Source organism: Pezoporus flaviventris, unplaced genomic scaffold (assembly GCF_033815535.1).
Source record: "Pezoporus flaviventris isolate CSIRO_AGI_PZ_B2104156 unplaced genomic scaffold, CSIRO_AGI_Pfla_v1 ptg000021l, whole genome shotgun sequence".
Classification (NCBI taxonomy): domain Eukaryota; kingdom Metazoa; phylum Chordata; class Aves; order Psittaciformes; family Psittacidae; genus Pezoporus; species Pezoporus flaviventris.
Window position 1 is genome coordinate 3,373,903 of NW_026892569.1, and position 239,576 is coordinate 3,613,478.

General features: G+C 40.8%; 1 protein-coding gene across 2 annotated transcripts; it reads left to right on the forward strand.

Moving 5' to 3' along the window:
* Positions 1 to 31,109: 31,109 nt before the first annotated feature.
* On the forward strand, positions 31,110 to 174,087 carry PDZRN3 (PDZ domain containing ring finger 3). Of its 2 annotated transcripts, XM_061455717.1 has the most exons (10): positions 31,110 to 32,028; positions 37,949 to 38,035; positions 39,196 to 39,303; positions 156,722 to 156,975; positions 159,480 to 159,567; positions 167,583 to 167,681; positions 168,573 to 168,635; positions 169,323 to 169,424; positions 170,496 to 170,612; positions 171,662 to 174,087. In XM_061455717.1, exons 1-10 carry the CDS (start codon positions 31,312 to 31,314, stop codon positions 173,210 to 173,212), a joined length of 3,186 nt encoding a protein of 1,061 aa, XP_061311701.1. In that variant the 5' UTR covers positions 31,110 to 31,311; the 3' UTR covers positions 173,213 to 174,087. The 2 variants fall into 2 exon arrangements, with proteins under 2 accessions (XP_061311701.1, XP_061311702.1); XM_061455718.1 differs by lacking the exons at positions 31,110 to 32,028; positions 37,949 to 38,035; positions 39,196 to 39,303 and adding an exon at positions 140,852 to 141,171.
* The last annotated feature ends 65,489 nt before the right edge of the window (positions 174,088 to 239,576 follow it).

Consider the following 239,576-nt stretch of genomic DNA (forward strand, 5'->3'; position numbering starts at 1 on the left):
AAGCTATGCCTTCACCACAGACTTCTAATGGATGCTTAGCTTGAGAGACAACAGCCACCTGTGCCCTTAACTCACAATGTGCCTCAGTTTCCCTTCCTTAACAACAGCTGCAAGCAAATATTCAACACCAAAAACTGTGGCTCTCATTTTCAAAGATAAAAACCAAATCAACTCCCTCAAGTTCTTTTCTCCCTCATATTAAAAGCGTCTCAAATTTCAAATGACCCTTCTGTAGGGTGTGTGCTGAGCATGGGTTCAGTGGGATTCCAACAGACCTCCCAGAACAGAACTCTCCTTGAAATCAAATTTTATGTTCCTGTTTACAGCTGCCATTCTAACACGACTTGTATGTGTCAGACACAGATATTTATAGTCACTTCTGGCCCAGAAGAGAGGGCTGTACTAGAGACCCAAGAGGTTTCCTAACAAGCCTTCAACATTTCAATTGTGTCTGTCTTGAAGCAGACTCCCTGACCCTCTCAACATACTCATGATGTATTGGCCTCAGGAAGACAATGGTGGGTCTCTGTTTGCCCAAAAGGCTTTGTTTGCCAGGCAGTTCCCATATTCAGAACCGCAATGTCAGAGGGAGCAGCAGGGAGTGGCAATAGGAAAGGGAAGATGTGCACTAAATCTGACCCTGCTAAGCTCACACCAGCCCATGAGGACATACAGAGTTACCAGTGCACTCTCCTGTGAGCTCTGCACAGCCTTCAGCCAGTGGGCTCACACTTCACTGAGAAATCACAAAGATCCTGGGACTTCTGCCCAGCAAACTGTGTGTGGGTGAAGGATAAAATCTGTAACCAGCTATGCGAGCCCTGAACTGACCCTCCCCACCAAATACAGTGAGCACAAACTACACAAACAGTTCCTGTGACACTCGTAAGAGCCTTTGTTCCAGACCTCTGGGTTTCCCACACTCCCCAAGCAGCCTGGAGCCTTGCTTTAACTTCTCCCCAGCTCTCCCCTTTGTGTCTTGAGCAGTGCCAGCCCTGGCCATCCATTTACACTAAATCCTTGGGCAACAATACACGAATGACCTTTCTTTCTTACAATCTAATTTATCTGTTATTTACCGCACCTTATCTAGGTCCTTCTCTCTGAAACCCACACCATAAATATAGCCTAGATCTGCCAGCAAGCCTCCTGCTACTTTAATAACCCATCAGTACCTATTATATATAGTGTAACACATAATGAAATCCAATAGCACATTAAAATAATTGGCAACCATGCACACCCTTATCTTTCACCTTCTTATACTGGAAACCTTCCCATTTCACACATCTTATACTTTCCAAGACCAGTGCTTCCTTTTCCTTACCTGCAGTTTTATTGCTTTGTTCAGAAAAAAAAAGATATTCCCTTAACAAATCAGTTACGTGTTTGTTTAAAGCCTACAAGGCCTATGAATCTCCTTTATCTCACTTAGTCTTTATCTCCCTCATTCTTTCCTAATGAAAAACATAATAATCATTGCCTTTCAGATGACCTAGTATGTGAAGTCAGGAACACATTACTTATTTTATGAACCTGAAGATTAAAGGGCCACTGTAACTTAGGTTATATTCCCCAGTTGGGAGAGCATACCCTTCTCCAATTCATTAGGAGTTAATCCTATATTTCAACTCTTCCTATTGATAAAAAACATTTATAATAATTCCACATACACTTCAGTCAGACAATATAAATCCTCTGCTTTGGAGTTTCTTCTTTCCTGTGGAATATTCCAAATACTTTCCATCATCCAGACATTACATGGGCTATCGTCTTCCTGAGGTTTTTTAATTTCTTAAATTAAAATGCTTAAATTTCTTTCTAAAGAAACTATGATCCTTCTGAACTGACAGTCTATTTAGGTTGCAATAATTGCTGAGTATCCTGTGCAAGACTTCAAATAGCTTAGACCTCACCAAAGTCAATGGGAGCAAGGGCAAAAATTAGAGCACCAGTGTGCAGACTACATGACAAAGAACAGATTTTATCCCTCAATGTTTCTTTAGATATTTTAGACGAGCAGAGGCTGTAAGACAGTGATAGGGTATGATGAAAGAAACCTTAAAATGTATATGAAAAAGCAGAAGAATAAGTGCCCAAGAATAATTTCTGAGAATTACTATGACTCCTCAAAGTGCTGTGCAAAAGTCTGTGATGATACAAGGATCAAAGGACAACCAGCTAAAGTGGTGAGAAGTGTAATTTTAGCTACACTCTACTAACGTGCCCTTTTATCCTTGGAAAAAAAGCATTTGCAATTACCAACAATGCGGGACAGCTATACAGGAATACACAGAGTCTAACTATTACTGATTGCAGACCATTTTATGGACACAGGATTTAATTAGCTAATCCTGTGACTGGTCAAAACTTCACTAATTCAAAGAAACCACTCCTGTTTAAAACAGTAAAGACTCTGATCAGCTACTCTATTTATCAAACTGTCTTTAAATCATAAGTGCACATATGTTTATGTATTCCCACAGACAGACACTGTGATTAAAAATGAGTTGGCATGCTGGTTTCTCCTCTACACTCATTTCAAAAGAAGCTGGATATGATTTTGTCTTCATTTAAACAGGTCTAAAAACCATGAAACATTTTACTTGGTGTAGCTGTCTGTAGCTGTACAAGAAAAGGACATTTTGAGGTGCACACACCTATCAGCAGATCCAAAGGTGATGCAATATCAGGTTCTTCCAGGTTCTCAAGACAAACATTACAGATGGCTGAACCATCATCCGAATAGCTGACGAGAAAGCTCATAGGGTTGACAAGTAGCTAAGGAAGAGAACAGGAGAAGTAAGGAAAACATTTATATTTTTAAATCTCAGCAGGTTTTTCTTTCACAGGTTGCATCCCCTTTAAGCAAGTATTTCTGCAGCCTGTAAACTCAGACCAGGAAACGCATAAATTCATTTGTTAGTGTCAAATTAAGTTCTTGGTGTTCTAACTTCTAGTTAGGCTCTGCTTGCCTCTTTGTCCTATGAACCTTAGCACAGCTTATGGCATTTTTCTGTCCTGACAGTGGCAAACATGTATCTAGAGATCTCAATTACAGCTCTAATCTTGATGGATTTTCTGTCTTCTAGTCCCAGTCATGGAAGTGCTGGGATTGTGCCAGGACTCTTACCATTTTTAGGAAAGTACAAAAGTATAGTAGCCCTTCTGGTGGTGGCAAAATGCTTGAAAACATTAAGGACTGAAAACTAGTAGGGAACAGAAGCACAAGGGCTTCAGGACTTCACTGCATATTACTGCAGCAGTAGTAATTTCTCCACCTTCATAATCTGTTTTCTTCCACTCTTGGTTCACTTTGTTTCAGATTGGCATTTTTCAGATTATGTAGGCGCTGCTTTTCTTATGTGAACACAGGTACCTCAGGCCTCTTTTCACTAGAGGCTCTTCTGACAAAAATACGTAAAACATCTTAAAATTACTGGAGAAAATACTGAGGTAAATCTTTTTATTTCAGAAGCACTGGGAATAATTGGTGAAATATGCTTATTCTGCACGAGTGGCCAAGCACATAATTCTGATCCAATGCTGCTGAGAACTCGTAACTGGTGTGGATTTGGTGTTAGCAGTGAAAGATAGCTTCATACCACAGTACAAATAACAGGAGCTGAGGCTCTGTGTCTGGTTTATGCTGTGGTTAAATAATGGCCATTTTATACTACCATTTAGTCTCAAAGGGAGAAGAAATAGCAATGAGAACTCCAAACCGAAAGATTTCAGCCTAGGGTGGACATTCATGGTCAGAATTTTGGTATGCGTTATTCCAGGAATAAATAAGCAACTTTTTAGTAACGTTAAATCCTTAATTATAACATCTAGGAATTGAAAACCATAAAGCTTAAAGCTGGGCTTTGAAAACTCAGAGAAACTGAATCTTCTAAAACGTTGTCTGGCACCACAGGTAACCCTTTGATTCTTTCTCCTTTTGATTTTTTTCTTGAACTAGGTAGTACCTTCCATCATTAAACTAAAGAATTCCTCACTGAATCATCTAAAGCAAACTACTGATGAGACACAGTTAACCTGTACTCTTGTCTGCTGCAGAGCAGAGGAATAAAAGCTTTCTGGTATGTAAGTTCAAAGAAATGGACCTTTTACCAGATTCGAACAGTTGTCTTGGGAATGCAGATTTATGAAAATGGATCCCCTCTCTTTGTCTCCTGGAACAATGTGCCTTTCTTCTCCACATTTGCCCCCTGTCTATTCTCCCCAGCCAGAACTTCTTCAGAAAACTTCTTTTAATTAATAGAGGATACCCTTGCAGCCACAAGGTTATAAGATGTCTCTGACAAACCTCTCTTTGGATACAGTCAAAGAGGAAGATATTTAGACTTCACATTCAATTTAAAGTAGAGGTCAGAGTTCAAAAGTCTAGTTTGCCCTTGTCATGTTCTATTTGGAATTCAAATAGTCAGATAAAACAAAAGGCAAAATAACACATCCCTACCCCTGGTATTCTCCAGTCTGCTTCAAAACAGGCACCAGGGTAAAAGAAAGGACATTTCTAATGGCATTTATTGAGATACACTATACAAAAACTCTGCATTCCAAAATACACAAAATAGTCAGACTAAAAGAGAGTAGGTATATACAGCTACTGACTATGACTGACTTCAAAACTACTCCCAGTGGGGATAAACTTAAATTTATTCTTATTCTTCCTTTAGAGAAATAAAAGAACTTCAGAATTTAAAATCAGAATTTAGGAAAAAAAAACCCCAACCCTTTAATCTAATGCCATTGTATCAATTGTTGCTGTATATGAAATTTTCTCACCATTGCCATTTAGTCTGTTTGATTATTCTCTGGGAGGAAATAATAACAACTTCACCGATTTCTAACATTTTCCTGAAATAAAACAGTGAAAATGTGAGAAGCAGCAGATTAGATGCATTACCAAAATGTGGTATGCGTTAGGGTGATAGATTTTTTTCCAAATATTTGATCATACAAGTTTTGCTGAAAATAACAGCACTTTTAGGAAGTGCTCCAAAAACAGTTTCCTCCTTATAATGCACTGGCTGCACCCCATCTTTGTCTCTGAATCAAGTCAGACAAAAAAGATGAGTTACAGAATGTAGCAGCAGCAGCTAAAGAAGCAAAAAAAGTAGCAGAGATATTACCAAATAGACAAATCTCCCTCCTTTTCAGGATTCTTACTATATGGAAGTTTCTGTTTACACAAGTGTGAGACTCCTTTGACCATAAATATTTTTCTATAAAAATATAAGGACTACATAGAATCTGTAAGGGCTTACTCATTCATTTATTGTTCCACACACAGTGTACCTTCAGATCTAGTTTTGATTATAGTCTTACTCAGAGCTCCTGTAGGTAAAATTTGTTTTTTTAATAACCACTCCAACTTCTGCTAAGCATTTTCCTAAAGTCTGCAAATCTGCTCATGGAAGCTCCTTGTAACCTCTCCTGTCATGCAGTTTGAAGTCTAAAGTCTAAACTGTAGACTGTTCCAGCCTGTGTCTTCATTCCTTCCCACATCTGTCCCAAGCCTACATGCTGCCCCCCCCCCCCTCCCGCGACTGCCTTGCAAAGCACTTAGAAGTGTATCTGCAGAGCTCATGCAGTGAGTTCAGTCTCTTCTCTGTGTACTGTATGCTCTGATATTATTGTTGGTTGCTGACTTGACTGATGAGGTTTCTTTCAGTAAGACTATGCAACCATGGGAATTATGAGAATGATGGTATGGAGAGGCAACACTTTGCACTAAACTGGTATCTTTGAAACAGATAACCAATGAGGAAGACACGGCCAAGTTATTTGTCTTCTCTCTCAGTTGTTATCCATGCCGGAACCACAAAATGAGCTTGAAGAACATGTAGACCCAAGCTAGTTAATCCCAGTGGCCACCCAGCTGGCAAGTGGCAAAGTTGAGAATATATCCAGGACCTGGGTTCCAGACTTAACCTTTAGGGTCACTAGTCCCTATTCCAAGCAGAGTATTTGCCTGGCTGGCATGTTTTGAGCAACAAGATTCTTTGCACTATGCACAGCTGTTCGACACACAGGCCGTGGAGGGAAGTGACCACCATGTACCCTTCAATGCAAAAAGAACTAGAAAAATGGCCATTTTCTTTCTCCATTTATCTTCATTAGATGCTTTATTGTAACTGGCCTTCAGGGGAGATTTCAGTCTGCTTCCCCAATAGGATGGCTCTACTCCAGCAGAAGGTTTGACTGCAGACAAGTATAGGCAAACTCATGTTAGTGTTGACACACAGCTAGGCCATGTAATATGAAGATATGAGAGTGGTCTTTCATGTGTATTGGCTCTCTGAGCTCACCCACAGATCCAGAGCATGCCTGTACTGAAATTTTCACCATCCTGCATTCGATGCTGCTGTGACCCATATAAATTATGTTACCTGTCCTAGGTACTCTACCTATGAAATCATATCTTTGGTATCTAGAAAGATACCCTAGGTATGAATTAAATAGAAAACATGCTATTAATCTTGTCAGATTACTGTAAATACTCCTTTATGCCTAATCATCTTCCTATCTTTCTTAGATACATCTAAACCAATTTGAAAATGCAACCATTATTCTCAACACACAGCACTTTCCAGGGCTACCTTATGTTTCAGTGGTTAGAAAATGACAAAACATAAAAAGCTTTGGCTCTACAAAACTAATTGTGACCTCTGCCTGATAAGACACTCAAGTTCTTAAACTGCATTTAATTTCAGACATTTATAAGCATATAGACATACGCTGCTGGCTCGTGCCGAGAAAACCCTCTTCTGACATGAAGTCAGCCTCTCAGACCAATCTGTGAGATGACTAATGATTTATTGGACAAATACAAGATTTTTAACATACAGAACCCTGAAAAGCGCTTTCTTCTTCTCTATTGTAATTGGATTCCAGGCAGTGATTCTGCTCAGAGCCATGTTGTACCGTTAGTGTCAGGATGACAGATGAAAACCTGAAGTTCATCACAACAGTCAGACAGGACTGGAGAAAAATGTCACTTTCCTGACATCAAAGAATCAATAAGCAGCACTTACATTTTAAGTTCAGAGCGATCAAAGTAGACAGACAGCATTTTAATGTTTGTTTCCTTTTTTATAGCATATTTCTAATGCAGGGTTGGTTGGCTGGGGGGTTTTGTGCCAGACAAAGCAAGCTGAAGATATTTTCTCACAGCACAAGCTAATGCTCTCAATCTGGTTTTCCTTTCTAGGGTCCGCGCAGACAAATTCCACAGCAACATCTGATGATAAGATCAGACAGTAGTCGCAGAGACATGTTTAAATCATATTTACAATATGTCCCCTCTGGGCCAACCAAAGAGCAATCTTTCTCAGAACAATACATACTGGCAATTTTTTTGCTCCATTTAGAGATAATTTTAGCTCTTCAGTGTCATGCAAATACGCAGGGCTTTACTCACATAAAACTGCTATCAAGGCTTTGGGAACTCTGCCAGGAAGCGAGCAAACAAGTCTCCTAAGAGGAGCTCAGCTTGAGAAAGGCTTCAGGATTTACTCTACTGGGCATGAAATGGTGTGTTTTTGAATGCATGTTTAAAAGACAATTAAAACATGCTTTTAAAAGGAAAAAAAAAAAGGTGCCAAAATCATTAGTTTCTGAGGTCTAAATTTACTTTAGAGCCACAAAAATTTACATACATTTACATGCAAAATGAAGCATTATCCAAGTCCCCTGTCTTGCAGCCCCGCAGGGAGCCAGGGCCCTCAGCCACCTCCTCCCCATGGCCCCGGGACCTTCCTTCCTCTTCTTCCCCGGGCAGGGCTGGGGAAGCCAATGGGCAGCTTCTGCTGGTGTGGCCCGGGGGGGGGGGGGGAGGAGAACTGCCCATATCTTTACCTTCTCCTTAAAAAAAGATGTGGTTTATAGGAGGGGGAATCTACATGCGCTCATCAACCCTTACCAACAAAATTAAGTACTTCTGGATACTGAACACCAATTTCTTTGCTGCAAGATATTGCAAAATTAGAGATATTAACAGTTGCAAATCAGCAACTGGACATGGGTCCAGAGCGAGACCATCTGCCACTACATTAGATAGGCCCAACGCAGTCGTGTTGTAAGTGCTCATGCTTCCTGCTGCTTGCCACACAACCAAGTTAGGAAAATCTTCTGCTTCAGAAACACACTATATCATTGCCCACTGGTGGGTTTCCTTCCCTGTAAAGCAAGAGATGCTTTGCACTGTCGGAGGAAGGATATTGAACAAAACGGTTCATAAACCAAAGAAAGAAATTGATGCAGCAAAGACTTTGAAAGGGAGGAGGGAGGAACCTTTGCTCTGGAAGTAATGAGGAGAATTGGTAAGCTGGTATTGAAACATTTCATGCTGCAAACACACACATGCTCCCTGCACCGAACTGGAGAGAGTTTTTCACTGACCACGTTAAATTGTTTTTAAACTTCCCCCTGAGATCAAACACTGGCCCAGCTCTGCCCAGGACCCACCAGACACAGTGAGCACTGCATACAACCTCCACAACAACTTCTTAAACACACCACAGCTTGTGTGGATCTTGGCAGATGGAAGCGATATAAGTATGAGATTATATTATCTAGTATTGTTATTAGAATTTTATGGTCCTGTCTGTACACAGTGTCTTAAAACTTTGTAAGCTCTTTTCTTGTTTGGCTTTCACTGCCTTTAAGTGTCTCTGCAAATTTATAATCCCTTTTCTTGAGCTTCTTTTTCTATCTCTTTACTTGAAGACCTGGCATGCAATGAATCAAAAAAGGGATATTTATACCCATACTGTGAGAATGTTTACAATGTGCAGAAAATTCTGCCTGGGGTTGGGTCTTTGTATATTTTCAGAGTAAATGACAGTTTTCCAAACGTACTATATTACTGTTGAGTCCACAGAGTCTGTATTTATGTAACTAAAATGCTTTTATTTAGACCTTTGCAACATGCCAGAATTAAAAATATTGTAATGAATGAATCAAAGTAGCACAGCCCAGAAATCTGTAACGTATTACGGCTTCAAAATAAAGATTTCTGTGAAAAGCCTCTCAGATACAAAGAATCTGTTTGTTTTACAAAAAGTAATTTTGTTATTTTTATGCCCATTGTTTTAATAACAGAACTTTGATCTTGAAAATATTTCAGTACGAAACATCAATAAGGGGATAGCCAAAGTTTCCATTTAGCTGCTGCTTCATGTTCCAAGAATATTGGGTTCCATTACATGTAGTATTTAATAAATTACATATGGGCTCCAAGCAACCTCCTTGAGGTTGCCTTGATGCAGGCACTATTTAGGTTTTCCAAAATTTTACTCAGGTATGCGGATTTTCGGACTCAGGAATATCAGCAGCATCACTAAGGGCCTGAGTTAATTTGCCCAACGCCATGATGTGGTTTGAAGAACGCGAATGTAATGAGAGAATGCAGCAATCAGCCATGCAGACATTCAGCACACCAGGATTTCCCCACATTTTACTTGCAGTTCCTTAACAGAGCTAAGAAGTCACTATGTTACTCAAGCATCCTGTATTAAATTCAGACCTCTATAAAATTTTGGAAACAAAGGAAGCAGCTACTAATACTCCATTTCCTTAATTCCCTTCAAAGGAATTTCCCTCTTTGAAATACTTCAGAAATTATAGCATTAGAGTAAGACAGATTTTAGCATTTGGCTCCTTAGGCTTACTTACAAGCGTAGGTACGAATGAATGAGTGAATGAATGAGTGAATGAATGAATGAATGAATGAATGAGGCAACATCTCACCTTCCCACCCATAAATGTCACTGGGGAAAAAAACTGAGGGTTCTGTAAATTAGTCTGGCACTTCCAGATGTCAAGCAGCTCTGCCTGACCACATATGGATCAACTCTACCATGCACCTGCAATGAGTGCCGTGCCTCTGGGACTGCCAGGCTATGATGTATGTGTGGGTAAACGGATACTGATGGATTTATCGAGCATGTGCAAATCATCTCTGTAGCACACTGTATATCATAAGCCTAACATTTACAGAAGCATCAGTTCTGGCATATGTTCACTACCGAAATGAACCAGAGATGTTTCTGGGATTCTGCATCGCTCCTGGTGTGCAAGCTAGTCAGGTCAGGGAGATGGCACATCAAGTACTGAGAAGTGATTCATCATGGAAGAGTTAAAGACATGCTGCTGGCAGCACTGGGGGTATTCTGAGCATCCTGGTGGCAACCAAATTTACTTTAAAAGCAGCCACATAAACAGTTACATCAGGACCAGACAGCACCTGCCTTGGAGGGAAACTGATGTCAGGTAGAACTGTACCCTGGGCTGATATTTATTCTTCATTAAGCAATTTTTCTGATAAGGTGAAGCCTTCACCTCATCCCAAATCAAGTTATGTGTGCTTTCCTTGAGCTTGCACACCTTTCCTGTGTGCAGGATCCTCGAGGTGAAAGAATAAATCTTACAAATGGTTACATACCTCTAATGACACCTCTTGAAAGGAAGATGAACAGAGTAAATTCTAGTTAATCTTGATGGATGTGTTGGAAGTAAGGCATGCAAGAGATAGCTAGCAAAAGCACTAGTGATAGACACTTCCATCATCATTAAACATGCCACCCTGCCTTTGAAAGCTGATTAACATCAATACCTCTGAAAAAATACTGGAAAATCCCCAGCATCAGATGTGACCTTGCAGTACCGTGGCCCATGGCAATTGCAGAATGCAGTGCATGCTCTAGGCACATTCTTTAATCTGTAGTTATGATATGGGCACCATTAATATTTTAGAGGGTTCCAAAATTAGGACGCTACTTCCTTCTTTCCCACACCCTTTCATAAAGGAGGCATATACTTGGATTTAACATGTGCCTGAAAACAATGACATATTTATTTCCCAATTATAAGTAAAGTGCAGTTTGCCACTAAGGATCCAGAGATCCCTATGTGCAGCATACTCCAGTCCTTCTGCCCATCCATCCCTGGAACTCGGTGATTCTGACTAGGAGATTCTCCACTTGGAGCGATGTCGGCTTAGCCACGGCCAAAGTAAACAACATGACTATAATCCAGTTCCTGATACTGGAGAAATCTGAATCATCTCCTCTTACATGTTAATGTCCAAGTAAGTTTAATCATACTGGCAGCACTGGAAAGTTTATATTGCTACTGAACAGAAATAGTCTCTGAACAGCACAGGACATTTTCATCTATTAAATATCTGGAATATTTCAATGTAGCAACTTTTAAAAGCCCAATGTATGGGGCACTGACTGAAATGTGCTGTCCCTGTGTGCCAAAGCTCAGCTGCAGCATCACACTCCTCCTCCTCACCAGGAGAAGCAGGCACGGCTGCTGCACACTGCTGAACCCCCCTGGGACTCCACGCACAGCCAGGGCCTCTCTGCAGCAGTCCAGCAGTACGGATATGGAACAAACCCACCCTTCTGCCAAGGATGTGGCGTGGGACGCAGGTATAAGTGCTGGTGAGCTGCGGCCTGGCCAGGCTGCGGCAGCGCTCCCCGTGCAGGGAGGAAAACCATCTGGATTCCGCAGTTCACAACTGGGGCAGGCATTCCAGGGCAGCCAGGCTCCCACTGACTTTCACTTTGTTTTCTTTAAAACAGACCAAGTTGCTGTCAGCTTTCCTACGACTTTCTCCTGCTTTAATTTACATCCCATGCAAACTCCACAAACTTTTTCCACTGGAACAGGCCAGGGACAAAGCTTTTTTTCCCTGCAGCATTTGGGGGAAACTGATGAGGTTATGCAAAGAGGTTTGGACTATTTTTAGGCTGAACTTTTTTCTGATTAAAAAACAATAAGACTAAAAACACTCAAGTTTTATTTGGGCTACAATTATTGTTACCAAGCAACAAAGAAGGGTAAAATTGAAGCTTTCTTAAAGTACTGCTACATTTTTCAGATCTCAGTTAGGCTTCTGGTATTCCACATAGCTCAAGAGGAAATTAGCAGGACATATATAATCATCAGCTCACTAGTAAATGAAATACCAGGGTGCAAACTCTCTACTCTATACCGTGTAGCACACTTCTGTGCCCACATACATGCGCTTTTCTGATGTGAAGAAAGTTCTCTAAGAATTTATTAAGTTACTTCTGCAGATCAATTCCATTCAGTGTCCTACTATTTTGAAAAGGAATGTCCCTAAATATCCCTGTAATTCCAGCTTTCCTCTAGCATTAGTAGCTTGGGAGATGGCTGACAGCTTTTCTGGGAGCTGCGTGGCCACAGCAGTATGGCACACACATTTGTCTCACATTAAAACAAGGGGGGGGGGGGAAGCCACAAGGATATTTTAATGCAGTAAAATGTCACACAGCCAACATAAAATGCAATAAATTTCCACACATCATTTCATGTTCTTGGGCTGGAACTGGCTGATCTTTAAGGTCCCTTCCAACCCAAAGCATTCTATGATTCTATGATTCTTTACACATCTATGATCCATCTCAGCATTCACCTGTTGCATGGGGTTTTGTAAAGGAAAATTTCTGAGCATAATGACTTTGTCCACTCTAATGTAACCTGGTTCCACTTCATAGAAAATTGATTTTTACTCAACCATTTAACTGGATCCCTTTGAGATAAACTGCATGGTGAGATGGATCTGTGCACTATCATAGGCAATGTTGATCCTGGTATTAGTGCTTCTAGCAAGCAATATGCTTTAAAAGCACAATACTTGTGTGTATTGTCAGTGCATATAGCCTTGCTACAGCTTTATCTAAAGGTAGATTGTGAGACTAAAGAAAATAACACAATTAACTGTTCCTAACTATCCAGAACACAACCACAGGCAGATCTCATCATTACCAAGTCCCTTGCAAGTGAATTTGACACTTGTGGCTGCTCCCCTTCTGACACAGCAATGGATATAAATTGTTTTCTTGGATACCCTGAAGGAAAACCAGAATGTGACCATTCATTTTTATGCTATCGCTGTCTAGCGTCATGATTCCAGAGAAGTAGTCAGACTTCCACTAGCAGACGAGGAACAGAAATCCTCCAGGGAACCCTAAGATGGGCAGGACACTGACTTTTCCATTTCCGGGCTATTTTCTACTTACAAATGCAGTCAAATAACAAAACTTCACTGTTTTCAGAGAAAAAATACAACAAAATGTTATGTTTCAGGTTTGATTTTTTATTTTTTAAAAGCCTGAATTTTCTAAACTATCAAAATAGCTTAAGAACAAGAAATCTTATTCTCAGATTCGTTTTACAATACCGCAATATTTTATTTGGAAAATTATGTTCCTGAATCTTCCTTTTTTTCTTCCCCCAAATGAAAATGTATCAATTTGATTTGGATTGAAACACCCTTTCAAACAGGTGAGAGGGATGACTGCTGGAAATAAATCAGTTTTTCAAGCCAGTTTCACATTAGGGTTTCACCCATAAGCATGAACCCAGACACCAGAGTAACTCTGAGTCCAAAAAAGTTTCCAATTACTGAAAAAGACTTGAAAAGATTAAAAAATGCTCTTCCAGGAGAGATTTTTAAGCATCATACAGGGAATTAAAAAAAAAATTGGAAAATCAAGTTGATCTTTCACACTATCTCTAATTACCATGGTCACTAAACACCAGCTCAGAAACTTGTTACAAGACCCAGCTAAAGGCACTGCTGTTTGAGAGCTCAGGCTCACGTCCAACCACAATTTACTTATAACTAAGAAAGCAACTTCCACAATATATTTAAAGATAAATCCCTGGATCTTCTCTCCATCCAATTTAAAACTCTTTCAATTAAGCTCTGTCGAATTTTACAACAAATCAGATTTAAACCTAATGAAAACGTGGCAAGTAAGACTCCAGGGATTCCTTTCAAGTTCTGCAATGAGTAAGATACGTAATGCGAGGTTTTGTAATTCCCAAGTGGAGGTTTCTGAGTTCAAATCGCAATGTTTCCAAGAGTACAAGGGAGGCAAGGTCTGTAAGATGCAATAACGTTTAGTAGACTAAATGATACAGCGAAAAAATGCATAAATTTGAAGTATATAATTTGCTCTTCGTGTCATTGAAGAATCCCACAAAAGCTGTTAAAAATGGCTTGAGTGCCAGAAGACTCTGTGCTCTTTCTGACTAAATCATTTGCTCTAATAACAGATGGAAAATTACTTTGTCTAAAAAGACAAAAAATTACTTGGTCTGAAAAGATTTTGCCACTCCAAACACACTGCTTTTTGGACAATGATACAACATTCAACCCAAACATTCAACCCTACCACACTGCAAACAGTTCTGGAAGGAATCCATGTGTATCTACACAGAGCTTGGATATAACCACTGGACAAGATACTCAGAACATATGTGGTTTCTAAGTGATTTGCAAAGCCCAGAACATCTCCGTGAGTGCACTCAGAAGTAGCAATTACGCGGACTGTTGCCTTTGATAAATGACAATGCACGTGTTTCCACTGGTGAAGCAGGACCTGAATTGCATTATGAACACCTAAGCTCAGTTGGTGCAATCATTAGCAACCACAAGCAGGTCCAGTGGAAAATTATTTCTTGGAAAAGTTTTAATGAGAAGTTTCTACTGAATTCAGAGGTGTCTGTTGTGGCTTGCTACCCAGCCTATGAACAAAATGGTTCTGAGTCCAAATCAAAATACTCTGCATTTGTCATGTAAAACTCTTGTTTGACTAGTATTAAGAACAAGACACACTGTGCAGAGTCCTGACCCAAACAGGCCTTATGCCAAAAGCCCCAGGATTTCACATATGTAGAACTGTTCCTTCAGTCTTTGGTGACAAGCATTACACAGGCTAACCACTTACAGACCTCTGCACTGATTCTGAAATAACATAATTTGTGCACTGTGTACTGTACTAACTCACTTTTCCTTATCCTCCTACCTGCCTCCCCCTTTTAAATCCACCTAAAATAAATCTGCTTAGGTCAAACCCCATCAAACTAATGCTATTGTTACCTGGCAACCATACCTTTTTCCATTAAAAAAAATAGTCATAAAGGTTTTTTTTTCCTTAGGGCAAGTCTAGCCAGTTAATTATTAAGTAACTAAATTGCCTAACTAGTTAGAGGAACTCTGACCCATCACCAGTCATCATTTAGTTTCCTATGTATTCATGGTTAACACGCAATGAGAAGATACAGCCATGTGCTCTGTGCGACGACAAGTAGCCCCAAACAGCTCACTACCAAAGCAGTGGTAGAGAATGGAGCTAACAAGACAGCAGGATCTGCAGTGTTCTGCAGCCTGCTCTCACCACCCTGAAGGTGTTTCCAGATGGGAGCATGCCTGGGAGCAGCAGGGGTTCCTCTACTGCTTTTGGACAAGTCCTGGCACTGAAACCTTTCAGGAGTTGTGGCAGCAGCACAAATGACAGTAAAGCCATTCTGCTGTAGGCAAGGAAAGCAGAGCTATGCAGGGATGCAGGTCTTTCACATGGACGGTTCAGACTTCCTCAGATTTTGTAAGATGCCTGCTGAGGTTGGGATAGAAGCCTGTTCTGGCAAGGAAGGCCTCACTGTTTACACAAGGATGCCAAACAGTTCCTTGCGGAAGGATCTAAATGTAAACTCATGTATGTGAAATGTGAAAACCAACTGTGAACTCACATAGTTGCCATCGCCCTGCAGCATTACGGAACAGTTTGTCTTCTTATTTAGGCATCCCAATGTCATCTGCAACCTGGATCTCTTTCTCAGCTGTATGTTCGCAATGACTAAATTAAAAAGTCAAAACATGCAAACAGCAAACTAAACTGGACTAAATCAACCTTGAATAAGAAATGCACAGTGACTGCTGCCGAACATAGTGTGCTCCTTAAAGCCCAGGGACATTCAATTATCGCCAGTAGCACAGAAAGGTGCTTCTTTCCTTGGTTTGAGCACAACAGGAGATGAATTAACTTTGACATCTCATTTCAACTCATCACAGAACAAAGAAAACAAAGGTGCTCCATATGCCTGCATGGGTTATTCATGCAACAACTACTTAGTCTAGTGAGGACAAGGGCTCTCCTCTCTATGAACCCTAAGTCTGGTTTATATAAAGTCTGATATTTTCTTTCATAAGACTGCTGTTTCCAGAGACTAGTTTACTCTTGCTAGGATTAAGTAGATAGCAAGAATAACAAGCTGCAGTGTATGTTGCCAGCCAATTAAAGTAACACGGATCATGGCCTGATACTGATAATAGAGATTCTACAGAATATTATTCAGATTCCCAGACAATAAATCTTAGCAATAATGTCTGGGTATTGTTCCAGTCCAATAGTATCTCTCAAACATTTACACAATGGTATATTTGTACAGCTAGTTTTATTTGGAGCAATGATCTCTCTAGATTGAATTAAGGAACTCAAAAGCTGAGCCTTGAAGCCCGCCTTATTATGGTTTCTCTCAATTAATCAGTACTGAAAATAAATAAGCAAATCACAGGAAAAAAAGAGACTTCAAAAGCAGCATGAGTCAGTACCAGTCATTTTTAAAGTCAACAGTAATCATTCTTCATAAAGATTTTGCACAAGTTTGCAGATACTACTTACAGCCAGGGATTGACCCCTGACCTCTCATTTTGTTTTAAGTATGGCATTACAGTTACAACAGTTTGTAATTTTTGAGTCCCTATTTATTAACTCTGTTCTCTCTGCCTTTCTCTTACATGTTCTTATTCTATGTATGTACTTTTTATAGTATTATATTTTCTTATGACTTTTATACATATATTCTTACTAATACAGAAACATTGCTATGTATTATTGTTACCCAGTACGACCACTGCAGTCCTGTTCTAGAGGTACAGTATGCACCTCAGGTATAAGTCATTAACTCAAACTCCATGTTCACTCATGTGATACTATTGCTGAAAATAGTAATGTCAGGTTTTAGTGCTAGTTCCTGAAACTGGGCATTTCTAGATGTAGGCTGCAGAAGTTATCAAGGAAAGTGCTGTCTACCATTTCTGCCTTTAATGTTTTTGTCTACTAGGTCTACATTTTCTTGGTAAAGTTAGGGATAATGTGATTAAATGGCAAAAGTACAAGACTAGACATGAGCAACCTGGGACTTAACTAAGCTGTTCCACTCAACTGCTGTCCGATTCCAGAAGTCATTTCATACACCTTGCACAAAAAGCTGCTTTCTAGTTAAAAGCTGGGCACTGAAGTTGAAATCTGTAAAAGCTGACACGCAGCGTCTGCTGCTCATTTTGAAAATGGATAATAATAATGATGCCTTTCTGTATTTGTCATTATTTTGGTTTTCTTAGAAGAAAATATGAAATCTGTTCATATGAAATATGAAACTAATAGTTATAGATTAAAATGTCAGACACCCATTTGTTATAATTTTGAATAGGCCTGTCAGTTGTAGAAGGACCTGCTGTAGCTGAAAAGAAATGCCTGCGATGACTTGTCTTGATGTGTTCTGGGGCTGTTGGCGTCTTTTCCAATACAATATCTTTTAATACTAAAAATGACTTAAGAAAAGTCTTGCAACTAAGAGTTACATTTAAAAAAAGGCTGACTTATTTGCCTTGTTTTTTATCCAAGCACAAGTGCAATACCATGTATGTTGCATAGGCTAAAGCTGACTTCTCTTCTAAGCAGAATCGACCTTGTTGAATAAACCAAGCACCTATCTGTTTGCCTTTTGCAAGGGAAAGTTCTTCACAAATTGTGTAACTCTGCTAGTGGAGAGGGTCTTATTTTCAGGACAGATAAAGTGAACATACTGGGAGCTGGAAGCAAAGTTAAATAACATCAAACTGAGCGCTCTGCCTGAACCAGTGACATGACAAGCCCAAAGGCAACAATAAAGTCTGCCACGGAGCTTGATGTTATCAGTGGGCTCCCAGGTAAAAGAAACATTCTAAATGGTCATGAAAGCACTTCTGCAATACACGTCTTAGAGTATGACAAGATCCTTACTAAAGCATCATTTGGATTTACAAAATGTCCCATATTCTGGGTGCTTTGACTGATAAAGAGGTAATAGGGGTTTCTCCTCAGAAACAGCTCACAGGCATTCCGATAAGCAATAAGAAGATAATAAATATAATTTCTGCCTATATGCCTCCATCCTAATGTAAGCTGAAATTCACACAATACTCCTCAGAATACCCATAAACATGGTAACTTGTCACAAGCAAAAGCAACAGCAGAGGAAGTACAGTGAAAGAGGGAGAAGAGCAGCAGCAGCTTTTCACTAACACTAGTAAGAGTAGCAAGAGTTTTTATTTGCCAAATCTTGGACAGAATCAATAAAATTTCCTTCATCATTTAAAAAACTCATTAAACCTAAAATGCATCTTCCGTATAGCAAGATCGAGAACATATTACTGTATTTACCTGCACTTCCATCAAAAACCCACAGTGAGCATCAATGTATTAGATTTCCAGTTCCTCCCACCTCAGAAATGTAGAAAATAAGCTAGAAAATAGTTCATTGGTTATCTGAAGGGAAAGCTGCTACCTTTGGTGGTAGGTGATAGATTGAGCACAGTTGTCTGAGCACAGATGTATCTTTTAGACTTCAGGAATCATGAATTTCAGTTGAGTATGCAGAGTGCATAGAGCAGCTTCTCCTGCACAGTGTGATGTTGGACTAATAAGTATTTGCCTAGAAATCCATCACAGAGCTTAATAACATAACTAATGTAGAATTTACTGGTGACAGAAAATGTTCCTAATAGGCAATGTATTGAATGCTTGAAATACTGTCATGACTTTAACTGTCATAGTTCAAATGTCTCATGAAAAGTGGCCATTCAGCAGACATGAGAGTGCTGAATGCCCTGTCCATAGAGACTTTATCTATTTCATATCTGTATAGTCCAAGTCTAAATGTCATTTTTTGAGTGAAGCAGAAGAAAGGAAGAGCTCATTATATCTGATAAGAGACAGTTCCTTTCAATATTGCATTAAGATCATATTGAGATCTACCTGGAACATTGTTATGACATCCACTATCTCTATAAAGAATGGTAAAGTTGATTTCTATCAACTGTATTCACAGAGGATGGGATTTTAAGAGCCTGCAATACGCTCCAGAAATGTTTATCCTCAAAAGACAATGTGCTTTGCAAATCACACTGTGTTTTGCCTGCCCTGCTAAAGCAACCCCGCATTACTGAGATGTTACCAGTCTAATTAGAGGCCTGATTCTGCATAATGATTCTTGTGCTTCCCAAAGTCACAGGCTTCAAATAAACAGGTTATAAGCAATGCTGCAGTCCTGGTATGAGTCAGGACTGGATTCATAATGGAACAATCAGCAGTAAACAAACAGCACAAAACTTGTATTTACTAAGTTTCATCAGTCTTTCTTTGGGTTATGTTGCTTAGAACAATTTCTAGGGAAGTAAAGAGAAAAGAACTGTTGCTGAAGTGAATGAAAACTGTTCCATGAGACAGGTAAGATTTGCATAGCTCTGCATCTATATAACCTAAATTCCTTACGCTCTAGACAGCTGGCATAGATATCTCTTCTTTAGAAGCACACAGGTAGACTGAAAAATACATCAGGTAATCTCTTTAGATGTTACATGGAATATTAAGAGCCTGATGCAAAGCCTATTGATGCCAGTAGAAAACCAAAGTGTCATAAACTATATATTTTGAGTAGTCTGAATTGTAATACTAAAAGTACCTTATTTCCTTTGGAGAAGCCACAGACAACCCCAACAGACTGTAAGAAACCAAATCCTTCAGAAGCACTCTGGAGCAGCAATTTCTGGTGAGGAGGAACACTGAACATTTATTTTATTCTGAAAAATCAGAGCGGTCACTTTACTCATATGTGGAAACACAACCTCCCCGCTGTGTTTAATGTCACAAAAATGCTAATTGCTCACAGGGGAAATATTAAATCAATGCTAAAAAACAGCTGGGAAAAAGCAGGGGATACATTGCACAAGATCTTCAAGTACTTTTTGGAATATTTAGTTGGCACTTTTCTGGAGTGTTTGTGAGCATTATCTGGTATTTCTGAAGGCATGCTGGGCAAATGTTATGGGAAAATAACAGTCAAGCAGTAGAGCCATGTGAAAAAAATCAACAACAAATAATAAAGAGGCTAATTTATCCCCCAGATAAATCAGTGCTAGAGCGGAAATACCCTGTGCGCAACAAAATTTCTTGCTAGGAGAGTGCAAGGCTAAGTTGCGTGTTATTTCTATGATCAGTTCCCTTCATTACTACTCCCACCAAGTTGCTAGATTCCAGCAGATGAGAGGCATCAATGTGTCCACACATTTCAAGAAATCTGCCATTCTCTTATCTTTCTCCCTCTTGGGAGAAATTACCTTCATTACCTTTGCTCACCTTTTGTGAATTTTCAACAATTCATGCACTGCTTTAAGGGAAACAGCATGGATTCTGTTGTGCAGAACTGAGCAGCGTTTAAGCATTTTATATTCACTAGAGCTGTAGTTCTCTCTTCAGATGTTATTACTTGGGATATTTTTATTTCACAGCTATTTTAAGTAGGATTATACACTCCTCTCCCCCTGTCCTGCCCCATGTGGGACAATGTTTCTAACCAAAAGAGAGAAGCATCTTCCCCAACACAGCACCTGCCTCCACCACTTTCTATTTTACTATTTTAAAGTTGTCTCCATAGGTTCATTACTTTTCAAGGTATGTAGATCATACCTTGCAGCCTCCTCTATATCACTTAGATGTTGCCCTCCTGTGCAACACAGCAAACCTCAGTGTTTGAGAACACAGTCTTTCTCCTTGTGACAGACTTGACTCCAGAGACCAAGAACTCTGCAAAATGCCACCAACAGCGTGCAGGCACAGTTTGAGCATTAACATTTACCAGCCAAGGCCCCAGAAGGGTGTATATTCCAGTAAGAAGCCAACCCCTTGAGCAATATAAAAGGCCTGCCAAGGACAGCCAAGTAAAACCAGATGCCGTGGGCTGGAAAGATATGGAATGGAAGTCACAGTGGTAGACAGTGTGAGATGAGAAAACAAGGAGAATACAAGGAAACGACTGGAGAAATGAAAGAAGAAACACAAAAAGCAACAACAGGGAGAGAAGTGACTTGGGCAGTTTGAAAAAGCTAGGACAAGCAGGCTGATACAGGAAAGCAAAGGAAGGCAGGTGCCAGCGCAAAATGAAGAAAAATGGGTGTTAGGACCAAATTACTGCTAGCTGTGGTATTTTGCCTCCATCAGAGGTAACTGAGCTGTTGGGATCTGTTGGAAAAATATGAAAGTATGAATCATAGTACTTCACTATATATATTAAATAAAAAAAAACTGTGACCTTACCATTATTACCTACAGTTTTTACCTTTACTGTTGCCATTGGTGCTGTCCTATTTCAACCTGTTTGTCTTCAATAAATTCCTGATAACTGCCTACATGCTAACTTTACACTGTAAAGGTCAGTGCTGTACTCTTACGATAACTGAGGCTAATACTAAGAGAATGGCAAATGTACAACTTAAAACACATTTCAGCAACTTGAAAGAGCTTTGCATGCCTCCTGGAATAATTCCTAACAGCAGTTCCGTACGCTAACCTTTGCCTTTAGAATAGCTATGGTCAGATAAATCATTTAACTCTACCATCAAGGCTGTTACCTTTGGCTTTTTCCATGACTTTCTATCTTGTTATTCAATGACTTAAATCAGTCACTAGACCCTACTTCATCAAGCTTCAATAATCTATAAACCAACTATTTATACCACGTTTTTTTATGATTTTTCAGCCCAGTTTCCTTTACAAATCTTACAGAATTTCTCTTACATTAAGAGGGAAAAATCAATTTCCACAGTGGCTAATGAAAAAAGTACTGAAAGACATAAAGCTATTGCAGAATAAACTCCACATCTTTAGGTGATACCTGCCTTCAGAACCAAATAAATCAGTCTTCAGAGACAGGGCTAAGGGGACAGGCTTTGGAGCTGGAGTTACTTGGGGCTATAGTAGCACATATCCACTCTGACTGCATATAGCCAGAGACACAGCACAGAGCAGCCAGTGTCTTACATAAACATGTCCCAGGGAGACACAGCCAGTCTGCTCTCCTCAGCATGTCTTTTAGTTACAGTTCCAATGATCAAACAACAGACTGGGTAAGAAAAGCACCTCTGATCCCCAAATGCAGCTCTTTAAGTAGAAGAAGGTCCTTGCACCAAGTTTATGAACATGCAGGATGCTGGGAGCAGTCATAGTCATCGTTTGCAAATGGCAGGAAGGTTTTGTGTTGCCCTTATGTACTACAGGTGGTCTCCCTAACTTTATGGCACAAGGTCCTTCTACAAAGAACAGGTATTTTAATTGGAGTATGGAAAAATATGTAGTCTTTATAAATGCTGTCTAATGGAAAACGAATTAGCAGAACACAAAGAGTAGGTATGGGAGCAATCTCATAATGTCCTCATTGTTACAAAGCAATGTGCAAACATACAGTGTAAGCCATTATACCGAAACAATCATATTCCTAAAATAGCCTGCAGCAGAAAACAGCTACAGAAAGGGACTTGTTACCAAACACATTAACACCCTGTACTAGTTACTAGTCAAATCTTCTCCTGATGTTTAGCAGGATTCTCTGCTTTGCAATTTGGGAGAAAGCCTTCATCCTAAATAAATTGCTACAATTTCAGCCTCCTATTATAGCTACACAGTGAAAAACATGAGCTGCATTGAGAGAGGAGAAGCAATACCTGGGGAACTGCTATTCAGGTCATTTTCAAAATATTATTCCCATTGCAATGTTCATGGAGCAATTCTGATGAGTTCTGGAGCAAGCCATAGCAACACCTCTTTTTGGAAAAAATAGGGATATGACATTAGAAGGATTCCTGATCCTCTCCCAGCCATTTCCTTGGCTTGGTCAAAAGGAGCCACAGAGTGGGCCTGGGAGACTGGCATGTTTAGATCATGGACCTCAGCTCAGTTTCTGACACGTGTCTGTTAGTTATCTTAGCCTATCTTCAGGTCCTGCAAGTGTCTCTACTCCTTTACAGATATACTAGGTTTGGGAACAAACTGTGTAGGACACTAATTAGTAAAAGTAAGAAAAACAAGTGAAAAAGAACAACCTTAAATAGTGGAGTTTGTGACCTTGTGGGTGTCCCTGAAACCATTTAATCCAGATACAAACACAGATCTCAGAGGACACAAACACATCACAGCTCCCACATGGGACCGGCTTTGTTCTCCATAGGAGTCTCCTCACCTCCTGGAGGATGTCAACCGCTCCCTCTGGGGCCTCCATTTGTTTCCTTCTCTTGTCTATATGACACTGACAGCATTTCCTGACAGAAATCTCCATCTCTATCTCTATTCCCCACATGATCAAAGCTGCCAATCCTCCTCACAGATGTATGCCCCAAAGAGGGAAAATCAGCCATAAGCCGAACATGGAGCACAATCCTCATTCAAACTTGACTTACATGAAAATCCACACTGCTCCCTGTTCCAAACCATCCTCTGTTGTCTGGAATCTGAAGTTTCAGCCTCATTATTAAGTCCTAAAAAGAAGTAAGAAACAGACTCCTTCATGTTCTTGGTGGCTTGTCCTTTGTATTATTAGACTTGATTGAAAAAGTTATGACCGTTTTTATATCGGTATATTTGAAAATAAACTGGTTTTAAATTAAGAGCAAGCATTAACTGTATCATCACCATTACTTTGCTAATTTTTCAGATAACTCATTTTCCTGGCATTTTTTATGTGGCATCCTGGTGAACAAAACGTTTGCTTTTTCAAACCTACTTACTTCAGAAATAAAAAATGTAAGCATCTATTTCAGTACAATTGAAAAATGGAACAGAAAATTTACATTTTCTACTTAGAAATTGTAGGGAAAAAAAAAAGAGGACAATATTTCCTTACAATGATCTATTTCAGAATTTTGACAGTGACAACAAATTTGACATTTCAAGGAATTTTCAGAAAATTCTACTTTTATTTTTTTCAGTCAGATCTAGTATTTACCTTAAAACCTGTTTTGCTGAGTGGCTCACATTCTGTCACTGTAAATGTAGCAGAGACTGGCAAAATACAAAGATAGCGACTTTTCTTCATTTTGAAACCTTTGTCAAAGTTCAGAGGAGACCTTATGAACACCACCTGTACTTTTTCATTCAATGCCTAAAATGTTCATGAAATTTCAAGTAGACTTAGTAGCAGAAAACCATAATAGGAAAAAAAGAAAGAAAAAAAGAAAGAAAAGGAAAAGGAGACGGAAGCTGCCCACATCAAGACATCTGAGAAACAAAAATAAGCCTAAACCTGAAACAGTTCTGAGAGCGCCACAAAATGTTTTTCACTACAGCAAGATAGCAATGAATATTAATATTTAACAATGTAATCTGAATGGATCTGGTGCAGCATCTTGTGCAGTACAACACTCAAGCTCAGAGCACAAGCAGATTTTAAAGCTCCTGACTCTCCACATCATTGCACAACTGGAAAGTTACACAAACCAGCCACAGCAGAGAGGCCTTGGGGTCTTTGTACCTACTCAGCCATGACTCCTAAAGAGATTTAGAGTTCCCAAAGGACTCTGCTCATGCAAAGAGAAAGAGTCTTCGTAACTACAAGTGTGAGTTCTCTTCCTTTTAAGAGAAAAAAAAACCAAACATCCTCATGTTTAAAAAACCCACCTTTTGTCTCTTAATAGCAAAACTGGGCTTGTTGAATAGCTAGGATGTACCTTCTTTCTTTCTCTAAACTGAAAGCCTGGTTTCCAGAACACACACAACTCCCACCCCTTGCACCAGTTTGAATTAAGAGTAAACATTGATGCATATTAATAAGAAAAACAATGGCCTGACCTAGTGTAAGCTTCTTAGCATATGACTTACTAATCTGCTGACTGTCGAATTCAGTGGGGACTAAATTCCTAAGATCTTTGATCATTAATATTAATGAAAACTTTAACTTGCATCAAGAGGTTTGCACACTTAACAGTGGCTTAACAGTTCCCTGATGATAGCACTTCCCTGGCAAGAATGTCACTGAGTTAGGATCCCTGAAATATAAACATGAAGTTTTTGGGGATGAGCTCTCCAGCTGTATGGTTTTCTGATGCTGAAATTTCCTACAGACATCTTTACTTTCTGTTGCACAGTGAATCTGGGATCTTCCAAGCTCACAATTTCTCCAAAACATCACCGGGATGTTATTGCACATCTCTGCGTAGGCTGGGATAAACAATCTCAACACACCAAGCAGAACGCTGATGTAAAATCCTCCTATATGAAATCTTTTAACACTTGATGTATATAAAGTATATTAACTCCAAAAAGGAATTGAAGGAAGAGCACACATGCAAAACATTCTTAACGTTTCCCATCGAAGTCCAGACCACAACAAGCCATTTTTGACCTGCATACCCACTTTGATGCTTATCCTAGCCTCATCATACAAGTTTATTTTAAAAGGATTAAACTTACTGCAGCATTGAAAATCAAATATACTAATTATTATTAATTTTCTAAACCTGCACACAATGTTTTTCAAGCGGCACATTTCACACACTCACCATATTTACTTCTTTTCAACAGGCAGATTTTGTCATGTCCCTGCTTCAACTTCACAGATCCCTGCTACACCTCTCTACCCACAGCTTCATTTTGTCCCCACTCCCTTTGCAACTAGAAATAAAGAAATAACTCTTTGAAATCTGAGCTTACTATTTCTAAGTACTAGAACTCACTTTTTAAAAACTTGTGTTTTAAAGCAATAAATTCCACAGAAAAGCCAAGAGCACCAAAATGAAAAGGTTTCCAAAATACCTTGGCTATCAAAAAAACAAAAAAGGCAAAAGCTCAATTAGGATCTAATTAAAGGTCAACAAGGCCCAGAATCCTGTCTCTAAGAGCAATCAGTTGGGGATACTCATCTTGCACAGATAATGGCACCGTCTGTTTGCAGTGATTCCCTCCTAGCTTCTGGCAATCAGTAATTTAGATAGTTCCAGAGGCAGAGGTCAGCAGCAACAGCTGGACTTACCATCCAAAGATGTTCTGTGCCCTCCCTGAGCCCACATACAGCTGTGGTCTCTACAACATCCTGCTGCCGCACTCATCAGGCAAAGCAGCATTCTCCTACCCTTCTATCTCGGGGCTCACCTGACCCAGAAGTTAAGACTTTTTTACCTAACAGACTGGGCTTTCCACAAGGCTTCTGGTTTTGAACTAAGACATATGTTTGAATAGGGAATTTTCCCTTAGTTTAGAAAAATTTCAACAGTGCTTTAAATATATAAGCAGGACAACTGTTTTCCTAAGAAATAGTGGATGATCACAAAAGCCTGCTTGTCAAATACACCTTGTGCAAGTATTAAGAACTGTTCCATTTGGAAATGGTACAAAAGCATCCTGAGATAAAAGAGTGGAAAAAAACAGAACATTCCACATTATTCACAATCATCCTGACAGTATGAAAAGTGAACAAATTTCCATTCCTGTTCTTGAAAACAGGAATATCTTTCACATTTTAAGAGAAAAGGGTTAGACTTAAACACTTTTGGAAATGCTTATATATGAACACACAGTCACGTATAAATACAGCTTCACCTCTTTTTTCATGGGGCCAGACTGTCAATTAAGGGCAATCCAAAGGCTCTCAGATTTGTCAGCTAAATACAATCCCAAACACCTAACCATGCAACATGCTATCTGTGTGAATACTATCTGGAAGGTCTGCAACATCCATATGCACGGAAAATGGGGAAAAGACCCACAGCAATTTGTGTTCACTAAGCTCGCTCTCCTTCCTGAGACACAGACTGACCTCCACTATTATTGAATTCACCGTACAAGCTCCTACAGAATATGCCTCTAAATTATGGCTTGCATTTTATGTCCCACCCATTACCATTGAGTTAACTGCAGTCTGGATTTAAACATTATCATTACTTACAACGTGCAAGATGTGTGAAAGGGAATTAGGCATATATAATGTCAGTTCTCTCTCTCTAAATTGTTTAAATAAGGGAGGAAAAGACAAAGAAATTACATAGTACAGAATGTGGTGTCTACAGCATAATTCAATATCTACTGCACGTTTTGTGTTGCTCAAGAAATTCAAGATGCAGCATTTGTGGTCATAGCACTGGATACTGAGTGCTTTCTGGGATGTAGCCTCCACTGAAATTTGGAATCCTTGAGTAGTTTTGGGCAAGCAGTGGTCAGATTTGGGCCTCAGTCTTGTACTCAAATCACAGCTTTACTCATAAAAAGCAACTGCTCACAAAAACTGGCTCCAATATCAACTGAAGAACGGCTCAGGAAAAGCAGAATTCAATTTCTAGCACTCAGCTAAAGACTTACTGAATTACAATGGGCACTTCCATTACCCCAAGTTTCATTAAGCCCAGCTTTAAAATATGGCTAATTCTCCCTTACCACAAAGAGTTTGTTCATAATAAAATGCATAATAAATAACTTCAACTCTCAGATGTTGTAGTAGTGAATTAATGCAACTATTCAATTCAACACAGCTGACGGATCAAATTTCATAAAAAGCCCCAGAAATAAGAGCATTATTCTATATTTTTCTTTAATCATATTAATAAGGAAAAGTGTATTTGGAACCAAAATTCTTGGGAACCTTATGTCTCAATTATACATAAATAAAATATAAACTTCACTATGACTTTACTTGTGTGAAGAGATGAAGAGAAGGAAGGCAGTTATGAAGTAGGCTCAAATGATGCCAGTCCTTCAAGCATGTGTCTGAAAACAGCTAGATTGCTCAGGCAATGGAATAGCTCTTCAGCAACTATACAAAAATATGTATGGATCAAGAAAGGATGCTCATGTGCCATCTACTTCTTACTTATGTGTTTCTTCTGAAACAGAGGGATTTGATTTAAATTTTTGATGCAGCTTGTTCTATTGCTAATATAAAATTTACTCCTAAGCATACACTTTAATATTGCATTGACCTTCTACTCATACACATAAACCCCAGAAACCCTAGCTCAACTGCCAAGCCAGAGTCTAACCTTTTGCAAAATACTTAATATAAATGTCATATAAACCATTATCATTATGAAGCATCTCTACTGTGGTTGATACAGATGATGCTCTACCATTACAAGACTGACATTTCATTTTGTCCACATGTGCCAGCTCTTTTGTATATCTTCTATTACTGCAAACTTGTATTTCTACCAGCAGTAGAAATAAAGGATTGAGGCAAGTTCCCTTGAATTTTAATGATGGGAGCTACACAGATTAAGAAAAACACGTAAAACCTATATAGTATAAGAAAGGTCATAAAATGTCATAGAATACAGAATCTTTCAAATGTATAACTGTACATTGCTTCAGTGCTTGGCAACGAACTGAATGCTGAGAAGAGCTTGACTTTTTAGATACGTTTTAAATACACTGCACATATTGTTGGAACTAGATGATCTTTAAGGTCCTTTCCAACCAAAATCATTCTGTGATTCGGATTCTATTCCAAGTACACTAAACATATTTTAAATATGCCCAGGACCATTGTGAGCTTTGGTTTCCAAGCAGCTCCAACTCATGAACTAGGTGCATGAGGAAGACCATGTTACATTGGATGTGCCCTCTTAACCTTAGGGGTTTTGTTAGAACCAAGTAAGGTAGAAGAATGACACAGATCATTGCCATGGAGAGGGATACAACTTTTTCTCTGCTTTACCTAATGGTTTCTACTGTCTTAAAGGCAAGTAAATGACGTAAAAACCCCATACAGTTTCTCGCAAAGAACTTGGCACTTTGTCTGTGCTGCATCCCAAAGCACAAACTGACATGCTCTCACCCCTCTTATGACAGAACAGCAAAGTTAAATGACAAAGCCCAAACAGCTCAGTAATGGTCCCACCCCAGTACACGATTTCTGATGAGGAGAGAACTGACTAAATAAAAAGGACCTTCCTCAGCTGTGGCAATGTAATTTCAGCCCTGGTGGCAATATCTGGAAAGCAAACCTCTTTTCAGTTTCCAACCTCAGGCTTTGAAAATAACATTAAAGGCTCATGTTGAGAGGCTGCTTTGTAAACACTTTTTTTCAAGGGAGAACTGAAATGTGTCTCCAGTAGGAAAAGCTCCATTCGTGCCTTCTCCTGTGGATAACAGCAGCAGGGAGACAGGAACTTCAGTTCCCTGTCAGCACTCCAAAGTGTAGTCTCAATGCAAGACTGCAGTGGCCTTCAAAAGTTTTCATTTATAAATAAAGAATCTATTCGTACATAAATGCCACATTAAAGTATATCGCAGAACTCAGCACACCATCTGCCCAGCCATGACTCCAAATGAAACTGTTATTCAAGTTCTTGCCCATATTTTCCATCCAAATATTTGTATAGTTTCAAATAGCTCAAGGAACCTGGTACCGACATCATCCTCGTGGATATCAATAAAAGCTCTGCCTCTGGCTTCAACAGGAATGGCCCTGACCATCCTGTAGCAACATCTTTGAAACTGAATGCTTTGAAACTAAACCAAAACTGCTTATACCTATGGTTGAAGGAAGTAATGTATTTGTATTTCTATTTACAAACATCCTCAATGTATGAAGCACTTTATAAACTCCTGGTCAGTTGCATTGATGGATTTCCCCATTGGATGTAGTCTGATACAGCAGCTGTGAAAGTGAAAATGATCCCTCATTGCTCATTTGTACCATGTGCATCCCCAGGCCACTAATCTGAAGTTTTATCTCAGACAAAATGCCCATGGAAAAATAGATGCTGTGATTAGCAACAGCTATCCAAGCTTTTGTGACACACTGAGACAACAGTGTCCTACTAGTGAAGTGTACTGACATTCCATACTGAGCATAGAGAATCAGCAGCTCGTATGGCTGAAGGTTAGGGTGGTTAGAGAAAAGAGAGACTGGTGAAGAGAGGAATCCTGAGAAAATTCCTAAAGAAAAACACAAAAAATTCCTTAGCTAGGTATATAGCCCTAAATATGTGCTGCACACTTTCTTCAGTGGGTCTATGCTACACAGCCAAGAGCAACCTTAAGCTTTATGGAACATTAATAACCAGAATGAAATGAGCACTACAGATGGAATTCATATTGAAAAGTGAAAACCCTTAATGCTAAAATCTACTTGCCCGAGACTGAACTGGGAACACAGTTGTGTAAGCACCAGTCCATTGCCTCGTAAAGGTCACTAACAAATAATCATCCCAGACGTTCGGAGAATCATTTTACCATGATATAATAGGCATATACTAAAGGTCATTTGAAACTAAAGTTTCTAGTTGGGCTTTTTTTTTGCCACAAAGCAAAACGCATTATTAAAAGAACAATTGATCTGGTGTGGGGCTTCAGTGCATGTGAGTTCTGCTCTACCATCCACAATGAACAAAGCTGTTCGCTTTTATTGCCTTTTTTTTTTTTATTTCAGCGCTCGAATATCTGCCTTGTAAGAGAAATTGGTTTTGCCTAATGCTATGTCTGGTACTTCAGGTGTGGTCTGGCTAGCTTTTTATAGCATATTCTGGAGCGCTTTTAAATCATCTCCCCGCAGGAACAGCTATCAGAAGTGGTAACGTTCTCTGGTCACCCTCACTTACATCCACGTGGCATTAACAGGCGATGCACGCAGAGAACGGTTTCCCTTCTCCCTGAGGACAGCGGCAGTGCGGGCAGACCTTCCTGCCCGCACCGCCCCTCACTTGCCCGGTGAGGATGTCCCGCTGAGGGGCAGAACACCCAGCCCGGTCTCTCAGTAGCCTCCTCCTCCTCCCCTTCAGAGTCCCCGTTCTGGCCGCGCTGCCCCAACCCCTCCCGAGCACCCCGCTGTTCCCAGCTGCGCGGTACATCAGCGGGCAGACTACGCCCCTCCTTCCTCCCTGCCTCACCTCACACCCGGCCCTCCTCGTCCTCCTCCTCCTCCTCCTCACCCACCGCCCGCCCTCCCCTCCGCTTCCCCCTCCCCTCCTCTCCTCTCCCCCCGGGCCGGGCCGGGCCGGGCCGGGCCGGGCACTCGCATCTCCTGAGGCACGCCCCGTTCCTGGGCTCCCGGTTACCTGCCACCGCACGGGTTGACAGGCCGGAGCCCAGCCCGCTCCCCGCCTTCTTCTCCCCCTTGTCCCTCACGGGCGACCCCCGGGGTGGGCGGGGCCGGGCTGTGCCGGGGCGGGCGGCGGCGCTGTGCGCAGGGGCGGCGGGGAGAGCAGCCCGCGGCGGCGGCGGGGCCGGGCGGAGAGCCGGGCTCCTTCCCTCGGTACCCCGCGGATATTGTTTATTGCTGTTTTCGCCTTTTCCCGTCCCGGGTCCGCACTTCAGTTACTTTGGTTGGGCTTTTTTATATATATATTTTTTTTTCTTTTTCCTCTTTTCCGCTTGTTTTTGGCGGAGCGGAAGGAGGATGGGGTTCGAGCTGGATCGCTTCAGCGGGGACGTGGATCCCGACTTCAAATGCAACCTGTGCAACAAAGTTCTGGAGGACCCGCTGACCACCCCTTGCGGCCACGTCTTCTGCGCCGGCTGCGTGCTGCCCTGGGTGGTGCAGCAGGGCAGCTGCCCCGTCAACTGCCAGCGCATCTCCACCAAGGAGCTCAACCACGTCCTGCCGCTCAAGAGCCTCATCCTCAAACTGGACATCAAGTGCGACAACCACGCTCGGGGCTGCGAGGCGGTGGTGCCGCTCCAGCACTTGGGCGAGCACGCCGAGACCTGCGACTTCTCCCCGGCCAAATGCCGCAACCGCGGCTGCCGCCAGGTGCTCAATCTCCGCGACGTGGAGGCGCACATGCGGGAGCGCTGCGAGGCGCGACCCGCCGGTCTCTGCGACCAGGGCTGCGGCTTGATGCTTACCCACGGCGAGCGCCGGGCCGGCGGGCACGGCTGCCTGCGCGCCCTGCGAGCCCACGGAGCCGCGCTGCAGGCGCGGGCGGCGGCGCTGGAGAAGGCGCTGAAGAAGGAGGCGCTGCGCGCCGGCAAGCGCGAGCAGTCGCTGCTGTCGCGACTGGCGGCAGCGCAGCTGGAGTTGCAGGTGACGGCGCTGCGATACCAGAAGCGCTTTACGCAGTACAGCGCCCGCCTCGACGCCCTGGCCCGCGCCCGCGCCGCCTCCCCCGGCAAGGTAAGGGGGGTTCCCGGGAGAAGGCTCCCCACTCGCGGGGCGAGCACCTCGGGACGCCTCTCCGTGGTGTCCCTGTGGAGGAGGGACCCCGCGGCGCGCTCGGCCCCGGGAGGGGTGACCGGGACCCGCTGTCGGTACGCGGGAGACGTGCCGAGGAGCCGTCCGGCCCCGCGCCCTTGGAACGTCTGAGCTGTGGGGTGTAGTAGCCGGCATGTGCCGGTTTCCATATGTGTATGTTTGCTAATGTGACCATCATCACTATCTGGACCCCAGATGGCAGCTCACACATCAAAATACCGAGGTCTCGGTATTGTTACTTTTTTTCGCCTTGGTTCTCTCCCCAAAGAAAACTCTGAACAGCAAAAATGGAATTTCCAGGGCTGGAAATGGTATTAAACCACCAGAAATAGACTCCCAAGAGTAACACAAAGCAGAGTGAGTTGGAAAGGCTGTTGTGACCCAATGATTTCCAGACCCGTAGCTCACCTCGCGTCCCACAATACGGCTTGCTACAAAATGCGATGTTTAGGATTAACTATTACACAGCTCGGACACCTTGCCAGCAGCTGTTTCATGATCTGAAGCCATCATCTTTGTAACGTCCAAATACAAGACCTCAGCTGCAGACCTGCATGTTTTTTTTTCCAGAGCAGCACTGGGTCCTTTTAAGAGCTCAGTTTAGGAAGAAAAAATTAACTTGACTTCAGCCCCTCAGAATGAGACCATTTGTGAAATGACCAGAATCAAAAGCCAGAGCTACAACAATCCCTAAGTTTTAATTGGAATGAGGCTCCCCAGCGAGGGAAGCCCTAGAAACCAATTATCTTTTAAATGAAGACATTCAGAGTCCTCCCTGTGACCTGGAATGTGCTACCACAGACACAGCAGTATTAAACTGTTCAAAACTGTCAAACACCTATATTCACACCTTTAGTAACGTTAAGGCTCTAAAAGCTGTGTAAATGAAACAAAACTTTGTGTTAGTCTCTTCTTTTTCCCGTTTTTCTTAAAAAAAAAAAATCAGAGCAAAACAACCTACTATGTTCTGCTAACCCAAAACACAAAGAGTATTTTAATACTGAATGTACTGGTTCCACTTCTGGCAATACTGGACATGGTGGTAGTTAAAATCTTAGTACAGTTATTAAAAGAAATTGGGGGTTCACGTTCATGTCAGTTGTGAACCTTCCTTTTCCTGCAGCCCCTGTACAATGGCATGCTGCAGAGCCTTCTGCTCTCGCAGCTTAGCCCACAGCTGCCTCTGCTCCCTCTCGCATCGCTGCTGATAGGAAACCCGTCCAAACAGTCCTGCCGTCGGAAATCATCTCACTAAACCTCGACCTCCTCGTCTGTGATCTGCTCCTAAACAGCACACATTTATTCTCACACTGCCCCTCCTTCATTTCTTTGTGGCTGGTATTGATAATGCTGTTTCTGCTTTATTTAACTCTCTACAGTGTAGTGAGCTGCTATTAGCGTGAAAGGTACTACTTCACATAGTTGTAAATGTGCACGGTGTGTAGTTTCCAGCGATACTTTTTATCAAATGTATGGATACAGCTGGCTGAGACAACTGTGCTCATTTTCAGACCTATTACAAAAGCCTGTTATGCAGTTTTCTGAAGCGGCGCCGAATCTGAAGAAAGCTGGAAGGTGTCATGTCACCACAGACTTGTGGTCTAGTGGTCAATCAATTACATGTCTTTCACAGCATTTTGGGCAGCTTTCCAATACCAACAGCTCTCCTCTGCCCAGCTCCGAGAGAAGTACAATGTGGAAACATGCATCTTTGTGCACTAGAGAGGTTTTTTTTTAAAAGACCCCTGTGCAGGAGATGCTTTCCCAATTTGGGGTTGTGGCATGCTTCCAAGTTTGTACTCTGGGGTTATTTTCTAGCAGGGACTCTGCACTGTGCAGCACAGACTTGTAACACTCGGCAGGGCATACATACTTGCCCAAGGATTAGGTCCCTGAGCACACGGATTACACATATGGTAATGTGGAATAACTAATGTCAATTTCAATTTCAGAAGCAATTGTATATTCAAAGCAGGCAGCACCTTTGCTATCATTAATTACGATCATTAGTCATATCTCATGAATTTTGTTATAAGATGTGATGGTTCAGGCTATGTGAAAACTCAAGTGCATCTAGCAGTAACAGACTGGGTTCATAGGTTAGATGTGATTGCAAAACTCACCATAGGATGTTCTGGCTCCTCAGCAGATGAAGAAGAAGGATTGTGTGACTTCCCTGCCTGATGACTGCTTGTTGCTACAGATGTAGAACCAATCTAGAATAAAACAGATGACATCCTCTGGTCAAAACAGAAGAAACACGTATAGTTCTGTGTAAATGCTTAGTGAAATGTTGAGTGACATTAGGCGATTCGTGAAAGACCCAGAAATATGGTTTTTTGGCTGACACGAACTTCTTCAGCAGCTTTGGAGACCCAGGTCTGGGTTTGCCTTAGTATAGACTTCCCTTGTGATACTTGTTGAACACACAGTTGTCCTGCACTTTGATCCCCATTTCTGAAGTAAGTTTTCTAACACTGCCAGGACTGTATTGAGAGAAGATATACATAAAATATGTATTTTATACAGTCATCTGTAAATACCTCACAGTTTTGTAAGTCCCTTAAAAGATAGATGTGCCGTGACTCCAGTGTTCTCCATGTGTCTTGTTTGCTACTGACTTTAATTTCACTGTGTATTTACTAGATGTCTGATCAAAAGCCAAATCTGAAGGTTTATTCAGAGTGCGACTATTCATTCCTCATTGAGAAGAGGTGAGGCTTATTGTGGACAAGCTTGAGGAAGGAGTGGTAGGGAAGGTGGTGTGTCTTACCTGAAATTAGTATTTCTTTTGATCAGACACTGAAAACAGCCCTGAAACATCAAAGTCTAAATAGTCAAGGAAAACCTTATGCTATTCAAACAATGCTTAATCCTTGCTGAAACATACCACTGTTCACACCTATTGATAAGCTGATCTGGTCCTTCCTTTATGTACACAGCCATCAAAGTCCTTTAGGAAGAAAAGAGTAAGGGAGAATTGGAAGCAGTTCTGTGTTGGCTGCAGCCAGCAGTGGAAGCCCTTCTGCTGCCCTGACAACCAAAAGCAGGGCTGAACTTTCAGTAAATGTATCACACATACAGGGACCAGTTTATGATCTGGTATCCAGGACCTCTGGTTTAATACCTCTGTGGAAGTGGTAACAAGTTTTAATTCCATTAAAGCCAGATGAAGTCCTTTACAATAAGATGATACTTTTTTCTCAGGCTGTCCCCAGGCAGGATCCACTGGACTGGCCCTGGCAGCCCTTTTGCTGGTAAATGAGGAGGCGAAGTACCTCCTGTAATGATGACAGACCTTAGCCACAGCACTACCAAAGAAATTAGAGACTTGCAATATCTACAGGGAAAGGCAGTCCATTAGCTCCACATTGCTCAGCTGGGAAGTACAGTAATTTCAAGAATTATGTGTAAGAGTTCTGTTCAGCTGTGGGAATACAACATGCCAGCAACCATCAAGTCTGCTGCTGAACCAGGTGACGGGGCAGGGCTGGATGCTGGCCACTGCATTTCCGCAGTTACCTCGCTGTTTGATGATTGTTTCTCTGGAACGTGGGACACGTTAGAGGGAGAGAAAAAGGCAGAGCCCTGGAAAAAACATTTGCATTGTGGACTCCTTATGAAGCAAAGAAGATTGTTAAAGAAATTGTTAAGACTCAAGATACGAATCTGCAAAAGTAACCAAGTGTTAAAGCAACGCACTGCAGCCTCCCTGGTGCTGGGGCAGTTTAGCACAGGTGGGGGGATTAGTGCTCTGCAGCTGCACGTGTGCTCTATAACATTGCTGCTTCCAAGATGGAGACAGTGTACAAATCCATCTGAACTGGCTAGGCAGCTTCTTTAAAGCCCTCATGGATATTTTTCAGGGACTACCCACTAAAAACTGCATTAGTTTCCACACATACACACAACTTCTGACTCATTCAAACCCACCTGCTTTAGTACTTGTTCAGCTGGGTATAAAAAGCATCATATCATAGTCATGTAAGGTAGCTTTAATGAAAACATTCAACTTTAATTACTGGAAGTGTTTTGAGAGCAATGTCATAACTGTTTCTTCATTGTTCTTTTTGATTTGCCTTCTTAAGGCATAATAGGGGAAGTACACAGTGGCAATAGTATGTCTTTGTCTTTCAAATCCTGAATCATCAGTCCCTGAAAATGGTCTCACAGGACTGGAAATTTGTTCCTTGAAATCCTGTCTGAGGTCTGGGTCCGAAGGCTTGCAGGGAAATAGCCTTTATTTCATTTTTCAGTCCACTTCTGGGTACCTGATTCTTAACTGATGCCAACTACAGGCAAATTCAGATAACATCAGTCAGACTTCATCCAGGTTTCTCTGTATCAGGTCCAAGTCTATTTATTATCAACCGTCAGGAAAGATAGTGGTCACAAACTGACACTAAGATTGTAAACCAGATTTCCAGGTGGAGTATGTTGTGCAGCTCCCCTGTGGTAGAGCTCTGAGCATGCTGTCGGTGGAGCTCTGCCAGTTTACACTGGCAGGGAACTGGGCTTTGTTACCATCCCAAACCTGTAGGAGTAATTCAGTAATCCAGGATTACTTTGACATTTTTTATGAGTTTAATAGACATTAATGTGTGATTGACAACTTCAAATTGACATGTTAGAAGAAAAATGCACAAACTAAAACCATCTGCATCGAATTACAATGTAACTTGTAATTTTTTGTCATTAATTGGTTATGAAAACCAGACTTGTAAGATAACTTCCTCAAACTTTTTTTGTGTTCATAACTTTTTCACCCTTTGGATAAAACAAAAAGATCTTGGCAGGAGGCAAGGTTCGTATATATCTATAGCTGCACAACATACCAACCCTATAGTTGTTATTCAGATGGCTTTTTGTAGTGTTATGCTGTTGTGTCTTTTACAGTTTTGTAATGTTGTGCTGTAAAGAACACCTGCTTGATTGAGATTATAGTTAGTACACTGTGAGGATTTAGTTGTCTTTACAGTACGCACACTTTCTGTCTTAATGAAAGTACAGACTTAAGTAACATCACGGTGTCATAAAGGACATTTTGGTATAGTTTGTAGTTAGGAACAAGCTGAGGTAAGAGGACAAGAAAACACCATGTTTACACAGTCTTCTGGATACTATAGGTCCATCCAATCTATCTTTGTTGTACATTTTTTTTATACAGTCAGAACTGTTCACTGCAGAACTTCGTATTTTAAGAAATTAACGTAAGGATTTTCAATGATAGAAGATTTCTGGTTTGCTAGTATTAAAATTCCAAAGAAAAAACCTCTTTGTGCCAGGCGCTGTGAATAGCAATTGGCACCCTAGGCCTTTTGCAGAAGTCATAGCAGTTTTGTTTAATGCTGTTTTCTAAAACTCACCAGGGAATTTCTGTTGTATAACACTATGTTTGATACTGTTTAAACAATGCCATGCAGTTAGCACTAGAGAGAAGCAACATAAAAATGCAGTCCTAAGATTCAGTCACCCTCCAGCACTGGAAAAGTCAAGAATTTGACTACCGGAAACGTGGAGTATTTTACATAACACATCACATATGACTAGGTCAAGTAGTTGCAGGAATCAGTATTACATGTAAAACTCTTCTGTTGCTGTTAAGTGTCTCACTGTAGATCTCAATAAAAAATGCACATAAATCTTACAGGGTGGGTTTCACAGAGAAGCACTTCTGGAGAACAGTGGGGTGGCTGGGAGCTGCTGACTTTGCTCCTGCAAAGCTGTTCTGAACATTCTTCTCTAAACTACAATCAGCCCGACAAACCTGGATAGGTGTTTTTAGCTGTCGAACCCACCAAAGCACACAAATGTTTTGAATATGTTTATCTGTTCTTTGTAGGGTGAAGAAACTAAAGCACTGACACTCATCCTTCATCGTGACTCTGGCTCTCTTGGATTTAATATTATTGGTGGCCGACCATGCGTGGTATGTTAATTGTTAAAATATGTTTGCCCTTTCCAGTTGGGAAAAGCATGTAGGTCAACACTTAAAGGAAAAATGCTGCTGACAAGCATTTGGGTCTCTTGGGATTCCTTCAGAGCAGATCTTGTATTCAGATTTGTATTGGATGTCTGTTAACTACACTGTCTTTTCTCTCACAGTGTGTGTATTCTTGCACATCATTACAGCAACGCTAATACTGGTGCAGCATCACTCCCAGAATGGTGAAAGCATGGTATCTCTTTCTCAGACCATTACTGCTTTGAAGGTGTTGCATGAGTTCAGGGCCCACAGCTTTAGGTCCCTTACAGTTCATTAAGAAAACGTTACTTATTCTCCTTTCCACCAGAGATTAAGCAGCCCTCTGTGCAGGTGAAGGGATGGAACTTAAACAACCTACTTCTGACTTCTGTGATTTCAACAGATGTTTCCTGCACCATACACTCACTAATGTATTTTTTCTGGATGCTTGTTGGCTGGAGCTGCTGCATATGACTTTAATTAGATCAAGGAATGGATTATACCTTGTCCTAGTAATTTAGAAAGCATTCAGAACTACTTCTTGGCCGCTTGGAAATCTGACATTAATCATGATTTATTCCTAGTAAATTCACTTGAAAGTTATTCTTTATTTATAGTTAGAGTTTTTCATTGAAACACCGTCTGCACTGGTAGAAGCTGATGACACAAAATGTTGTATGAAATGGGTACGAAAGTATCTTGTTAGATATTTTCATATATGTTGGTTTTCATGGTTTTATTTTTAAGCCTTCAGAGGAAGAGCTGTGCAACTAAAATGAAAAGTGCACTGTTATCTTATGTTTGCTGTGCAAGCAGGCTGCCATCTCACTGGATTTTATGTTAAGAATAATTTCAATGACAGGTACTACTGAGCTGGCCTAAGTCAGAGGAGAGACATTATCATGCAACTAATGTGCCTAATGGAAGTCCATTCCAGGTTGTTTATGCTTTCAAAATAGGAGTATCAAGTGGTCTCATCAGCACAAAGTAATTCCATATTAAAATATCAATAGTAATATTTATTTCAAATCACATGCACCATTGTGACATGGACGAGTTTAAGCTGAGGGCAAATTAGAGTTAGTTCAAGGTACAATAATGTATTTTTCTTTTCATCCTTAAAGGATAATCAAGATGGTTCATCTAGCGAAGGAATTTTTGTATCAAAAATAGTTGACACGGGGCCTGCAGCTAAGGAAGGAGGGCTACAGATTCATGACAGGATTATTGAGGTATGTGAATACACTGTCTTTTAATAGTGCAGATTCCATCTCTGGTCTTCAAGTGGCATGATGTTTAGCGTGGGTTTGGAAGAAATGTACCGTGGTAAACACTGTCTAGAAGACACGTCTGTTAAAATATGCTTGACTTGATTCAGTGCTGACCTTCATGGTTTTAGGTGTAGTTCTTACCTAAATATAGAAACCAGATTATGGATGGCATGTGGATGTCCTGACTTTGAGGAGCTAGCATCTATCTGGTATGCTGTAGATATCTCTTTTTAAAGCTATTGGAAACTTCTAATTTATTTAGTTAAAAGCATATATGAAATATCTGTAGTGTAAACCATGACTTTATTTTTCTTGGTATTTAAGATCAAGTTTTGAACAGCTAGAAAACATGCTGCTCTGCATTTTCTGCATGGTTTATTATAAACCTGTCTAAACTCCCTAGATGTTGTTTGTAAGTTCTTACATTGCTCATATTGCAGTCTGAATTTCTTCTCATTTTGCCAAAGTCTTGACCTCAATAAAAAGTCCTTCCTGTGAAAGAGGTGGTTGCTTGAAATGTTTCTTGCAGTTTGCAGTGAGTAGATTTCTTTTTTGGGGGGAAGAGAGAGACAAAAAGGTTTGTTTTAGTGAAACAAAAGGCAGCTGATCGTGAGTCAGTTCCCATTGTTTAGCATTTTACAGTTAAGAAAAAGTATTTTTCACTGTCTTATTTTTGTAAGCTGGAGAAACTTTAAGACTCTATTGTTCAAAAAGATAAGTGCGGTGTTTGTTGCCAAGGGTATCATGGAACAGCCAGTTTCTCTAAGTAATTGAATTCCATTGCTCTTATGTTTTGCAAATGAGCAATAAACAGCTGTTAAGGATTTTCTGTTGGCAGGGGACAGCGTGTATTTGCTATTTTCTGTACTGTTACGGTAAATGGTATTCACAATTTAGTAAGGATATAAAATAATAATGAAGTTTCTTCATATGGGAAAGAATGGAACCACAGTAGCAGAACTATAAAAAGATAAGAAGCTGAGCTGTGAAATGATCCAGAGTTGCTTCAACTTTTTATATGATGTAACATAACTGGGAAAAGGTCTGGACAACTTTGTGAGAACGGTGCAGTTTTGTTGGAAGTGAACATTTTCCCATAAGCCTGTATTTCCCCAAAACATATTTGAAAAGCTGACATCCGTTTCTGAAGTAGTGCATAGTCACATAAAGCAAACAACTTCATGAAAACCAAAACTTTGGAAAACCAAATACTCCAAAGTTAGGAAATGTCCTGGTCTCTCTCTGCAAACTCGGTTCAGTCTCCTTGAGTGTAAGCACTGTAACTTGGTCTGTAGTTGCAGTCATACGGCATTTGTCTGTAGAAGTCATAGAAGTCACCCTCACTAGTGGCACAGGGGCAGCTAACTTCCATGGACTCTGCAGCATCAGCTCTCTGTATCCAGCAACCTTCTTCATTACTGCTTTTATTTTTCTCCCCGCTTTTAACTCCCTCCTCACTGCTCCGTTTCTCCACAAGTTTAGCATTTGGCAGTGTTAGCACAGGCCAGGCTAAGCAACTAAATACCATTATACTGGATGCTGCATGTTTGTGCAGAGTCTTCTCCACAGCTCAAATTATGTTTTCACATAAAAGAAAACCCCAGAATAAAGACACTAGAGCAATTAGTTGTACTTATAACACACCAAGGGTAGCAGCAACCCATGTGTTGACAACTCTTACTGGGCTGACCACAAACTCATTTTCATATTCACTCTTTTCACCTCTAAATATATACATAAATACATACAATAGTGATGAAAATTTGGCACATAGTTTGCCAAGAGTTGACTTTGGGTGCCTCCACATCAGCATCTGACTTTCGATTAGGCGTGTCCTTTTGAAGCAAGTCTCTGAATGGTGCCCAGCTAATGCAGTTCAGTTCCCACTGTGGAGCAGTCCCCAAGCAGGCTCACTGGGTTTTTTTTTCAGATATTAATGCAATTAATGCAACCCAGCCACTGCAGGCATCCAGTTCACAGAACTAGGCTTGAGTGCTCTAACACAGAGCCCTCAAAGTACGTGTAGTGTGGACATCAGCTCCTGAAAACAACTGTGTGGTTCCATATTCTGTGTGATTTATATTTAGTGTGCTGTATCTAACCCTAGTCTGGGTTAAAGAAGAAAGGGGACACCTCCTGAATTGAGACATCTAAATGAGCTTTATGATACTAATCTCCAGTTATCTTAGATACTTGAAATACCCTGTAGATTATCTAGATGGGAATAAGGTAATATCCAGTAATAGTGGCCTTCTAGAGGCAAATTTTGCTAATAACCTTTACACAACCAAAGTTTTTATTTGGCAGTTTGGCCGAAAACTCATTTACAGACTTAGCAGTAACTGGCAGGACACAGCTGGAGGATTCAGATGGAACTTGGCATAAGGAGTTGAGCATTGTAGCGGGTCACTTTTGCTTTCAGAAGCATGAAAGATGGTAAAGAAAGATGGTCACTTAACTGTCTAGAACTGAATTTTGCTATCTCAAACTTCTTTGACTTGTTCATTCGATACTAAGGTTTTATGTATCACTAGCATGATTGTAAGTACTCTTTCAAAGAATACATTCCAATATAAACTGCTGAGTGTAACATCTTCAAAATTAATCCCAGCATCCATCACAGAGAATTTACAATGAAGTAAAACATGAATTATTTGATTTCCTTTTGGAAAATGTTTCTTTGCTGTGGACCTTCTGATGGATGTGGTTTGGATCACATACAGAAAAGAAGAGCATCATTTCTCATTTTCAGAATTGTCACAACTCTAATTACTGAGCAGGGATTAGACAGACACAGGAATGTTTATAGCTGCTAGCAAATGCATTATTATATTCATATTTACTTGCAAATTCTATCCCCTGACAAATGGATACAGAGATAAACTCTGAGTTATGTCAGAGATAATTTTTAAACATATTTTCCTTATGGGGTTTGGATTTCCTGTTCTGCATTTTTAGAAGGTTATATATAAAGTTAATCAGTCTTTAGAATTATCTTGAAGTTTCTGTAAAAGTGGTTTCTTAGCCCTTTGCATATCACTGACTTAAGTAATGCCACGGTGAAGTACATGTTTCTACTACTAAATGACATACATTAAGATGAATGTTGCATGCTCTGTGATACTCAGTCTTCAAAGCAGCATGTAGCACTAATACAGAGAAATAGCCTTTTTTCCTTGTACTTTGTTTCACAGAATCTGTTAAATAATAATGATATTCAGTGTTTCTGTAGGACTATGCAGATCATGTTATGGCTGTTAACTGCTTATTAATTCCCCCTCACTGCTCAATAATACTATCCAGACTTTCCAAATGGGTAATCTGAGGTATACAGAGAAATAGCTTCTAGACATTCCCGTCAGTTTAGGGTTGAAGGCTTGGATCTTGGATCTGTTTGTAACTGTTCTATGTAAACCAGTGCTTCTTAACCTATACCTGTTCTCAGATCTTTCCCAATTACTTTAGAAGTGAGGAATTAATGGTACAATGAGATTTTCTCTGATTTGACTATGTTTTTCATGCAGCTCTGTACTTACATATTCAAAGCGAGCAGCTGATTTAATGCAACACTAGTGATTTACTGAATTACTGTTAAGATGCTCTCTAGCAAATTGCCATGTTAAGAACATGCTGAACCTATCGATTTTTATGCAAAGGAATTACTGTTCTCATAGATTTCATTTTTGTCAGGGTAACAAAATGGTCCTAATTTCCTCTCTTAACAGAAGTTGGTTCGACTCCCAGCCATGAAAGCCGCCTCTACGCAGCTGCTTGGCATTTCTTAAGACAAAATTAGATTTTCAGAGCACATCAGCTCTGCAAGATTATAAATTAAATATGGCATTCTCTTCTCACTAACTGGAAAACTTGTTTGTTTAGCTTCAGGAATGCTTAGAAAGAAGGAGACCCTTGAAATGCTGACTGCTTGCCACCGTAAAGTTTAAGAACAATTAGGGTACTGTTGAAGTAGTACAAACTGTTGCAGCTCCACTGAAACCTTGAGGATTTATGCCACCTGGGACTTGCGCAGTGTTTCATGCTGCTCACAGGAAGGATCATTAGTTTAGGAGCTGAGAACATGTCTTAGTGCATTTGATTGATTTTCCCCAAAGCACACTTACATACTACAAATTGTAGGCTGCTTTTCTGTTATGTGGGCTTCTTCACAGGTTGCACATAAGAACAGGGAAACATTTTAGTAAATCTGTGTATGTACAAAATTCACTGTGTGTTCCCTGTTCACTCTGCAGTCAGTGTGCTGCAGCACACATGAGGTGGCTAAGGTAGATTTTAGCAAAATTAATTTGGTAGCTCTGTTAACAACGCAGCCCCTGAAAGTAGAATCGACACAGAGAAACTATGTAAGCCATGCAGGAAAGGCAAGAAAGGATGCTCTAGCAGGCACTTGGCATACCTTTCCCTGTCAATAATGTACTAAGAAAGATATGCTGCTGAGGGAAGGATGGCTTTAAAACCGAGTGAATGAATAAATGAAGAAACATTTCATGTGGTCTGCTGGTGCGTGATGGGGTCTAGTTTTTCCACAAGACTGAGTCTCTGGGCTGAAAGGATTCAGTGTATTGCTGCTCTGGCTTTCTTGTCAGCATGCAGTTGTCCCTATCCTGTGTGCCCTGTTCACTCACCAATACTCAGACAGCTCACAGGAAACTCCCACAAATAATCAGTAAATAAAATCATTAACTGAACACAGCCTTCAGTTCCTCATTCACTGGTGAGTGCTTTTTAAGCGTATGCCCACTTCAGCAGGATAAACCTAAGCCAATAGCTACCTGCAGGAAACTTCCTGCAAGCACTTACAGCAGACGCTGAACTCTGACAAGCACGTAGGTTAAACAGAATATTTTCATTGTCATGAATGGAAGAGTTCAGCTCTGCAAACAAGATTTACAGTGCAGCTACATACACTTAGGAACTGATTTTCTAGAAGAAAACTGTTTCAGACAGTAACTAAGAATTGGCTGTTTAAGTTCCTGCCAGGACACGCAAGCACATTAGAGTATTTGAGGAGAGTGAGCCCAACGGGGCAGTGAGTACAGCTACAGCAGAGTCAGCTTTTTTTAGTTTATACTCCTAGAAAACTTTCCAAGCCCTTTGTCCGTATCTGTTAATGGTATCTTACAAAGCAGCATCGTGCCTGTGCTAAAACACGGATCCCACAGCTTGGTCAAAAGGGAATAATAACAACCTTAAGAGGAAAATGTAAATGAAACCAGGCAGACTCGGTTATCGCTGCATTTTTTCCTCTCATAAATTTATTTGCCTGATTTCATACCAGCAGTACAGCTTATGCGGTGGCAGGGAGGAGGGGAAGCAGGGGGATGAGCCAGAAAACAGAGAGTATTTTTACACTAAATACTGTACTAATGTCCTTCCCGCAAACAAAAAAGGAAAATATGTTGGATGGGATCAAAATGTAAGTGTTGCAAACAAAGAAAGCAGTGTCAGTTTTAGTATTACGGACCTACAGTCTCTGCTTCTTCACTGATAAATAAACTGAAGAGCTCAAGTTATAAGCACATTCCGTGCTGCAACTCTTGAAAAGGTTCTGCATGGGTTCCCCTCACATTTCCACACCGTCTTATTCTTTCTTCTTAACAAAAGTCCACAGCATGTTGACCCTAAATATAATGTGGGTATTTGGAATCTGTGAAAACTTAGAATATTGCTCAAGGGCATGCTGAATGAAAAACTGAATCATCAAAAAAAAAAGCTCTCTCAACTCAGGTATAGATCCCATCTGTGTAGGACTGCTGAAATTAATGGAATTAATGTTGTCTCTCCCCTCTCCCCCTGCATATAGCCCTTCATGCTGCACTTCCCTCTTCCCTCTACCTGCTGGCAGTCTCCAGAGCTGCTCAGCTTTCCTGAATATTTAATCTGTGACTTTGCTCTTGTGCTTTGGAATCATACAGTCATAGAGTGATTTAGGGTTGGAAAGGACCTTAAAGCTCCCCGCAGGCAGGGACACCTTCCACTAGACCAGGTTGTTCAGTCACATCCAACCTCTAGCACATCTTCACATCATCGGCATTTTCTCCTGACAGCCCCATTTTCCTTTTTCCTCTGGGAATAATCTACAATCTTGAACACAGGACAAATCCCTCTTCTTCTCATGTGCTACAGACAGCTGTTAGCTATGGGAACCTTTTGACATCCCTGCTATAGGGAAATGGCTACAGAGGGTGTAAGCCCGAGCGGCTCTGCAGCTGAAACGTAGCATCCAATGTGCTTGCAGAGAGGTTAAATAGCATCATTCAAGTTTGTGTGGAATTGCACAGTTAAACAGGAAAGTGTTTGAGAAAAATACATGATTAAGGGGAATATACTTTCGAGGTCAGGTTCTCTTGCATCAAACTTTTCATGACTATGGGCATGAAAAAGCGGAAGAAAAGTTCTGCTGATAGGACAGCATTTTATATTGCTTTAAAACCCAGTGAAAGTCACTGAACATGTAGCATATGTCATGTCCCCAAAAGCTTTTTCTCTTTGGTGTGGTTAGTAACTTGTTTGGTACTACAAGGAACAGGACTTGGAAAGGAAATGCAAACCACTTTGATAATTTCCATGCCTGTCAAATCTCACATTAAGCAAGGGAGTCACTCAGTTGACTCATGTATTGCTTGATCACATAGCTCATGAATTCTCATCTGTTCTCCTTCAGCTGTGTTTACTATTTTCTGGTAAACCAATCCATGCTAATTATCTTGATAAAGCAGGCTTTGGTGAGTGCCTAGCCTGCCTTTTGCCAGGCTGTGCAGTGGTGGGGGAATCAGTTTGTTCCCTCCTTTGAACAGCGAGGTGGGGAGGTGGTCCTGTGCTGGAAGACAAGCCTGGTGTGTTGCCTTGTGGGCTCCAGGAGCAGTCACGATGCTGCACATCAGCCCATGGCTGTGACACTCCTGATGAAGAGAAAACACAAACCACCTGAGAAACTCAGTTTGGTTTTATGAATTATTGCTCTTCAAAGAAGTGAAAAATAGCTGTTCCGTATTCTCTGTACCTAATCAGAGAGAAATGTGCCAGACTAACATACTTCTTTTAAAGAAGATGCATGCAGAGCATATAAGAGAACAATTTAATCTTCTTTTCACATGTGGCACAATTCCTTGCATTTTAAAGTCATCTGTTTGGTTTTCCACATTTGAAAGCCAAACCATTATGATTAACTGTTAGCTTTTATTTTTAGATTTTTGGATGTGCTGAGCCTTTTTAGAGAAAACACACAGAATGTCCTACCAACTGTTTTCACACATTTTGTTTGTGTCATAATAAGTGGGCAATCAGGCACAATCATCCTCAATTTAGTACATATGCAGTACATTACCATGCCAGTTGTACTAAAAGATATGCATAAAGCAAGTGCAAATTAACTGGCAAAAAGGGAAGCTCAGACCATTGCTATTCAAAATACACTTGAGGAAAATTTGCATAACTTCTCATTTGGAATTAAAAATGTAATTTATTCAACAAATGTGAAGAATACTGATGCGTGGGTGACCACATCTTCCTGGCGATCCCGAATCCTGATCCTGCAGCTCAAACCTGGTTTGTTCTGGTGGTGGGATTTTTCTTCACAACAAGAGCATGCTATGCAGACTTGCTTGGCACAAGCACCTTAGTTCTGCTTTCTTCCCAACACTGTTTTTCCGCACGCAAAATACAGAAGCTGAAATTAAATCCTGGATTCTGTTCCAGTAAGATGGATAATACAAAGTCACTTTTGGTCAGTGGTGTTTGTAGGTCTTAAGGCAGATCAGGTCTTACTGCTTGAGAGTGAACAAAATAATTTCAGTATCAGGCATGGGGTTGTCTGGAGTTTGTTTTGTTTCTAAATTGCCAAGTTTATGATGGGACATGAAACATTACAGGCAGGAAAACATGGAAAGTGAGAGTGCTGAGAAGTTGGTCCAATTTATTACCTCAAATTGTATAGCAATAAAGGCGTTAGAATCATTCTTTCCTCATACATAAGGCTTTTTCCTTTGCCCGATCAAATAATTTTTGACACTATGAAAAACTGGAAGCCATTCACAATTAACTGCAGTTCTGTGCCTTAAACACTAAGAGGTGACAACTTATCAACATTGTGATATAATTCCAGCATTGTTGACTGCTCCTTTATGCATGATGTTTGGATACATTTTAAACCAATATAGCTTCACTATTTCATGTTGCACTACGAAGTGCAACTACAGGACTTGTAAAGTTTTTAGATACTTGTAAATACAAATGGTACTGGGCTGCCAGTAATAGTAATGGAGAAGTTTTTGCTTCAGTACTGGGGCTTTTAAATGGGAATAGTATTTTAAGTTGCTTTTAAGACTTCATTATGCATTTTAGTATCCAAAGTAAATTTGTATTACGTTAACTCTTTTATAACAGTGTAAAATTATTAAAGAAGGTTGTGTCTGTGAAGTCTTACATCTCTGAAGAGAATCTACTTCTGAAAGTGGAATTTGGGTTTTAAAGACCGGGTGAGGGAATAATACTTCAAAAAAAAGGAAAGTTCAGAAATTGTTGTGAGTGGAAGTAGGAGTGGTACAAATGGGCTGTGTGGGTAGATCAGCAGATGGTAGAGACATACACCCAATCCCTCTGTACATGACAAGAGGCATTCCTTTTGTGAAAGACTAGGTGATGCGGCTGTACTCTGGGCCATTTAATTCCCAGATAGTACAAGCATCTTATCCGTAACTTAAATTACCCTTTAAATGTACCTCATTGTATGAAGCAGGTCAGAATATGGAAACCAGTATCTTTCATTGGTGCAAGCCCCTTTTTAATCATTTACTGAAGCCTGGTGTTAAAATAATCTTCAAATTAAAATTATTAATTTATTTAGGACTTGACCTGTGGATCTCAGGAAGAGTACACCCTACAGCAGGCTCTTTTATACCATTTTACACTGACATAGTTATCATCTATAGCATCCGTATAGGATCCACAGCCTAATTATATGCTCCATTTCACAGCAGTACAGAATTAATCCTGTTTAATCTGAGATTAGATGATACATGAAGAGTAATGAATGATCTGTAATGTAGGGAATTTTATCTGGAAGTACTTGCCTTCATCTTTTTTTTTACCATCGTCCACATTTGAAGTGCTCAAAGATGTGCAATACTGGAAGCAAGTAATCAAGATCACCAAGCTTTGGTAATCAAGTTTAGAACCCAGTTTAATTTTATTTAGGCACAGATTTTCAAAGACAGGTGCACAGTCCTGTAAAATACCACAAGGATATTGGCAATTTCAAAATCCCATCTTCAGGTATAACAAATAAAGTTATTAAATGCTTCACAGGATTACCAAATGGCACAGGTTGGAGAGGACCTCTGGAGACCATCCAGTCTATCACCCATCTTCACAGCAAGGTCAACTAAAGCCTGTAGCACATGATCACGTTTCTGCCTTGGGTGTACACATACACATTGTGAATGTAAATAGTCCTTTTGGGCCATGGGTTTAGCAGGAATTTGAACTGAAATCTAGTAAATATTATGTATGTTTGATAGGACAAATACAAGAAAGAAGCCAGCAACAGGAAGGGAGAGTGAAAATGTTTCCTGAAGCATCTGGGGGAGACAGGGAAAGGAAAGCAAACTTCAGTGCTATTTTTTCTTCTTTCAGTTCTGCTGGCCTCTGAGCTCAGGAAGATTTAGTTTATTTCTTGAAAGGTCTTGCTTATAAAGCAGACCTTTTTCTGGCTCTGGCCAGCTCTAATAAAAATTAGCAGTAACTTTAGCAGCTGCCATACCACATGACTGCTTGGAATTGCATAACTTCTTTTTCCTCCAAAGGAAACACACAAAAAGTTCATCTGATCTCCACCCTCACAGCATTCTCCAAAGTGTTTTTCTCTAACCTAATTTCAAAATAAAAATAGTTTTCTGCTTTCTTTTAACAATCTTCTCTTTTTAAGACCAAAATCTGCTTATTAATAGCAATAGGCTCTAGGTAGAGCTTTTGTGAGTTAAGTGAAGAGGGTGATTGGTTTTATTTTTTGCTACTTAAAACTTTGTTAGTGTTTATCAGTAAGAAGCCACATCATGGCCAAAAGATAGTTAAGATAACCTAAGAAATCGTTTCTTGCTGATTTCTGAGAGTATGCATTTGGATAGAGATAGGTTGTGTTATGATAAAGAGAAGGTCATGGTGAGAAAGGAAGGACCCTTATGGCCATAGTACTTTAAACTGAACAGACTGCTGGCTCAGACCAGGTCCCATTTAATTCACTGGAAATCCCAGAGTATCTAACCTGATCTGCAAACACAGAGCAGATGGAAGTTGAAATTATCCTTCTCATGTGGCATGTGGAGATGCACCACTGCTTTCTGGCTCATTTTTCTCCCCTAAATGCTGAGTCTGAGCAGCAACACAATGTTGCTGATGCAGAAAAAGTACTACCTACTGTAAAAGACAAAGGTGAGATTGATCTGTAAGCAGATGGCATGTTGTTCTACATGAAGATGCAGTCTAACCTGTTGAATTAAACATGGCTAAGGGCATGGCTTTAAACCAGAGCCACCAGGAATCCTGCACAGAGCAGCCTGTCCCCTGACCAGAGTGACTGCTAGGGCAGACCCCATGGCTGTTAACTTACATTATCACAGTTACTTCCTTTTACCGCAGTTCTCTTTAAGCTCTTTTTTGGAAGAAACATTTGATGAACTCAGTGAATGTGTACTATGTGTGGAAGTTCACAGTCATTTGCTGAAACCTAAGAATAAATAAACCTCTTTTCTGTACAGTGCTTTGCCCTGACAGATTTCTTGCAAAGAAAGAAATAATCTTTGCTTAATGAGGAGACCCCACTGGCTGCGTGTTTATTTATGTCTCCCTTGTAGCTCATTCAGAATCAAGACTAATATTCACAGATTGTAAGTCTTAAAGAAATCTCACCCTGTAGGTAGGAATAATTCTTAAGTCATTCAGTGTTCTTTGGGAAAAATATGTAATAAACTTTTTAAAGTTTAATTCATCCCAAATCCAAACAAACAAAAGCCAGGTAATGGTAGCATCATGGAATAAGAAATGCTGCTAACATAATGAGCATGTTGGCATATGAGAAAGCCCTGAGAGCCACACTTATTGGGGCACTGTCACTGGTTTGCACCAAGTTCATTTCCCTTATTTGAGGAAGTTCTCAACCACAGGTTTCCAATTAAGTAATTTGTACTTTTAGCATTTTCCCATTCTCTCTGCTAGTATTACTCTCCTTTTCCTGCTAGCTTGTCAAGAATCCCCAGCTCTCATTTTGGAGTAAAAGTTTGGCACCTTTCATGCTGTAGGCTAAAGAGAAAGGCCTCTCACAGCCTGCCTTTAGCAGTGGTAAGCATCAAACAACTTGAAACATAAAGCAATGAACTGTCTTCAGATGCAGTGTCCTGCTAGCAACTCTTGTTTTAATTTAAAGTTCACACAGCCTGCTCTGATTCCTTCCTGTGCTTGAAGGAGCCAGTACATACCGATGCTCTTTTTTAATATAACCTTTCATTGTTTTCCCTTCATTTTGGCCTCCCTCTTTCCTCCTAAAAGCTGTGTAGGCAAAGTTTCCTCTGCAGCAGGGGAATTGCTGACTGTTTCTATTACAAACCTTTCTCTACCAACTAGAACCTTTTCCTTCAGTTTTAGCCAGTTTTGCCTCCTGCTGCTAATGAAAATGTTCTCTCCCTTTCTCTCCTTCTAAGTTTACCAAAAAGCAAGGTTATTTACCCACTTTGCAGATTTCTTATTGCAGAAGGTTTTTTGCAGACTTGCAGCCTACTTTAGAAGCAAGTAATAAACACAGGAATTAGCAAAGATGTCAAAGAGCACAATAGCTAATACATTAGCCTCTTGTCAGGTCTAGCAAATCTCCAAGCTTTATAGACTATTGAAGGCTACTTTCACTGGGCTGACACTGTGCATTTTAGCTCACTTTCCCAGCTTGCCTTCACCAGATGCTCTGCTGCAGTTCTTTGTTAGACACCCAAACTCATTAGATTAACAAGAAGCATTTTAGTAACGTGTCTCAGGCAGAAATAGGGAGGAGTTTGGGGGTTAAGAAGATGCTGTATAGTTTTTAAGGATGAAATTAATTTCATGCATAATCTAAGGGCAAAATAGTGGTCGTGTCAGTCCTTCAGATTTGAGTGATGTGCTGTTAGTCTATTACTTAGACTTTATGCTTACTTTTGAATACTGTTATAATTTGAATAGATTTACTAAACAAAGGGACCAAAGCCCACAGTCTGAACTAGGATGATACACTTGTTGCTAACTCTGTCCCTTTTGTCCAGAGTAATAACTTACCCTAAAAATAATTTGCTTTCCATTTGTTTATTTCATAGCCTGAGGTTCTGTTCAGTATGAACAAGGATTGCAGTCTCTCCCTTGCTACTTGTGTCTTGATTGCAACCATTTCATTCCACTCCTTTGAAAACCTCTGGGTGGAAAAAATAAGGCCCAAAAGCTTTTAGCTGCTTAGAAAGTGCTTTCCTGCAGTCTCAGGAAGAAATGCAATTATCGTGGTTGCTTAATTAAAGTGAGTTGTCAATGAAGCAATAAACCATGGGAGAATTTACTTTTCCTTGTAGAAGAATGCAAATGAAGGCTATAAATGGAGGTCTTGGGAAAGGTCTTGACTGCTTTTTGCTACCAGACTAATAATCACACCAAGTCATCCATATTCTCACACAATCAGATTATGTTCATCATATTTTGCAAGGGAAAAAAGGATATGGAAATAAGTATGTGTCAGACATGCTTCAAGAATAAGTGTCTTTGTATCTGTCCTTGATGTGTTAATCAATGACCTGTTGTTAACTGCGAACCATGACATTTCAAACCATGCAAGCCCTTTCTCAAAGGAACTTGTCTTTGAGGAAGCAAGTAGCCAAGGACAGTAGAACAGTATTTTGAAAGCTGCTAAGAATGGAAAGACAAATCCTGACCTGAAGTAATGAGCAGTGTCTGATTAATTTGGTATCTGCTAGGGCAGAAATCTTGCTGAGCTAAAAACCAGCAGTGAGGATTTCACAGTGAGTTTTGAGACCTGATGGCCACATTTGTAAAATCTGTTCTAATATAATGATTACAAAAGTAAATTTAAAACTCTTCATTTTAACTGTTATTCTAAGTTCCATACAAGCCTATAGTACGATTTGTAGGTGAGCAGGAGACCCTTTGGATAAAGCTGTCCTGAAAGAAAGTAGTGTTACCATAAGATGTCTGTTACAGGGGAGAAGAAGCCTGAAAATATAAAACATGTGCTTAAGTATGGAATTTGTTTTACTAAAGCCAAAGGGAATACTCATCTTTTTAAGTATATGCATTAGAATAAGAAAAACTGAGGTCTTGGGTACTACTAGTGAGTGTCAGAGTCTATAAGCATGTGAAAATAATCCACAAATGGCATATCCGCTGATCTGTGGAAAACACCGATTCATTTTACGTTTCCTTTGAGTATGTAAAACCTTAACCAGTCATTGAACAATCCAAATTGTGGAATTGGACACCTGAGAAGAATTTTATGGAAAACAATAACAGATTTTCCGTTCAGTCCAACTTCATAACAGCTCAGTTGTAAACTGCCCGATTTCTACTTTCTTCAGTTTGTAACACCCTTGTTACTACCTGCTTTTATTCTCCTGACAAACTAAATTTTACACAAGATAGTGAACCACCATGTGTTACATTGGATTACTATGTATTTTGTTTCTAAGAAACTGAAACTCAGGATTGGCTTTGTTTGACAATGAAAAAAATGTTGGTTTGTTATTTTTACCTTTTCAGAATATTCCCATTATTTTTGTTACACTGCACTCATTTTCTATTGCCGATTTCTATTCCTACCATTAATTGCAGAGTAGAGACAGGCTTGGAACCTGGAATGACTTGCAACTGAAACACATTGACTTCTACCACTCTTTCCAATTTAGAGACATCATACTTTGCATTATTATCAAGCATGCATGTTATTAAAAATTACTTTTCTTCTCTGAATATAATTTTCTTGCATTATGATCTAAATAAATTTACTCTATAGTAGTTTGTAGTTCAACTCCACAGTTAAAAATTTCCTTTGGATGGACGTACAAATTAAATTCTAGATCAAGGTCAATTTAAAGCTACAGTTTCCTATTGTCATTGTTGTTCTCTCCCAGTCATTACTTTGTCTATTCTTTAAATAGCCTTTGGATTAAAGTATACTATCAAAACACATGGCATTTTAGGCATTAAGAGCACTAAGTGTCTCTAAACCACAAACGAGCCTGATTTTTGTTTTGCTTTATGCTGTACTGTGTCAGACAGAGGATTTCCTACTGTTGTTTGTGAAAAGAAAGCTGGGGCTCAAGTTAGAAAGGAAAGCATAAAACTGATTGCTTGATGGTTTAATGTTACAGACCACCTACTTGGAGAAGGCTGAGAGCTTGAGCCAAATTGAAATTCTAAAGAAACAAAATAGCTATAGACCAGCAACAAACAAATAGGTAAAACTCAGTCAAAAATTAAAAGAACAATAAAATATGATTCCATTCTGTTAGTAGTTTGGTACTTGGAACAGCTTCACATGTAAGAAAACATAAAGCTAAAGGAGCCACTTAGGGGAAAGCTATTAGACAGGCATTTAAAGACTTCCTAACAGACCTAATGTAATTTTATACACTTATCACCTTTCTATAAAAGCTGTGTATATTCAGATGTTGGTTTATATAATTCCTTTATTGTATAGGGGATAAAATAAGTGAATATATAAGGAAGGGAAAGAAAAAGAAACATGCACATCTCCAGAAGAGGCTTTTTTATAAAGGAAAGCAAGGGACGAGATTTCTTTAGTTCTTCTTGAACAAGCAATTTAGCTAGGAAGTATTTCTTTTGGATAAAATCTGGAAGTTAGCAAAGAATAGATGTAGCTTTCGCTGCATTGCATACAATTAAAAACTGTATTCCTAGTCCTCCCTCTAAAACTTGAAAACATCTTCAATTCAGGCATGCAGCAAGCAATAATACTTATAGGAAGTTCTATAATAGTGTTAAGCAAGTATGAAAAGATTAACAGAAATTGAGCAAATTAATGCAAAGGGGTAAGAATTGGGATTTTTCAACTGAAGGCATCAATGCAAGCATGTAGGGAGATATGCCAGGCCATGTAAATACAAGTACTGCAGATAAGCCAGTGGTCGAGTACCTGATGTAAGTGAACATTTTCACAAACTGCTATAGACAAATTAGTGTGAAGCAGCTGCTGTGCTGCTGAAAAGAATGAAGTTGTATTTAAAATTAACTTCCAGCTTTTTATCTATTTATAATAATATACCATAATATCATGTAACAGCTTTATTTAGAATCATCCTTAAATAAGCTGGTTTACTTTGGAGTATTGTGCAGTGTATTTCATACGTATCTGATTCATTCGTCTGTAAAATCATCCTGTGAGTTAATTTTGCTGTTGTCTATGGGGATTTTCTCAAAATAGTAGAATCTGATTGTAAAGCTGCAGCTTGTTATGGATTACTAAACTCAACGTAGAGCATTATCACAATTGGTTTAGGGCATTTAGTGTAGTGAAAAACTTATCATTTAAAGAAATTAAAAAGCTGTCAGCTTAAGTTTAACTTTACTTTGAATACTGTCCAGAGACAAGGGCAACACATCACTGTGATTAGTCTGGCTTTCAGCTTCTGTGATAACATTTTACAAGAATTTACATAGAGGGGCCTAAAACCTTTTATTCCCAAACATTTCTATCTCACTCTCAATCACCTGGGAGTCCAACAGCACAAGTGCACAAGGCCAAGCAGATACATCTCCATTTATGTAAAAACCTGTTCTGTGTGCTGCAGCAGCAAGAAGTGAGAGTCCCCTTGCTTTGGTAAACCTGAGAGGGATGAAATTTTTGGTTATGATCTTTTGGGGCAAGTCTGAATCGATCTGTTGTTTCAGGGGAGAACAGCTGCAGGGGACACAAGGGATGTTTGAGGGAGAAAGGCAAAGCTGATTCTTCTTAGAGATAGAACTGAAAGTTTTCTTGGTAAACAGATGTTCTTGTAGGGGTTGTTTTCTACCAATATAATCTGTTATTAGACTGCAAAGGCTGATAGGCTCAATGAAGCAAAGTGATGTCTGATACATTTTGACAGGTGCCAGGGAGAGCTTTCTCACTTCATATGCTTAAACCTAAGTAAGATTTCAGTTTAAGTAAAAATGGCCATTTTCCCCTCCCCATCAGTAAAGGAAGAATTTCACATCAGCAGCTGCCAGGCTGCTGCAAAGACTGACACTAACTTTCCTTTCCAGGTGGGGACTGTTATTGTTTCAGATGCCCCTTTTAGAGACCTCTTTTACAGAGCCCTGGCATGTGGAAAGACACTGGAAACTATTTTTTGAATCCTTGCAACAGGTGGTTAGAGTCAAAATGCAGTGCATAAAAGTTGTAGTCTTTCCAAGATCTTCATTTTAGCTGCATCAGTTATTTCTTACTGAGTTAGATAGGAGTTTCAGTAAGTTGTGTTCATAGTTTTTATAGGCTTTTTAAAATAAGCAGTCAGGGCAACTGTTATTTCTGTTCTTTCTGCTTAAAAATGAATGAGCAAACAAATATCTAATGTAATACTCAGGAGCAGCCCAATAACACATCTTGCTTATACTTCTATTCAAGCCCGTGCATAAAAGTTCTTTCCACTTTAAAGATGTTCAGCTTGTATTTATGCAGTTAAAGGATTCCTGATAATAGAGCTGGATGAGCCATCACATTGTACAGCTAGACACAGACTGTTATCAAGGTCTTGCATGAACTTTCTTATACTTACATTAAACCAGTATCAATTTATTTCATGGACTGGTACGATATTGTGTGATTTTCTAAGGTCTGCTCCCATACCTGTTGTCCTTATTGTTCCTCTGGATGGGCCTAGATTTGGGCCCCAGTAAGACTACAACTGTGGCCTAAAAACTGACCTAAGGATGCCTCTAAGCTCTGCAGTATCAGAATGGTCTGAAGCATTTCTATTTTTAAGTAGAGCAAATAGCATCAGAAATTGCCCCATGGGAAGGTCTTGTGGCTTTCTCGCCATGTCCACTGGCAGTTCCGAAATCCATAGAGCCCAAGCCTGAAATCCTTATCAAAAATGAGTTGTACTTATTTAAGTAATAGTCCACATAGCAATGCCTTCATGGAATATTTTCAGCTCCTACAAGTTCCCTGCTGCAGTTAGTATGGAGTCATACTGACACTATTTTTCCAGTGGTAGGAGGTAGAAAGCCTAATGAAAATGATCAAATACTGGTAATAATAAGAACATACTAAAGTTAATTTAGTATTACTACTGCCAGTACTAAATGGAGAAATGATCTGAGTGGCATGAATAGGGCAGAACAGACTTTAGCAACAGAAGGTAAATTACATAGTGCTTTACATAAGCATCAAATATTTGACAGTTTTACAACTGGCTTGTTATTTCTGACAACTGTTGCATTGGAATAAAGAGCATTTGCTCTTTCCATTTCTGGCTTTCTCACATCCTTAGAACTACTCATGCCTGGAGGATGTGCTAAGAAACTGTGAGTCTGTATTAATGCCACTTGAGCATCTGAGAGGTTTTTTTACTTGTTCAGCTATCACAGAAAGAACTCAAAGGTTTATTTAAGCAGCATACCAGATACAAAGTGAGGCTGCCCATTAAGGTAGGGGCTCATATGGACTTCATGGGCTTATTTCACACATCATAATCAGATGGGGCTAATGCTTTTGTGCTCATACTGAAGAGGGTAGACACCTTCTGTCTTACTTCACCTCTAACCCACAACACAAAAGCTACATGAACTCCAAAGCTTTGGGTCTTATTACTACTCTAGTAGTGCCTGGGGGGCCTGATGGAAATTGAATCCCCACTGATGGTAGTGCCTGTCTCAAAAAACATGCAAATGTACAAAATGTACAGAAGGACAAAGTCAAGTTCCCTCGTGACAATGTCTGATCACTGTCATCAGGGAATCAAGGCACAGGAGCTTCATTTACCCAATTCCATGGCTAAGCTGGGTATGGAGCCCAGACCTTTTAGACCATCGAGTTACTTAACCACAAAGGTAGCCTGCTTCTCTGGAGAGCTGAGTAAACCCAGACAATTGCAGTCCTCAGCTCCAGGTTGCTTTAGTGCTAAACCTTTATAGTCATGTGCTGATGGAAATCTGTGGTAGCATCGCAATGCTTCTGTCTAGACTAAGACTTAGATAGAAAATACTCAAAATTTAATACATAACATTTTAAAGATGAGTTGACAAGACAATGAAAATATGCTGAGCTAGTCAAAAAGACTCGGGAAGCATCACTCCTGATGTAACCAACTGGACCTATATTAAAGTGTATACCACACCTACAACCACATTTTGTTTGTCATGCTGGAAAAAACTAGCTAACCAGTCCTGAAAGCTGCAGTCACTGGAACTAAAGCAGCAGCATAAAGTGACAGAAAGATTACCAAGATACAAAATTAGGCAAAATATCACTCCATTAATAACCAAAACACTCTGTGGAATTTTACTAATCCTCCAAACAATTCTGTTACCTTGAAACTAAAATAGACGTATGAGATAAAATGGAAATCTCTTCACAAAAAGTCCTGAAAATGAAGACTTAAACTGTTAAAATGCTTCTTAAGCTGTAGCTACATCTCCTGCAGTTACATACCCTATGAACAAGCTGTACCTGCACTTTCATGTATAGGAAGCATCCATAGAAGTGATAATAGCTGCTTAAAATTCCAGTTTTAACAAAAAATATTTTATCCATGAATTCTGTCTTCAACACCAGCTTGATATATTTAACTATTTCTAACAGCAATTAATACTATTCCTTTTCAAAAGGAATGAAATGTGAATCAGTTTACAGATAAAGCATTTATTCTTTGTATACCTAAGACTCCCAGAGGGACATTTGGGTGTTCAAGGAATGTAGGGTGAGGTGGACTGCAGCTTCCCTTCAGCCCATGATACTAGATTAGCTTTGAAATACTGTTTCTGCTGCCATTTTTAGTGATTCGGTATCAGCAGCTACAGACTTGTGAGATAAGACAAGGGCATGTAAACTCTGAAGGGTTCTCATTCTGGTGCAGGACTATATCAGTCTGGCAGCTGTTGCTTTGATTGAAAAGGTATGCTGACGGTTCAGGGCAAGCTTCAACAAATGGCACCCACTTCTGAAGCACATACTTCTAACAGAACTGCCCCCAAAAGACTGTTTATTTAAGGATCTCATTGTTGTTACTCCTGACATTTGTGTAGAAACCCGAGTTTTTACAGTGTGAAATAAAATAACATTAAAATGTTTTCAGAAAATATATTTGGAAAGGTATAAACACTAAACCATTACGCAAGAAGGATCTGCTCATACACCATCTATAGCACTGCCACACTGCTGGTTTTAACTGAAGGTGGTACAGTTACTGAATATGTATTATCTATACTGGAGAAGATGACTTGCAGAAGAGTGATAAAGTGATAGCTAAAATGCATATGACTCTGGGACCCGAAGCTCATAACTAGCCCCATATTCTGGGATGCTAATGCAGGTTCTGGAAAGCAGGAAAATAGAGATCCAGACCACACACTCCTAACAAGTCCAGGAGTCACTAAATCAAACATTAACTCTCAGACCATCTCAGTGCTATACACATAATGATTTTCAAACTCGGAAGAAACTGTTACTTGAGATAAGTTCTCCAGTGGGCCATATTCTCCATTACCTTTCCCTTGTGTGCTCATTTTATTTAACATGCAAAGCATGTAAGACACTGTTGTTCGCACTTGTAGCGTTTCACACTCACTGTAATTTAACTATGACTGCACAGGGTACAGGGTAGGAGAGAAGGAGTCCCAGTGTTTCTAGGCTTTTGTGTAGAGAAAAGTTGTTCGTCGATTTCCTACTTTCTGCCCCTGGATGCTCTGCTCACTTCGCACTCATCTTCCCACCAAAACCCCATGATTCACACTCATGCTGTTTTGCAACACAGGAAAAACATTGTTAAACAGTGTTTTGACTTGAGTCTCTTAACTAGAAAGCCTGGGGAGCTGACTCAGTACTGCAGTCTGCCTACTCCTAATAGCGCTGCTGGAGCTAGTTATAATAGCTGTAAAGATCTGTATATACAACAAGATAAAACTTTCAGACTTATTCCTTCACAACACCAGGAAGTGCCATCCTAATCAAGGCATTCTGACTTTTAAAAAGTGATGTATTATTTATGCTTTCAGTTGTACTGGTTACAGATGGCAGCCTTAGTACAAATGGCAGCCTTAGAGCAACCTCCAGGTAGATTTACCTGTTGTATGGCCTGCTGTGAGAGCCCTAGGGCCGGCTCCATAGCAACCTGCCAAAACCCCATGGGAAAACCCTATATGTACTCAATCCTTGCAGGTCCCCTCTCCTGCCCTGTGGGCAGGTCGCAGCCTGCAGCCACACCATCTGTCTTTGTAGGACAGCAGCAGGCAGAGAGGGTGACCCAATACTCTCCATTACAAAACTCAAAGCCATCGAAAGATGCAGAAGTCATCTGCAACAGGCAGACTCTTGCAGGCTGTTTCAGGGGAAAGAGGCACAGCTGCTGCAGGGTCACAGAAGTAACCTGTGAGAAAGAGCATTCCCAGGAACAATGTTACCAAACAGAGGGTCAGGTTCTAGGCAACTGAGGGTGGATTTCTCCAAGCCATAAAGGCAGTCAGAAATAGGAATGTAAACTGAACTGAGTTCTGGAATCCCCAGATATTTTCTGATAAAAATTATTTTATATTTTAAGTAATTTAATTACTCTAGTAGTATAATTATATTCAGATCTTTCCAATTCATTTCACCAAAAAATATTAGTGAGTCATTGAATAGACATTTGAGATGACAAATTCACATTAAAAGTTCAGGGTGTATTTCCCCATTGTGCTGAAATCATCATTTCCAGGATGATTTTGGCTCAGTGTGCTTCCACATGGTGAATGTAGAGAGTGCACATACAGGAAGTTGCCATCATTTTGCTGAGATATGGCTATTTGTTAAGTAACTTACAGTAACATAATTGCTTTTAATTATATCTCCAGATACTAACTTTCAGTGAGGAGTTTTATAGCCTGGTAGTAGTAGCAGCCCCATCTTCAGTCCTTCAAGCATAGGATTAGCAAAGGCAGTGCCACTTGGTCTCCTGGTACATGAAAAGGGAAAACAGGGCAACTGTCCACTAGCTTGAATAACATGTTTCAGTGTAGGGAGTTGACTTATGCCAGGTATAACGTTGTAGAGAATATATAAATTACAAATAATAGGAAGATAGATGGAAAACATGTTTGTGCTTTATGTTAGGAAGTATTGATTTGCATACATAAAAATTATAGGAGATTTACAGTAAAACTGATGCAATTATGTGGCTGAACTGACCTGTTAGTAATTAGGATTTTGAGTAGGGCGAGTATAGAGCAACACAAAAACAGGGCTTAATTAATACCAGAAAATTCCCAGAGCTTACCACATGTCCTTATATCCAGTGATTCACACTGGAATCCACAGTGCCTGAAGGAAACCACATGCAGGTGCTGCCACTGCAAGGAATGGACACAGCCTGGCCTGTCTGCTCATCACAGGATCATTCCTTCATTCATTTCACACACACTGTTCACAAAGTTGCTGGGAAGCTAAAAATATCTCCCAGTGTGACTGAATGTTTCTAAGACAGTGTTTGACATGCATGCAAGAATCACTTAACCATTTTGTTTGAGCCTGTTGTTGAAGCATGGTAGAAAGTCACGAGGTTGACTCGAGATCAGAAATGCTCTAACAAGAATGTGAGAATTTTCCTTTGAACTTACATTTCAGTTTCAAGCCTCTGTCCAAGAGCTAACAATTTTAGTGTGAAGACTGATGTTCTCACTTACGACAATGATTCCTAGATGTGAGCTTTAAAAGGGAAACATGAACTAGAAGGGGGCTGTGAATGCATAAGCCTGAGCCAGTCTCACGGAGTAAGATTCAGAGTCTGCTTTGGTGAGTGGGAGATGGAGAGTTCATGCACCTAAGGCCTCCAGAGCAATTCAGAAAGGTTATTCTGAGGGTCTACCCGAGCATCAGCTCCCACTGGCACCTCCAGGAAGTGGTGTGTAATGTTAGAGAATCCTGGACCTGCACAGAGTTTACGCATTAGGCAGGTCAGTACCCAGGTGGATCTCATCTTTGTACATGAAGCATGCCCTATGGGCTGGGATGCTGGGGAGTTCAGCAGGCAGAAGTAAGCATCAATAGCTTCATTGTCATCATAGTATAGATATTCCAAAAATGCAGTGAAGAAACTTAGGGGTTTCTTTATCCAAAAAGTGGAAAATCTGTCCATTGGAAACAAAGGACTTTCACAGGAATACGAATGACAGGCCCAGAAGAAGGAGGAAGGACTAATTCTGCTGCCTACCTCTAGGTGCATAGTCCATGACAGAGGAGAGCTTTGTGGTCTGAATCTGCTGTTCATCTTTCTATGCCCCAGTTCCCTGAGCTAAGTAACATCAGGCAAATCACAGTTTGTCTGTGCAACTTGCATGTGTTTGGGGATTAGTTACGTATATCCACATTTGCAGTTTCTTACCCGTAAGATTTATGAAGTTGGGCCCCTAATCTTGCTGAGGTCTCTCATGTTTTAATAAACACAATGAACTTTTTTCCCCTGCTCTAAACATATAAACTGTTGAGCTATCATTTCTTTGTCACTATGGACTGCTAAGCATGAAATATTGCCCACAGCTTGAAGACCAACAGAATATTCTAATGCAGCTGTCATTTTCAGAGACACAGTGGATAAAAGCAAAGCTATATTGCCGATTTAAAAAAATAATTACTTGTCAGTACAAACATTGAAAGACACAATGAAAAGCTGTTATAACAACAATTCTCCCTGCATAACTGCTGTTACCGGTTTCAATGTGCCATTTGTAAGGTTTAAATTACTCTTGCAGTCAAGTGTTGTAATCCATTAGTGATAAGAAAAGGTATTTGTCTATCAGTTGTGGTTAACTACATTCCTTGTATTAGAAACAATATAGTCTCTTACATGAACCCAGTGCAGGAAATTGTTTAGAGAGAGTCTGGCTGCAGAGCTGGAAAAATAGTTAGTGCTCCCTTCCCCCAGCAGCAGTACAGTGTGGAACTGAACACTGACAGCTAACAACTTAACCTTTAAGAGTGTTGCGCAGAACAGCACTAGATACTTTTACTCAAAGGATTTCAACTGCTTCACTAAATAACTCCTTTTAAGTGAAGTTGTGTAGAAAAAGTCATGCTTTTCAGCTCTTCTTGGGAGTCTCCTCTTTAAACAGTGATGGTCCTTCTTTGCTCTGTTAAATCATTGATAGTTTTGGGGTGTTTTAGATAAGTATCACTACACTTCCAACAAATAAACCTTTGGACAAACAGAAGAAAAGTTTTAAGATTTGGTTCTTGTAAATGGGAATTCATATTTCTCTTGAAAAGCAAGCTACTGAAGCAGATTTGCTACCAACTACACTGCTTTCCTCTGGATTTTGGAGCAGTGCTTGCTAAATATACCAGCTTTGCATGTTTGGCTAAACATTAGTAATGAATCAGTACATTTCCTAGGGTTTCTTTTTCCTCTACAAAGATGCTGACAAATGTTGCAACAGACCTCTAACATATGATCTAACACAGTAAAGCATGATGCATATCACATATCACAGACTCATCGAAATCAGAGACAGGAAAGGCATCAGATGGTGATATCAACCCATATACAGGCACTGAACTGGTATACTAATAATCTTGGCCACTACTTGCTATCTGCCATAGCAGAATGCAGAATTATCAAGTATTTTACAACCCATAATCTACTGCACACGTACAAAGCAAGCTTTTTTTCTGAATATTTTACAGTAATAATTCAAAAGCACTGCACCCATGAGTCTTTCTGCTTGTGATGCAGTCATCTCCATATATGTTTATTATTACAGATCGGGTTCATTTGGGTTGGTCCCATGGGAAAGCAGGGGCAGCAGCCTGTCAGAGGCTGGTCTCAACCTACCCTGAAAACCTGAAGCAGCCTTCCTGTGGGATTTAGGAGCTGTGGCTGTCCCAGCAAATTCAAGATGTGTCTAGAAAGCTTAGCACCTAGACAAAAGCTGCAGTCACTGGATGGCCAACTGCTAATATCAGACATAGGATCCCTGTATTCCCCTGTTTAAAATAATCCTTGCCAAGGAAGAATTTTGCAGGTTTCCAGAGGCTCGCTGTTCGCTGCCAGTCTTGACTTTGTCGTGTAAAACACACCTGACTTCCATTTCTGGCAGAGGAATTGGAATATGAATAAGAAGAGTCAGCTTTCCCACCTAATGCATTTGGCAGGAGGAGCTCTGAACTACAGGGAAGGCTGGCTGAGCACTCAGAGGGGAAAGGTTAGTCTTAGGAAAGAAACCAGTGAAAGAGGGGACTCAAACTGCATTACATAGGGTTTACTGCTTTATCAGGAGTGCTGCAGAACTTAGGCTACTGATTTCTGAAGTATCGAGTACGTGCCAGGCCCATGTCTTCTTACAAAGGTTCGGTATCTACATGCAGTGATAGCATGTTCTTCACAGCAAATAATCACAGATACCAAGGTCTTTCTTTTGGAAAGTGTTTGATAATCATGCATCATCAACAACATGACTTTCTCCTGTTATGCTGCTGCGAGGGTGCTTCCAGCAAAGCCTGCAAGAAGGAACTAGGCATTTAGTGATGGTGGTGCTTACAGCTGAGTGGGAGGGCATTAATGCCACAGCATCTGAGTGGGTCAGATTTCTCTTATGGTTTTAATCTGTGTTCATCTGACAGTGATTCTGCCTTGTTTTCATTGAGCATAACCATATGTTCGGTTTTCAACAACACATGAAAAAGTAAGGGCACTAGTCACAAGCTGAAATGCCTTTATAGAGAGGGAAAGGATAATCCTGCATCTGCACCACCATTCATTATTTATCTTCAAAGACTGGGTTACATTTATTGCGCCTGTCAATCATCTCCAAGCACTTACTCCATTTCCCCCCCCCCCCCCTTTGTAAATCACATCCATCAAATCTACTGCTGTCAAGCAGATAGTAAAAGGTATCTTCCCCCAGAAGGGCCTCTCTAGCTGAAAGCAAAACAAGCACCTGATAATCCACTGAAAACCCTGCAGGATATAAATATACCTGCAGCATATCAGGCCAAAATAACCAGAGGGAATCTAAAGGTTGGAACACCAGGGTGCTCTCTCCAGCCAAGTCCAGATCACGTGAGCATCCCTTCTTATGTCTCAAGTTCTCCTCAAATGGGAACACTTTATCCAGTCTCTTAAAACTTAATTCCACCACCCTCCCTGGCATTTACTTTGCCTTCTCGCTTCAGGTAATGCAGTAAAACACAGCATCTGCTGATGTGCAGCTGAGATTGCTGATGTGGTTTCAGGCAGTCTCTGCCTCCGCAGCCATAAAAGAAGGCAACGCTGGAATAAACATAGCTTTGTCCTTGCAGAGAAGGTCTAAACCCTGTGGGACTGCCTGCTAAGCCTGATGCAAGTTCATAACTATTTGACAATTTACATTCTACTTTGGCTTACATTTTTTCTTGCATCCTGTTTCACACAAAGTGTGACTGGAATTAAGAACTTTGTGCTCACCTGACAGATAAATATCCTCCAAGCTGTAAATAGGAAGACAGTTCAGTGTTTTGCCACAAAGTTCTATGAAATAGAACTATAGGAGGGCAGACTTCAGGCTCCATGTTGTAAACATTGTCAGATGCAGAAAATAGTTTCTGGATTTTATACAAGGTATTAGACTATCAAGATGTGATTACAAGGCATACGTTTTTCTGGAAGCCTATTTATATACAGCCGAACACTGCTTTTGATTCATGAAGCTCCTTTTCTATATAAAATGCAGTTTGGCAAATTGTAGCACTTAGTTAACTAATTCCCACCAGAAATTCTGAAAGCATGGTTTCCATTTATAGCAAAATGGATTAAGCTGATTTAGAAATACAGTATGTTGACAGTACTATTTAAAAGCATATGCACAAGTTGCTCCTTTCTTCATGACAAAAATGAGTGGTAACCATCAAATGCTGTGCATCAGAATGCTAGCCTCTCCTTTTTGTAAAGATCAGCATAATCTTTTCCAGTTGTAATATCAAATCCAAAGTAGCCTGATTTATTGTTCTTTGCTATCCTCAAAAGCCATAGAGGCATCTGCACAGCCCTTTCTAGGCAACATTAGTGTAAATCACTGCATGAAGTTTTACAGAACACGACTCTGATTGGCATAATAGTTCACAACACTAGATATTATTCAATTGCAAGTATTTGATAATTTTCTATTAATTCCACAAGTTTATGCTAGTATAACGCCAAGCTTCAAGACATCTATGACAATATAAAACCAATGCAAAAGGAGAAGAATTATGTTTTGTTTTTTATTAGCATATGTCTGGTTGGAGCCTCTATAATTAAATATTCTATTTGTGCTTTATGGAAAGAAGTGTCTGAGCACTCTGAGGTAGAATAGAAACCATCCTGGCACAAAAGATGCATGTCTGTACTTAAGTATGCGTACATACACAGTGTGTCCTTAGAGAACAAAAAGTATTAATGAATATAGAAAATACATCTTGCTTTTAAATTCACATTTAAGGCATGATTCAGTAAAAAGACAGCACAGTTCATGAGTACCTAGGGCACAGTTCATGCTGCTCTTACTGATGTTGAGCAATTTCTGACTCTGATTATCCCCACTGACTTTGATTAGGCTGGAAATAGATGTATCTACTGAAGTTGGTGATAGAGGATTTGTTAACAGTCCTAGGCAGTAGCCTAGCCAATGAAAAGTCCTAACCACTCAGCAAGTATAGAAAGGTTCTTAGTAGACTCAGAAACTGTTTTTTTCCTCAAAATAATGGAACAATAACTGACTGCATCATCCAGCAAAGTAATGAACCAAAGCATAAAATCGCATCACTTTCTCTGGCAAAGATGATAATTGGTTATTCCTTGATTCTCCTCCAAGAATGTTACAGCAGCTCTCTAGTTCTAATAGCAGAATTGTGCCATTGTCTGACAGTGTCTCCTGCTCAGCCCACAGGTCAGAAATGTGTGAGCAAAGTGCAGTACACCCCATGAACCTCTCTAATACAGATACAGTAACATTACAGGGCAGGCTGCCACTGTCACAGTGCACAGCAGGCATGTGTTGTGCTCATTCTCTTGGGTTGCCATCTACCAAAGGGTACAGGCTGTAATGAAGTTCAGGATTTTCATATAGGCACCAAAAAGAAGGTGTGGGAGCAAGAAATGATGCTGTACACCTTTCCACTGAGACATTTAAGCTTGATTAAAATATATGCACAACTTTGTGTTCACAGAACCCAAGAAAAATATATATACTGTGTTACAGGAGAATAAAGGGAAAGGATGGAAAGATCTACGGGAAAATCCATGTAGCAAGTCTTGTCCTCAAGAGCAAGGAATTCTTGAGTCCTGTGTGAACAGTATTTTTTCTTATTTACAGTAAATTCACTGAACTGGAAAATGCACACACTCAACAAGCAGGGACCAAAATCATTTTCAGTTGAAGTCAGTGAAACTTTGTGTGTGCCTACACAATCTGATATTCAAGTCAATCTGCAGTCACTATCTTTATCCATTTGCTGACTGTAGTATATCATGGTGAATAACACTACGATATTTTCTATCATGCTAGACTAATGCCGTGAATACTTGCATTAATAACCCAGAACATTCAGTGTGTTCTAATTATTAGTCTCCTTTTTATTATTAAAATAAGCAGAAGTTACCAAAAAGTGTTAGAAACAAAGCTGACACGTAAAAAGCAATATAGTATTATGAAAGACTGTGAGCAATAGGAGTCTTTTGCGAGCAACTGCTTGGCTCTCAGCAATACCATCCAAGATTTTGGTTCATAACAGTGTTCCGATTCATGAAAATGCCATTTGCAGACATGTGCATTTGACTGAGGCAACTACATTGAGATTCACCAGGCAGGCAGTACTGAGCTCTCAGATTTCACACACAGAACAATTACACAGTGGGTCAGCAAAGTAATGCTTTAAATGAAACAGTCCAATGTGGGTTTTGTTGATCCTCAGGTGTAGAGGATTTTAGAACTGTACTGACCAAAAACCACATACTTTTTACAGCTGCACCTCTGATAGAGACACCTAACAATCAGGGGTTTGAGGCAGAAGGAGTACCACAACAAAATCACCAAGTTTATCTTATTGTTACATGGTGCAGATTATGGTACTATTTTACAAGTATAAAATACTGAATGATTAAGCCAATAAATACGTCAGAAAACAAAATTAATCCAGACAGGTGTATGGCAAAATTATTCAAACCCTTCCTTGCTAACAACTGTTAACATTCCCTTTAAGCAAAGCCATTTAATGTTTCACTCTTTAGAAGTTGCCAGTTGGAGAAACACCCCCAAGACACAAATACTGTGCACCCAGAATGCTCTGTGGAAATACCACCTGCACAGCAATGAGCTTTCTAATGTTTACGCTCTTGGCTTCTCATGAAAAACCATAACATGAGGCAAGTTTAGGTCTGTATTATTAAAGATTAGTCTGGTTATTGTCAAGCTCCAGTGCCTCAAATACTTGAATGACTGTCCCTAGATAAGCCAGCTATTGACCACCAGATGTATTGCATTAGCTTTTGAATATATACACACACACAATACATACATGTGTGTATATACATCTTGAACACAAGTTTCAGAACAATGTTTTTATGATTTAGTACTTTCCCAAAATAGCTGCATACATCTGCAGACTTGAAGTATCTTACCCTTAGGAGTTTTAAAAGATATGTATAATCATGCCACATTTTTGAGAAGGTCCTTCCTATTCTGGGATCTTATTGCACTCAACTTTGTTATGGATACATCAGTGTCTCCAGGGCTAAGCGCACTGAAATAATTGTAATCCAATTGTGCTGAAATATTTAAGGGAGTTTGTTGCTGTAAGAACATTCCATTTGGCTCAATCAAGACACGGCCAGCATGCTTTCAGAAATAAAATTTATGGCTTTTATCCAAGTTCTGTGAGAGTAAATGGCCAGGCTATCATCTGTTCAAGTTGGGCTCTGCATTATACTACCTGGTCCATGCAACAATTGCTTGTTAGCATTAAAGAAAAAGGGTTACCAATTGTAATAGCAATTTACACATGGTATATGGCTAAATATAATATTAAATTGTTTTACTCCACCAGGTAGATACCCAAGATCAACAAGGAGTGCCAGATTTCAGTCTTGCCTCTCATTAACTGCCTAACATACTGTGCTTTCAACCTAGCTCTTACCACATATATAGTATCCCATCCCCCTGATGGCTCAACATACTCCCCTATATGTGTCATTATTTATTATTTTGAAACATGTATGAACAGTGTTTATTATTTCATCCAAACAATTTCAGGTTTTCAAGAGTGACATTTGGAGAAATCCTGATTGCTTTAACATTTCTAATATCTCAAACTCTAAGTCACGTAATGCAAATCAGGAATTCCTCTCATTTTAAGTTATTCATGTGCATAGCAAATATATGGCCTAAAACTGAGAAAACAGCTATGAAGTTTCTCAAGATTGAGGATAATCACTGCAACTGTCTCTCCTGGGACTTTGAGCAAAGATCTGAGATGCTTTTTGTAAGTCCACTTAGTTACTTGTGCCAATAGAGAGTCATTTAGGAGCAGGGGTCTGGCTTTTGCCGTGTATACACCTTAGGATTTAATCACAGCATATTTGCTCTATCAGAACAGCCTTCAAAGCTGAAGTCTGAGGAGTGGGTTTGTTAAATCTCACAGGTAAATAACACCGGTATTGGCATGTGAGAGGGTATTTACTTTCAATATCTATTGATCATGGTAGCCTGTTAAAATCCCACTTCTGCTGGTTTATGTAGCCCCAGGTTTTAATGGGACCATTGACAAAGCTCAGCATGGCCATCAGCATAACCTTTGACTGTCCTAAACCACATTTGGGCCTTGATGAAGTCACTATTAAGAGTTGATGTTGACTAACATGCTAGGTGTTTGCACAAAACTGATCTGAAGTACACAGACCTTGATTTGTGTTTCTGATGTCTCCCTGTAAATGTTTTTGCTTCCAACATTCAGAAGCCTACAGAAGACTAACCCCTGTGACTTGCACAAGGTCAGAGTCAAGAATGGAGTTCTGTTCTTATACAAAAGCCCTCTCAGTCCATGGCTCAGAGCAGACCACGCTTACATTGATACAGTAGTGATATACAAGTGTACATTCTCAGCCTTAACTAGTAATCTCCTAATTTTTAGTTATTTCATTTTCCAAAGGGTTTTTATGTTTCTTTTTGTTTCATTTTTGGTCTAATGGCAAACTACGAAAAAAATGTACAGAAAAAGCACCTTTACCCACTGCAACTGTTAAGTCTTTCTGCCAAGCCTGATGGTTATGTATCTCCTGGGGCTAGTTATCTTCTGATTAAACAGACCTGCTTTGATTTCAGTGTAAGCCCGTGGCTGATTTACACTAGGTGGAGATGTGGCCTGCAGCTCCAGCCTGATGAGATCAGGGTATTTCTGTAATAACTGGTATTTCTAATGAGCAACTTGTATCAGTGGAAGAATGAATGGGGCAATTATAATTTGATTCATGACTTCGGAATAGAGATTAAGAGGGGAAAGGGACCTTACTCACAGAAATCTGTAAAGTTAAAATTGTAAACAAGGCAAAAACCTACAGCAAAACCACAAGTGAATAAAAAAACACTAATCCTTTCGGCCTACGGCAATACAGTGTTTTCTAGTAGGGATACAAGGCACTTAAGGCAATTTGCACACTTCTACCATGTTTAATATTTAAGAACTATGCCCTGAAACTTTTCACATGAAGTCCTGGTTTCAGTATTCACCTCTGCTAATGGAAATCAAGGATAAATTGTGACCACATGGTCAGTCTTCCTCCTGAAGTAGGAGTGAGGAAACATGCTGACGGAAATCAGCTCAGAAATATTCCTTGAAATATTTCCAGATTTTCTAACCCAAGGCTGATGATCCCGTTCCAAGAAAAGATAATGCAAATTTTCTAAATGCAAACCAGCTGCTGTCTTTAAATGAGCATAATGTTTCCTTTCAGAAACAGGCCAGAAAACTGAGCATACTGAAGAACGAATCTGCATTGTTAGTTTTGAAACAACTGTCATTTATCTCTAGTGAACTTGTTATTTAAAAACCATTGCAGCTTAAAGCTTAAAATATTCTGAAATTACACTTTTAAAGCTCCATTAAATGGTACTGTGATGTCCTGAATAGTGCATGTGTGGTTGTCTATGTTCTGACAAAGCCCATTAACACTTGCTTGACATGCTAATTATTTTTCTTTCAGTATCTAAACCATACAAGATAGGCCTATTAGCAAAGTGTGATTATTAAGCATAACATGCTTTGTCAACTTCCTCTTCTCATTTCGGGGGTACAGATTGTATAAATGCATGCTGTGAAAGTGCACATTTTCCACTGATATTGTGTCCCCTATCTCCTGTATCAGTTTGTCTTTCATTTTTTTACTTATGGGGCCAGCTTCACAGCCCTAGAAATGCCATTTTATCCAGTTTATCCTCAGACTCACTAGTAGCAGGGAAACTTTGAACCACCCTACTGCTCTGCATGAGTAGAACTTGATGCAGCTTGCCATTCAACTCTTGGCTTTTCCACTACTGGCACTGGGAGACATTTTCTGATGCAAGATATTGTTCGTACTCAAAATCTGTATCTTATTTGACTGAAGGCAAATAGTCTAGTTGGCAATTTTTCTGCACTATGTCAGTCAGATTTGTACGTACGCCCTAGTTCCTTGCATTTCCCTTATGCTAGACACCATACATGTACTCTAGCCAAACCTCCTCCTGTGTTCGTATTGGTCCATGACAAGAGAATGGGAGTTACTCTATCCCTCTTTCAAAAGATTTTAAACCAAGATACACAGACTTGTTCAGGGTTATCCAAGCAATCTGTGGTAGACATGTAAAGTAAGCCCAGGTCTCTCAAGTCCTGTGCCAGCATGGCAAGCTTATGAACATAGAGTATTTGCAATGTAGCTTGTTCTAAAAATAGGGTTTTGATTTATATTTTGTGCATTCCTGTGATTTATGAGCTGTTGGCTTGTATAACTGTTGTTGTAAACATTTGTCCTGGTCTGTATGAAAGTCCATTGACTACCTTCACACAAAGGTCATGAGCAGCGTGAACGAGCCCAAAGCATTTCAACTCTGGGTTTGAGTGAACAAAGTAAAGTTCATTTGAAACCATCGGACTTTCACAAGATCATTTGTTAGAACAGTATTAAACGGCAAAATGCACAGTGCTAAAGAGTACACACTGAGTCAAGGTTGCACAAAACTAGAGTTTTAAATTGGTTTCACCATTACATGACTGAAATGGTGCTCCTTTTTCATACCAGTGAAAGAGCTTAACCCATAATGTATTTCCATCTTTTCAAGAAAACAGTTAACAATGCTATTTTTTAGCAGAAATAAATCAGTAATTCTTAAAGCCCTTATTAATTCCTTTCTCCCCACCTCTAAGAATTATTGTTGTGAGTTATTTATAAGATGTTATTTTACATTTCCTGACCTAAATGGCTGTATAGTCTTAGTGTTACTACACTAACTTGTTGCATGGTCACCAACTATATTTTTTAGCAGTATGAAGAGCACCATCTGAATGTCGTAAAGCACAGCTGGCACTGGCTGAATGTAAGGAATGAAAATAGAAGTAGCACTGGGATTTTGATGATAAATTAATTTTCAGGCACTTAGCAGGTGATGTCTTTTCCAGTGGTAGATCATTCAAATGTCAAAATTGCCTAACTGAACAATATATAGGCTAAAATCTACTACACTGGTTTAGAGGCAAACCCAGTGTGAGGAAATGTTTTACTCTGCAAAACAATCAACACCTTGCTTTGTTGGCTAAGAAACAGGATGAATAATCTTAACACAGGAGCATCAGTACAAAATTCATAAAAGTATTTACTATTACCACCAAATTAGGTTTATACATGCAAAATCTTGTCATCATATTATATTCAAGCAACCAAAGAGTTTTCATAGGAGATCATTTTAAATATTAGAAAGTAGAGATTTACTACAACTGTACCCATTGCTATAGAGCAGAAGATATCCTTCAAGCACTTCTAACGCTAGTGAAAATGAAAAGCTGATCTCAACAAATCTCTGCTATCGTAGAGCAGTATACAGCAATGGAAAGTATATACCTCATTAACAAACCGCAGTCTGTTCTAATTTAGACACATGTAAATAGCACTGGAATTGTTCCAGATTCATATCAGTGTAATTGATAGCAGAATTTGGATAGTATATATACACACACACATGTATACACAATAAGCTTTCCTCACACTACTGTATACAAGGTTTTTAGAATGTGAAAAGCTCCTTTTAAAAAAAAGAACTTCTCTTTTGGATTACAGGTTTCTGTCAGAACAATCTTTAACTTACCTGATCCTGAAGTGTATCAACTTCTGTAATTCAAAATAACTGGTTCTCCCTTGATAATCAGAGTTCAGGTTTAGGTTTCTGGACTGGTTTTCTTGCAGTGTTTTGTACCTTGTCTTGGAAAGTACTTTGTGAGAAGGCCAGCAGTGAGCAATTATAGTTTACTGTATTGCTGCCTGGATCATGGCATAGGCTGGATGTTTGGCTGATGTCTTTTACTCTCTATGCAATTGCATTAATGTCTTTCATATGTTAAAACCCCTTTTCATCAGAACATCTCAGCCATTTATAAAGGTGGCCATGTTTTTACAGATGGAAATCTATTGGTAGGGAGGATGATGGAAGGGACAGAAGGCAGCATTAGAAAACCAGTTTATTTGATCTTATTTCTACACTCCAAACACTGGCTTCTTCTGTCTCCATATAGATGTAAAGGGTTAGTTGTAAACAAAGTCAGTTTTACAAAATACATTCAAGTTGCAGTGGCTATTTTTGGTGTGTTCACAAGTAAGTATCAACATCTAACAGTGTAATGGCAGGGAAACCACAATAAAGAGCCTTGTGCATTCAGACTGGGTTATGCCAGTTAGATGATCCAGGGAGTATTTGGCAACGCTGACAGTAATTGTATCATCCACATAGTGGTTCATCTGTAAACCAGTGGCAAGGGACACATAATGGTTCCCCTTGTTCAAGCAGGAGAGAGGAAGAGGATGATTTGAGCAGTTTCAAAGGGGCAGCTGGCAGACTGAAGCCTCATGGAAATGCCTTAAGCAAATTATCACTCATTCTTCCACAGTAATCTCTGGCAACTTGAACAGCCCCTTGGGACCTTGGGCAGCAAGGCACAAATTAGAGCAAACCTGAGCTACTCCAAGTTTTTGTCAGAAGCTCAAACAGCCTTTCCAGCCAAAGCACGTGGAAGCGCCGGTTTAGCCTCCTCCTCCAGGAGGGTCTCCATTGTAAGAAGTAACACCTACCAGAAAGGCGCTTCTAAGGCCTAAACTATAGCTCTTGAAGTGGATCAGAGAAATAAGCCTTTTTTATCCACAGCGAAACACAGCCTTTCCCAGTTCATTTTTATGCCTGCTGCTTGCCTTAGCAAAGGAGCTCACTAGGATGCAACCAGCATAGCAGGCAAAGTGCCAAAACCCAGAAGGATCAAACCAGTAACAGGCCGCAGTTCTTGAACTAGTACAACTTAAACACAACACTGATAGCAATGTAAAACACTGCATTGAAAATAAAAACATTATTGAAAAAGCTCAGTAATAATAATAACATGCCCTACCTATAGTTCAGTGATCACCAGGCAGAGCCAAGGCAGCGAGGCAGGTCCATGGTCAAGCCAAGAAAGTCCAAACACCTCAGGCACAAATGGCGTCCCTACAGCACAGCACAGGAAGAGCCTGACCCACCACAGCTGAGCTTAAATGGACTCCTGGGCCTGTGGGCAGGGTGACCCAGGTGAGGCTGTTCAGGGCAATCAAGGCCTCTGGGTGCCCCAGGCAGTCCCTGTGCTTCCCAGGGTATGGCAAAGGTCTCCTTTAGTTGATCAGATAGGATGACTTTAGGGCCCTGGGGCCCTATTCTGCTTTCAAGTGTATCACAATCTAAATCTGGAGTTATTTGTTGCAGTTGAACCCTTACAGTGCCACATCTCTTTCTGTCAAGTAGCAGCACAGCTTTCCTGCCCTTGATGTCCCTCGTTTTGCACACTCCTTGAAGGTGCCAGTCTTTCTGCAAGTGGCCTGTGCCATTGCTGGCATTCACAACCCAGCAGAGTCTGTGTCACTAGGAGACTGGCAGCTCCCCCTTGGAGAAGCAAAGGACAGGAATAGCAGGGTTGTTGCAGGTCACTGCACCACCGTGAAAGTTCACACACCACCTGCTGCAGCCCTGACAGGCTGCCCCTCATAAAATAATGCTACTTTAGAAACACGCGAGGTTCAGCTCAGCTCCTGGTGCTCAGCGGCAGCAGCTCTGCCGCATTTCAGTGACAGTGTGTGGTGACAGCAGGTCCAGTGTAACTGCCTGTAACAGTTTCACAGGTTCTGCTTAGCCAGCTAGCTCCTTCTGCTCTTCTATCTTCCCTGTGAAAGACTGAGGCTTCGTGTGTAGCTTGAGTAAGGTGGGGGACAGTCTGGCACTTACCCGTGGCAGTAAAAGGCTCCGTCTGTATGCTGATATGTTATGTGCTCTGTGCATTTTTCCCATTCCCTCTTTGCCTGTCTGGAAGGAATACCAGCCCTGCTTTCTTCTTAAAAGGGTGATAAATAGGAGCTTTGTAGGCTTGTCCCAATTCCCTGTACTAATGTATAAGACAAGTGAGTTGCTGCCTTACCCTTCACTAGAGGACAATAGTACTCTACTAGAGCAATTCACTACCATCAATACTCTAACTAGACAAAAATACTGGCTGTCTCAAATAAGACTTAACAAATACACCGAGAAAATACATACAGATGCTGGGGAGGGAGTGGTTTTGTTTTTTGATTCTCTTACGGTAAGGTCATGGGTGAAACTGTAAAAGCCAGAGCTGGCCACACTGGCTGGATAGCAGTTAGTAGTCCCATATGTATGTTCGCTTACACTTCTCCTATTTTTACTATTATTCTGATAATAATAAGCCCTCTCCCATTACCCGTTTCTGAAAGCTCTTCTCCAGCCAGGGCCAGATTCTGCTTATCCTGCTCACATGAACAACCCACTGATCCCCATCCTGTGAGGGCAGGCTGCAGGATGCGGTCCCTGTCCTTACGCCACCCAAGGAGGCAGCTGCTGGGGCTCATGGGCAGCCAGGTTCCCATTTCTCCCCTTCTTTGCCTTCCCCTCGGTGGAGGCAGCCCCGTCTCCTGAGGTGCTCGGCTGCTGTAACAGGATCTCCCCGCTGCTCACTGCTCTGGACTTTGTTTTTCTTGGCACTGTGCTCACTGAGACACTTGAAAACAGAAAGCAAGTCAAAGCGCTTTGGCTTACTTCCTTGCCTCCTCTACCCCCTTTCCTTTCTTGAAACAGTTTATGGATAAAATCAGAATATTCTGTCTTAAAAGCATGCAGCTACAATGTGAAAATTTGGATTGCGAGTTCTCTTGTCAGTGTTCAGGAGTGGCAGATGTTTGCGACAGGCACAGTGGGAAAAACCCATCCCAGATTCCTGCAGTGGGAAGTTAAGGTGCAGGCTCGATTTTTGGTAGAAATATGAATCCCCATAGATCACTTGCTGCATATTTTAATGACATTTAAACATAACCAGATACAATTAATACTTGAGAAGCGGGGAGCTATTCTAAGCAGCAGGCTCTGAAAGCGCTGTGTTCAACTGAAGACCTATTCACCATTCACTTGGAAACGGGCTGAAAACAAGTCTGTAGGAAATTAACTAAAACAACATTTTGCCCAAATGGAATATTTTAATTCATGCTAATACGAAATGCTAAGAAAATACATGTATCTGCAGAGGATTCTTGTGAGCATAAAACAAACGGTGCTGCCCAGTGCTGCTTTCTCAACACGGCTGATACTTATAGAAAATGTGCAGGAATTTTAATCTCCTGTGACTGTGGAGCACAGTGCTGGAGTCTATATGGGGGATGGAAAATTTACATGCACCTGGAAGCAAACATAAATCACAGTCAGCCCAAGCACTCTGCAGGCTCCACAGCCTCCTCCAGCCAGCCATCTACACGCTGCGACTCATTCCAGACATTTCCAAGACCAGAATATCTGCTGCCTGTTTTGTACACAGCGGCACTGCGCTGTTTACACTCGCACAACAACTTCCAGGGAGTTTAGCTGTTAGGCTGTGTAACCTGGCATAGTCATGGTTTGACCCAGTCATCCGTGATTTTACCCTAGTTGAGGATCTGGTGCATGAAACAGGAAAGTGAGAGCAGCTGGGACTCAGCAGAAAATCTGTCACATCTATAGAACCATAAAGAAACAGCATGTGATCCAAATATGCTCAAGTTTGCAATTCTTCAACGCAGATCTGCTGACATCAAGGGCTGTGGGACTGACACCAGCTGGGAATTCACCCCAGCATTTCCCTGAGTTCACACTAGCTGAGTGAAGACAATAACACATTTCTTCTTTTCCCATTCCCTCTTTGGCAAAAGGAAATGAGCGGCAAGAGATACCACCTGAGAACAAGCCTGCGCTGCAGTATCTTTGCAGAGGCATGAGGCAGGACGTTCAAGGCTTTTTCTCCCCAGGAACTACAGCCTGGGAGCTCTGCTTGTACATCCCTGGAGGCATGTGTGTGCAGCCATGACACTGCTGCATCCTTTGAGAGAACCAGGTGACTCTTGCCATAGGACTCTCTAGTACAGAAACATCTTGCACAAAATAGGGGTGTAAGTCTGAAACTTAGTAAGTATCGTGTAAGAGTTTGGGGAGAAAATAAACCCTCATTTTGTAAATTCTTCTAGCATAATAAATATATATTTATATAATAATAAAGAAAATATCATTATAATAAATAATAAAGAAAATTATAATAAATATAATAAGAAAAAATCAATCTCTCTCTGGAAATATGGATTATTATCCATATAATAACTATGGATAGTTATTGCAATGCCAGAGGTTTGTTTGCCAGGCTTTGCATTGAATCTTACCTACATTACTGCAGAAAATTAAAGACATCTGAGAAATCAGAAGGAGTTCCAGATACTCTGTGTAGTTGATACAATGCTGCAGTTGTACAAGCACCTACAAGTAAATCTTATGTTTTGATGACTTTAATAAGTATACAGTACGATAGAGATATGTAGTATGATAGAGATGCTGACCTGATTCCATGTTACCCAAAAGAAACAAACAGAACACCAGAAGAAAAATGCAGTAGAAGGTACCAAAGTGCTTCATGCTTCTGTATACCATCATCCACATTGCGGCAGCATCCACAGCATTACTTAAGTGCTACATATTTGATGTGTTTTGTATGACCATATATATTGTGGTTCAGAGCACAGTGCTGTTTCACAGCATGGAGGAACTGGGATGTGCCAGTGAGAACTCATGGTATATTTCACAACATTCTTACTACAGTGATACTTGAGTCTGAAAATGTTTTTGTCAGTGATGCTGGGGGATCTGCTGGCTCATGTCCTTCCCCTGTTTCTGCCTGGTACTTCAGAAACCTTACAAAGAGGTGGAGAAGGGTGAGGAAGAAGGGAGAGAGTTAGATATGAGCGGTTAGGATTATTGGTCAGAGATCAATTCCAAAATAATGACATTTGCAGATTCTGAGATTTCTTTTGCTTGAGACTGTTCAAAAGTGCCCCTACTAGCAGGGCACAAGTCAGCATGGCTCTAACAGTCCCTGCTCATTATGTCGACTCTTAAATACCAAACTACACCAGTCAGAATCAGAAGTATTTGGGAATGCTGTCTTTTAACAACAATTATTTCTAACTATTACGTGGTACATTACACATGGCTTGTTACTGTAGCTTAGCATAATATATTGACTGTTCACGTAGTAAGAATGCTTTCCTGGCTCGTTCTTTTGAGGAGATTCTTCTGGAAAGTGTGCAATAGCTGGTGATACTAATTTCCATGTAAAGCAGATACAGTTGTTACTTCAGTGTGCAGTGAATAGTGAATGTTTTCCCATTTTTCTATAAGCTTCTATTAAGGACAGAAATAAAGCTAAGTTACATTATGCGTCTTGAAGGCCTGAAGCTTTTCATGTTGCAGTTGTGGTGTCATAAAGCAAATTAAATAGCCAGGGGCCTAGATAGATTTTTCATTATCATTTAAATTCACTTTTAGGTCACCTGCACTGATTTGCACAGCCCAGACAATTAAGGTAGCTCTCAGTATGGTTGTGTTGGTCTAGTATGCTAAACTACTCTACTAAAACCCAGTTAAAAGCAGTTAAACCAAACTGGCCTCTCTGCTGATGGTCACAAAAGAGGAACAAAAGACTGTCCACAGAAACTGAATCAGTCTGGGGAAAAGTAACAGGTTTTGCTTCTTTGGTGGCTCAGAGAACCAGTCTCGCATGGCTAGGATTGGCTGCAGGGCATGGCTCACGCTGGCTTGCTTCTGTTGACGGTTAATTTCAGTCACTGAGGTGATAAATTGGATTATCAGGAGATGGAATCAGGAGTAGTCCAGGTGACGGAGCAGCTTGAGCACTCAGTGCTGCTGAGTTTGCACCATGGTGAGCCCAGCTCCTGCTCCGCAGCAGAAGACTGGTGAGGGATGGAGGTGACACACTGACATCTGGTCCCAGAGAAAGAACGATGCTGGAGCAAGGGGGGTGGAATGGGCAGCTTCTGCTGCTGCTCCCTCATTAGGACAACGCAGCTAGGAACAATCAAAATGTTGGAAGATGCTATGTTTTGTAAGAAAATGCTGTCTTTTTTAAGATTTATTCTAAAACCCCATAAAAACTGTTGTGGGAGGTATTGCAAAATAGCCTCTCATTTATACAGTTTGAACTCAATATAGTGCTAATAAATGTAAACATTTGACTTTTATTAGTAAGAAAATAATTTTAATGGTTTGTGCCTCTGCTTAGTTTAATAAAACTATTTTATATCTCTGGTATGTGTGCTTAGTGGATGGTACTTATTAAAGAAGTAAGTGTCTGCCAATGGATGGTAGTTATTAAAAATCACTGTATGCCAAGAGCTGTCAGACGAGCTCACTGTTGAATAACGGGTGGCAAAACCATGTGTGTTTAACAAACAGAAGAGAATTAAGGTAACACCAGTAAAGTTAGACTAACATACAAGGTATGGGTTTTTTTTCTATAAAATTGGTCTTTAGGTCTTCAGGAATACAATATTGACTGTTGTTTAAGCACACATTCTCTCCAGTCTTTTCTGAGGGTACCAGCTAGGACTGCCTAGGAGTAGCATCCTTATACGTAACACTGTGTAACACTAACTTGTAAACAAGGGTAGTGTACAACCTAGGGTGTGTACTCATACATGCCCTATTGTGCACTGCTGTGCTACAAAGCATTGTCACTGCTTACATAAACTGAGAGACACCTATACTCAGTGAAATCTTATGAGTGGCTGCAAAATACACAGTAAATGTAATAGCTCAAAATGAATCTTTGCCAGAGAAGCATTTTGAGGAACTCTTTACTCCAGTATTTCTCTGGTGACAGTGCTCTCCTCTTTTGTGTGGACCTTTCTCTGCTCCTCTGAAATTCTCTGCAGCATCTCTCACCACTAAGAGTACCACTTAACACTAAGTGTAGTGCAGTGGGATGTACCATCCTTTGTACCTAAAAGGAGGGAGCCCACTCACTCGCAGATGTGAACATACCTCTGGCTCAGAGTATTATCAGATACTGTGATGACAACTCATTTTATGGCTCCAGTTGCTGTAGGAAGACACAGATGTGAAACAGGAATCTGACTGCTTTGTGCAATCTTGGCTACTTAGCAGGGACGTGGGAGAGCTCCTAGGAGAATGGGGCCCAGGAGGATATAATTGTGCACAGAAAACTGGAGGAGGGTCACACCCTGCACTGTCCTTTTGCCAGTTTAGAAGACAATTACAGAGAAGAGGCTTTGCTCAAGCCACACACATAGAAAAAAAGTGGAATTAGAGGGAAGTGATTAAGAGAAGGGTTAAGAGGGGGAAGATGTAAATCCAGTCTCTTGGGCTTTATTTAGAAATGTGTGGCAAGCAGGACTTCCATAACAAGTCAAAAAGCATATTTGCATTTTGAAGTCATGACAGAATACATGTCATGCTCAGTAATGTTACACTTCAGCAGTTAGATTGGTTTTAATTAAGACTGTACATTGCATGTATACATACAGATGCAGAAATGGATGGCCCAAGTTAACTGTTCATTGCCTGGTTTCCAGAAAGGCCACAGAGACAACACTGCATAATTTACCACCAGAACTTTGATAAGCAGATTTTGGCCTCTCCATTCTGTCTCAGGGCAATCTCATTTCATGTACTACAATGTGTAAAAGACAAGGAAAGTCATTTAAGAGCAGAAACTATCATTCATCTTCAGGTGATCCATGAGGCAATCAGAAGTGCAAGTCCTATAGCATTTGTTCAGACCACTGTATAGAATGAGATCAGTGAAAGTTAATGGAAGATTTTACTCAGCCAAAAGTAGAAATAAGATGGAGAAGTAACAAGTACTTAACTTGCCCTGAAGTGTAGCTTGAAAACCCAAAAGATAGCTATTAGGAAACTAAGCTAAATACTTCAATCTCGAAAACCTAAAATACAGTCAAAGTAAGTGAAAAAATGCCCTCGGGTTAAAGTGAGCTACTTTGGCTTAGGTCTCTGAGTATCAGTTCCTGCCAGCAATACTTAGAAAAACATAAACTTAATTAGGACAGAAGGACTGGTGTGGGCATTGGCCATATTTTTCTAAATCCTTCAATGTTTCTCCATTTAACCCTGCCCATGAATCTTTTTCTTTGATCTTAAACTAACAGGATTAAAACCAACTTGTTAAAACTGAATCCTGAGGTCACAGTGCAGATTTATTAAGGCAGATCTTTGTTAAAGTTGACTTCTTTTAGAAAAACAAAACCTGTTATTTATGGAGTTTATTACTCTGAAAAGCTTTTATTTCAGAGTTCCTTAATGATGATGGTAAGTAATATTTATGTTTTTACAGTTAGGTACTTTTTTGTTATAACAAAAAGCTGTTTGTCATCCATCATCTGTTCAGGCTGGGGCTAGAGAGGGTTATATTCTGTGAATGGGCTGTCCCCAGGGTGTCACTGCATCTTTGTGTTCAGGAGGACTTACAGCCCCTTTGACATCTTCTCTAGAGCTCCTCTACTGTCCGTAATGGAAATAAGTGGAAGTTTGAAAGTAAATCTTCACAGTTGTGATACTTCCTTGCATTTCATGCATACTTGAAAGCTCAACATAAATTACATAAATTACTTAACTGAGTTAATCCAGAAACAAATGGCAATGTTACATATTCCTCTGCATGCTGCAATCCTATGGAAGGGGCACCTGAAAGGATCTAGCAGTTGGGCACAACTTTATGCCCTTTGGTCCATTCCACTGAGTCCATAACATTTCTGGGGATCTCATATAATTAAAGGGAATCCCACCCTGATTTTGTAATAAGGAGTAAGTTGTAAAGCACTGTATCATTTGATTGCAGCATCTTTACAGAAATGTTATGTTTGAAGCGTTGGCAGCAATCTTGAGGTTATTCACATTAATAACAAACTCTGTAAGAGCATTTACTGCTACAGAGAATTTAATAGGTAAATTAAACATAATAGTGGTTTCATTATTTAGTAGTGGCCTTATGTAACAAACTTATTAGCAGGGGTGTTATATTGTAAAAATGGGCTGTATTATGAACTATGAAACTACACTATAAACCTTAGCAATGAGGCCAGTCAACCACGTGTAACTGCTGCATTCCAGAGTCAACATACTCAGTCTCATGTCTAACATCATTTAGTATATAGCTAATGAGAGTAAGTCATGAGAGACATAAAGAGTATATATTTATGTAGAAAATGTGAACTTTATTCCTTTATAAATAATCATGGCATATATGTGCATGTAAGTAATAGTAAATGAGTAAAGCACAGCCGTAACATTAATTCAGAGATTAATTCATACACATGAAATACTGTAGCAGTTCAGTGCTGTGTTAGTAAAATTCTGAGGAATGCAATTTATGGGAAAGCCTGGAGAAGCTGTCATCATCTCATCAGTTTCCTGGAAAATAATATGGTCAGTTAAAAAATGATGGGTTTGGTTTTTAGTTCATGTAAATCACTGCTTTTTGTGTTCAACCAAAAAAGAACACTGACAGCAAAAGATCAGTCCTATTCTTTTGTTTTCATTTCATCATTTCCTTTTTGTTGTAACTAAATTAAAAGAGATTTCTCATGTCTCATATTACTCAGTTGAATTTGTTTGAAAGCTGCTTGACTATTGTGTTGGGTTTATGTGGCTGTTTTGGTAGTGGGGGGCCTACAGGGGTGGCTTCTGTCAGAGGCTGCTGAAAGTATCTCCCATGTCCACCAGAGCCAATGCCAGCCAGCTCCAAGGCAGATCTGCTGCTGGCAAAGGCCAAGCCCATCAGTGACAGTGGTGGTCCACTGGAGCAGAGATTCCCCTGTGGCCCATGAAGCAGACTGTGGTCAGGCAGGCAGTGCCCCCGCAGCCCATGGAGATCCATGGTGGAGCACAAGAAGAGTGTGAGGAGCCCTCCCCTGAGGAGGAAGGAGCCACAGAGACAATGTGGGATGCACTGACCGCAACCCCCATTCCCTGTCCCCCAGCACCACGGGCAGGGAGAAGGTAGAGAAAATCAGGAATAAAGTTAATCCTGGGAAGAAGGGAGGGGTGAGGAGAAGGGAGTTTAAGATTCAGTTTTTATTTCTTATAATTCTACCCTGATTTGATCAGTAATAAATGAAACTAATTTACAAGTCTGTTTTGGCCATAACACTAACTGGTGGGTGATCTCACCCTGTTCTTGTCTCAACCCACGAGCCCTGAGTTGTATTTTCTCTCCCCTGTCCAGCTGAGGAGTGCCAGAGCAGCTTTGGTGGGCACATGGCATCCAGCCAGGGTCAACCCACCACAACTATTTACTTTCTAACTCCAATTAAAGATCTGTGGAGTTATGGGAACTGTTTATTTGCCTAGGCAATTGGCTTGATTTTTGATCCGCTTTATTATCATATGCTAAATTCCTCTGAAGTCATATAATATTTACTTGTTGCCTTGCCTGGGTGCAAAAGAAAATACAAATTCACATCTTTGACTTATTGAAGGCTAATCACATACCATAAACAATTCTGAACAGGCAAGATGTGGATCAGATTGCCTTCCCATATGATTTTGTTAGAGTAACTAGTTACAGATTTTAGTACAAAAAGTAGCATTATTTTACCTTCTGATTGCATTTATGTGTTCTGCATACCTTCAGACTTCTTCGTTCCTAGTTAGTACAAAGTAAGTGTATTAATGGAGTACGAAGTGATAAAAGCAGTTGACTGGGAGTGAAAAAATTCCCTTGGAACTAAAAAAATATGCTATTTATAATCAGCATAACTTATAAATACTTCAAGTTGCAGTCTGAAGAAGAAAAAAGATGCTGGTGTAGAAATGAGGAGTGCATTTCATTAGCCAATATTTACATTGGGAAAGACATTTTCTACTGAGATGGAAGAAAATGCTGTCATCTTTTCACACTTCCAGAAGAATGGCCAGTGTGTTGGTAAGAAGTTGGCTCATTGCTTTGGACCATTTACAAATATGAATAAGCAAGTTGTAAAATTTCCAAGCTCACATCAAAACACCCAGTAACAGCACAGGGCGCAGATTCCAAGGGAGTTTCCATTGCTCCATGTCAAGGAGCCAGCCATTCATTGCAACGCAGACAGGCACAGCGGCACTCCGAGGCTGCACTTTCACATCTTATAAAGGGCGTTGGGATTGAAACATCAGCGTGTGCTGTTAAACCCATAAGAAAGTGTATGCCCAAAATAACAGGAAGTACAGTAACCCTGAGGAGCAAGCCTGGGCAGTTAGTTACAGTTCAGATCAGTGGTAGCGCTTTACTGCTGAATCTTCAAATGCTGTTCCCAAGCAGTAAGATGAAAGCATGAACCACCAGAAAAAAACCATAGCAAGCAGTCCTGAGGAGGATAATTGCAAGTTGGTTGTATCACTTCAAATTACACGTTTTTCCAATGTTCTGCATCAGATCTGCCTGAAGACCCCCACAGTAGAAAACAGACTGCGCAAGGACTAAGAGCTCACAGATGGGAAGTGTAGAGACCATTAGTTTGAAGTTCATTAAGCAGATTATCACACATCTTGATTTGTACTAACTTAACTTACTCTGCATGCTGCACCACTGACTGGAGCCATAAGAAAGCAGAGGATTTCAAAGAATGGAAAGTTCAACAATGTGTTTTTCCTGTAGTTACTTCTACCTTCAGGTTTAGTAACAGAAAGTGTTTGGATTATCTAGAGAATTTAAATGTGAGAATAAGGGATGTTGGTTCTTGGTCATCATAAGAAACAGTGATATGAAAAAACATGCATATCTGCACAGAAAAAAAAAAAGATTATCCAAAATTACATATGTTTAAAGCAGAAAAAAACCAATTCCTGTGGAATGTGGCCAAAGAGGAGGAGACACAGTACATACATAGTACAGAAAACCTTGGGGCAAGAAGGAATATCATCATGCCATGGCTAAATTCCATTTTAGGTCCAAAAATAGACATAAAATGGTGCAAAACTGAGCTCCTATATATGTGTGTATGTATATATATCCCCTATTGAAGATCCTTGCTGCCTAATGAAATCCAGGTCCCCACATTAGGCACCCAACTCCCTTTTGAATACAGTAAGAAGAGATAAGCACCTAAACGTTCAGAAGAGCTGAACACTGACACACTGCCTTCCAGCTCCTTGTGATTTCACCTTGTAATAAATGTGAGCCTGACTTTGGCTGCTGAGGTTAGAATGATAAACAGTTAACATTCACGTTTCTAAATTTTAAAAGTATTGTTTCATATTGAATATTGGCTTCTTCCTGAAAAGCAATAATAAAAGTGTCAGATATTCCCCTATAATCTGTTTAGGCATGCCAGCTTTCCTTAGAGAACATAAAAGCTTGACTGAGGAGAAGAAAAGCTTTCAATATCAGACTAACCTTTCCCCCTCTAGGTCTGTAGCATTACCCCAACTATAACAGAGATATAATCTATATTGTTCTAATGCTTCGTATAAAATGTGTTAAATAATCACTTGAAGCTTGTCTGGAAACCATGAAACTCTAATGTCCATACCCTTCATCCATCTGTTTTTGTTTCAAATGCATTTTCAGGTGCTCTTTTAGGCTTTTCAAATTAAACTGGCAGCTTCTTGTGAACTTCAGGAGGGGAAAAAACCCAGGCAGTTTTAATCTTCCCAGTATACTTCATGAAAGCAGTCACTGGGCTGTTTGGGGGATTAACCAACAGGAGCTTTAAACTACCCACTCATGTAAGCAAGTGTCCCAGCCAGCTTCCAGCGAAGCGTGAAGGAGCGCAGCCTTTAATGGCAGCAGGCATTAAAGAGCACTCCTGCATCACATGCTGCTTTGGGCTTTAGTGGAAGGCCCTTGACATCAGAAAGAGCTGAACTCTGACCTTGGCCCTTGCCACCTCGATTATCAGCGAGAGCAATTTGTTGAGGGTTATTGTACGTGCGGGTCTGCATCAGTCGGGCAGTTAGGAATTTCTAAAGCAAACAGCGAGGAGCTGCATACAAAGAGCTTCCACATTTGAATTCATGTGTCGCATGTTACACATTCAGACTGCATTAAAAGATTGTGAAATTGTACATTGAAAGGCTCAACAGCCAGGGCAGCTGTATATTCTTTCCTCTATTCTTATGATCACATCATGTCCCCCAAACCTCCCTTCAGTGCACACAGCTAGTGGCACTGGGTGGGATGAGCGGCTTTTCAGCACTTTTGTGTTACCCGCATTGTTCAGGGGGTGTTTCACATGGGTGACTTACTGACACAGCCTGAACTTTGCTTCAGGAACAGACTTGCTGATTTTGCCACGGTTGTCCCTTTTCGTGTCTTTTTCACAAACATTAATTAATCTTCCCAACTGCAAAGTGAGATGATATTAAGAGGTAGGAACCTGAAGTACAGGGAAAAAAGTCGTCCTGTGGTGGGTGACAGGCCAGATTTGACAGGTTGTAAACCTTAGACCTGATCTCTCGAGTATTTAGAGTTGCAGCATCACTTTGAATGCTTAGTGCAGGGACACCTCCGTAGCGGGAGGTTGTGGGGTGACAGCACTCCAGCAGAGCAGCCACATGAGGGGCCTCCTGCTGGGCATTAACACTCTGGGGAACATTCAGCTTGTGGCCACCTGCAGAAAGCTCATTTTGAGTGATCTGCAGAACACCAGTACAGCAACGCTTCCCAGAAAACCTCTCCCATCATCATCCCCTGTCTTCCTGGTTTCTCATACAGCACATGTCCTTCCAGTTCCTTTTCCCTGGTGCTGGACCAGCAGCACTGATGCAGCTTATACCCAGCACGGCCTTAGTGGTGACCTTACCTGCTAAAGCAGTGTGCCACCACAGCCCGCCTGAGAAGTAAGAGGTTTGATGTCCTGATGTTTACTGTGTTCAAAACAGCTCATTTCCCCCTATGTTCATTCTCAGAAACAGCTGAGCTTTATTTTTTTTTTGCTTGAAATTTTTTCCACAAAACTATATGTGAAGCAGATATCCAGCATGGATCATTTCAGCCTCCTGCATAAAACTGGTGAAGCGCAAGTAACTGAAAAGATGGGCTGAAAAGCTGCTGGGGATGACTAATTACAGGTATTTTTACCAATCTCAACTAAAATATATAATGTACAAGAACATAAATCATAGAAGGGCTGGAAAGGGACCTCAAGGATCATCTGGTCCAACCCTTCTAGGCAAGCAGGACCTAGGCTAGATGTTGCAGCACCCTGTCCAGCCAAATCTTAAGTGTCCAGTGTTGGGGAATCCACAGCTTCCTTGGGGATATTATGCTCATGGCTGATTGATCTTACTAGGTTCTGTGAAATACTGTTGGTTTGGAAACCTCCCTAACTTTTCTATATTAAAGGTAGGAAGGGTGGAAGTGCTACTTAGCACTGCATGTTCTGCAGGCGAGCATCAACCAAAGCATAGGGACATTGGTAAATGCTTCAAAGGGCTGAATTTTAGTGGTCCAGAAAGTGGTAGGGATGAAGCAAGACAGCTATCAAACCCATTAATTACAGTTGTCAACTGACACTGGAGGGCAACTAGTAGAATGATAAATATCCAGGCAAAAATGGGAACTGGGACATGACACAGAACAGGAAACCAGCAGACTCTGATGTTGAAGCCAAGTGAAAACGCAAGCAGGAGAGAATCAGGCCTCACCACAGGGGCCACAGATGTAGGATAAGTGTAAGCAGCGTCCACTGCAGCCAGGTTTGGAGTCTGCTCTCTCGGTGCCTCCTTAGGTCTTCCACCCTACCAGGGCAGAGGTCTGACTCACAGAAAACTCACATTCCAACAGGTGATTTCAGTAGGTGATAAAAATAAATAGATCTGCAATATTATTGTTGTTGTTTAATACAGATTTTGATACAATTTGCATTTAAGCACTGATGCACTGTGAAGTCCCATTTAACAGGACAGGTTTCTTTAAATAATCTACTTAGAAAAGAAATGCATACTTTGGCATGAAGAAAATAGTTCTGGTCCCCAGCGTCTCTGGAACACCACAGACTTGAAAGCAAAAGTTTTTGTTGTATAAGCAGAAAAAATGTGCACGTCAAAGCTGAATTTTCGTTATTGTTTTCCTTGAAAATATCAGCTCAACTTCCCAAGGGAATGCATTTTAAAAATCCACACTGGTTGATTAGAAACAAATCAAACCAGATGCACTAACAGCCTTCATGTGAAAATTCCCAAGCTAGACGAGGTCATCCTTTGGAACTGAAACCAGCAGCTTGAAACCTGGACACTGAGAAAGTATGTTCTGGACCCGTGTGTCTAAGCATTATCTCTGAATAAACTCACCAATCCATTGAGTTGCTAGCCTGTCATAGGGTGCATTCTGTAATGAGTGGGCTACAGAAATGGATGTGTTTTCAGCTATGGTAGCTCTGTCAGATGTCACCTTTCTGTAGTTAAGGGATGTACTGACAAGCCACCCTCTCTTCTTGGAGAAAGGAATTCTGGATTCCCAGCACTGTATGTGCAATACGTTTGTTTATATACATAAAGTTACTCATGCAAAAGTACCTGCAAGGTCAGGACCTGCATTTGCTCAAAGTATCAAAGAGGAGCTGCATGTTAATACTGAAACTGCTTTCATGACAAAGAAAAATACAAGAGCATTTTCAAACTCGGTTATGAAGACTGAGCAACCTGGTCTAGTGAAGGTGTTAGGGGGTTGGAACTAAGTATCTTCAAGGTCCCTTCCAACCCAAACCATTCTGTGATTGACTTAATGTTACAGTGTATGACAGCACAGCGTCAGAAGAGAAATTCATTTCAACATCATATTTTCTGATGTGTTAACTTCTAAAATACTACCCCCTTTCTATATGTTTCATTTGATTACAAACTCTTTTTACTTTTGTATTTCCTATTACAAACACAACTAACATAGATCTTCCATTTACAAATCTGAGTTAATTAAATTGGAGCATGCCAGTGTAAGCAGTCTCTTTTTAAATACAGACCCTTTGGGTCTTGAAAATCCCTCTTACTAGGAATAACTGCCATTACTTCAAAGCAGCTAGTGAAAACTGAGTGCTCTTTCATTTTTTAATAAAAGAGATTTTCTGGTCCAAGGGGGCACACCTGATATTGTTTGCATCCAAAGCAAGTGGTCTGTAATAAGTGGCCCAATGAAAGCTTAAGCCCGCTTTCAAGGGTCATCAGCTTTTCTGACTGTTTAGAACTGTTGATCTGTTTATAACTGGCTAATTTGTTAATCAGAGCAAAGCTTCAGACTTACTGTGATCACCTCCTTCACGCTGTTTTCACACACTAATAATTAAAGCAAAAATTCTGTGCAAAATTGTCATATGCTTTTCTAAAAACGCAAGCATCTGGTGTAGTATTAAATCATGTTTCAGATGTCACAAGTTAATTCTGTTCATACAGGGATTTAAAACTCATTTTCTCTAATATTTTGCATGTCGGATTTTCCTTACATGCTGCCTATCAGTTTGCATTGATTTTCATCTCTCACTGGTTTATGTCTACATGTTTTAGTGGGATTAGTCCCTATTCAGATGGTGAGTAATGCAAAACAGACTTACCATCCTCTCTGTGTCCTAAAGCCGGTCAGGTTGGTTGCAGAAAGCATAGGATCTCAAAATGATAGAGAATTTAAGGGGTTTTCTGCATGGAAAAGTCACCATGGTACAGTTTGAATCTGTTTGTTTGTTTGTTTGTTTGTTTTTAAACACGGTTAAGTGGTGCCAAACTCCATCTTTCAAATTAAATCTTCTCATTTAGTTCATCTGAATCCTTTCCTAATAGCTTTTCATTAACTGAAAATATCCAATCTCCAGTGCAAAGAGTGTCCACACAGGTTTTTACTCCAGTTTTGCCAGAAGAATTTAAACTGTGCCAGGTCAATTTTCTCATATAAACTTTCCCTATAACAATATGGACTCTGTGTGTGTAGGGAAAATACAGTGAAAATAGCGGCATGCAAAACTCATGTCAGCTGGAAAATAAGTGACCTGCTTGTAAGAATATTTATGTCTTTTCTCCTGACTTGGCTTGGGGAAGCAAATAGCTTGACAAAACATCAGCTGTGAGCAGGATGTTTCTGCCATTGCAAATCCACATGGTCATACTTGAGAGGCTTCTGGAAAAATGAAATGCTGTAGTTTAGAATCTGGAGAGTTTATTGGAAAAGCATTTACCCTAACATCCGCCAGGCAGGGCATGTTTGAACTGGTCACTTAGGAGTTATCATAATAACATCTGCTTTTAGCTCTTTGGTGCGTATTTAGTTAGCTAGAGAGAGGCACAGTGAAATCTTTCATTAAAAATACATTCACAGTTACACCTATCTGCTAATTTTTTTCAGACCCAGTAGAATATTTTCTCTGCCAGTACGGTATTGGAAAAGGAAGATGTATTCACATCTGAGCTTGCTAAAGCACAAAGTCCTTCTCTTCCTTACTCTGTGTGTATATAAGTCACTGAAAAAATGCAGCGAAGTTCAAAATCATTGTTCTTTATAGTCTTTCCAGTCTGGAAGTCAGATACATGACTGTAGGCCAGTCTCATTGCATGAAATAAAATATTTCTCCGGAACACCACAGTTAGTCTTTAACTGATTTACTGTAGTTAAACAGTAACAGTGAGAGTGTTCATAGTACCAAGCCTGGTGGCAAAACCACCCATACAAACAAGCCATTCATGAGAGCAGGAGAGGTTGTGAACAGGCTGAGCTTTTTCTCAGCATTGCAGTGTGGGGCAAGGCTACCAAGGAAATCTCAATCCAGCTCTGCAGTCCAGCTGGAGTAAATTCTAAAATGAAAGGTCTCCAGATACCAAGTAAGACCATTAGTGTTTTGAACATAGCAGGGAAAAAGATCAGTCTCCACATGAATGTCTGTGGTGGGGTGAAGTCACCTCAGTGCCCTGGAAGCCTCTAGGCAGTAGATGGAAAACATGAGGATACCTGGCAGTGAGGACAGTCAGCACTGCTGGGCTGGGAGTCAGATGGCCTGTTAGTAATAGGAGCTTCTCCTTCTGTAGTAGAGGAGGGAGCTGGCATAAAAAAGATAATGAGGATTATTAAATCTGTTCAAGGTGGATGAGCTAATCTTCAATTACATCCATTTCATTGCCGTCACACTGGCCATGATCAGCCAAAACAAAAAAAGAAAAGCAGGCTACTGAATGCTTTGCTTAGCTACCACTTAGCAAAAACAATCCTCCTATGAGAGGATCTGTGATCTATTTATTGCATGCAAATTGCGTCAGGTTAGATGGCTTGGGGAATAGCATCTCATCCACTTAAGAAGCCCTTCCACCCTGTCTGTCCATCTTCAAGCTGAGTATTTGGCATCTGGTTTTATTACTCTACCCTACTATTTTATAGGCAATGCTGCTAAACAGAAGTTTACAAACTTCCACAGGATGCTTTGCATGTACCTTTTCTACCTCTTTTACCACTCATTTTAATAAGAATTTATTTGAATGCTTTGGGTGTCTCACTGTGTTTGTATTCTGTCATTTAAACACCAGCCTGCCTGATTCCTTATGGAAATACTAATACCTGTTGAACACAATGGCCTTCCCAAATGTTGTTGATTTTGCAAGATTATTTGTGTGAACAGAAAACAGGAAATTGATAGTGGCAATGGCTGGGAGGGTGCCTGGAGCAGCAGCGGTAAGGAGCTATGTGCAGAGCAGCTCCATGGCTTTCCTCAGGCAGCGCCAGCTGATGGAGCCAGGCAGGAGGGTTATGGCATTCTTTAACCATAGCACTGTAAAGGTCTAGTTAAAAAACATCACTGCTGTGTATGTCACGAAAAAGAAAGATGGTTCAGAGACAATTTGCAGAGCAGATGTTGTACTAAGTACGGTTCCATTCATTTACCATAGTACTTGATTTTGTGACTGCCACAGCATACAGGGTATGCTCCATGGGGCAAGTGACTAGTATTTAAAAGGAGGAGGAGTCTGTGAGCAGTGCCTAGGTCTCCCCAAAGTGCTGTCTATTCCAGATGACCTTCATCCCCTCTAGAGGCAAATATGAATGAAGGAAACTACACTGGTTACCTGGGCCAGGCAAAGAAACATGAAGTGCCCAGCCAAAGGGCCAGCTCCAGGAGGAGCTGACTGTTAAATGGGCTCCTGTCCTCTCTAACACAGCATGCTCTACCCACCCAGCAGCAGGGTCTGCACTGAGCTTCTCATCCAGCCAGATGGGTGCTGGGCTCCGGTGCCCCATAGGACAGCAGGAATGACTGAGGCTGAAATTTCTGTCCTACCTACATCATGCATCTCACTGTAAAGAAATACTCCTCTTTACAGCACTGACGACAGCACAAATAAATAACCTCCCTGGGGCAGAAGGGACAAAGCAATACGTATTTAATAAATAATACGGTGCTATGCATATAGATAAATCTCAGCTAGAACCCACTTGCTTTCAGGGTCTGACAAATATTCTCCAACACTTTCCCTTTGGAGAGGCATTTTCCACAGCTGAAGTCTGCTCAAAACAGGTGGTCAGGGTTGTTTGGGTGTTTGTTTGGGGGAGCTGTACAGCAGAATTACAGCTGCCATGTTCTAGTTTTCAACACATTCAGAAAATAGAAACAAGCAGTCCTCTTCGCAGAGCTACAGACAGACACAATAAGCCAAGTTTTAAGGCTGCTTCAGTGCTTGTGGAGTTCTCACCAAGGGAAATTTTTTTTGCATGAGCACTATGACTTTTCTGATTGCTTTTTTGTGCTCAGATGGCAGCTTTGAAAGCTGTTGACACACATGCACAACAGACTTTGCCTTTTCTTTTTTCTTCCTGTTCAATTGAAAGCAGCTTTTCTTTCCTTAGATTTATGGTATCTTGTTTTCCTGAGTACTAAAATGCTTTGAGAAAAGACAAAAAAAGATATTAATTTTCCATGGGCGATATACTTTAGTTGAAAATTGGTGAATGCTTATGCTAAACCTAAACAATGAGAGCTGTTAGGACATGGAAACACAGTTATCAGCAAGCATGCTTTAAGAATTATAGTTAGGCAAGAGAAACACGGAACCAGCCCCCAAACCTGAGCAAATTATCTATCAAAGATTAGCCTTATGTATAAGCATCTGCAGCTGGATGCATGCAAGACTTGTTTATTGTGACCTTTAATGGATCTATGTTATGATTTGGAGCCGAGTCCAAATTGGATCTTCTGTCAGCTGTGTCCCCTGCAGCCACATCACCCCCATTTTCACAAGGTGACACGCTGTAGCAGAAGGTTCAGGTCTTCATTCAGTTCAGAGCTGATTTGCAACGATTAAATAATCATTTCTGAAACTGGGAAATCCTTCTCAATTTGGGGCGTGATTCTGAAGGCCTTTATCACAAGCAGAAGTGATGCCAATGCAGCAGAAATAGATACGCACATTTTGTGTCTTTCTTGAGGAAAGGCCTGAGGATTTTCTATACCATTTGCCCTTTGGCTTTCACATAATTAGGGACATCTCTAGATTTGTTTTTCAAATTGAGACCATTAGGGGAGCAGCAGCAAATTCCTGTATGAGCCTACAGGGCTGTGTTTGCCAAGGTGCAGGGCTTTTCCCAGGAAAGGAAACAAAGGCTTCATTTTAGTTAGCTTTATAATGAGCCATTTAGAGAAGATGGGAGAAATGTGTTAACAAAGAATAACAGAAACAGAGATATTTAAATTGTATATCCGATAGAACTATCTTCTGGGGTTTTAAGGTTTTAAAACTTCGGATGTTCTTGGAAGGGAAGTCAAGTATTCATTGTAGGGGGAAGAAGTCAAGATGACTAACATCGCACATATTTAATTTAGCTCCACCAGTGTTTATACACTGGACACACAGTGTTTTAATGCAATAAGATGAATATTTATTAACAATTCAAAATGATCTGTTCCAAAATGTACAGTGCAGTCCCAGTGATGTTTTACCACAGAAGGCCAGGTGTTTCCTGTCTGCTGCTAGCTCACAATAGGTTTACTGAGCAGTGCTTTGGTAAGTTTAGTGTGCATCAAAAGATCATTTTACTCTGCCTCATCCCTCAAAATGCAAATGGTTAAAAGCTTTAAATGCTGGCATTGCCTAATCTAATGGGGAGGATGGACTTGAGAAAATCTATCCAATATGCACAAGGAAGTGCCACTTTTCTTTGTTCCAGCATCAATAAAGTGGTTCATTAATATGGAATGGAAAAGTGAAGAACTTGATAGAAATTGGTATTTTCTACATTGGGCCTCCACATGATGTTCAAGTTGATGGCAATGCCACAAATGTTTGCAGGTAATGCTCTCAGTTTGGTGCTTTGTTCTTTTCTTGAACAGTGCAGCTGCAGGGACTGGACTGTTCAGTAGGTTGCATCTCAGCACAGGATTGCAAGACTATTAAGGCAACCTTCCTGATCTGTAAAGTAGACCCTTTCCGCACATCCAGGAAGTTTGAGGATGATTGTACTTGTAGGAGGTGGCAGTGACACGCTTCTCCTTACCCAGAGAACTGTGAAATTGCAAAAGAGCAATTCCTGATAGCAGAGATTAAAAGAATAGGTCATGCTGGTACACTGCATTCCTGCTGTCAGACCACCCCTGGGCCCCTTCTGCCCACACAAGCACCTTTCCTTCCAGGAGAAAACGGGAGTAGGAGTAGAGAAATAGGCACCTGGGTACCACTGATGCTGCCTGAGGTTCAGCAGTGGGAGCAGTCATACTCCAAGAGCAGAACAGCCCCCAAGGCCAACCACTGTGCCATACAGCCATCATTAAATGGGTTAGAAACTGCAGTGGTCTCAGTGCTTGTAATCTTCATAAAACTCTACTTACATCTGAAACCTGTCATTAGAGAGCTTGAGGTCTAGAGTGTATTGCGCCAACATTTCTGCATCACTAGTGCATGTGTCCAAGCCACTGAATACATATCCAGGGATAGGCAAACTGACCTACTTTTCCATGACACATTCCCCAGATGGGAAGCTTTACCTTAGGACTGTAAGTGCGTGCTGTGTTTAGAAAGTATGCTCCTCTATCTGTTTTCACAGAGAGGAAAGTAGGTTTCTGTTTATTTCTGTTTACTGGAGATAAGCTACTAAATCTCTCAGTTTGTAGACTTTCTGGGGAGCTCAGAGCTGTGCTGCTGTCAAAACTTGAACTTCTGTGTGATCACCACAGCACATCAGGGAGAAGAATTCAAGAGCATTCAGTTGCTTACAAAGTCCATTGCTTTTGAAAACCTAAGCTTGATGGTAGCTGTTTGCCTCCTGAAATGGGGAGATCGCCGTCACTGTCTCAGAAGGACCCAGGTGTACGTGCTTCTCTGTGAAAAGGAACATGAAGTCACTTCCAAAGAGACATGACCAGCCAAGGGAAGCCAATTAGTGCCAATTAAGCTGGCTCCTAGCTAGTTCTGCAAGTCTTCATGAAAGCTTTGGTGGGAGTCAGGACATGCTTCCTGCTTCCACAGCTATGTCTTGTGACGGCAACTCTGGCAGTTCCAGCCAGTTCTTCTTAAGCCCCATGCCAAGGGCACGGCAGAGTCCTATTTTCTCCTGTCTGCTTCAAGAAGCAGCAAACTGCACGGTGCTTATGAATGTAAAGCTGAATTGCAAAAAAACACTGTATGAACAGGAGGGAACAGAAGTTTTGGGCAAAGTTCTAAGCCAGAAAGTGAAGATATTATTAGAAAGCTCTATTCAGAAAAAACCCAACCAAGCCTGTCGCTCGGGAGCCATCTAGTGCCAGCCTGCTCTGTGCATGGGGAGAGCTGGTGTCACCTCTTCAGCTCAGACCAGGCTGACAACTAAACAACCCCAAAACTAAACAAAAGGACGCCTAACGTGTCCAGCCAGCTATCACAAGAGTTGGTGTCCAGTTCTGGAAACCTGTATTGATGTGTTCTGGTTCTTCTGATTATTTGCATGTCACTGCTCCCAGAATTTGACTCTTATTTTGCATAGTAATTAACACATTGGCTATAGATATTAATCAAAGAAGATGATGAAACAGAATAAGCTGTCTGCATTGGCTTGTGCAATGTTTAAATAGGCGGGACCGGAGGTAGGGGTAGGGCATAGCTAATCCAAGGAACATTTTCCACACTGAACTGCCATTCATTGTGTGCAGGGGATGTTCAGATTAAAAGATGTGCTCTGAGGATGGGAAGCAACATCTCTGATGTTTGAGCATGCTGGAGTTTTCCTAACTTCCACCAGCTCTTGCCTCACTAGCTCTTTTTCAGTCTCACCTTATAAGCTTTGTTATTCTTTCTTCACTTGGGAATAGTGGATATTGGGAGCAGAATTATGTAAAACATACTCCACCTTTTATTAAGAACCTTATACTCAGTTTTTGTCCTAAAGAAGTCTCAGTAGGGTGTGACTTGTATTTATGTACTGTTAACTGAAAGGGGGAAAAAAAAAGTCTTTCTAAACATCTTTTAGCTGAAAGTTGAGGGAAGAGGAACAGAGTTTACACAGGCTGTCTTCAGAGATTCTGCTCCAAAAAATCTGTCATTGAAAGGTGTTTGATACAGCTGCCTCTTTTCATGCACAACACAATCTACCTTTGAATGACAGACTCGAAGGTGATTATTGCACTTCATTTTCCAAAGTGACCATTAAATACTGTTAAGTATCTTCAGACTGTTCTACTCCAGAACTGTGGCTGTAATCCAGTCCCTGCTGTCCTGCCCGCTGCTGCTGCTGCATGAATTCTCCTTTGTGCTAACTCATCCCTAGATCCAGCTTGTTTAATACAGAAAAGGTCCAGTGTGTCCTTCTACACAAAGAACTGCCACTAGAAATCAACTGGCTCTGGTGTGCATACAGAGCTCCAGACTAAGGCTGGAACTGCAGCACCTCTCTCTGCCTTACCCCTTTCTTGAACATGGCTCAGACTGAAACAAGGGAAGAAAGTCTTTGTGAAAGAAACACTTTTCAAAAGGTGGTCTGTAATTATGGATGCCAATAATGTCACTATGTGCCCACGAGATAGAACGAGGTGTGTTCTATTTACTATGTAGCCTGGGCTGATGAAATTAAAGACAAAAGGTTGTCCTGCTGCCAGAAAAGCCAATCAAACCATTTTTCTATAATTTAAAGCCCCTTTTCCTAAAGGATTTTCCTAAATCCTTTGTCTCCCTCTGTCGCAGAAGCCTGAGCCTTCCCTGTCTCCCTCTGACATATCCACCAAGCAATATTCCAGCATGCTGGGGCTTGCCCAGAGTTGCATATGTGCTCCTCAGCCACCAGGCTCCTGCCCCCCGCCAGCCTTCACCACAGCTGGGTTGTCTTCTGTGCTTCCACCATCTGCCAGGGACGGCAGAAACCAGCCAAGAACTTCCAAAGGTACTGGGAGGAGACTGTAGAGAGCACATTTGGACAAGCTGGAGGAGCTTCGTGGAGGCTCCTCCTCCTCCTCCCTGCAGGAAGCAGTGTTTCCAAGAGAAGGGGAGTATTTTAGGTACTAGTCCTTAGCAAGGCAAAATGTCACACCTAATGCAAATATATGTTCCAGTACATGGCATGTCCTTGGCTTTTGCACCCAGCCATGGCTGCGAGCCCTTGCACACTCACCACTTGCACAGAGTTGGCCAGAATCAGAAGAAACCAGTACAGAAAGCAGGGAAACAGCGGTGCTGCACTCAGTGACTTGCCAAGTCAACACAAAGGTGACTATCCTGGGCTCGGATCAGCTCCTGCTATGGAAGCACCATTCAGTTGTTTGGCCGGCTGAGATGTAATTCCATCAGGTCTCGGCGTTCAGAGCTGCTTCCAGGCAGCTCTGGTGAATAGACCCCTCATTATTTCAGAGAGTTACTAATTGTTTCTTTGATTGGGAACACTGGAAATGAGAACACCTATTTTTCTATTTTCGCTGACTCCAGCACTTTTTGGTGTAGGCACCCTGGGGAAGCAGTGATTTAGACATCCAGCCACGTAAGAACGTGGGGCTTAATGAGTAACACATTTGTACTTTCCATTCTCAGTCTGAGAAAGAGCCTATAAATAAAGCATATTTGCCCTTAGATCAGCAAAACCTTTTTTTTTTAAGTAATGTCATTAAATTTTAAATTAGATGTACAGGCAGTTACTGGTGAAAATGTTAAATACTGGACAAGCTATGAATATGACCTAATTTCATATAATTTTATAAATGCTTGAATTCAATTGAATAAAAACTTTTGTGTAACATTTAAACTGTTTGCTTAGCTCTCCCCAGAGCTCACAGTAGGTTACTGTGAGCCAAACAGCATTACAGCATTTGTTGAAAATGCCAAAGGGCTTAGGATAGATCCCATACACTTCTAGCTGAATCCCTAGTTGCTGGACAGCAATTTCTGGGCAGAAGCTGCTGTATTAAATAATTGCTAGCTAATAAATATATTTTAGACACATTATAAACCTGCGAGTTAAACCTGTTGGAGTAAATGAGATGTTTATTGCAGAAAAAGATAGAATTTGCTACTTTGACCTAAGTGCATTGTCATGGAAACCAAAATCTTTCTTGTGCAATAAAAAATCTGCTTGTCATCTGATTTGAGCCAGTTATTTGCACAGGTGGTTTTCTTAGCAGACAAGTACTCACTAAAAACAAATTTATTCTTTCTCAATAGTTCCATTATGCGTTCCCACAACAATATGTTTCATTTCACTGGCTTTGTAATTAATGATCCATTATCAACTAATTAAGTCACATTTAGAGTTTATATGAGTTCATGTGTTACACAATGCTCGCTCACCAGTCCTTCCTGGGTGTGTTAACTTTGCAAGGGTTTTAATTAATGGTGAGAATGAAGCATTGTAGGTTGCAGGGTACTTCAGACAGGCTAAAATAGTAACAAATGTGGACACGTAAATATATCCAACAATTTAATACCAATTTCCTTAAATGAAATAAAGCAGCAGTAGAAGTAACTGAAATCAGATTTACAATCTGTATGTAAAACTGTTGTAAAATATTAAGTTCATATGGTTGCAGACAATGGAAACTGAAATGTGAACTATGCTAACAGTTCCAAAATGTCATCCAAAAGAAAATTCAACTTAATGGACAACATCTTTGCTGTTAGGCCTGCTCCAGACCTCACTGAGATCAGTGAAAAGACATTCATTAACTGATTCTGGGTCCGATCCGTGATTTGCAATCCTCTGGGCAGAGGCTGTCTCCATCTGTGACAGCCCATCACACAGTGTATATGGTTTGTAAGCCCAGCGTGACTTTTACAGTACCATAAGAAGCAGTAATAGTAGAGGTGAGATGGAAACATATAAGATAAAAGAAAGCACCTTTGATCATGTGATAATTCTCTACAGGAGTTTTAAGGTAGACTAAGATGACATAATGATGGAGTTTTAAAAACAATGTTTGTATGATTTCACTGACATACTTGTACTTGAGACTAATGATATCCATAATCAAACAGGACCAGGTGGACAATGACTATTCATTTCTCTCTTTCACTGATTAAAGGATAGCAGTGTCACCTACACACAGATCTGTCCAGGCTGACAAATTGCTCCTGAGACTCACACAACATCCTCGCTGGGGTGCTCGTCCCTCACACAGACCCTGCAGCTGCCCCCGTTACCTTGTTCCAGTCCCCCCATGGCAGTGGTACCTCATGTGCTAGTTCTGTCATCTACTGACTGCAGTGCTCGTGGTACCATGGTGGGGGAAAGGGTCAGGTTGGAAGGAAGCTGGACATGAAGCAGGCCAGCTGCAAGGGGTGCTTGGTGGCTGCAGCGTAACACCAAGAGCTCTTACCCTGATGCCCATCGCTGGCAGAGGGGCACATCTTGGAATCCCCTGTGGGCTGTGCTGGACAGAGTCCTGGGCACTGAGTCAGTTGCCTGTGCTGTGCCAAGCCCTGACTCACAGTGCTGCTCTCCCAAAGGAGGTTAAACACTAATGAAAGAAATCCTGGATCCTACCTGGAGGAATGGGGAAGGGTTACATGTGAGATTTCCCATTTGAAGCCACTGGCTCATGAGCTGCTTTTCTAGGCAGTTTTGAGCATCTCATACAAATAAGCAGCTGTGCAGGATTGAAGATTTCAAGGAAATACTGTAGGTAAATAACAGGCCCTTACATTCCGTTGCAAATGTGGCAAATAGTGTCAGCAGCTTTTTGAGACCAGTTATACAAGTTAGATGTTTAGTCTACAAACTGGGTACAACTGGCTCCTTTGTCTCTACTTGGAATGGCTTTATCAAAGACTTCAGAATCAAGTTTTATGCGTGCAATGGAATGTTAGATTACATGCAACCTGAGTGCCTTGGAAACACATTTTGAGGTACTTTTAAGAAGCTACGTGAGTTAAAAGTTGATTTTTTCTGATCACTGTTTGTATGGAATTTTGCACACTCATAGAGAACAGTAGTATATGGACTCAGCATTATATTTAAATGTGCTATTAATGCAAAAATGGACTTGATTCACATGCTAGAATGATTACTGTAGATACTTCACTAGATGGCACTACAGCACTAGAAACAGCGGGAGAACACAGTTCGGTTCCTGCCTCTGAGTTATCTATAACCCAGTTTACTTTTATAAACATTAGGTGTGATGGTGATGAGAATTACCATGAAGCAAACAATGCTGAGATCTCAGTTTGGTTTGCCCTGTCCCACGCATGGACACAAACACATGCACATTGCACTGAGAAGGTCAAAAGCTGGGACACAATGGAGAGACTCAAGGGGAATTGTAACTAGAGCAAGCATTTCCTTTCACAAAAGAGAGGAAGAAACTTTTCTGAAGAGTGAAAGGAGCAGGAAAAGAACAGGTTTCAATTTTTTGAGAGGAATCAGGAGAAGAGGGAGCTGTGGCCAGAAATGGAACAACAGCTTTAACACATTAAAAATGCCTCTAAACTTGGAAAGGCTACATTTATAGAACAGAGATACTACAAAAAGCTCAGAAAATAGGAAAAACTTTCCAGATTGAATTTGAGGGTGGATAAGAGGCACTGTAGGGGTATTATATTTCCTTATCTTGGAGAAAGAAACTATTCTGTCCATAATCTTCCGATTTCCCTGAAGATTAGTGAATAGCAAACTAGGGCCAGCTCTTCATCTGCTGTTGACTTTCATGGCTCCTATGACTTAAGTGTAGTCACTCTGACTTAAAACAGATGAAGATCAGACCTTTGTAAGTTTGAAGCATTTATCAAGCAAGCAGATAACATCTTTTTGTTTTTCTCCCAAAGAATATTATTAAATTATGTCCAAAGTTTAGGCATCCTGTATTTTCTCTCAGTTATCTTAACAATGTGTTTTCTATTGAAGCATTCAGATGTTCCAGTTGTTACTTGCATTTCGCTTTAGTTGATCTCATCTGGGGTAATGCATTGTATGTAAAGTAGTAATTTGGTAATCCAAAGGTTCCATACACATCAAGCTAAACATATAAACTGCGTGCTCTGACAGATGAGATTTGGCAGATTTAGCTGCAGTGGCTTAAGACATGACCACCTCCAGCTGTTCACCTAATAACTGCCTTCCAGCATCAGCGTCCTTTTGGAAGGGTGACAGAATGGGACATGTGTCAGCACTTCAAGTGCCCCAGTTCACAGCCTGGTATTTCAGCCTAAAGCACTGATGAGGGGAGTGTGGAATACAAGTGTGAGCTACACTGATGTACAGACGCATACCCTCTGCTGCAACAGCAGCGATAGGCATCAACACAAAGCAGACAGCTGGGGGTAGGAACAACTGCCACAGCTAAACCTGACAGAGCCTGGTAATGAGAGCCAAAGGCACCAGCAGACCTATAAAATATGTGCTTCAATCCAGGCCTGTTAACAAAACATTTGAGCACCTTCTCAATCTCATTGACTTCATGGGTCTTAACACCTAAGCCAAAGCCTATAAAACCTCACTGACTAACTTTTAATCAAATCTGAATGAGGAGTTAAAGTAAAGGCATTCCATTTCATTATAACAATTACTGTAAATTTTGCGGCTTCTCACATTACTGCAGTATGTCACATTCCCTGGTGCAGTAATACTACTTCACATTAGGCAAATGTAAAGACCTTTCCTGTGAGGGCTGTCGTGCAGTGACAGCAAAGAGTCAGTAGAGTGGGCTGTAGATGAATCTGAAGCATAACCTTGTTCTTTTCTAAAAACAGAAAACATGCTTTAAGCCATTATTGCCAAGCCCGGTAATCATGTTTTTCCTGTTGGTTCAGTGAAAAGGAGTGTTAATTTTTCCCTAAGATGCAAGTTTCATGGTATGATATGTGCTTTTACCATTGGAACTGGTATTACTGCCAAAATGTGTAAGTCGCTTGAGTAAAAGAAACCTACTATCAAAATTGTAAATGCTGAATATATGTGCTACTCAGTTTACATCACATGGCTGTCACACCGATCTTGACTTTAGCTCTGGAGGATTTAGTGAAGTGGGTAAGCAAAAGGGAAAGTTTTCCCAAATTCCACAAATCTGAGCCTGTGAATGTCAGTTTGTCCATCTCCCGTCACAACTCCCAGCAGGTCCTGAAAGGTGGCACTGGAGCCATCAAACACGGTCATCTCAGGAGAAAAGGCAACATGAATTCTGTGCTGTTAAATCATTCTTTTTAATCTGGCCCTCCTTTGACTTCTGGTGCAAAGCGACTGAGAGCCGCTGCCTGCCTGGCAGACAGCGCGTGTGATATTAGTTCATCTCCAGTGAAGCTTCCAATTAGTTCATGTCCAATTCAGACTGCTGAGACATGCATCCAGCCCTCCCCAGACAACTTGTCTTTTTACAACCAGAAGCATTGACAAGTGGAAGAAGAGTGATTTAGCCATTTGGCCAGGACTGAAAGACTTTGTTTTGCAAACAGAATGCCTGGCTTGCAGAAGTGCCAGATGAATGGGTCCTGAGCCCACACGCATCGACTGGGCTGGAGGATCCAGCGCCGCAGGCTCCTCCTCACAGCAGAATTAGAGGTGATGAAATCTATATGTTTGTTTCAGGCCTTAGGTGGGCACTGACCCATTTTGGACAAAAGGGTGGTGTAACTTTTGCTCAGGAGAAAGAAGCAATCATTGCAAACGTGATTGAAGCAGCTCAGTGCTTTGGACAGCACTGGGAGCTGGTTTAAGTGAGCAAATGAGACACAAAAGTGCATCAGTGGCTTGGTGCCATGGTTTATTCCAGGTGGGAGCTTTCAGAGCTCCACTTTTCGTTCAGCCTAATTGGGCTCCTCTGGAAGTTAAAAGGAGCTTGATGCTTGCTGTCACCAGGAGCAGGGTTAGTTAAACAGAAAGCACTTTTGTACCAGTATCACCTTCATACATATAGGTATGACATACACAATTACTTCACATTGACAAAGAGCTCCTGTAATTGAGGTATTTGAATAATAAGGCTCATTTACTTGGAAATGTTAACAGGGCTGTAACCCCGTGCAGTGTGGCACATGCTTCAGTGTCTGTTTCCCCTCCACACTCATACATACAGTGTTATTTTTTCTTAAATGACAGCACTATCAACAGTGGCTGGGGCAGTTGTGTTTCTTTAAAATACTACAGTAGAATTTGTTATTAAAGTGCATTACTGTGTACCCATAAATATTTACATACTTTTATGAGCGTATTCACTGGCCATGACAGACTCAAAAGCATTCTGATGCTTTTCTGATGCTTGAAAGTGTCAGTAAATAGCAACATTCACTGGTTTTATGTTTTAATAACTGTGTTTATTTAAACGTTCTGTCAGTAGTCAGATGCATACTTCTAAGTGATCATTCTGGAGGTTTTCTCTCAAGACAGAGACACAAAAATATATTTGACCCACTTGTAATATATTGGATTTTTCTTTATAATCTCATTAAAAAGTGTGCAGTGAACACAAACCCATAATTTACCTGCTGTTGTAGTTTCATTAAACATCAAAAGGGTGCTTGATGGAGTAGAATAATCCTATTCTGCATCCTCCATTGAACATCTTTCAGAATAAGTTTATTCGTTTCATTAGAAGGTTTCTCTAAGTGAAGACTGCACTGGTTTTACCAGTCTGACCGAATTTGCATTTGTTATCCAAAGCACCCTCTATTTCACTGTGCTCATGATAAGTGTGTTAGGACACATGCTACAAAATAGCTCCACAAATTGGTACTTACTCTCAAAATTGTGTTAGTACTAATTCAGAAGGGAAGGAACAGAGAAGCTCCATTACACTTTAAAGTGGAATTTTCCCTTCAAATCTCTGGATTAGTCATGGCAAACAATGAAATGTTTAACTCAACATTAAATGGGATTATTAAATATCTTTTCAAAGTGGAAAATCACATGCATTATACTATTCCCAGTACAAAAGGACGCTGAATTAGTTTCTCTCTTCATTCAGTATAAAACAATGAATAATATCATGGGCATACTTCAGCCTCAGAGGACTCTGCTGAATCACATACGCTGAAAACTGCGTGGATCATTTTAATACGAAGGTGACATTCTCTGTGATTAAAACACAGTATTGGTAATGATGGTGAGGCTTGTACGAGTCGGAATGTCACAAGCTAGGATATAGTAAACTGGGACACTGTAGCTAAGGCAAATTTTAACTCCCTGTCTCAGCCCTGTATGCAGACAAACAGTTTTGGAAAGATGCTTTGCAGCTCAGCAGCTGTTAACACACAGCGGGAAGAGTAAAGCTGTTTCATTTCCATTTTTCTCATTTATGTGTCTGGCTTTTGGGAGTGTGACCTTTCTCACACCTAGATCGATACGTCTGTAACCATTAATTCTAGGAAAACCAGGACCTGTTTGTAATGCTAGAGATTAGGATATAACACATGGTCAAGTCTCTCCCTGCCGAAGAATGGATAGGTAGCTAACTAGGCAGTTCTCTTCTTAATCAATGACATTGGCTTTCCTGGGAAAGGGATGTACTCAGGCTATAGAGGTGCAGAGATGGATAGCTCCTTAGCATCCAAACCAACAAGAAGGGAATGGAGTTTAGCCCAAATACTTAGCCCAAAAAGAAATGCATCACCTTAAAGTAAATGCTGTTCTTTCATAATACCTGACTCCCTCTCATGCCTGTAATGAGCTACATGTAAGCTTATTTCATGCACAGTATCAAATAAACTGCAGTTATTTTCTAGAATTAGGTATCTTTACTTGTGTGAGCAATAGTCGAAACAAACATCAGCAGGTAGAAAGAACATTGCTGAGCCCCACATTTATAGTACTCAGGATTCTTATCCCCAGGTAAGATGAAAAGCTTTCAGCCAACTGTGCAAAATTCCTTTTAAGGGAAAAAATATTAGATGGAAATGATGCCAACCTAACAGAAACTGTCTTTCTATGGGCACCTGGAAGGATCTTTGGAAGTAGGGTTGTTAGTTAATTAGATGATTTGAATAGTCTTTGTTAAGGGGCTGGCAATCCCGGGGGACTGAAGAAGTACCAGTCTTTCACCTTCTGGCCCATCTCACATTGAGCACTGACAAGGCTGCCTGAAATGTATTCATTGGAGACTGCTTTAGAGAAAACAGTGTGAAGGGCACTTACTAGATTTCTGTACTACATCTCATTTGCTATAGATAGCTCTCAGGAAAACCTTTCCTCTTTGCCCAGGGCTGGAGCTGTTTCAGTCCACACAGGACAATACTTTCTTTGATTGCAAAAGTCTGTTTACTTGGCTTCAGGATAGTTTCAGAACTCCAGGCTTTTTGCACTGCACTATTCCTGGGTAGGCAGGTACAAAAAAGTTTTCACTGTGGTGCACCAACTCTGTTCTGAGTGGCTTAAAAGATTCATTATGAGTTGGACCAGCAGAGTGCTTAGAACTAATTAAGGACTTTGCTCCCCTTTATTTTGCTGTTATTTCAGGCCATAGGGATGAACAAGAAGAGATAAGAGATACCCAGTTGTGTTCAGGTGCTTGATTCTTTTGTGACTAATTACTCCTTGGAGGCAGGTTAGTATTTAAAATAATCTGATAACTTTTGTTACACAAATCCATATTAACCCAACGGAATGACTGTGTAACTTGGGGAGATAACTTTGGCATTAGTGAGACACAGGATAGTGGCCAAGTCTCATTCTGTTTTGAGGAGCCCGTAACAGTCAGTACAATAAAACTATCCCTAACCAGACTTTTCTGCGTACCAGAACACAGAGGGGAGTGACACAACTGCTTCTATAGAAAGGAACTAAATGGAGAAGAATAACCTGAGTCTGTGTTCAGAATATTTTGAACACAGGAGGTGCATTTCAGAGATGTATCTTCTCATGGGATGAAATAAAATTTAATAAATTGATTTTGTTCCACATATTTCAGGGCAGGAAATAAATCTTAATTTCCTTTAGCAGTTGCTTCCAGTCATCTTGTGTCCTGCCATTGTTCAGTGTCTTGGCTATTCTGTGATCCTGTCATCTCCATTTTGTGTTTGTTAGAAGATTTCCTTCACTTAGCTTTATGCCATCCCTGTGTAATGCTGTGGCAAATCAAATGAGAGCAGGTACAAAGTCATGCCAAAACCTCAGTCCATGAGCTAAGAACAAGTTTTGCATTGAGTCAGCATATGTCATGATTCAGCAAGCTGGTGTTTTTCTGGGGTGGCTGCCATCACGTGCTTCAGCGGCTAAGCATTCACTTTCAAGATGCTGTGGGTGTAAACCTGTCTCCACTAAGTCAGTGGCAAAATTCTCATCAGCTTTAAGAAGGCAACGGTGTCTTCTCAAGTCTTGGTGCGATATTTCTTCTGTGTGGCACGCTGTGCCAATGCTTTTACTTTTCCAGTGTTTCCTGTGAATTATTTGATATGACAGCCATTGGTCTATACTAAACCTTCTTTACTATAAAAAAGTAAAACATCTAGCATGAAGGCAAAGTAAGTCTGTAGGCCTAACGGATTTGAAGTAAATCTTCAACATATAAATTGAAGGGCAGATGCTTGAAGCTGTATCTAAAAGATGTTAAGGTGAAATAAGCTTTCAGAGAAATGAGACATGGCAGAATTCCTTGTGATGGCTTGTTAACTCCGAAGCATAATGGAAGTTAAAAGGGCATTAACACTCTGAGTATCACTATTATTCTTCCACTGCTGTGCAGTTAAAAATGAGACAAGCTGCACACATTTCTAAGAGTGGTCATGAATGAAGACTGAATGGCCAATATACCTAAGTGACAGAAAAAACTTGCAGTAAGTTTTTTCTATGTGTTGTTTCCTGTATGTTTATCAGCATTATTTCTTAACCAAATCTGCTTTGTTCTTGCAACTTGGTTTTGTTTGTCCATGCACGCTTGAGGTAAGATGCTGATGACACATGAAGAGTAAATGCATAAACTGATTTAAGTAGTGATTGCTTATATTCTTTTTCTGCATTCAGTGTTTCATCTTGCCCTGTTCATCATCCACTTGATAAAAAGTACCTAAATATTTGTCATATATAATATATATCACAGCCAAGTAGATACTGAGCTAAGATATTCAGCTTTATAGCTTTATCTTATGGTATGGGATTTCCATCTTTACAGGGTAAGGGCTGGATTAAGTTGGGCTGTTTAGAGGGACTAAGCCTGAAGTAGCTGTGTTGAACCTATCCCAGAGTTATCTACATATGGCTACTGAAACAAATATAAGTTTGTTTTAAATGGATTAGTCAAACTTCACTAACTGCTTGTGTCAACATTCTAATTTGGAATTAAAGCGGCCTTAATTCAGTTTCATTCACTTAGAAAAATTGATTAACTGTATGGACGGAGCATTGCAAGCAATAATATTACCACGGCTTAATGAGTTACCATTCGTCAGCTGACCATCAATAATTTCTTGTCTATAAGCTCCCATTCCACCACCGTTGCAGGGTTTGCCTTGTAATTGTGGGGGGCTGACAGCCTACACATGCACAGGGCAAGCAGCCTAGCTGACTGGCAGTAATCTTTTCATGTTGATTGCCTTGAAATTGTACCCCATTCTTCTGAAGTTTAGACAAACCCTAAATTTGTTGAGCACTCAGCGTGGACTTCTGTGCAAACAGCCCTTATTCACCTGCAGGGCCACCAACAGGCAACACTGCGTTTCAGACAAACAGCATCCCTTATGAGAAGGAAACAAACCTATTTCTCCACCAATTTATGAGTGACAAGCTGTGTTGCAGGATGGGGTGCAGGGGGCTGGGAGGAGCACCTACTGGCAGGTCATTTCTTAGCTCTACTCCATGGAAAGCCAGCGTGCTCTCGGGCTATCTTTGGACAGTATATAGAGGGTACACCAAAAAAGGCAGCAGTCTAGCTTTGCCAACCAGGTGCTCTCTGTAGGCTAATTTACACTACTGAGCCTCACAGTTAATGGGCTCAGGCTGTGCTTTGTGTCGCAGTCAGCGGTCTGCTGCCCTGGGTCCAAGGGAGCTGGCGTAAAGCTCACCGAGCAATGCTGAATTCAAATGCAAGTGACCCAAGGCAGATACAATTGCAATTTCAGGTTTTCCATCATTATTTCCAATGAGCGTACCTATAATTTAGAAACTCTACAAAGTTGACTGTACAATGAATCGACTGTTCTTGAATTATACAGTTTAAATTCATTACGAGCCCCAGTGAAGGAGGTGAGGCAAACAAGTGAAAAGCGAGCACTCTGCAGGGCTCTTGAAATTACTGTAAGGTTTGGAAAATTGGGCCCACTGTGTCTATTACCCACTTTATAACAGTCAGAACTAGACTGTTTTGTTTGTTGCACTGCTGGATACTCTTGTGGATCTTAAAGCCTTGCCAAAGGTTTTATTTATTTGGTAATTTTGTTGAATGCCACAGTAAAATGAAGTAATTGGACTTTGTTTATGGTGCCAAAATATGTTTTCCTAAATGACTGTTTTCAGCACTTGGTGCAGTTAAATAAACCCATGGTCCATATACCACAGAGAGATTTAAGACTGGTATTGGTTATTTGCTTCCAGCATTATCTTCAGATTTAAATCAAGTGAAGCACAACTGGTTTTCAAATTTTCAAGCAGCTTTTCACTGCTTTCTGTTGTACTCATACTGAGATAGATGCCTTGCATGGAGTGTTCTCCTCGTCATGGGCATTCGAACTCACTCACACCCACCAATTCTTGGCACAGGCTCTGTGACAGAAGCTCAAGCAGGGTCTTTGGGGTTTGTAAATACATGTTTGAACTACACTAGACCACGCAATTAAAAGATGGTCGATCAGTCTCTGTAGGAATTAACCTCTCTTTTCACTTTATGTGGTCATGTTCAGTTACAGATACCTTGAAGGGGTCTGATTTTCAGGATTGCTAATATCTAATGTACAAGTTGCTCTGAAGTCACCAAACAAAAGTGACAGAGTTGAGCACAAGCAGATTTTTTTGAAGCATCATGAATAACCAATTCAGGAAACGTGTATTCTGAAGAAAAACGGGTATTCTTTGATCAGCAAGAAGCAGGCGCACAAAATCATATTCACACGTGCAAAAGGCACTCAATACAGAGAAAGACCAAAACCCAAGAATGATACGGTTCAGAGGAAAGGCGCATGAGGAAAGGGGGGATTATAAGCAGAGAAGCAATACCACAAGCTGTGGTAGAAGCAAGGACACTGGTGTTTTAGTTAGATAAAAATGACAGAATTAGTTGCTACTTATGAAAGCCACCATAGGCTTTTTTTTTCCTTCTAAATTTATTCAGCTCCTCAGCTGTCTGTCTACCAAGCAAATAACTGTTTCCAGTTGGGCTGTATGAAATGTACCATTTTAAATGACAACATTGCAGTAAATCACCTCTCACCTCTCTCCCACCCTTCTCTCTTCCCCAGAACTCACCAAACATCAAAACACAACCAAAGGGGGGAGAAGACAAATAAAAACCAAAAGTAGTCTGCTAATCTATTCATTTAACTGTTGCTTTTAAATAGCCATTGCGGAATCTTTGCCATTATCCGTGGCAGGCATATAATTGTGGAAGATTTTAAGGGTCCCATCTGGCTCCCCAGTACATTTATTCTAATTGTGAATACGCAGGGATATTCTTGCCTCTCATTAGTATAAGCTTCCTTGTCTTAGTTTCTTTCTCATAACAACACAGGTCAAAGAGTAGACACCTAATGAGAATCCCGGTAACATAAACAGGAAATACAGTTCATTTCCTTATCTTCATTTGCAACTCAAAACTTCATGGCCAAAATGAAAACACTAATTTTCTTTAATACATTTTTTCCCTTTGTCTTTCTCTTGGGCCTTTATCTGTTAGGCAAGGCAGTTATAGGATGTATTTTCATCAGAAGTATTAATATTCCCATTTATGAATTAATTTACCAGCATAGGAGTAAGGAACTAACGGACAATATAATTTTAATTCCTTGGGTTTATCTCTGGAAACAGTTGTTTTCACGTCTTCAACCAGCGAATTAAATGGAAAGGAAGAATTACATAGAGTCAAAGCTATTTTAAGTTGAGATGATCAAAAAGAAAAGACCGTGGCACTTCAGCTTTCTGTCAACACATTTTTTATGCATTGCTTTTATAAAGTCATACTGAGGCCAAAGATAACAATTAGCCGTACTTTCCCTATATGCTGGGAAGCAGAAAAGGCGACACTGTTCCAAGCTGGTTATTTTAGTTCTTACATGCAGAAAAGCACACACATTTAGGTGCTCATACATTGCACTGTGCAATTGCTCAGCTATGAATTCAGGAGCAACAGAAATAAAATGAAATAATCCCTGTTCTATTTTACTTATGATGCAATTCCGCATGCATTTCTTGGCTAGCAAAAGCTGGCACTGGGAACAGAGTGATCTATTGTATCAGCTGAGAGCTGGGTGTTCAAGTTGAAGCTGGAAGATTTGGCCAAGGTGGGCTGCATTCAGTGCATTGCTCCTAAGCCCACATGGCATGTCTTCTGGAGCTTAGCTGCTCACTATTAACTGAAGTTTAAATGAAGTGTTGCCCTGTCTCAAGTTTATCCACACGCTAATTCCCAGTCTATGCGTAGCATTGGTTTTAACTGCATGTTGTTATAAGCAGCAGGTTGAGCTAATGAAGCTCACAAGCTGCTTGAACTTCAGCTCAGGTGTTATTTCCAAAGGAGGGTTGCTCTGCTTCAAACTAAGCAGACACAAGATGAAAACTAACTTTTGTGAGGATATGCCAGAATATGTTGCCTATTATGAAAAATGTTTAATTCAGCTGCTTTCTTACACTTCTTATGCTCTTGTTGATCCTGGTATATGAAACAGTTAAAGCAATATATATCAAGTTGTTGCATATTTGTTTCTCAATGTAGAAATCTGAGGGGTTTTTGAGAAAAAACGCTGACAGTGGGAGAATTTAATCCACTAACATCTGTGGAATCAGAAGTTTCACAAGCAGGATTGCACACATGTGCCTGCGTTGTGTTGCATTTCTGCTTAATTGATTGAGAATCCTTTAAACACAGCACGTTACTTCCAGGAAGCTTATCTGAGTGAGATCAGGAGTATTCTTTAGGCCACTTTCTAACACTGGCAGCTCAAGTGAAAGGTTAGCACATGGTCACAGCCTGCACTGCAGCTGTGAATGCCCCAGCAACAGAAAGTCACATCTGCATCTAAAAGTTGCAGTTAAAGCTGATCTCAACTGATGTGTTTACTGATACATCTGGTTTAGTTTGTAGAATGCAAAGCACCTAACTGTGTAAAACTGTCTTTTCTTCATTGTATGAGCTTGGCAATAGCTACAAAACTGATCTATGCACTACATTTCAAAATCAAACTCAGTCATGTTTTTAACAAGTATTTTCTGCATATTTCATATACGTCATAAACGTTGTGGTTGAAACCAGGACAATCATGTATGAGATGAATACAGAAGTATTCATTTTTCTTCCTTTCTGATTAAAAAATTGTCTTTGCTTGCATTTCAATATTTAAATAAACGTCTTCCCAATTAAATTGCATTTTGAGTTGAAATTAAATGCAAAATACAACAGCTAAGATTTGTTAATATGGTCCTTCAAATCACTGCCCTTTAGCATAAAAGTAGGTTACTGTCACTTTTGGGAATGATCATTCCATGAAATCGAGTGGCAAAACCATACCAAAGTCACTTTTTCTCTGGCATTTAATTGAAGAGCTAAGTACACAATCACTACATCCATTTTCATAAAGCTACTCGAGGGATGGTATGTGAAAATAATTTATGTCTGCTTTATGCAAGGTCATTAGCGCTCATACAGAACACCAATAATGACATTAACCCATCTCATATACTTACCATGTCTGCATAATACACTATTTTTGGTGAAAAAGAAGAAGAATTTAATGGCAAAGGCTGGGATTTTTGAAATAGAGCATTTAAAGGCTGCTGATGTTTCGATGGAATTATTTTTGGTGGGATGTTCAGTTTGTGTGTGAATTGCATTCAAACAGACTCACAAGTGAAATTTCTGTGCAATTTTAAGCAAATTTTAGCTTTAGAAAAAAAACAGCTGTAGCCATTAAGTGAAACAGCTGTGTGCTGCAAGAGTTTTGCTCCTTGAGGATAGCTTTTGTGTTGGGGCTTATGTTCTTTGCTTTTGGATTGCTACATTCTTTATGGAAGATTAGAGCATGCAACAAAGTGTTCCTTGCTAGAGTTGTCTAACCTGAGCAGTTTATTCTGTCAGGTAGGCTCCCTCCATCCCTGTCGCTGCTGAAAGCATTGGGTGCTTTAAACAGCAGTTGAATTGGTTTATTTTTAAAACAATGCAGCTAATACTTCCATAATAATTTATTCTTCAGGGTACTCAATAAGAAACCTACACGCAGTACTCTCTTCAAACCCACACTACCCACAGACTGGAGTAATGCCTTATTGTTTTGCATAGGAAAAGGGAATGAAAATGCATTTTCTGGCTGTTCTGTGGAATTTGAGACTCTCCCTGGGTGAGATTCTCCCTAGTTTGGGTCCTCTTGGATCTCTCTCTAGTTTACATTCATCAGCATTTGAATTTATTTTTTTCAATAAAAAATGCAGTGCAATGCCATGAGTGTTGGCCTGAAACTCTTGGAGGGGTTTCTGTAGAGCATCTTCTGCAGTTAAATCCCCCTTAGATTATTTTGCTCACTCAAACTGATGCACATGGTGGGATTTCCTTCTCCAACGTCATTCTGTGTCTGCACATCAGAAATGCCAGTTACAGAGTGTTTGTGATAGGCATTCTCTGCAACTTTCCTACCCATACTGTGCTGGCCATAAAAAGACATAGTCTGCTACTTGGATCTGCATAATGTAGGTGATTTTAACACTGTTAATATGCAAGGCTCTGTATCTTCTTATCCATTATCTCATCCTTTCTCTTGCAAGCATGCCCATCCCTCACTACCTGACAGCTGTATCTGCTCATCCCCTCCTCCTCAAGACTATCCATATTCACTGATTAAGATAAAATTTTGTGGACAAAAGTGCCAAAGCAGTATCTCACATGCTGTTTACTGTTAAGGGGATATTTAATAGCTTTAAAATCCATTTAAGAAAATGGAAGCAGTGAGTCATATGTAATTATTCCCAGATAGATCATTAATTACTCGATAAAGTTTCTCCATAATGCTGCCTTTTGCTTCTTTGCCATAATGATTGGTTATTTCTCATTTATCTCAGTTTGCTTGTCAGTTATTCCAGTTCCCTTTCATCCCCTATCTGTGATATGTATGTAAATATTACAGATTGAGATTGATAAAGGTTAAAAAAAAAAAAAGGCTGTGACTTTATTGGATTACAGAAGAGTTTATGAGAAACTCATTTGATTATTGTGTTAGGATAGCCTCATTTGCACCAACACAAGTATGGCTGTTTGGTACCTACACAGGAACTGCATTTTTCATGGGTTTGTAATTAAGATTTACAATTTTGGGTTCGTTTGCGATGCCAAAGATGTCAATACAAAAATTACATCTGAAACTAAAATTGCTTTTAAACAAAGTTCACCTGGTAACACTGGGCTTTAAACATGCATTAAAGAGTGAGGTCACAGGTGCATGTGAGCTGTATGTTCTTTAAGAGCAACCATAGGCTCTAGCAAATTGATGAGATGGATGTGCCAACTTAAACAGTCATCTAAATTGAGGTCTTCCTCTCCTTTGTCTCTTTTGAGACCCAACCTTAAGAGTTTAGAAAAAAGAAGAAACATGAGAAGCTGAAACTCAAGGAAAGTCATTAGTCCTCCCCTGTTTTAACCAGTTTGTTAATTTTACTGTTGAACTGATCAGGATATCCCATGACAATATGTCTCTTTGGTGCTACTCAATCTACAACCAGCTGTACATTCAAACATTGCTTCCAATGTAAGTTAGAGAATAACAACAGTACAGAGAAGGCACGCTGCAGTACTGCTTTCTCAGAGGCTAGATGTGATTACAGGCATCCCCTGTTGTAGCTGCATTGCCTTTGGAATTCAAACAGAATCAGAGTATCTGTGCTAACATCTCCCAAACACCAGACTGACAAGAGTAGGTGTGTACATTCTACACAAAATAAAAACAGTGTCAGGTGGTACGACGGCTGACAACTTGATGGGTCTTTGCAAGCAGCACGTAGTGTCTTTCTCCCAGCATCCCGATGATTGAAGTGTGTGAGTAGGCACAGCTCCCCAGCAACATCTATAGAAAATCTGAACCAGAACAGTGATAACTTGCTCAGTAGCAGCTGGTGAACTCTGGGAATAAATTTATCCTGCTCCATAAACACTTGGACATTTATGAGCACAGGCTGTATTCGTTCTGTGATACACCTAGTGCTGTTGTGAGGTTATTACTAAGTTATTATTATCCTGCCAACTAAAACACATCTAGCTGAGATGTTTTAGATTAGCTTTACTGTTCCACATTATACTCTTTATTTCTCCATAAATAAACAAAACCAGGAGAACTACCACGGGGAAGCGTGGAGAGCTGAACTCAAACATCTTTACTATGTTTGAGTCCTAACCATGCCCAGTATCCCCAAGATTGTGTGCCTCACCCTATGGCCATGACACATGCTGGTTTAGTAATCATTTCAAAGTGATTCTTGCTTCCAACTCAGGAAGGATCATCTGCTGTCATGTGAACCGATAACACGACAACCATGCTTGTTGCAGTATTGGCCTGCATCTGCTACCAATTACTCTGCAGTTAGCTTAGTGCAAAACGTAGTGGGATGTACGTCAGTAGCAAGTCTTAAAACTGTCTGCAAAAGCTAAACAAAGCTTAACAAAGTTAAACATTTGAAAAGATGCCCAGACATTGTCACTGATAACCAAGCTCAGCTGTCTGTCCAAGCTTCAGGCATCTTGGGACTGAACTAACAGTCCGAGTAGACACGATTCAGTGTTAGAGCACCTTCCAGTCAGAGAGAGGAAATAATGCACATGATTACAAGCTTTGGGACTAGGGTCAACTACTGATTCTTAAGTCTTGGTTGTAGCATCTTTGCAGTCTTCATTTAAGAGGAACTGTCTGCTTCTCACTGGTTGTTTTCAATGCCTGAATTACTGACCAGATGCCATGATACTGTGGGAATTGTAACATCTTGCAAATATTTTAGCCAAAATGAAGATTCAGAAATTCAGATACAAAATCCTTCCTTCCTGCATGCATGGGTGTATGGCATAAATGGTTTATAATGGCCAAGAAATGGAATACAGGATCAATCTTAGATAATGAACCTAGAAATCATCGATATTCAAAACCTGAGGACTGTAGACAGTGAAGTAGGAATTAGTTGAGACCACCAACTGAATCCTGAATTCATATTCTAGCCTGGGGAGTTAATGCAAATACACCTCAGCACAAGGCTATCAAAAGTTAAGGCATGTTTCACATTTTCTGGTTGAGTTATTACTATTTTAAAAAATAATGAAAACAAAATCTGTCTCAGCAGGGTTTGATGAAGTGAGATGTCAGCTCTGGGATGGGGGCTGCTTAGGCTGTGGCACTGATGATGTTAGCCCTGCCCTATACAAATTACAATTACACCAGTCACAGAGATAATCTCTGATATAGTGTGGTGTGGTCATAAAATAAACCAAGTGGAAGCATCTGAATCTCTAGACTCTTTGATTCTTTCCTCAGGCTCTCATGGGACATGTGTGCTCCCCAGAGCCTGATGTGAAGGCATTTGAAGTCTATGGAAATTCCTCTGTTGACTTTGTACAGCTTTGGACTTGGCTTCTAAGGCTGTGGGTGTAGAAACATGCTTCATCTTTCTGGATCAATGTCATCATCTTTCCTGGCCTTTTAAGGACAAGCTCTGTTTTTAGAGAAACGTGGCACGATATGAAACAGCCTGAAACAGCAGAAACTTCCTCCCCCATTCATCCAAGTTCAGTACAACTTGGAAACCTGTTGCTTTGGAACAATAGGTTAATACTTTGGGGTTTATCATTTTGGGTATGTTTTCAGGATACTGATTCATGTTAGATTTTAATGACATCCCCCAATCCTGATCCAAGCCCACCCAGGCCCTGACAGTGACAGCTGGAACAAAGTTCATCAACCACTGGCCTGGGATAAATCAAGCCACTAGCCTTGAGATAAAACAAGGCTTTTCCAGTTGCCAGACCCCAGTCAATCCATGGTTTTAACACTGTTCTATTTAACATGTGAGACTTCACAGCTGATCAGCAGAACTTGCTTGTAAGAGGAACAGAACTTCCCAAAATCATATTTGTGGAAAGTTAATAACAGCCCTCTTGTGCAGTAAATGATACATGGTACACACGTTCCTCTGTCTGGGAAAAGTGGTTTATGTATTTTATGTTAATGACTGCAACACAGTTAATAACAAATTATACCAAATTTCACTTTAAATGGTCTAAATATGTTGTTTGGGTTTTTTTTAATCATGCTTTGGAAATATTCTAGCATCCAAATATTGTATTGTAATAATAGATCTGTCAGTTTATGAAATGAGCTGGTTTAGGGCTAATTGAGGACACACAAAAGTTAATGTAACTATTAAATGGATTTCAGTGAGGCAGATATTTCACTTCGCAGTCTGCTGTATCAGAATCCAAGTTTTAGGACAAAATATATTTTTCTGCAAAGCGGTGCCATCTTTCCAGATCTGGTTTTATATGGACACCCTCTTGCTGTTAGTTGTGCTACAGCTTCGTCTGGAACACCAGAGGTGTGTGTAATGACAGGGCTGTTAGTGGGCAGCATTCCCTGGGAACACTGAGTACTTCCTTGAGGATAAAGGTTAATAAAGCCTTCTTCAGCTTTCTGTTCTACCCATTCTTCATATTATTTTCATACTAAAGATGTTTATGGGATGGGATGAAGGGACAGAAGCTAACCTTGTAGCAACCCGTAGCGGTAAAGTTTGAAGTGGATGCTTTCACTTTAAAAACGAATTACTGGTGTCCTTTGTAGCAAAGCATTACTCACATAAAGAGGCCCCCTCCTGATAGCAAGGATTCTCCCAGCATATATTTGCATGGATTTGAGCACATACATGTGCAAGGTTTGATAGAAGTAAACAAGCAAGAACTCTAATCAAGTGGTGTACAATCAATTAATCAAGTGGTGTACAATCAATTAATCAGTTCAGAACTGTGATTTTAACTTTATGGTCTTCAGTTAAATAATGCTAAACTTTGAACTCAAGCCTTACACGCACACTTCATTTATCCTCCTGGAGCGTAGGCATGTGCGCTGTAACTTTAGAGGATTAAGAACCACCTTGTTTTATCGTAGAGCTCAGTTCACAGCTTGCTGCCTTTACACCTGAACATTCATCTTTGGGGCTTTTCTTTTCCCTTTCCATTCATTTAAGAAAAAAGTCTTTAAATTAAATAAATAAATAAAGGGCCTTGAGTGGTCGTACCCCATGCTGATGGCTTTTGCTTAATGACCTGGTTTCTGAGCTTTTAAAACACACAACTTTGAACATAACTGCATTTGCTATATGCTTGGGACTAGAAGAAAATTATAGGCCTGAGCTGCTTTAATGTAGCCATCTTTTCTTTTGATTCATCTCTGAGAAAGAAGCAAGGGACTATATTTACCACTGTCAATAACATCTGATTTATTATATGTCATGGTACGTGGTGGCTTAAATTTACATCCCAGTTTTAACAGGAGAACAGTGATACAAGCTATTTTTCATTGTAATAGTAGTAGTCGATGTGTTGGAAAACTTCCCTGTTTTGTATAACACATGTATAACATGTATAACACGTTATAACATAACATTCAGCTATCTAAATAGCTGAATACTGTTCGGTAAATATTTGCTATATCTTCTCATTTCTGTTTTTGTTTTTACTTCATTAGTCATTCAGAATCAGGGTCATTGCTTGTTTCTCTTTCAATGTCCAGAAGAGGTGGTAATAGGAAATGAAAGAAAAGGCTACTTTATTTTTGGAACCTACATGTGGAGGTAAAGATTATGGTTTCTTTTCGGAACTTTCTGGTCCCCATTCTCCAATACCAGGGGAGAGGTCCAAAGAGGGATGAGCAATAGCTAGCCAGGGTTATTTTTAAAGAAATGCTGTGATATCATTTAGTGGTAAGTGAAGGTTTCAAAATAGGTGCCTTATATACAGCGTAATTTGCTCACTTTGGATGTTTGCGGAAAAGTTGGGCTTTGAACAAAGATGTAGGAAAACACGTGAAAGAATTTTACAGGACTTCCAGAATTGTTTCAGAAATTAACTTAGGTAAGATGCTGAATGATTTGGTCCTGAAAGAGGAAAAGGAGAGGCACTCCTGGATGTCTGAAGGAGCAGGTAGAACTAGAAACTCACTGAACTTCAGGCAAAGGGTGAGAGCGTGGAGGCCATGAGGAGAACCTGGGATTCAGAGCAGCTGTAAGGGAAGTGTTTCTTCTGGTTCAGAGGAGGATGCAGGGGGTGACCTGTTAACTCATCTCTAGCCCTCAGGCTGCTGGCTCTACCACTAAATTAGACCTTTTAAAACAAATGAGATCAATGCTAGATTCCAGCTGGGGGGGGGAAGTTGGGATTTAAAAATCTTCCAGTTTGGAAACTCCTCCAAGCCTTGTTATTTACAACCTACCAATAATGCCACAATATATGTATTTTTATTAGACTTCCTATTGAACACTAGTCTAATACCTTTGCTGTCTTTATTTATGATAAGATTGTTTCCAGCTACTGTTAATTTATTTTACACAGCCCATGATGTAATTGTTAAGCAGTTGTAATGAAGATTGAAGGTTTAATAATGCCAAGTGTTACAAATTTCTATTTAATCATTCCTAAATCGATTAGTTACTTTCACCCAAATGCCGTGCCATTGAAACAGAGAGAGCTGAAGATACAAACCACTGTGGCCAGTGTTTGATAAATGTTATTTTGGTGCAGTGGTAATTGAGTTATTGAATTTACTCATCTTCCAAATGATGTTTGCATTGTCTCAGCTGTATGTGTTTAGGGCCAGGGGAAGGTCATTAGGAGCTTCAGACCGGGGGCATGTTTGGGTTAAAGTGATTTTGAACAGCCAGTGTTGAGGTTAGTCAATTAAAAGAAATAGCACAGAGAGATGCTACAGAAGGGCATGTTATAGGCTGGTCAGTAGGGAGGTCCCAAAGGCCTGTTTAAAATAGTCTAAAGATTCTGTAAGTAAATGTCTACTCCTAGCCCCAGGCTCTTTAGCCAGTGATAAATTGCTGTGTAAGATGCCCTTCACTCAAAATAGGCTTCAGCTATAAATGAATTTCACACTACATGTAAGACAAGCCTATAAAGGCCAAGGTAAAATGTTAAATGATAATGCCCTTTGTATATATAAACACATCCTTAAACGAACTTCCTTAAGGGAAGATAAGGGCCAGGTGAAGCAGAAAGTGTACCCAGGCTGCTCAGGGTACAGCTAGTTCTGCAGATGCGTGTTTGGTGGCAGGGGCCATCCTGGGCTGGTTTGGTGGCTCATCTTCAGCCCGTGTGACTCCTCACCGCTGAGCCCTCCGTAAAGATCGGCTCCATGTCCAGGGGATTATTTGATCTGATTAAGCTGTTTCAGAGGCACAGTTCAATAGATAATATATCTACATCCTGGACAAAGCTTGCAAGTGCTTTGTTCTCCCAAGCCATGTGTCATTTCTGTTTCAGACTGCATGCTGATGGCTGCACCTCTGTGGTGATCAGCTTCCCCCGAAATGGGTGGGAAGATTCCTTCCTAAGCAGACAGCACCTCTCCTGAGTGACCCAATACTGGTCCCAGTAGAGTTCAAATACCCAACCCATGATTGCTGTCAGCATTTTGAATTAAAACCAAGGAAGTTTTGTAATTTTTCAGGTGTTATGAATAATTACTCTGCTAGAACCAGATCAGGGTAAGGAGCAGGAGAAGCTGCCCTCCATATATCTATTAATTGCAAAGATTTTCAGGGGACATAATACCCTTTACTACTCTGAACGGAGTAACAGAGATGAGCAAAGTCTCTCCTGAAGTGAAAAATGGGCCCACTTTAATCCTTGGCTACTTGCTGTATATAGAGACCATCTTTTAGTTCCAAAGCACTGGAGAGGGGCTCATGTTCACTATTATTTCTGTTGTGCAACTCTTAAAATCTGTTCCTTTATAAAACACTGTTTTGTGTTTAATATGTCACTATTTAAATCAGAAGTAATAATTCCTAATCCTTTAAAATGCCCAGAGCTTAAATCAATAAACATTTGATGAATACATAACCCGAGGACATTCTGTTTGGCTGATAAATGATAATTGTGGGAGTGCCTGGCAGCTTTTGTGGTTAAACCTTTGCTTTTATACAATTAAATGGCCAACTCCTTCAAACACTGGACACACTCTTAATGATAATTGCACAAGGAATCAGAGAGCTTACTGGGGACAAGTGGAACAAAGGCCTTTCTCTTGGTGCCTGTAAATGATCAGCTGGAGAACCAGGGTGGCTGGGCTCTGTGCACTGCTTCCCTGCGGGACTCAGGACATTGTGTCCAGGTCCTGGGCAGCTTTTAGGGTCACCACTCATGTTATGTCTGGAGCTTCCCCTCTGCTTGCCTGCCCTGCTGGTCTGTAAAGGGTCCTGCCATCCTCTGCCACCCCACTACATCTGCTGCCACCATAACCTTTGCCCTGGGCCATAACATCTCCCACTGACCTGTGGCAAGGCAAGAAGTCCTATTGCAAAGCAGCACTCCTGTCTCAGTAGGACACATAAGACAGGCTGGGATGCATCTGCACCCAGAGGTACCATAACGACAGTGGAATACTCTGCAGTCGTTCATGGTTGGTTTACATCATTTTATGAGATCTGAGCTCAGTAAAGGGACTATATGATCACTGTAATAATATACAGACCATAGGATTGCATAAAGCCTTATGCAACCTGTGAATGTATCCCAGTCATGCATTAATAAAAAAACTCCATCCCTCCACTGTCCTGCAGTCTTTCCTATAATTTTCCTCGTCTCCAGCAAAGCCACACCAAACTACATGCAGTTTCTTCCTCCCCAGTCTACCCCGTTCAAAAAACTGCACCTCCAGTAAATCCAGCCTGTTCTGTAGACAGCAGAGTTGCAAAAGGAGAGGTGTCGTTACATGCAGAGTGCTGCTCTGTCCCGTAGTTTGTAGCTGCTGAGTCATTTTCAGCCTCTGCAGTTGCAATACCAGATGCCAAATTTGTAAACTCTTGTTCATAGTTTTTTTCCCTGCCTTCACCAAAGAACAGCTCTTTAGGGGAGAAACAGGGAGCTGACAATTACACTGCTTCCTGCTGTGAATAAACTGTAGGACATTCCTAGCCATCAGGCTTCACAGGGAGACTTAAGTATCTTTAGCCTTTCTTCCCTGGGTTGATGAAGTTACAAAGTGAGGCACAAGCAGTTTGGCTGTAAGATTAGAAATCAGCCAGGAAAAATGAGCCTGGTTTAATGTACTGTGGTTTCTTTATGTTGACTCCTGCATCACTCAGGAAGAAATGATGGGGAAAAAAAATGGGAGAAAAATGAAACACTAATTATTTTAGTTGTTAATGATCACTGGCAAAATAAACAGAGCATTTCGGGATTCTGGCATATATGAGGTCGTGGGTGTCTATTTTCTGTATTATTCTAGCCAAAGTGTCACCCAGGACCACATCTCACATGACAAGCAGCAATTAGAGCAAAATGTGGACAGGCTATGCCCCTGCCAAACTGAATCATGACCCTTCTTTTGGCAGCCTCATGCATGAATCCCTCCCCTTGGGGAGCACCAGGCAGTAGCTGATTTGCCAGCTGACATGATACATACATTTTTCTGTGCATGTATGTCATGTTAGTGACATTACGCACTGGTTTAAAACAGGGCTTATGTCTCAGCATAATGCTCTATTTTTAATGTTGCTTAGCTATTCAGAGATGAATGGTAACGTCCAAGGAGAGACGCAGTGTCTCTTCACAGGGTGTTTGCTTTGTTCTAAGTCAAAACTCAAAGGCATTTGATTTTAAAAGACACTGTACAATATATACAGATGTAAGTGTATTAAATTACCTAGTTTGAATATAAACAGCTGTGGATATAGTCGCTGAGAGCACCTGGGGAGTTGTATACTACAGACATAGGATTTTCTGTACAATTTATTCAATTAGAATGTGAAAAGTGTCTAAAAGACTTATTTGAAGGGCTTTTGTTCTCCTCCACAAATTCTGCCTCCCCCGCCCTTCTTTCTTTTGTATTAAAGTCCCAGAACACAGCTCAGAAAGGGAATAATGAAGAGTATCTAGGAAGGACATAGAGCTGCACAGCAAAGCAAGTTTAGCAACATCACTTCCAGCATTTCTGGCTCATAGAGGAGATTTGAATAACTGTCGTGTGTATTTAACATAAAGCTGTTCATTATAATTCAACTTGTTTATATTTCCTCCATAGCAAATATTCCCTTTATTTCAAATAAAGACATCTCACTAGCTAACGGAACATTGCAATGACTTCTGGAGCACAGCACAATAAACACAGGGAGAAGCTTTATACAGAATCACATCTAACCTATGCAAACACATACTTAATTTGTCTAGATGTGACTACAGCTCAGCTTGTTCCAGCTGCCTGATCAGCTTGGCAATAGTGTTCATACAACACCTGAACAGGGATCTTGCTGCCTCAACAGGCAGGTTTATCAGCATTTTAGGCACTCGAGTATCAGGACTGGCCCCCAGATACTGCTTCAAAGGGCTGCAGGTCCTTCTAAGTCCTGCATCTTACCTGCCAAGTGTGTGGATGACCTGTGGCACCAGGTATCTGTATCTACATTTCTGTAAGTGAACCCTGCCCTTACAGACTAACAGTGAAGTTACTCTGGAGAAAACACAGAATGTGTTATTTCCTTACACAAGTGACTCACAAGGCACAGAAATGAAGGCAAGGGAATAAACCCTCCAGATTTCCATCTTGAGAACATGGCTCATTTTATTCTGTATGTCCTTTATTTCTGCAGACCCAACTGTACAAGCCTTTGCTTCCCTGTCAGTAATTGCAAAAATGAAGATAAATACTCTCTCCATTAGAGTCCATAGCATCTCCACCTCAGACTGCGTAAATCTGAAGTCTAAAAGCACTTGGGAAGGCACGCTGTTTCTCCACAGGAGGTACATCTAAGAGATGCCCTAAGTCCCTATACAGAGTAAGAGGTCTTGCACTAACTGGGTATGTTTTGCTCACCTGTTGCCAATCACTTCAAATACTATGATAAGAGAAACTTCCTATTTCTTGGCAACAGAAAGCAGTTTTTGTTAATGCCAGTTTGCCAACACAGACTATGTATTTACAAATCACGCAGAACTGTCTTCATACTGATTCTGCTGAAAAAGGAAAAGGAGAAAACCTCTGGCAAAGTCAGAGTTGCTGCTCCAGCAGCAGTAGCCCATGCTGTCATCAGAGAGCCCATCACACAAAAAATGCTGTTAAGAGATACCTAAGATACTTGTAAGAGCTAAGATTTTGGGGATTCCATCCTCAGTCCTTCATTTCTTGTATGTCTGTTACGTCAGCTAAATCCCAGACTGGTTTGGGTTGGAAGGGACCTTAAAGCTCATCCAGTTCCAACCCCCTCTCATGGGCAGGGACACCTTCCCACTAGAGCAGCTTGCTCCAAGCCCCGTCCAACCTGGCCTTGAACACTGCCAGGGATGGGTCAGCCACAGCTTCTCTGGGCACCCTGTGCCAGTGCCTCAGCACCCTCCCAGTAAAGAAGACCAGACTGTGAACATATGCCTTACTTAAAGACCATCTCAGGTGACCGTTCTGTTCTGCCTTTACAGAACAGTACCTTCTGCAGCCAGACCTGTTGTACAGTATTCTTCTAGGTGTCCTCTTTCTCTCCTAGCTAAAGAGTAATTGTAGCACAATTACACAAGTGCTGACATTAAATGCAGATCTGGGTTTTGAAAAACAAAATTGTAAACTATTTCACACAAGAGAGAAATCATAATGTTCTCTTAAATTTAAAAATGGTCATTACAGTCATTAAAGTCAAATGTAATTTCCTTAACATAATCCACCCATTTTTCAATTTCAATGAAATGCAGTTGCTATCAATCAGTGAGAAAGATTCAGTAATTAGCTGGGATCATCCTGTGAAAATGAAACTCCTACTGGTGATTAAGCATAATGTTTACCATAAAAAATCCCAAGCCCAAGAACTTCAGTACTCAAAAGTATCATTAGTACTTGGAAAACTTAAGTAACTGTTCCAGAGTAACCTTTTCTCCAGCTAATACAGCTCCTGCATCTGTCTCTTGTGTGGTTACAAGTGTGAGACATGAATTTTCAGAATGCTAATACCCAAAGTGAAAGTACAGAGGAGACAGGATTGATAAATACCAGAAGGTTAAACATGAGCCAGGTACTATATGGATGAAACGCTGCCTCCTTACAATTTGTAGGAACTAGAGACATCAGAAGAAACACTAGAATTTCAGATGCGACTGCTTTGCCACAGTTGTATTTTTCTTTTACATCGGCCTGTAACTGCTGGGTGCTACATACTCTTTATGCAGCTAGAGAGATACAGAATGGGTTTGTACACCCCAGCCAGCTTCTGGTAGTTTCCAGAGGCAGGAATAACTATGCTCTGTGTACATTCCTCCCGCTGCTGCTTATATGAGGAAAGATTTCCCATTCCCACGGTTGCTTTTTTGCTCTGATGATGTGTACCTTCCATATCTCAACAAATACTTCCGAAACTGCTCATACCCTTCTGCAGCATAGATGCCTCAGCAGTGATGTGACTCCCTATCATTTAACAGCGTTACGAGCAGCAGTTGAAGCTCTCAGGTCATCAGCAGACATAGGGAGGGGTACTGGGTTATTTCAGAATTGTGACACTTGATGCAAGGCACAGAAATGTTTCTACTTTTCAATAGAAGGTTATTTCAGCAGTAGCTGATGGTGTAGATGAGGACTTTTGGGGATAAACTCACTCAAAGTTGAGCAGTTTTTCAGAGCCAACATGTTACTCAGAGACATTCAGGACAAGCAGTTCTTCAATTTATCATGTCTCAAAGTGCCAACATTTTAAGTAAAAATAACAAATAGGCACCTCCTGGCAAGCAGGGGGAACCTACTTTTGTTTGGTAATTAGACTTCAGACAATGTTCTATTATGTAGTTAAGGGAAAGGAACTTTGCCTCAAATTTCAAAGTGGTGAATCTCAGTTTAATTCCGCTAATGGCAGTTAACACAGATGGCTAAAAAGAGTAATTATCTTCTTTAGCTTTCTGCCACCTGCCACAAATGAACTGTTTTCTTTAATTGCTCAGAATTACTCTTAATCACACAAAACAGATACTTAAATCCTAGTCTCATATTGTAACTCAAGAGCAAGATTTTAACTCTAAGCATGAGACTTAAGAAATTGCCACCTGACCAAGAGTACAATGCCGGCTGTGTGCTGTGACAGGGGAAAAGATTAATTCTTTCTCTTGCAGGTAGGAGCAAAGTTTGCAGGCTAATCATACAAGTCCTGTAGACTGATCGGAGTAACTACCAGAGCAACTAAAAGGCTCTATCTGCAGTAGCAGGGAAAAGATTCACATGATTTCTTCCTGCTGATTCACTTCTTTGAACAAATGGCGATTATTAAAAACCATACCATCAGATAGAATTATCTTAAAAATGACTTACTGAAGAACTTAAAGATGTAACGGTAACTATACCTGACTGATGCGTCAATGCTTTTTAGATTCCTGGAGATATGTTAACAGATATAATAATCATGTTTCCATTGGGGCATCATTTTGAATTAAATCAATGTTAGGCATTTAAAAATCCCAACATAACACCCTTTGGAGGTTTCTGACTACATTATATTTTATAACGGCAGTTCTTGCCCTCCTGCCATTCAGAGATGATGTGTGGAACAACAATAAGTCTTCCCATTCTTCTTTCCTACTGTTCTTGATGTCTGAACTAAAACCCAACAAATCCAGATTCTGCAGAAGAACGCAGAAGCCATCTGTTTATTTCTGCCTACTGAATCACCACATTAAATTGAAAAAGCACTAACATAAATCCCAAGTTTTAGGTAGATCTGTGCTTAAGAGAAAGGAAAAAGCACCAGACTTACAGTTCCATGAACTGTGAAGTCATTGACTCTCTGGCACCATTTTTCCCAAATTTATTACAGAAAGTTCCCAATGGAATTTATACAGAAGGTACTAAGAGGAAAATCAGGGTGGATGCAACATAATGGGAACTCTTTAAATGAAAACCAAAACCAAGCAAACGCTTCCACCTCTCAGTCTAAAATGTACTGTGGAAGTGATCCGTCCTGTATGTATTCCACCTTTTTGAGAACATATCCTGTTTAAAAAACTACTCTGTTATTTTAAAATTGGAGGAGCTCAGGACACTGCAGTTTAGTACTTTTTTGTTGTTGTTACAGCTCTGTCTTTTGAAGTGTGTGAGTGGTAGAGGGAGAGGAAATCACTTAGAAGCACAGACCCGGGAAAACAGCTTTAAGAAGCTTGTATGTTCACCGATCTAAGGATAAAGAGAGACCTAAATATGAAATTAGCCCTGACTGAGAAACTCCACAGGAAAAGATTTCTGAGCTTTATCTGTACAGAAATGAATTATCTATGACACTAATGTTCCATACCAGGGCTTTGCCCTGTGCTCCAACTCAGTGATTGTTTCTACTTCATAGATCCTTTAACTGGTCTGAACACCACTTCTAAGAGAGCCTCAGCTGTACAAAACATCCACGAGTAGGTATGAGAAAGAAAGGGTCTGGCTGCAGCGTTGCCTGTGTGTTATTTATTCAGCAGGGAAAGTTAATCTAAGAAGAGTATTTACCTTTGTTACTTGGTAAATAACAATTATTGGACAAATACAGTAAATGTCAAGATCGCCTTTTTCTTTCCCCTCTAAGAAACACATATACTCTGTGGTTAGCTTCAGTTAAAAAGTGCTGTTCATGAAGTAATGTAGTGTAGCAAACATTTGAATGTTATTAGAGTTTATGACACTGACTTAATTTAATGGTAAAGATAAGAAGTTTTCAGTGTTGCTTGCCCAGGTACCCTTATTACCATCCAGCTCCAGCTTTCACGTTGCTTTACAATGAGAATAATAAGGATTCATAAAATGGACAATATTTATATGAAAACAGCTACAAGTGACAATAGACTTTTATAATCAGCTGCAGCGGTGGCCAGTGAACACTCTGTGCTGGGGTGTTGTTGCTGGGAGTGCACACTGCTGCAGGAAATGAAAACAACTTCACAGGAGGAAAGATTAAATACAATCAGTCCATCACTGTACGATAAGTAACGGGCTTTCAGAGTTTTAATGGACTAAGTAGTGTAATGTGTTTGGGTTGGTATCCACAGATTCTAATCAAGCATTTTTAAATTTTTAAACAGGAAATGGCCTTTTCTCCGAAGGATATATATATTTGCAGTGCATAAATCAGATCCTGAGTCCCAGTCTCTACCATGCAATTAACTTGAACTCTGTTTCTGCAGAAACTCCCGCTCATTCTCATAGTGCAGCGTGATTTGATGAGTTTTTGCTGTTGTTCTTCCAGCATTTTGTTCCATTCAAGCTCTCTCAGTATTGTTCCTCTAAACCATTTTCAGGCTGTGGATTAGCCACATACCCCAGTCCTGGGGTGAGTTTTAGGTGATGGGGTGCTACCTGAGTGGCTCAGCGATGGCACAGCCATTTACCACCCAGACCTCCTCCCTGGCAGACACAGCACCACGTCTCAGCCAGCAAACAGCAATGTACAGCCTCATCTTATCTGACCCTTAACTTCTGACCCTCTCCCAAAGTACAGCCAGGTTTGGTTTAAGCCCAGCCTGCATGGTTCGGTGCCCTACCACCCTGCACGGGCATCCCCAGCCACGGCTGCTGGCCAGGGGAAGGCTCACATTAGAGTGCTGAGCACAGTATGGGGTTTATTTAACACTGTATAAATGTCAGATTTTAGACAGGATAGCATGTAGATATGACAGCTGTCTTTTAAATTATGCAGAAAAACAAGCTGAGGACAAATACAATTGTGCAGTAGCTTTTTAAAGGAATCAACCAAACACTGTAATGTTTATTCCTTCAGAAAACCCTTACTATCACTTTGCAATAAAATCAGGTAAAATTGCAGGCGTGTGTATTTTCTGATATGCTCTCTAGATAACCATGTTATTAACATATTACCAACATAAAATACGCACATACACTCATACACATAGATCTCTCTCCTGAGATTACTGATAACTTATCCTGTGCCAAAATGAGATGGAAAATTTACAAAACATGTATAGTTAATATACCCCCTCATGGACTATTGAAAAACCTAATTCATAAATTATACATTAACTTACAACTATAGTGTGTGCATCAACAGGATATTGTTATGACGAGAAGACAGCTGTCTTTTCAACATGTAGGGGACATATTAAAATACTATTGAATGACAGGCAGAACCAGGAGCCTTTCAGCAGAGCTTAATCAGAGACTTTTCTGGAAGCTAAAAAGAGGAGTGCTGGGAATCCCATTCTTTCCACAGACTCAAATGCATTTGAATGTAATCTGTGTACAGATCCCCCCGTTTACAAGCAGAGGATCCCCACACACTATTGGCCCTGCTACCTCCTGCACAAGAAGTATTTTCAGGAAAGCTTGAATTTAGGAAAGTCTTGTTATCCAAAGTTGGTTTTTTACCCTTTTCTAATTCAAAACAAAATTAATGTTACAATAAGGAAGAAAATACAAGTGCAGAGATAGCAAATGTTTGAAATGCTTTCAAACGAACACTGAAACTAAATGGATAATGTTTGAAACATAAATGTTCCTATGCAAGTTATGGGGAAGGTTTTCTGAAGCATGCATTAATTAAGGAACACATACTAGATACAGGGAAGTGTTTATGACTGTACTTGTATGTGATCCTATATGGAAAAATACTGGAAAACACTAAAAAAGGTGAAGTCGGCTTCCTCTCCTTTAAAGCAGATTTCAAGTAGAGGGTGATTAACGCTCTCAGATAAAGAATCGCTATAAAACTGCACATGAACAAGATACTATTCTATAAACTGCTTGACAGAAATGCAAAATAAGCCAACAAGCTACTGGAGAAAAACAGTCTAGCTCTGAATACAGCATTGCTGTGACTCCAGATTCTTGTTTCCTACTGATTTACCAATGTGCATAGATAGTTTCATTCAGACAACTTTCACAATAAGGACTATAAACTGCTTGAATAGATTTAATATAAAGGCCAGCAGGGAAACAGATAGACATTAATATCCCAAACAAATCTTAGTGTCAGCTAAATGCCTGATGTTAACCTGGCTGATACACAGTTTAGAGTATTTAATTTCTATTTTTTTTCCTATTGAGCCATCCTTTCATCCATAGCAGAGCTTAAACAATGGAATAAAATCTGTGTTGTTAAATATTTGGGTTGATATCTTTGCTTGGAGATTAGGTTCCTTTCTGGGTGAGAAAGCACTGAGAGGCTGCCCAGACAAATACCAGATCTCCATAGGCACAGGCCATCCATTTTTATGCACATTTTAGGTGCAGGCTTAGTGTATTCATGATCAGGGAAGACTGTTCTCAAGGAAGTAACATGAGCTCCACACCACTTCTGAGGTCCCAGGGGCTTGTGCAGGACCTTGCTATGCTGACAGTCCTCCAGGGCATGGCCTGTGGCTGATAGAGAAACCCCAGGGGCCATTAGTTAAGTTACCAAAACTGGCCTGCTGTGACTTGAGAGGACTTCGTGTTGAGAATCCAAAGTCAACCTGTTAGCATGGTTCTGGTGGCTGGTGAGGGATGCAGGAGAGCTGCAGATGCCCACAGCATCAGGAGGAGCCAGGCTCCTCTACTCATTAAGCACTTGCTCCTCACCCTGCCTGCTCCCATGGGACAAGGATCTGCAGAGGGCTGTGAAAGGTGGTTGATGCAATGCTTTATGTCCTCTAGATGCTGTGTGAAAGTGTGGAAAAGTTAGATCAAAGGAAACTGGTAAAGGGCACAGTAGAGAACAGGAGCAGGGTGGTAACCCAAGACATTTTCCTTTAGTAGATCAATTAAATCAAAGATATCAATTAATGAGATTCAAACTATTTAATTATTTTTTTCATTTAGAGATACAGCACCTGATTTATGGCTCAGCTACTCCTTTACTGATCATACTGCTATAAAGTGCTGCATAATATATTGCTTTTTACTGTGTCATGCACAGATAGAAATGGCAAGTGTAAAATGGGATTAACTGCCCTCAAAATAGTTAAAATTACTATTAACTTCCCCCTCATAGTTAAAATGACTTATACAAGGCTGATGCCAAAACTGCCTTTGACTTCAGAGCGTGATGAATTCCCTCCTCATCCCCATCTCCTACTGCACACAGGCACATCCCTGCCCATGGCAGACCTGTACTGGGCCCTAAAATAGTACATGTAATGAAGAGCAGAGAGGATTTTACTTTTTAAAGCATTGTCCTGCCATGAAGAATTAAACAGAAAATTAATGGAGAAACCAAATGTCAGCTGCTCCCTTAGACTTCAAGGTTCAGGAAACTGGGAGCTGGGAAAAGACTGGCAGTCTGAAATGTAAGAGAATAATTGTATTTTAAGAAGATTATGGACAATTATTTTTCTTGCAGGCCCCAGATTTCTGCTAAACCAATCCTGAACTGCATCCTACAAGGCAAAATGAGTTCACCCATTCCTCTAAACAACGGGTTTATTAACTGTGGATTCATTTGGTGTGTGCAAAATTAAGAATGGGCTCATATTACAAAGCGTTACATGCATCTTCCACTTGACAACATAGAGCTCAATGTGATTAAAAATGTGGCAGCTCATAGCAAGAAGAAAAAGAATTGTTTTTTTCAATATACAACCCCCATAATAATCCAGAAATCAATATGCATCCTCAGAGAATATCCCCCAGCAGAGGTTTGGAGGAAGCAGGGTGGCCTGCCTTCATTTCCTTATGAATGCGAAGCTGTTGCAGCCCTGGCTAGCCTGGCTTCCTCTTTTTTAATGTTTAACTATAACCACTGGGACTGGAATCATTGCTTCTAGTGGCCTAGTATGAATATTAATAAGACACTGGGCCATGGAGTTCCTTGCTGATTTTGACAGTTTAAAGGATCAGTTAGTTAATTAGAAGATGACATGGCACATCGCATCCCTTGGCTCCATCCTGCCTTCTGTCTCCTCTTTTCATTTTTGTTTTTGACATGTTAGATTACATCATTACTTGTAGTTTCACTTGTTAGCCACACCATGAAATGAGAATATTTTAAGCTGTAATTATTGTAATTTCTCTCCTTCTCTAAGAACATGAAACTCAAAGAAAGCACACAGAAACCTGAATTTCAAAGACTTAGTAATACACGCTTGGTAGTTTATAACCTTCTAACTGCAGCAGATAAACAGAAACAGATCGTAAGTACCATAGGAAATTGTGTTGATTGTCATATTGGCAACCAATCTCGTATTTTAAGTAGGCACCCCCATTTTCTGTGCTTTATTTGTGAGTTACTTAATGCTTTCGTAGGTGTATTTCTCGGAAATCTAGTCTCTTCCTCCCGGCCATGAACCGATTGTGCCTCTAGACATGTACATGCAATCCAGTACATTCATTACATTGCACTACCCTAAAAAAAGCATGAGTTTTGTATCATCACATTCAGAGCAGACAAAAATGATCTTAATAGAAAGCAGGGAGCTGTGCAGCAGCCCTCTTATTTGGGGGAGCAACAAAGGATAACGAAAGTGGAGAGGGGATATTTCACGAAAACATTAACTTATTTCTCAACTACACCTGATAACCCAAACTAGACAAGCCACAACCCACCATAACAATAACCACAACATAGAAAACTAACCTGCAAAGCTACAGTCATACCATAAATCATAAAAACTTTCAAGCTTCCTAGCCCAGTGTCACACTGCAGATAACCAGCAGGACAGAAACTCCAGACAGGCAGTAAGACTTTGGAGGAACCACATCCACTTATTTTGTGCATTACGAGATAATCTCATTAATTAATATTTGTCTTCTAATTTACATTCTGCCTGTAAAATTCTCATTAAGGACACTGGTCTTTCTGCAGAGAAATGCAGAGAAACACACGTGTGTCTTAACTTTCTCAGTAAGACGAAAGTGCAGGAAAAGTGGAGCGCAGTTTGTGCATCATGGAAAGCCTGCAGCTCTGGGACTTCATTGGAAATGACAAGATTAGTGGGGGAATGTGTCTTCCAATAGGAATGAGCATTCCTGGCTTATTATTGGTATTCATCACTGTGTCTGATTGCCTATGTACTTTTCCATTTCTTGTATCAAATGTTTGTATATGTGTGTTCGTTTCAATACTGTGTAATCAATAGTGGTTATTGGAATATGTATTTTGAGGGAAGAAATTGCAGAGGAAGTATATCTACATAATAACTCTATGCAGTTAGCCAATACAATAACTTATGGAAGTAATTTATCTTTTTCATTAAGGTAAACATGTAACCTCCCATTGATTCACAGGACTTCATAGAAATACAGTGCTAATAACAGGAGGAAATCACTTCCATTGCCATTGAAGATAAAGCTCAGTAATGTTACCTATAAAAGGAGCAAAGTTGGGAACTGTGTGCCCTCCAACAGCAGACTTTACTCATTGAACTAGAATTCCTCATTGAAGATGAATCAAGTTAGGCATAAAAAGTGTCCTCCTTGTATCAGAGATCAGATTAATGCCTTAGAGTGTCTTTTAGCAAATCAGTGTTACTGCAATAGTATTGATTTCATAAAGAAGCAAGAAATGAACAAGCTTCGCTGCAATTTCATATGCTGATGAGATTATATTGCAAGGAGGATAAATGGAAACCAAATATGATGCTATGTTGTTGATGTATTTCATATGCTAAACACTAGAGCACTCAATAGGACCTCAGCCATCCTTTGTCTTCTTCCACAGTTTCAAGATTAAGTCATAGTTGGTGCTGTGAATGCACAGGTGAAGTTTGCAGCAAAGGCACAGCCTGCCTCTGGGACTGCAAACTGCCTCTGTTGCTCCTTCCTCTTACTTCATACATCTATTCTCTTTTGACTGTACTTTTGCTGAAGCAGAGATGACTGCTGCATCACACACCCAGCAGAGTCCTGCAGTCACTGATGGCCTCTCTGTGTGCCTACAGTGGAATTAATCACACTGACCAATGCTGGAGCTAATGCCAGTCTCCTTCAGCACAAATGCATTTTCCCAACTCAAAGACAGAAATGAACACTTACGTTTCCTTTGTTCCTGAAAGTCTTACATCCAGCTTCATTCAAGGTCTTTTCTGCCTAGGAGCTCTACCAGTGAATTTGCAGTCAGATTCCTTATTGTCCACTTGAACCTAGAAATGAACACAAAGGCAAACATATAAGTAATTCTTTCCATTTTGCCTGCCATTTACTATTAATAGTCAATATTCCCAAATACGCTTTTCATTAGATGGTTAGTATAAAACCTGATGAACCATAGATGGGATTCCTGTTCTGCTCTGTTCCAAATTAAGTGTGGAGCAGTAAAAACTGAGAAATGAAAGTTAATATCTTTTCAAATACAATGGCTTCAAATTCGTAATATGAATACAGTAGTTAAAATACAGAAGTAAGTGGAGGCTGTGATCTGTAGCAGGTCTTGGCAGTTTCTGGCCATATATTATTAAGCATTATTCAGCTGACTCTAACGGCAGTTCATCTGGAGACATTAAGGTCAAAGAGTAGAAGCATTTGGACACAGTCAAATAGATTTTACACCTTTGTATCTTTCTGACATTACTGTTTTGCTTCAGCAAACTGCCTAATATCAGATATATCCTACTGGGTACCTTTCTAAATCACTTCAATTTTCTTTGTCCCTGGGCTACAGTTATATGATCCGGATCCAAAGCTAACACAGACTATGATATACTATTTTACTTGATCGCTTGTATTAGAATGAACTTTATTAGCTTTTGGCTATGTGTCTATCAGTTTTAAAGATTAAGCATTATGTCAATAGTTTTTATGCGGCATTCAAGTACACTGAATCATTTTGCTTGCTCTGAGATTATTAAAAGTGTATTAGCACTTTTAAAATGAACCATCACTTAAAGCAGTCTATGCTTACCAATGCTATCCCTCTAAAGTGACATCTCATAGCAAAAAGCAAAATCAAAAGGGAGATATGTGCTCTGTAAGTAATTATAGATTTGAGAGCACATGAACCTTATAAACACAAGTGTATAACTAACATTTGACTCCACACTCCTATGCTTTCATTATCCACTTTCTTCCTTTAAATATTCTTAGTTCTCTGCTTCCTATTCTTGTAACTGCTAACGATAATCACAGCTTTTACCATGTAAAAAACTGACAATTTGTCCAAGCTTAAATTTGTCATTCTTCTTAAACAGAATGTAGCTAGTTAAATAGCCAGTAACAAATTAGAGAGATGAGCTTGGCTGTTCCAGTGACAAACCCAGGAAATAAAAGTTGCTTTTTTGCAAGGAAGCTGAGGTTTCAGCTAACACGGAAGAAGCTTTTAGAGCACAGATCCAGCCTGTAATCAGATTTTCTCATTCCCGTGCAAGTCTTCCATACGTTTGTTTTTGTGGTTCATAGTGGCTTGACTACATTGGGTCATGAATGGGAGAATGGACAAGGATAGTGAATCAGGGATTTGAGCTAAAGAACAGCTCTTTAAGGTGTGATCTGCCTTCAGGTCCCTCGCTTGCGCATTGCTAGGCTTCAAGTATCGTAGCTAGCAGATGGTGATTTTGGAGCTGGTTTATGATTAGGTGAAAGAGCACTCCCTTTTGATTAGTTCATCCTCTGCCCTCAGTAGCTAAAACCCTGTTTCACCCACTTCCATCACAGTGTCATCACCGTAAATCCAGCATGCACATTCTCTGGTTCAGAGATCCCCTTTGGTCTTAATCTTTGACCAAGGCCTCTTGGCACTGCTGTAACAGACACCCAAAGAGGCAGCCCACAGTAGGAGGAGTTTCATAGCCCACAGGCCAGCTCTTAGCATCCTAATTCTCCCCATCATAAGGTCTCAGTGGCATATTAAACAGTTATTTACCCTATGCTGACCTCATAATTTCTGCTTCATGAAAGACTGAATTAACACAATAGCATTCTCGTATCTACTGACTTTGCAACGCTTACAGTGATGCTGCTCTAATGTTCCTATAATGTTACTGTCTTTCTCAAGTGGCATAAATTAAAGAGGTATCAGACTCCTTAAAGAGCTTACAGGACAGAAGAGTTCCTTCAGTGGTTTAACAAGAAGTATCATTTCATTTAAGTTACTTCTGAGAATTGGAACCCTTTCAGAGATGCTAAGTGGAGCAAATAAGGATCTCAAGACTTCAACATTAACTGATGGGAATAAAGCCAAAGTTTTACATTTGCTTTCACATCCTCTCTTGTGGTATGTTTTAGTTTAAATATTTTGGCTCCAGACTTGAGGCTTCCAATGCACAGGCAGATTGCTATGCCCACATGCAAAAAATAATACAGAATTGAGATCTTTTTGCTGTTATATTTAGTGTATGTATTTAACTGTGTGCCTGCACAATGCCGTAGAAAACCCTGGTTTGCTTTCACATATTCAACAAAGGACTGTTCAGACGGGTATTTTTAAAGGAGATCCACACTAATTAAATGTATTATTAAGAGTCCATCACTTCAGCGCTATCAGTGGATTGTAGTACTGAAAATCTCCAAATAAACACAGGGAAACAGAACTCCAATCTAACCACATTCTCAACAGAGGCACTCAGGCTTTAATAGAGGTAACCCAATGGCTATAATTGAGAAGCACCCTAACACAGTGAAAAATTCCAGATAACTTACTTTAAAGCACAGTTGTGTAGCACAAACAGCTTTCTTTTGCACCACTCTATGTACTCATCATCTGTACAGTTTCCTGACTTCTGTTTATACAGCACACCAATGTTAGAATTATTTATAGTCACAGCTGTTCTCTTCCCTAGCTTTTGTTTCTCACGTCTTAAATATTTGTAAAAACAAGAAAAGTAATTAAAGTATTGATACATTAAGCAAACATTTCCCTAATAGCGCGGCTTAAATAGGAATCGTTTGTTTAAACAGAACTTGCTAAGTATATGTACAAAAATATAACATTAAATGGTTACTGCATACTGGGAAAGCCAACTTGCATTTAAAGAAACAAAATAAACAATGCCAAACCATTACTAATATTGCACTCAGCCACTCAAACATTAGGAACTCCCAGAACCGAGTGCAAGTGTTTGGTGTCTGCCCAGATCTGTGAAGTAGCTATGTGCCATCTGCTCCTCGCACAAAGGACATGAGTTTATTCTTGCTGGTGGGAACTGTTGTCTAAGAGCCAACACTTGGCAGCCGAAGCCCTTACCCTTGAAAAGCTGGCAGAGAGCGCTTTTTGGCCTTTGAGTTCCCTAATAATGTTCCCCTCCAGGGTGCAGGTCCCTCATGAGTGCTTTATTTCCCTCTTTATTCTGGTTCACCATCCCGTGCAGACAGGCAGGACGCCTCAAGTGCATTGGTCTCCTGTAGATTCCCCTTACCTGCCAACACCTGACGGGCTTAATGGTTAACATAAATAAAACATTTAAATAGTGAAATATATACTGGGCTTGTAGCTACAAGCTGAGAGATTGTGAGCTGCAACTAAGACAAATACAAACAGCAAAACCAGCCTATGGTCTGTGGCAGGATTCCCTCATCACCAGCACCCACCGTCTGTCCAGGACATCCAGCTTCCCAGAGACGAGAGCAGCACCCTGCCCTTCATGGTGGCCCATGCAGGCTGGCTGCTTTCCACTCCTCTGTTCCCTGGGAATTAGCTTGCACACACAAAAACAAATGTCTGATAGTTGGAGCCAGGTATCTTGGTAAAAGGGTTTACTGCAGACTTGGTCACATGTGATCAGTCAGGGAGCAAGTAATCTAGATAAATGCTAATGAAAGCTTTTGCTGGCACCTTGTATATTCAAAGGCTATTTACTATTGTTCCTAGTCAGCTGGCTCACCAACTTCCCATTCAGTCTGGATTGCTCAGATTCAGCTGGGACCACTATAATATTCACATTACACGTGATATAAGCCATCCACTACACATACATTTTGCTAAGCTTATTATCTGTGGCACACTGGTGAGACCACACATGACACATTGTAAACGCAGATGACAGATCCTGTAACAAGATGCTTTATGTGGACAAACCAAAGGAAGACTATTTACCTTCACCACGTACAGCAAGCATGGACAAGGGTTCCTGTAACTCATACGTATGCTATAATATCACACAGTTAACATCCACTGATCCCGGACAGCTCAGGGGGCTCTTTCTGGCTGGCTGGGTCCAGCAGTGAGGAGCACTGAGAAGATCTCTTTGTTCTTGATATCAATCCTCAAACCTCACAAAGAGCAATTAGGAAATGGAACTGGTCTTGTCAGACCTTCTGGCATCACCCACCAAACTCATTTGCTGTGGCAGAAGTCTCATGAGAATTAAACCAGAAACTCAGAGCAACTTTGTACTGAGAACATGCAAACCGCAACAGCTTAAAAGCTGACCAAATTTAGCAGATTTCACAGGAACAATACAAACTGTCCCTGTGCCAAACTTCAAATTCTTGTTTCAAATTATGTTGATAGTAAAACTTTCTCAAAGAAAACATATCCAGAATTTCTTAACATGGGCAAACAATGTTGGTTTTTTTCTGTAATCTTACTCTTGGAAATGACTGAAACACTTTGGCTCAAGTGTACCATTAAAAGCAAAAATCAGCATTGGACAATGCCCAGAACACAAGCTTACAGCCCAAATGTTAAAAGTTTGGCAAAGCACTGTACAAACTAGTCTATATTAACCTGAGGCAATACTACCATTTCTGCCTATGAGATGAATAGAGAAATACAAGTTAGATTTCCATAATGGAAAACATCTCCGTTGAGATAAGCCTTGGCCTGACTGTCAGGATAGCTTATTTACCACAGCAACAGTGCAATGAAGCCAATTGCATTGATAAGCCACAGTTTGGTGCTGAGCAACATGCTCAGGCTTTATTAGCTGAAGAATCTGAAACATCACATGGATGGGATCCCTCCATTCCTACATCAAAACAACAGTCCTGTGCTTATTCTCCTGATTTACAGATTATCTTTCTGAATCAGATGAAGTGTTACCTCATGTAGTCTATCATGTTACTATAGGAAAATAAACAATAGGTGCATTTCCGTTGAAACTGGAAGTGAAATATCCTGAATGTTTCTGTTCTATTTCTAATCACATCCAGCTGTGTGCTATTGCTAAAGAAAATCCTGACTGAACTCCGGCACCTGAACTGAACAATAACACTTCAATAGCAAATAGTATTTAAGAAGAAACTGAATTGCATGAAAAGACTCCAAATCATAGACAAGTTTTGAAAGTTTACTCTGAAGTTGCTTAATTAAGTTACAAAATCAGAAACCAGCTAATCAAAGCCATAGATTTTCCTACCATTTCACTAGGGTCTTCTTTTTTTTCTTAATTCAGTTATCATCATCATCTTTTCTGCTCTTGGGGAACACCAGTTCCCTCATGCAAGAACTTTCCAGTTGCTCAGGATCCACAGCCACTGGCTTTCAACCACCTTTGGAGAAGCCCGTGGTGTGTTGTTGCTCTATCTAACTGAGATAAGCTTCACTAAGAAACATTGGACCTTCCAACCTGGAATTCTGTGATTCTAACCAGGATAGCCTGGATCATTCTTCAGCTTACAGGGCCAAGAGTAAGGTCAAGGCTACCTCTGACTTGCTCTAACTTAGCAAGTTCTACCGCCATTGCAGCGGTGATCTCCCCAGGGAAATATCCCAGTCATACACAGGAGTGGAGTCCCTACCTGCTTTCAGATGTTTGGCAGGGATTTGAAGAGGTCTCATTTCTTTCTTTTCCTGTAGGTAAGCGGATTTTGCTACCAAAACACAGGCTCAGAGTTAAGGGACCTCTTCCTGTCACAGTGTCTGTTTACTGAGGCGTAGTACTAACACATATGGCCAGCGTGAACTGTGTTTCAGGAGCTGATCATTTTAATGCAAACTGTGAGTCGGTACACGCATAGCAATAGCTGGGTATCCTACAAGATACCTACAGCAAGATACCTATGCACAGAGTCTGGACATAAAAGCTACAGATAATCCTTGCACAACATTTCCATTGTCATCCTCAGAAACTCACTAAGCAAATAGGTAGAAATCAGATAAGCACAGCACAAGATCCAGGGCCTCTGCCATGCAACGCCTGCATTAGAACTGTACCTTTGGTCTCATTCCTAGCTGTTCTATCATCTGCTCTTCTTTGTAGCAGAACAAACTGAAATAAGGATTGTAAAAATGCATACCTTCTGAATGCTTGAACTATTGGAGAACACATGGTCAATCCAAACTCATAACACAAGGTAGTGTTTCCTACAGACTGGAAAATATCCATAAAGATTATGACTTATGAGGACTTTTCTAGTTCACTGGGCAGTTCACTGATGTTTTATCTTTTGCATCTATGGCACAGGTTCAGTGTGGATCTAGGCACTCACATACTGCATACTTATAAATGCCATACTTATTTTATTCCACATCTTTTTATAATCTGGTAAAGTTCATTTCTAATGTAACAAATTATATGTGAAGCTATTAGTTACACTCTTCAAATACAATGAGAGTCAGTAGCATAGATGCCCACTTTTCACTTGTATAAATATTAAAGAGAATTATAAATATTAATCCAAGGCACTCCTTCTTTTCTTTTTTTCCCTGAATTCACATACATTCACATAGATCTCTTCTGCTTTGTAGCAGGTCCTAAGGCTTCACGTAGGCTTTCAGGGACAGAGATGCCCTTTCTCTGCTTGCTAAATGCCTTGTTCAGTCATCTCCTGCTGTAAAACTGAGGCTCTCAGATGGCACCACAGTAGGAGAGGAAAATAAATGCTACCAAGCATATTCAACTTTGCCACAGCCACCACTGAGTTTTGTACCATTACATTCATTTCATTGTGACTTACATTTAAACTGTACTCGCAGCCTGCTTAAATATGTTAAGAATTATCCTGAGGGACCGTAGTAAAACGTAGTCATGTTTATTTGTAATTGCTACAAAATGGTTTACAAAATTGTTAGTGTCTTTTATTATGCCAGCTACTGAAGCACTTGCCTGTTAATTAGAGAAATTTCAGCTGTCATAGCTGGCAATTATAGCTTCTGTATCACTGTCTGTTATGAATAGTCAATGAGAGCTGATTAATATGCATGAGTAGCAGTATATAGTGCGCGCACTGGAGCACAGTGCGGCAGCCGGCAGAGCGGCAGAGGGAGTGCTGTGTGCTGCCAGGGAAGGACGGAGGGAGAGCACGGAAGGCGAGAGCACAGTCGCTCTGCAGCAGCCTGTGTGAGACCACCGGGAAGCGCTGCGGTCCAGCCCGCTCACCTGGGGTCTCAGGGATACCTGCATGCATGCTTGCTAACAGAGATTGCTGTGGCTGCTCTGGCGAATAAGGAAGATTATTTCTGCCACTTACTTAAACATGGGATGCAGCCTGTGCACTCTGCAGAAGCAAGAGGAACAGTACAAGTTACTGTATGAAGTTTGTCAGGTAAAGAATTAGATTTCATTTCTAGAAACAAATATTCTCTTTTGGGCTTGTGACCACTGTTAATGACAGGGAAAACAGAATACCAAAAAGTGCTTACACAAGTGGCAATGAAAGGGGGATTGCCTTATTGATAAGTGTATGAGAATGATTATGTTTTTATGATGTACCTTCCCATTCCCACTTGCAGAATATGCAGTATTTAAATGTATGCTATTATACATCAGACTTTTTACAAAACTTTCCATCACAAAACAGGACTCTGGTGTTAATTTCTCCAGTGTGCATTACAGAAAATTTCTTACCAAGGATCATGGCTTAGTCACACACTCTTTGAAGAAGTTAGGGAAGATGTGCAAGGAATGGATTGTATCTGTTTACGAGTACATAGACACTTATTTCTGTGCAAGGCACTCATTCAGTGCTCAGTGTGGTCTTTAAGTGTCTATTCTTGTCTAAGTAGTTGTTTTTGCACCTTGTAGACATGTCAGCTAAAAAAAAAGTTAGATCTGACAGCAAAGTAAAACAGTTCTACAGATCTTTATATATCAACTTACTCATATTGAGCATCTGATAAGTGTTCTAAAAATGTGGTAACACATTAGCCTCTATTACAAAAATGTTGTTTCCTGTTTCTGCTTTTTCCTTCTGTCTGTTTCTGAAATTTCTCACTCTGTCACATCTGAAGTACGATTTGGACCAAACAGTGTGATAGAATCATGCATAGCAATGGCCAGGTGTTTAGGATCACACTCCTACAGCTCTCTCTTGAAATAATCATAGATAGCTTACTGTAATCTCTGAATATGTGTAGTGGGTTCTCTGTATGAACCCTCCAGATGATACACAGAAGCTGCCCAGCTCCTTCCAGCTGTACTCTACCACCTTGCTACTCCTGAGGTGGTTTAGGGTAAGTGACAATGACAGGCAGTCACAGGGGTGTCGAGCTGGTTGGCATTTCCCTGCGCTGCTGTGTTCAGCGCTCACCGGCAGAGGGGATTGCTCAGCGGAGTGAAAGAAATCCTGTGTCCTTGCTGTATCACCCCCTGCATCTCATCCCAGATACTGATGTCACTGACAACAAAGTGAATAAAATATGTGGTTTGTATGTTATGCTGGTAGGGAAGTGATTAAATTTTAAAGGCTTAGTTCTGATCTAATCTTTGCTCGCTCACCCAAAGGACACTCACGCTTTGTGGAAGAAAAAGAAAACTTGTGAGAGCAAATAGGAAGACATGTCTACTGTCATTTCTATTTATAATGGCTCACTTCCACTTGCTAGGCTCCTATGCATGTGATGGTGGGAAGAATTTCGGAGATAGGTAATCAGGTTTCTCAGACTTTATTTGGTACTGACAACTAGTTTCAGTACAGCAGCAGACCTGGTGCCTGGTACCGCTTGTGTGAATGCTCTGTTCAGATCAGGCAGCGGCTGTGGTAGTAGTTACTTATCCCACAAGGTCACCAAGTTTTCATTCAGTCTGGGTTTAAGGATTGTGAATCGCATTCAGGAGCGCAACAACCAGAACAAACTCAGACAGCAACAACTTATGGATGTTTCGGTTGTTTAGGAAGCTTGCACAATTGTTATTGAGAAATGAAGGTGGCAGAGAACCTTTGCAAGTTACTGACATCTCTCAACAGATGCAGGACAACATTCTTTAAATACACGTCCTTAAAAATCAGTCACAGGAACAGTCTCACTGATATCTGAGCTGACTGAACTATCCAGTGCTGGCTGCAGGTGCAGATCCCCTGACGCTAGGTTGGATTTAGAAATGAACCTGCAAAGTGCTGCAGCCTTGTTTCAGCAACGTGTGGAGCACAGGGCACAGCACTTGTGATTAACTTTAAGCAGGGAAGTCCTTTGGGAAACATGGTTGGAATACCCCCAGCTTCCACAGAAGTGAGAGGTGCATGTAATCCTATAAAGCTGGGATTTCTAACATAGTAGAACCTGAATTATTTAAGACTATAATCCCCGATTATTCCAGAATATAAATTATTGCATAAAATTATTTTAGCAGGGTGCTATTTTGATTTCTCTGTTTCACAAGATAGGAGGGAGCGAATCCTATACCTTATGGACTACATCCAGATAATTAAATGTCACTGGAACTATAAAAATGCATCCTAATGTAACCTACACATAAAAGCCATCACTTAAAGTTTAATGGTGAGGGAAATGAAGAATCATTGTCATGTAAAATAGCAGAATATAAAAGACAAAAGTTGCAATATATGCTAGTGAGAACAAAGACCTCTTACAGTGGTTTTATTTGGTATCATCCATGTAACCCTAATATCAGGTGATAAGATGACATTGCCATTTCTGAGAAAGCTAGAAGGAGCTTTTATTAAAGTGTGAGTTAGACAAAATTTGCATAACTTGGTTTTAGGAAATACCGAGCATTGTTACAAATAAATCTCCTTAGCCTTATTTTGTATAAGTTCATGACTCCGAGATGTGGGAATTCCGAAAACACTTGCAAGAATTAATAATAGGACATAACTGCACTTTCTCTATTAGGCCAAGAGCTTTAGCGTGGCTGGGAAATTAATGCTTCAATAAATTACAATTCCAGAAGGTCCAGTACGTCTGGCTCCATAAGTCCTCATAACAGAGAGCACAAAGAGGATCAAATATACCAGGGCTCAGGCTTTATCCCTTCCTCATCCATAGATAATTCAAAGAGATCCTCTTCATTAAGGGCTTTGGCACATTGCCTACAATTTCTTTTTGGGCTGCTGTGAGCCTAATGATGCAGAACAATGGTCTTCCCTCTTGTTGAACACATACCTTATTGTACCTTTAATCACATCATAAAAACCAAATTAAGACACCTCGTCATTAAAGTCTATTGTGGCTGTGCATATCAGTGCTTTGTATTAGATACAAAGGGGACTGAGGCAGCTTGAAATCTTGATGCAGAACAATGTCACTGACAATAAGCGTGCTTGTGGCAGCAACATGATGCACATAATATCTTAGATGTATCCTGAGGTTTGGTTCCCAGTTGCATGCAGCGTATGAAATGAAGTCATGATATGCTATTAGATTTTGGGGTTCTACTTAAATGGAAAATTTCTTCAAAAGAAAGAAGGTTATGAAAATAGAGGGAAAAGGGGGAAGAAAGAAAACCAGAAAATTGGGAGGGTGTTTTAGATCAGTTCACTTTTCACAATGTCATCAGCTCCCATACAAACAATAACAGAAATAAGGGCTTTTCCCTTTGAAGGCCACTTCCTGTAGGACCAAAAAGTAATTTTTATTGAAGGAAACTTACAGAAGAATGAATCATCTGAGAGCACTTCTGAGTGTGTAAAATAAAATTTAAAAAGATTCAGATCTCAGCTTAGGAAAACTTTCTCAGTACCTGTTTCCTACTAAGCACATGTTCACACACAGTCTGGGAGGTGTGAAATCATTTCCTAAATGGACACTTGGTATTTTCAAGGATCAGAACACAGAATTTTAAATCGCAGATGACCAAAACTGCACAAATATTACTCAAAATGCTGTTCCCTGGGAGTCAGAATGGTGGGACTTCATCCAGTTCTCATGGTGGGAATATACCATAAAAAATACACATCAAAACTGGCACCTCCAGCTGAGAAATCGTGCGATCAGTGAGTATGGAGACTATCTCCTTCTTCCAGGCCATCCCTCCAGAATAAGGATAGAAACGCTGGTAGGAAAGAAGCTCACGTTGCCATTGCCCTTGCTTCAGACAGGCCGAGGTCAGAAGATTTCTGCCTCCATGGTTGTTGAGCTGGCAACTTCCACAAATACTAAAGTTCATATATAAATAAACAGTTGTAGTGACCTTTATAGTGTTTTAGTAACTTGAAAGCCCTGTTCACATGCTGTCGGCCTGGCACATCTCTGAGACAAGTACAAATGACTGTGGGTAAAAACAATAGTGGGCAAGCTGGATTTGTCTTTTAAACTAGACTAAGATACGCCACAGCCAAGGTTATAAAGAACCAAGGTCAGCATACAAATTGCTGTTCTAATGAGAAGATGGTAGTGATGAAGAACTAACTGACACTATATTTCACTGGCAACTTCCAGCAGCATCACTTGCAAGAAGACTATTCCTTCAACAGAACTCGCACACAAACCAGTTGCACTGAGATGATCATTGATTTAGGTCCCTTCACCATTAGAATTCCATTCACATGTTTAGATCTGCAAAAATTAGACTAAAATAATCAGTCATTAAGTAAGCCTGATGTAAGGATGTAGTCTAACTAGGCTTAAACCTACTGAGCAGTGATGTGATCCTAAATCAGGGCTAAAATGAAGCTTGACAAAATAAATATGCAGCTCAGAAAAATTCTAATCAAAACTGTAAGATTTGGGAAACAAAAATAATTGCCTCTGTACATATGCTTTTCACACCCTCAAATTTAATTAGGCAGCCAGAGAATTAGTTGGTCTACATATCAGTAGTTTTCCATGTTAAAACTGGACTGGTTGTGCCAATTATAGTAAACTAGTCTGCTTGAAATACACTGTATAGTTTCAGATACTCTGTATGTACAATCTGTGCTGCAGCTGAAATTAAGAGTAGTGTTGAAGTTATATTCTGTCACTTCACTACCATTAAACTTGACCTCAATAACAATTGTGAACCTATCACACTTACTTCAAAGTAGGCATGTGTTTGCTTAAACAAGATGTTAATTCCGAGGGCTTTGTTCTAGACAAGGTTTTCTGCTGCTGAATTAGTTCAGCTGAAGAAAAACTCTGCTTGACAGACTGGAGACTCATAATCTTCAGAAAACTGCCCTTTAATGATTGTGGCGCCTGTCTGTGGCTCAGAAGTCCCCTTTCTTAATTAGACATTTACCAGAAACTGGCAATTGAAATTTTCCTCTTCACTTGATGATGAATAATGCAATGCCTCTGTCAAAAAAAGTATCTTCCAGAGAAATCTATTGCGTGTTAGAGGAATATTTTGGGAACTAAAGGAAAATAAACAAGATGTGATATGAAATAAAATGCCTAATGGTCACCTGTGATATAACTGGATAATCTGACTTGCTGTGCATGTGGAATATTTTATTGCTACATAATCTTCCTAAAATCTGTGGTGCCTTTCTTCTTTACATTGAGCAGATAAAATGCTTAACCAAAGCATAGATTTATTTGGATTTTTTTTAGGTGATAAATGATTGAAAAGATGAGTTTTGTAATGCTTTACACTTACACATCTGTTTAACGCTATGAAGCAGGTGGCAGGAAGTCACAAGGGAGAAGGCACTAGGGACAATCACGCTGTGCTTTACTGTCACATGTCAGACATGGGCTGGGAAAAAGGAAACATATGGAGTAATGAAAAAGTGCAGATTTAATAAATGTGTTTTGGTGTGTTCATTAATAATGAAACAAAAGGTTAGGTTTCATTTTCACTAGGACAGGACAACTTTTCCTTTATACGTACATAGGGATTGTTCCTTTTGGAAACTCAGTGGGTAAATGTAGACAGGTCCAGCCAGCCCTCCCGAGCTCAGTATGAGGTTGGGATTTGACAGAATAAATAATATAAAATACACATAAACTTTAAACAAGACTACAATATTCAGTACTTTAAACAGTGATTATTGAAAGAAGCCTTCCTATTAACACATCGTATCTCCAGAAAAAAAGGCAGAGGCCACCATCTAAAAGAAAAATGGTTAAACATTATGGCAGTGCTTTCTTACTCGTATCAATAATTCTGAACATGGACATGTTGTAGGTGATTGGACACATTGTCCACTGGCTTTACACTGAGACACCCCCTTAGCTGCATTCAGTAGCACTCTGTTTCTCAAACACTACCATCAGACTCCTTGGGAACCCTTGAGAAATAAGTGTTCTCCTTCACAGAAAGGATAATTGTATGGTCAGACTAAAACCATATTTGATTTATGCATCATTTTCCTGGATCGTGCATTTACAGCGAGTAGTCTCTGACCTGACAGCATCTGCCTAACTGCCAGCAATTTCAGCCAAAAAAAGAGAATGAAGGTGTTTTTATCAATAGGACACTATGAGAACGTTATGCCATGACCAGGCAGGAAGGACTGGAAGGATAAAGTGAGGAGGTGGTGGGACTCCTACCTACACAACACCTTCTGAGGTTAGTTTTCTTCAGCCAAAACCACAGCTCTGCTTCAGGAAGTGGATGGCCCATGATGACAAAGCCTACTCTGCAGGTACCAGGTAGCTACTGAAGCAGCAGGCCCTCTTACTGACAAACCCACTTGGACCTGTCACTGCTGCCTGGCTGCCAGATAACAGCATTGGGTGATTTTTCCGTCTTTTCTTGGCACCAACTTCAATAACCCTCTTCAACCCAGATTATCTTCAGAGCTACCCCACAACTGCTTTTTCCGTGTCTCATGTCACTTGAGACATTTGTGGCAGAAGGGAGGGAGTGAGAGGATGGACTTCAAAGCTACAAACGATGAGCAACAGTGCTGAAATGGGAATGTCATGAATTGGAATGGTCTTAAACACAGTGTCTTGCAGATCAGTGTCCAGATTTCAGTTGTGGTGCACTCTCATGTGACCTCTGGGAAGATCACTAACTTGGATTGTGTTTCATTTTCTCATCTGTACAATACACTTTGTGTCTTTTTGCTTGGAGCAGGCTTTCCAGAGACACTTTGTTTGCACAGACTGATATGCTACTAAAATAATACTAGTATTACTTCAAGGCCTGGTCTATACACCAACTTGAACTACTCTAATTGAGGTATGGTGTTAAACAGTTCTAGGCTATCAACTATTTGAGCTGTAGGTGCTGGAAAAGCATGGCAGGGGAAAACTCCCTCTAAATACATCTTACCCCATTTTCAAAGCAGCCTCTGCATGCCACTGTTGGAGAAAGGGCTACAGGGACTTTGGCCTGAGTCAGGGAAATAACTGGTTTCGTATGTTACTCCAGTGTAGCTTAAATCCATGTAACATTACACCCTCAACTGAACAGATTAATCTTTTTATGCTATTTACTATCATTGTGTATTCTAGTAAACATAAACATAGAAAAACACAGCTATTTTAGAAGTTCTCCTTCAAAACAATACTGTAATTTGCTTACTAGGCGAATACACAGACTTAGGTTTTGCCTCTTGGGAAGAGTACATAGAAGGGCAAGAGCATTTCGATGTAATGTGCCAGCAGCAGCAGCCCAAGGTGCCAGACTGGAGGCACAGTGCTATACATGGGTAAATCTGAAGAAGGAGAGAAGGGGGGTAATTGCACTTGCTGATTCTGGTCATTAGTAATTCATGATTAGCTATGGCTGTCATTTGTACCTCACTCACAAATATAATTGATTGGCTCCCTCGGGGTCATGCTACTGAAATGGCAGAGTCATTAAAAAGGGAGCGCCTGTAAACTTCTGGTTTTCACATGGGCCAGGGTTATTAAGCCATGAACAGATACATGAAAGATTACTTTTTTCATGCTGAAAGAACATAGAGAAGTACTTCTGCCCTGATAGAAAGCCATTTAACACGATGAATGCATATTTAAGAAGAAGGGTTCCAAATAAACTTTGCTTATAAGGAAAGTACAAGGTCTCACAATCCCCAGCATTAGTCTAAATCTGTTTTCATTCCCTCTGGTTTTGAGTTGTGATACATAGGGGTGGAGCCGGAGCCTCCAACCAAAAGCAGGCACATCTTAGTATGCTATAAACAGTACTAGCGTTGCCCTGTTAATACGTAAATGTGCTAATTACTAGCAGAATAAAAATTCCTTTATTTCAAGGGTCTTTCTCCCAAGATTTTCCGTTTGGAAGTTAAAGGTTTAGAGAACAAATGTATTCTGTACTCTCAAGTAAAGAATTTTTCTTTGGTCTTAACTATTTTGTCATGGATGGCTCACAAGGCAGAAGGGAAATGCACACACATGGAAACAGTCTATTACTAAACAATATAATTCTGGTTTTTGGAAAAGAGAGAGACCGTCCATATGAGGGAAATAAAAGAGGGATTAGATGGAGCTGCAAGAAGAATTAACCTGTATTTTGAACCTCCTTTCTCCAATTCCTGAGGAAAAGGGGGTTTAGAAAATGGGCTTTTTGCTGCTCCAGTTTCTATAAAAATCTTTAAAGTTCTGCTGCTTTTTCTTAATATGCAGACTTCTTAAGAACTTGCTAAAGAAGTGAATCAGACCATAAAGAGCGTTTTAAATGGAGCACAGACGTCTGTAGTCTAAAAGAACTAGCATTTTTATAGTGCACTTCCCAAGGATTTGCATGAATTTCTACAAAGAAAAGCTGCTTACTCATTCTTAAGCAAAAAAGTTTTTTTCTCTGTGACATTTGTGAAGCACAGAAGAACCAACAAGCCGTACAATGCATACAAATGTTTACCATTCATGACATTAAACCCATATAAATCAGTCTAATTTGATGGATGGAAAAATAATTTTCTTGTATTGAAAACCTTTCTAGTATCTGTTGTGTACTACCAACATTCAGCAAACAATGTTATATACGCTATTTAAGCAAAAATAAAGTACAAAATAATTATAACTACACACCATAAACTCTACATGCAGAGATTTTCTGGCTTTCTCAGCCTTTCAGTTCACTGCTTCCATGAGTGGCCAGAGTTACTCCATCTGTACTATTGCAAATGATGTTTGCACATGCTTGAATGCAGAACTTCTCACCTACATTGAGAATCCTGCCTCATGAGGTTCTGCAAAGCTCTTTTCTAGCACAGCCCTGTCCTGATGCCCTTCTATCACCTCTCCAGGTCAGTTCAAGGAACACTTTCTTGTGTAAATAACCCAGGTGTGTAAATTCTGCTAGCACAGGAACAGAGAAAGAACAGACACCACGTTTTCTATAAGCATTGTATCAGAAGGAACAGAAAATAAGAACTGGTGGTAACCAGGAGGAAATTTTGTCTGTGTAAACAAGTGGCACATTTTGATACACCTGAAAGGCCACAATTTATGTCTGCCATCAAGAAAGTGGCAAACAGGCTTCCCTACCCACACCGAAAAGTAAAACATGTAAAGTGCTTACTTTGCTAAATAATTAAACAGCAGCTACTGATAAAATGACATGTATGTAGCCTACACAACCGTGTACTACCCTATCAAAATACTTTCCTCATGCCTCAGACAAAAGAGTGTGTTTTCTATGAACAGAGCGCAGTTCTGTAATCTCAGCCATGGCTGCATACTCCCTCTGCCTTGCCCAGGACCAGCCTCGCTGCGCAAAGGCTGGAAGGCTCCCAGCCTCCGGAACCTGTGCCAAATTTGACCTCAGGAGGATCTGGCCTGAAATTAGCATCTAAACAGCAGCAGTTGGCTTGGGGATTGTTGGAGGATCCCAAACCTCCCAGTACGAAAATTGTTAAGTAGAAGTAAAAGCACGTACGTACAGTTTAAAGCAACATGAGAAAGTCTGTACTCACAAAAGGAATTTCACCATGACATATAGCCAGAATTAATAGATTTCCACAGGATGGATGCCAAACATTTCACACAGCTCTGACAGAGAGAGAAGCTGTTGTATATCCAATGCCTTACACTCTTGCAGCACCGGAAAATTATCTGGAAAGCCATGTCCTAGCTCAGTAGTGCAAATTCTTCACAAGCCTAAAAAGACGTCAGTTCCTGGTTTTCTTCCTTTCTCCTTGTTGATTTGCCCACCACTGATACGTTCTTTCTCCCTCTCTAGTGGCTATGTGTAGTGTTAGCATTGTATACTCTATAATACATATGCATGCCACATTACATGATGCAGGTTCAGAATATATTGTATCTGACAACCTCCTTTATAAGTAGCTATCAATGCAAGAGAGATTTGAACAGAGACTCAAGAATGCACGTGGGTCTTACCAACACTACACCCAGCAAGATCTTGCTGCACATTTTTACTCATTTTATCTCCAAGACAGCACTAAAACATTTCTAGCCTTTTTCATGGCTCTTAGATGCTTGGTCTTAAGGCGCAGTCATGTTGTACTTACTGCTTTCACATCTCCTAACTGTCATGGGTTGTTCTTCAGCAGTTTCACCTGGTGTTTAAGGTTGGACAGTGAAGTTCATCTGCTGCTTCCATTTTTGGCCAGATACAGCATATAGTTTACTTTAAAATTTTGACTTATTTGGCTATGATGACTTTTTTTTTTCCATAATCACAGTTTGGCCATGCCAGTTGAATACTGATGGCACACTCAGCTTCATAACATCTTGCTTTTTTATTAGACTCATCTCTGTTTCACTCAGTGCCTGAACTAAGTTACTGCAAAGGCAAAACTTCCGATGACTTTAGTGAGCCATGACATCAAGCTCAAGGGATTGTGTTATTTTCATTCCAAGTATTAAAAGAAAACTTCCAGGAGACACTGAACTCCCAGACAGGACCATGCTGTGTTTACGTATAGATTTCTTACTGCCTTTACAATGTAGATTTTAAGGTAGTGTGTTCTCTGCGGCCTACTTTTGTGCAAAAGAACATAATATACAGTACATACTATAAATTCAAATATTCTAAATACTATTCTAGTTCATAAACATTACATAATTTATATTTTAAAAAACTTAAGCATCCCATCCTTATTTGCTATATGGTCTTAATTCAGAGTATTTATCTCTGTGTCTCATGCAGATGCTGAGCCTGTCTGGCTCCACCACAAATTTCATCAAGGTCCATTCAGTTCAGTTTAACATCATACACTGCAGAGAACTACAGCTTTCTCCATATTCAGTATATTTCCAATGCAAAGAAGATCCAAAACTAAGCATTTCAACATTTCAGACAAGTTAATTTATCCATCTTTTGTGCCATGAAAGATCCCATTGTCTCTGTCACATGGCATGTTCCTAAGAAATTATGCATATTTGTAGGTTTTGGCACTCTTCTGAAGCATTCATTTGCATGGATATTTTTTCCTGTGTTATTTCAGATGCAACTATTTTTAAGGAAGAATTTTGCTGAGTACAATTGAACAGCATTAGGAATGAATTCTATGATTATAGAGCCACTGGGATTTTGTTTTAACAATTGAAACTATACAGATATATTTATTGGCTTTTAAGCACTGGGAATAATTGTCAATTGCGATGAATTTTCCAGACAGAAACTAAACATCTTAATATCATCTATTTGCTAAAGTGTCAAAGGATTCAGGATTAGCCACAAGCACTAATTCTACATGGACACCAGAAATAAGGCCATTGGGATCATCATATTTTTCTTCTGCATCATTTCTGTGCTACTAAAAATAAAATACTAATACTTGCTACTTTTTCTAGCTGGAAAAAGCAATTTAGCTCTGTTATACATAAGCTGACTTGAGAATTATGAGGTTTTGTTATCCAGATATTTCAGCATTCCCTTCCTCATTTCAATGGAAAATTATATTATTGATATGCTGGGATGGGAAATACTAAAAAAAAAAAAAAAAAAACAGTAAATACAAACTATTCACTACTTGGTATTTACGTCATAATGTGTCCATTTTTTCAGGTGCCAGGTTTAGAGTGTAATTTCCCTGCCGTAAATCACTTGAGAGCACATTTTTGCACCATTACTAATTGTTCCATCATCCCACATTCAGAATCTAAATGGTTAATAGTGATAGCTCTGTGCAATCCATTAACTCTTATTTTGTTAGTGCAGTTCTGAACACATCTAGTAGGTCAGCAGTGCACCACACTGACCAAGACTGCTGACAAAAACAGAAACCTGAAGAGCTAAAAGGATTTCACTCAGTTTGGGTTTAGGAATTGGTCTCTTAGAAGAGATGCGCAGACAGAGCCTGTGAATGGCTACTGTCCATAGACGGCTTGCCTGATAGGATGTGGGTACTCCCAAGGTTTCATAGAATTATTAACTTCTAAAGACAAAATCCCCAACCATATTTTAGCAGTGGGTTAAGAAACCCATAATAATAACAGTACAGTGAGTTAGGTTTTCATTTTACTATAATCATTGCCATCTTATCAAGCCCACGATATAAAATTGTATATATATCAAATATAAATCCCCCCTTAAGAGTTATTTATCTATCATGCTCTGCAGAGTCCTAGTATTCTGAAATGCCCATGTAGAGATTGTTGAATACAAATACCCACTGAAATGCTCAGTTCTGACCTGGAGCCAGCAATACTAGATGAAAGGCTCTGGCAGAGCAGACCTGATGCCATTACTTACAGCACTTGTAACATCCCTGCCTGCAGGTTTTCTCCAGCCCCTCCACTGGGGCTATCCTTGTAGCTAATGAAGCAGAACAAGATGAGCACATGTTCCTCAACAGTCTAATTCACTGCCCAGGACCTACAGTTAAGCCACTGATGAATGGGCATTTGTGGAAACCTGCAGGTATTAGTTCTGCTGGCAGAGAGGGCACTCAGTGATGCAGTAGGCAGGCCTATAAAATGCTGAGTATCGCCAGAAAGTCACAAACCTTTTCTACACAAGGTTTCCTTTGCAGGAGGAGAGGTATTAGATTAACACGTAGCTGGTTTTCATCCCGAAGCCTAAAATATGGTCTCAGGTCCTTCGCCTGGCTGTGCAGCACTCCTGTTTTTCACTGCATTATCAGCTTGTAGAAAGTAGTCAGAACACTGCTTAGAAATAACTCCTGTAGTTAGCAATTTATGATACATTCAGACTGCCGCCTGTTCCCTGCACGATATCAGCCTGACTTTGGAGTTAAAATTGTTTATATAGCAGATGCGTACAAAAGCCCAGAGGATGCCAGTCTATGGATCTGCAAAACCAAAGTGTCCTAAATAACCTGAACTAAAATGCAGCCTGTACTAAAGTGTCTGTAAGCCAAGTTCCTCACAATATTGGGAAATAAACCAGGAAGCTATATCCTTTGCATGATTTTACCAGGCTTTAGCATAAAGATGTAGAAAGCAGCTCACGTGAAAAGTTTCCTGTTCAAGAGTTATTCTATTCAAGAGCACATTTCTGAAGAACACTACACTGGATGCAATTTAGATTCTATGATTTTGATTGCTTGCTGGATTTAGTTGCACAAAAAAAAAAAAACCATTAGGATGCACACAGTAAAATGTGCAACATTTAATTTGCAGCAAATAATAAAACTCAAACCATAATCAGCATTTCTTTTTTCCAGAGAAAACATTACACTGAACTTCATTTTACAGCTGTACAAATTGTTTTAAAGTAATCTGCTCAATTGGGCGAGTTAATGATACTTAATTTGACCAGGCCAAACTTTACATGCATTACTGTGAGCAATTGTGTTCAGTGCAAGTGTTTCTGTAATGTAAATGTAATGCTAACACCTTCCATTCTCGGCTGGCTTAACAAAAAAACTGGTGTCATCACCTCTCAAAGATAAACCAGAGATGACAGCGTAAAAAGTGTTATGTGCACAAGGTAATTCAGCAGGAATTTAGCCTTTTCAATCTATTCTGCACTCAAGTTAACCTTCTTCATTACTGCCCAGCATTTTGCTGTAGGCAATATGTTAAGTATGGGCTAAATTCAGTTACTGGGCTGAGTAATGTTACTCGTTCAGTTGCCCAACTTACTTTAATGGAACTAAACATGGCATAGCACAGTGTGAACTAAGCGTGACCTGATACAAGTAAAGACAGCAGAATCTGGGCATACATTTTAGAGATTCAGTCATATTCAAGAAGGTGATGTGGCAGAATTGCCACATTAGTGTATATTTCAGACATGGATAAAACTGATGAAATGACAAAGCAGCAGCCACCACTAATACCTGAGGCTGGACACTATTGCATCTATGTCCAATCACGGCGATTCATTATCTTTATGCCTTGGAAAGAAAAAGATACTCTTCCATGCAGACAGCAACAGTTTCCACTGTGCATCCCACACCTCTGATAATAGATAACTGTAATGCAGTTTATCAAGTCAGTAGCTCTCTGACTGCAAGGAGTACAATGCAAGACATCATTCACAAAGAAAATCTATATATAAAGCATGCTCCTTGATGAGAAGGACTTCTGCGACAGGGGTCTTTGCTGTCACTGCTAGCAGCATCTTTTAATCTGGAACTGCAGTTTATCTCTGCATGTCAGCCAGTGCTTGCCCCAGTCCAAAGAACATGGTAACAATTATATGATAGTATGATGCTTTAAGATTGTAGCTTCACTATACAACTTTCACAAACAAATTGCTCTGGACAGCTTCTTTTCATCTGTATTAAATTGCCAACAGTTTGCATGTTAAAAGAGTATAAAAACTTATTGGCGTTACCAGTGGTTCCCACTATTTCTGTGACAGTTTTTGCATACGAGCCCATAGAGCGTTTGGTTTTGTGGATACCTTAACAATAAACAGTCCAGATTTCAAGAGAGATGCCCATGTTGAGCTGGAAGCAGCTGGAAGTGGGCACACAGTCTTTTCACTATAGTTACCTGTTTTCAGTTCGTTCCAAACTGTTCATTCTGTTTAGCTGCCATAAAATTACAGTCCGTACAGTTGGAGACACACAGAAACATTAAAACCTTTCACAAACCAAAACTCAAAATGGGAATTGGGGTTCTGCAGCTTTATAGGAACTCTGACCAATGTGACCTCATCTCCTTTGCAGCCCTTGGGTACACTTCAGTACTTATGGAAAAGATCATTAGAAACCATGTGCGGTAGGAAGCTGAGCATGAGTGAAATGCAAAGCCACAGTGGGCTGGAAGTGCTCAACACCTCTCTCTGGATCAGGAAGGACACCTCTGCTTGCCAAAGACTGAAAACTGTATAGAATTTAATGCCTCATTTCACTTTTGCTGCTATGAACAGAAGCTTCACTACTTTGAGACAGGAGGGATCTATGTTCAAATTCTCTTCTCAGACCCCCACCTTCCATGTCAAGTATTGGCAGGTCTCAGGGGGGTCTCAGTCATGTTTAGCAAAGATGGTCTGCAATGTATAAGGATTCATTAAGCCAGGAGATAATGGTGGTGAGATCTGGGGATGGAAAGTGACTAAGCTATACAGACAAAAAATTAGTTAAAAGCCAAAAAGCCCATGACTGCTTTTTCCTTATTATTTCCCTTCAGTACCCCAGATGATGTCCATGCCCATCCCTAAGATGCAGATTTTTCTTGCAGTGACTGCGTACCATCATGGTGCTTCATCTGAAATGCTGTTTATCAGACACAAATACACAATTTTTCAATTTCAGGTCTTGTCCCAGGAGTTATGTTCAGCAAAAAAAAGGTTAAAAGATTAAAAAACAAAATCTAGAAAAATTACAAGAGAATCAGTAATAGTTCTGTTTAAACAAGGGCTGAGAGATTTCTAATCTGCAAGAAACAAACAGGATGCTGGTTTATACTTTAGCTGGAAGAGTGAATCCAGCAAAATCAAACTATCAAAATTAAAAGCAGAGCACAAGATTCGTAAAGTTACATAGTGAAAGGGGGAAATGAGAGATGCATAACAGCACAATAGCTCCTAGTTCTTGATGTATATACCTTTAGATAAAAGCTGAGACTTTTGCATTAACAGCCAAAAACAACAAAGATATCCTTTACTTCCTGACTGTTTCTCTCATTGCTTTGCTTGCTTTCTTCCTGCAGGTCAATGGGAAGGATTTATCTAAAGCAACACATGAGCAGGCAGTGGAAGCATTCAAGACAGCAAAGGAGCCCATTGTGGTGCAGGTCCTCAGAAGAACTCCACGCACCAAGGGCTTCACTCCTGCTCAGGACTGTCAGCTCGTAGATGTGGGCACACAGACAGATATCACTTTTGAACACATCATGGCTCTAAGCAAGATGGGCTCACCTACGCCACCCGTCTCTGTGCTAGACCCGTACCTCCTACCTGAAGAGTAAGTATCAGTTTGTGAAGCCCCTGAAAATCCTTGCATTCCTTCATGTGACATTTAGAAGTAGTTCATCAACTCACCTTTACTTGCTGGTGAATGCGTAGCCAGAATTCATACGCCATTGAGCCGTAACTCAAAACATTTTCATTTTTCCTACACATTAGCAAGCCATTACTCACATGAGTAATGCCACTAAGTCACAACATGGCCTCATAAAGCTTATTTTTTGCTGGCATTTGATGGATAAAGTTATTGCTTCTTATAATTCCTCTCACTGCCTCTTTGGGTTGCTTATGTTTTAACTTTATTTTTTATGGCTGCCATAAATTGTGTAATGCTAAGAGCTGCTACATTCTGTTCCAGTGTATTAATTACTTTATTACAACCCTGCAGCGATGTTACTCAAATAAGTTATTTTCTAGGACTAAAATTACTTACCAGTGCTGTCATGGATGTTTTAGAATCAAATTTTAATTATTGTTAATGGTAGTTTGATGCTTTTGTGCTTACAAATAAAAATGACAATTATCTGCTGGCACACACACACCACGCCCTCACATGCTGTTCAAGAGGAAAACAGCTCCCCAAGGAACCCATGCATATTGCCTGTCATCTTGCCACGCATCTCCACAGGGGAAAAAGGAACAGAAAGGACTCTGAACATCTCGGTTGCTGTGTATGAGAGACCCTGATCTGGTCAATCCACAGCAGTACCTCGTTTTGAGATGATCCTGTACATTGGTGAGAGGCAGCAGCAGTGTGCACGTGTCCTGGCTGCACAGCACCGCTCTGGAAGGAGAGCCTGCAGGCAGCACAAGCTCTGAACTTGGATCAGCACACAAACACACCCCAGCACACCCCTCCAGACATGCCACTCGGCACTCCTACGAAATAGGCTTTGACTACCAACAGCCACTGATGCTGTACTGCTCTTAAGTTACTTTCATAGCATGTTAACATTCATATGTTCAGCCAGGAACTGGGCTTCTATGTACAATGTCTCTTCCTTTCACGACTCTCAGTAATGTTGGTTATTTGAAAGACGGTTCCATCAGATATTACTGCACAGCCACTTATTCCCAGCCCATTGAAAATTCAAGTGCAGCTGCATGTTTTAGTGGAAATGTTTGACAAAAGGCTGTAGCTTTGAGCTTGTTTGTTGTCAACAAGCAGCAGAGCTTAGCACACCGTGGAGAGGACACGCTTATACTAAGATCACCTACCTTGCATACCCCCAACAAGAGGGGTTTTCAATGCCTGCAACTTTTCAACTGCAAAACCAATTACATTAGGGAAACAGCAAAGATTAATTTGTGATGAATCATTTAGGTTGCCACATGCCTGTATAATACCAGTGGTATTGGTAAGTAAGTCCTATCAAGAAACTTCATATTCCCCCTTAATTGTTGCAACTGCTGGTATCATCAATGGCCTTACTTTGAGCTGTAGATCTTGGTCTCAAGTACCCAGCCTGCCTCACAGCTCTCCCTGCACACAAGGGCAGTCCATTAGCTGTTTGAGTGTGCTGTCACCCAGCATGTGCAGGCAAACAGAGTTGTTTTTTCCTAATGCTTTCTGTAACTTCTCCAAATCCCATTCACATTAATCTAGCCTGCATATAACAAGATTGGTATCTCAGCCAGTTAGCAGATGCTGTTACGTAAATAGCCTCACACTTACAAAGAAACATGTATCTAGTTAACGGAGAATTAAAGGGAGCTTACTTTCATTGCAGAAAATAATTCCAGCATAGAAAAGAGTGATCACAAGAGTGTTACTGCTTACAGTTTTCAAAGTATAGATAGCAAAGAGTTGGAGAGCTCAAGTTGTGAAAAGCAACATGCCAGTAGTGAATGGCAATATGAAGAGTGATGCATATTTAAACAGTATTTAACTCATTAGGCACAGCCTGTTTCATTCAAACCCATCAACAGAATGCCGCTGATCCAAACAGTTGGATGGCAAATTATTTTTATAATACTTAGCAGTTGGATAAAGTTTTCTGTCTTTAAAGCAAAGTAGAAATGCCAAGCAGCCAGCCAGGAATGGTTTTACTTTCATGTCTGCAAATAACCTGAGCTCACAAGTAAATAATCTAGTATCCCCTCTCATCTTGAACCCTGACAAATACCTGCCCTCTCAGCAATCACCTCGTACCACTGACCCTACTTGGCTGCTGTGTATTTTTTCCCCAAGTCAGCTTTACATTTGGAGAAAATCCATTAGTAAATTTTAAAGCTTTTTACAAGTCTCACATTCATTAATAGGTGCCAAATGCTTTGGACTTCTCTTACAATACATGTAATTTTTGTTTTATTGGTGTAAGTGGTACAATGCATTCATTAACGATGGGCAACTTCTTGGTGTGGTTGTTAGTCCATCATGTTCACAATGACTTGCTCTAAGCTCAGAATGGATTAATGTGCTAACTCTAGTTAGTACTGAGTGCTGAGTGCTGTCATAGTGAGTCCTTAGTGCAGTTCTAAAACACACCTTTTTTTTCCCAGCCATCCATCAGTGCATGAATACTATGACCCAAACGACTACATGGGAGGAATTCATCAAGAAATGGACCGAGATGAGTTGGAATTAGAGGTACTTGGTCTTTACTATTTCACTTACTGACAGCTTACATGCACTTGTCATGGTTTTTATTTGTATATAAAGCAAAAAGACATTTCAAAGCAGATACTTATACAGTTGCTTATTAGTTACTTTGCAGGTTGGAAACCTTATTGATACCTTTAGCAGTGTATTTAACTGTGCATGGTGGACTGATGAGCTAGAACTTCAGTTAACAAATTAACATAAATAATGAAGTCACTGATTCCATTCATTAAATTCTGTATACCTGTGCTGGTTTAGACTTTCCAAGTTTGTGAGTGGCAGGCACTGTTCCACATAGTCACAATAAAAATGTGAGTTTCCCTTAAAATATTCCCCAGCTGAGAAACAGATGTTCTTGATCATATAATTTAGAAGTATTGTAAGTTTACAAGACAAGACCAGAATAGATTTGCCACTATACTAAGCTGTTCCTCTCTTTTCATATGTATACATATGTAACTTCTAAGTAATGAAAATTATAGATAATAAAAGTTGAACCAGTCACAAAGGTATGCAAGTCCATTTCCCATTGCCAAATCTTTAAACATCACTTGGGATTTTAGTACTTGTATATCCCATCAGAAGTTCATCTTCAGCTTTCCCATACTTAATTTTAATAAGCTGCTCCCAACCATTCAGAGCACAGCATATAAATTGTGGGCCTTAGTTCTGCAAGACACTTAAGCTGTACTGACCCACTGAAGTGTTTTAAATTGTTTGTAATAAATAGCAGTAAAGTATCTCAATACTTGAAATACTGCCAGCAATGTCTGACCCAGCTAATCCATTCAAGTTTATCAGTAAGTGAATAGTTTACTCTTAGCTTGCTTGCACTTCTGATTTCTGATTTCTTAGATCCTGGCCCTGCTAATGCCTATTTGTCAGAGCAAGCAATGCTGACTTGTCTGTAGCTCTGTTTAAATCAGTGGTACATTTATCAACAGCTTCAGTGGGAGCAGAGTTCAGATGTTCTACAAGCACAAAGTTGTTCCCTTCTAGAAAAGTGTTTGTGGGATCAAGGACTAAAACCCCATAAAAAATGTGCACGCGGTTTTCAAATGCTGCAGATCTGGTAGCAATTCATCTCGGTATACAAACACGAATCAAAGGCAGGATAAAATCAAAGTGCCAGTAAAACAAATGCTGTTTAGCAGACTTCAAGGCCTTACTTTTCAAACAAGTGCATTTTTTTTTCCTTAAAGAAAAACAAATACAATATAGATTTCAGTCTTAAGGGAAAATGTAGAACAAATCAGTATTTTCTGCCAGTGTCTTTTCAAAAACTATCTTTTAGGAAATCTAATATTGAGGAGAAATTATATTGCTTCCATTAGAACGTCAACCAGTTGAGCTGGAAACAGTTTAAACACATGCACTTCAGTAGCCAGACGTTAATATGCCTTAAACCACAACATTAATAATTTTGACATTGATATAGTACTTCATGGCAAGAGGTGATCAGCTCAGTAACACAGGGAGATGAACATTAGAAAAGTCTCTGTAGCCTAATAGCGTTCTTAAAAACCACTAAAGATTCTTCTTCAAATTGTAGAGACTGTGATCAATGGGAAGGTCAAAGTGCTAACAGGGACTCAACTGGCTAGTTGCTTTTTTGTTTGCCTTTTGATAGATACGTTTTAAAAGACCACAAAGGCACTGTTTCATTGACTGCAGCAGGAATGTCTAAAGTAAGAAAGCCATCAAGTCAGCCTTCTGGCATCCTGTGTCCATAAAGCGTGCTTTGAATTTCAATCAGAAGCTCCTCGTCTAAACTTTTATGGCCTATAACTGACTGGCTAGTGATTTGTAACAAGTAAACAAGGCAAAACCAGTGAAATACCCAAGTTCACAGCAAGTTTCTAATGTAAATATCCGTAGGAAACAATTTAGGCTGGCAGTATTGCCAAGATGCCAAAATTGTGTTCTCAGTTTTACCTCTCAATATTTGTCTTTAATGGATGACTCAGAGGTAACTGCCATATATTCCCTACTACAAAAAAAAATAAAGACCATTTCTTCTCCTTTGAAGTTTCCATGCCACAAGGAAAGCGGGACTAAATCCTCAACTACTGTTTTATTAGAAATTAAAAGTATATTCATTCTTCACAGAGGCCCAGCCAGAAGTCATTTCAGGCTCATAAAGGAAGAATAATGTCACTCCAGGATTCCTCGGCGGCATTATGCCTTAATATGTTTATTCAAACAAGTCTGTCCAGCTGTCAGACACACAGCCCAAGCGAGGCCTTTCTCACTGTGTTCACTTTCTCACATTACAAGGGAGTACATTCCACATCAAAAAGGGAGCTTGTTCTCTCCCATCTGACTTTCTGTCTTTACCCTTTCCTATATGCAGCTTGCACTTAGGTCTTGCTTTCTTTCTGAGAACTGAACTCAGCTGGATGGCTAGTTGAGACTAAGTAAATCTCGGGGCTGAAAACTACATGAAATGTTCGCTAACTGCTAAGAAACCTCCCTTCTGATACTCTCACTCGATCTTGGACAGAAGTGAAGCCTTCACATCAAAAGAGTGAAGTACAACAGATATATGCAAATAGCTTTTTGCCCTCCCAGCACACAGCTCAGTGTTCCAAGCATAAAACCGTAACATCTGATGAGCAAGAAATGAACACACTGAGCACGAAAATCTGGGCTTCAAAATTTGAAATTAATACTTCCCTGCTTTCAGGAAACCATAAATAAAGCTGAGTACCAGGGTTTCAGGCTCTGCCCTTTACTGTGTACTTCAGTACTGTGGTTGAAAGTTTGCTTTTACTTCTCTCATCTGTTTGCAAGACACATGGGAATCAGTAGGCTCCGTCACACACTCTGCAATTTTTATTCCGTCTTGGCTATAAAGCGTTTGAAAGCATATTTTATGTGAATATATTTCTTTACAATGAAAACTCCTGCTCTGCAGGGAGTTGCACTGATCAGGAGCTTCTCAAGGCATTAATGTCTCTGAATACAAAGGACTTCAGCCCTAGCAGTGCTGCTAACGCAGTGATTGAATTTGTAAAGGATTAAAAAGCAGTACCTTCCTTCAACTTCATAACTGTGCTTTTTGAGGCAAGTATTTGTATGTTCTTTGTTTGGAACAAATCCAACAGTGGTAAAACATTCCAACTTGCTGACAAGCTAATACTGAAAGGTTGTTCTCCCCTAGCTCTCTGGAGGACTTCAAACTGGCCTTAACACCTCTTTACTGCATGAGAAAGGTCTTAATCATGGACGGCTGGCCATCTGCTTGGCAAAGAGCCTGGGCATCTTTCAAGTTACCTTACTCAGGCATCCTAAAACTCTTTTCACCCGGGTGAGAAACAGTTTTATCTGGCTTTCCCTGGCACCACTAATGACTTAAGACCAGTCTCTGTGGTCCATCACAGAACTACCATCACAACGTTGGGCTGGCACAATAACCTCCAGGCAGGTTTTTACTTCTTCTCTAGTGTGAAGAATGTTTGAAAGAAAACCTATTTTATGAAATTTTCTTCTCTGAAAAGTGGAGGGGTTGGATTTTGGCTTTTACCTACATTGAAACCACATTTATAGGAACAGACAAATGTAAAGATCACTTTCCTTATCTTCAAGACAGAAGAACAAGATTTTTCCTTCTGCTGAATCAAGGTCAGTTGCCAAAATGAGTGAGAAGGCCTCATGCATTATAAAAGGAAATAGTTCTTTATCGATTGTTATTTCCCTGACATGCTTTTCTGGGTGAAACTTCTTAATGGAATAGCAAAAAATTGCACTCTGCTGGTCAGGTGTGTCAGGACACACAACAGCACTTCTTAGAGAGAGAGACAAAAGGACAGAGTACTTATTATGCAGGCTTTGGATAATGCTTTGTGAATGTTTGAGCTTACTTTACCCATTGTTGTCCTCTCATTTCAGAGTTCCACTGCTCATTTCTGTCTTGTTATAGAAAGGACGTAGATTTTTTAAACTTCACAGGCAGGCCATAAATTTAAATCAGCAGTACAATAATTCAATAATCTCTTGCAAATGAAGGATCTTCTGAGCTTAGAGAGGTTAATTTACCATTATCACTTACTCATAATTCATTATTATGAGCGGTTACAGGTATAATGTCATAGAGCATGTTCATTTCTTCTTGTCTTGCTACAAATGCCATATGGATTTCAGCAGCTAGCTCTTTGAGCCCTCCTTGGCTCAACATTTGATAAAGAGCCAGTAATCTTTCAGCCAGTTCTCTTTTGCAGACTCTATTGTGTAATACCATACAAATATTTCTCTTGAACATCTTTCAAAATGTCACTTTTTTACCTTTTACAGAAGCAGATTTTCATTATTTGTGAGTTTAAAAGTTACATCCTATATGAAAATTTTACATTTATTGTATTAATGTAGCCCCGGTAACCCACACTTTGTGGACATCACTGTTGTCTGCTAATTAATTTCTGCACATCTAGACCAGGTGTTGAATAACTTCAGTGTCTCCCTTCTGCAATGTAGGTGGCTGATAGGTTTCATATTATTTTATAAAGAGCCCCAGTTGAGCAGTAAATACGCTTTCAGCTGGTGACTGTACAGTGCACCAGCCTGATCTGAAAGAGCAGGGCCTGGTGGGGTCTCTGTGGACGCAGCGGCTGTTCTCTGCAGCAGGACCATTGCAGGATCAGGCCCTTGGGCTGCACAGATGTGCAGCACTAAGACACAGGAGTAAGAAACAGCAAGTCTTGTGGCACTGCAAAACTACACCTACAAAGTTCTGTAGACCCATGTTAATTCCTGGTACAGTTACACAACCAACCGTAACACCTTGTACTTGTAGCTGCCAGTTTTCTATTTCCCCCCTTTCATGTACTTGTACATTATACAGACTTGACTCTGAATATGGAAAATAAACTTTGCTTTGAAGACTCTGGTTTTGATTCTTCAACTCCAACCGGAATTGCACACTTTTATCTCTCAAACATTTCAAACCTTTATGATTATATTAAAACTTCACTGACGCAAAGACCTACAGAAAGCAGCTGTTTCTATCTTGAAGTTCCCAAAATTATCATGTTTGGGTAGCATCAAACCCACTTATTCTGTTCCGACAAAGGACTAGAGGGATTGTACCCAAGGGTAAGTCTGTCAATTACTTACTCATAAAAATTCAGGTTCTAAACACCTGCTCTAAATCTTTTTGTTTGCTTTAGCTTTTTGCTGCTTTATTTGTGAGTTGTTTTTAAACAATATATATATGGTTTCCTTTTAAAGTACATATTATTTCATTTACCAGATGATTTATTACTTTCCAGTATAGCACAGGTGATGTCTTGGATGGTGCTTTTTACCTATAAACCCATACGTACTTTTTAATTATTTCAGTAATACCCTTTATAGTTGTACACTGTTGGAAAAACACCTATTGTTAAAACATGCGGCAGGTAAGAATGAAACTGATAGCTTAGTTCCTCCATTCCTTCTGCTTCAAAAGGTGCTGGCAAGTGTTTATGGTTACATAGGACCTATTTACATACTGACCAAGGTCACCATGCTTTGTTGTTTGGTTTTGTGGGGTGTTTTTAGCATTACATATATATATGCATTTTCACTACCAGTGTGACAAACAGCAGAATGAGCTACAGCACTAGTTTCTTGCCATATTGTGAAAGCAGTAAACTTTAGAAAGACTTTCCCGAAGATACGAAATCTTTATGCTTGAAATATGGGAATCATCCTATGCCTGAATTAGGCCTAATTCATGAATTCCCACCTCATCCCCATTTCACACCCTGGTTAAATGTGGAATGAAAGCATTGGCTGCAGTGGCGTTCCCAAGGATCAAATGAGATCACAATCGAATCCACTTTGTCTCATCTTTTCATCTGAAGAATTTCCATCTCCTCTCTAAAAAGCCCCCAAAGCTTTAGAAGTCTGAAAAAAAAAAAACACTACCAAAGCACTGTATTCAAACCCTTAAGTAACAAAAGGGGGAGAAAAAGAGCAGCAGTTCACCACAGATACTATTGACTAAAACCATTTAAATACCATCTGAAATGTCACTGACATTTACAGCCACAGTTCTTTTTGGGGAAAAAAAAAGAAGAAAGAAATTACACATGTTGACAAGTAAATAACATGAGATTGCTGATCTTGGCAGCTGTCATCTAGACATGCCAATAAATTATTCATATCAGCTTGTTTTACTGTCTTGCCTCTTACAAATGGCACAGTGCAGGTCAAAACAGAGACACATTCAGAAATAATGAGTCTTGTTATCAGAACTTTTCCACTGGAAGGGACAGGGCCATGCACAGACATGAGATTCAGGGTCAGCCCTGGGGCTGGGGCACCCCTCGGATCCCACACAGGGATCTTTGCCTGGCCTGGTTCCACTCTTTCCCTTCTCAGTAATGGGGCTTGAACCCCACAGTTGCCTCCTCCATCCTGCCTGGTGTTAGCTGCACAGGAGTGGGACCTTTCAGAGCCTTGTTCACTGCCAAACACTCTTCTAAGGTGTCCTGGGTTCAGTAGTAGCAGTCATTTTTTCTCCTTCTTAGTAGCTGGTGCAGTGCTGTGGTTTTGACTTTCGGCCTGGAAACAGCACTGATAACACCAATGGTTTTAGTTGGTGCTCAGTATTGTTTAGTTTGACCAAGGACTTTCTGAGTCTCATGCTCTGCCAGGGAAAAGGGGAAGCCGGGAGGAAGCAGAGACAGGACACCTGACCCAAACTAGCCAAAGAGGTATTCCATACCACAGCATGGCATGCCCAGGGTGTAGAACTGGGGGCAGTTACCTGGAAGGGCTAGATCACTGCTCGGTCGTACTGGGTATCGGTCGGCAGGTGGTGAGCGGCTGTATTCTCTTCCCTTGTTATTTCCCTTATTATTACTATTGGTGGTAGCAGCAGTGGTTTGTGTTATACCTTAGTTACTGGACTGCTCTTGTCTCAACCCATGGGAGTTACATTCTTTCGATTCTCCTCCCCATCCCTCCAGGAGCCAGGGGGAGGAAGAGGAGGGAGTGAGAGAGAGACTGCATGGCTGACTGAATTTAAACCACAACATAAGGGAAGTAAAAAACACAACTACAGTTGCTATTACACCTCTACCTATGAAGAAACATCTTCTCTCCCTGCAACAATATCCTCAGGACTGACACAGTAGTGGCAACAAGCTGGTTAAGCATACAAGGCTCCCCAAGGTCTTTAGGCTCCTGGCTGTCCCTGAGTAGCAAGAAGGTAGAGCTGAAAGGTGGATGGTCACACTAACTGTGCACTAGGCAGGAGCATCCTGCAGCCTGTGGGCATCTACGTGGATTTTACAACCCAGTGTCACAGAGCAGCAGCAAACATAGGAAAACACAACCCACATGAAATCCTCATGGCAAAAAAAGCAGAGGAAGCACATAGTTTTAAGATCACTTAAATGTCTCCAAGATTTAACAAGACCACCAAAGAGCACTAGAATAATAAACCATGACCTGCTGAAACCAAACCCTTGCAAGAGATTAAAGTGCTTATTATATTTCTATTACCAATACCAACTGCTTTGTTGACAATGTATTGATCTTCAGTCACACTTTTAAGAAATTTATTACATCATCTTGTAAAGATTAGACAAGTTCAAGTAATAAAGTATTATGTATTTCTCTAAAAAGCCAGAAAATTTCCCTGCTTATAAGGAAATATATATCAGCTGTGGCAAATATTGAAATCATACTTTATAAGTATTTTAGTGTTTGAAGTCTTACCACTACATGAAATATAGGTAATTTTTCTTCTTTAAGATCAATAAAGGGTCTGTTTTCAAAATGACTTCATATTGATTGAAAGGTCAAAAATGCCCCAGGTATTGATTGTCTGCATATAATCACGTTTTGCTCAGTAAGTTAACCTCGTCCACAAGTGAAATGAAAAGAGATCCACTATATCACTTAAGCAAAATATATTCATTGTATTTGAAAAATTGCTTCCATCAGTCACCAGTGTCTCACTGACAGTGGGTTTGCTTTCCCTTTTTCTTTCTTTTTTTTTTTTTAAACCTCAGGAAGTAGATTTACATCGAGTGAACAGCCAGGACAAGCTTGGCCTTACTGTATGTTACAGAACGGATGATGAAGATGACATGGGTATTTATGTGAGTGAGGTAAGATTGAGCTGATTTCCATAAGATACAATTTGTTGTTAAAATTGCAGTGTTGGACATTTAGGACATTCATCCTCTGTTTGTACCATGTGTGAAAAGGAGTCAGAATGCAGTAATTGGAAGAAATCTAATTATTATTCCTTTCCTCCAAACGGAGTGAAATCCTGCATCCACTGAGCCAAACTTCGTTCTGTTAGCATTTAGTGTTCATTTTTCCCCTAACACAGTCTCAGCATTCAGTTTCAGATGATGTTTTCAAAATATTTTGAAAACATATATATTCCCCCTTTAATTTTTATTGTCTATCCCAGAAACAACATAAAATAAAGACGAAATCACCACCCCGCACTTCTATTTGCAAAGATTTGGGGCCCTTTTGTCTCTTTCTGCTCTCTTTCATGCAATAAGTAGCATTTTATACATAATCTTTTTAGCATGCAAATCCATTTCAAATTAGTAACAGCAGTTTGGGGAAAGAAACTCATAACTGAATCTAAAATCTGCCATTAAAATGCATCACTTAAGATATAATCCTTCCTGCTCTGTATGCAAAAAGTGGTTCTAATCAGAGCACTGTGTTGTAAAGCAAAAAGTTAAATTATGAGGTAACTCAGTGTCATGCAAACATGATAAACCTACATTCTCTGAAGACACATATCAGGAAGAAATGGGTTTGACTTCATCATTTTAACTGGCATTTCACTTTTTGTCTGACACAAGCAAGAGTAAGTCCTATAATCACTAATCGGGACATAACACTATAGATATAGCAGCAGCAACAGACACACTAGCTTACAGTATCAGTTATGTTACCAATACTGGGTTTACCACAGGAAGTAAATACTGAGTTCTCAAACCTCCAAAGCACTCACAGCTCTCTTTATTTTGTAGATCGATCCCAATAGTATTGCTGCAAAAGACGGTCGACTCCGAGAAGGGGATCGCATTATTCAGGTACACGTGTAAATGGTTGGAATCTGCTAACACACTGCAACCTGCTGCAATGTCTTTATTTCAGCATAATTTCTACAAATTATTCCCTTCTGACTGGTATTTATGTACTTCCTTTTAATTTTATGAGGGTATTTCCCTTTCCTCTGCCATATCCCAGTCAGACTTTGATAGTCCTGGCCAGCACTAACAGGGATGTTAGTACTTGCTCAGGAGGCAGAATGTCCAGTTCTGTATGCAGGCATGAGTTGTCTTCCAGGTGCAACAATCCTACGCCACAGGGGCTTTGTCAGAAGTCTGCATAGACACTAACATGAGTAGAGGTCCACATCCCATCCAGTCTCTGGCAGCAGCACACACAACCTCAATCTCACCTGTCCCACACTAGGATGCTCCTGTTCCTTCCCACCCACCAGACCTGCTGTTTGATTCTGCTCCTGCCTAACTGTGCTTCTCCAGTTTCTCTCCTTGTAACAAAGCTCTGCACATCACATGCAGAGGTGTGGAACAGCTTCTCATGTCCAAACCAACACACTTCCCCAACACTTACATGCTGGAGATGTGAATAGTGTGTGTGCCTGGCCCACACAGCACTGGGATCTGTCCAGCCATGCCACTCTGTAGAACCATCACAGCAGCATTTAAGTATCCTTATGAAAAGATTTCATTGTGTTGCTCTTTTCTTTAAAGATCAATGGCATAGAGGTGCAGAACCGAGAAGAAGCAGTGGCACTTCTCACCAGTGAAGAGAGCAAGAATATCTCCTTGCTTGTTGCAAGACCAGAACTTCAGGTACTGTAGGAACTAAAAAAAAACACCCTCTCTTTAGTCTTTATCAAAAGATCTGCGGTTTTGTAGAAAGCAGTTCTTTTGAAGAATTTTAATCTACTTAAATCTACCAGATCTACCCAAAACCATGTTAACACAATTTGTCTGGACATATAGGTGATCTAAAATAATGGAATTCAGCAGTCATGGCACTTATGTCTATATTTTCAAGTTCAATTTATAAGGTGTTTGGTGATTTATATATGCTGCAATGCTATTACAAACATCAGTGCAAGGTATTATGGATGGTTTCAAGCCATGGCTTTGAAGAACATACTGAACTCTTAATTCCTATAGCTATTGATTATCCATTCATTAAAACACCTATTATTTAGCCCTTTATACTCCATCTCTTAATGCAGTTAAATACTGTCAAGAGGCATCCTCAGCTGTAATAAAAGGTTGAACCAGATCCCTTTGTAGAGCAGGAATTAGCACAACAAAGATGTTGAACAAACAGCCATGAGCATTGTTCTTTGATCTGTCTCTGCTGCTCCTGCTGGGAGAGCAACCCTTGCCAGTACACCTGGAGACACAGGATCAGGCTCATGGCTATCCTGTCAGTTTGGATGCTTCTGATCTTCCCCTTGGGGATGACTGAAGCTAGGAGTAAAGAAGTCTCACAGACCCCTAGCCAGCATTTTTCCCTCTGGCCCTTGATGCCACCTCGCACATGGTGTGCTCAGGCTTTGGGCTCGGGAGTATTTCTATACATTCTAATCAAGTCATGCACAAACCAGAACAGCCCCAACTCTTAGAATTATTTCCATGGATGAAAAGGCTGGGTTTGTTTTATATCTGTTGAAGATAAAATCATGCTGCTTGAGATGAAGGTGGCTGTGAGGGGAGGTAGGACAGTCAGTACCCACACTTAGCACAGGAGATGTGTGCTCCTTCTCACGAAATGGCAGCACTGTCACAGGAAGGAATCCCCTGAGATTTCTCAATGACTTTCCACAAAGAAGGAATGTAATTTAAGTCAGTCTTCATTCTTTTGACAACATTTGGTTTGGTTTTCCCTCCCTTTTCACATAGCTGGATGAAGGATGGATGGATGATGACAGAAATGATTTTCTGGATGACTTGCACATGGACATGTTAGAGGAACAGCACCACCAGGCAATGCAATTTACTGCCAGCATGCTCCAGCAGGTACTGCCACTCTGTTGTGCAGCAGTGTCACAATTTCACATTGCACTCCATATTCCAGCACTGAACTTGAGACTGAATACACTTAGTGTCTCAAATAACGATCAAGGCAAAAGGGCTTTCTATAAAATCAAGACATTACATGACTGCCCCAAACCTCATGTTGGGGACCAAAAGGTTTTAAAATGTTACCTTTTTTTTTTACTTTTGCCTCTAACAGCAATGGTCACAGTTAGAAATCCACTGTTCTGTCTGTGGTCACTGACAGTATAAACTATGTGTACAGTAGATAGAGCAGTCAGAAGACTAACTTATAAAATCCCCTATCTGATATGCATGCACATACTGAAAGCACCCTGCCTCCCGAAACCTTAAAATCCAAATAGATGACTCAAGCAAATGACTCAAGTAAGGTCTAGGTATGGGGAGTAAGGCAAAGAAGAAGGTTTTATATAGCAAAGTTTATATACAGGGCCACAGATATGGGCTTCTATTCCCCATCGTTCTGCCACAATTCATACAATCATAAAAGTTCATTAATAGTTTTTCTGGTTTTGGCTGGAGTTTTCTAAAACTATATTCTCTGTGGCATCTGTGTGTTTTGAAGAGCCATATTCTCTTGGCACTGCAGTAGACTGGATACTTTTGGGCTTCTAAGTGGGAGAAGAAACATTTTGGAAATGTGACTTCTACCACTGTTGCTATATAACTGCTGAAAAGCAGACCTCAGGTTCTTCTGAAAAGAACATCCACAGCAGGCTGTGGGTTTGGTCAGCATTTCATCCCTGGCAGTGTTCAAGGCCAGGTTGGACAAAGCCTTGGGTGAGATGGTTTAGTGTGAGGTGTCCCTGCAAGGGGGTTGGAACTAGATGATCTTAAGGTCCTTTCCAACCCTAACTATTCTATGATTCTATAATAGTATTCTTACCACACAAGTAAAAGCAAAGATGCAGAAAGTGTAACAACGATTGAGAAACTGATTGAAAAATAAACACCCTGAAATATTTCATGTCCTTGCAATAATTTCTCTGTCTTTTCATTTTTGCTGTTAGAAGAAGCATGAGGAGGATGGAGGTACCACAGATACAGCCACTATTTTATCTAACCAGCACGAGAAAGACAGTGGTGTGGGGCGCACAGACGACAGCACTCGTAACGACGAGAGCTCCGAGCAGGAGAACAACGCGGATGATCACACCACCTCCTCCAACACTTTAGGGAGCCAGAAGAAGCTGATGTACAGTCATGACACCCTGGGAAGTGGCGATATGCAGTTCAGCAACGAGTCGTTTATCTCGGCCGACTGCACAGATGTCGACTTCCTTGGCATCCCTGTGGATGAATGTGAGCGATTCCGGGAACTGCTGGAACTGAAGTGCCAGGTGAAGTCTGCCAACCCTTACAGCCTGTATTACCACAACAGCACTCTGGATATGAGCAAAAGCGACCAAGAAAGCGTTGACAGAGAGCTGGAGATGCTGAACGAGGAGCTGCGCAATATCGAGCTGGAGTGCCTGAATATTGTGAGAGCTCATAAAATGCAGCAGCTGAAGGATCAGTACCGAGAGCCCTGGATGTTACATAACAGCGGGTTCCGCAACTATAACACAAGCATCGATGTTCGCAGGCACGAGCTCTCAGACATTACGGAGCTCCCTGAGAAGTCTGACAAGGATAGCTCGAGTGCCTATAACACAGGCGAAAGCTGCCGCAGCACACCACTCACGCTGGAGATCTCCCCTGACAATTCGCTGCGCAGAACTGCAGAAGGCATTAACTGTCAAGGTAATGAGGGGGCAGTGGCATATAATGTCTCCCAAAAGAATTTATTTGCTAGCTCAGAAAGTCATGAATCCAGCACTGGTAAATGCCATGCCTCTGTGAAAGATCCTGACCTTGGCAAGCAGCTGGAAAGCAAGGAGAGAAAAGCCAGTGATGGAAGCAAAAGCCCTACTCACAGTCAGAAACCTTCTGGTTCCTATGTATCCCCATACCATCACTCACCATATAAGCATGCTCATATTCCTGCCCATGCACAGCATTATCAGAGCTACATGCAGCTGATCCAACAGAAATCTGCAGTGGAGTATGCACAGAGCCAAATGAGTCTGGTGAGTATGTGCAAAGACTTTAATTCAAGCCAGAGTGAACCAAGGATGGAGTGGAAAGTCAAGGTCAGAAGCGATGGAACCCGCTACATTACAAAGAGGCCAGTGAGGGACAGGCTGCTGAGAGAACGTGCCATAAAGATTAAGGAGGAGCGCAGTGGTATGACCACCGACGATGATGCCATCAGTGAAATGAAGATGGGCCGTTACTGGAGCAAGGAAGAGCGGAAGCAGCATTTAGTGAAAGCGAAGGAGCAGAGGAAGAGGCGCGAGTTTATGATGCAGAGCAGGTTAGATTGCTTAAAGGAACAGCAAGGTGCAGAAGAAAAGAAAGAGATGAATATCATTGAACTGAGCCACAAAAAAATGATGAAGAAGAGAAATAAAAAAATATTTGACAATTGGATGACAATCCAGGAACTGCTAACCCATGGCACTAAGTCACCAGACGGCACACGGGTGTACAATTCCTTCCTGTCAGTGACTACTGTATAATCACCATTGCTAAGTTATGTACATAAAACACTACCATTGGGGTAGAAATCAATGCCTCGTTCAATGTGGCAAGAGTTTTGTATATAAGATACAGTCATCGAGTTTATAGTTCAAATACTGAACTCTACAACTGTGGGTGCCAGGATCTCCATTATAAAGTGGAGAGGAAGCTTGCCCATGTCCATCAATGGCAATATTAGCAGTGCTTTTTGGAATACTGATTGTACTTTTTTACTTGTTACCTTTTACATGAAGTGTTTAAATATCAGAAATGTATTAACCATACTTACACAGGTAATTTGCTTAGACTATATTCATATTAAAAGGTACCCATGCTTTTCTTTACCTAAAAGTTTGCAAAAAACCCACAGGGGTAACTGCACATACCTATTTTTTGTGAAACCATATTTTGTGCTATTCTTTTGCTGTTGTTCACTTCTACACAGAGTGCTGTTTATCAATATTTAGCTGATGGTTTAAACTCAGAATTAGAGTCATTTCTCTTGTAATATTTGACATTTATCAAACAGCAGTTTTTAGAGTTATGCTCAAAATCTAAACAGTTTCCTTTTTAAGGTTTCTGAAGACAGTCTATAGGTTTCATCTGAAAAGCCTGACGCAGAGGACACTGTCCTGCAGCTTTAAAGGAGTTTCAAGCATGTTTGCAAATGTTGCAACCTATTGAAAAGATGTGCATGTACAGCTCATTTGTTTCTGTAAGACAGTTTGTGGAATTTGAAAAGCCCATGGTAGTAACTGTTTGCTTTATAGATTTGAATGTATTGAATTATAAAAGCAGTTCCATGAAATCATCATTAGCTATAAACGTTAACAAGTAAAATGAAGTCAAATAAATTATTGTTTTGTATTTCAAACTAGTTTAAATTCTTTTGACCCCCCCTCTGGTTTCACCACGTAAGAGTGTTCTTTCCTCAAGCGTAGCTCCTGTGCTGCAGAAATGCCTGGACAGCCTCCCAGAGACAAACCTGATGGAATACTCTGCATCGTGGCTTTGTGGGGAATTTGGATTGAGGTTTTCTAGAGGGAAGGAGGGATGGAAGTAAGAGGCAAGAGAGAAGTACAAGGAATATCAAAAGCAGAATCAAGCAATGCATATCTTCAACTCACAAGGCATTTAGGATGACCTGTGAGAAAGAAATAAGACTTCTTCTCTCCTGTTCTGCTTTGGTTTGTGGTTTCTTAGTGGTATTTAAAACCCACCTAAAAACTACTACCCAAAAGTGTATCTTCAGCCCTATAAATTACCAGTGCCCCTTGAAATCTGGCACTCCTGTCAATAAGCCTCTGTAAATTTATCTTCAGATGATATTTTCCTTTGGGATAAAGTACCAATCCTAGTAGAGTCTATGAAAGATTTTATGTTGACTTTGCTAGAGCCAGGATTTCACCTGACATCTTACCAGCCATTATTATCATGAGTGATACAGTAGGAAAAACACATGATTTTCACAGCACTCTGACTCTTCAACCTAAGACACTTGCTGTCTGTGGCTTAAATCTGCTTTACTCTGAGTTCATGTTCTGTTCATCCCAATTGCAGGTGTGAGAGCCACTGCCAAATACTGCCTCTCCTAAAGTTCAGATGCACAGGCATCTGATTAGTGTGGAATCACAATCAGGCATGAAAAGACAGTTAAGCCATCTTTCATCTACCTGGAAATACTAAAGTAAGATTTTAAATGCTCTAAGGAGAATTATCATCAAGGTGCTCCTCACAAAAACAGGCTGCTTTGGAATAACTTCACAGGTAATGTTTCCTTTAGGCATCAGTTCTTAAGTGCCAAGCTTTGCATGCATGTGCATAACAGCAGAAAAGTATTTGGGAACTCAAGTGTGATGTACAGAAATTACACCAAAGCATCAACAGTACAAAGTTCACATTCTTTAACATGTTGAAATAAAATTATTGGCTAAGAATTATTCTCACACCTTTTGAGGTTTTCGTCACTAAACATTTGTTGTTATTTTGGTCAGTTAAAAATCACCCCTCTCCTGATGATTTATTAACTAGCAGAAGTTCATAGAGTCTATCAGTTTTCCTGGAAATCTGGACAAAAGCCTTGCAAATCCTTTCCCGTTCTCAGGTACCTTATCACACACTCTTTTTCATCAGAGTACTTAATGTGGTGGTGTAAAAAGGAGGTTTGGGGTCTTTCTTTTGCTTGCAAGGGAACATTGGAAATTACCATAACGTTAGTCCAAAGATGACCTCATTACAGTGAAATAAATCAGACCAGAAAGCAGCCTTTGATGCCGGAGAGGAAATATTTCATCCAACAGCTTTTCTGAAGATTGCATTGTAGTACATACCCCAGTGATTAAAAGGTAACAACTGAAATTATTCTAGTTGCCTACAGGACATTGCATTCAAGAAATCTCCATGCAGCAGTGGAGATTTCATCTCCAGTCTTACAACAGGCTTTAGCTGAAACCCAGTGCTCTCCACCAAGTGCTGCACAGCCCTGCAGAGCAACAGAGCCATCCTCACAGAATGGACACAGGGGCTTGACTGCAAGATGCTGACTCAGCATGCTGGATTGTCCTTGGCTCGACACTCAACTTCAATCCCAATTACTCAGGCTCCTGCAGTGATCAGTACTGGCAGATATGCTCCTTCCATGAGGAGGGCCCATTCTAAATGTTGTTTGAAGGGAAGGAGCAAAATGGAGTGTTGCTCACCTGAAAGTATAAGTCTTTTCCGTCCCTCTCCTGTTCCCTTCCTCCTCAGCCACTTGACTGAGTGTAATCTCAGACTTGGCTGATAACTGATCCCAAAATAGTCTGTACACAGGAATAGATCCTAAATTCTAAATACACAAAATGGGAACAAGCAATTGCCAAGCACCCTGAGTTTTACCAGAGCCTTACAAGCTCCCAGCGGCTCTCACACAGCCGTTATTCATTCCTACTACCCCACACCCCACTTCCACCTTTGCTGTGGTAGCAGCATGACACCATTACAGACCAACACCCCAGTCCCCATCCTTGACCAACACATACCCCCCTTCAGCAAACTAGAGATGTCACCAGGATGCCCTGGATACTGGCCAGTGCAGAATTTAGCCTGATTCTTTGCAATGAAAATAGGCTCTGTGTCAAACTGAGGTCAGGTTCCCTAAACTGCAGAATGGCTCCCAAATGGAAGATCTATAAAAATGTAAAATACTTATTTGCAAATAGGGTTTCAGTCGGCATGGAATCACCCAGTGTAGATGTGCGCTGAAATGGGAAAGCCCTGAACCAAACCTAACAGCATTGTTTTGTAAATTAAAAGAAGAGAACTTGCACAGTAGGGATGGCAAATAGAATGAGGTAACACAACATATTGCCCAGGGACTGCTGGTTGAGAACTCATTAGGATTAGAAACTGAAAGTATGTAAATTAACCAAATATAATTATCTGCTAGTGGCCTTTGCAAATAGGTTACAGGATACTTGTTAGCAGAATTGCTCGGATGCCTGGGAGCCATACAGAGCAAGCCATGAGCCATTTAAACTCCTCTTTTTGTTTCATTTTCAATTGGGTTTAAAGCAGTTGTATTAAGGATTTATTGGAACATAAACTAATTAGAGGGAAAGCTCAAAAAAACAAAAGAAAGGCCAAAACTGTCACAGCAGATATTGTACATCCAGCCCAAGGCCCCTGCGTTTATTAGATGTAAATTCTTTAGTGTGACAAAATAGCAAAGGTTCTGCTTGGGATTTCATCCCAGCAGCTTCATTTCTCCATCAGAAGAGCTTCCAGCCAGAGTCAATCTGGAAGGGAGGTGGCTGTCTTGCATGAGTACAGCTCCTCAGCTGCCCAGGGTTTGTGAAGATGTGCTCACTGGTCAAATGCAAACATGTAGAATTAATGTCCCTTTTCTCTCACTGTCTGTCATGACACAACATAGTACCGGATTCAGGGATTCTGCAGGCAAATCTCACTCCCAGTTCATGGCATGGGAAACATGACTGGCTACTGGAGAACCTGATGGCAGTCGTGGCAGCGGTATATTATACATTAAAAAAAAATAAGGGGGGGTACACATAAGGTTTAGCTGGGCTGATTCCATGCTCGAGCATGAGGGCTTTAATACACAGGCCTGACTCAAAGCCCACTTATGTGATCTGAAAGACTCCAACTAATCTAGAGGGTTTGAAAACAGGCTATTAACTTACATAGTTAATTATCCTAAACTGTATTAGTGAAGGGTATGAAGAGAAGGGCCATCACAGCCTCGTATCCCAGAGCACAGCTTGCGTTTCTGCTGCTGCCCACACCTCCCACATACCAGCTAATGGCCACTTAAAAAATATTAATCATCCTACTAATACAGTGCCACCCCAAGCTGTGCCCTGCTCCAGGAGATCTGTGTTAGAGCTCATATTACAAAATAAATGGTGCAACTATTCCTGTTGCAGGACTGATCATAAACCAGGCTCACAAGTTAGCAGGCACTGCTTACAAGCGTTCCTGTGTCAAGCCCTCCTCTTAGCTGTGACCTAAACCTTCTTGCTGGAATCCTAAAATGCCCTGAACACTAGAAATAGCCTCATTTCTGTAGCATAAAAACATGCAATGGCCCACTCTGAAAACTAGGTAGAAAACAAAACTAAAATGAATTTAAAAGCTAAATGTCTACTCTACTGGATGCAATCTACCTCTTCGAAAATTGGGAATTAAAGCTTTATCTGAATTCTGTTACCAAAATCAACATCATGGATCTAACAGCATAATCGCAATGCTCTTTACTGAGCAAGTCCAAAATGGGAACAAAGTTCTACTAGTTTCCTACGGAAAACTGCCCTCTTCTGAGGAACAGAATGTTTCTTAGAGGAGATTTTATCAAATCAATTAATAATGAAAATAATGACTTGGTAACAAAGCTCTAATTGGGGGCTTAATTTGCACAAATATAATGCCAATATTAGAAAATCAGGGCAGCTCCACTAGAGTCAAAGCCTGAATGAAACTCTGGGCTGACAGTCTCACCTTTTCTTTCTATATAAAATCAAAGTGATTTTTAAAAGATAACTAAATTTCTCAAAAGTCTTCTTCTAGCACCTCTATGAAAAATCAAGTCAAAGCAAGCCCAAACAGTCCATGCCTATCTCTCCCAGCAGATGATGTTGGCCTTATGTAATGGCTTTCTCACACCCTACTCCCGTCTCTCCCTTTACTGGGAAAAAATGAGTCAGCGAAGTCAGAAAGGGACCTGAAAGAACAATCCCTGCAGGTTTGCAGTTGGGTCTGGGCCCAGCTATGACTCGGGATCAATTACATATGCAGGATATCACATACCTAACGTACACCAAAAACAAACCCTGGCCAAGTCTGGCTCTGCTTCTATGTCCTTAAGGACCTAGTCCATCTCACACGTGATATGATAACCACAAAACATTTTAACATTAAATTATAGATCTGTTGTGTTGGGACTAGAAAAATCCCCAAAGGCTTGGAAATGCCTTCATTTCCACAACATAAAAGTATAAAACGGCTTGCTCTGAAACCCAGGTAGGAGATTCTATTATAAAATACAAGCCTAAAGAATGGCACTTGCCCAGAAACATGGGGTTCAAATCCAAATGCTGACAAATCCTAAACTGCAAAAGTGCAAAGGGGCATGATAGCTTGGTTGGCTGGGTCATGGACTGCTCTGTCTGGCCAGGAGAGAACACGTGGTCTGTCCTTTCACATAAGTTTGCCAGGGAGGAACTTTAAAGGTAATTTCTTTGACAATCCATCCTTTTTATGTTAAGCAACTGCAGGACCATGCAACAGGGAGCCCCATTAACTGAGAGAAAGAACTTCTCTGTAAAAGTGAACTTTTGTTGACCTTCTCTCAAAGAAAATACTTTATCATACTGGAGTGGAGGCCTCCCAGGTGTCATGGCGAGGCTCGGACCAGGCGGGATTCCATTGTCCCTATTAGGAGAGCAAGCTTTGATTTTCGATAATCCATCCTTCAGCTTAGCTGAGCTTTGTTAGCTTAGAATGCCATAAACAAAGACTCCCCAAAAGGCAAATCCATCTATAATTGTTTAATAAAAGTAAATCAAAAGGTTCTAAATTGAAAGCACCCAAGCTTTGACAAATTTCTGCTTAGCTCCAGTTAAATGCAAGCATCCAACATTTACCAGTCCACAGGGCTCGAGGCAGCAGCCAAAATAAAAGCAGCAATAATTTCCACGAGCAGCACAACTCGGTTACATCATAAGGTCCAGTAAGCACAGATGCCAAATGTAACAAAAAACAAAGCCAATTTTACAGAGCTATTCCAGAAAACACTCCTCTGCTCTAGTGCATTTGAAATCTGATTCAAAGAAACCCCAGACTTCTGCTCACAAACTGAACTCAAGGCAGAGGCAAGCACCACATGAGTGTTCAATAACAAACTGATAAGCTTTTTTTAGTATTTCTATTTCAAAGACATCAAAAACTATCTCTAATAAGGAAAGACTGACCCTTCCTATATTGCTTCATTTATTCTTTCTGGAAGTCTTTGTAGGTGTATCTCTGCCCATCTGTACTACAGAATAATTGAGGCTGGAAGGCCTGGAGATCTTCTAGCCCCATCCACTGCTCCTACATGACACTATCAAGGATTACTAAACCTGAGATAAACAAAGAAAGCTGCAATCTGTGACACCTTAAGACAAAGCCCAAAGGCACAATGAAGCAGGCATTAAAGGGGGAATTAATAGTTTCAACACAGGCCTCCAGCTCTCTTCTCCACAAGCATTTTCTGCCGGACACTACAGCGTGTCCTTCATGTCCTAGTCATGCCAGGCTTTTCATTAAGCACTCTTTGTACCAACTTTCCTAATGCAGACAATGGCAGAGCCTCAGGTTTTAGAAAGGTGATGTGAATGGCCCTTCAGCTGCGGGACAAGGCAGTGCCTGTATTACCAGAGTCCTTTGGGTCCCAGGACCCAGGTAAGCAGCATGGTGGCACCATCCCTGTCCCCATCAGTGACCCCAGGCACCCCACAGCTGGTCGCTGTGTCCACGACTGGGAGCCAGGCTTTTGCATCTTGCTGCAGAACTGTCGTACCACAGCCCTGAATGTGGTCAGGCATGAGGAGAAGCAGTGTGCAAGGCTCTCACTTGACACACAAGACTTGGCAGATGGTTTTGTATTTATCCTATTAAAATATCTGCACTGGAAGCAGCACATACACCACACGCCCAGAGGACAGAGAAGGTTACACAGCTTCAGGTGTGCACACAGCAGTATTGTTCTTTTGAATTATTCAGGCTGGGGAAAAAGTCACATTATTAAGAAAAAGTAATAACCATCATACAAGACATCTGCGTGTATTCGTGAGTCACTGTGCACCAACTCTTCTCTTTCCTGAGTCCCAGTACAGTTTCCAAGTCCTTTATCTAAGCATAAACAGCACCAGTCACCTCTCTCCACAATGGAAGCTTCACTTGACTTTATGGGAGCAGACCTTGCTGAAGAAAAGTAGCTTCACTCATGAGCATTAATAGCTTATATATCAAACACCCTCAAATGAGAAACAAAACCAAAGCTCGAAAACCCTTTCACCATGTTTTACAGCACTGTAGCATCTGTCGTTTTCAAAACTAAGTCAGAATAAATATGGCAATTTCAGTTTGTGAAATGTGGCTGTTGATGAGTGCAGAGAAATATTTCCAAATTAAATGGATGAACATCCATGTGGCTAAAGTAGTACAAATAGGACGAGGCACAGCTGGTACTTTGTCTCCTAACATGGAGATTAGTGTCATCAGCCAGGGTACAGAAGCCCAAAATGCAGTAATTCTGCTAAATAACAAGTGCCTGCCAAAGGGTTTGTGTATTCCCAGCACAGCTTTAAACCTCAAGTCATCACCAACATCTGAGGCAACAAGGTGGCCTTAAAAATGCAGTTCAGACTTTCATCCTCTCCACTGTAGGAGGAGGAAACCTGCTTCCAACTCAGGTTACCCATGTGCCAACCCCCAAGCAGTAGCAAGGCACCCAGCAAAGTACTTCATAATATTCTCCTTTTTCCTTTAACTATGCCAGCAACCCCTCAAACATCTCTCACCTCTCTTGTCACTTTCCTGGTTGATCAGTTCAGCCAGCAAAACTCTTTTCTTAAAACAAACAGGAACACGACTTACACCTACAAGGTCAGTGACCAAGCACATCACTCATCTGAAAAAGTACTAACAAATTCTTTTAAATCCATTTGGACCAAATTAAGAATCTTCACTCCAATGACGCCCACAAATGCAGCCAGCACTTTCCTATGAAAGGTAAGTCAAATACTCTCTGAAGACTGATACACCAGGTAGACCTCATCTGCTCATCAAATACATAAATGGTTGTGGCAAGCAAAACAGAACAATCTATTCCCAGGCAGAGGTACGCTATTCTCCTCTGCAGAGGTAGAACTGCTCCAAAGCAATTAATGCCTGATGAAGCTACACCATACAAGAGGGCTAAAAGGGTTTAGAAATGAGTACCCACAGTGAACAGAGAACATTACAAAAGGCAGCAACTGCAAGCCTGTCACAGGATTTGTATGCTAGCTTGTGATTCTTCCCCACCTTGGACCAGTCTGAAGTGGGTTCTCTCTCAGGAGTGGCAGTCTTGTGTGAGATCTCACTACAGAAAGGCAAATCATCAGGACTATCAGCCGGTGGTCAGATGTCAAGAGGAATTCAGCCAGGACAGGAGGTGACCAGCTAAAAAAACACTGCCACTGAATAAAGCATCTGTAGTCTTCTCATTTAGCCAACAATCACAGTGCTCTGCTCGCTGTCTCTGTTTGCTCCTGCCTGTACAACCAAACTTCTACTTATAGGCCACAAAAGTATGCTTGTTCAAACATTGACACAAAGGCCCTTACTTGCATAGATCATCAGTCATATGGAAACACTACAGCAGGTTATTCACAAGGCCTCAAGAGGTTTCACCCTTTCTCTGACTTAGGAATGAAGATGGGAGTGAGGGGAAGGGAACTACTGATACATCAGACCTCCATGCGTATCACCACATGAGCCAGGACACACAATGAAGTGTTTTCATCTCTTGTTTGAGACATTTCTAGTCTCTTCCAATTCAAACAGTGTCCTCTCTGTGGTACTGAAATACAAATTCAGCTGCAACACCATTGGTGAGAACAGGAAAAGAAGAACCGGATGCCAAAGTGCAGCAGCAGGAAAAGCTCTCTCCAGTAGATATATATCACACCAATGTCATGAGGACCCTTCGTAATGGGTGAATCCACTTACAGCTCCAGTCCTGCTCAGTGTAAGGCTCTCATCTCAATGGGATGAAAAACGGGCTGAGGTTAAGACAAGGGATAGAACATGACAACGACAAGCTCAGCCACTACACTGAAGCTGAGCATGGTACCTAAATGAAAACGTGCACATGTACATGCGCATCCATGCAGGAAAGCAACCACAAACAGAACATCTGAGGTTAAACCACGACAACATCCTGCCTCAAAGGGTGGCTGCAGCCTTCAGTGCAATATAGGAACAGTGATTGTTTCATACACACAGGCACACTGGAAAACCTGGATGCAGTGGAATTTGCTTTGCTGACAAAGCCCAGACATCACAGGGGACAGAACTTGGCTCAGCAAGGATTTAAGGACCCCATAGTCAGAGATACAATTAACATACCAGTTCAGATGACTAAAAGCAGTAACTGCACTGCTACATAGGGAGATGGGAAGTGCATTCACTTCTGGTTTCTTTTTGTGAAGCAGAGTTACTACAAGCATTTAGCAGATTAAAAAGAATAACCTTTTACTTGAAATACAAATCAAACTTGTTCAGAAGTTGCTACTTCTTTGGAGAGAATAAAATTAGATTTGTATAGACTTTTTTTAAAGGATGTTTTATTTTGTTTGATAGTAACATGGAATATTAGATACTAAAATAAATCTTAAAATGCTCTGACACAGTTATGCTATTTAAGGATAAGCCTGGATTATTTGCAGAAAGCTGGGAAAACCCTGCAAAAGTCTCTGCCAGCAGCTGACTGACTAGTTCTGAACGGGGACAGATGTAAAAGCATTGGTACTCTTTGTACATTTATATTCTAATAAACAGATTTAAACTGAGACAAGGTATGAAATGGCTGGGAGTCCTCAGAGGTTAGTTCAAAACTCACTAAAGGTAGTGGATTTTTGATCAGGCCCTTATGAATGTAGATCCTTCCTACTATGGCAGAAAGATTAGGCCATACCTTATCAGAGCCTCCAACACCACAAGAACTGGCTCAGTTAAAACTAGATCTGAATTAGATCTAGACTTCCTGGCTAGTAATTTCCAGCCACAGCTGAAGGAAGCCAGGCATCTTCTGCCAGAAGATGAATGATTTATACCCATGAAGTCACCATCTCAGATTATTCCTATCCTGACAAGTCTCAACTGAGGCTTTCTTATTGGCAATCTTTAATTGATAAACTAGTCTTATTAGTTCATTGTCTTTCTACTCATCCACTTGTAAACAGGCCAAAGTATTGACAGCAAGGAGTCCTCCCAATAAAGTACTTATGACGAGGGCCCCAGTGGAGGAATTTCCCAGGCAGAGCTGAATACAGAGAGACGGAAATTTCTCCGCAAAGATCTTCCACTGTTCTAAATAAGTGATCCAGTGAAGCTTTACTGTCACAGTCCAGAACTGGGTGATTGTTCGCACTGTAACAACTGTCTTTCTTATACCAAGATGAAACCTCTCCTGATGCAACTTGTGCCCATTGCCCTTGCCTTCTCCATGTGGGTCCCTGTGAAGACCTTCCCCAGTCTGTGTGTCAGTTTTGAACTGCAGAGACCAGAACTGGACACAGTTCTCCAGGCATTGCCTCACAAGCACCGAGCGTGATGATCAGAAATCTTATAGGGGGGAGAGGACAGGATAAGAAAGAAAGGTCAAAAATACTATCTACCAAGATTAGAGTTGCTGTTATGTGAATAGTGAGAAAACGACCCATCCTGCCTAATAGTTGAATCTCAATCTATGAGGCTTTTTTGCTTTTATGGCTCTCTGTCTGCTTCGTGCCAGTGTGAGCTACAAACCATAACTTTAATAGCTTCAACTAAAGAGTTATGATAATATCAGATACTGTGGATGATGAGCAAATAACAGCAAAAATGTAATGAAAAGTATGTATTTATGTCCTTGCTATTAAACCCAAAGCTATAAACATTGACAGCCCTAACAGCAGCAGTTTCTATTGTCATTGATTAATGCCTTGTTTTGAAGAACAAGGGGAAGGTTAAAAGAAGAAAGAAACAAAGAGATGTTTTTTGCTTCTCTCAATCTGAAAAATCACACTGGCTGTTTTAAGTGCAACCTGCATTTCTGGATCATTTTCATATACGGCAAAACGCCCAGCAGTGGAAATGGAGACAGAAAGATCTTCAACATCCTTTGAATCATACCACTATACACATGTTAAAACACTAACCAACGACCATGCTCACTAATATGCACACTTCAAGTTTGCTTCTTATGTCCTTTCCATTAGCATAATTCTCATCTGACAGTGCAGCTACCCGCCATGTATTCACTGCAGTTCCTTTAACTCTTTGGTAGCTATTGCCTCAAAGACTTGAAGGAGAAAAAGTCAGCTCAGACAAATCAATGCAAACCCCTTGCAATTAATGCAGTTCTTCATGATAACTGCTGATGAAAGAATATCTTCTGCCTATGATGGCATCAGGGATGCAGATGACAGCTTAAAACTTAGAAGAACCTTCCATGTCTGACACAACTGGCTCCGCACCTGGCTCCATCCACTGTAATACCATTTTTCCCCCCTCCCTCCCTAGCTACACAATTAGAGGATTATGTTTTTTCCAGTCCAAGCCTTATCTCCACATCTGGTTCTGAATGGAAAAAATAAGGTCACACACTCTTAACGTTTCTGGAATGCCACCACCCTCTTCCAACCTGATAAAAGTTTCATTTCTGCTGCTTCTGCTCTGATGAAATGTTCATACAAACTTTGCTGAGAGAGCACAAAAGATTTACACAATTCTTCCCTCCAGCACTGCTCCCCCTTTCCTGAACTCCTCTTTTAACCTCCTTTCTCCAGCACCATACAAACACACCTGATAACCACCCAGGAAATCCAACATTGTGCCCGCTTGAGATTTCCAGCACAAAAGAGCCTAGAGGCTCTCTTTTTAATCATTTTAGATTAAAAAAGAAACACAGAAAGAAAAGATCTAACTAAAGCTATATAAGATGGCAAGTCTGAAACTCAGAAAAAAGGTAAGTCTGTGCCATTTCCTGGAGACAGACACTGCGCTCTTAAAACAGAAGACCTGGCACTGCCCCGGTGTTACACACAGCATATTATCCTGGCAGTTCATCAGTTCTCCTGCCAACCCACTGACCCTTCTCCCATTAAAAAGGCATCAGCTCTTCCCTCTATTGACATTTGCCATTCCTCAAACCCCTGAGCCCATCCCTTCAGCCTAGACACTCACTGCCTTTTTCCAGGTAGCCACCCTGGGCATTAGTCTGACTCACTGCAGTTTCACACCTTCTCTCAGCACTTGTTCTAATAAGCTCAGGCAAAAATGAATTTTCCTACATAAAAAGGGTTGAGAATATTATATTTTTGGTGAAAAGCCCAATATTTTTACCTATTTCTCCTGAATATCACAAATGCTCGTTGTGCCACGCTACTGTATATTGTTATTTACATGCACTGGTCTTACACTGGGAGCAAAGATGCCCGGTTCAGTGGGCCTTCCCATGGCTTTGTGCTACTCCTTAAGGCAACTGGTGTGATGTTTTCTTCTTTCTTTTTTTTTTTAATAACCTGGATTGTTATTATTATTGCTGCTGTTGTTGCTAAAGAGCTCTAGGGGGAGATGTGAAAATAGTCTGCTCCCTTGTGTAATGCCTGAAATCAAACCAGAATACATCAGGCTGACACTGCCTGCCTGTTATTGCCTGAAAGCTTGTTATTAAAAACAAACACAAACAACTGCTGCACCACCCGTATTTCACCTCCCCCAGAATGGAAGGGCAATTTAATCTAGTGGTGAAAGGCATACAGGACTCCAGACTCCTCACAGCAACTCAGGCCAGCCAAGATCACCATGTTCATTTACATCCCAATCTCTCTGGGATACAGGAAATGCAGAAAGTACCCAGCCAAAGGAAATCCCACTTGCTTATGCAGTTCTGTATGTATACTGTTTGCACTGGAGAATGGCAGATCACTCAATAGCAGAAGAATTAATACAAAACATCAGGAAATGTGCATATAAATTCTTTCATTTGAAAAGTGATAGAATAATAAATTCTGAGCTCTGAAATGTGCTTTCAAAAGCCTGTCAAAGTAAAACTCTCCTGTAGCATCACAACAACAGCTGAACCAGTTTTGTGTAACGTATTGTAATCATCTGAGGATATGTATCTGCAGAGGATGTGTTCAAATCCAAAACCCAATGTTGCAATGCTTTGTGTGCTGTTTAGAAAGCAAGAGGCTCACCACCCACAACACACAGGTTTTCAGCACAACCCTCTCCCTCAAGAAGCAAATGTCACTTGCTGTCTTGCTCACTGCCCTCACAGGTGGCTCAAGCACCTGGAAGAACCTGACAGAGTACTACAGAGGCAGCTATTCTCATCACAGAAAACTCCACAGTTTGGCCTCCTAGAAGAAAACTATGAAACATTTCTCTTTGGACCTGACAAACACTGATGCTGGAAGTTCTACATTTTATTAGTCTTTACATAAAGAATTTCTTTCCCCTCCTCCTGCCCCCCAGCTTGGAATGAGCGAAGGCTGAAGAGCTGCTTTAATCTCTGTGAAACACTATCTCAGTTGAAACTATTGTTCGATATTTTTAAAACTGTCAGCACCAAAAATAGAGAGATTTTCTCCACAAGAAATGCTTTCAGAATACCAGAAAGGCCACTCCAGGGAGAACTGTTATCATGAAATAAGTTATGCGCTTTTGGAATATGAATATGTGACTGTGCTTTATGGATTAGAGCAACACCCCACATGAACTACAGCAGAGCAATGTCTCCTGTTGTGCTTTTCTCTTAAAGGCAGGAGGATTCCTGTCCTTCCTCTCCCATTTCCAGAAGATGGTTCAGGCACCTTAGTGAAACTTGTGTTCCTAAGAATTCTAGGAGAACAAACAGCTGGGACTTTCTTACTCTACAGCCATTTGTGTTTGTGTATTTTTAATGAATCATTTGGGCTATTCATTCAATAGTTGTATGTGATTTGGTATTTGCAGATCACCTCATTACCGGACAACCCTTTCGCTGCTGAGCGGGCAGCTAACATGACAGGAGCTTTACTACATGAAATCTGAACTGCACATCATGGGTGAAGAGAAGCACCAGGACTGCCTTCTGTGGGAACAGGCATAAGCCCTTCACAACCGCACTGTCCTTACAAGTCCCACCGTTTGGTTTCACAGAGGCAAGTAACTCAAACCTCCATGAGACTATCAAAGTAGATTCAAAAAGACTGTCAGCTGTATGTGAGGGAAGTACAGCTCCAAACCCCCATCACTTGCACGTCTTTACCCTACTGATCATCTCTAGGAGTTCACATAAATACACACACAAAATAGTGCCTTACATATATTGTTGTGTGTGCATACACAAAGTAATGGAGCATTTACTGTTCATAATACAGCAATGCTAGATATCATAGCACTTAAAAGATGGACGTAAGAACACATCTAAATATTAGAAAAGGAATACAGTATTTAAAGATACTAAAGCAGACTCAGAGGCACAGCCGCACAGATGCAGGGAATTTCAGTGGTGAAGTGTAGGTGAGACAGGGCCAGATTTAGAGACTGGGGCCAACTCTAACCAGAAATTCACAGTCAGCAGTGCTGACACCTCTTATCTAAAGTAAAGAAATTAAAACCTTTCTCAACACATCCACAGGGAGCTCCACCTGCATGGAGGAAGGCACCCCTGCTTCCAGAGAGCCATGTGAAGGCTCCCAGTGCAAAGAGCTGCTCTGCTGTCTCCCTTTGGGAGGTTCCACAGAGCGTGGAGCTGTGGCAGAGCTGGGTCCACACCATGTAGCTCATCCCAGCCAGCTCAGCTCACCTATGCCCGTCTCCACAGCACAGTGCCAGTAGCACCACGAAAGTTGGGACTCTTTCAAGGTTATTCTTTTTTTCCTAATCAAAATGAGAAAAGGATGCAATGTCTGTGAGGTTTTGGACACTCTCCCAAAACAGTCATCACCTGGTCTGGAAAACAGCCTGAACTGCAATACTAGGGACGTGTTTACACAGAGAGACAAAGTCAGGACAGGGCCCACACCCACTGAGGGCAGCAGGCTGAGGGGTGAATTCAATGGCTGATAGGGGCTGGGAGAATGGGAAAAACTGCAGGCCAAGAGGGAGCTGGACACCAGAGTGAAGTGTAGGCAGGGAGCAGGCAGGAGATGAGAAAATATTAGAGGCCAATAGGGGGTAGGAGGCTGACATGGGCTGGGACACTGAGAGTGGGTTGGGAAGCCAGGAAAGAAGTGGATATTGACAGGCAGCAGGAGGCTGGCAGGGTGTGGGAAAAATGTTGAGGCTGACAGGGGTGGGTGGCCAGGAGAAAGGTGGAGGCTGAATGGGGGTGTGAGGCCGACAGAGTGTGGGATTCTTACTGGGATTGGGATGCTGGGAAACAAATAGAGGTTGACAGGGTGTTGAAGGCTGACAGGGTTGAGAGGCTGGGAAAAATGATAAGACTAATAGGGACTGAGGCCAAGAACAAAACAGAGGCCAACAGGGGGTGGGAATCCAGGAAAGAGTTGAGGGCCAACAGGGGTTGGGAGGCTGAGGAAATGGTGTATGCCAAGTGAGGGGTGGGAGGCCCAAGATAGAGAGAAGGCCAACCAAGGGGTGGGAGGCCAAGGGAAGAGTTGAGTCCAGAAGGGGAAAGGGAGAGTTGAGGCCATAAGTGGGAGGGGAAGCTGAAAAGATGGGGGAGGTTAAGGAGGAAATGAGGGTGAGAGACCCAGGGCAGAGTTGGGGCTGACACAGGCTGGGAGGCAAGAACCAGTGGACTCTGAAAACAAAAGGCAATCATATCTGCTCCAATCAAGGCAGCTTTTGTAGTCTATTACTGACAAATCTTAAATTCATGAACAAGCTCCCATGTTAGTTATGATTTCTGTTACAGAATTAGAGAAGAAAATGACAGATGTACCAATGTGCTATCGCAAAACTTACCTTTGCTGGTGCAATACCAGCCATAGGCTTATTAAACACTGGCTAAAACAACCAACAGAAAAATCGGATCATTTGGCTGTGGTTACTGAAACTCAATAGACGGCTCTTCAGCTGGAAGAACTGAGCACAGAGTGCAGTGATTAATGTGAAAAGCTGGGTGGTGTATCAACTGTTTAACAGAAGACAGCACTATGGCATGCAAACTGAACTAAACCAACCATAAGTAAATTTAGGCACCCTTGAAAAGATTTATGAAGATTAGATCCTCTTTGGTGTCATGTCAAAAAAGCTGGGGGGAGCATTTCTTTTCTTATTTGTACAGAGCAGAATGAAAATAGCACTTCAGAAAAAGGAATCTTTCACTTCTGCCCCCCAAGACAAAATAAAGCAGCATCTTGGCTAAAAGTCCCTTGAAAACTTGGACAGTAAAATCATGTTCATCACTGCTACATAATTACATAACAAATATTTATTTTCAGGGTCGCAATTAATACAATACAGAAGATGAACAACACCAAACTGGGTCTCACTCACAGCTTCCAGACAGTGTCAGCATTTAAAACTGTGCCCACACTGCAGATTAGATTGGGTTTAGGGTGCCAAGCCCTGAGCAGTACAGTTCTCACAGGCAGAAGAGCAGAGTCTATCACATATTCACAAGAGATTATTACAGAGTTCTTCATGTTCCAGCAAGCCCAACTTCATGAACGGTCTTTGGTCAAGCAAGGAATTGTTATTTCTTCGTTGTTCAGACTGCGTGCCAGAGCAGAACTTGCTGTGGGATGCTTTTCACTAACATGACAATACCTGCTGTATTCTGTTCCAGTCTAGTAACCAAATAGCACAGCTAAATGGAGAAGTACTGAGCCAAACCTTCCTGTCAATACTCCAGTGATTAAATCAAAGGTTGTGGAAATTCGTCTCACAGTTAAATACAATTGGATTTCTTTCCAGCCCTATGTACCACTGCCAAGCATCACGTATTCTGTCATTTGAGCTCAAGTTGTGGAGGCTTTGGAATCCTGATGTACACAAATCAATCCACAAAATCAAGAGCAGCAAGCATGTCATTGTTTTCCCTGGGTACTCTGAGGTTTCTCTGTAAAAGTGAGGCCAAGTTTAAAATGAATCACCACAAAGCAGAATGCCTGGAGCTGAACCTTGTGCCACCACATCTCCTGCGACAGGGAGCGTCCACAGCACTGGTGTACACAGGGGACTCAGGATGCTGTGCATCACCAGACACAATGCACAGCCCTCTCCCAGCTCAGGCTGCACACTGAAGGCATGGCCTCTGCACTGAGTTATATAAAAGCACCAGGGGCTGTAACCAAAGACATACTCTTTACCTGTTGCACCTCAGAGGGCTTAAGGTAAAAACCACAAAGCAGCATTAACACCACAGTTGGACAGCATCATCAGAGTTTGGAAGATAGATTTTTTTTTATATAAAGAGTTTTAGACATTTGCCTCTATTCATCCACATTGGGCATACTCTGTATGGAGTTCATCAGAAATAGATAATGCCTTCAGCCTGAAGGCAGTGGTGTCCCAATGCTTACATATATTTATAAGAGAGCCCAGCTTTCTCTGAAAGCAGGATATTCCTAAGTTTCATTTGAAGTTTGAAGGCTTGGTTCAGAAGCAGAACAAAGCCTCAGGGTTTTATCCTTTTTATTGCTGCAAATGCCAAGAAAAGTTTAAAATTAATAGCAGCCAGCATAAAGTGGAATAAGAAATAAAAGAAACATTTACTGCCTTAGATACAGGCCTGTGCCCCTGACATCTCCATATCAGGGCAGTATTCCCTCTGCTTTAGCAGCAGGCAAGCATAAAACATGCTCTTACTGCAAACACCATGAATTTTTCTGTCCTTTTAAACTTAGCTGTGGAAGCCTGCATACTATAAAAATGGAGAAAGATAATAGAAGACTTTCATTCTACATAAGGCAATTACCAGGGCTGTCAGCAAGAGCAAGATTTACTACATGGAAAGGGTAAAGAGAAAGGAACGTGCCAAGCAGTTGAGAAAAAATTGAAAGAGACAGGGTTGCAGGATATTTTGCCAACCCCAAATTTGGTAGAGGCCATAGGGCTGCAGAGCAACCTCCAAAACCCCAAGCACCCCGTAGGTCTTTACTTGCACAGGAGGTCCCATTGACACCGGGACAGGTACCTGTGGGGTGTGTGGCTCCTCAAAAGCTGCATCTCTAACAGGAGACACAGGACCACAAAACCTGATTTCTGTGCAGTTCTGAGGTTTTCCCAAATAGACATCAGCAAAACTAGAAGCTATGATGGGGAATTCTGCCAAGAGACACCTGACTTCTCAGTAAACTGTATTAACCCTCCAGACTCAAGAGATGAACCACAAGTTCTGTCCAGTGCTGCTGCCATCACTGGGAGTTTATCAGATGGTCCAGGCAAAGCAGGTCATGAGCTGTGTGCTCTTATTCAGTGTTATTGCTCAGGGAGCTCAAAGGGAGACCATTGCTCAAACTCACCCATCCCTGGTTCTGGGTGATTGGAAATAAACTGCCACATCACAGCTCGAAGATCTCAAAACATCCACTGACTGCAATTGGTCAGTAACGCTACTTAGGAGCCAAGTTCTTTCTCTTCTATGTTACCCTGCATCACAGGTCCCAGTTTTGACCATAGCACTACTGTAAGCAGTAACTAAATACCATCTCACCCAAATCTTACTGTACTTGAAATTCAGGTACTAATATTAATAATATGAAATCATGGTCACGGTTGGAAAGATTCCTTATGCTTCTATGACACTCTTGGCTGCAGAAGTTATCTTCCATGGTGGGATAAACTGAGATATCCATACTGGGGAACAGCTGAGGTTCTGCCCAACAAATCTCTATGCAATTAATAGTCCTTGACAATGTAAGATTCTTCTAAAGATTGACTGCTGCCATTTTCTTCAAATGGCAAGAGATTTTGAAAAGATAGATTTTTTTAAAAAATGGTACAAAAACACTACAGTTTTGACATGAAAAATCACCAAATTAGCATTACAACTTTGAGAATGTGATGCAAACTAAAGAATAAGTACAAAAACCTTTGGCAAACTCCCAAACAAAGCAAATACGTTGGAAGACTCAGCCAAACAAACTTCTCATTAGAGTAAAAAAGGGAATTTATTCCATGCAGCATGTCTTGGTGGTCTTTTTTGCTTTTCTTCCCAAAAGGATCCTCGCTCAGCCACAATTGGGAGATACCATGGTGACGAAAGCTGTAAGAAGTTTAACACGGAAACTGGTAGTTATTGCTATGATTGCTGGTATCCATAATTTTGGATTCTCAGCTAAGAAATGACTGTTCCCTGTAGACAAATTGTCATCTCTAGCACAAAATATACCTGGTACCCATACGGCCAGTGAGAAAAGCAGCCTTCCAAGGTGCAGGCAGAGAAGTGTGTGAAGCTGAAATCACTTTTAAATTGCTAAGCCATTGTTATGAAAGATTGTGCATAAATATTAACACCACTACTAAGCACTTGTATTTCACATTCCTGCTGGAAGCAAATTTTTATTGCTGAGTTGTAAGTGCCTGAAATTAACACCTTTTCCTGAAAATGCTGACAGATCTTTCATTGTAATAGTGCCACAAGGCACAGAACACAGCTGTAACACTAATACCAACCTATTTAAACCAAAAGGCAAAGCAAAATAGAGCTCTGGGTGTTAACATTAGCCAGCCCTAGAGCAGCCCATCCTGCCTTTACAGCACTTCAAACCTCCACAGGGGCATTAGCAAAATATCCACCATGACTTGGCATTGCTATTCTGTGCCTGACCTGAGACACTGCTGCTGCTGCTGGGGAAGGAGCATCAGTAGGAGGCCAGGATTCAACCGGATGCCACGTATGAATCAATCTGCCATGGACAAATTCATTTTGCTTTTGTTTTTCAGGAGAGCAACATGGAGCAACATGATCATCCTGACCTGGCTCTGATTATCTTCTAGGTGTTCATTTCTTACCGCTTGATTTCATTCCACAAAAGCAGGCGACATGATGCACCTCCCCTCCCAAAACAAATGGAATAACAAAGAGGGCTGATAACATGTTGGATGCTGAAGCAATTTCACCCCCCATATACTTCTCACCTTCCCTTTCTACACAAGCACACTTGCAAGGAAATACTTACTCATTTCAAAATTTTGTAACATCTCTTTTTAAAAACATTGATAGTAGAAATTCCTATAAGAATTGAAACTCCAACCACACCGCTTTGTATATAGAAAACAATCTACCTTGATAAGCGTTTTTTCCACAAGATATTTCAAGCTGACAACTTTGTTGAAGTTACAGACACAACTTCTACTTCCTTTGCAGCACAATGCCCCCAGAGCAATCCAAACCTTTCATATTGATCCCAAGTGAAACCCTCTCGCTGGGACACTCTGTTGTCAACCCCAAATTAAGGTAAGATTCATGCACAAGAACCCTGGCCATACTTTTGACAAACTACATTTATGTCTCACTTCAGCCGGTTTGGATCTGGTCAAATCTGCAACCCCAGGAGGAGAGCCCTTCTGCTCCATCCTTGCCACCTCCCAGGCAGAGTTCCCACAGCTCTCACTTCACTGCTCAGCAGAAAAGCAGCTCACTTTTTCTCTCCATATGCAGCAACAAAAAGCAGCTCATAAAGTAGTTGGCTTCCTGATTCCTGACCATGAACAACTCACACAACCTCACAGAAAACTGTTAACGCTCTGCACTGCTGCAGTGGTTTCCCCCCCTGCTGGACCAGGGTTTCATTCTATACTCCTAAACTGACATTGGTTATTCACGTTATTTGGGGGTTTGGAAGAATCAGGACATGGGATGAAGTCCACCTTTTCCACAATTTCTGTCCTTCTTTCCTTCAGCAGGTAAATTAGTCAAAAAGCCTGATAGCATATTTGCTCCACTGCTTCCAGAGAGCATTAAAACAGCTTACCTTGAAAACTTCAATGTACATCAAAACTGGAATATTTTGTCTGCTCTGATGACTGAAGAGAACCTGCCATCTCCCCTCAACACTGCTGCTCTGTAACACATTATCCAGCCATACATTTCCAAGTAACCTGCCTCTCCTAGCACAATGCTTCCCTTTTCACAGCTTGGACAGAGGCACCAAGAGTCCAGCACTGAGCTTTCCAAAAGGCACTTAGCTTTAGGCTAACCTTAACCCCTTCTGATGTCAGCAGGAGCAGAGTTATATCAGTGCTGTCAGGTATCTTGACAATTGAGGCCTAAATTGACTCATCAAGTGGTGGCAAACTCAGAAGGGTCTTGACTCCCATTAACCTGTGCAGCTTCTTTTAGTCACAAAGTAAGAGCATGCAGAAGAGCTCTTTTATTATGCATGGGTCATTCTGTATCAGATTTTGGAAAATGCAGTCCAAAACACTGGGTCTTTATGTAGCAAACAATACCCTGTACACACTTGTTTCATGAAGAACAGATTTCCTCATCAGCAATCTTAAAGGTGAATTTCTGGTTTTAACAAAGTCCTTTGTAAAATACGTGGGGGGAAGGCAGATTACTGAGCTGAAGTAGAGGTTTTCAGGCATACACTTTAAGACCCTAGTTTTAGGATCTATCTGATATTTCCAGCCTCTGAACCAAGAGAAGGGAGGAAGAGCTTAAAATTTCAATGAAATACATAATCCATTCTTTGCCTAAATCCTCCAACTCACAGCATGCTCACCACCTGCTTTACTTTCACACAAGCAGCCTGGGCTCAGCAGGAAAGTCTGTTGCAGTGAGGATTTCAATACAATTGCAAGGGCAAATGCTACAACTCAGTTTTAAAGTGAAGAGGGAGAATTATAAACAAAATCTACTGAGTCAGGCTTGCAATCATTACCAGTGTGTTCCATGCACATGCACCTGTGCATCTGCACACATAGCAGGAGCTCAGAGACTTGCCTTGTGACACTGGTTATAATGGAGAGGAGCAAGCCTGCTAGACACCAACACTACAATGTATTTCTGCAACCAAACTGAGAAGATTAAATATATATATATATATATATATATCTCTCAAAGGACACCTAGCAGAGTGGGGGAACACCCAGAATAGCCTATATCACAAAGGCTCAGATATATGGGTTTATATATAGATTCATCCATTTCTGCAGCTCAGTGATTTTCTTTGTATAAGAAATCTAAGCAAAACACACCCTGGACCCCCAAAGTGAAGGAACTCTGTCTTTGCCCACTCGTTTCCTACACTGCCTTAAAGGTATGCAACACTGCCACACTGCCCAGTGCTTTGATAATATCCTGATGAAACACTGTATAATCACAAAAATAGCTAAAGTAATCCATGAGGATCTGCAAAAGCCATTATTTATACAGGAAAGGCTGGGCAGGTGCTGACCTTCCCTTGTGTTCTTTCCTAGCCCAATGGCACATAATCTGCACTGTAGTTATTAGCAAAGACAGTCCTGTGAGCCCAACATGGTTAAATGATTTAACACCTACAGGTACAACTTTTATACTGCATCTTAATTTACTACCCACTAGCGACCCTTCTTTTTTATCAGTCAGAACAGGATAGATTAGATCTTCCATGTACATTTTATGTTTTGTCATCTAGGAGATTTACGATCCTAGTTGCACCTACTGCATTCAATGAGGCAAAGCTGTGTAATAATTGTCCTTTTGCAATGCACGAAGCTGTAGAGCATTACGCTTCTGAAAAGCATCAACCAGAATACAGGTCAGGATTGCATCAAAAGACAAACAAGAGGCACATTACAAGAGGAAAGCTCAGACAGACCCTAGCACTACCCTGAGAAGAATTGGTCAGGAATTTCCCACCAAAGACTTGAACCTGTCTCCTGTGTCACACAACTGCCTTAACCATGAGGATACCCCTTCTTTACCAGCTGCTCTTGCGGAAGCTGGTTTTGTACATAACAGATCATCAGCTTGGCCACTGAGGCCTTGTCCAGCAGAGCCACCGTATTCCTCTTTGGGTTTACACGTATGACCTATACAGTACACACACAGAGCATTTCAGACCCACTGCATGTGACCTGCAGACATCTGCAAGAATACTGATAGGGCTTGTAGAGATTCAGAAATTCCAGCTCATGTTTCATGTAAATTTGCCAATTCCAGCCAGAGAAAATGTCTAGATTAAAAAAAAAAAAAGGATGGATCTGAGGAATCCTTGAGGTGCTCATTTGGAACAAACCACCTTATTAAAAATGGTCTTTGTGCTTCAAGCTGGCAGGATTCAAAACGGCCATTGTTCAGTAAGAAAAAAAAAAAAACAGTTATTTTGAGTTTAAGCATTGTTTTTATAAAAGAAAATCATTATACTCAGCCCTTCAACTCAAACAGGAGTATCACTTGCCAGGTATATCATGTATTTTGGTCCACAACAGCACTGGAAATAAAATGTTGTGGAAACACACACACACACACCCCGATTTGTACATAGAAACCTCTGTTACCAACAATAAAATGGTTGAGGTAAAATCACAAATGTATCTCCTTAAGTATATACTTAAAATACAGGCAAATACATCTAATGATCTATTTGCATATATGGTGACCATAGCTTTATTAAACACAAAAGCACAAACCATGTTAACCTTAATCTCCAAAGATAAGTTATGTGTGCAAGCGCATTATCTCTTTATCTGTATGAAAATCTCCAAAGCCCTCTCAAACCTTCCCCTAAAGGGTTAATGAAGGCATCAGAGCATCTGTGAGGGTTTTTTTGCATGGCAGTGCCAACACTTTGTGTATCAGGGATGAAAAACATGAGGACAGTTGTAATGGGATGGACGGGTGTCTGATTACAGATAAGATCCTCATTGTTTACTAAGCCACATCTGAGCTTCCTACACAGGGGTAGAGAAGACAACTAAGTAGGCTGTAATTCAGACAGACAGAACTTTGCCTAATGAGAAATCTTAACTCCACATTTAATCAAAATAAACTAGATTATGAGCAGTAGGGCAGTCTAGCATGGGTGCTATTAATCATACATCAAATAAGCTCTGGGAACTTACTACTAAAAATAAAATATCACTATTCACCAGCAAGTTTATCAGAAATTTAATCAATATAAAGAGCAAGAATGTAGCTTAAAAATGCATTACATGAAACATTAAGGTTAAGCATAGTACCTGAGGCATCAGGTATTATGTATGCACATAAAATACTAAGCATTAAGAGCACATCTTTCAAGAACACACGCATGATGCATCAAAGTGAAATTTTACCATCTGCAAAGTAAATGTAAGAAGTTGCTCATAGGCTACGAAAAAAAACCTCTTTTCTCAAAATCAGGTGAAACTGAGAGTACCTAAAGAGTCCCTCCAGTTATCACCCAATTATTTAACATCAGCAGGATAGCATTTGTCCAAATATGCAGGATAGCACATTTGGAAGTCCAGTACCATTCTGAGCAGGACCTCATCATAATCTGATTTGAGAGTAACACTCTTGTTTGGATGGATATGCTTCTTGAAACTAGTGTCAGCATCCCAAATGCAATTTGACTGCATTTTGGGGAGCAATGATTTTTATTTGATTTCAGTCAGAAGCAAGATTTGTGTTTATCATTCCCCTGGTGAGGCAGAAATAAAATTAACTTATCTCAGTACTTGGGAGTCTGCAAAACTAGCTCTGAAAAACTGCTGATTCCTCATATAAGCACTGGGTATGTCTATCCCAAAGAAAAGTGTGTTATGGAAATATGCAAGTCACCCAGCTCTGCAACTAGGAGAAGTGCAACTGCATGAGAAGGTGCTGAAGCTGGAAGGAAGCACACAAAATGCAGCTGCACTGCTGTCAATCCTACACTACAATGTCTTCTTAGATCCTCACTAACAATCCCTGCAGCCCACTCCAGCACGTGGTACCGACACCACTGACCTATCAGTATCTTGCACATCAGAGGTAGAGCCACAAGCATTCCTTGTTCTTAACTCATTATAAATGTTGCTGCTCTGTGGCTGTTTTGTTTTATTCTGTCTTTAAGTTAAATTTGGATTGATCAATGATTCTGGTTTAAAAGCAAGTATCTTCATACCTCACTGTCCCCTGAACTTGTGGCCTCACAGACCATAGGAGCACTGTGGAAACTGAGTCTGTGAGAATGGAGAGAAGACTTTACTCTATAGGCATTAATTCCTTTCAAAAAATGAGGCCCTGAAACCTCACATTTTCAAAATCCCACCTTATTAAACTGTTTCCTCTGCCTTAATCCTTGTGACTGACCAAAACTCCCTTTATTCTCAGTTTTCATAGAGGCTCTGACTCTATCAAGGAACCTTCTTAGCTCTTTCTGCATAACTGAGGACTTAGGCTGTTAATTTAGACTGCAGCACATTCATCATCTTCTCTATACAATTCCTCAAGTAAGGCTGTGATTCCCGTTGATGGAAAACATATCTGTATGTGTAGATGCAGACATAGATGCTAAAGGCACTGCTCAAACCAGTCTCTCAACAGAACTGAGGGATCATTTTCAAGAATGGTTCTGAGTAAATCAGAAAAAAAGTAATGTATCATATGAATTAAGTACAACCCTTGTCAAATATCCACCCACTTTGTTCTTTACCACACCACATTATACCATAACACTGTACCCCACCATAAGCAACATCTAGTAAAGTATCCCAAAATAGCATCCCCTGTTACTCTAATCTAGCTTTATTTTATTACACAGCCACTTCCTTACTAAAACCCACTTCTAAAGACAACTTAGTGAGTGAACGAGATAAGAACTTTTGTAACATGAAAATCCTCATAGCAATCCTGTACCCATGCAATTGGAATAACATTGCAAATGCCAGCAGACACACACCACCCTGCGCTACCTACCTGCGGAACCAGAAGGGCTCTGTCTGAAGTGTGAGAAAGAGCTTAATATATCTTCATTGATTTTGTTGGCCTCCTCACTGAGACTCTCAGCTCATATGTCAGCAGTTATGCTGTTTTATCTTCCATGAGTATCTACTATGGACCAAACTAAAGTCACTGGCTTATTGTATAAATATCATGGCAATGGTGTGTTTTGGTTATTACTCACCAGGATCAGAACTCAAGTGAGGAAAAAAGCTCTAAATTCCCTTCCCAATTGCCAGAGAGATCAAAGACCCTTTTTCCCCATTGATTTTTCGGTGTTATTTACTTTACAATAGTAGGAATATCCCTTTGCATGTTCCAGAAATAAGAAAGCTAAAGAAGTCATCTATATGAGTGTAAGATAGGATATTGAACTAGATTCCCTGAAGCGGAAGTCGCTGGCATAGAGGTAATATTTCAGAAGGGTGGAATTGATTTTAACCCAGTACTTCAGCATCCTGCATTCATGAGAGCTCATATTGGATGAAAAACAGTCAATACAAGGGGCATATGAGATTTAAAATGCTACGAAGTACAGTAGGATAACAATGGATAATTTACACATGATGCTTAATAAGAAACTGCAGAAGATCTACCTTTTTCTTTTTTTTTTTACAATTACAATTAAACTGCATAGGGTGATCTTGTTAAACCTAAGCCAGGCCAGTAGCTCACACTCCTGCAAACCCCTCTTGTTCTAATGTGACAATAGACTACCCAGCAGGCCAGCATATTGCTTCTTGCAAGTGTGTCTCACTAGCCAGTAGCAGTAGTAACTAAGGGGCACCCAAGTGAAAATGTGTAAAGCTTGCTTCTGCCCATCCAACACGGTGTGAGCCAGTCTGACAGCTTCTTCCTTTGGGAGGGACTGTAGGTCCTTCGTTGGAAATATACTTGGACAAGAGACAGCTTCCCCCTTGCTCAACTGGAAACACTGGTGGGACACTGTGCCAAACTGGTATTTTCCTGAACTGTATGCCGTGGCTTAGTATTAAAGAACACATGCTGAAGAGGAACATTACTACAAGACCATTTTATTAACTCTCTGTGGTACTCAAGCTGCCATTTCTGGTTCTTCCTCAGCAAGTCTTAATCAACAGCAATCTTTTCAATTTTATCTCAGTCTCCCATGATTTATATCCAGAGAAGCCAGGAGAATTTGGCCTTGCTCCAATTTGTCAAAATAACCAAAATGCTTTTTCTTTCATAAAAAGTCTATGTAATGGGACTGGTCTGAATAACTTCAGTTCATATTCAACGCTAACAGATGACTCTTGAAATCAAATACCCAATCTCACATAAGAAAACCCCAATTCTGCCTCTTTAAGTAAACCTATATAGTAACAACACCAAGTATTGTCAGGTTAAAATATGAGACAAATTAACCTTCATTAAGAAAATGCACCTGCAACAGTGCCTATCAGCTGTGAAAAAGCAACTGCGCTGGCTTTGCACTCACATTGTCTTCACCCCTCATTTAACAGCCCTGCTGCAACCTGCTGATCAGCCACTGCCTGCTCTGTGTTCAGCACAAGTCATCTCCTTGGAATCATGACAACTTTGCAGAATCAAATTATTTACTTAAAGATGTTAGCTGGGCTTTTTAAGTATCATCACTTCCCCACTTCCCCCAAAATAGAAAACTTTCATGTAAGAGTCTGGTTTGCTGCAAGAAATAGATTAAGTTACAAAAATAACTTCTTAGATATTTTATAAGGGTTTATTTTTGAGCGAGCAGAACTAAAAATACTAGATGAAAGCAAGATTACAATTTGACATAAAGGACTATAAAAGTAAACAAGACCTAATCCCATCAGAAATGTTTTCAAGCAACTTCCAGAGACTGATGCAGATTTTGTTGAATTAAACATTGCTCTGTACAGCATTCATTTTCATCAATTTCTAAAGGCGTAAAGGTGCACATAAAGTAATAAAAGCAAAAGTGAAACAGCCCAGGCTTTGCTTCTCATTTCAATTGTGGAGTAAGCAGCATAACTAAAAGGATGTTTGACCACTTAAGCACTTCCAACCATATAATCCAAATTATATTAAGTTACCTGTAATACATTTAAACAAAACTAGCTTGAAAAGATGTTGTATTTGCTTTTACTACATTTTGTACATGGGGACCACTAAGTTTTAATTAATAGCTCAAGAAATATAGAATCGTAGAATCAGAACCAGACCTAATAACCACAAAACACAGGTATTACACAACATAGCAATGGGAATTGGGAGAAATTAGCTGAAAATTCTCTACAGCTTCTGTTGTACCATTCCATTACAGTGGCTTTTCACAGAGAAAAAATACCCCACATAATTATCTCACAAATGAGCCTCATCCCATTGCATACAACTGGTCACACAGATATACATGCCGCATGTGTAACTTGAAGCACAGAGACCAGTTCCACAAACTTCAGTAAGGGCAGAAATAAGAAAGCGTTTAACATGGCTGTTCTTTGCTTCTGCACCATGTGTTGCTGCTGTGCTCCAGTTTTCAACTTGTATTTAACTCAGAACCTTTAAAATACCATTTTTTGTGTGTTCCTTCCCACTCCCATCATGCTTTTCTACACTTGCTTATGGTTAAAATACCAAGTACATCTGCTGGAGGGACTTGCTAGTAAACTACCTGCATTACTCTAAGTTTGCACCCTTTCAGCATATAAAAAGGTGATTACTGGGTGAACCAATATGTGATTACTGGTCACCAACACCTGAAACACAACCAACTTCAGACAGCTTGCAGCGGGGACTGAAGCTCTGAAGCCATGCACAGAACCTGCTTCAGAATAGGTGAGAAAGCGATGAGAGGAAGTTAAACAAAGGTTTAACCATGATGCTCACTCCTCCAACAACCCAGTGTAAGGCAACTGGCATAGGTCAAAGTTCTGCAGATGGGCAGCTCTGTGTACCCGGCTCACAGCACTTCCATTCCATCTTTGCCAAACACCCAGCCAAAAAAACAGTGTCTTTCAGCCAAATTCACACAGAGTGTGCCATCCAGTTGTACTAATTCTTCACACGAGGCTCATTGCTTAAATCAGAGCCATCCTACTTAGCATGTCAACCACACCAGAGGCACTCAGCTTTTGTTTTTCTGGTCTTGTGCACAACTGGCATTAGCTACTACCCGGAGTGATTTGGGCATAGACCCTTACGGAGATGAGCCTCGTAATCATCACAGCAACATTCTCTGTTGGCTGCCCATCACAGAGGTCTGCTGCAATGCTAAGTTTCATGTAACCCAACTTCTGAAGCCACCTCTGAATCTAAGCCTTCCCCTAGTAAGTTGTCTAAGGTCTAATCTTGTGTTTGAGTGAGGACCTTCCAAAAGTCTGATTTAGAGAAAAAAGGCTATTGGTTGCACATAAGCATGACTACAGTGGGTCAGGCAAGAATCCATTGAGAGCAATACCATCTCCATCAGCTGCCATTGATAGGCATTGACGAAAATGAAAAATGTACAGTGTGTATGTAATGATACTTCTGTTGAGAACTCTCCACAGCTGAGTTACATGAGTCTAACTTCTCTGTACCTCACAGCCTACCAGAGATTTTTGTTCTGTGTTTTCCACACATCATATGAAACATGAAGTTGGCTTTTGGACAGACTGCTAAACATCTACACTCATCTGCAAGCACACTTGCCTATGTGCATCTCTGACAAATGCAACAGAGCCTCCTCCACTGACTACTATAGGAAAGATAATGCCTCACAGACCTCATTTGATTTCTTTGTGTGCATTTTTCCCCTGCAACTTATAGCATAATTAAACTGAGAGATTTAATACTCATGGATCATTGTCTGGAAACTGGGGGAGGGTGTTTGGAAATCATTGCTCTTTGATTTTCAACCTACTCAACAAACCCTGCTCACACGAAGTTCATCCATCAAATGAATGGTTAAGTTATATATTATCCAAGACAGACAAAGCAAAATTCTTATATAATTCTCCATCAAGAAGTGCTGTATCTTCTGTAGTCTTTTGGTACATTATTCATGTAAATCTCATACAGCAGAGTCACAAAGATAATGTACCAGGCACAAAAATATATCACTGCTTCTATAGCATATCCATGCTGGATTCAAATGTGAATTGCGTTTATTTAAACAGAGAGTATTATACATAGCTATTTTATACCTCTATAGCTATATTGAGGTCTATATTCACATAGCCAAAACTCAATAGGACCATTGTTGCCATGTGTTAGTCCATTCCAAAGGTTTCCCAGCTGATTAAAGCATATTATTTGGAAAAACTTCAGTCTTGATCTAAAATCTTGAAGTGACTCCATCCCCTGGCTGGGTGTTTAATTGTCTGTATTAGTACAAATATTTTTCCCTATACAATCAGCCATTTCAGAAGCATTCCAGTACAGACTCAAAAGATGCCACCACGTTTTTCCCCCCATCAGAAATGCACCCTTTGGATGAGCTGCAAATGTATTTTCATATTTCTGGGAGGCTGTAATCGTTGCCACACATGTTCGCAGCTCTGTACTCTGGGTTGCCAAGACACTGCCCTTCTTAGCCCAGCAATCAGCACATAATTAGCTCTGCATTTTACTGCAGAACTGATATTTGCAAAATAAGGTGCTACCATGAATCATAACAGCTTGTGCTTCAAACAGGAGATGAACTTTTTACAACAGAAATACAGGCCACATGAAAGAAGAACAGGGCTCATACTCCCCTTTATTTCAGCCACTTTGCTGTGCCAACTCACAGCAAAGTCCTCCTGTGACAAGGTCACAGCCTAATTCTACAAATACTCTGATGTACAACCCTAACTATTCTATGATTCTATGTCACTCATGACTTCATGGCCTACCTGAATCCCTTTGATTACTGTGCTTTCAGAGGTGCCATCAGACAACATATATCTACCTGAACTGCATGAATCTAAAGATTATAATAGTGAAAATTATGTACCCAAGAATGGAGTAATCTCTATTTCCTTGGGAGTCTTGAACTTGAGGCTGGTTGTTTCTCTCAAATGGTATGTCAGAGCCCAAAGAGAAGCTATCGACTTGACATAGAGATTGATGGGTGAGGGTCCATTGGCTGTGTGACACAGGAAGTCAGACTAAATGATGGACTGCACTTTCTGGTCTTCATAAAAGCTCTTGTTGAGGTATACTATTAAGACCTCACCATTACAGCCCACGAAGCAGAGAGGCTGTGGACAGCACATGCAATCTGTGCTGAGAATATTGCAGTTAAAAGCTGATTTATTTTTAACTTTCCCATGTCGATCTGAGAAGAAGAAACTAACAGCAGAAGTCACACATATGTGGTTGTCTCTGCCAAAAGGAAAGTCCTGTAAAGGCTGCCAAAGAGTAAAAGGGTAAGAACCAAGACATTCAAAGACAGTTCCAGAGATGTAAACAGGTAAATACTCACAGACCTCTGAACTGAACAAAAGGGGTCTATTCAACCTCTTAAAATAAAAGAATCAATGAACTATCAGGAAAATTAAATTAGAGGTCAGCCAAATACCTCAGTAAAAGTGAAATCCACAGCTAATGGAGGATAAGTACTGTGATGTTATGTCTCAAAGGACATTGACTGTTCAAGTAAGTCTGATTTCCATCCAAGATCCTGAGAAGCATGTAAGCAGTAAAGCACATACTGCACCTAAGTACCTGCTGCTGGGCAGACAGACACATCTCACTTTGCTCATTCTCTGTACAAAAAGCTGTACTGGTCATCTTGTCTTAGTAACTCTGCTCTGTTTGGCAGTAGTCCACTAAAAACGTGGGAAAGAACTGGGGAAAAACTTCACCATAACAGAAAAACAGAACTATAAAACCATTCATCTCATTCTCCCAACTGCCATGGTGACCTTCTCCATGTGCTCTTTCAATGTTTCCCTTCCCCTAATAGGAAACCATGACAAAGAAAAAGCTGTTCTTTAGCAGGAGCCCAAGTGTCTGGTGTAGTTTCTGTATACCCTGAAAGTAATGTCCACTTTTTCTAGTTGCTTTCCTTCTGCAGGTCTCCATGGGAACCTTGGTACAATTCCACCTTTCTAGAACATCCTTGCATTCCACAAATTGGGTAATTGTATTGCATGTCCCATGATCCCACAGAATTTGAGTCACAGGACAAAATGATTCTGTAAGGAACACAAAACTTCCTGTTGAGATCACAGATCAGCAGTTTATATTGTCTCTTTAGTGTACTTGTAGAGAGTACTGGAGGGGTCAAATGATGAAAACCTGGCTTGTTGAGTGATGTGTCTGATTTAATGTGTAATCTCAGAACAGAGTATGGCTAGAACCTAGAAAAGGGACAAGAAGAATAAGTATTTGTTTGTTCTTTATAGCTAGAAAAAGTAAAAGTAGGAAAAGGAGAGCTGGACAATGGTGTTCATGCTATCATTCCCAATGAGGACACCCAAATATCTTGTACAGTTCATTTCTTTCTGTACAGAAGCAAAGAAGCACTGCTGAGCTTGATGTGAAGACAGAGTTACACGTCCAGGCCTTTTGGACCTTCGTGCCTTCTGAGGGACTGCCAACAAGAATGGCAATCCTACTATAGCAATCACATACAAAATAATAGACAAAGAGCTGCTGCAGTTGTGAGAGTGCCTAAGCTCTACTGATCAGTTTTTTTGAAGAGAACACATTCTTCATTTCAGAGAGAAGCTACAACGATGAAATAAAGCTTGTAGGTTATAAGAGCTCTGCACTGACCATAGAGTGATATGATTACGTATGAAATATAACATTGGAGAGGCTTAATCACACTGGCTTCATTCTACAGCCTACCCTGCCAAAAGGAGAGTAAGTCAACTGAAGGTACAAAAACACCATTAAGACACAGAACCATCACTCCATGACTAAAAGCCAGACTTGTTTCTACCTTACCTCATCATCAGTGACATTCCTACAAAGTACAACATGACTCTACTGAGGCAAAGATTCTTCAGCACCAGTGGCAATGCATGCTTTTAGCAAATTCCAAGCTATAATTTGCAGGAGTAACTGCAGGACAGTAAATTGATAACAAAGAGCAAATTAAGTAAAACATGCTAATAAGAAGTCTCTTGCAGAGTAAAGCTCTCAGCATTAAATAACAGCAGCAAGAACCGTTATCTCAGATGCCTATAGGACACCTTTATGTATAATTACACATTCATCAGCGCTGCAGGCAACAAAACGGACCCTCCAAGCCTGCAAGTGCCACACAAAGCATAGATGAACCATTACCAGCCTCCATAAACCAGTGTCCATAAAACTGCCATATGACAGTGCCTCCCCCTAAACTCCACATATTTCCTCCTCCTTTTGTTCTTTTGTTCGGTTTTACCCACCACTAGCAGCATGCCTTCCCAGTCTGCCAAAGAGAGCCCCAACAAGCTCTTGGTGTCTAAGATCCATGTTTCTAACACAAAATTCTAACATTTCAGTTAGGATTTGTTCCTAACCACAAAGGGTTGAAACACCAGGTTTTGTTCTTACCTTTTTATCTTGGGGAACCATTTACAGGATGATCATAACAATGTGAAGCACTACACAGCAGCAAATGCAGCCAGGGGCAGCAACAGAGAATGGACAAGTATAGCCGGCTGGGTCCAGATGTACTGTCACATCTGCACATTCAGGGGTCAGCAGAGCAAAGCTATGCTGTGAGAAACACCGTCTGACCTTTGCTGTGCTGGAGTTTTGCTCCATCTTGCCCAGCCCATTACACTGCTTCTCTGTAGTGTTTGAGGGTGTCCTGGGTTCAGTTTAAACCACGACAGAGGGTTATAATTGACACAGATAGCCAAATCTGTTTTCTCCCAGTTACCATTCTTTGTCTTATCTTACTGCACAAGAGCTCTGTTCTGACAGAGGGTTTCCACAGAGCACAACCCTGACTATGAAAGGCAGCACAAAATGACTGTGCATACCCCACAAAAGCACATCATTTAAAGAGCAAGTTCAGAGACAACAAATGCTCAGGGAATACAATGTGATGCAGAAATCCATAGCCCAGTTACACACTAAATCTGACCTCAGGTTTCTGAGCCTATTATCTGTACAGTAAGTGGCAAGTGTGTCACAGGGTAACAAACCTAGCAGAGGTGCAGGCCAAACAAAAAAAAAAAACAGCCTGTTGCAGGTTCTTAAGATTTCTTCTAAGTAACCACTGCTGTTTTCTTTAGACTCAGCTCAGTTTCCCAGCTCAATGGCTTTTGGGTTTTGGCTCAGTACAATTTGGCTGGGCCATTTCTACTGAAAGCCCAATGATTTTGGTAGTACAGGTCTTCTCAGAAATGAGATAAATCTTCTGACACAAGAGTCATGAAAATGTGTGAGAAATACTTTCATTAGTCCAGGGAGACTAACTTCAGATGTAGAATACTTCAGTTGTTAAGTGCCAGCCAGATGATTATTCTCTTATGTCGCATGCAGACACTTGGAGTTTCTCCCTCCCTCCTTAGAAAACCCTGTTTTCTAAAACCTCATATTAAATAGGAGCAGGGATTTGAATCATGCAAGTGCTGTAATTGCCAGGCAAGTGCCTATTAAGACCTAGATGCCCCTCTTCCATTCCAACACTGGAAGCCTGAAATGATGCCATAGCAATGTGGGGTTTAAAATCTCAATGTTTGCAGATGCAAAGTAACATTTTCCTATTCACTGCCAACTTTAAAGGAGAAGTGAAAGCACAAAGTTCTCTTTGCTTCCTAATAAGACAGCTCCACAGATAGCTGGGAATGTCACATTCCAGCTTCCTCCTAACAAGCTCAGATGCTGGGCTCAGCAGCACCTCCTAAGGCACACACATCACCAGAGAGCAGCAGACGCTCCAAAGCCACAGGCACTGCTAGAATCAGTCTTCCCAGGTACAGCACTGCACAGAATGGGAAATTCCCCACAGGTTTTTAAACCATTAAAGTAATTTAAATGGATATTCTGTGGTTTGCTTTGTACCATTATAGCTCCAACTGGATGCAGAATATTACTTGCTCTGGTAATCCACAACCCAAGTGTAGCAATTATGTAATTTAAAAGAAATAGAAATCAAACATTACCCCCCCCCCCTCCCCCCCCAGTTCACTGGAGCTTGCAACAAGCAGGTAGCTTCTTGCTTTGTTTTTACTATATATAAGAAGTTTCCACAAATCTGTGACCTCTACAGACCATTCTTCAAAGCAGAGAGTTTGTTACTTTCTTTATCTAGTTCCACTCCAAGAGCACCAGTGCTCCAGGGGGAGAGGGAATTCTCAGGACAGCGACTGTGCTCAATTTAAATTCAAGAGTGTGATACAGATTACAAGGCTACATAATTCCATATCACCTTAAAAAATGGGCCCATCGCAAGTTAACAGTGTGAAAGTATCCAAATAAAGACAAATATTAACATTAGCCAAAGAACAGCAGCAATTATTCCATACCCCAAACAATTCTCCACCATTAGGTAGCTCTCAGCAGAAATATCCATACTCAGTTTTGAAATGCTGATACGCTCTTTGCAAGTTCACACTTGTGCACAAGCTTCAGCTCATGCCATTTGGTAAAATATTTAAGCGCAAAGCAGACCTTGCTGTTGGCTTGTTATCCAAGTTGTCTTAACACATACATCATACCCTGGAATCTCATTCACAATACTGGCCCAATCTTGCTACACTTTTACAAAGTCCAAATGAGTTTTCCAAGTCTTCCCTGCTTTATCTCTGCCATTAAGAGACAGCATAACTGTACAGTGCAAGGTCCTGTCCAAATACAAGTAATTCCATTCATTTGCTGCTTTTCAAAACCAAAAAGATGCAACACAATCTCCTCATGGAAGAATCCAAATTAATGCATTTCTGAAGCTTTTAAAAACAGTTTGAACTTCATTACAAAAGGACCATTGCACTTTCAGCTTAAAATCCCTGTCCTGCTTCCCACAAGTGTTCCACTCCTTCTTTCCAAAACACATCATTTAGTCCGCATTAGCCTTAACCCTAATGTCAGGTAAGGCTGATAAAACAAAAGGATCCATTGCCTACCAAGTACTGTAACCAAGAAAATAACCCTCCCATTAAAAGAGCCCTGGGAAATGACATGATGAGATTGGCATTCTTAGTCTCTGGGGAGCTCAGGCAGACCATCCCGATGCATCAAGTCCTTATTTACTCTGCCATTTGGGAACATCAGGATGACATCTGCCCATCTGCCAAAGGCTCACATACAGTCAAAACAGTTTCTATGGGGCAGAACTGGTTTCCATTCCAGGAGCATTAGGAAAAGGAAGGTCTGGGCAATGGGTTAAATGCCTACTGCCAAATCTGCCATATGGCTCATTCACAACTTTGCGTATCAAGAGTTTGAAGAGCAGTTAAGTAAGAGATAAGTGGTGCCTCAGGTTTTGCAGGTTGCACTGCACCCATCCTACTTCTCTTGCTCTTCAATAGCTTCTTTTAGAAGCCCTAGTTGGTCTCATTTGGCCACTTTTAAGGAACATCTGTTAAGCACAAAGCAGTCACAAGATGGGTGTGTGGATTTTGTAACTTGGAAGGAAAACAATTCCCAGGGCAAGATTTAAGAAACCCCAGAATTCAGTTTCTCATGGAGGCACCAAGTAATGTAGTTAGTGTTGAGAACATCAATCTTGCAGTGGGACATGGTGGTTATCGGACATTAAAAAAAAGCAAGCCTATGTTCTTCTGTATCCAAACCAACATAGGAGTTTTTTTCACTACTTTACATGCAGGGAAGTGAGTGTCATCCACAGTTTACTCTGAAAAACAAATACTTTTAGATTCTGGAATGGGGAAAATTCCACACCAATTTCTTTAGACTTAAGTTATTGCCCTTTAAAAGGAAAGTCAATACCAGCACAGATATCTAATTATTTGTGAATCAGTCCTATATAAATATTAGACCATAAATTAGGCTGTTTGAAAGCAATTCCTCTGCTTCCTGAGGCCTACTGAAAAATAAATTATAATAAAATAGCACCATGCCACAGCACAAAAGCCTTCATATTTTACCAGAGCTGAGATAATGAAAGATTCAGATGCTTTAAATTCTCCTTGAGATTCAAAATCTTGGCAAATCCATACATAGACCCACATATAAACTCTTTTATGTACTGCCAACAGCCCTGCTGCCTTCAGAGCGCTATTTTACCAAGTTAAGCCTAGGACTCAAAGCCTCCTAGGGGGGGACAGACCCTTTCTCTCAAACTACTATTATTTTCAGGTAGGACCTAACTTTAGAAGGCAGAAGAGTTTTGATGAGTTCTAAACTGGTCAGAATAGATCCAGGCCCTTATTATTTCAGAAGTGTCACTTTGGTGCTGAAGCATCAGTGACAGATGGAATAAGCTGCATCAAGAGAGTAGCAACTGAACTGCCAGTCTCCAGAGGGATATTTAGCTATAGACAGGCACATATGTAGTAGAAGACTTCAAGTACCATTTGCACCACAGCATGAATCTTCATCTTGTAATGGATGTTAACAGAACTGACACTTGGCATCATAGCATTCTCCAAAGACCTAGGTGTTATCTGACACAAAGTGCTATAAATCTCCAGTAAGGAAAAGAACATATTTAATAATTAATCTCCAGTGGGATTTCTACATTGGCCACTAGCAAACCCTGCAAAGCATTAAAGATTGAGCAACAGAGCTGCTTTGTTGACAGGTGGATTTGCCCCAGCGACAGCTCCAGCAAAGATGCTGCTGTAACTCAGCATCATATTCTTTAACAAAGAAACTTCAGGCTTGGATGAGTTCTGCAGTGGTAACACAAAAATACACAGTTGCACCTTTACCTCCCCGCCACAGCGAAACTGAAACAACCTGTTTAACTCCTTTCTCAGCACACATACACAACTTTTCTTTCTTTCATACATGTAACCATTGCATAGATGCATCTACCATATGCAGCTAAACCAAATGATGACCTAGCTCTGATTTCTGAGGTTGCCAAATGTTATCTGCACAGCCTGGTGCTGAGTGATAGGGCATCCTAACTACAGCTCCTTCAGAGATAGCTTCTGCGGCACTCATGGTATCCAGCTGGTAGAAAGGTACATGTCTAGTTACTAGCTACTGAACTTGTATACCCACTCTTCACACCATGTAATTATGCCTACAGTCTGAATTTCCTTGTAAAATCTAAGACCAGACAGCTAATCAGTGTCATAAGTTACAGATCATCACAAATCAATGGGTAGGATTAATTCCATTTCCCACCCTCCACACAGAACCATACTCATCTCAAACGCATCTCCTTTACCTACACAAGAAAATAATCCTGTACAAAGTTTAAATAAAGGTTCTTATGATGTCTCCATGAACCAATATAAGCTGCGATCACCTTTATTTAAACCTACCCGAAACTGCATAATTAAATTATATTGATACTGAATTTGATCTAACAGTGTCCTGATAAAAGAACTAAAGGTTGAGAAGGTAGTTAAAAACACCCCTTTATAGCTCCTTATCAAGCCACTGCCAGTTATTTTAATCACAGTTTGTGAGGTTTGGTATCAGGAGATATTTTTGTTCTTATAATGTGCTGTCTCCAAGATTAGCAGCACAGCAACAAGTTTATATTCTTGTATATAAGAAAAACAATATGCAAAGAAATGGTTAAACATAGCACTTTGCATAACGTTCACCTTCAGAGAAAAGCCCATCATGTAACAAATAGCCAAGAAAATGACTTTGTCCATCTCAATGAAAAATACCATTTCTAAATTAATTTAAACATGTTCTGTACAAACAGCCTGGATGCTCGATCCAATCACCTTGGTTTGATATTATGGACATAACATTTAAAGCCAGGCTCAGCAGTATCTGTGCGATTGCATTCTTAATACAAGTGTTGTCTTAGAAAAGCGTTAACACATTTAAGCACTTCATCTATGCATTCTTAAAAAACTCCGAACCACCAGAAAGATGCATGTAGAAATTCCTGTACATTAAAAAGCTAAATATACTCCTTTGCCCACCCCTCCTTTCTTCTTCCAGACCCCTTTCACCAGGCTACTTTCAGAAAACTGCTTTTTTTTAGCTGCATTGCCAATCAAGATTCCCGATTGCTTTCACTGTGTTAACAAGCGTCAGTCACATGCTGTCCTATCACATTGATAGCAAAATTCAAAGTGATCAGTATACCTCGATGTGACAGTAACACAGGGCATAGCTTCTCAGATTATGCTGTGACAAGGCGTGGCATATGCTAAAAACTGAACACAGGCTTACTAATAACCTGCCTTGCTTAAACAGCAGCAGCATTGGCCTTGCAGCAATACTGTGGGATACAGAAGTACTCCTCAGTCTGCTTAGTCCATCATTATGTAGAATTTTATTTTATGACAATCTCCAGCAATTTCCAGCAAAACTACTCTCATTAATGCAGGTAAGAACATGCAGGTATCTGCAGAATTGGACAGCAGACTAAACAGAGTCTTTTTTAATTAAGTGTATGAACAGTGCAATGAAACCTGAAGTCTCTCGAGGTTACAGCCATCCAAGTAACAAAGCCTCCACAATGGCGAGACACTTGCCATGTGCAGTTGACGCATTAGGTCCCAGCACACTAGTTAATAATTCTGATTTACAAGAACACACATACTCACTACTGGAAGGGTCTTGAGCTGCTCTGACTCAACACACGCAGATCTGTGTACTCTACAGACTGTGGCTATATTCAAATCACATTTCAAGTGAATTACCACACAGCAGCGTTTCTGTCTGTTTTCTGCACCCCTCCTTCTTCCCCACTCTATTCTCCAGTCACTAGAAGTCAACCCAGCTCTGCCTCTGAAGCTGGCCTCTACCATTCAAACCTGGAATATGACCAGGCAAAGTCAGATAAATTCTAGACAAACACAATCCATTTTCAGTCAAGTTACACACCTCACATGCAAGACAAAATTTCTCTGGTTCACAAATTATTGAATTAATGATGATCTAGTATTAAATAAACCTTGATTAAAGCTGTCCTGAAATACCAGTGCTAGGTAAGACTTCAACTGGTTTGGACAGAAGGCACAGAACTAAACCAGAAGTCATCCACCTTTTTGATCCAGCAATTTTCACCAAGTTTTAGTTCATATAAAGCCTTAAACCCAAAAATTAAACTCTAGAACCATCTCACTGAAACCATGGGGGGAAATATCTTTTCACACATCAAACAGACATCTAAAGATCTGCTTCCACACAGCCCCATTAACCATATTAGGGTACAAAATAACAGACCCTTGCTGGGTAAATTGCTGCTGACAGTTGGAGCTTTTCCAATGAAAATGTCTTATAAGCAATAGGGACATCTCAAATGAGGGGGATATTGGAAATCCTGCTCTGAAACAGCTGCTATTTCTCATGTTATCACCCCCTTGGGAGCTCATGTCCTTGCACAAAACAGATTTTGCATGAGTAAGCCATGTAGCTGGGACTGGAACACTTAAAAGTGGCTCACAATCTATTCTCAGACGTGCTCCATTTTGCTTCCCCCTAAAAGAACCCATGCCAGCCAAGACTCAGGCATGAAGCTGCCCTCAGCAGGACATCAAATACATTGTACTTATTTACAATAAACCTGTGAAGGGCTAAAGTTCCTCTATTCCATCCCTCATTGTTGATTTTTTGCACAATGGAATTTCAGTAACAGGACAAATCATAATGGCCTTCAGGGAGCAGACAGGATTTTATCCTTCCTCAGGAAGTAATCCCTATGAATACTGGCATGTTCCTACCTCCATCACCTGTAACGAGCATTCAAACTAAAGTATGAAGTTTCCTGTGGTTGCCTGCATATTTTATATTTCATTCTTTCTGTGACTGGGGTAGTTCTTTCTCCCCTTCTTTCCTGGGTTAGTGGCCTAAGAAACTGTATATTTAGCTTTTCTTATTATAGAGGGACAATAGAATGCAAGTCTCAATCCTGTTTCCCTCTCACCCACAGCTTAAACACAATTAACTTTTCATTTGATGCATTCTTCCTGTCTGCACTCATAATGCTCCCCCAGGAAATGAGAGCCAATAAGTCCTGCACAGGAGTAGGAGAGCAGGGTACTGACCAAATATTGTATAATGCTATATTATAGGCCCATGGGAAAAAAGTTAATTAAAGACCAGAGATATCCTCTGGGATAATGTTTAATATATCAGCTCTTGCAGCAGAGCAATACAATATCAACAAACCCCTCCTTTTAGAAACTGTGAATGTATCACACATTCAAGGGAAAAAAATACCTGCAAAACCCAACACTATTTTATTGGTCATTGGCTACAAATATATCTAATAAGATATATAAAGAACACATTTAAAGAATATTAACTTCAACAAACCTGATTTCCAGTGTGGCCTATATATCACCTTCCTGAATTGGGAAGCCCCTTTGTACAGTTCAGGTCCTATCATGAGTTTTATGACAGTAATAACAACTAATAAGCATTTCTACATAGCTCCTAATGCTTGGTAAGCACAAGAAAAGGCTCAAAACCAGACACACCCAGGCTTCTGAACACTGCTGGAGTAGGAGCCTTGGAAGTCTGAACAGTTGTATTCAGAGACTGATTTCAGAGAGTCTCTCTCCCTGCTTAACTCTCCCCAAAGGGATGTACAACATTAATATCCTACAAGGTATTAATTTGGAAGGTCAAAGACTACATGCTCCAATAGCCACAGATTTTATGCAGAAGAAAAGTGGAAGTTTATGGAATAGCTTACTAATGAGTAAGCATACATTTTCGAAGGAACAAACCCAGTCTCTAAGGTAACATTAAGCAAGCCCCATGGCTAGGTTTCCTTTTACTTGTGTTATTAACTCTGCTGGAGTCAATGCATAATTTAAGCACCTGCAACAGGTTTAAACAAGTGTTAGTATTTGCATTTGAGTGCAAATAGGATGTTTGTCTGAAAACTAAGTGCATTTTTTCCGCAACAGGTTCCAATAAAAGCCTAACTAAGCTTATTCCAACCTCAACTTTCACAGGCTTTGACAAGGTATAGGCACACTGCTACTTGGTTTCCTTGGATCTTCCACTACCATCAGCAGGAAGGATAAGTGTTCAGCATTGCTCTGGAAGAGCCTGTGCTTGCTTTGCTCCAAACTGATGGATCACATGAGAGGAAGTCCCTATGGCCAGCATGCTTGGTGACATGAGAGAAGTTCCTTAACCCACACCACAAAACAAGGATAACATGATTTGCAGTGGGGCCTGAGATTCTGCCTGGCGGGATTAAGAGTCCCTCACTTCCTGCATCCAGTGCCACAGCATCCCAGGTATCACTGAAGTTTCAAACTTCAAGGCAGAAAGATGGATCTGGAAGCTGAACTCTGAAGCTGTGTGTTCATTTTAAGTGAAGAACAAATACCATTTGAAAGTAACTACTTACACACAGCTGAACCATAGGTTTTTAACCAACACCAACATTTTAAATTCATACGTAACATGCAGCTTTCTGTCCTTCCTACTCAACTAGGACACTGACACTTACTGGATCTTGCCATAAGAATTGTTAAGTATACAGCTTCCCCCTTCCCACTCATGCCCATACATGTTTTCACCAATATATCTTAGAACACTTTATTTCAGTAGGTATTCTAGAGGAGGAAGGAGGATGACATGGCCTATCAGGCAACTGCCAAAGAAATCATGCCTTAAGTCAGAGCTGAATCCTGTAGAGAATATTGCCAGCTCCAACAAAGAGATCAGGCCCCCGCATCAGGTACTCATGGGACTCACAGCAGCAGTAGCCAGGTCAGCTCAAGGGGATGTCCTCCTTGGTATTTGTTTTGGGACTTTAAACATAAAAAATCCACACACACAAAAAAAAAAACCACATAAACTACACACACACACACACACAGTTTTTATCATACATATGTTCTTTTTCTGGTTCTTGAAAAAAAAAAAAAGCATACATCTGCAACTAGGCCACCCACAAACTGAAATAAGAGTCATTTGTCTAGCAGGGTTTCTTGGTGGAATACGCAACAAGACAGACACAGCCTCTGTGCTAAAAATAAGTGCAAATATTTGCTATGTTTAAAGTTTTAACTTTCAGCTTCTCTCTGAATAGAGCTATTGTACCTATGATTTACCAGGCAACATATTGCTATTTACTTTTGTAATTACAGGCACCTTTTCCAACAACACTCAGATGATTGCCAAAAATAACCTCACATGAAAGCAGTAATAAGCACAAAATGATGTTTCATTAAGACCACTAAAAAATTTTTATTTGCAGTTCCATCAGATTTAAGTAGCATCTTTAGGATATGCACGTGCATATGTATAAACTGTGTGAGATTTGTCAGCTTTTGATGGATGTTTTCACTCTCAGTGTTATTATTACTCTTATACAGAGTAATACTGGCAATGGGGACCTAGTTTATTAAACCTTATGTTGCATCTGCCACAATGCCCTGGGGCGGGAGTACAGTCATCTATTCCAAACACTATTTCTTGCAATTACACTTGATTGTTAACTGTGTATGTTCAGTACCACTTACATTTGACTGTTGCTGTTCTGAGGTTTTCTTCTGATGGGCCGTGCTTGAGCTCCCAGATGGTTAATGGGATTACACAGATCATTACAACTGAAACACAAAATAAAAGTTACATTAATATAGCTAACAGTGGATTAAAATATCCATGAAAACATGACAATATCCATGATACCCAAGACAACAATGTGGCTTTGAAACCTTTTGGTCATATGCTTTAGAGGCAGTGGGTTAAAATCTTGACACTGAAGATCCAATGTGCCAGTGCCAGCGCATTACAGCAGTGCCAGGTAAGTAGTACTTCATCAGAGTCTGTGCCACCCAGCCCCTCAGTGCATTCAGGCTGCACTTACACCATCCCTCTCAAAGCCAGAAGCATCTTCCTTCAGCCTACAAATTATCAACCACCAGAGAAAAACCCAGCAAGATAAAGCCTGATGTTGTCAGTAGCACATCACGGTCACACTCAGTGAATGCACATTTGTGGTAGTGCACACACTAAAAAAGGAGGGAATGGATCATGTCTGTCATTCAACCCTGAAGTGACAGACCTCCAAGAGCATGCCAGTCAAGAAAGAATACACTGACTTACGTGGCTGCTGCATCACTGTTTGAGCATATAAACCATAAAGCCAGTATCTTCCAAGAGGAGATTTACTTGAGATGTCCTTGGGACTCAAGAACAAGGAACACAGAACTAGCCTGACAAATAGCAGCACAAGGCAAAGCAGGAAAGCTACATGCTGAGCAGTCCTACAAGCAACAAAGCAAAGCAAGAGCACCTACTGCTCCACAGAACAGTTAACTTCAAATTACAGAGTAAAGGAAAGAACCAAGAAGGGAAGCAAGCCCATCCACAGTGTCTGAACACAGTTGTGGAGCTGCTTTGCAACAGCAGACAGAATGTGCTCACTTGTCACCAAATCTGGCAGTTTAGCCTGAAAGGGCAAGATTAAAAACAAAGCTTTGTGTGAAAGCTACTATTCTGGGGTACTGCGTGCAGGTCTCTCATTTGCAGCAAAGCCCCTGCAAGCCAAACAGCAAGAATAGCAGAAAGTGGAACTAAATGACGGTATTTGCTTCCATCAGGTCAGAAAGCTCTTTGCCAGGTAAGCTTATGAGGTAAGCTCATAGCTCAGGTACAGCAACCAAGCAGCATAAAAGAGAGACATGGAAATAACAAAATAATTAGATAGTGGCAGGTGCTTAAGTTATGCTTAAGGACTGACTGATGCACTTTTAACATCAAACAACATTAAGCTTGGAAGCTCTGAGATAGTCATCATTCATCAGTTAAAGTTTCAAATGACCCAGTGAGAGATATTAATTAATATGGAAGCTGTTGAGGTGTCTGTGTGTAATTGTTGTTCTGCAATGATTAGGAAGTAAGTTTGCATCATTTGCTATAAGAAACTGCTAAACCTGTTACCAGTAACAAATCAGGTTTTCTCTAACAAGTTGTTAATCTTGAATAGACACTTGCATAGACATCTTTACTCACAATTTTCTGAGTACACTCATCTACTGAACACAAGTTTTTGTACAGTGAACAAAGTTTGAGTTATATCATATTCAGAAAAATGGAAAGTGTACTTTGTAGGAGTAACAGAAGCATCATAGCAGTCTCCTAAAAATAAATTGAATAATTAAAGTCATACCAACAGACAAGCAAAGATGGTCTAAAAAATATCAAGAGACTGAACGCATAAATCATGATTACAACCCATATAATCTTTGACCTACACACAAGCTACAGGGTTCAAAGGTGGCATTGCATTATGTATTTATTGCTTGCCTAAGCCATTATTCACCAGTCTTCGTTTTAAGAGGTAAGTACGATAGGAGTCTCGTACAGGGAAGAATACATCATAAAATCTTCCACATAAAGGATGGTACAGCTCATTTATCTTGTGTTGCCTTCGTCTCGATTTATGGCATGGCAGCTTTCTGCAAAATAAAGATTCACAATGCAATGCAAGAACAGAACAAAGTGAAACCATTCCCAAAGCAGCCTGTGCGTTCTCCATAGGCCTCAGAACATCAGCTCATCATACTGATAATTGAAAAAGGCACTATACCGTCAGCATGGCACAGAGCAACAAAGCACAGAGCTATTCCAATGCCAGCTCACCACCATAAACCGACATCTACACAAGACTAAAGCACCTCATCTGCCCCCATGACACAAGGATCAGGTTGCCGAGAACTCCCACTAGCACCTGCTGGTGTGCCAGAGCAAACACACCCCAAATCACATCCAAGCTTTAAACCACAAGCACTCTGCTGTCTTGTTCCCTTCCTTCTATGTATTTCTAACAGTGCCATGCTTTCAGCTAACAGGACTCCAGTGAGGTTGAAGTTTCCAATATCTTGACGGGGAAACCACAAGCAGCACTATATTGGATTTGCCCATTTATTCTACAGCTCTGAAGTTCTCAAAGATCTGTGCGGACCCTCTCTGAGCCATGTTGGAGAAGTTACCCCTTTGGAAGTCATAAAAAGAGCAATGCAAGATCAAAAGCAGATTTTCACATCACCCACAATGATCTAGAAAGTCAGGAACTCTATTAGACCCAATAGGTCCCAATAGAGAATCTTATTCCTGATTTGAAGTAACTCCCTAATCAGAGCATCAAGTTTGGTAAATGAAACTTGTTAAGATGCTCCCCATACAGAATTGTTTGCATTCCTTGAAATTAACAGCAGCGAGATGTTCAGCTTTTGTTAATTCATTGGAAGAGCTGGCATCCCGGCCTGTGACATTCCCACCCAGCCAGCCAGGGTATGGTTTGTCTCTTAAGGAGCTTGTGAAAGGCAAAGGCCAACTTTCCTTTTTCTCTGTCAATCACAAGAGACTTTTTGTGAGCTCCTTCAATTAGGAAGAACAAGACAACTTTTTTGACTGTATCCCATGGAACACAGGGTTGGTTTAACTGCCCAAAGCCAAGGACTTGTATCTTACTAGGAAAAAACACATCCTAACCACTCCTCTGCCAATATTCAGCTCTTCCCAGTAATCCAAGAAAACTATACACCAGGCATCTTACTGCAAAATGTTCACAAAGAGCATAAAAAATATTGTGGCTTATGCACAAATGTTCATCCCATTTCTTCTGCTTCAACTCCAGCAGAGGAAGCCATTTCTGTAACAAGAGTTCTGCTGCACGGTGATCCAACATGCCCTCAGGCACTTATCTGTAGGATTTACATTTTTCACCAACTTACCGAGAGAAAATGCAATTGTTCCTAATGACAGTCACACTGCACCGCCCATTCCCATATACAGGGAAGCGGTTATTAGCCATTTGTGGTAATTAAGGCACTGATGTTATATGGATCCATAAAGCCACATTCATTAAGCAAACAAAGGCTTTCTTTTTTACTCTCAAACTTAAAGCTGCAAAAACATTTATAACTAAAAGCTGTTACAATGTGGAGCACAGTTTGAAGAACAAACCTGCATCAGTGAATCTAAAGTGTTCTTAGAATTGAAAAAATAAAATCATGGTTCATAAAATAATTATTTTCCCAGCATTAGTTAGAAAGAAACAATATAATTAGCTATGAAAACATTAAAAAGATAGTGTTTGACAATGTCTGTATTGAGCTCACCTTGTGAAATTGTTAAGCAAACTGCTTGACTGCAAGTTCAAGGTTATGTATTACCAGGGGAAGGGAATCTTCCACATCCTTTCAGAGACTTCACATCATTTGTTTCGGATAGATTTAAATCAATAGTGGAGGAGTGCTGTAAAATGCCACTGCTCTTGCCAGAGACTTACTGAACAGTAATTGCATTGAATGAACGTAACGTTTGCACCAAATGACTCGACCAAGTCAAGCAATTTCTTTAAAAAACAGCAAAGTAGAGGAACACACTGAGCCCAAAACCTGCTGTGAAATACACACAGAACAGGTTTTATTACCTGTTATTTTCATTTCATTTATTATTTCATTAAACATGCAAAATTAAATGCACTGCAGCCGTTAGGCTAATTAAAGCCAATCTAGACGAGTAAGTTAACTATCTCGTCAGGACTTCAGACCCTCACAAATAGGACACACACCTCTGCCACAACAGAGCTGTCTGTACTTCAGAGGACAGGATTCCAGCACATCATCATGACAAAATCCTCAGAGGCCAGGCAAAATCCCAGAGCCAGCAGAGCCCACGGGAACATTTATGTTAAGCTTTGGGTTCATTCTACATCTTCTTGTTTCTCTGTAGAAGCACTGCACAGCTGCAGAATTTCATGCAAACATCAATTTTATTTCATTACTTTTATTCCTGTGCAGGACCCCCAGAGAACCGGCATTCCTCCAGCAGAAACACAGCTCTTCATTTCTTGAAATGCCACCTTGCTTCTCATCAAGTCCTGCTATAATTTCTCTCTTGGCAGTGCTATAGTTATCCACCATAACACACGTGAAACTAGCACTGTAATACCGTACAATTTTTTTCTTCCCCCAGCCATGCAGCAAAACAAACGTTCCTCTGCAAACCCCTCCTGTAAGTGCACATACAATTCCAAACACAACAGTCACAGTGACTTTCTTTTCCTGCAGAGCTGTAGAAAGGGAGAATTCATCTCTTCATGGCACAGAGTTTAAATGTTTGGAAGAGGTATCTCACTGGAGCTGTATGAAGTTTCTGTGAGAGTGACCAAATCCTTGCAAGTTTGGATTTCAGTGCAATATGTAAAACTTGGCCTGTGTTTTCTGAAGTTTGAACTAAAGCCCAAATCTGCCTGGAAGGTTTGCAAACAGATCTGGACTGATTTCTATTTTGTTTGAAACTATGCCTAAAACTGTGATTAAGTAAGGTTTTCACCAAAACCCTCAGTTCAACTCAATGGAGTGGTATCATTTTTCCAGCACAGGTCCTAATGCATTCACTCTACAAAAGAAGGATGGTGTGAGCAAGCTTCTCCCAGCATATTGAGATGAGCAAAGAAAGAGGATGCAAAGACAATGAAATATAACACAGCACTCAGCTCAGGTGTCAAGAAGTGACACAGTAAAACAGCTTTGCATACATTTCTCTTGATTAATATTCCAATTTAAGAGCAACTCACACGTTACCCTTCAGATTTAAGCAAACAGTGAGTGTGCTCTGGTACTAGGGAACATATTCCTATTTTATTTTTCCTCTTTGATAACTGAGGGCAAAGAAAACCAGCTGCTCAGCTGGAAAAAGTCAATACAACACTGAAGGGAACACTAACCTAAAGCAAGAGATCTGTTGGGCAGGGGTTTACCCCTGCTACAGAGGTGGTCTTGCAACTTACAGTCATTTCCCAAGCCTTCAGTCAATCAAACCTTAAAGAAAAGGAATATGGTTTCCATCTGAGGAATGAAAACAGCCTTGGAGCCTCCAGACTGAAAAATCAGGGTAGACACTACCATCTTCTGTGCAGATTTCCCTTCAGCAGCTTTGTAACAGCTTATCTGTTAACTCCACCTTCAGCCTGATGAATCCAGATTCCACATCACACATTGACGTTTGATTTTAGCATGCAAGATACAGCTATCCACATGTAAAAGCCTTCCAGCATATACCCCAAAGGAGTTTACAACCAGCTAGTGAAGTTTAGGGGTGACAGTATACATGACTTACTTTTTAGGACCCACTCCAATCTTCATTAAAAAATTCCTCAGAACGAATGGGACTGTGTGTTTAGGACTGTTTCTCATTGCTCTGCTTCATAACTACTGCCAAAAGTCAGAGTCCATCTTGGTTGGGGGGTTTAAAAATCAAAATCTATTTGGCACTTCAATGCCATTGCATACTACACAGCATAAGTGGAATTACTAATTATGAATATGAAATTTTATTTCTATGATAAAGGTTATTTGCATATATATTAAATCCAGTTTGCACTAGAAGTTATGTGTTCATGTTCATTTCACATAACAAAAGTTATGTGTTCATGTTCTACAACCAGTTTTGTGGCCTTCTACGATGGGGCTACAGAACTGATGGACAGGGGTAGAGCAGTTGATGTCATCTACCTGGAATTGTACAAAGTGCTTGACACAGTCCCACACAACATCCTTGTCTGTAAATTGGAGAGACATCAATTTGATGGATGGACCACTCGGTGGATAAAGAACTGGCTGGATGGCCGCACACAAAGAGTTGTGGTCAATGGCTCCATGTCCGGCTGGAGACTAGTAACGAGTGGTGTCCCTCAGGGATCGGTGTTGGGACCGGTCTTGTTCAACATCTTTGTCGCTGACATGGACAGTGGGATTGAGTGCGCCCTCAGCAAGTTTGCCGATGACACCAAGCTGTGTGGTTCGGTTGATACCCTGGAGGGAAGGAATGCCATCCAGAGGGACCTTGACACGCTTGTGAGGTGGGCTGATGCCAACCTCATGAAGTTTAACCATGCCAAGTGCAAGGTCCTACACCTGGGTCGGAGGAATCCCAGGCACAGCTACAGGTTGGGCAGAGAAGAGATTCAGAGCAGCCCTGCAGAGAAGGACTTGGGGGTGCTGGTTGATGAGAAAATGAACATGAGCCGGCTTCAGTGTGCGCTCGCAGCCCAGAAAGCCAACCGTATCCTGGGCTGCATCAAAAGGAGCGTGACCAGCAGGTCGAAGGAGGTGATCCTGCCCCTCTACTCTGCTCTTGTGAGACCTCACCTGAAGTATTGTGTGCAATTCTGGTGTCCTCAACATAAGAAGGACATGGAACTGTTGGAACAAGTCCAGAGGAGGGCTACAAGGATGATCAGGGGCTGGAGCACCTCCCATATTAAGATAGGCTGAGAAAGTTGGGGCTGTTCAGCCTGGAGAAGAGAAGGCTGCGTGGAGACCTCATAGCAGCCTTCCAGTGTCTGAAGGGGGGTTATAGGGATGCTGGGGAGGGACTCTTCATTAGGGACTGTAATGATAGGACAAGGGGGAATGGGTTAAAACTTAAACAGGGGAAGTTTAGATGGGATATAAGGAAGAAATTCTTTACTGTAAGGGTGGTGAGGCATTGGAATGAGTTGCCCAAGGAAGTTGTGAATGCTCCATCCCTGGCAGTGTTCAAGTCCAGGTTGGACAGAGCCTTGTTGACAAGGCTTAGTGTGAGGTGTCCCTCCCCATGGCGGGGGGGGGGGAGGGGGGTGGAACTAGATGATCTTAAGGTCCTTTCCAACCCTAACTATTCTATGATTCTATAACAAGGTTGGACTTTATAGTTTCAATTATGTATATGGTAGAAAAGAACAAAAATTGGAAAAGAACAAAAACTGAGTTTCTACAATACCTGAAGTCATTTTATGGACAGAAAGGTGGCTCAGGACTAATATCACCTCAGCTTCAATACTAGGAGTTGCAATTCCAGACAAGAATTTCTGCACCCTTTACAATCCTAAAATATGGTCCCTCAAAAAAAAAAAAAAATCATCTCCACAGGTGATCAGAGCTTACAGCACATACCAGAACACATCACAATCAGTATGTTACCCCGGACTGAGATACATTAAGTATCAAAATGAATATTTAATCTTAATTACTTCATGATTCCAAAGGAACAGTCCAAGGTTCACACTTAAAAGAGTCAATACAGTTCTAATATCCCAGTAGTAGTGCAGTGAGTATCTTTGCTAGCCCCCAGCTAGCCACTAAGGGAAAAAAAAAAATCAGTCTTGTTTCTCCCTGCTCACGTTTCTCAGTGTGGAGATTTCCATTTGCATAAGCCTTAAAAGTTCACATTTGTATTAGCAGTATACAACCTTGTAGTTGTATACATCCATACCACCTACCTCAGTGACACGCTGGGCTGGGTGCACGGATCTGCTTCCCGCAGGGAGGGAGATAGAATTTGCCATGTGAAGCTCCTATCTCCCTTTACAAACAGGTAGGTGATTATTTTTTTAACATCAACCTTCACCTAAACATATTTATGTCCTGGGTCCTGATCAAGTCCCATCTTTATAAATAGGAAAAGAAACGCTCTTATTCTTAAACCACAGATAAAAATCACATCCGCTTTGCCTCAAATGCTCAGCATGGTATTGCCAGGAAGAGTACTTAGGAGCATAACCACTCAAATTATTTGCTATAATGGTGCCATGCTATAGCTCCCAGCAGAATTGGAATTGCTGAATGCTACAGTCTCCACAAGGAAGGAAATGCTGGTGTGGTGCTTATTTGAAAATTCACTAGGTTTCTGCTCTCAAGGGAATAGTTTCCTCCTGTGATAATGCTAAACATAAACCTCACTGAGTTTTACACTGATGAAAATAAAATTGGTGTGAATAAATGATTATTTATATAAAAATGTACAGTCAGGACATCTACTGCATATGTAAGACCATAAAATTTAACTATCTCACTTTGTTGCTATAGCATACTCATGAAAGCTATTGTCCATTTGTGGGCACATGGACATGTTTGCCCTAATCATCTACAAGGATCACTGCCTGAGCAGTGAATTTCATTAGTTAATGGAAAAGGAGACACAACTGCTTGAGAACTAAGCTGTCACTTATGGTACACATAGTGAGAAGACATGCTCAGTTCACTGGAATGCTGTTAGTTTTCCCTTTGACTTTGAGGACCACACTTCCCAGTAATCACTTGCATCATTACCAAGAATTCAGAACAAAGAAAACATACTCTACAGAAGAGCTTTATCACAGTTTTCACAGAGTGGCCTCCCATGAAAGTCATGCCTCACCTCTTCGTCACCATCTCTACTTCAACTGAAAACTTGTCAGGGGCAACAGTCCTGCTAGAGGTGATACAGATGCTACAAGGCAATCTACTTCAGAGATGCAAAGTAGTGCTTTATTAAGCATATGCTAATGACACAGGCTGTTGCATTAATGTGACACAAGGGCTTAATGCTAGTTTTAATAAGGATTGTGGTTTCTTGTGATTTTCTAGGAAAAGGTAGAAATAGAAAAGCTACTCTGGCTTAACCTGCAGTCTACAACTGACATACATTATAAAACCTTCCTTCAAACTGAGAGTCACTATTAGAAAAATACACTTTGCACAAAGTTTCTGGAAGGCTTAAGATTAGCATGACAGTTGCTTAGATAGAGGTAAAATGCTTTTGACAAGTTTCTCTGCTAGAACTTGATTCAACAAAGCACTTCAGCAGATGCTCACAAGCTTTGCTGAATCAGAGCCCAGAAGAGACACCCCTTTTGACAGCTTCCTTATAACTGCTCGAAGTTAACCCTCTTGCAGGGACCTCTCCCCTCCCTCAGGCACTTACACGTGATGGAACAGACATACGGCCTGGCGCACTCCTGCAGTGCTCTGGGACTTGCATTGTACCGGAGGACAGGATCTGGTAGCAAATGGCACACGGCAGCAGATGCACACAGTTCCTCCCCTGGATTTCTGATCCAGCAAAAACAGCTAAAAAGCAACACAACTGCTATCGCTAAACAAGGATTATAGAGCTACTGTTTAAGAAAAATAAATCACTGAACAACTACCTTAAAAGGTGGATAATTCTTTCTTGATGGCATTTCAGTGACACCACTATTGATGTTTCCACCCCCCTGCATGATGACAGAGCTGGTTATTTTGACAAGTATAAAGAGAAACTTCAGCTAGCTGTGTAGTGACTGCAAGTTACTTGTATTCTCTATTGTGTTATCTACTGCAAATATAAGCTTAAAAAGTTCATCTGGTGGAACAGGCTCCCAATAGTTTGCTGTGTGACACAGCGTTCAAATCAACTGGGTCTAGCATCTGAATTTTTCGTTTTAACAAAAATCCCCTATTGAGACAAACACTACCTGTGAACTCTGTGTTTCTCATGCATGTAGAAAGAGTCAAACTCTTCCTCATCTCTCCCCTCTCACTTCTGTCATCACAGCAGTCACTTCTCTCCAGCAGGTTATTTCCACAAAGGGAAATGGTTTGGTGTGACAAACGCTTGCCTGTGACGCTGTGCTGTGCACACATAATGTGGCTCTTTGCTCCAAGCTGCCCTCCCTCTCTCAGCCCAGCAGACTGGAAGGCAGAAAGGGCCAGTTTAGGAGTTTATGTTGATGTCAATCATGTAGACAGGACTTCTGCCAGCTGCTTTTATCCTGGGTACCCGGCTCCATAAACATCCCACAACTCTGGATTCACAGCTGTCCTGCAGGTATGTCGAACCACCCACCCAAATCGGCCACTCCACTTTCCAGCCAGGAGTTCATCACTCCTCTGTATGAGGTTCCCTCCTCATAAGGCCTAGAGTCAGGGTTTATCACCAGGTCACTGCTGCTCTGGACCCCTTCGTGCATGCCACCCAATGCTCTGTACCGCAACCCTGTCAAGGCTGTAGCAGCTGAGCTCCCCAGCACCTATCACTTGCAGGTCACAGATTTTTATTCCAGACTGATTCAATGTTTGTAAGACATAAAACTTAGAGTCTGCTTCCTAAAGATGGGGAAAAAAAACCCCAAACACTAAGGCTATTGGAAGATGTGCTTTACACTCCTCAAAGCAAGATTTAAAAACCGCTGTCTATTGATCAATTACTTAACCATCAAATAATACATTTTACAGTCCAAAGGGTGATTTATAAAGAGATCTAAAGAAACTATAAGAGGAAATAATACCATGACCTATTGCTTAACATTGGCAAGTCAACACACATAATACTTGTTTAAAGCCCTGGCTCATTCGATTCATGCACAGCCTGGATTTTCATTCCCCACCACTATCCCTTAATACTTGCCCAAATACAGCACTCTTTTTGTGCTATAAATTGAATACTAAAAAATAATAGTTCACTGAATGCAAGATTTACTATAAGACATAAAAATAAAATGACAATAACGCCACATACATAAATTAAGCGAGAAGCCTGTAATCTAGTCTGTATCAATGCTGTATTTTCCCTCATGTCAATGTCTCATTCTTCATCTTCTCTGAAGTACAATAAGTTACCATTATTGGTAAATATTTACATGCAGTTCTGCAGTATCAAGATAATGACAGTTAATATAAGTCCTCAAAACCACATTCCCATCTTCCCAAGACAACCCAAATATTTATCACATACGTCTTTCTGAAGCCTTATGCCTTTTTGGGAGTGAGTGTTAGGATTATCTTTATTCTTGTCTCAGCAACTTTCAGCTAAGAAAACTCAAACAAATTAGGACTCTGGTAGCCACATACACACCAGCTAAAATCAATAGCTTTAATTTTCACATTTAAACCTACAATTTTCCTCTGACAGGCTCAGCAGGTTTTAATGCACACAACAATTTACTTTTACTGTTCTAATTGTTTTTAGTCAATCACTTTTATTGCTTCTCTGCATCTCACTAAACAAATTAATACAGCTACGTTCATAAATGATTACTCTGTGAAATGGCTTGAGAGATACATTTGCCAGTTTCACCTTCAATTACTGCCAACATTAGTAATATTTAGACCAGAATACACATTTATCCAGGTTTTATAATTGAGTGAGCAACAGGAGCAAAAAAAGTAAAAAAAGGAGGGGGAAAAAAATCTAGTCATGAGCATGATGGTATCTCATTCCATCTTTCTAACAATTTTTTGGCCCCCAAGGCCAAAGGAAAACCAGCAAGAATGACATTATTACAGGGCATGAGAGACCTGGATCAAATTCCTTGTTTTCTTCGTTATACAAGAGCAGCCAGAGTCCAAACTCCAGAAGAGACTTTGGAGTCTCCTTGTACCCACCCAACTCTGCTTCTTGACCAGACTGGATGTGGGTCAGGTACAGGATAATCGACATGCCTGGCTCTTCACACATCCACAGACACACTCCTCCAGCATATATAGAAGTGCTTCATCTACAGTCAATATGACATGCCAGTTATTCCTCCTACTCTCACCTATTATATCATCACTTTCACGGCATTCTGTGGATTTTGGGAGAGTCTGTCCATGCCTCACATTATCTTTCTTAAGCATCTTGCTTTGTGATTGGTAAACACTTACTCAAAGCTTTCCTCTCACCTTTACAGAGCACGTTCTTTCTAAGTAGTCACCAGAGTACTAAACCAGCTGCTGCTTTTGTACAAAAGCTAAAAATTATTGTACACTGGTCAAAACTGCTGACATCAAACTAGCTTTTTCATTTAATATTCCTACATAATATCACCCGCATTTGATTTAAACCTTCATTGAACACGTGCCCTCAGAAGCGTCTGGGTCTTAAGCTGTAGAAAACTGATAAACTGCATAGCATGGCAGAAGGGCTTTTCTCTGTTCTCTTAGAAACCTGCATAATATTTCATATGAAAAAGCCCTGATCTCTGGCTGAGGCTGCTTGGTACTTCATTAGTATAAACCAAATCTATTAATCCTTTTGGTCCTTAAGCTACCAAGCCTACATTCTACTGCAACAAGGAAAAAAAACAACATGAAAAGCCTGCAGGAAAAAAAGAGAGGCATCTTACTTTTACTAAACCATGTGAACAGCAAAGAACAAACCTGTTTACTTCCCGAGGTCTGAGGCTCATGCAAAAAAAAACAGACTCATAGAATGGTTAGGGCTGGAAAGGACCTTAAGGTCATCTAGTTCCAACCTCCCTGCCATGGGCAGGGATGCCTCACCCTATACCATGTCACCCAAAGCTCTGTCCAACCTGGCACTGAACACTGCCAGGGACAGTGCATTTGGATTTGTTTTAGTATTTCCATATTCCTTGAATCAGTTCCCTAGTCTGAATATATATATTTTTTATTTTAGGTTGCTTGGCATTAAACAGAGTCCTTCTCCACCAGCAGCTTCCACAAACCTACCCTTTCTCCCTTCCCTGCAGTGAGGGAATACAGCTGCTCCATAATCCCATCTTTTTATCCTCAGGCAGGACAGTGCTCACTGAGGACAGCCCCCTCGCTTGGGTGACGTACCCCAGAGCATGTCTGCTGTTCAGGGCTCTTTATTGAAGAGCTAAGTCTAAAAAAACCTAAACAAACAAATCTTGTGTCACCAATTACCCAAACTGCTGCGACTCAGGGCAGAGATCAGCAGGAAGAACAGATTAAGCCAGAAGCAGCAACAGCATCTCTACTCACAGCCAAATATATGTTTTGATCAAAAAAAGCCAGTCCCCATCACCACTGTATTACAGTGGAGAGACGTGATCAACAGAGCCACAGCCACAGCAAAGAGAGGCACAACTGTATTCCCACAGAAAAGGGCCAGCAAGATCATCTCAGTTCTGTGTGGCAGCTCAGCACGGCAGCAGCCTCAGCTCATTTTCACATTTGCCTTGAAATGGTACCAAGCAGCAAAGAGTCATGTATTTTCCTGCAGGCTGACACCCTGGGACACTGACTCACAGACTGCTTGGAGAAGGATTAAACTGGTATCCAAGAGTGGCACTGAACTGCTTTGTACAAAACACATATGGGCTGGACTGACTCATTAGAAGTTTTACCATGGTCCAGCTATAGAAAATTTCATAGTTCTATCAACTAATGACAGTATTTCATAAAGAATAGTGAAGAGTTCATGGAACTGCATAATTTTGACGGCCAATTTTCAAATATGAGCAAGGTGTGCCTCATTGCACTCATGGACAGAGACAGACAACATGATATAGCTGATCAAGATTAGGTGACAATTTTTGCTGTTTCCCTCCACGCAAACCAGAATGTGCTGCTCTTAAATACTTTCTTAAAAGGTCCTTTACAAGTAGGAACCTACTTTGTGTGGACAAATAAGATGCGTTGAAATGCTGTCCAAGATCACTTGTTCTACAGTGATACCTGAAGACACCAATGAAGATCAAGCCTTACTCTGACAGCCACACCATGCAGAAAAAGCTTGTAGGCCCCCATCAATACAGTCTAAATAAATAGGTCAACCTGCTCCACATGTTTCAGCTACAGACAGAAATCAACACTAAAATGTGCTCATGGTTATGAAATGTTCATCACTTGGCAAGATATTTCCATCTCATCTACCTAGAAAGAAAAAGATCACCATGCCAAGAGACCACCACCCTGCAAACATTCAAGACTTTTACAGAGATGTTACAGGGTATATTCCCAACACATAAATACATGAGGAATGCATCACTTTCTTTCCTCCACTGAACTCGCTAGCATACAACTCACATCTCACAGTTCACTTTCCAGCAGCCAAAATAGATGAAAAAGTATCACGTCCAAGCTATAAATCATATCAGCCCATTGCAATTAAACACATTCAAATTCTGAATCCCAGAAAACCAACTTTGTAATGATACAATTGCTGATTGCATCTAGCAAATACTCTATTGCTGCCCTTCAAATGTGATTTCCATTTACAAGCACACAGAAGCTACTTTACTGCCAATTCCTCCACTGATGGCACATTCTATTGACAAAATACAGCTGAGCCACCTAAAGCAATTTCAGCTGCAGACTAACCTTTCACACAAGAAGTTAACCAGCTCCTCCAGCCATGTGCAGTAGATTTAGATCAGCAAACATCACAAAGACACATTCAGATCCTTTGAACAGCCTCATGCCCAGGTGACAGCTAAGGACAGGGTAACATTAGAACAGTATTGAATGCTTTGAGTTCTGGGAACTGAGTTCTTACTTCCTTACTCAGAAGTAAGAGGTTCAGATTCGCACTCTGCCACAAACTGTTTGATCTACCTACAGCTTTCCTTCTCCATTCCCCCCCTTCCTTTGTCTTATCCCTCTCCTGCATTACAGTTTTCTCATTACACTTTTATAAAGATTGACCTAGTTCAAATAATGCTGGTTTAAAATTAAAAAAGCTGCCCAGCCTTCCTACATATTTAAATAGTACCAGATGTATTCGGGTCTAAAGGGCAACCACTGACACAGGAGCACTGCTTCTAACAACCACCAGCCAAAGAGAGACTGTGCAGCCACAACCTGACAGGTTCATCAGCAAATAATTTCATTGCTAAAAGCAGCAGACTCCAACATAAAATGACACTTCTTTTAAATGCAGTTATAGAAAATATTGGTTCTGTATTACTTCTGGAATGAATCACAAATGTTAAGACATGCCAAGACTTGGAGCTCCTTATCAGTGAAACTTGCTAGTAGTTCTAGGAACTACTTTTATTGTCAGGCTTAATTCTGCATTCCTGTCAAGTCTGTCCTTTAAGTGAGTGCCTGATCAAAGATCTTACGGTTGACCTCTCAGATTTTGCCCATAGATCACTCAAAGGACTAGTTTACTATCAGTTGCCCTTCCCATCTGTCCAGTGCTAGCTGTCATGCCCTCTTCAATATAGTCTGTGCTAAACAATTCCAGGGGTGGGTGGGAAAGGGGAAAGAGCCCATACAGCAGCACATTCTCCCATAAATTCACACATAAAGTACACACCAGATCAGGCAGTCTGCTGGAAGAAGCTAAATTCACCAACATATCTGTACCAGTGCAAGTCCCAGGCAGAGACTGCTAAAGCAGAAGTGCAGCTGAGTAGTGTTTGGAATCAGAGTGCACGTTTCCAGAGAAACATCAGACATCCCCAAGTGTGAATACCTACCACATGAAAGCGGGCAAGGCCCTGCATTATCAGATCACACGGTTCAGCTGCCTTCTCAGTCCGAGAGCACGCACAGGAGAGCAACGCCAGACACCACACTAAGCCTGCTGCTGACTGCAGAAGAATAATACAGCTACAAACAAGAGATGTATCCCTGCAGAAGGTGCTATATGGGGAATTATTTTAGCTATGGGAGGCTGGATGACTTCTCTCAAACTTCTTAATTAACCCCATGCAAAAGAATTCAGCACTCCCACCTAAAGCCCTTTTATGATTCACAGATCAAACCCAGTTTGCCTTGGGGTGTACACACAAGCTGAAGCTACTACTGTCCCACATGAACTTTTTTCCACAGCTCAGCTAGAAAGAGCAAATCCAGTCATGTATTCCTGCATGCTGGGAAGTGAGCAGAGTCATAGTTAAAAGTAGCACTAAAAAGAAAAATCAAAGGCAGATCTAACAGCCAGACACCCCACAGAAAGTAAGAATCAATACATTACTTGCCCTGGCCAGAAATTCACACAGAGCAAGAGAAGACCTTGTGCTCACAGGGCAGCCTGCTCCATCACACCATTAGCTGGGAGGCTCAGTTCTCTTTGCCATGCTGCTGTTCCAGTTCACCTGTGGTGAGATCAGATATTCCTTGCACTACTGCTTTGGAGAGCACAGATATATCAGCCTGGAAGGGCTCATTTGTCTGTCTGCCTTTACTTTTTAGTTCACCTGCACAACAGAAAATGATTTTTATGCTGTGGTAGCCACACAGTTCACACTTACTTTTTTGTGCTTCATCTCCCCAAGGAGATCACCTAATACTTCTTTTCTCTGTGCAACCAGGTGGTAACACAACCATCCTGTGTCAAACCTCAAAAATCACTAAAGTACTTGCTGGCATCTCATGAGAGAAAGATACTGCTGTTGGAAAGCGAGTGCATTATTAGTTGCTTCACTCATTAACAAAAGCTGATCAAAGCCATACTGGTCCCTGAAGATGTTGCACTTTATAAACTACTACAGTTTCCTAAAAGGAGACAGTGGCTTAAGTCCAAGCAGGTAATGCACTACAGGCACTTCTCTTGTCATCCATTTTAAAACAGGGCAGGAGAGGCTGGTCAGCCCAGCATTACTTGGCTAAAATTCAGCTGAAGTAACATCAGAGCTGGGCTTCTTGCCTCCTTTCCCATTTAGAAGGAAATACACCTCCTTCATCAAAACCACATCTTTCATGTTAGGTCAATGTCCCAGCCATTTTATTAATACATCACACCCCAGACATCACATAGCCTTCCTTCTAGTTAAAACAGATTTAACTGAATTGAAAACAGTAGCTTAGGTTCTATTAGGGGAGGAAAAGTCACAAAGAAGTTATAAGAAATGTCCCTCCTTACCTGTAGAGAAACAGCAAAACCCAACAACCTCAAACCTGCACCAAGCCCAACCTCTTGACCCTACTCCACTACTGCTAGGCTGATGAGCTTGCATTGTTAACAGACATCCTCCAAGCTGAAATAAAGTAGATGTTAATGGTGAAGATCCCTCCTACATACTCACATGAAGGATTCTTCTCAAAGTCCTCAATTTTTCATTGAGAACCTGTTTTTCAGTTTCTGGGGGGGGGTGTGGGGGGGGTGTTACTCTACAAAATTGTGAGTAGCCTGTTTTACAAACATCTGAGAGTTTATTGCCAGGCACTACAAAAGATACATCCATATATTGACCCTCTTATGAAGATGCAAAGATTGGGTTAATGTTTTTCATTAAGTTCCTAAATTGGAAGTTCATTTTATTATTTAAAAATTACTAAAAAATATATAAAGGTGAAATGACCACTGTTAACTATTTCAAATGAAGGGAAAGAAAATGTTTATGTTTAAGAGCTGGTTTTTTTGCAACTGCAGAGTAACTTACCTCTAAAGGTTCCTACCTCTCCATATTCATATCTAGCTATACAAGATAGCTATATATGGGAATACAAGGGTATTCACTTGGCTGAGAAAGCCTGCCTAAGGTTTCTGTGAACTAACAGAGTTCTGCAATAATGCCTTGGTAATGCAAAACTGCTGTTTAGAGAACAATCTCCTTTGAGACCCCACAGTCAGGTCTATTTTCTGTGGGGTATTTCAGCAGTGGTACTGCCAAGTCTCTAAGCAGAGGCTCTGTGCCTAGTTCTGGTCTTTGCCACACACGGGCCCCTTTGAATACATGTATTTAAACAAGATATCCAAGGCCCACAGTCAGAGATCTGAAGAGGCAGGCCTTTGGTGCATGGCACACAGCTCTTTTGAGCTGAAAGTCAAAGAAAATGCAAAAAGGAATAAATAATCAAAAGAACAGAAGTAGAAAGAAGCTGGTAAGACTCTGAGCACAGACGTACTCTGATATTCCTAGATCACTGAGAAAATAAGCATTCCTTTTGCCATTTAAAGTAGACTTTGTTCTAAATTACACTATTACACAGAAAGAAGTGCCTCATAATAAGTTTTTTATTGTCCACATGACTTTAATTTATCCCTTGTACACAAGAAGGGACAAAGTTGTATGGATCCACAGGAAAAAAAAAGATCAAGTTTGGGCACCACCTGACAGCCCAGTGATCAGAGCAGTCACTTTGGCAGGGAAAGGACATGTGTCAACATCCTGCTACCAGCACTTTTCAGGAACTTAAAGGAATCGCTCCTCGAATAAACTTAGAGTGCAGACAGTCCCTGACCAGGGCCTGCTGTTGTAGGAGGGTGTGCCAGCACCTGTAACATCCAAAGGCAAAGTCCTGGATGTGGTACCTGCATGAAGCAAGGAGGCCCATGTAAACAGGTTCAGTCACTCCTCACTAAGATTCCCAGGGAGATAAGTGACACCAGTGGTAAGTAGGAGCCCCTCTCTGACTCGCACATAAACAGTCATTTACTAGATGGAGAACCCAGCATGTCTCCTTACCATCTTTACAAGTTGTAATAAAATGCACGACAGGCCCTGGAGTTCAGGAAAGAGCACCTGAACTCATTGGGACTCATTTGTGAGCAAAGATAATGAGTCAATATGAAACACATGAGAGGAGTGGCTCCAAAGGGAAAGGCTTGTCCCTCAGTAATAGATGTAAGTTAGAAGAATTACCATACCTTCAAGTATATCTTGGGGAAACAGGATGGAATAAAGAGGGTTTCTGAGGATCTAAGGGAAAAAAAACCCAAATAACCAACCATTCCTGAAAAGCAAGCACACTGGAGAGTAGAATTATCTTAAATACCTCAAGCAACTGAGCTTTATCACATCTCTTCTAAAACTAGACTGGAAAAGGCTTTAGGTACTGAAAATACGAGATAAAAAAGAAACTACCTGGAGAAAGAAAGAAAAAAACAATCTCTCATTTGCCATGTAACTGGAACTAGATGATGCTAAGGTCCTTTCCAACCCTAACTATTCTATGATTCCATAATTCCTTGCAGGAGGCATCCTCAGTTTCCCAGACACTGCATCTGAGGATCAGACTTGAGGTTCTGGATTTGATGTATTTTGATTCCAAGGGCAGGGCAATGCACAATTTCATACTTTCCCATCGCCCAATAAAACAGAAACCTTCCAGAAGTGTTGAATTACAAGGAGTTAAAAAAAAGAGGCAGAAATTGCCTGAAGAAGTCATCTAGTCCATCTCAAATCATAGGGCTTGGCTCCATCATGGGGAAGCAGGGCTTTATGAAAGCTGGGTGACCTATTCCAGAACATCACTTATCCTCACCACCACCCCAGCACCTGGCCTCTTTCCCTGTGGCCATCTAAATCCATAACTCCTTTTCCCAAGCACTATGAGCAAGGAGAACAGATAATGCCCCTCCTCAATGCAGCACACAGAGCATAAAAGCTTCCTGTTACTCACACTGATTTGATGAAACCTTTTCCATGGTCTTGTTCCAATGGTTTGTGAGGTTTGGGGGACTGTAGAGGGGAAGCAGAGGCTCGGACACAATGCAAGTATGCTGCACTGTATCCCTTCCCCTGATTTTCCTGACAAGCCAGGCTTAGCAGCACTCTCGCCACTGAATCCCTGACAGGATCAACCCCTCTCAAGCAAACTGGTGTTAAACCTTCAGCCTGTTGTAACCTACAGATACAGTAACAAAGTTACAGCACTTTCCAACTTTGGCCAGGGAAGGAGCAAAAAACCCTTCGCAAGGCTCACCTCTTAGGCTGATAACTCCCACAGCATCTCCAGTGCCTGTTCTACTGTGTTGTAGCATCTGTTCAAAAGCTCCACCTCCTGGAGTCATGAAATCAATACAGAAACAACCCGACTTTCACTTGCAGTAAGGGTGCGAGAGGAAAGTCTGTGAAGGTGTGAATCTTTAGAAGGGCAAAACTTAGAATTATAGAATTATCTTTGATTTAAAAACAAACAAAACCAAAACCTTGAATTTGGATGCTCATCTCCTGATCTGGAGGAAGTCAATTTAATTTCTCAGCACTTAGGTGAGGTGTTTGACAGAGTTGCTGCAGAAGCTGTTTCATGTCTCATCACATCCCACTGAAGATTTAAGGCTATTTCCGATGTAAAAACATAAGAGCAGTTATGACTGCTATCCTCCCTATTTAAATCGTCCCTCTTTTCACGCCTTTGTCCTTTCCACTCCCGGCATTGCGCAGCGCACCTCAGCACAGCCCCGGCGGTCCTCCCCGCACAGGGACCGCTGCCGGCGGGGCACACACCTGCAGGGCCCGGCCGCCATTGCCGCCACCTCATCGCGAGCAGCGCCTCACACACCCAGCGCCGCGGGCACCCAGCGCCACCCGCCGACCGCAAAATGGCGCCGCGGCACCATCCCGACTCGGCGGCGCCCTCTGCCGGCCGCAGCCTGTTCCGGCGGCGCGCGAACGGCCGGACCGAGGGGCGGGAGACGGCGCGGAGGAGTGAATGGCCCCGCTGCCCGCCTCAGGGAGAGCCGGCAGGAGGGTTTGGGGGTCTGCGGTCCCGGCCAGCCGCTCTCTGGACCCTCAGAGGCCGCGCCCTCCTCACAAAGCGCCCACAGGGTCGGTGGGTGCCTCAGCTCCTCTCCCGGGTGTAACCGTGTTGCTCGGCAAGAAGAGCACTGCCGAGAGAGCTTTATTGTCATTGTCAGGTGCCAGAGACCTCTCCTCCACTTGGCACACGCAAATGTAGTGGTGCCACAGGGAGCCTCTGACCTCCAGGAAGAGAGGGAATGCAGGAATGCCATCCAGGGAATGCGGGTCTCCAGTGTGCAGCCAGAGGCCCAACGTCTCCCATCCGTGCTTCAGATTATTCCCCATGCCTTGCCCCCATGTCCCAGAGGGCAGCTCTGCATTCCCCGCTCTCGGGTTCCTCATTACAGGAAGGAACCTGAACATAAGTTTCCTTCCCCTGCTTACCTACGCCGGGAATCCACGTCCTTCCGCTCGCGAGCTGAAGAGTGTGAAGACTGCTGTGCTTGGCCGAGTTCACCGTCTCCACACTCGTTACTACAGCGTGCTGTCGGTGCTGCAGGCAGAGAAGGCTCCACTTTCTCACCAGCCTTTCTATCAATCACCCTCATTTTTGTTCCCCACAAGATCACAAAACAACGTTAAGAAGGGCTCTTGGCCACTCTGCAGCCTGGTTTGAACCTTTTCATCAGGTGTTTCAAACAACCCTGCATTGTTCAACTGCACAGAAGCAGAATCATAGAATCACAGAATGTATGGCTTGAAGGAACCCTAAAGCTCATCCAGTTCCAATCCCCTGCCATGGGCAGGGACACCTTCCACTATTGCAGCTTGCTCCAAGCCCCATCCAACCTGGCCTTGAACACTGCTTCTCTGGGCACCCTGTGCCAGCACCTCAGCACCCTCACAGGGAAGAACTTCTGCCTAAGAGCTCATCTCCATCTCCCCTCTGGCAGGTTAAAGCCATTCCCTTTGTCCTGTCCCTACAGGCCCTTGCCCAAAGCCCCTCTCCAGGTTTCTTGTAGCCCCTTTAGGCACTGGAAGCTGCTCTAAGGTCACCTCAGAGCCTTCTCCAGGATGAATGACCAAGAAATAAATGCTCAAGGAACCCCTCTGCCCCATCCTGCTTTTCAGCACCCTTTCTCAATCCTTGTGACTGATGTTCTGCAGGTTTGAGCATTAAAAATGGACCAGGAAGACTTTGTGGTCACTGCTGGAACAACCTCGGAGCCCAGAGCAAGACAGGCAGCAGTTGGCAGCCAGGCAGCTTTCCCAGGTCATTTCTTCAGTTCTGCCTCCGGGCATTGCAAAGGTTTCACCAGCAGCCCCGGCTTATTGCAAGAAACAGTGCTGAGAGGTGAATGGTACCAATGCTGCCTGAGGGGCACAGCAAGGGGTGGGAGAAGTCTGGAACTGTTGCCTGCCACGGTTCACCTGAAACCCACAGGGACGAGCCGCTTGTCCCACACCAGTACCAGCCCTCACTGAAGACCCTAACGCACAACTATTGCACTTGTTGCGTAAGTAGAGAATAATGAAGCAAACATGAACTGCACTGTCTCAGAGATAAAGGCTGGGAGCGCTGCTTTCTCTGTGCTCGCCTCCAGCACAGCTTAAGGACAGTTTGAATCCCACAGGTGTCTGCTCCAGAGTGTTAATAACAAGATGGCACTGCAGGTGAAGTGGCCCTGAGAGCACAGTGAAGGGAAAACCACTTCTAAAGACCTCATGGAACAGGATGAGAATTAAAAATAAAACAAAAAATTGGAAAGGGTGCAAAACATCACAATGCAGCTGGGAGAAGATGAGGGAGGGGAACAGTATGCTTGAGGTAAAATACATGCCACACGACATGGCAGCTCAGAAACAACTTGGGCAGAAAATGACGTGGAGGTCATGGTGGACCTCAAATCAAATACGGTCGACTCTCACCTGGAAACGTACACAGAACACTCCAGAGACATCGCTTGGGAGGCTCCAGCTGGCATCCTGGGTCCTGGTTTGGACACAGAGAGACACATGGGAGAAGAGCAAAGGCTCAGAACAGCACATATGGTGAGGGAAGGGCAGGAGGATGTGTTTGTTTAGTCTGGCAAGCACAAATCAGGGTGGGTGGATAAACCAAGGGGGTTGCCAACACAATGAGAAGTGCCTGCAGGAATTTGGTCACCAGCCGTGTTCCTCATAGAGTGGAAGCGGAGGACGACACGAGGAACAACGGCTTAACTTGCTGCTGAGGTGATTTACCCTAAGTATCTGGGGACATCCTCACTGACCTGCAGCGCGTCCCGGAGGCCGCCTCCCTGCGGAGGCCGGGGTCTGTCAGCAGGGATTTGTCACCGGAGCCAGCCGGGAGAGGCCCCGCCGCCTCCCCCGGGCTCTCACTCGGGAAAACCCTCGTTTCCCACCAGCAGAGCTCGGCTCGGCCCGGCCCGGC

Bases quoted from the DNA above. Each gene is read 5' to 3' on its own strand.
- PDZRN3 (XM_061455717.1), top strand. From the start codon at position 31,312: ATGGGGTTCGAGCTGGATCGCTTCAGCGGGGACGTGGATCCCGACTTC. The intron at 38,036-39,195 runs GTATGTTAATTG...TCATCCTTAAAG, and splicing joins TTGGTGGCCGACCATGCGTG to GATAATCAAGATGGTTCATC. The intron at 169,425-170,495 runs GTACTGTAGGAA...CTTTTCACATAG, and splicing joins TTGCAAGACCAGAACTTCAG to CTGGATGAAGGATGGATGGA.